At 42.8% G+C, this 288,358-nt stretch overlaps 3 protein-coding genes across 12 annotated transcripts; 2 read left to right on the top strand and 1 right to left on the bottom strand.

Moving 5' to 3' along the window:
• The first annotated feature begins 2,426 nt into the window (after positions 1–2,426).
• Positions 2,427–4,646, top strand: LOC140895319 (uncharacterized). Its single transcript, XM_073304761.1, has 2 exons — positions 2,427–3,289; positions 3,877–4,646. Exons 1-2 carry the CDS (start codon positions 2,707–2,709, stop codon positions 4,395–4,397), a joined length of 1,104 nt encoding a protein of 367 aa, XP_073160862.1. The 5' UTR covers positions 2,427–2,706; the 3' UTR covers positions 4,398–4,646.
• A 41,533-nt stretch (positions 4,647–46,179) lies between these two features.
• Positions 46,180–65,863, top strand: KCTD18 (potassium channel tetramerization domain containing 18). Of its 7 annotated transcripts, none has more exons than XM_073306335.1 (8): positions 46,463–46,601; positions 47,424–47,481; positions 48,189–48,391; positions 50,503–50,714; positions 52,445–52,638; positions 54,363–54,457; positions 54,762–54,870; positions 58,352–65,863. In XM_073306335.1, exons 3-8 carry the CDS (start codon positions 48,235–48,237, stop codon positions 58,905–58,907), a joined length of 1,323 nt encoding a protein of 440 aa, XP_073162436.1. In that variant the 5' UTR covers positions 46,463–46,601; positions 47,424–47,481; positions 48,189–48,234; the 3' UTR covers positions 58,908–65,863. The 7 variants fall into 7 exon arrangements, with proteins under 7 accessions (XP_073162438.1, XP_073162436.1, XP_073162435.1 ...); XM_073306336.1 differs by lacking the exon at positions 46,463–46,601 and adding an exon at positions 46,615–46,769; XM_073306337.1 differs by lacking the exons at positions 46,463–46,601; positions 47,424–47,481 and adding an exon at positions 46,180–46,271.
• SPATS2L (spermatogenesis associated serine rich 2 like) lies at positions 64,197–210,744 on the bottom strand. 4 transcript variants are annotated; one of them, XM_073306331.1, is made up of 15 exons: positions 210,559–210,744; positions 184,064–184,133; positions 132,603–132,664; positions 129,388–129,462; positions 119,078–119,186; positions 116,160–116,185; positions 115,495–115,544; positions 114,190–114,430; positions 107,300–107,500; positions 106,477–106,612; positions 76,573–76,631; positions 71,438–71,547; positions 70,167–70,269; positions 66,441–66,661; positions 64,197–65,152 (listed from the first exon to the last, which is right to left on the bottom strand). In XM_073306331.1, the coding sequence occupies exons 7-15, from the start codon at positions 115,510–115,512 to the stop codon at positions 64,754–64,756; spliced, it is 1,488 nt and encodes a 495-aa protein (XP_073162432.1). In that variant the 5' UTR covers positions 115,513–115,544; positions 116,160–116,185; positions 119,078–119,186; positions 129,388–129,462; positions 132,603–132,664; positions 184,064–184,133; positions 210,559–210,744; the 3' UTR covers positions 64,197–64,753. The 4 variants fall into 4 exon arrangements, with proteins under 4 accessions (XP_073162432.1, XP_073162431.1, XP_073162433.1 ...); XM_073306330.1 differs by lacking the exon at positions 116,160–116,185; XM_073306332.1 differs by lacking the exons at positions 115,495–115,544; positions 116,160–116,185.
• Between the last annotated feature and the right edge of the window lie 77,614 nt (positions 210,745–288,358).

Here is a 288,358-nt window from a genome sequence, read left to right as displayed (position 1 = left end):
CTCCTTGTTGTTTTAGTATGATACATAGAGCTTCTTACAAAGTCTTCAAACCTTGTCTAGCAACTCTCCCAAGCTTTGTACCCCACTCATCTGTTCACACATTTTAAAAAAATAATTAAATAATGAATAAATCAAAAAATTGGAGGAGCAAGGACTTTTGCAATTCTGAACTAAGAGAGGAAAACAAGTGGAAAATCTTTGAGTGAAAGATTATATTTTTTGTATATGCTTTTCACAACTCTTTCCATCACAGAAAAAGGGAAATTCAATCTAAAACAATACAACACAATTCATTAAAATTTCATCAAGATTCCAACAAATCCACAAAAGTCAAGGAACTCCATCACATTTTGTTTTGCTCTATGTTTTATGAAAGGATTATAATTTTGTAATTAAAAAAAAAGAATGCATGGGACTGTCTCCACCAGATTTAGTCTGTGATGTCTGTGTCAGAATGAGAAAAAAATCTGCTTAGTATAGTGAAAACTCCACAGTGGATTTCCCCCCAAAATCTAGTGATTTGTTATTCTTAGTAAAACTTCTAACTTTTTTTAAAATTTAAAGATGGTATGCAATCTTGAAATAGATTAAAGTTATTGAGCAAAAGTTCATAACACAAATGTGGGGTCTCTAATCCTACTTGCCTTACTCAGGGAGGTATTCTGCCTAAGGAGTGTAAGACCAGGACTTCAGTCACAAAAAACTCCACTTTGGAAGGTAAGCAGAACAAGCTTAGTTAAACAAAAGAACAGTAAGGAAAATTTACCCAATTTTGGAAAAACTGATATTATATATTTTAAAATTTGTATTATTCTTAAAGGCAGTTCTCTTCTTGCTTGTCTTCCTCAGATTAGTCTTGATTTACTTTTGAAACTTCTTTTATTTTTAACTTTGAAGACTGGGGAATTCAAAAATTCCATATCTGTAAACTGATCCCCACGCCTCAATTTACTGCAGAAAAGAAAGAATTAAAATATTAATGCCATTTAAAAAATGAGAGGTTATATCACAACCCTTAAAATGGTAAACAACAGTTAGGGCTTGGTGCACTGAAGTTGCCCAGAGGCTTTATGGAAAGCACACATTTCTGAAATTCCAGTGTACAAACAAAAATTACTTTAGAAATTGACAACCCTCAAAACTTTAGTACATATGTATCTATATGGCACACATCACCTTAGCATCTGAGCGATTTCCAAGTATTTAAATGTAGAAATAATATTTTTCTTTTTTGCTTCCCAGACTGTAGGAGAAATAACTTGATTAATTTAGGAGGTTCTTTTTATTTAATTATGTTCATGTCTGAGGGAGTGTGTGAACAACTTACTGGGGGAAGCCTAAGTCTAAAAAAGTGTTTTCAATTAAGTTATGAAAAGGGTGAGATGTGTGGTCTTTCTTTGGACTTATCTTATCTGTAGCTCTTCTATCCCACAGTTTAGCTGGATGTCACTTCCCTTTTTAGAAAAACTGGAACAAGGCTGTATTGCCACTGTGAGGGCTCTTTTGCTGCAACAGAATGATTGACACACAGTATGTCTACACTAGAAAGGTAAGTCAACCTATATTAGGTTGACTTACAGACACAGCAGTAATTACTGTGGTGGTGCATGTCCATACTACCCTCCCTGGGTCTGTGGTGCATGTCCTCACCAGGAGCACTTCCATCAACCTAAGAGGGACAGTGTGGGGAGCTGAGCGCCTAGCCTCTCAGCTTTGCTGGCAGCTCCCTGCCAGGAGCCTGGCTGCCCCACAGGCTCTGGTGAGCTGCCCCTTCCCTCCCACCCCTGCTCTGTGTTCTCCACTGGGAGCAGGGGAAGCCACTGGATGTTTCTCTTCCCCCTTCCCTGCCAGAAGCAAGAGGAAGCCGCAAAGCCTTGTCAATTTCATGGCTCACCTAGGCTGACAAGCTCCTGGCAGAGATTGAAATTGACAAGGCTGCCCAGCTCCTGGCAGAGACCAGGCAGGGGCCCCTCAGACTTCTAGCCCGGAGCTGGGTCCAAAGACACCCCAGCTTCTCACCCCAGGTTCCAGCCCAGAGCTGGGTTTGAAGCCACCTAGCTCTCCAGGGTAGCAGGGTCTTTCTTGTCAATTTCAAGGCTCCTGCTATGAAATTGACAAGACAGTGGATGTAAGGGACACAGTGCCTACATAAACACTGTATCATCCTAACTACACTGACATAAGCCTTATGCCTCTCATGGAGGTGGAGTTATTACGTTGGAGTAGTAGGGCACTCACATCAGTGGGAGGAAGGCTGTAGTGTAGACAATAGCGTAATTAGGTCAACATAAGCTGTCTTATATTGACCTAATTATGTAGTAAGAAAAAAAGGAGTACTTATGGCACCTTAGCCCTGGTCTACACTAGGACTTTAGGTCGAATTTAGCAACGTTAAATCGATTTAAACCTGCACCCGTCCACACAGTGAAGCCCTTTATTTCGACTTAAAGGGCTCTTAAAATCGATTTCCTTACTCCACCCCTGACAAGTGGATTAGCGCTTAAATCGACGTTCCCAGCTCGAATTTGGGGTACTGTGGACACAATTCGATGGTATTGGCCTCCGGGAGCTATCCCAGAGTGCTCCATTCTGACCGCTCTGGACAGCACTCTCAACTCAGATGCACTGGCCAGGTAGACAGGAAAAGAACCGCAAACTTTTGAATCTCATTTCCTGTTTGGCCAGCGTGGCAAGCTGCAGGTGACCATGCAGAGCTCATCAGCACAGGTGACCATGATGGAGTCCCAGAATCGCAAAAGAGCTCCAGCATGGACCGAACGGGAGGTACGGGATCTGATCGCTGTTTGGGGAGAGGAATCCGTGCTATCAGAACTCCGTTCCAGTTTTCGAAATGCCAAAACCTTTGTGAAAATCTCCCAGGGCATGAAGGACAGAGGCCATAACAGGGACCCGAAGCAGTGCCGCGTGAAACTGAAGGAGCTGAGGCAAGCCTACCAGAAAACCAGAGAGGCGAACAGCCGCTCTGGGTCAGAGCCCCAAACATGCCGCTTCTATAATGAGCTGCATGCCATTTTAGGGGGTTCAGCCACCACTACCCCAGCCGTGTTGTTTGACTCCTTCAATGGAGATGGAGGCAATACGGAAGCAGGTTTTGGGGACGAAGAAGATGATGATGATGAGGAGGTTGTAGATAGCTCACAGCAAGCAAGCGGAGAAACCGGTTTTCCCGACAGCCAGGAACTGTTTCTCACCCTAGACCTGGAGCCAGTACCCCCCGAACCCACCCAAGGCTGCCTCCTGGACCCAGCAGGCGGAGAAGGGACCTCTGGTGAGTGTACCTTTTAAAATGCTATACATGGTTTAAAAGCAAGCATGTGAAAGGATTACTTTGCCCTGGCATTTGCGGTTCTCCTAGATGTAGTCCTAAAGCCTTTGCAAAAGGTTTCTGGGGAGGGCAGCCTTATTTCGTCCTTCATGGTAGGACACTTTATCACTCCAGGCCAGTAACACATACTCGGGAATCACTGTAGAACAAAGCATTGCAGTGTATGTTTGCTGGCATTCAAACAACATCCGTTCTTTATCTCTCTGTGTTATCCTCAGGAGAGTGAGATATAATTCATGGTCACCTGGTTGAAATAGGGTGCTTTTCTTCAGGGACACTCAGTATAGCCCATTCCTGCTGGGCTGTTTGCCTGTGGCTGAACAGAAATGTTCGCCGCTGTTAGCCACAGGGAGGGGGGAAGGTTGAGGGGGTAGTCACGCGGTGGGAGGAGGCAAAATGCGACCTTGTAACAAAAGCACATGTGCTATGTATGTAATGTTAACAGCAAGGTTTACCCTGAAAGAGTGTAGCGACTGTTTTATAAAATGTGTCTTTTTAAATACCGCTGTCCCTTTTTTTTTCTCCACCAGCTGCATGTGTTTCAATGATCACAGGATCTTCTCCTTCCCAGAGGCTAGTGAAGCTTAGAAAGAAAAAAAAACGCACTCGCGATGAAATGTTCTCCGAGCTCATGCTGTCCTCCCACACTGACAGAGCACAGACGAATGCGTGGAGGCAAATAATGTCAGAGTGCAGGAAAGCACAAAATGACCGGGAGGAGAGGTGGAGGGCTGAAGAGAGTAAGTGGCGGGCTGAAGACAGGGCTGAAGCTCAAATGTGGCGGCAGCGTGATGAGAGGAGGCAGGATTCAATGCTGAGGCTGCTGCAGGACCAAACCAGAATGCTCCAGTGTATGGTTGAGCTGCAGCAAAGGCAGCTGGAGCACAGACTGCCACTGCTGCCCCTCTGTAACCAACCGCCCTCCTCCCCAAGTTCCATAGCCTCCACACCCAGACGCCCAAGAACGCGGTGGGGGGGCCTCCGGCCAACCAGCCACTCCACCACAGAGGATTGCCCCAAAAAAAGAAGGCTGTCATTCAATAAATTTTAAAGTTGTAAACTTTTAAAGTGCTGTGCTTAAAGTGCTGTGTGGCATTTTCCTTCCCTCCTCCACCACCCCTCCTGGGATACCTTGGTAGTCATCTCCCTATTTGTGTGATGAATGAATAACGAATGCATGACTGTGAAGCAGCAATGACTTTATTGCCTCTGCAAGCGGTGATTAAAGGGAGGAGGGAAGGGTGGTTAGCTTACAGGGAAGTAGAGTGAACCAAGGGGCGGGGGGTTTCATCAAGGAGAAACAAACAGAACGTTCACAGCGTAGCCTGGCCAGTCATGAAACTGGTTTTTAAAGCTTCTCTGATGCGTACCGCGCCCTCCTGTGCTCTTCTAACCACCCTGGTGTCTGGCTGCGCGTAACCAGCAGCTAGGCAATTTGCCTCAGCCTCCCACCCCGCCATAAACGTCGCCCCCTTACTCTCACAGATATTGTGGAGCACACAGCAAGCAGTAATAACAGTGGGAATATTCGCAAAAAGAAAAGGAGGACTTGTGGCACCTTAGAGACTAACCAATTTATTAGAGCATAAGCTTTCGTGAGCTACAGCTCACTTATTGGTTTCGCTGAGGTCTAAGCGAGTCAGTAAACTGCGCCAGCGCGCCTTTAAACGTCCAAATGCACATTCTACCACCATTCTGCACTTGCTCAGCCTGTAGTTGAACAGCTCCTGACCACTGTCCAGGCTGCCTGTGTACGGCTTCATGAGCCATGGCATTAAGGGGTAGGCTGGGTCCCCAAGGATACATATAGGCATTTCAACATCCCCAACAGTTATTTTCTGGTCTGGGAATAAAGTCCCTTCCTGCAGCTTTTGAAACAGACCAGAGTTCCTGAAGATGCGAGCGTCATGCACCTTTCCCAGCCATCCCACGTTGATGTTGGTGAAACGTCCCTTGTGATCCACCAGAGCTTGCAGCACTATCGAAAAGTACCCCTTGCGGTTTATGTACTCGGCGGCTTGGTGCTCCGGTGCCAAGATAGGGATATGGGTTCCGTCTATAGCCCCACCACAGTTAGGGAATCCCATTGCAGCAAAGCCATCCACTATGACCTGCACATTTCCCAGGGTCACTACCCTTGATATCAGCAGATCTTTGATTGCGTGAGCTACTTGCATAACAGCAGCCCCCACAGTAGATTTGCCCACTCCAAATTGATTCCCAACTGACCGGTAGCTGTCTGGCATTGCAAGCTTCCACAGGGCTATCGCCACTCGCTTCTCAACTGTGAGGGCTGCTCTCATCCTGGTATTCATGCGCTTCAGGGCAGGGGAAAGCAAGTCACAAAGTTCCATGAAAGTGCCCTTATGCATGCGAAAGTTTCGCAGCCACTGGGAATCGTCCCAGACCTGCAACACTATGCGGTCCCACCAGTCTGTGCTTGTTTCCCGAGCCCAGAATCGGCGTTCCACAGCATGAACCTGCCCCATTAGCACCATGATGCATGCATTGTTAGGGCCCATGCTTTCAGAGAAATCTGTGTCCATGTCCTGATCACTCACGGGACCGCGCTGACGTCGCCTCCTTGCCCGGTATCGCGTTGCCATGTTCTGGTGCTGCATATACTGCTGGATAATGCGTGTGGTGGTTGATGTGCTCCTAATTGCCAAAATGAGCTCAGCGGCCTCCATGCTTGCCTTGGTATGGCGTCCGCACAGAAAAAAGGCGCGGAACGATTGTCTGCCGTTGCTCTGACGGAGGGAGGGGCGACTGACGACACGGCTTACAGGGTTGGCTTCAGGGAGCTAAAATCAACAAAGGGTGTGCCTGTACATCAAGGAGTATTTCAGGCAGGACTGCACGGAGGGTTCCAATAAGAAATGGTGCACCAAAGTTATCGTTGTTATTGGAACAAGGAGGTTAGCCTGGCCTCTGATTGATACATGGCTAGATTAACCTCGCTGCGCCTTCTCTGTGAGTGACTGCAGTGTGATCTAGACAGGGGAGGAGGAAAATGAGTACAAAACAAATCTGGTCTATTTCTTGTTCTGACCCACTCCATCTATCCTTTACATCTTTGGCTGGCAGCAGACGGTGCAGAAGGACTGCATGCCATCCACATCTCATGGCTGCTTGGCAGAAGATGGTACAGTACGACTGCTAGCCATCTTCATCTCTTGCCTGCCTGGCATAAGATGGTACAATACGACTGCTAGCAATCCTCATCTCTTGCCTGCCTGGCAGAAGATGGTACAGTACGACTGCTAGCAGTCCGTATCGCCTGCCCGCTCACCATAAGACGGTTCAATAGGACTGCAGGACTAAAGAGAATGACCTGGTCAAGTCACTCCAAATTTAGTCCCTGCGCCCATGTCTGCCCAGGCGCTCCCAGCCGACGTGGCCAGGAGCACCTCGGACACGACGAGGACGACTACCAATCGTATTGCACCGTCTGCTGCCAGAAGGCAATGGGTTGCTGCTACTGTGCAGCAAAGCCGTACCGCGTCTGCCAGCACCCAGGAGACATAGGGTGACGGTTACCTGAGCTGGCTCCATGCTTGCCGTGGTATGGCGTCTGCACAGGTAACTCAGGAAGAAAGGCGCGAAATGATTGTCTGCCCTTGCTTTCACGGGGGGAGGGAGGGTGGGAACGGGGGCCTGACGATATGTATCCAGAACCACCCGCGACAATGTTTTAGCCCCATCAGGCATTGGGATATCAACCCAGAATTCCAATGGGCAGCGGAGACTGCGGGAACTGTGGGATAGCTACCCACAGTGCAACGCTCCGGAAGTCGACGCTTGCCTCGGTACTGTGGAAGCGCTCCGCCGAGTTAATGCACTTAATGCACTTAGAGCATTTTCTGTGGGGACACACACACTCGAATATATAAAACCGATTTCAAAAAAACCGACTTCTATAAATTCGACCTAATTTCGTAGTGTAGACATACCCTTAGAGACTAACCAATTTATTTGAGCATAAGCTTTCGTGAGCTACAGCTCACTTCATCGGATGCATTCAGATATGCTACAGCTCACTTCATCGGATGCATTCAGTGGATATCTGAATGCATCCAATGAAGTGAGCTGTAGCTCACGAAAGCTTATGCTCAAATAAATTTGTTAGTCTCTAAGGTGCCACAAGTACTCCTTTTCTTTTTACGGATACAGACCAACACGGCTGCTACTCTGAAACCTGTAACTATGTAGTGTAGACCAGCCCAGGCAGTCCTTTGAATGAGTATTAGAGAGAGTGCCCACACATCTATCCTGTTTAGTAAATACACAGAAACATTTTAATTGTTTTTATATATAAATTACATTTCAAAATAGCAGTGATGTTTTGGCCATCAATGCCCCAAGACTCACTGCACTTCTACTATAGTTAAAACCACTGGGACTTCAGTCTTATTAACATCATCTAAGTCATGTTACAATCAACCCAAAGTGACCTGCTCTTATGCAGCCTTAATCCTTACATAAAAGATGGATATTCTTTCAAAATGATCTTGGGTAGTACAATAGAAGAAATGGGAAGATGAAGCATCAAATAATTAGCTAATTAAACATGAGCTAGCTGAGAGATCAGATTTCCAAAAGCAGCAAATGTAACATTGGACATAAAAGGAGCACTGGAGATGGTTAAAGGGTAAAACTAAACTCAAGACACTACTATATATTCTGAAAATAAAATCTAAGTTCAATAGGAATAAAAGGAAAAACTCTTTGCAATTCTTGTTCACCAAGAAGTCATGTCAGCACACAAACTACTCTTGATATACTTTAAAATGCTAGCCTTCTTAATGAATACTGAAAGTCCAAATGTTAGGTATCTTCAACTATGTGTGTACACAGCCTATTACTAACTGTTGGAAACATAGGGCCTGATTCTCTACTGCATTACTCCAGTTTTATGTTGGCAAAACTACACTGACTTCAGTGAGTTATACCAGCATAAAAGTGAAGTAACACAGGAATGAATCAGGGTAGTCAACTCTTCAATTAAAATACTAACTTGGGAGTTTAAACATTACCAATCTAGCTATTCAGTACAGTGTCCCAGACCATTTTAGATATGACATGCATGTCAAGAAATAAACCAGAGAGATATCTGATAGAGATCTTTCAGTAACACTAATGCAATAATAATTTGCTGAAAGAAAAACAAATACTTTACTTATACCGACCTGCTTATTTTGGGTTCTTTGTAGCAAACAGCGGCTCGTCTCCGTCTACCTGGTGTTGTAGAGTTTTCTTCTAAAATATTCTGGAGTTTAGGCAAGGAAGTGTGGGAGTATAAAGTCGTATTTGTCTGATTTTGTAAGGCCTTTCTACCTGTAAATACAGTTATGCTTCCATCTTTCATTTAAAATAATTTCTGAATCACTGATTAAACCTTTTAAAAACACGTGAAAGCTAATATTTGTTAACTGAAGTTCTCTGGGTACAGTTCCTACTTTGGAGTCACATGGACCTAATTCTCACTGAATCCAAGTTCCACTCAGCACAGGACTGATGGATAGGGATGCAGAAATATTCTGGAGCCAGTTGAGGGCTAGCAGGCTAGAAAAAGCCTCAGGGCTGCTGTAAATTGGGTTGGGTTGGCTTCCTATGACCCCAAGAGGGTGTTGTAGCAGTTGGGAGTTGCCAGAGTACAGCTGTGCTACACTCATGGCCTCAAATGCCTGGGGATGCAGAGGGATGGCATAGAATCACCATGTGGAGACATCCCCTATTGCCAAGGGAATTCCCTGGATGCAGCATCTGCTAACTGTAATGCCCATACATGCCTACAGAGCTTCAGAAAGGGGTCATAGCAAAATGATGAATTGAGTCACATATTCTTAAATTGTGGAGAGACCTAGAGAGTTTGGGAAATTTCTCAGCTCCCTTCCTGCCATAAAGCATATAATAGGGAAACGTAAGTATTGTATCAAAAAATTAGATAGCTTTGGAAGGAAAATTTTTTTTTCATTTGAGCTTCCCCATAGCCTTCTGAGTTTACTAAGGACATTTCAGAATGCCATTCAATATTTTCAACAGCCACTTGAATTTGGAATCAGAAGATCAAACATTTTTAATAATTTGGGAAATACTGAAATGATTTACATTTCCTTATGCAAGTTTCAAAGATCTTCACCATACATCATATTTCCTCTCAAAATACCTAAAATGATTTAGCATATAAAGGAATACAAGTTGAAATAATGTAGAGATTCTCTAAACTCTTGGGAGAACTGAGAAACACGCTAAACGTTTCTGTGCCTCCTCTGTGGTTTCAGACTCAATGCATGTAGATGGGTACATCTTATATCTTGCTTTAGAACTCAGATTGGGGCAGGAATAAAAATTGTTACTTGATAATCACTTCCTGCAGTTTAAGGTCAGGGTTCACATAGCTCCTGTTTGTAAGCACTGGGGTGTGAGTGGTCAAGCACGGTGGTTGGAGTTGGGAATGAGGAACTAGAGCCAGGGGTCAAAGATGGAGTCAGAGTCAGGAGTGAAGCCAAGGGTTGAAGCTGGAGATGGAGTTAGGGGTCAAACCGAGGGTAACCTTCCCAATCCATGAGGTACCAGAGTTTGTCTGCCTTGTCTGATTCTGGCATCAAGTATCTTGTGGACAATATACTCACTGTGGTCTTGAACACATACTGAAAAGGGGAGTGGTTGGGAGTGGTGAGGGAATGGGTTTCAGGAGTTGCATATGAAAATGGTGTATTAAGAGGAAACAGGGTAAGTCAAATTCAAAGGTGACTGAGTTAATTTGCCAGTGAACTCAGTAGGGGCCAAGGAACTGGTAGTCCAATTTGTGGGATGGCCTGTCCATGTGTAAGTGCTTCATCTACAGCCATACCCTCTGGCCTACCCCTCCAATCATTGGTGCTCTGCATATTGTTTATAACTTTTCTTGGCATTCTCCAAGCTGCACTTTTTGGTCATCTTGCGTTTGGTGTATCTGTTGTATCCAGTCCAGGGCTGCTGGAAGTTGTGGTAGAACTGATGGTGGAACCCATAATTTGAAAAAAAAGGGTTTTGCTGCGTGTTCTGTGTTATTGTATGAAAGTTCTTCCTGAGGTAGCATAGAGGACCAGTTGTTCTGGTGGAAGTTTATATAGCATCAAAGATACTGCTCCAGGATCTAGCTTGTTCTGTCCGATGACCATGAGAAAGTCTTGCCTAGATAAACTGTTTTAGATAAATCTGAGCTGCCTTCTGAGTGGTCACCTTGCATTATTACGTTAAAAACTGTACTGGCTGCCTACTCACATCTAGATGTAATTTAAGGTAATTATACTGTCTACTCAGGAATTCAGTCATTATCAGTCCAACATAAATTGAGGTTGCTGACCTTCAGTGCATGGGGGAAGCTTATCTGTTTTCTAAGACTATTGAACAAAGAAGTAGAACTAGGGAGTACTGATGTTATGTTTATTCCTGATTTATGAAGTCTAACTAGTTCAACAATGATTAACATAATTTGTTTAAACTGTAAAATTTGCAGAGACACTGATAAGGGGTGCATTTTTATTTATAAAAGAAAACCCACATGTATGAGTCAGAGCTGCTAGGTATGCCAGGTGCCCTTTGAACATATCTATACAAGGTAGACCTCAACTATATAGGCGCACACATGCTCTGAGACCTTCAAGCTAAACATTGTAGCATGTTTAAATATTGGCACAGATGGTTCCATTATATGACTCTATCTCCTGTAATGCAGAAGTACAACAGTTTAATGAGACTATAAATTGTAAGCAATTTCAGTATTCCTTCCAGACTATTGAAAAGTTTGAACTTCTTTTCTGTAAAAAATATTAGAAAGTAGGCTGGTACTTCAAAGTATCCTTATAGACAGATATCAGAGAAGTTCTGAACAAGGTATTCTTTGCAAAGTTCTCAGAATTCATGTTGAAGTTAGGGTATTCTTAAAGAAATTTCATACTGGTGGGAACTGTAATAGCAGTAAATGGAAAATACTCTTGGCTCTATTGTCCATTTTCAAGATGAGTCTAATTAACCTTTAAACTGTTATTTGCCCCTTATACAGCAGTGAAACAGATGGCAGCTTGCCCTCCTGATCTGTTCCATTTTAAATATTCAAGAGCAAATCTTTCAGTGTAATTCTATCATGTTCATTGCAAAGATAGTAGAGGCACTGATTATGGTTGATCTCTTGAGACTGTAAACAAGTTAAAGTTCCTTGGGCTAAACATGATCGTGGGATATATTATAAACCAATAAGAATATTAGCTACTGTAACTGAAGAAAAACCCCTCAGTGGTTTTCAGTCCTTCCAATTCTACTCCTGTATTACTTAGCTTTGATGGTGCTTGGAAATTTATGACTAAGAGTGGGGATCTATACAGGCAACACTAAAAGAAGTTACCTTTCCTTTGTAGAAGGCCTTACACAATCACAGGGCTTCTCAGGACAATTTTTTTGGTGGCCTCAGAGTGCAGCCACCAACTCTTGCTGGTGGCAGCTCTCACATTTTTCCTAAAATACTTGATTAGCTTTAGGAAAACCAAATAAATATGCACATATATACGTCCAAATCATTGTAAATTATTTATTGCTAGCTAGTAAGTCTGTTGTGAAAAGTGATTCTTGTATGTTTGTTAATATCACTTTTCACAGCAGATTTACTCAGCCCTGGCAAGCCTGGGGACAAATTAAGCCCTGGACGGAGGGTTGGTGGTGGCAGTGGGGACCATGGGGGTGGGGGGCTGGAGCCTGAAGCCCTGTGGCCAGGGCCTGAAGCCCTGCAGCCAGAGGACAGGTACATGGATGGAGCCTGGAGCCATGTGGCCAGAGCCTGGGGCCTGACACTGCACAGCCATAGTCCAGGGCTGGAGCCCGAAGCTGCACGACCAAAGCCTGCTGCCCTGCCACCCTAGGGCTGAAGCCCAAAGCCTGAGCCCCACCACCCACTGGCTGCCTGCTCCTCCAGCATTGTGCCTCAGGTGTCTCCAGAGGGGGGCAGGGCACAATCCCTGCTGCTGGCCCTAGCATCTAGGAGCAACAGAGGTGGAGTGGGCTCTACTTTGCCTTCCCCCGCCCCCCACCCCGCCCCATCACAGCCCAGGAGGCTGTGGCCGCAAGAAAAGCCCCTGGTGGCCACAATGGCCGCATTTGAGAAACACTGAAAAAATTTCCTTATCTCTTTCTCTACTCGAATACTTACCACTGCCTGTTCTTGAGAGTTTTTGGCAAGACCCTTTAAAATCTGTTTCCATCTTCTTTGCTCTATTAGCACACAATATTTCCTCATAGTTAGTTTTTTCAAAGATTTCAGAGTTCTTCTGTACAGGAAAGTTTTCTGAAATTTTATGGAAGTCAAAAGCAGAGAGCTCCATGTGAGGGAGACCCTCCTCCAAAAAGTTGCATGAATTAAATGGCATATCCTTAGAACAGGTCACAGGTGAGAATTTTAAAAGGCATGGTTCTTCAATCATAATGTTCGTTAATACTGATTTATTGATCAACTTGTTCATGAAGGGATCTCTTCCTGTTCTGAACTTTTGGTCACCTAAAATATTCTGTTCCACTTGGTCAACTTGCCTGATGTCACATTCTTCTAGCCTGGTCTCAGAACTAAGTCTCTCATTGCTTTTAATCTGATCATCTGGATAAATGACAACACAAGTCTTTTTATTTGCCTTTGATATACGGTCTACCCCTTTCTTTAACATATGAACATTATATTCATCTACCTTCTTCATGGAAGATCTAGCCCACTGTTTGTTTACAGTTACACTGCTCTTAATATCTAAAATTCCCTGAATTTGCTGAGTATTTGCAGTTTTATTTCCATGAACAATCTCAGTGTGCAACATGGCTTCATTTTTTAACTCTTGTCTTACAGAGAGTGTGCACTGGGTAAAATCTTCTGGCTGTATGTTAGTTTTCAGGCTAGCTTTTGCCAATACATACTTTGAACTGCCCAGCGAAACCTTATTACTCTTTCGTTCTATTTTTTTTATATCTACACAGTGATGAGAAGTCTGTGTTTCTCTCCTGTCATTGTAATTATCTTCTTTGTGACATTCACTCTTCTGGTGTTTTGTCTTGCAATCAGGCTTGCATGCCTTTGCTCCAGGCTGTTTTGAACTACTTGCTGAATGCTCCCCAATTTCCTCTCTATGGTAATTTGTTTTGCTTATTGTAGAAGGAATTTGGAAAGTCTTGCCATTTCTTTTTTGTTTGATATGTTTCTCATTTACATCCACTAAGTCCTGCTGTAAAGACAATACACTGGAGATGTGGTTTTCTATACATGGCACACTTTTAGTACAATAATCTTTTGATGGGGCCTTGCTCTTAGATGAGCTAGAATCTGAGTTTTGGAACTTGTCCATATTTTCTAATCTTTCTGAGACAGTTTGTTTATTTATTTTATGTTGTAAATATTTTTTTTGTTGTTTACTTGGGCTTGCTAAATTAACTAGATTTGTCTTTCTGGTAGCTTTATCATTGTATTGGGAATTCTGTACATCATGTTTACTGGTCCTTTGTAGCTTCAGCTCTCCCAAAGCATTCCTTTTAGCCACTTGTTCTGCCTCCAACTGAAACTTTGGAGTGTCTGATTCATTAGTGTTTGAATCTATAATCTTTTCAGTATTTGTGTGTCCTTTTTCACTATGAAAATCTGAACTGCCTTTAGGATCGCTTTTAATTTTCTCTTTATCTTTTTTTCCTTTGTTTGAATACCTCACTTTTCTCAAATTTGCTGAAATTTTAAAAGTTTTGGCATTACTATTCCTTTTATTTTTGGCTTTTGATGTAATTGTGAGTATCTTACCCACATCACTGGCAGTCAGTTCCATTTCAGTATCATAAACAGTTTCCTCAGGCTTTAGCTGGTTACCAAAATGCACCTCATTTGAATTTGTCTTAAATTCACTGCTAGGTTGAAGTGGTGAACCAGGATGAGACAACACATTAGGTTTTGCTTGCAAACTCATTTCATTGGTGGTGTCGCCCCTGTCAATGCTCCAATCTGACATATTACTTCGGGTCACTTTTTTATTAAAATCCACTATACCTGCGTGAGCGTTTGATCTACAAGATGTTGCATGTTTTTTCCTTTCAGTCACATTTCCACAGAATGGTAATGGACTATCATGTGGTTTTGTAAACTCTTCAGACTGTCCCACAGATGGCACATTATCCAGATCAGACATGAGGGCACTACTGGAGCTTAGTAATGTACATGGCTGATTTTCTGCAACCAAAGCAAGTGAAAGTCAGTGACTTTAAAAAAGAAATAAAAGTATCCAAAATGTGCATTTCACACTTACTTATAGTTTTCAGACTAGCATGGATTACTGAAGTTTGCACCAGAAATATGCAGATGCCCATTTTAGGTGAAGTGTTGCACTATACTTTATACATAGTGTACTGTACCATATATAGTATACCACTCTCCCACAGAGTCTATCAACAGCCTTCCACAGTGTCAATCATGAGGTGCTGCTGACTAACTTTTGAATTCTAGTGGAACGATGCTGCTTTAGTGTGACTTTATTCTTTTTCTCTTGGAGATATCACAATGGATAGTTATTGGCAACTGCTCTGTCTCTCCAAGGGGTCTCAAGTTAGGGTTGCCCATATAATTACCCCTTCTATTCAACAGCATAAAGCAGTGGTTCTCAACCTTTTTACCACTGTAGGCTGCATATGCATCTCTCTATGTGTTATGTGAGCCACATCCATACTATATACTACCTGTATGGCCCCAAGGATGTCACATGGGCCGCAGCTGTGTGCTGATTGAGTCAAGAACCACTAGAATAGATCTTATAATATCAGTATGGACATTTGATCTTCACCCATTGCCAGAAGATCACAGACCAATACATAAAATGTGCCAAAACCAGGCGTGTTCCCAGAATTACCAGGGTCAAGGAGATTCAAGGCTCAAGGTGCAAGATTTTGGCATACAAACAACATCCAGCTTTATATCTCCCCCTTTCGCACTCATTCAGCCCAGATAATATCACTGAACAGCACAGATAACATCTGGTTGAGATTGAAGTATAGATGGTCTAAAAAACTTCAATGCAGACATGACTGAAGTGATAATAGTATGTTGAGGAAAAAGATCTGGAGGATATGACAGAAGTCCTTGGGGGTCCTATTCTACTATTGCTTGCCCAAGTTTGCAACTAAAAAGTGCAGTTTGAGCCCTACTTGCACAACAGCAATGACCTGGAATACATGCTTATATCTACATCTGGTGAAGAGGATGCAACCTTTACTGTCAGAAGTAAATGAGTTTACTTACCTGTAACTGGAGGCTCTTCAAAATGTGTGGTCCCTATCTGTATTCCACTGTTTGGTTACACATGCACAACATGCCTCTGGAGTCGGAGAATTTGAAAGTAGTGTCTGTTGGTCCATGCATGCATCCTAGCTTGCCTTGTGCCTCTGACCAAGGCAATAAAGGGCAGGGCAGACCGATCGCCTCTTCAGTTCCTTCTCCACCATGAAACAGACAAGATCCAAAGCAAAGGATGCGGGTAACAATAGCAGTTGCCATGGCCCAAGACGACAGGCCACATTGACACCAGATTGGAGGGCAGTTCAGGATATTAACTTTCCTTCCTCTATCACAGCTTGGAAATGAGTATGATCCTGCTGTGGGAGGTTGTCGGTGAATTCCTCTTAGCATAGTTCAGGAAATCATATTTAGCCAATAGCTCTTGATAACTGGCTATCCTGAACTGAAGACTGGAGGACAAGAAAACCTTCCTCCCTGGGAGATCTGAGTGTTTACCCTCCTTCTCTGTGGGAGCAGATCTGGGGTGTTGTTGCCTGGACCTTTCCAAAGCAGCCTGAACCAACGAGTTGGAAGCGTGGTGAGAGAATAAGAATTCTGAACCTGTAGCCAGCACATAACAACGTCTCTCTGCCCCTTGAGGGGGGTAGACGTGCCAGTGGCATGGGTGTGCCACACTGTCCTAGCCGGCTCTAGTATGGACTCATTAATCAGTAGGGCTACTCTTGTACGTCCATAAGTGTGGAGGATGTCCTAGAGCCTGTGTTGGGAGTCCTGGATCTCCTCTATGCAATCTGAAGTCCCCCAGTGAGTCTGCACAGCAGATCTTGGAACTGCCCAAAGTCATCTAGAGGGAAAAGCGATGTCGACGTCACTGCTTCATCCAGCAATGATGATGGTTGTCCAGCCTGTTCTGGTGGAACCGCCAGAACTGGAGTGTAGCACTCCTTCTCCTTGATCAGATCTGGGGTTAAATTGATGGTTCCCTCTCAGGGGAGGCAGGCAGCGACTCCCTGGAGGATTGGATAGATTCTGAAAGAGGGCACTGGTGCAAGGGTCCCCCATATGGCCAGTAAGAGGGGTCAACAGGTGGTTATGGAGATCCCCATGGCATGGGATACCAGTGACTCCTAGTCAGGTTAGGCGGTGGTTGGTCCCAGAGCATATGGGGCTCCTGGGAAATGGGTAAGGGTGGTACAGGAGGAGTGGTTCCTTCAATGGTTCCGAATCTCCCAAGTACTCCCAATCTTCTGGGAGTACTTCCTGACTAGGTCCCACCCTAGGGTCTGTGAGGGTAGATTCTCCAGCACCGGAATAGGACTTTGCAGCAGGAGGCGCACTCCTTGCTGATTCAGGCCGATGTACAGGGGCATTCCCCGGCCTGGGTCCAATTGGAGTCTCATGGCCACCTGCATGATACCTGCAGAGATGAAGTGCCTGCCCTTCCAGGGTAGGGCTGTGGAAGGCCTGGCAAATACTGCACCGAACTGCGATGTGAGTTTCTCCCAGTCACTAGAGGCAGCGTTGATGGTCATTGCTGACTGAGAAGGATCACGGGCGAGAGATGCAGGGTTTGAAGCTCGGAGTTCTGGGCATAGTCCGTGTCAAGGTTCCTTCGCAACTCTGAACTCTAGGGTACAGATGTGGGGACCTACATGAAAGACCCCCTAAGCTTATTCTTACCAGCTTAGGTTAAAAACTTCCTCAAGGTACAAATTTTGCCTTGTCCTTGAACCCTATGCTGCCACCACCAAGCGTGTTAAACAAAGAACAGGGAAATAGCCCACTTGGAGACGTCTTCCCCCAAAATATCCCCCGATGCCCTACACCCCTTTCCTGGGGAAGGCTTGATAAGAATCCTCACCAATTTGTACAGGTGAACACAGACCCAAACCCTTGGATCTTAAGAACAATGAAAAAACAATCAGGTTCTTAAAAGAAGGATTTTAATTAAAGAAAAGGTAAAAGAATCTCCTCTGTAAAATCAGGATGGTAAATTCCTTACAGGGTAATCAGATTCAAAACATAGAGAATCCCTCTCGGCAAAACCTTAAATTACAAAAAGACACAAAAACAGGAATATACATTCCATTCAGCACAGCCTATTTTACCAGCCATTAAACAAAAGGAAATCTAATGCATTTCTAGGTAGATTATTTATTAACTTTTTACAGGAGTTCTGAGCTGCATTCCTGATCTGTTCCTGGCAAAAGCATCTCATAGACAGACAGACCCTTTGTCTCCCCCCCCCCCAGCTTTGAAAGTATCTTGTCTCCTCATTGGTCATTTTGGTCAGTGCCAGCGAGGTTATCTTAGCTTCTTAACCCTTTACAGGTGAAAGGATTTTGCCTCTGGCCAGGAGGGATTTTATAGTACTGTATACAGAAAGGTGGTAACCCTTCCCTTGATATTTATGACAGTCTGGTACACAGAAGAGTGGTCCGGAGTCCCCCCCGTAGCCTAATCTAACTCTAAAAGATACTAAAAACTATTAAAACTACTACATCTATAAAAGTTATTAAGAACTATTAAAACTATGAACTATTTGTAACTGAATTAATATTCTTTTTCAGAAAGACATCAGAGAGCTGAGGACACTAAAGGTTAGGATCCAGACCATGTGGTGGAGAGAAGGAACTGAAGGGGCAGTTAGTCTGCCCCTCCCTTTATCACCTCAGTCGGAGGCATGAGGTGAGTCAGGGTGCATGCGCAGACCAACAGACACTACTTCCAAATTCTCTGACTCCAGGTGTATAGTGTGCATGCGTAACCCCATAGCAGAACAAGGACCATCACTTGAAGAAAAACTTGCTATTTCACAATAAGACTACTGCAATGTGCTCTACACCTTAGAAACATTTGGAAACTGAAGCTGGTGCAGAATGAAGCACTGCTCTATTTAAGTAGTGTTTCTTGTCGAGAAGACATGATAACAATGCTCTGAGATGTACACTGGGTTTTGCAGGGAGTTTAAGGTGCTGGTTCTGATCTATAAAGCCCTAGATAGCCTGGGATTTTGCTAATTAAAACCATCTACCTCTTTATGTTGTATTACCACAGTTGCAGTCAGTGAAAGTGCTCAATTGTTGATTCATGCATAGGTGTGGATGGTTCATCTTTGAAGGTTCATCCTTGTTTGCAATTAAATGACAGAAAATATTAAGGCTTATGAAATCCCCAGAAGTCTCCACTGAAATGAACGGTGGCTTTTATTTATCATGTATATGTACTGTATCTCACCATAATTAATTTATTTTATATACTAAACATAGTAATTTCTAAAAACAAATTGATTACAAAAAATTAATACAGCATACCTCTGAAAAATATATTTGAGTCAAAGATTGTTTCCATTTTGTCTGTTTCATTTGACTTTTGGTTATTTTTCTCAGACTCTAACAACAATTCAACACTGATCTGAGCTGGGCAAATTTCATTTGATACTACAGAGGTGAGGTTACAAAGATCTTCTGATTTTTCACACAATGAAGGGCTGCCTTGCTGTTTTGCATTATGTACTGCAATTAATGGTTCCTTCATTGGCATTCTTACAGATCTGAAAAGAGGAAGTTTTACTATGAAGGAGAAATATAATGTATAATGTATCGCATAAATATATAAAAGTGAGCAGAAAATGCTAGAGAGAAATGACCAAATTTATGTAGACAACAGTTTTGCCTATTTGTATATTTTGTTAATAATTTGATGTCTCAAACCATCTTTTTGCAAACTAGACACAAAAGCTTTCTGATTACCTTTTTAAAAAAAATCTCTCTTCTTTATTCTAGAACAGCATGCAGCAATTAGGTCTATAAAAGCCCCTGACAGATTTCAGCAGAATTTCACATTTGCATGCTCACCCAGTTTGTGAAACAGACCCATATTACCTAACTGAATGATACAAAGTCTTGGACTGATGATCAACACAGCTGCTTTGACCACTTGTCAGTGTAAGAGGATTCTGAATATGCTATTAAAAATAAGAAAAAAAGTGAAGTAGCCATGTTAGAAACTGCTCAAAGGTCTGGAGTATTATACATAGTCCCAAGATAAATCAATCACTGGACAGAGAACAGGTGAGGTGATGAAAAGTGGATGATATATTGCAGTTTATCATAGAGCTATTACCATTGCATATGTGATATGCACATTATATATATTTATACAGCCTAGAGAACATTCCTTCAAAAGAATACAACTATTTCAAAGAAAAAAATTTTTTTTTATATTTACAGATTATTTTAATCCCAAAGCACATACACATGCAGAAATTATTTCATACATCACTGAAATGCAGAAGCTATACAAGAGTGCACAGCAATTGAGTTCAATAGTTTAGAACAGAAAGTGAAAAAATATTGTGTTGAAACTATATAGATATAAAGGAAAGCAAAATGTATTACCTAAATTGGAATTCTGCCATGATACCAGGGCTCCTACCTCATTTTTCAGGCAGAGGTCTCATCTAAAAGAGGAGAATCCCCCACAGCACAGTTCCCTCGAACACCACAGGAGGTTAGAATAGTATTAGCTCTCTGAGGAAGACTGCCACCTGCTAATTTACCAACAGCACTTTTGCACAATGTGGCTTCATCAGGATAAGTAGCTAAGTAACTTTAGAACCAGGTTCTCGAAATACAAAGGGTGAAATCCCGGCTTCTTTGAAATCAATTACAAAACTCCCACTTACTTCACTGGGGCCAGGATTTCATCCCAAAAATCTAAACACTTGGGGTAAAATTTTCAAAAGCACCTAAATGACTTAGAAGCCTACATTCCATTGACGATCAATGGGTCTTAGGCACTTTTGGAAATTTTACCCCTGGTCAAAAGTTAAATAGTATGGACTATAAGACTAAGCAGCAGACACGATAGCCTTACCCCCTTTTATTTACAACATCGTAAATATACAAACGAAAGACACTTACCTCAGAAAAACTGCTCATTTCAATTGCTGTTAAAAGGTTGTTATTCATAAATGCTTCTATTTCTATGAGAGTTTTATTCTGTATATAAAAATATAAATGAGGCCTTAAAGATGGAATTCTCTTTTAAACAGTTAAGCCCTTATATAGGAAGAAATCATAAATAACAGTAAAAATATTTTGTAACCTTTTCATGGTCAAGGCAGAGGAAGAAGCAATTTCTACATCTGATTAATTTGCTTACAGAAAAATACAAAAGTAAAACTGGGATTAAAATGTCCACACAGAGGTGTGTTGTTGAGTTCCAGATCAGTCAGAAGCATGAGGTGATCTTATAAAGGAAAAATGAATTCTGAACAAGAATTTTACTGAGAGATAATATATAGCCCCACCTTTTTCCATCCTGTTGGCAACTGTGTATTTGAAATAATTACTGTAGGTAAAATATTTTTAAATGTTCTAGTTAAAAAAATTAAACTAATTTTCTCTGAAGTTTCCACTAAAATGTGATATTTGTTTTTTAGTTGCTCAGAAGGTTTAAGTATTATGGTAATTACAGCATACCAAACAATTTAATTTTTGACGAAGCACGACATTATAAAAATGCAACTCCTCTACTTCTTTCTGTAGAAAGATCTTCTCATTCTTCAGCCTCCGAGTATTTTCCTTCTCCAGAGTCAAAGCCAGAGCCAATGCTTTATTATTATGTTTTAAAGATATCTTAAAAATAGAAGAGTTGTCTGTAGAAAGAAACAAAATAATCATAGTTTTCTACTTTTTGCTCACTCCTCACTTTCTTCCAATCAGTCTGCCTCTGTCTCAGCTACAGTCTATGACATTACTCATAGTTCTGATGAAGCAGTAGCAATGGTTACAGTTGACCTAAGACACATTACAAACCTTTGTTTCCAGTTGCTTTATCACTTTTTGGCCTAACAAAAGCTGTTCTGGGCTGGGAGCAAGAAGACCTTAAGTTCTGGTTGCACTTCTTCCAGTACCTATGTTACTAATTCTGTGACCTTCAAAATGATTACTGAGCAAGGCCTCACACTTCTGCCTTCGGAGATATAAGTATTTATGATTTTCCCACATTTAAAGCTGAGATATTTGAAGATCTGAGAGGTTGCAGTGCTGGGAATAGAATCCAAGTTTCTAACACAACAAACCCGTCTCATTCACATATCTCATTGCATTGTCTCTCATAAAGAACATGCCAAAACTATGTGTTTAGCTATGGAGTCTGTAAAATGACGCTATTCTTGACTCATTCAGTGCACAGGTCAGATACTGTTCAGAGAATAATGCAGCTGTTCAAGAGTTTTGGTTATCCTCATCATTCAATTATGGCCCCATGACTTATTTACAACCCATCATATTTTGTAGATGAGGAAAAGTGAGCCACACAGAATTTAATGTCAACATTTTTAAATCCACTAATTTTGGTGGCCAATATGAGATAACTACATCTTGACTGTAGACATGTTGAACAACCACAACTACATAAGAACATAAGAATGGCCATACTGGATCAGACCAAAGGTCCATCCAGCCCAGCATGCTGTCTGCCAACAGTGGCCAATGCCAGGTGCCCCAGAGGAGCACCCACAGGGAGTGAACCTAACAGGTAATGATCAAGTGATCTCTACCACTGAGGCATCTGAAATTAGTGTGCACTTTTAAAAGGTTTGGCCTAGCTGACTTGCCAAAGGTCAAGGACAGAAAGTCTAGCAAAGAACCAGATAAAGAACACAATAATTGTCATTCCAAGTAACATGTTTTAGTCACAAGACCATCTTTCAATTCTCAACCTTATTATATTAATGATAATCCTCTTTATTTAGGCGATTTAGCAAACATTAAGCACATCCATCACCCCATTTACTTCAATGGTGCACACAGTATATGGATTAAATTGCTGTAACAGTTTACTTTAAAGTAATTACACTCACTTATTATTTTAGTTTTGATTTTAGATGCAAGACAGGCATTCAGTTTTGCAACTTTTAAAGCTCTATCCTTCTTCTCTTTCATGTGCCCTCTAATGGAACCCTGCGTGAAAATGGAGGATGTTTCAGCAGTTGCTTTGTTCGCCATTGTCCAAAAGGCCCTGTTTATCACAAAGAAAAAAATTCCAAAAGGATACAATATAAAGATTGCTTGCAGGGTTGTTATAGCCATGTTGGTCCCCAGATATCAGAAAGACAAGGTATGTGAGGTGGTATCTTTTATTGGATCAACTTCTGTTAGTGATAGAGACAAGCTTTTGAGCTCTGAATTCAAAATGGTACGCCCACACCTTGAATACTGCATGTAGTTCTGGTCGCCCCCTTGCAAAAAAGATATATCAGAATTGGAAAAAGTACAGAGAAAGCCAACAAAAATTATTAGGGGTATGGAACAGCTCCATATGAGAAGAGATTAAAAAGACTGGGACTGTTCATCTTAGAAAAGACATGACTAAGGAGGGATATGATACAGGTCTATCAAATCACAAATGGTGTGGAGAAAGTGAAGGGACATGTTATTTACCCCTTTATATAACACAAGAACCAGTGACCATCCCATGAAATTATAGGCAGCAGGTTTAAAACAAACATAAGGAAGTACTTTTTCACACAACACACAGTGGAAATCATTATCAGGGGATACTGTGAAGGCCAAAAGTATAACTAGGTTCAAAAAAGAATTAGATACATTCATGGCAGATAGGTTTGTCAATGGCTATTAGGCAAGACGGTCAGGGATGTAACCCCATGATCTGGATGTCTCTAAGCCTCTCACTGTCCAAAAAAAAGCTGGGACTGGACGACACATGATTTATCATTCAATAAGTACCCTGCTCTGTTCATTCTCTCTGAAGCATCTAGCACTAGTCACCGTTGGAAGACAGGATACTGAGCTAGATGGACCACTTGTCAGACCCAGTATGGTCATTCTTATGTTCTGTTCTTATCCACACTATAAAGACACATTTATGCTTGTGCTTTTAAAAATAAAAAGTAACAGGTCTCAATTTAGGGTTACTTATCCCTCTTAACCCTAGAGATAGCTCAGTTTTCAGAGATCTCAGGGCTCTCAGATAAAAATGTCAAGTTTGCTATTCTTAAACCATTAGGGACAACTGAGCTAAGTATTTAACAAACATGTAAAATGAATGTATCACAGTTTTTGGATCTTGCTAGCTCCACTTTATTTTCTGATTCACTCAAATTTACATTTAAAGAGGAAATATATTCTAGCCCACTTCACTGCTGAGGATTCAGAATGTAATTGATCAACTGCTGTTCTGTTAAACCAGCTTCACAAAACTCTGCCTTCATTTTAACAGCATTGGAGTTTACAGTATTTTCAACCTGAAGTATTCAAAAATCATGTCAGGGTTCCAAAAATCATGAGATTAGCTTAAAAATTATGAGATTTCAAAATATATTTCAGGTTTTGTATTTACCCTCTTGATTTCTGAGCCTCTAAAGGGCAGTTCAGTCACATTTTCAGGCTTAACTTTGTAACCACATGGGCTAAAAATCTATTTTTTAAAAAAATGAATGCTTACAGTCACACAACTTTAGAAGACTGGTTTTATGAAAAACATCAAACACAACAAAACTTTGCTAAAATTAAAAGAGTTGATAACTTGGGACACATTTAGTTTGGATGAGTGTCCTGTCATGTTCTGACTGGTCGTTTGGGTTTTATAGATACAGTCTCTATGTACCAATTGACAAAGATGCACACTGGAACCTCACCACACACAAAAAAGTGGGGAGACAGGTGAAATAATAAAAAGAATTTTCCAACTACTTTTAGCAGGATATTTTAAAAATGAATATTAGACAATTTAAATACAAAAATCAATCAATTCCTTCATAAACCCACTTGATGCTGTTAGCATGTAGGTAGGCTCATTTAACCTTTTAAGCTAAATTTAAAAAAACCCCTGAATTAGGAGACCTAAAATAGCTCCCAGTTCAGCTTTATAACTAAAACTTAATGCAACCCTGACAGTGCGGAAGAACTGGAATTGGACTTGGGGGGAAATGTCATGGTCTCCTTTGAGGTTCATCCATTTGGGGGACATTTATCAATGGAGTCATCTTAAAAGATCCAGAACAGGGGCATAGCCACAGGTGGGCCACAGCCCACTCACTTAGCATGCAGGGCCATCCCCCAGCCCCTGCTCTGCCCGCCCGACACTCCAGCTGGGGAGTGGGGGGGGGGGCTTGCCCCACCCCACCCAGCACTCCAGCCTGAGAGTGGAGCAGGGCAAGCCCCCACACCCTCACAGGAGCGCTGAGCAGAGGGGGTGCAGCAGGCAGGGGCACCCATTTGTCTAGGGCTCCCCAATTGGCTGGGGCCCCTGGGCACACCCCTTTGGCCCAGTGGGTGAGCTTCAGGTGACCCAGTGGCAGAGTGTCCTTCGCCCCCCGCAAGGCTGGCTGGAGGAAGTGGGGGGGGGGGGGAGACTACACCACTGATCCAGAGACATATGAATGATCACAATCTCATTACATATTCCTGAAACAGAGATTAAAGGTTTACACAACAGCTGTTGGTACCCGATTGTGCTCACACCTTCCTGAGACTCCGTGATGATTGTGCTTCACAGGCTGGGAAGTGCACCACGCCAAGCCCACTTGGGGGAGGCCGGGAGTTTCGATAGCGCCCCAGGCCATACCGGAGAAGTAAAATATGCCAACTACAGCGATGAGCAGAGCAAGTGGCCGTGCACCGGGACCGGCGGTCCCGCACTATGTCTACCACTCCCCTACTCAGCGGAGCGAGTGCCCTGCTTTCCGGCCGCCCCGGGCTTGGCTTGCACCCTCCGCTCTCCGCCAAGCGCGCTAGTGCCGGGGCCGGGGCATCAGGCAGGCCAAAGCCCCTCTCACGGGGGGCAGAGCCGGCGGGGAAATGCGCTGAAGAGCAGGGGGAGTCGGGGCAGCGGGCGGTCCCCGTCAGACAGCGCAGTGTCAGAGAAGAGCCGTGTGCGGCGGCGGGGAACCCTACGCAGCAAAGGGCCGCAGGCGGGCCAGAGCTGTGAGGAGCCCCACACCCCTCCCTCCGGAGGGGAGCTGTGGGGCAGGCGGAAATCGGCCCAGCTCACGCCAAATCCCGGCCCTTGGCCAGGCTGGCGGGCTTGCCTCGCACGGCAAAGCCTTCGGCCAGGGGGCGACCCAGGCGCCACTGCCCGCCCCTCTCTCCACGAAGTAACCTCCTTGCATCCCCGCACCCCAGACTGCGGGCGCAGCTTAGGCTGGCCGAAAGGCCGGACGTGAGTCCGTAGCCCCATCACCTGCTTCCCCCGGCCCGAGCGGAGCAGACTACAGCTGCGCGACCCCTCACGCAACGGCCGTTAAACTGCTGCTCCGCGAGGCGCGCGCAGCCGCCTCTGGGCACCGCGCGCCCCAGACCGAGCAACCGGGGCGCGGGGACAGGGGAAGCTCGCGCGCGCCGCTTGGGTCGAGGCGGAGGTCTGAACGTGGTGGGGGTGGGGCGGAACTCGCACGGGGGCGCGCGGGCAGGGCAGGGCGGGCGGCGTGGCTTGCTAAGTCGTAGAGCGGGAAGTAGCTTGCGCAGGGATCGTGGGGATGCTGGGCGCTGCAGGCTCCTCGGGGCACGCAGGTGACCCACCTGCCCCCCTAAGAGCTCAGCCCGGGGCACTGGGCTCTGACGGGGTTTGCTGCCGGAGCTCTGCTGGCCAAATCTGCTCCTCAGTCAGTGACCGTCACCCACCCCTCTGTCAGCGCCTCCCTCGCCCGTTAAAGCACCGGACAAAGTAGAGGTCTTTGCAAATAATACAATCACGCGCCCTGATAGCATGGCTGAAAACTGCCAAATAGGTGACTACAGTCGAGTTCACTGCGCTTTTAAATAGAAATGCCAGTGCTTCCCTTCCCCCCTTCAAAATCTAGCCATCCAGCTAGGGTGTAATTAAATACAAGATGTAAAGAGGACACACGGGATTTGGGGCTAACGTAGCAAGGTGTAGGTGACGTGGTGCTCACCGCTGTAGTTGGCATATTTTACTTCTCCAGTATGGCCTGGGGCGCTATCGAAACTCCCCGCCTCCCCCAAGTGGGCTTGGCGTGGTGCACGGGATTTGGGGGGCTAACGTAGGTGCCAAGGGGAGCGTAGAGTAAGAGGCACACGAGGTCTGGAACTAGACCAGGACACGGCCATACGGAAAGTACATATAGAATGATCGATACTGCAGAAAACACTGCCTTTATTAAAGGCATCTGAAATTTGGTTTACTGTATGTCTAAGAAGCAGTAACGAGAAAGATGAGTTTGAAGGCACAGGTAGGGGGAGCCTGGTGTTCCTAGAGCCGTGGTTTTCAACTTTTTAAGCATTTGCGGACCCGTAAAAAATTTCAAGTGGAGGTGGGGATCCCTTTGGAAATCTTAGGCATAGGCTCTAAGCCCCCTCCCCCCAGGGGTCTGTGGCCATAGGTTGAAAGCCACCAGCCTCGAGGAAGCAGCTACTGTCTCCCTCATGCCTAGCAATTGCCCAGATGAGAGATGCTATATAATTAGTATACACATCTTCAAGTATTTTTTCCATTTACTTTTGTCATAATTACAAATTCATGATCTTCTGAAGTTGTTGCTCTAAATTGTTTTAGGTGAATTTAATTAAGTACATTCTCCCTTTTTCAGCACCAGCTCAGTGAGAAAAGGTGCAGGATAACTATAGAGCAGAAGAACTTACAAAACAAATTACAGTAATTCAAAAACACTTCCTTTACTGTATTTGATTCCTTTAATACTGCAACACTGAAAGTTAAGAACAGCAGTTTTATTGCCCTAGGTTAGAAATATGCAACTGAAAACAGATTAAGTACTTTGGAATTAATTATAGAAGGATAACAAAATGTGTTTGGGAGGTTTTTTTTGGGTGGGGAGAAAGACAGGAAGGATTGAAGGTACTTTGGAAATAAAAAAAAACAAACTACTTAGATTATTATAATACAATAACATTTAACTATATAAAATATCAATAACCACAACCATAAATATCCACAACAAATGGTTACAAATAGTTTTAGGCACAATAAAATTATGTTGTGGCACTGGAAACAGCACTTACTTTTATCTTAAATCAAACTGATATTTTCATTCACCAGATAGGTTAGGAAAGAACAGTATGGCAAGTGCAGAACATTTTAATACATCATACATAGTACATGCCTTCTGGATCACATGGACAAATATTAAACAAGTACTGTTTAAATTTACTGAAAGTCCATGAGAATGGTCTAATCAAAAGATTAATTAAAACATGACTGCAGCAATATACTGACATAGGTAAAGAAAATATTCATTAATTTTTGTATGTTTTGTAGTACCAGTGCAATATTATACTGAAAAAGTAGTATTCTTGATTCATAAACTTCTGAATTTGTTGCTGTAATATAACTAAGTACATTCTCCCCTGTTCAGCACCAGCTCAAAAATCTTTGTGAATTTATTCTCCAGACCAAAGGTAGTCGATTATTTCTCGTCAAGGTCCAAATTTCTTCGTCAAGGCATAACCAAGGTCCAGACTCCAGAGAAAAAAAATAAAAAAAAACACAATTATATTAAGTAAATAAAAAGATTTTGGGGTCCATTCAAAAACATCTGGCAATCTTGATTTGGCCCATGGTCCACCTATGGACTACCCCTGCTCCATATCTAACTGTGGTTTTTATTATCTATAAAATCAGACAGAAGATATTTAAAATGGAATAGAAAGTCATGTTTGAACCAAAGGCAAGATGTTTTCTTAAAGAGTTTGGAGACGATGCTCCCAATCCTACAACTTGATCTGCACAGGCGGTACTCCTGGTGGGGGAATTCTGGGTCACTATGCATGTATAGAATTCATGGCCCCTGCAGATTTCTTTGCTTCTCCACAGAAAATGATGGGGAAGCAAAGTCCCTCCCAAGCAGTGCGGGCGCATCATTTTGGGTGCCTGGAGCAGCCAGCAGAGAGGTAAATTACCGACAAGGGGGGCATGTTTGGGGATGCCCCAGCCGGTGGCTTCTACCCTGCGCCGGGCTCAGCTGCTAGTCCCAGCTGGGGTGAGGGAGGACAGGACTTCCTCTTCCCTGGCAAGGAGTGGCTGAAACTGGTCAGACTCACTCCCAGAAACCTCCCCCAGCTTCAGGAGGCTCCACACCCCCTCCTGCTTCCTGCCCCCATTGTTTCTCAGCTATGGGAGGGAAGGATTGCTGTATGGGGAGCTGCTCCACCGTCCACCCAACCCCTGTGCATCCACAGACCCTCTGAACCTGGACCCCCCCCCCACTGAGCCCCACCCTACCTGCATCCAGACCCCCTTCCCCAAGTTCCACCCCCTGCATCTGGGCCCCAGTCCACCTCACAACAGAGGCTTAATTCATTAATAGTTCTGGTAAAAGATCCTTAGATGAAAGGTATTATAGAAATGCAAAGTAGTGTTACCATTACTTTGTCGTCTCCTGTAAGACGGTCAATTTCAACCTCAGAGCAAGCAGTTCCATAAACAAAATATTCAAATGGTCCACCTTCCCTATATCCCAGTCCATATTTGTAACAGAACCTTTGATGGAGGAAACAAAGTTTTTTGGTAAGCCTTCTGTGATAGTTCCAAAACTATGTCTATGTGAAACTTATGATTTTATGAAAGTTTTGTATCACTGAATGTTTCAGTGTATGACAAATCAGCCAGTTGCTGCCAGGGCTGGAGTCACATCTCCCAGCCGAGGTAGTTAATCTGAATAGCCTTCCATTCAAATGACAGCACATTTGAACAATGGAATAATGCTGCCTAGGGGAAAACCAGTTCTACCCAGGTTGTCTGCAAGTGGAATGGTTGGAGCAGTGGAAAATACCCAGCAGAAGTGTTGGAACAGGCTTTCAAAAACAAAAGAAAACAACCTGTCATATGACCCCAAAGGGTTAAACTAAAAACCAGGGTACCCACAAGGGTGTTGCTCTGGGGAAGTGTGCTTGAGCCACTGGAGTAGCTTGGGAGCTGAATCATAAGGATCCATTCCCTAGAAGTGGCACCAGATAGTGAGTCTGTACCCAGGAAGCATGCCTGAGAGGTCAGAGACTGGAACTGAAGCTTGTCCAAAACAGTGTTTCCTCTAATTTTTGACAGGCCATGTGCGCAAAATATTTGTGCAAATTGTTGTGCTTCTGTGCAAGTTTTTGTGCATATGGTGTTTTGGATCTGTGTGCACACAGACACACAGCTTAGTGGGAACAGTGGTCCAGACCCAAGGGAACCTAAAAACACACATCCAGTTGCCTGTGCCACAAGGGGGAACTCAGCCAGGACTCTGATGCCTTTATATTAACACAAATGTTAAATACCAGTAAACTGGATTTTAACAATTGTCAAAAATTTACAAGTAATTATTTCAAAGTTTGTTTGCATTAATACATCAAATGCAAGTGGATATTAATGTCCTAGGCATATACAGGTAATAGGCATGTCCTATGGTAACCTCCTCTATAGCCAAACACCGTCAAAGTCCTGGATTTCCTGTTCATTTGGATGAATGGTCCATTCAAAACTACTGACACACATGTCTAGTCTAACAGCCCTTGACAGGGCAAATACATGGTCTAATCCACAACAGTGGGAGTGAGTACTGCCCAGGGAGTACAATAATGGCCCTTCAATTTCCACCCTACGGGTTTATAAGAATGAAAAGATCCTTCATTTTGACTAGGGAAAAATACTAAATGCTTTGCGTACATACTAAAAATATTTTATAGGCAAGTGCTTCCTACTGTAGCTCAGTTTTATTCTGAATATGCAGTGGCTCCTCCATAGTTCCTATAATATCCCTTACTTTTGGGCATGCCCCCCAAAATCCTCAAATAGAGGACTGTCAGCATCAAACCACAAGGAAGGTAAATTTTTCTACAATAGTTGAGGTAAGTTGGTTAAGTGTTCCTTATTTATGATACCTTAAAAATTTGACCAAGAGTCCCAAAAGTCTAAGTATTTTGCCACTTCATAGCAAATCCTTTCCCTACCCTCCTTCCCCCTGAAAAAAAAAAAAGAAAAAAAAAAGAAAGGTTAGTGGATTCACCTAGTAAAAAAACCTAGATTACTTGGAAAGGAACAAAGGAAGGTTGAAATTGTCAAGGGGGCAGAATTAAAGTAGCTTAAGTATAACATGTCTTACACTTAAGCATTTTCATTTCTTGTACTTTTAATCATAACCTTAAATTTTCTGGCTTTTTAATGTTTGCTTCTTGCTAACAACCTTCTTGTAAGGGTTCCCACCCCTCAAATCTTAACTAGGTTTGTATATGGGAATCATAACTAAAGTCAACTGAAAACTCACGAGACTTGTGTTAAGTGACTTTGAGAACGATAACGAATTGGCCTAGTTAGCACTGACCCCCCCACCCACTTGGTAAGGCAACGCCCATCTTTTCATGGGCTGCATCTATATACTGCTTATTGTATTTTTCTACTCCATGCATCTGATTAAGTGGGTTTTAGCCTGCGAAAGCTTATGCCCAAATAAATTTGTTAGTCTAAGGTGCCACAAGGACTCCTTGTTGTTTCAGCCTGCACAGACGTCTGAGGGAAGAGTTTGCAAGGTATTGTGACAAAGTTCCTCCTCTGCCACAGTGGGTCCTGCACTTATTGGCAGATTTGCTTGCCTCAGAGATTCACGGCAGCCCTCAGTTTGGCCACTCTTGCTAGTGGCTCAAACCTGCCATCCACTCAGCTAACCTCATCACTGGCCAGCATGGGGAAAAATGGAGAACAATCCCCGCAGCCTCTGTGTCCCACCTAGTGGGTTGGGGACAGGGCAGATCCCTTTCCAATTTAGACCTTCCCTTCTGGTGTTTCTCACAGACCAGGTCAACTCCTCCTGTGTCTGATCAGGAATTGGGGCACTGGAAGAGAACCCGGGCCCACCCTCTACACCAGGTTCCAGCCCAGGGCCCTGTGGATGGCAGCTGTCCACAAGGTTCCCTGTATCAGCTGCGTGACAGCTACAACTCCCTGGGCTACTTCCCCATTGCCTTCCCCCCCAGCACCTTCTTTATCCTCACTGCAGGATCTCTCTTGAAGCCTGATCACGCTTGAACTCTTCACTCCTGCAGAAGCACGCCTTCTCACTCCCTGCTCCTGGCACGCCCCCTTACTAACTGATGGAGGGTCCTTTTTAAATCAGGTGTCTTGATTAGCCTGCCATAATTGAATCTAGAACATTCTTAATCAAGACACCTGGAGCCAATTAAGAATGTTCTAGATTCAATTATGGCAGGCTAATCAAGACACCTGAAGCCAGCTTGCCTGTCTTAATTGGTTCTAGTAGGTTCCTGATTGCTCTAGGGCAGCCCCTGCTCGGGTCACTCAGGGAACAGAAAACTGTTCATCCAGTGGCCAATATATTTTCTGCAAAATTTTGAGCACATCTATTCCCACCCAAACCCTGGGTCCTTAGCTGTTGCAGTGGTACAAGAGAAATCCAAGACAACAAAAAGGTATATCCCAAGGACAAAGAACCCCAAAAGTTGGGCCTGTTTGGATGCAAAGTCTATTTGTTGGCCTTGCTGAAACTACAAGAGTCAAATTATCAAGTATTTGCCAAATACAATTTTCAGACATGGGAGAGTAGGAGACTTTTTTAAATTCAAGTTGCCTCAAAACTAGGAAGGAGCTGAAGAAAATTATATAGGGAGGCCAGAAGGTTGTCAGAACAGATCAGCAGGCAGACATGGACATCTTGGACACGCCATAAGGTTGATGGCCATGTTGTAGTCATACTGTAAGGCCTTTGTCTGCAGCCATATTAGAAGAGCTGCCATCATAAAGCTTATACAGGGTAAACTCATAAATTGTTTGCCCTCCAAAACACAGAGGGGCATGCACAGCTGTTTGCCCCCTCCACCCCCAGGTATTAATACATACTCTGGGTTAATTAATAAGTAAAAAAAATGATATTAAATACAAAAAGTAGGATTTGAGTGATTCCAAGTAATAACAGATAGAACAAAGTGACTTACCAAGCAAAATAAAACTGAATACAGATAAAACTCACCCTCAGCAGTTTCAATAAGCTATCACAGACTGGATGTCTTCCTGGGCAGGGGGCGGTTCAGTCAGGGGAGCTTGGATTGGGGGGTGCAGTTAGTGGCAGGGCTGTCCCGAGAGGGGGTGGTCAGGGGACAAGGAGCGGGGGGGGGGTCAGGGGGTTGGATAGGTCAGGGCTTCTGAGGGGGCAGAGGCCAGGCTGTTTGGGGAGGCACAGCCTTCCCTACACAGGGGTAGTGTATTAAAATTGCTCAGCGTAGGAATGTGCTACTTACACATGCCAGCCCTGGTGCTCCGTTAAGTACCATGTTCCTACAGGGAGCAGTTTAATCACTACACCCAGTGGCTCTTGCAGCTGCACGGCCCAGCAGGAGATCAAACACCCAGAGCGCAAGCAGTGCAGCGAGCTGAGGCTGCGGAGGAGGGACCAGGGGCTGGCTCCCTGGCTAGGAACCTGTGGCAGAGCTGCAGCCCTGTGCACCTCTCCAGAGAAGAGCAACCATAGAATATCAAGGTTGGAAGGGACCTGAGGCAGTCACCCCCTGCTCAAAACAGGACCAGTCCCCAATTTTTGCCCCAGATCCCTAAATGGCCCCCTGAAGGATTGAACTCAACCCTGGCTTTAGTAGGCCAATGCTCAAACCACTGAGCTGTCCCTCCTGCAAGAGACAGAAACACAGAGGGAGAGTTTTTCCTCAATTTTAAAAAGTTCAAGCCTAGTGTGCACTCATTTCCTCTGACCTATGCAATACAGGGAGACTTTTGAAACCTTTACAGGTAAACAAAGTAAGTAGAGAACAGCTTCTAAGATGGCTGCCTGGGTGTCCATGAAAGGGAGCTACCTCCCCGCCCCCTTCATTTCTCACAACATCATTCTGAAACTGGCGGCCACTGGCCGGGGGGGGGGGGGGGGGGAGAGACGGGCTGCTGCTGGATCCCAAGGTACACACAGTATTAGTATAGGGCAGTAAGAGTCACATGCAATGTAACAGGAATAAAGCCCCACTTTCGTCACGTCTCTCCCCCCTCCAAGACCAAACTGCACCGAGCCATTTTAGCCAGTGGCCTGGGGAAGTTCCTGCCCCCCTCTCTGCAACAAATCATCGGCTCTAACCTTGGCTCTCCCATTCACGTGGATCACCTCCATGGTATAATCCTGAAGCTGGAGCCTCCACCTCAGGAGGTTGGCATTGGCCCCTTTCATCTGGTGTAGCCTCGTCAGGGGCGCGTGGTCGGTGTATACGGTGAAGCGTGGCCCAAGTAGATATTGCTGCAACTTTTTAAGGGCCCGTACCATGGCCAGGTGTTCCTTTTCTGTGGCTGCAGAGTTCTGCTTCCAGGGCAGCAGCTTTCTGCACAGTTACTTGATGGGATGTCTCTCCCCCTTTCCGTTTATCTGCATTAGCACTGCACCCAGCCCTTTTCCGAGGTGTCAGTGATCATCATAGAGGGCTTGTCAAAGTCTGGATTTACCAGCACCAGGCCCTCGACCACAGCCTCCTTCAGAGCACAGACAGCCCTCTAGCACTGCTTGGTCCAGACCTCCTTATCTTAACCCCTTTATGCCGAAAGGTAGGACCAGGAACTCATCTAACCCCAGATGGGTGGTAAAAGCAGGATTTCAGCCGGGCATCCGGATCCAAAAGGTACTTGCCAGTAGCCCTTGGTGAGATCCATTGTAGTGAGATAACAAGCCCCCTACCCCTCCAAGCTTGTTTAGAAGCTCATCAGGCCAAGGCATGGGGTAGGCGTTGAACTTGGTGATGGCATTAAGCCTCTGGTAATCCATACAAAACTGGATTGACCCATCCTTCTTGGGGATCAATGCCACAGGAGAGGCCCAAGGGCTGGATCATCCCTAAAGCCAGCATCTCCCCCCCTCTGTTCTGGGCTGTTTTCCCAGTGACCTGGAACGGAGAGCATCTTACCAGGGGGTGGGCTCCTGTCTCCACCTGGTGGAGAGCCAGGTTAGCAAGCCCAGGCTAGTTGGAGAACAGCTGCTGGTAGGAACACAGCACCTCTCGGATCTCAGCCTACAGGGCAGGGCTTAGCTGGTCTGAGAGGGGAACTGATTCTGGCGAATGGCAGTCCCTGTCCCAGGGAATCAATCCACAAGGGGGTTGTCTCCCTGCTCCTTCCACTGGCCACACATGGCCAGTATCAAATTCTCCCTGTCAGAGTATGGCTTCATCATGTTGACATGGTACACTTGGTGGCTCTGAGCCCAGTTAGACAGTTTCACTACATAGTTTACCCATTCAGCTGCTTGATGACCTTAAAGGGCCCATCCCAGACAGGCTGTAGTTTGTTCTGTGGATGTGACAAAGTGGGGTTTTATTTATCTTGTTATGTTGCATGCGAGTCTTACTGTCCTATACGACTACTGTGTATACCTTAGTTTCCCCAGTGTACTGCACCAATACTTAGCTGGTGGGAATTGGGCGTGCAATTTTGCCGAGGCCTTCAGGACAGGTGAGACTGTCCAGCTATTTGCACATATGTAGCCTGAGACCCAGGAGGGGTGTGTGTGTGTGACCAGGTCACATCCTTTGGCCTGGGAAGCGAGACAAAGAAGGGGCATCAAGGGGGGTGTCTGAGGTCAGGTGGCTGGCAGTCTGCATTGGGGGACTGGAAAAGGGGAATCCAGGGCATCTGGCCCAGGATTCCCAAGATGGACTCGGCTGAAAGTCGCAGAGGTCTGTAATAGCAAGCTCTGTTCTATGCTGTGTTCCTGTCAACGAATAAACCTTCTGTTTTATGCTAAGAGTCACCTCTGACTGCAGAGTTGGGGTGCAGGGCCCTCTGGCTTCCCCAGCAGCCCCGCCTGTGTATACTCACTATGGGAAGCGCACGGTGTGAAAAGGGGATGCTGAATGCTCCAAGTTTAGACCCAGGAAGGTCAAAGCTGTGTAAACATCTTTCCCTGGAGACAGTATACTGAAAGAGAGGAGGCATGCTCCCACAGAGTCCTGACTGGCTTTGTATGGAGTAGTTCCAGAGCATTGCCCAGTGACTCCGTGACAACTGGTGGCAGAGGTAGGATTAAATTGCACCCCGTGGACAGAGCATCCTGCAGTAAGCGACTGGGGAGCAATAAAATAAAGGAGGATTAGTGAAAGACGGGCGTGCTGGAGGCTCTGAGAGGTGTGATTCCAGGAGGCAGAGGAGCCTACGGCTTAACCCCTGAGAATGGCTGTCACACTGAAGGGGTGCCTCCCAGGGACTGTGGGGAGCTGAGAGGGCACAGGCTTGTGAGTCCGTGACCCCTTGGGAACAGCATGGAGATGGCCTATAACCATCTCCTTAAGAAAGACATTGTAGAACTGTGCTGAGAGAGAGGGCTGCGCATTGGAAAATTCACCAAGGCACAGCTGATTGCCCAGTTGGAAGAGAATAATTGCTCTAAGGAGATGGTTCCTGAGCCAGCTGGGGCCACGAGAGAGGCTGGGAGCAGCCAGGCAGCCCCAGGGGTCATCCCAGCCACCGACCCAACTGGGGATGCGGGAGGGGCTGAAATCAGCCAGACAGCCCCAGGATACACCTACCCGACCAGCAGGGAATCTTCCCAACTGAGTTCCCCATTCGTGGAGCTGAGACGGTTAGAGTTGGAAAAGGTACTGAAACGGAAAGAGCTGGAGGACTGTGAGAAGGAACGGCAGGACTGTGAGAGACAGAGGCAGTATGAACTGGCAATGGCAGACCTGAGAAGCAGAGAGACCCCTACCATGGTGAGTGCGGATGGGCCCAGGGTGGCTAAGCCCACAGGGAACTCAGATATAAGAGTGCTGCCTCAGTTTAAGGAAGGGGATGATAGAGATGTCTTCCTCACTGCCTTTGAGAAGGCCTGCAATGTGCACCAGGTTGACCCTGCAGACAGGCTTTGGCATCTGACCCTCTTACTGGGTCCCAAAGCCATAGAGATGTTCAGCCAGATGGATAAGGTGGAAGCAGGTGACTATGAACTGTTCAAACAAGCCCTACTGCGCAAGTTTGAGCTGACCCCCGAGGCGTACAGGAAAAGGTTCTGGAGCGTGCAGAAGGCCCAGGGGATGACCTATCTGGAACTGGTCACGCTGATGGGGGAAAAAAACACCCGCAAGTGGGTGAATGGGGCCAGGACCCAGACCAAGGAGGACGATATTGAACTAATGGGGCTGGAGCGACTATATGAACTCTGTCCTCCTGACCTGAGGATGTGGTTTGTAGACAAGAGGCCGAAGGACCTGCACCGCGCAGGGCTGCTGGCTGACGAGTTCGTAGCTAGCAGGTCAGGACATGGAATGGAATCCCAAGGGGATAGGCCCACATCAGTGTAGAAGGGGGGGTCACCCAGGGGCTTCCCTGAAGGGAGTCTCGGATAAATCACTCCCGAAAGGCACAGCCAATACCAGAGCTGACCGACTAGCCCCAGGGGACCAATGGGACCTGAGGTGTAATTACTGTGGGCAGAGGCCACAGATGGGACAGGTGCCATAAGCTCAGGGACAGGATGAGCAAACCGAGCCCCCCAAGGGTTAACTGGGTGGGAGCCCAGCCAGAGGAGAGGCTGGCTCCCCAGGCAGGTGGGTCTGGCAGTCTCCCAGGCCAGCTCCTTGAGGAGGCTTGATGCTCTGGATTCAAAGTTCTCAGTCTACAGGGTGGGTGTGGGGTGGCCCCTGAGGAGCAAGTGCCTCATTCTCCTGGAGGTGGATGGGAAGCAGGTCACTGGGACACAGGTGTTGAGGGGACTCTGGCATGGCCCAAAGTGGTGGCCCCCAAACCGGGTGGTGCCCAACACCTACCTAACCCTGATGGGTGTGTGTGGGCCCCTGTTTAAGGGGTGTACCATGGCAAGGGTACATCTGAAATGGGGGGGCTAAGGAGGGGCCCCAAAGATGTGGAGGTGCACCATCAGTTGCCAACTGAGATGCTGATGGAGAGTGACCTGGCAGATTGGCCGGATGGCCTGCAGAGCGCCTTAGTCATCATGCGTAGCCAAAGCCAGGGAAGGGCATTCTGCTCTGACACTGGGACAGTGCCCTGCTGGGGGTGCAGGTCCCTACCCCAGCGGCAAAGGAGTCACTGGGGACAGGACTTGGCGGGGCTGCAGCCTCGGACCCAGCCACTGAGTGGGAGTAGGTCCACATCCCTTCCCCAGCTGCTGAATTCCAGGCCAAGCTGGGGAAGGATCCCTCCTTAGAGAAGCTAAGGGAACTTGCTGGCCACAGCACGGCAAAGCCCCTGGGGAAAGGCTGCCGGGAAAGATTCCTGTGGGAGAAGGAATTCCTGTACTGGGAGTGGGCTCCCCAAGGGAAAGTGGAACCATGGGGGGCTGCTACAAAACTTTTACTGGCCCGGGATCTTTGATGCCATCCAGCAGTACTGCAGGTCCTGTGACCCCTGCCAGAAGGTGGCGAAGGCCCAGGACAAGGGGAAAGCAGCTTTGAGGCTCCTGCCCATCATAGAGGAGTCTTTCCAGAAGGTGGCTGTGGACATAGTGGGACCCCCTCAGCAAGGCAACTCGGACAGGGAAAAAAAATACATTCTGGTGGTGGTAGATTTCGCTACTCCCTATCTTGAGGGGATTGCCTCAATAGAGGACAAGGCTGACACTGTGACAAATGCACTGCTGACCATTTTCAGCAGAGCGAGGTTTCCCAAGGAGGTCCTTACAGACCAGGGCTCCAATTTCATGTCAACTCTGCTCCGGTGCTTGTGGGAGAAGTGTGGGGTCCGACACACCTGGGCCTCAGTGTGTCACCTTCAGTCCAACGGGCTGGTGAAGAGGTTCAATGGGACCCCAAAGATGATGCTGAAAACCTTTATGAACCAGCACCCACAGGAATGGGACGAGTATTTACCCCCGCTGCTGTTCGCATACCAGGAAGTGCCCCAGGAATCAACAGTGTTCTCTCCTTTGGGGTTGCTGTATGGGAGGAGAGCAAGGGGACCTCTGGACTTGTTCAGGGATGAATGGGAGGGGAAAACCTCCCCACCGATGGAAAAAAAAAAAAATCGGAGGTGGAGTATGTACTGACTTTCCGGGGAAAGCTCGCCGAGCTCATGGACTTGGCCGGGGAGAATTTAGCCAGGGCCCAAGGGAAGCAAAAGGTCTGGTACAACCACTCAGCGTGTGCCTGCTCCTATGCTCTCCGGGAGCTGGTGACGGTTCTCATTCCCATAAGAACAAACAAACTACAGGCTGCCTGGGACGGGCCCTTTAAGGTCATCAAGCAGCTGAATGAGGTAAACTATGTAGCAAAACCCTTGTGGCCAGAGTCAGGCACCGGCACAATGAGAGTCCATGAAAACATTACATTTCTTCTGGGATGATTAGATCCTCAATAGCTGAACACATCTTTATGACACTTATTCAACATAAGAATGGCCATACTGGGTCAGACCAAAGGTCCATCTAGCCCAGTACCCTGTCTTCCAACAGTGGCCAATGCCAGGTGCTTCAGAGGGAATGAAGAGAACAGGCAATCGTCATGTGATCCACCCCATCAGCCATTCTCAGCTTCGGGCAAACAGAGACTAGGGACACCATCCCTCTTTCCAGCAGATTTTGCTTTTTAAAGCAGATTCACCCAGTCCCTTAACTGTCATCATAAAGGCACACATACACATGCTGGACATGGACATTAGAGAAGCAATCTGCTACAAATAAGTGGAACAACTTTTACATTTCTACCTTTCTTGTATGACTCTCCAGGCCAAATGTTTAACAGACCTCCTTAAAGGCTTCCTCAACATTTGTAGGCAGATTTAGTTGCACAGCAAATTGGTCAGTTACATGTAGTTTCTGGATTTGCATAAGACTTTGTGCAAATGCCGAGGTTTGGCCCTAAAAGATCTGTTAGCTAGCACTCAAACAGGAAACTAAAAAGGTGAGTTGTCCTAACTGCCTACAACAAGTTATCATGGGTATGTTAAATTAAGAGGAAAACAATCAGTAAATAAACAGATTTTTGTTTTGTACTTCCAGGTATGCACAACAGACGCAGGAAACAACCCCCCTGCCCATCCCAGATGAACCCTGGCTGCAGCAATACATGCTTTTATCTTCTACTCTACTTCCTCAATCAGCCCAATCTAGATGGAGCTTCAACTGGTCCAGCATGCTGGACGAACTCCTGACAGCATCACCTTGGCAACAGCTTATTCGAACACATTCAATGCACTGCAGTGTCTCCTCAGTGCAGGATCTGCTTTGAGGTCCTAGCCCTAATCTATAAAGCCCCACTAATGTGAGCTAGATCAGGGGCTCTGTGCAACCCTTCAAGAATACACAATCTGCACAAGGAATATGACTGACCGAGCTTGGAGGGGGAAGACAACACTCACTGCTCAAGTTACACTTCCCCCTGGAGCTGAGAGCCCTCGCCTGTGGAGCATCCCTCTGCTGGGGATCAGGAAGAGCCCATATATTTGGGCAAAATAAAATGCTGGAACATCCTTGAAGGCCTGCCCCCAAGAGAGGGCAATGGGGCAAACTGCAAAAGTGTGCCATTCCATAAACGCACAATACATCCCATAGGGCTCATTCTCTCTTTTTAAATAATGGCGTTAGCCACCTATATAAAGTACACAGTGATGGTTGTTTTACTCATGGCTAGGGTAGATACATACTCTGCAGCAGTTGGACATGGCACCAGCTGCACAATTACCTAGTGCGTCTATTTTGTGACTTAGACTACGGGGGGATGTGATCCTTTATTTGGGTTTATTTTCTTGTTTGGGGAATCATGGCTTGCTGTGCCAGTGAGCAAATGAGTCAGGTGATCTCAGGTTCCTGTGCACATGGAATAGGCACATGCACGTATATGAACGAACGGATGTCTGCATGACTATGTTCTGCTTCACCCCACTCCCACTTTTTGCTGTCCAGCTTCTTGAGTGACAAACACACAAGCAATCCTGAACCATGCAGGTCATGACCTCAAACAGGTAGTGAGCTGGTGAAAAAGGAGCATTTAAGAAAGCCTATAATTACAGGAAAATTTAAGTTACACAGTTTTTGGACTGAGTAGCTATAGTGAGGCTAATGAAACGGAGTCATTTAGACATACATGCGTACCTGGTTGGATGGTCTCTACACTATGCTGTTTAAGACCCTCTAGCAAGACTTTCCAGGGCTTGGCATTTATACCTGGGGAGAGGAAGAGTTCTGATCTGAGGTTGAAATAATCCTGGGAAATGTCGTTCAGCAAGGGACTACAATCATTTTAATTAGCTGAATTGCAGCATCAAGTCTGTTCTATTATCCTGAGCTACAATGTCTCAGAACTACTCTATCATAAAAGATCCCACATTGCTTCTGCCTTTGAAGAACATAATTATGGCACTGACAAACATTTAGCATCAGATTTTCAAAAGGCTAGAATGGTGGGAGCTGGCAGGTATGGAGCACTTTGAAAGGTCTGGCCACTTCACTAAAGCACCCAAATGGGAACTGAGCTCTTGAAAACGTGACAACAAGGGATCAATTCTGCTGCAGCACATACTTTTAGTATCTTATTAGTAAAGTTTCCCACTGAAATCAGGGGGATGATTCATGAAATGAAAGTACTACTCAGTGAAAGTAAAGGAGAGAGGAAGCCAGCCCTTAATGCACAGAATGTGCCTTTTCTAGTTTGAAGTTTATTTATTGTTCCAAGGCAGCACAATCTCTGTAGAATAAAAAAACCAAAAAACCCCCACAACCAAATTTGGGCTAGGCCAGGAGCTAAATCAATTCAAATCTTAGCAGCACAGTTATTTATATGACTTACCTGCAATACTTATCCCATCCCAAGTAGGGGAAATTTCTTCCCAAGGACTTACAGAAGTAAAAATTTCCAAAGCAAGTGCAACCTGGAGTGATTCTCCCCCACCCCCTTAACCTTGTATCCAATATGGACAAAGTAAATCACTTCGTGTTAATTTGCTGCTGAAAGAATCCCTTCTGCAGATCAGGGTCTGGCAGCACATGTACTCACGCAATATAAAAGTGGCCAAGGACAGTCGGTCATTTACTGTTTGCCAAAGGTGCTATCATCAGCTGGATGTAGACTAGGGCTGAGATACGGTGCCTGCCACGAGGGGTAGGAAAAGAGCAAGTGGAAAAGGAAAACTACAAAAATGGAGTCATTTCAGACACGCTGCAGTTAAAGTAATGTAAGAAAAAGCATTGTAACAGGGTTTACTCACCACTATGCACTTCCTCATGGCCAGGCATAGCTTCACAGTGTCCTTGTGGGGTAGCAGCCCTTGTCAACAGTCACTCTGGGGCTGGGGTGGTTTCTTTCATAGAACTCATCCCGCCAGCCAGGGCCCAGTCTTTAGCCCCTTCCTTCCAGGGTCAGCTAGCCACACTAGCATTCAGAACTATTTTAAAAGAAAAAAAAAGCTTCCACCCTCTCTACAGGTCTTCTTCAGCAAGGTTACATTCAGCCTGCAGCCCCCTTGCTGGGCTCAGCTACCCTTGTACACCGCTTCCTTGGGGCTGGTAGGGGAATCCAGTCCCCACCTCAATTCTGGGTTACAGCCCAGGGCCCTGTACTGAACAGCTACATCAAATCCTCTACCCATATTGCAGTTTTCTCTATGCCATTTCCTTCCTCACCTCTTTACTTCCCTTCTAGGTCTCCCAATCTGTTCCCTGGATGCTCACTTAAGACCCTGCGGGCACCTTTTGACTCCCTGCATTCTCTTGCCTCCAGCCCTTCCTCAGCTGGGCCCACTCAGTAGTTAAACCTGGAATCACCTAATTTCTCTCAGGTGGGGTCCATTCTGTAATCAGGGCTGGCTTAGTCAAAGGCTCTCTATTATCATCTCAGAGCTCCTGATGATCTCAGAGTGTTGATCTCTCTCTCCATATATATATATATGAATTTTATTGTCAGGCTCTGTCTCTGACTCTCTTACCCCAATCACCGGAACTGACTTCTACTTTGAGTTATCTGTTTTCTCCTAATGATACTGGGCCAGCCAATGGTGCCAGGCTGCATTCCATGAGCTGAGAATCTGGCCCATTGTTCTCATGTTGGGCCAGATTCTGCCACCCTTATGTTGACTAGTCCAATACCCCACAAGCAAGCCCCATTGAAATCAGTGTTAGTAGAGTGAGGTATTACTCTGTGTGAGTAGGGGTGGCAGAATCTTGCCTATTATGTCTAACTATTCTATCTACACGTAGCAATGGAAATTAAAGGCTGTTTTCTGAATACTACACTTTTAAAAGTAGATTTTTCTCCCTGCCTAATGCAGCTGCCATCTTGTCCTTAAGACGCAGCATGTTACAGTCACTATGTTTTCTCTGTCATGGAAAATGTCTATTTGTTCAGTCTTTGGGCCCAATTCTGAGAAGTGCTGAGCACCCACTAGTTCAGTGGGAGTTCAGGGTGCTCACTACCTTGCAGGAAGCGGTTAGTGCCTCTTTGGGTTAAGCCCCTTTCTTTGGTGTTTTTCCTTGACCTGAAATGAAAACAAATCTAGCCTGAAGAGCATGTTTTACTCTGTGAGTATGAGCATGAATGATTTAGTTGGGATTGGTCCTGCTCTGGGCAGGGGGTTGGACTAGATGGCCTCCAGAGGTCCCTTCCAACTATGTTATTCTATGATTCTATGATTCTATGAAAAACACTGTTCCTGCAACTTGGAATCACCTTTGCCATAGCCTGTGGAGGTTCTTTACCTTGTGTAAGATTTTGTGTTTAGGTAACAACTGTAGCACCTCTGTCTTGTCTATTTATGTCCTTCTGCTTGTAGATCAGTCTGTGTTGTGATCCTGTGTGTCATATCAGTGCACTTACATTTTCTCATACATTTTACAAAGAAGTATCTGACAGAGCATTCCATCTCCTGTGGTTTCACAGAAGGAAGATTAAATTGCAAAATGACGGATATTGATGCAAAAAAGTTACAGGAAAATTAGGAAAGGGTTAGACCTTAAACATTGTTGACATTATGTGTTTCACAACCCTGTCAGCTAACGTTGGATCCACATACATACAGGCTTTTTATCATACCTTAATTTCTATAATTTAAGAAGATCATCCACAATTCCAAAGTGGTATGGAAAAGACCTCCAATTCGTCAGCCAGTGCACTTCCCATTCATATTCTCCTTCATCTGAGAGACAGAAATAGTTTAGGAATATTTAAAGTTTGCTAGGCATGGAGGAAGTAAATGTGGTAGGAAAGGGCTAGGCCTCCCCAAAATATTGGCAAATCTCAGCTTTAACCATTTCTTCCAATTTAGAAAGCACATTTAAAATGTAGACAGCACAAACCATCGGTATCTTCCTTCTGTGAAACCACAGGAGATGGAATGCTCTGAGAAAATGAAACCTTAACTTATTGTTTATTTCCAGGTCTTTATATACATACTGTACCTGAGGAATAGATGCTGTTGGAAGGTGTGAATATCATGTCCTGTTGATCGCTCCAAGTAGCTGACAACAGTGAAAAGTTGAGAATAATTCATAAAACAGGATGAGCAATTAGTATAGTAACACAGGCTAGAGAGGTACCTACATGGATGACTATGATTTACAATGTGGTCAGAAGGAGGTTATGCAGAGAAGTCATATTATGTATTTTTTTTACCAGTTGTGTCCCTGGGATGAAAGAATTCAAATAATTTTAAGGAGCAGATTTATACCACACAGATTTATACATGGGGAGAATTGATGCATTCTGACTTGTATGTATAGTATATGTTTTTGAAAGTCATAAAATGTCAACAGAGAAGATAGTTTAACATTTTATTATTTTGCAAAGGTCAGTTGCATACATGCTGCAATGATCTGTGCATTTGACCATCACCAGCATGAATACACAGTCAAGTAATTAAAAACAATCACCCCACTAGATATGAAATTGTTCTTTTGTGAAAGGAGTTGTGCTGAAGGGTTGCCATGTTGTCAGAAGTTCAGATGAATATAGGTCAAGATGAGTTTGCCCTGGAGACAGTATGCTGAAAGAGAGGAGGCATGCTCCCACAGAGTCCTGACTGGCTTTGTATGGAGTAGTTCCAGAGCATCGCCCAGTGACTCCGTGAAAGGGGGAGAGACATCCCATCGTGTACATGTGCAGAAAGCTGCTGCCCTGGAAGCAGAACTCTGCAGCCACAGAAAAGGAACGCCTGGCCATGGTACGGGCCCTTAAAAAGTTGCAGCAATATCTACTTGGGCCACGCTTCACCGTATACACCGACCACACGCCCCTGACGAGGCTACACCAGATGAAAGGGGCCAATGCCAACCTCCTGAGGTGGAGGCTCCAGCTTCAGGATTATACCATGGAGGTGATCCACGTGAATGGGAGAGCCAAGGTTAGAGCCGATGATTTGTTGCGGAGAGGGGGCAGGAACTTCCCCAGGCCACTGGCTAAAGTGTCTCAGTGCAGTTTGGTCTTGGAGGGGGGAGAGATGTGATGAAAGTGGGGCTTTATTCATGTTGTTATGTTGCATGTGACTCTTACTGCCCTATACTAATGCTGTGTGTACCAGCTCTAAGGTGCCACAAGTCCTCCTTTTCTTTTTGCGAATACAGACTAACACGGCTGTTACTCTGAAACCTGTGTGTACCTTGGGATCCAGCAGTGGGCTGGCCCCCCGATGGCCGCAAGTTTTGGAATGATGATGTGAGAAATGAAGGGGGCGGGCAGGTAGCTCCCTTTCATGGATACTCTTCCCCAAATGTCCTGTGGGTCTTCCCCTAGTGATTTCTTTTAGAATCTTTTGTTTTTGTCATCGGTCTCTTTGTCGACCTTCAGTAACTTTCCACTTGTAACCCACATTCTCCTTAACACCAAGTTGGCCAAACTGCTTCCCTACTTAGCATAAGTATGTTGTCATTAGAACATAGTTTTAAAGTTAAGTGTTTCCCATTGTCCTCAGCCTTGTGAGTACCTGCTGTAGGTCCTGTCCAACAGGATGGATACACATAGAAACAGGTTTCCTATGATTAGGAAATTTCATGACAACAACTTCATAATATTAACTAGAATTCATAAGTCTTACAGACAGACCCCCTCCTCCCCCACCCGACACGCACACAAACAAATCAAGCCATGTGAATCAGGTTTGTGTACACTCAAGTCACCAATTCCATCCCTCAGTTTTCTGACCAACTGGTGCTGCCCCTCCAGACCCTCCAAATCAGGCTTGTGTGCTCCTTGCCACCAACAATCAGTTTGGTGTACAGAACGTATTAAACTTTCAGAATTACCTAAATCCAACATTTAAAATTATAGTAATAAACCTGCTGGTGGCATCAGATCTAGTGAGGATCCATCTCTCCACCAAATTTTGTGTAGGTGGATCGTAGTTCTGAAAATACTACTTGGCACTGGAAGGACGGGGGCAGGGAATCTAATGGGACCAGAGCTGAGACAGATGCTGTAGATCTCTGTGTCTGGCGACACCTTTTTGATCAGTGCAGAAACCACAGAATCTGCTGGGTCTGCAGATGGAAGGACAGACTACAATTGCCCTGTTCTGCTCCTTCCCTTTGAAGCATCTGGCATTGGCCACTGCCTGAAGACAGGACAGGGGGCCAGGCAGACCATTGGTCTGATTCACTCTGGCCGTTCTTATGTTCTCAAGCATATAACCAGAGTGTCACTACAGGGGCCTCGCTCCGCTGGGGTCTGCAGCTAGCCTGAAACTCCAGCGCTGAGAAACGTGACCAGCCCCCCTCAGCTCACTGCCCAGGTAGGGATTAGAGGGGTAGCGGATGGGGGGGGGGTCACGCCACAGTGTCACGCCCAGCACAACTGGGGCAGAGATGCTGCTGGGGAGTCGCGGTGCGGGTCCCCGCCCCCCATGGGGGATACGGGGCCGTTTGCTGAGCAGGGTGGGGGGGGGGGGGGTCCCTTCTCACTCCCTGGCCCCACGGCCCGGCTCCGGGGCGCAGCCGCTGGGCTCCCCGGCCGGCGGGGCCGCAGGGCGGCGCTGTGTGGACTATGGACAGTCCCTGTTGTGGCGGCGGCGGCGGCGGGCCTGCGCTCGGTTACTGTCCCGGCCCCTGAGGCGGCGGAGCAGGTACTGACTCCTCTTCACGCCCGCCGGTTCGCGCCCCCCAGCCCCTGGCTGCGGCCGCTCAGCGCGGGCGCGGCCTGGCTTCTCCCGGGGGCTACGCTGAGAGGGCCCGAGCGGAGAGCCCGCCCGCTCCCTTGCTCCTGCGCTTCACCGGTCCGGCGCGCCCGCTAGGTGAAATACGGCCCTCGCCACGGCCGGGCCCGAGCGCAGGAGGCGCTTCGCCTCCTCCCGGGGAGCCGGGCCGGCGTCTCCCCTCGGGAGCCGGGCAGCGCCGCCGCCGCCGCGCCCCGCTGGACGTGCAGGGTCAGGCCGGCCGGTCTGGGCCGAGCGCGGCGAGGGGCGACCCCGAGCTTCGCCCGACTGCCCGGTGGGGGCGGACCGCGGGAGGGGGGCGCCCGAGGGCAGGCACCGCTCACCGGCGGCTCCCGCCGCTCCCTGGGGCTGCTTTTAACCCAGCCGCGTTCGGGGTGTGAAGGCAGCCGGGGACTCACGGCTCTGTGTGCGATGCTGGGTGGGTGGTCGGCCTGTCAGATGTGGCGTTGCACCGTGTAAGGGAAAACTACGCTCCCTGGGGGTAGCCCGGCAGCACAGACGCTGACCGGGTAAAAAGCACTTGGGACCCTCCGCAACTCACTCCCTGAATAAAATACCATCGCAAAGGCTGGGCGTGCCGTGGCCTTTTTAAAACATTCCCCTCTTGGAGGCAGCTGCCTCGCCAGCCAGGGAGACTGGCAGCCTGGGAATCCCGTGGAACAGATGCCAATCTTGCTTTGGGAATGGCTGCCGTAATTAAAAGGATTCTAATATGTCTTTTACCTCCTCAAGTGATCGTGCAAGGCCTAATCCGTTCCTACTTGTTACTGACTGGAAGATCCTCAGAAGGGTTGAGTGTGAAGTATTAATATACAAAATGTATACTTTTAAAAACAAATATTGAAGTTTCTCTTCCGATGTTTATGCCAAAATCTAAATCATACTGGGCCCTCATCTGCAGTCACCTCAATGCCAATAGACGCTTGCATCCACAGGGAACCCCACCGGAGTCTCAGGCTCTCAGTAAGAGAGGTGAAACCACGTTTTGACAACACCGACCTGTATTCCGCAACACAAATTAAAAACAGGTTTTTGAAGAAGCAAAAGGCGCCACATCCCATTACTAGTCCTTTGAACTATGCAGTTTTTCACCAATGTCCAATTTTTAAATGTTTCCAAAAATACCTAAGATTTTTATTCCATAGTCTTCCACCACTACTTTCACATGATAGAGTGGCCAGGCAAAATGCTATGTACGCATTTTCTTAGGGAGAGTAGTTGTGTGTGTGTTTGGTATTTTTTGTTTTTTTTTTCTGAGTTAGTGAGATACACAGGTTTTTTTTTTAACATTATCATAAGGGCAGATGATTTGCTTTTGGGCACTAGTAAATTTTCAGGATAATTTTCAAGATAGATGTATGGTATTTTTTGGCTTTGTTTTATTGTGTTACATCAAGATGCCCAAGTTGAACAGAAATATTTACTTAAATGTGTTGTATGAAATATGCTTTCTTTGTATTAGAATTAACTATTTTTATTTCTGCACATTTATTACAGGATTTAATAGAACATAACTATCTTAATATTGAAATTTGCAAATGCAATGGAAGACGGCAAGACTGAAGAGGTGCTAGATATTCTTCGACTTAATGTGGGAGGTTGTGTGTACACAGCCAGACGCAAATCTTTATGCCGCTTTAAGGATTCAATGCTAGCATCCATGTTCAGTGGACGTTTTCCTCTAAAAATAGATGAGTCTGGTAAATAAATCTAAGTTGTAAATATCTAACATCTGCTCAGGTGGGCTTTAGAATCAGTTTAAATTGTCAGTTTAAATACTTTATGTCATGCAGTATTCAAGTTATAGAGGTACTGTATTAGTTACTGTAGCTAATAGGCAGAAACTGCCATAATATATTCTTTCAATCTTGAGATACACCTATGAAAGCTCTGGTTACAAATAGGAAAAATAAATAAAAGTAATACATAGAAAGGGACAAGAATACTTCTCAGGTAATCTGAGTCAAGTCTCCAGAATCAGACACACTGTAAGAGGATGGAGTAGTGATAAATTATAAAGCTGATATTTGGATACAGTCCTGCGGCCTGAATTGCAAAGGTGGTGAACACCTCCAGATTCTATTAATTTAGTGGTTTCAGAGTAGCAGCCATGTTAGTCTGTATTCGCAAAAAGAAAAGGAGTACTTGTGGCACCTTAGAGACTAACCAATTTATTTGAGCATAAGCTTTCGTGAGCTACAGCTCACTTCATCCGTGAGCTGTAACTCACGAAAGCTTATGCTCAAATAAATTGGTTAGTCTCTAAGGTGCCACAAGTACTCCTTTTCTTTTTATTAATTTAGTGGGATTTGTGGGTGGTAGGTACTTCTGAAAAAATCAAGCCTCTAGCCTTCAGTTAGGGACACCACAAAATTAGAGAACACTTTTTTTCTTTAAAAATTATGTTTAGTTTTTAGGGACAAAATCTTTTATGATTGATTGAAGTTTTACTAGCCGCCTCCTTGTTTTTCAAAATAAAAATGCAGTGTAGTCATTCAAGCTTAGGTTGAAGTCCAGGCTCTGGGACTTTTTCACCTCATTGCAGGATCTCAGAGCTCAGGCTCCACCCTGAACCCCATATCTACACTGCAATTTTATAGCCCTGCAGCTCAAGCTCCACGATTCAGACAATTGACCTGGGCCCGCCTCAAGTGTTTTGTTGCAGTGCAGACATATCTCTGGACTTTATAGGAAAGTGAAGTTGAGAATTAAAGAGTTCACGAAAACATTATATTCAAAAGTTGGTGTAAATTAAGTGTTATCACTAATTTTAATAAGGCAATGGAAAACTTTAAAGTTAAATGCTAACGAATGATTTTCTGATATGGTGAATGAGCCTTCATACCATAAACATTATTCGAAGGGATTGATTAAGGGTGCAAAATAACTTCCAGAATGCGTCATTGCCGGTGAAGAAGACTGCATTTTTTAACTAGCAGTGAAGTTAGATATGAAAGATTGATTTAAACTATTTGCAGTGGATTAAATTCTGCATTAAGACATAGCTGTGCACTATCCTCACTGCAAAGAGTGGGATTGCATTGCTGTAATTGGAGGCAGAATTAGACTCATTACTGTGTGTTCACTTTTATGAAGGGACATAGTCAACTTAAAAAATCACTTCTGTTTGAAATGTTTTATCTGTTTTTACATGAAAGATTACTGTAGCTGAAAGACAGAGAAAAACAGCACTTTGTATATAATCAGTTTAATTGTTGGCCTTGTACAGTCAGTTTCTCCTTTTGCTTGTGTGGATCTTAGAAAAAACAAATAAGAAGAATATTGTAAAAGCCAAAAAGGGAAACTTAGGGACAAGTGCAGTACTGCAGACAAAATGACCAAACTCTTTTTGAGGCAGACTGGATTTCAACTTGACATTGACTCCCTAAGATCAAGATTGGATGCATCTAGAGTTAGTGTGATTTTCTCATTTAAATAGAGTACATTTTTCATGAGGTTATATTTGGTACAATCAGTTGAGGCTCTTTTCCTTTAAAGTGATCTGCACAGACTGACTCCAGATTTCTCACTAGGACTCCAGCTATCATAGGACTCCACCCCAGGATTGTAGGATTGGGAGTTTAGTTTGTTCATCTTCAAATTAAGAAATATAGTAGAGAAGCAAAGAAGCAGTTTTAAAAGAAGTGATGACATATTGCTGGGAAAAGGATACCACTCCCAAGCAAGATACCTGTTTTAAATAACTATTAAGGAAGTCTCATATATACACCACTTGATAATTTGGTAAATATGACAAAAATTCTGCCTTAAATTACAAACAGTATTTTAAAATATTTTATTTTATTTTCAGGGGCTTGCCTTATTGATCGAGATGGAAACCTCTTTGAGTATCTTTTAGATTATCTTCATGGAGAAGTTCGGATTCCTAAAGATGAACAAACACGAATTGCATTGCAGGAAGAGGCAGATTACTTTGGCATCCCTTATCCTTACAGTCTGTCTGACCACTTAGCCAATGAAATTGAGACATATTCTTTAAGGTCAAATATAGAACTTAAAAAGGTCTTGGCATTTTCTTATGTTTCTAAAAGTATTCCATAATTCATATTGTTCAGTTGGTACCAAATAATATTTGAATAACCTGTATATGTCATCAATCAACTCAGAGTTTTAGAGGAAGAAATCACTTGGTACTTATTAGAGTTGCTATTAGAGTCATGGTAATGAAGGATACACCAGCATTTCTCTTCATTCTGCACCCTCTATTTTCATGGGTTTGTATTTTTGTAAGTTAATTGTCAACACTTTCTGTAAAGCAGTACTCTAAATTTGACCTTCAGTTTCAAATGCAGGTCTTCTCTGAAAAGTGACTTTGTAAAATTGGCATTGTGAGGTTCCATGTTTGTGTTTCAGTGACTTCATATTTAATTTGATCACTTTACAAGATGTTTCTTGTGTCAGTCTTGAAAACTTTTCCTGAGATCTGAAAGACAAACTGTGTATTTTAATTTTCTTCTATCATCCCACATAACCATTGCAGTGCCACTCTGCTAAATTCTATTTAGATAATGCAGTTCAGCGATGCATAAACAGGGACATCTCAGGAGTAAAGAGGTTATTTTAACTCTGTATTTGGCACTGGTATGTGCTGCTGGAACACTGTCCAGTTCTGCTGCCCACAGTTCAAGAAGGATGTTGATAAATTGGAGAGGGTTCAGAGAAAAGCCACAAGAATAATCAAAGGATTAGAAATATGTTTAATAACGATAGACTCAAGGAGCTCAATCTATTTAGCTTAACAAGAGATGGTTAAGGGATGACTTGATTACAATCTATAAGTACCTATATGGGTAATAAATATTTAGTAATGGGCTCTTCAATCTAGCAGAGGAAGATATAACATGATCCACTGGCTAAAAGATGAACCTAGACAAATTCAGCCTGGAAAGAAGACATATATTTTTAATGGTGAGAGCAATAAGGTATTGGAACAGTTTACCAAGGGTCATGGTGGATTCTCCATCATGGACAATTTTTAAATCAGGATTGGATGTTTTTCGAAAAGATGTTCTAGGAAATATTTTGGGGGAAGTTCTATGGCCTGTGTTATACATAAAGTCAGACTAGATGATCACAGAGGTCCCTTCTGGCCTTAGAATCTATGGAAACTGAGGGCAGTTAGAATTTTGTTTATTCCACTGAGGCACAGAAGGAACACAGTGCAGCACTCACTGTTCACGAAAGCTTATGCTCAAATAAATTGGTTAGTCTCTAAGGTGCCACAAGTCCTCCTTTTCTTTTTGCGGATAGAGACTAACACGGCTGCTACTCTGAAACCTGTCACTGTTTTAGGGTTTGTCTAGAGGATATTTTTTACGATGCTTGATTGCTAATTAGCTCAAGTTACCTATCACATTTAAATGTGAGAATCTCTAGACACTATGAACAGAAGCTCCCGATCTGTTTTCTCTAGACCATTATTTTATATACTTTTATCATATCTCCTTTTATTCAGCTCCTATCTAAAATAAACAATTACAGTCTTTTCAATTTTGCTTCCATGCCTCTAATCTTCTTGTTGCTGTTCTCTGAATTTCCTCCAATTTCCAATATTCTCTGAGGTAGGAAGACTAGTACTGCATACACTCTTCTAGATGAAGCTGCACCATTGATTTACTTAGTAGAGTTCATTATTAAAGCCAAATAAACTTAAATGTGACAAAATGTAGTCATTTAAAAAAAATTCTTAGTATAACAACATGAAGTCCTACATTTTATATTTTTTTCCCCAGGCTTTGATAGACTTCTGTGATTCTTATGGTTTAGCCTGCACCAAGCCTACTGTTTGGGTTCTGCACTACCTCAACACATCTGGAGCAAGCTGTGAGAGTAGGATTATAGGTGTGTTTGCCACAAAAGCTGATGGGACTGACGTACTTGACAAGGAACTGGGAGGAAGAATAAATAATAAAAATATGTACAAAAGGTAAGATGATTGTTGGACATCAGAGAGCATACTGAAATGAGACTGTCAGTTCCTCAGGGCTGGATCCTAATTTCTTTTCTGTTTAGAAAGCATCTAGTTAATACATTGTTGTTGCTACTGGAAATTAGTAAAGTAAAGATCTAAAATTAAGCAGGGAGTACAATAATTAGAGAGAGCCCACAAAAGGTGGCCAGTTTACAGTTACTATAAATCCTCAATTTGTTTTAAGAACTGTTTTAAAAAACATCTTTCCCTTTTAAAATTACGTTTTCATTTAGGCAGATACTTGCATTAAATAGTGAAGAAAAATTGTATATATTAATACTTAGATCAGAAAACAAATGCAACATTTGTTAGTTATTAATGGAGTCACATTTTAAAATCTTATCTAACAAGACAGGAGGAAGAGATAGACAACAGGGGAATGAAGAAATGAAGGCAAAAGGAAACTGCCTAATTTATGCCCAGACTTATCAAAGGACATAGAATCCATTGTGGAATCTCTGTCACTGGAGGTTTTTAAGAGCAGGTTAGACAATCACATATCAAGATCGCACTCAAGGCAGAACTAAGTATTAGATCAAGGGACTGGAGTAGAAGACCTCTTGAAGTTCCTTCCAGTTCTACGATTCTATAATCATGTGCTTCAATACCACAACCGTAGTGCATTTTAAGAAGAAGAAGAATGCCAGTTACTAATACATCTACATTTTTTTTGGGTGGCTGGAAGCACTCTGCTTTTAACCTTGTACGTCAGGGTACACCCAAAGGGCGTTTGTTTTGTAACACTACACATCTTTTGATTTTTTTGCTTAAAATAAAAGTTTTAGGTTTGTCATATATAAGTAAAGCATAAATTTAAATATACTGTAGAAAAAGCTGAAGGTAAAATTTAATACAGATCATTTAATTCTTGTAAAATACAGGTTTTCCTAAACTTTTTGTTAGAATAAGTTTAACTTTTCCTAAGTACTTGGGCATGTATGGATTTAACTGTCTGTTCCCCAGCATGTTGTCACTCTAAATAGTAATTACTCATGTCATTGAGAGTTGCAGGATCAGGCCTAAGTCATGAATTCTGTAACTTTTCTTTTGTGAAACAGCCACAGGATGAGATGAAGGCAAAAAAACCAACAAAGTAGTAAATGTGGGAACAAAACCTGATCATATTGTAAAAAAATACTGGGAAAAAAAAGCTGGGGAAAGTAGTCCTAACAGTCAATCAATTACCTTCAGAAATCGTTGGAGTCAGAAGTCATTAGGCATGTCTATACAATAAATACCAGTTGCTGACAATTCATGTCAGCAGCAGGTGCAGTTAAGCTGGAGTTGGACACTTTTCAGCTACCAGTATAAGCACGGACAAATTTTGTTCAGCTCAAGTTTCTGAAACTGATAAACCATTTGTCCACGTCAGCCATTGCATGAAAACCATGTTCAGCATCAGTTCAGCAGCATGCATTACTGATGCCCATTTTCATCAGTGGGTATTTTTTGCAGAAGACAGGTGGATCAGAGGAGTACTGAGTTTTATAGAAATGAAAAGGATGTTAAAGTATAACATTTTCATATCTGCTTTGCAAAAAGCCTGCTAAGAAATCCTTGATTCTTTCTGGGTAAAGGAAGGGAGTGAAATATTGTTTTGAGGGTTTTGTACAACATATGTCATCTATAAAGTATTAACTAGATTAACTACCTAATTTTTACTTTTAAAATATTTCTAGAGAGGCTGGAAGTAATGTTCAATACATCTGGAGTTATTATTCAGTGAGTGAACTGAAAAAGATGATGGATGCTTTTGATGTCTGGGAAGGGAAAGGTACAGTATTAATTCTTTTCTTCCATTTTAGTAGTTATATCTCTGTGGGAATGTTGAATGGAGATGAATTTCGAGGAGTACTGAGCTTCACATCCCATGAGCTACTATCTCAAAGGTGCGATAGACTGGCCAACATAAGGCACTATGGTGGAATGCCTAAAAGACACATAGTATTGAAGCACAGATACCTGTCAGTCATAATTCTAAAGCAGAGGTTTTGAATATAATAATAATTCTTAGCATTTACATATATACACATGTGTTGAGTATGTTCCCTCAGATGTTGTTAAGTATCTTGTCTTAGGAACTTCAGGTTTCAGCTATTGGAGAATGCCCCAGTTGATAGAATGTTGGACTCTTGAAGAACGCCCTTTGAGAGGAAGTCTCCATCATATGTCTCCAGTTCGTAAAAGGTATATTCACTGATTCAAACTCTGATTACTTGAGATGCACCGTAGAATGCACTGTTGCTTTTATAAGAGAAAACAACTTCAGGCTTGTCTTCACTACGGGGAGATCAACGCTGCTGCAATCGATGCAGCAGGGGTCGATTTAGTGACTCTAGTGTAGACCCACTAAGTCAATGGCAGAGCGCTCTCTGGTTGACCCCAGTACTCCAGCTTTCCGAGAAGAGTAAGGTAAGTTGACCAGAGAGTTTCTCCCGTCGAGGCAGCGCAGTGAAGACCCCGGGGTAAGTCAGCCTAATCTACGTTGCTGGAGTAGCATATTCACGTAGCTGGAGTAGCGGAACTTTTGTCGACTTACCCTGGTAGTGAAGACAAGCCCTCAGTCTCTTTCTTAAAAATTTTAGATCCCGTTTAAGTAAGCTTTTGAAATAATTATGAACTTCAAGTTTCTGTCTTTCATTCTTCACTGTCTCTTCATTACACCTTCTTCATTTCTATAAAATCTGGTTTTTATCAGGGGGAAGAGAACTGCAAATCTGACCTCAATAGAAGAAATTTAACTTAATTTTGGCCTGTGGGAAGATCTTTCTCATTCTACAGTCCTTCTCCTACCCCACAAACACACACTTTAAAATGGACCAGTGTACCCCAGTTTTGCCAGTTTACTTTAGACCACCAAACCTATAAACGACACAGCACTTGTGAGTACTTTTAACAAAACAAAATTAGGTTTACTGAATAAAGACTTAACTAGAAATGAGAGAGAGTGGTAGAAACAAGTGGTTACAACACTAACAAAACATAAAACGCAAACTTGGGTGTACACTTATCAATGGTTACCTTTCCTATGTAATAAAGTAGATTTTCTCCCAAAAGTTTGGTCTTTTGCAGAGCTGGCTGATTTCAGACAAACCAGGATGCAAATATTCATGAAAACACTCCCTGCCCCCCCCCCCACACCCTACCCCCACCACAAGGGGTTTCCCTCAGTGAATGGAGGTCCTTCCCCTTCCCCTGTTATATTCAAAATAAACTTGTTTTCTATCCATAGATAGGGTAAACCCTGTCTTGTAAAGTTTCTTTTTTTCCCCTTCAAATGGTTTTGACTGTTTTTCATTGCCTTTGCTGGTTTCCCATTCAAAGTCTTAGTATTGCACAAGGTTAAACAATTGAATTTTGCATTGCATTACCAGCCAGACAGGGTGGGGTAACTCCCTCTTGCCCAAATTGCTGAGACATCCCGATGACTAATCTTTACCATTTTCCAAGTCTATAAACCATACTTTCAGAATCGATACATTGTTTCTTAAATATTACCCATAGATACATCTCACAATGATTATGAATCTTGAAAAGTTAGACGCTTTCTGTAGATACCTTACATGTTACTCTTTATGGGTAAACATCAGGCAAGATATTTGGCATAATGAGTTTGTCAGGTCTGAGGTGAGAGTTGTTCATAAAAAACAGAGTATCCTTTCCAAGGGGTCTCTTTGTCACAGTTGAGTTATCTGTTTTCCCATTAGATTGCCAAGAAGCCTCCATTCCCTCCTGTACACTTCCAAATTCTCTTACCTTGTATTTGTATCTTCACTGTCTCCTTCACTTCCCTCCATCCCTCTCTCATGATGCAGAAGTAGAGCAGTTTGAAGCTCAGTAGAATGGTATAATTGTAGTCTATTTCAGTGTGCTCTGATGCATCTTCACAGGTGCAGTCAATACGCAGAAGCACAAATGTGAGATTCCTGCTCAGTGGGATTTTGGTGCAAGGAAAGCACTTGATTCAGACACCCAGTTAAAACCCTTGATCTAGCCCATTATTCTGATGAAGCACTGTATAATTTATTTTAGTTTACATTAGATAATCCTAGTTATTCCTATGGGAATATTTCCTCTTAATTACTGCTGATAAGAAATGAGGGTTGAAGATTTTAGGTCGTTAGTTTTCATTTCCTCCCCCTTCCTCCTTTTGTTCTGGTATGTATTATATGGACATTGAGGATACATTCCCCTCTCGTGTGTCTGTCTTTAAAACTGTACTTTGTCTCTTTACCTTACACTGGGTTTGCAAATCAATCTGAATAGTATTGCCTTTATCCTTCATATTGACTTCTCAGTTTTACAAAATTAGTGAATAACTACCTCTGATACTGTTAATTCTTCCAGTGTGAATCCATGGGGCACTCCACAATTGCTTTTATTCCAAAGCATTAAGTACTCACAAGATCATCCATTGTTTCATCATATATCTAAATCTGTTCTTTCACTACTCAGGTAGTTCACAAACTTCACATTCTATTTATAGTACTGGCTTTCTAGTTGAGTGTCTCTGGGTGATCACTACAGAAATCTTTCCTGAACTTCAGGTCAATTATATCTACAGCTTTCCTTTGTCAACTGCCCAAAGTTCTCCCTATGGCAAATACTTATAGTTTGTTTCATACTCAGTTTTCTAGGCTTTCTCCTGTTATCAATGAGTAACAATTTCCGTATCTTTTTCACTGTGGCAGTCAGCATTACAGATTAATAGTTTCCTGGCTTTTGCCTTAATACCTTTTAAAAGTATTGACAAAATTATATAGGCTTCACTGCAATCTCTGTGCTCCTCTTTTTAACCCTCCGCCCCGAGAGGTTTATATGTACATTTGCTAATTCTCTCTTTGACCTACTTTTGGCTTGGATTCAATATAGCCCTTGTTTTGTCAACCCTTACATGTTCTAATTTCTTGATCTGCTGTTTCAGTGTGACCTGGATTTCCACCAGTTTTATTTTTATTATATCCCTGATGAATTTAAATCTTCCTGGCATCTGTTCATTTTCCATTGCCACACAGACTGAGAGAAAGTGTTTGTTAAACATTGTAGAAATGCTAGCTACTTCTGCCAAGAACATAAAAGTGCCCTTTTTTTGGTGAGATCCTATTGTCTTTCCTTCACTTACCCTTCATTTGTTCTCTTGAAAGTCTTTAGTGGAATCTTCTTTTCATTTGGGATCTTTGCTTTTCGTATAGCTGTTTTACATGCTTTAATTTGATAATCTTGTCAGTGCTCCTGTGTACCTGAGGTCTTGCATTTTTTAATATATTGGGGTCTTCTTACTGGGTATCACAGGAGACCTTTGGCCATACCCTAATTTATCTGAGTATTTTCAACTTCCCCCACTCTCCTTCGCTACTCTCTCATGCATTTTAATGTAACACTTTCTGTATGTCATCTCCTTTTAAAATATTCTTATAGTACTGTCTTAAAAACCTTTCATGCCAGGTTAAAATATGTGGGGCTATGACTGATAGGAAATGATGACTGCTAAGAACTTTGAGTAGCATAAATGAGTAACTACAACTGACCTTGGAATGAACAAAATATCAGATTTGTGGATGAATGTTTGAGACAAGCCATTTCATACTTACAGCTTAATTATGTGTGATGCATAGAATAACTAAAATACCTAGATTGCTCGTTTACGAGACAGTTCTTTGTTTTACAGACGATTAATAGACTTTACTGAAGAAGAGGAAGATGGTCCAAACTTTAAAGCTGGTCCTAAACCAATTAGATTTTCTGGTCCCTCAACAAGTACCCACATCAAAGTCAAGAACTCTGCTTCATTAAAGGTAGCTGCCTGTAACACGTCTTCACATTCTGTGGTAACTCTTAAACGACCCAGCAGTGATAGTTCGGTACAGCGCAAAGTAGTGCCAAAAACTGAACTTGCAGTATGCACATCATTGCCTACAAGTTCTCAGGCATCTTATGGAACTGAAGGTCCTGAAAATGGGGCAGCATATCAAACTACATTCAACATCTCAACGTCTAAGAAACCCATGACCACTCGTGTTGTAAAACTGAAGCGGACTCCATTGTGTATTGTGTCACCATCTCAGTCATCTTCCTCACTGAGTAAAACAGATGAACAGGAAGTTCCTGCTGTTGAAATTCCTACTACTTCTACATCGCTAAGAGAGAAAGAATCCGATATATCAACAGTGAATAGTAAGATCAAGAATAATTTGGAGAATGACAAACTGGATGATAATGTTTAACTCTTTAGCAGAGATTTCCTGGCATAATCTGCTAAACGAAAAGTTTCTGACCCTGGTGTCAAGGGACAAACGTACGTCGTGGATTATAATTTATTACTAGAGCTGGTAAGAAATTGTGGAGAAAAATAGTAAAATGTACATGGGCAAAAGGTTTTGAAATTTGTAGTAAGTTATGAGTTTTCTCACTTTTAATTTTTTTTGGGATGGAGGCAGGGTGTGTGGATTTTGAAAAACATTTTTGCAATACATGTTGACCATCTCTCAGATATTTACTTAAATCAAGCTGCCATGATGTTACTGTCTTTTAAAAATAGAATATACACATATACAAGCAAACCAAACCTAGCTGATTCCGTTATTGATAAAGGTCAAGTTTTTAAAAAATTTGAGACCAAGGTTAGGTTCCTAAATTTATATTTTCAAATTGGAAAAAATAGGTCACGTTAATTAATAATGTGGGAGATCCAGTCTTAGATCCCGACTCAGTCGTCTACTCTCCATGTATGTGAAATACTGGACATTGCAAAGATATCTGAATTACCAAGAGTAAGGAGCAGGGTTGCTGGCTTCAAAGTGCTTTTTGGGGAGAATATAGGAAGAGCAGTTTAACAGCAATGAAAGGAGCCATCCTCCCACCTGCCACAGAGGAGGGACTAGGAAATGTAAGGGGAAATAGAATTGAGACATACATGTATTACATTCCCAAGGGGGAGTGTTCTCCAGTGGAGAATTGAATGGGCGAGCTAGGCTTACATCGTATTCCTTAGAAATTGGAAACAGCCTGGCATTGCACCGTTACGGTCCGTCCTGTCCTACAATTGTAGTAAGGCTCTTATGCCAGACACACAGCTGTGATTGCTTTGTTCTCCCCTCACTCCCTTCATATATGCAGGACTCCAACATACGAGCAGGGTAAGTTCAGCCTCTTTCAAGCCCAGACAACAAAACAGTAGAGTTTGAAAAATGGGTAAACAACAAAATTATGGGCTGAATACTGCTTTCAGTTGCACTAGTGTACATTTGTAGTAACACCAGTGAAATCAGTGAGTACTGCAGATCTACACTTGTGTAGCAAAGCAGAATTTGTGCCAATGTCTTGAAGAAGTGCCTGGATTCTTCTTGGGTGTTTAGACCAATGTTGCTTTATATGAGATTTATATAGTGCATATCTTTGCTGGTCTTGCTTGACTAAAAAGAGTTTTAACATTGCCAACCCCAAGTGTGCAAAAATCACATGGTGGACTTAAATCATGAGACTTTTCAAGCTTTACTCTGCAACCATGAGGGCTAGAACTTAGCTTTTATTAATTTTTTTTTAAAAAGTGAGATTCTCATGTAATAACGTGCCTCCTGTAGCGGAGGTGCTAAGAAAAACACCAAATATCATGAAAGTCGGCAAAACTGCAGTTTTCTGGCCATCAACTTACATTTTGAAGGCCAGTTTGCATCTTTAATGGCCAAGATAGAAACTTGGATTTTTTTTTAAATGAAAGGTTGATTATGTAGAAAAGAACAAACATTATGGAAAAATGCTAACATTGTGTAGTCCTTTGTGTCCATTGGCCCTAGAGTCTGAAATGTTTTTAGAAGAGAGTTTGAATGAAAAATCAATTTTTTCATACATATTCAATTTTGTTTACTCATTACTTCATTGTTTTATAATGGCGCTGTTTGTAATGGACTTTTTATCTTTCTAAAATGAGTTTCCTAAGACTTAATATTTCCTTCCCACCTGCTCTTCAATGTTTGATGATTTAAAAAGATTTAAAAACATGCACTAAAGATCAGCAATAGTCTGGAATTATTTTACACACACACACACACACACACTTTTCAGAAAAAATCTTGTGCAATTTTCTGTGATGGCATCAGTTCCCTATTTACTCTAGGTAATCTTCCTTGGTAGTAAAGTAATTTTTTGCAATATTATTATTATTAAATAAGTATTAGTGCCAAATCCATAACATGTCACTCAGAAGCCAGAACAGTCCAGCACAAGACTGAAATAAATGGCAGAAACTCAACCTGAGGGTGATGGAGGAGAATTAAATAAATAAATAAAAATTACAATAGCCTTTAGAGGCACTGGTCAGGACCTCCATTGTGCTAGACATTGTATGTACTTGTATTAAAAGCAGGCCCCGCATCAGAGTTTACAATTTAATTTTTTGACATGATTCAACTGGTAGATGAAACAGTCGAGCAGACTGCGGGTGGTGAGGAAGTAAAACAGGATTTCTTTATAAAGGGATTGATCAAATTCCCTGTTGACATAACTGGAAGTTGGATCAAGCCCGTCATTAATGGAGTGGGCACAAACATGCTTTCCTTTAGTTGGAGACAAATATCTATTCTGATCCATTTTTTAAATCTGTAAAGCTAGATATTGCACTCTTTCACATAACCAATGTGTGTATAATTTTGTGCTTGGATAGAATTGTTAACTTTCAAATGTCTTATGTATTAAATAGCTCCAACCTATAACTATCAAAAGAGATTTTTAGTGAGGAGCAGCAATGGCACTTAGCTCCTGCCAGTGAGCACGCAGGTAACCTGAAACCAAAAGAAACTTCCCAGGTCAGTGAGTAGTTTCATGGCATGGGTCACACAGTAGGTGTTTTGCAGAGGAGGGAACATTGGGTTGAATCTTTGCAAGTTAAAGGTTTTTGTGCAGATTTTTTACATTCCCCTGGTTCCCCCTCCAAAAATGCAGCATGGGGCCTAATCTCTTGAAAATTTGTTACATTAAATCACAATTGTCTATTTCAGCAAAGGAAGTCCTGTATGGCATTCTACATCTGCATTCAAACTCTTACGCAGATACAGGTAACATGAAAGATTTGAGGAAGTTGTATTAAACATGAGACTTGGTTCTTCATTTGGGATTTTACGTGTTCTATCAAATTGTGCTTAATAACCAGGGTACTTTGAAAAATGTACCAAGTTAAATCTATAAAAGAAACTGAATTCAGAGATGCTTCTCCATGGATCTTAAGAAGTGGTTTTTTACCCACGAAAGCTTATCCCCAAATAAATCTGTTTAGTCTTTAAGGTGCTACCGGAATCCTTGTTATTTTTGTGGCTACAGACTAACATGGCTACCCCCGATACTTGAATTCAGAAAGTAACTTCAGCGTCGCAATCCATTGTGCTGACTACTAGCGTCCAATGGCCATGATCTCATGTATGAAATGTATTGCCTATTTAGTTTGATGGATTAAACACTGCTGTTCATTTTCTTGTTAACATTGTCACTCTTTCAGCCCTCTGTATAAGCAGAATTTTGTGTTTTCAAACAACTCAGTGTTTGGCAGTGCAAGTGTTAAGTATGCAGAAGAGTACCATTCCATGTTCATGCCTCGAAAATCATTCACATGTGACTGAGCATGGGGCTGTGAGACAGAAGCCCGTTACCACCAACAGTACGTGTGAGTCATACAGCTGTAATGCAATAAACTGCTTCAGAATATGGAGAATTCATTTGTACTTAATTGAAACAAATCAATGTTATTTCATATGATAGGCACATGTTCATTTTGAATGTCTAGGAAGAGAGTATTGATAGTGCTAAAAAGTTATTCAGCTAAGAGCCACAGAAATATTACAGAGTTAGTAACTGGTATTGGGCTCATCTAACTGTTAAAATAGCTTAGAAAGTTCTTCCACAACATGCAGTGCAAATAGTCATTTTTATAAACAAATATGATGTTACTTGAAGGGAAACTGCCTGTTTTCTGAACCCAGCATTATGATAGTTCAGTCTTGTTTTTTATGTCATCTCTTCTGCTCTGCTAATGACATCAGCTATGCCTGGCCATTTGTCTGCTTCTCCCACAAATATATACGTGCATTCTTCCACCCTCTCCCTTATTCATGAAAGGCCAATACTCTGTTCCATTTCAAATCCTTCCTTAATACCCACAATTGCTGTAACCCCCTGCAAGAAAACAGACAACTACTAATGGATAAATTGAGCAGCCAGATGGCATAGCTGATTGGGCTATACACAGCTAGGTTTTAGTTCCTTCTCTGCACTGAGAAGTCTTCCTCCTGGGAGAGACTGGGATGCAGAGATTGCATACAATAGGTATTTAATGTCTTGTCTCTTATCTTTGTAATCACTGCAGTGGTCTCACTTTCCAACATTTTGCCAGAGAAGAGAGGAAACTAGCTTTAAATGATTTCTGTTTAAGCACCTAACTGATTAGTGAGATGTGGCTGCACTTCAGCCATGGCTGGGAAGAGAGGGAATGATGTTTCCCAGTGAAAGGAAAATTTCACAGTTGTTTTTTTTTTTTTCCCTTCTCTCTTCAATTTATGATATATCTTAGATCGACTTAGAATCACTTACTTCGCGGCGCGGGATCGATGGCCGCTGCTCCCCCGTCGACTCCGCTTCCTCCTCTTGCCATGGTGGAGTTCCGGGGTTGACGGAAGAGAGATTGGGGATCGATTTATCTATTTATCTAAATAGTGTAGACGTGGTCTTTGAAGTCAGTAGAGCTACCTGTGGCTCAAGGTGCTATTCAGTGTGACTCAGGGTATTGGAATCTAGTCCACAACAGAAAGTAAGGGCCTGATCCAGAATCCACTGAAGTTAGTTGAAAGACTCCAGTTGACATCCGTGAGGTCAGGTCCCAAATGTCTAAGATAAATTTCAACAAGCAAGGAATAAAGCCCTAAAAATCAACTGATAAAAGAGAACTGATCTTGGTGGGACTTTTACTTGAATAAGAACTGCAAGATTGGGCCTAAAGTGCATGTTGAGGGTGGTTGTTGCCGCAAAGGTGAGTATAAACAAATGAGAAGCTCATGTGATTTGGTACTGCAAAGCAGCAAACATTAGAGATTTTAGGGAGTGGCTTTTAATTTTTTTGGAAGAAACAAGCTTTTTGAAATTCAGAATCAGAACATTAAAACTATCTAGGATTTTTTTTAAATAGAAAATTCAGATGGATGTGATAGCCACTCAAATATCCCTCTCCACTTTCTGCTGCACATTGCCATAACAGAGTTGTAAGAGTCATAGCTCTCCTGTGGGAACAGTTTGGATTCAACTGCAACTTTTCATACGCAAAAAAATAATTCTGATTATTCATAGAAAAGTGACTGATAAAGGTGGCGATTTGGACTGTGCACCTGGATAACCGTGACTATATACATTCCAAACTTAAGAAATGAGCATTTTTCCAGACTGAGTAGTTTACCAATGAAAAATACTATGTTATGTATTAAATACAATTTATACTTGATCTTACAGATCTTTCACTATGGAATAACAGACAGAAATCAAATGTATTATGTTTTTTAATTTGTATAGAGCAATATTGTGAGAGTATATAATATAGATATATATATGGAGAGAAAGAGCGCTGTATAGACTTGTACAGAAAAATTCTATAAGAGCATCTGTTTTCATTGCAGACCATGATGTATGAACTTCCTATTATTTTTTCTAACATTAGCAGCTCTACAAACAACAGAGTGGACTGGTACAACCGCATATCTATAGCGGGCATCTTGCTACTATGCATTTAATCTTCAATTTATTTTTTTCAACCTAGATTTGATTTTTCTAAGAAGCAAATACTGCCTGGCTAAAATGCTGCATTGTCATGACAAAAATAACCTTGGGCACATTGAGCAAAGCCTTGAAAGTATGAGGTGAACTATTATTGATTATTTGGAATTAATAAAAATACCAACAGGTTTTTAAGCAGCAACTGATTTAAACTGATTCTGTTTTCTGACAGACTAGCTTTTTGTCAGCATTTCAACTAGCATCTTGAGTGAGATACTGAAATGGAAAAAAATAAATCTGCTCTGTCTCTCTTCGTGGTGAGAATTTAAGCCACCAAAGTCACAGCTGGCACTGAAAGAACAGTGGCATCAGCAGAGACCTCTATTCTTGCAGGACATAAATTGCACTGAGATACCCCAGCAACGCTGCTGCGGAATGGTCTGGGCTCGGTGCTGTCTGGTGTACGATGCTTTCTTTGAGTTTTTTCTGTATGTGTGAGATTCTCTGTGGTCCTTGTAGCTGTGGACTGGTCTTGATTTTTCATAGCTCCTTTGTTTTTAGGTCTGAAACTATTATGCTGTTGTCTTCTGTGTTCATATCTGGAACTGCTCTTTATATTATTTTGATCTGTTTCGTTACTGGCACCTTGTGACTTGACCGATCCATTGAGCCGGATGCCGTGATACTGTGAGTTAAATCTTCGTCTCTGGCTAGACGGCACATTCTACCAAGAAAGAAAATGAATGATTGTTAGGTTGCATGCCCCTTTAAAAGATTTTGTTAAAAACAAATATAACACAGTGAATATTAATAAGTATATGCAGAATCAAATTCCTTATGCATCCAGTGCATTTGTTTAACCCTGCACGTAACAGAACATATAAGCTTGATCATTGCTAGAGCTCTGTTAAAAACTGCTACATCTACAAGACCATCACTACAGAGTTGGCACCTGAGCAGTCTGCAAATGCGTGTGCTGGTCAAAAGGCGATGATGTATTAGACAGCTCCACAGAAACACCAGCAGCAAAGCTAAGTAGCAGTAAAAACACGTGGGCCCTGACCCTCAAAGGTATTTAGGTGCCTTATTCCTCCTATTGGAATCAGTGGGAGTGAGGCACCTAGATACCTTTGAGGGTCTGAACCCAGGTTCACTCTGACTCGGCCCCCCAAGAACACAACTGCTATTTTTCTGGTTAGTAAAGCGTTGTGTAAATAGTACAGTAAGAGCTGCAGAAAGAAACAGCGGAAATCCATTTGGAAAGAAAAGAGTTAAGAATCCAGAGGGATGGGGGAGACGCCCATTTTGTTTACCACCTACAGAGAGCGAGTTTTTATCGGTTGTGGAAAGTGGTGGTTTTCCATGGAGTTGTATGACTGCTATGGCAGCAGATTCTATGTACACATGGAACTTATAAAATGCTCCTTATTTTCTCTTTATGGGTCTGTCTCATTCTGTAATCCCTGGTCAGGCAAAACTCAGACTGACTTCCTCAGGAGCTTTACCTAAGTAAGCACTACAGGACAAGGATATTGCAGGGTGCTCCTGTAAATGAAACAGATATAAATATGCCACAATATAGTTAGCAGAACTACTGAACTTGTGAAATAATATAATTCTCTTGAAATCAGGCAGATTTCAAATTTCAAGATCTACCAGGTCCTGAAGGCATAAGCTGATCACTATTTCCCCATAGCATAGTATAGGGCAATTAGGTATCATGCAGGGTTTTGAAAACCTTGCTCTGAAGCAACTGGTAGTGGTCACAGGGCATTGATCTGTTCCTGGTACGGCAATTCCGATGTTCTCCCATCACCTATGTTCCACACAGTCATGAAACTGGATTTGGAAACCATCTACTAGTTCATTTTGTCCATCCCTGTCAATGGCGAATTGCATGTGATGTATTGCAGAATGGTATTTGGTTTGATTTTGTTCACTTGGAATACCACAGATTTTCCCATGAGTTTGTGACTGTTGAACTTCAGTCTAGCTCGTTTCTAGTTTCTCACCTGTTTATTTGTTGGGGTTACTTGGGGAGAGGATTCTGTGGGATTGGAAATAAGATGATTTGGCATTTTAGTGCTGGCCGTTTTACTGTCAAAGTTCTTGATGTGACTAGAGGATTTTCGGGAGTGTGTACTTTGCTTGCCAGATGCCACATGCGAAGTCACTGACAGCAGCACAGAACTGCATGGTGTTCTTGAGGAGTAGTTGTTCTTTGGATGAGAAACTACAAAAGAAAAACACTCTATTATCAGGTACATCATCAGCACCAAAACACAAGGCCCAGATTCTTATCTCAGTTACACCAGAATTCAGTGGAGTCATTTCAGAATCAGGTCCATGAGCTGCCACAGTGGAGAAAGGGCCCTCTCCTCTCCAGCCCAAGTGCTGCTGCGGGGGGAGAGAGCTGAGGGTCCTCTCTCCCCACCATAGCCCCAGAGCACCCTCCTGCACCCCTCATCCCCAGCCGCACCCCAGAGCCCGCACCCCCAGCCAGAGCCCTCACCCCTGCACCCAACCCTCTGCCCCTCATCCCCGGCTCCACCCCAGAGCCTGCACCCCCAACCAGAGCGCTCACATCCCTGCACCCCAACCCTTTGCCCCAGCCCTGAGCCCCCTCCCACACTCTGAACCACACCACATGAATACTGTTATGTGCACCAATATGGAGGTGATGTGTCAGACATCACCTCCATATTGGTGCACATAATGAAATGCATTCCACACATGGGTGGGAAAAATTAGAGGGAACACTGCTCACCATGGTGGAGGGATGGCTGGGCCAAATTTGAGTGAGTGGCGTTGTTACCTGGCTCATGGGGTTGTAGTGCCATTCAGATTTGGCCAGCTACCCTTCCATCATGGTGAGCAACACCACAAGTAGCAGCAAGATGAGCAGTCAGTCCTGGTGAATCCAGAGCATGGCCAGCCTGGATGTGATGCATGAATTGCATGGCTGTTCGGTAGGCCCTGGGCCGCCTCCCTGAATTTGGGCCCTAGGCACGTGCCTACTTTGTCTATGTGATAATCCAATGCTGGTTGTTTCCCTTTACACCTTGGACTGAATTTGGCCTGGAAATTGAAGTGCATTTCATGCTGATAAAAGGCTGCTGAGTGGAGTTTTGACTCCTTCCACAGAAGAGGTATAGCATGGATAACAGCCATGCCATGCGAGCTTCCCTATTATGCCCCAACAATGTGCCTCTACTCTGATTTGCAAGTTGCAAAGGCCATCTCTAGGAGTGAGAGGATAGTCCAGTCTCCATGGCTCATTCAATAATTAGCCTCTATAGGGATCCTGCCAACCCAAAGGCCTGATTGTGATATGGACACTTGTCTACTACTACCTTGATGGAGACCACAAACTCGTCTCATATATGCCATTGGAAAACTACTTGAGGAATTACCACTGTACAATCTCACATGTTTCTGTCACTTCTGCTACCACCCAGTTCAAAGGGTTGCATCTCAAACACTTACAGATTTAGGCTTAAAGTTCACTAAAATCAACTCTTCAGTTCTGGATTCCTATAGCACTTCCATAGGGTCTTCAGCCATCTGAGTTTCTGGTCCATTAGCAGTCTCAGAAAGGGCTCTGGTGCTGTAAATAGATTATGGCTGCCCCACCTCACTCTGTTCTGACTTCTGATTACAGAACTTCCTTGTCCCACTTTGTCTTACAAGCACACATGATGCAAATATGCATCAAAAGCAAGAGATGGTGGACAGAGTCTTCAGCGTCCAGAGAGAAAGGAAGTTTCCAGCCAGATACATAGTTTTATCGAATGTTCAACATTATTCAGGGAGGATTCCCCATCTCTCCACCACTAGGATGAAAAAAGAGGTTGCAGCCTAATGCCAAGTGTATTTACAAACCAAGCACTAGCTAGTTTTGGTAGTGTTTTTTTAATCTCTTATTTATTTCCCTCCACTAGGTGACCTCTTACATTATTTTTGCTAACTCCATATTGCTGAACTGCATAGAGCAAAACAGTGAAATATAGGTCTTTGTTTTGTAAGCAGAGAGGATGACCTGAGCTGCGCTAGCATTGAATTCTACCATTCTGTCTTTTTTATGACAGACAGGCTGGTGTGGAAGCCAGTGCACGCATCAAGCTGCCTGTCATAAAGTGGGCTGCTTACTTTTTAACAGAAAATACATATTTTCCTTTAGAAAATTGTAAAAAAAAAAAAAGAAATAGTACAATGAAGATGTTATATTTTAAAGTGATCTTATAGAGATGATTACACTTTGGGGAGAGAGCAACTGGAACACTTTAAAATCCCAATGTCCATCACTCACAGATGTATATCATTCCTGTTGCTTTCATTTCACACTAATACCTGTCTTACACTGTCAGATTGTGCAGCTTACCCTCCCTGGCTGCTCAAACCCCACAAGTTCCTTACTTTGCACAAACTTGTGTTAGTTGTTCCTGCAAAAAGGCCCCAAGTCAGCAAAGCCCTTCAGCACATGCTTACCTATAAGCACATTACTAGTTGTTATTTGTACTACAGTGGCATCTCAAGGTCCCAGTCTTGGTTAGGGTCCCATGATGGTTATCATTGTACAGACACACAGTGACAGACAGTCCCTGCCTTGAAGATCTTACACTCTAAATAGACAAGCCAAACAAAGGACGGGAGAGAGACAAAAGGCCCAGAGAGAGGAACTGACTATTCCAGCCGAGCTAGGAATTGAGTCCAGATCTCTTGAGTCCCAGTCCAATGCCCTACTGTCTCACCACTATCCTTAAGAGTAATAGCCCTACAGATTGCAATGTTCTGAATTCAGTGGGTCAACTCATGTGCTTAGAGTTAGGTAACTGCACTGATGAGCCAAGGCCTAAATAAAAATAATTAACCTGTGAAATTCACTGCAGCTGCAGGTTATTTAGGGAAATATTTAGTAAAATTAAAAAAACAAGTATATATTACATCAATAGCAGCTGTGGTTACACTAGGTAGGATAACAATTAAAGAACTTCCAAATCCTTAAGCTTTAGGGCATGAGATAGTTACCATAAGATCACTGTGCCCAATTAGATGCATTATTTGGAAATTCATGCTTTCCTCCAGCACATCTGGGATTAGCCACTAACAGAGACAGGATACTAGGTTAGATGGATCCCTCAGACTGTTCTGCAATAGCAATTCCTGTGTTCTTGTGTTTTAAACTGTTTGTGACTCGAGGGAGACAATTCTTAGGCGATGGAATCACAAGATTCATTCTGGCAGATTCACGATTTGTTTTTCTTGCTATTTATAGTAACTCCTTGGAAACCTGAAGCTGGAAATTGTTTTCTTCCTGAAATCGTTTTTCCTCCACCATGCCATGTTTTTGTTTGCTCATGAGTGCTGGGGCTGGTGGAGTAGAGGCGGATGGCTGGCGGGAGGAGAAAAGCATTGAAGTATTTGTTTTTTAAAAAAACATACAAAGTCTTGCACGACATAATGAGAAATCAGAGAGGTCAAATTTTGCATCCGGGGAACATGACTTTTGAAGCAGACAATGGTTTGTGAGCATCTCAGTAAATTTCAGAAGGACAGGTGTAAAATACCTTGCACCAAATTTAGCTTCTGCAAAAAACAATACACATCATCTGAAATCAGTGCAGTTGCTCCCTCTTATGCCAGGGCTGAATCTGGTCCCTTGACATCATGGTAGTGCAGAGAAGTCAAGTAGTTGCTACATTCACACAGCACTTACTTTGAAAATCACCAGAACTTACTTTCTCCGCAGAGCTGAATTTGGGTCTTTAGCTGTTCTGTGTCACAGGAGAACCGGGCAGACCTACCCAGCTCTTCATCATATTTGCGTTCGCTCACAAAGTGCTACAAAAATACAAGGAAATTAACATTGGCTAACATTCTAATGTAGCCCACTTCATTATATAGATGGTGAAGAAATCACCCTAATGTTAATTATCCCAAGGTCACTGTATGGTCTCTGCTGTCTGTCATCCATAGTGCTCAGGCTCTCTGCACAGAATCTGAGCAGATAAAACAGGAGGAGTTTCCCATCCTGTATCAAGCTCTGGCAGCGTAAAGGGACCTTAAAGTAGGTGTACATTACTCTGTACAATACACCCACTTTAAGGCCCCTTTTCAATGCCAGAGCAGTACAAATGCACCTTTGTGTAAATGGAATCAGGCCCAAAGTGGCCTCATGATTGTTAGGCCTCTCAGCGGCCTTTGATTTCCGCCGAAAGATTTTGTTGACTCACTTGCAGAACCTGATAGAAGTGGCTGGGAATGCCCTTCTGTAGCTTTGCTTCCTCCTCTGTGACTGGTACCAAAGGGTAGAAATAAGGCTCTTGGCTTCCTCCCTGAGAGCTCTGACATGTGGGGTTATACAGAGCTCCAACTTGTAGCCCCTCCTGGTCGCTGCATACGCCTCCACAGGGGGAGGGGAGAGAGCAAGGTATTTTGGTGTGCTACAATAATATACCAGCAATACTCCGTTCTGGGGGTTACCTGTTCACTTACAAGTGCACTTCAAGGTACTGGTTACAGTCCAAAAAGCCTCAGTAGCAACCATTCAGCAACCATTATTGGAGGGATGGCCTCTTTCCTGATGTCACATCACCCCCAGTGTCAGTTTCTGTGCCAAGGCAATCTCAGCGAAGCTGTCACCTGCAGTCTGAGTTGGTGTGCTTCAGAGCACAATACAAGAAGAACCTTTAAGCTTACAGGCTCAATATGGGCCGCAACTAATTGGGACTAATAACTCTGGGATGCACACATAGCAGAAGCCCCTGCTACACTATTTAATAGGGTGCAGCTTGGACCGCCTCCATACTAGTTTCTATTCATTGGCCAGAAGTACAGAAGCTTGCCCTGAGCAGGTGCTCCTCCCTGCCACACCCACAAATGGTCAGCAACGTTCTGGTCCTAAGCATTTATAGCACAGAATAGGGATACAAAGTTATGTTGGCAGCACAGGCTTAGTCTCCATGTAAAGAGAGCACACATCCAAATGGAAGTGTCTTGGTGGACTAACCTTGATTTCAGCCCTGAGTTCAGCCAGTTGTGTCTCAGCCATCTGACTAGCTAAGTCTGTCAGTCTCTTTAGCTCCTCAGCTCTTTTCTGACGAGCAGTCAAGATTTCCACTGCCAAGCAAAAAGGATAATACATTAGTGCTAGGAACATAATCACTTTTTAACTCGTTACTGTCTGTTCATTAACACTATTTGCCGCATTGTTGTACCCGTGTTGGTCCCAGGATAGTAGAGAGACAAGGTGGGTGAGGTAATATCTTGTATTGGATCAACTTCTGTTGGAGAGAGAGACAAGCATTTGCGCTTACACAGAGCACTTCTTCAGGTCTGGGAAGACGAGCTCTGTGCAGCTGGAAAGCTTGGAAAAGGTATTATCTCACCCACCTTGTCTCTGTACATTAACATTGTACATCAACACATGGAAAACACACAACATGGCAAGCACATTTCCATCCATATGACCCTGTCTGCACCGATTAATCCAAATCAAAGGATTTAACTTAACCGTTTATTGTTAAGAAAGATATGAAATTGATATGCTGTTAGAAAATCAAAATCCCCACCCAAAGTTAAACCTGCTCTTCAACATTTAGACAACCAGATGGTACACATGGTGTTTTGAGCTTTTTCCAATTATTTTTTTTAAAGCACAAAATCATTGAGGACTCAGCTGAGATGCAGGAAGTGACTTGAGCCAACAGTTTTACACCCGGTGCATGATGTCTTTTATTTAGATGTGACCATTTTATCCCCTTCTGAAAGATTCTGTTATATATAGTTTGTCTAATTTCTAAGAGTTATGGTTTTGCTTTCAAGTACAGATTATGCTCTTATGCAGTTTAGCTAATGAAGCCATATTCCATTTATGTAACAAATTTTAAATGCATAAGATTTTTATGAAAAATATTAAATACACAAGACTCCACATGTTGTATACACATTATAAGGAAATTATTATTTTACACTCCCTAATCTGCTATTAGAAAAAATATTATGAACCACAATAGCAGTGGCCCACTCTTCCTTAATGCTTAGGATTATGTAATATGACAAATTGTGGAGGACAATGAAATTTGCAGTTACCTAAACATTGATGATCCATGTGTTTGCAAAATCTGATTCAGCAGTAGGGAAATGGTGGGGTTTGCATTTATGCAAAGGGAGGAAAGGTGAAATCTAAATGTTAAATAATGATAATAGTGTTCTTACGGCTGATGCACAGGACTGGGAGCCAAGAGACCTTGGTACACATCCTCAGCTGATGTAAACTGTTACAGTTGGTTGACTTCCATGGAGCTCTGACAATTTACACCAGCTGGATTTACCCCCTAGTTTCTATGCTTGCTTTGCCACAGATTTCCTGAGTGACCTTGGGACTTAGGGTTTATGTACCCAGGGAAGTTATTGTGTAATAAGCTAGGATATGACTTTAGAGTGTGGACACTCTTACTCTGTACTTAGAGTGACTTTTTGTGGTTTAGCAAAATTAATCTACACAAAGCACTTTTAGTGCAGAATAAGAGCGTCCATGCAGGGAATTAGTGTGGGACAGCTATTGTATTTTAAGGTTCACACCCTATTTTATTGCACACTAACATCCCATGCAGACAAGCCCTTATCCTCTTTGTGCCTCCTTTATACCATCATTAAAACGAGGTGTAATATGACCAAGTCTTACAGAGGGTTTGTGTCACTTAATTCCCTAATTTTTGTAAAGAGCTTTGAGGTCCTCAGATGGAAGGCTCTGTGACAGTGCAGCACACTGATAGTTATGATAAGTGGTGGCCTTTTACTTTGCTCCTTAGCTGATTTTTTCATTCCACCCATCATCCTTAGCCATATGTGGAATATGGCTTCCAGCGTTGTTACATGGGGAATCCCTGTTGGTTTGTTAAACAAGTCACTACATTTTATAGTGATCACCTTGCTTATATATTATTCCTTGCTGAAGGATTATTTTAAATTGTGCTAATTATGCTGTCCCTACAGGTTCAGGACCAAATTTTTCAAAGTGACTGTCCAAATCATGTGCTCAAATTCCACAGCTGCAGATGCACACTGGCATGTGATGCACATGCAAATACCTATTTTTGCACACTGTTAAGGTTACCAGTTTGGGAAATTTGACCTATAGAAATATTAAAAATGATCATCAGTTCAATAATCCTCCCATGTGGTGGAAAGATGTGAAGATAAATAATAACATAATTATTAATTAATACTACACACTTTTCAGTAATAACAGCAACCCAAAGATCTAACAGCACTTTACAGACCTCTCACAATAGCCCTGAGCGACAGCAGAAGCTGCAATTTAAAGAAAGGCACAGAAACCTGTCCAAGCACACGTATAGAGTCAATGGGAGAGCAGAGAATTGAATCCAAAGTGATATACTAATGCAGCGCGAACCCAATAGGTACATCCTAGGTTAGTATCTCTGTATAATATAACTAGTTTTACTTAACCCAAAAAGTGGATTCTAGCCTCAGACTAGATGAATGTGTAGCCCTCTGATAACATCAGAGCTATACGGTGGATTTCTAAAATGTGGCTTTATTTGTGCACTGGATCCTGCTCCACTGACATCAATGGGAATTTTGCCATTGATTTCATTGGAAGCAGGAGCATGCCCTCCAGGTGATTATAACAATCTTTGCAGGTAACCAAGGAACTGCTGGCTTGTTTCTATCATTATCTTAAAAAAAAAGTCCCCCCAGAACTCCAAATCCACATGTCTTTCACGTTTGTGTTAGAAGATCTCTCATAGGAAACATTTTAAGTGTACATTATGGTCAAACTTTGCTAGAATAATTTCTTCTCTTTTGCCTCCACACGTGTATAGTCACAAGGAACTTATCTGAAAACACAGATTTTTTGTTGTTTTAAACACCTGTCAGCTAACTCAAGAGATCTACATACAAATGCAGCTTTCAAGAACATGTGTATTTGTGACCCTCCCTCATAGCGCTTTAAGTTTATAAACCAGTGAAAGACCAATAGGATCTTCACCTGTGACAGACAATCTCCCTCCTGTGTTACTAATATTGGGACAAATCCTGAGCTCACTGCTCAGCCTTTTTAGTCCTTACTTAGACATACTCCCACTAGAGCTGGTTTAAAAGTGTGATTTCTAATGTGGGGTATACCACTGCTGCTGCAGTGTCCCATTAAATGATTGGTGCGCGTTACCTTTTCCCCCACCAGAATATACCTATCTAGATAGCACCTATACAAGAGACAGAAGTTAGATGAAAGTCTGGAATGCTTCTGATCAGATTTGCCTCAATTGATAATTAGGAAAACAGGTTTTGATCAACATCTGTTTTTTATGATACCTTTTAAATTCATGAGCATGATTACAACTTTGTCTCCTTAAAAATGATGTAAAGCCAAATATAGCTGTATTGCGTGATATTTCACTATATATCTTCATATATTAGAAGCCATGTATATAGTACTATAGTGACCCGAATGAGATAGATAGATATAACTGTTTCACCATTAGCAAAGGAGTGCAGGGATTGAGAAAGGAAAATGCAAGAAGCACTCTACAAGCTGTAATAGTAGGTTAAGTCTCAGCTTGGAAAACTCTGGATTACTTGGGATCCCAGGTTTAACTCTTAACTGGGTTGATTCTTCAACCCTCCAAGGCAGATAAAATGATTTCCATGTGTGTGACAGGGTGCTATCAGCATTAAAATATATATGTCACTAAAGTCAGACAATATGTTTCTGAATACACACAGGGGCTGATCTGTCATAAGAAGGTGCCATATTTTAGTCACTTTTCAGAACAGAAACATACTTTAAAAACTGAACTTCTGTCCATTCAGAGTCATTAAAAATCCCATGGACATTTTCATAAGAGAAGGGGTTTGGCTGTGTGTATACGGGACTCAGTTCTGCAAGCCTGGTGCAGACGAAACTCCCATTAACATCAATGGGGATTCCATACATGGAATGCTTGCAGGACTGGATGCTTAGTCTATAAAAAGTGTGTTGAGTCATTCAGAATGGAAGGTGCCATATAAATAGAGAACACTAGAGAATTAGTGATGTCACCACATCCAAATATTCTGAAGGGTTAATAAGTTCCAAAGCAAAAGAGTGACTTCATGATTATATGGAATTCTGCAGCCAGCTTTAGATTCTGACATCCTTGCATTATTGACTATTATTAAGGCTATGTTTTAGTTACAGGTATTTTTAGTAAAAGTCATGGACAGTTCACGGGCGGCTAACAAAAATTCATGGCCAGTGACCTGTCCATGACTTGTCCTATATACCTGTGATGAAAACTTGGGCCAGGGGTTCTTTGGGGGTGGTGGTGCAGGGGCGCCGCTGGTGTGTGGGGGGAAGAGCCAGCGGTGGCGCATGGCCTGGGACCCTTGCTGGTGCAGGGGGGAGAGGGTTGGCTGGGCTGGCAGGCTCCCTACCGGGCTCCGCGCAGCTTCCCAGAAGCAGCTGGCATGTCCCTGAAGCTCCTAGGGGAGGGAAGGCCAGGGGGCTCCACGCACTATCCCCACAGCTGCCATTGGCTGAGCCGCTCCCATTGGCAGGGAATTGTAGCCAATGGGAGCTGCGGGGGCGGTGCCTCCAGGCAGGGTCAGCTCGCAGAGCCCCCTGGCCCCTCCATCTAGGAGCTGCAGGGACGTGCCAGATGCTTTCAGGGAGCTCCCCTTCCCAACATAAGCACCGCACCGTACCCCAACCTCCAGGCCCCTCCCACACTCAAACTGCTCTAGCAACGGCTGATGCGACTGGCCCAGGAGCTGTCTGATCTGCTCAGGCAGCCCTGGAGCCAGCTGCACTGGCCGCTGCAGAAGTCATGGAGGTCACAGAAAGTCACGGAATCCATGACCTCCATGGCAGACATGGAGCCTTAACTAATACATGTTAACACTCCAGCTGAATTTATAGGGATGGAAATATGTTAAACTTTGGTGCACAATTCTTTTAGACAGAACTTGTTCAGGAAGTGGTAGAGAATACCAGAGGCCCTGTATACAACAAACAATGCTGTAATGCTGCTAGAGGAACTGATTTACTACTTAGTTTTTCTGCAGAATCAAAAACACATGTTCTCCCAACTCTTCCAAAACACACACAAGCACTCTAGTATGTTTTCTACTTACTGGCTTCTTCTTTAACTTTATCAACTTCTGCCATTAATGACACTTCTTTGTCTATGATGCTAAAAAGGAAAAAAAATATGATTTAACCCAAGATAAAACTACGATGTGAAGCAGAACTAAAATATATCTTATACTAATAAATGCTATTATATAAAAGACTTCAGAACGCTGTTACTGACAGTTTTGGAATTAATAAAGGGAAAATTAAATGGAAAGAGATAAAATAACTAGAGACTAACTGAATACAGCAGCCAGTGCTAACTAATCTCTAATGAAAGTTAATACATTATTAGCCAGATACTATCCTTTTGCATTTATATGCGGATATCTCTGATCTAACTGCACAAGTACTATCTGGGTGCAAGTCCATATTCTCACTTCTGGATTAGTAAAATGCATCCTAGCTAATATCCATGTTGACCTGGTTTACCTCACAGTGCAGTTTCTTACAACAATGTAATTATGGCCACGAGCTAACAGCTTTCTCTCCTTAGCGATCAGGCAACAAGTTTATCCAGAACACGGTATTTTAATCGAGTAATTAGTCTCTCCTTATGTAAGGTACATAACCCTTGGCACATCACCTAGCAAGGTTACTAACTGGAAGATTCACCCTCCTTGCCCAGTTTTTGTAGGATTTATGGGATGAGAGAGGTACATGGTTGGCTTCCTTCCTGCCTTCTTCTCCTGCAGAGCTCCTGAGCTCCCCCACTCAAGCAGAACTCCTGCAACCCTCTGCCACAGCACTCCCCAGTCCCCATCTGTGCTTTTTAACTGGCAAAATGCAGACAGGTGGATCTGTTGAGAGTTAACAGTGGGTCAAAGGCACTTTTAATATAACGATGCAAATTAGTGAAGTAACAGCACTAGAGAGCTCTCCAATAGATGGCGCTTTTGTACATAGCTCTGATATACTTTATAAAGGAGTTCTTGTTTATTAACTATTATCAACATTAATTTTTCAGTTTTGCAGAATCAAAAGGGTTTTGGTCTTGTTTTAAAAAAAGGCATGGCAAGTAGGTCAGATCCCACAAGTGAAATCAGGCAGGCCACCACTGGGGGAAGTGGAAAGTTCAGCTCTTACAACAGAAACATCATAAAATCATAAGCCTTGGCACAGAATGAGATATTAGGAGTTCAAGACCTAAAAATAGCAGCATGAAATGTAGCTTTCTTTCTGAATCAAACCTTACTGATGTGAGGAGACTCGCAGAAGTCAATGAAACTGAAACCTTACATGAATAAGGAAAGGTTGAACAGGCCCTTTACGTCTGGGTTGTTATTCTTTCAGTATTCTAACATAACTGCATTGGGTGATGTGATTTGTATGAAAAGCAAGGGACAGTGCAGCTTCACACCACCCCCAGTGTAGGTCTGTTCCTGTTTGACACAATCTGGGCCATAACAGGAACAACTATATTACCAATTCATGTGAAAATACCGATATTAACGTACATGTGGTCCTACAGCCCAATAAAGAGTATAAACCAAGAGTATGTATGCGATGTAACAGCAATGTGAAGTGTAGTTACACATAGTGTAAGTCCAGAGTATGTATGTAACAGTAACACAAAATGTGGTATAGATAGGCTCACTTATAATTATAAAATTGCTTCCTCTTGGCAAAGACCAACTGTATATGCTTTAACTGTGCATAAGTCCTTTGTCAGGAGTCTATATTCTGCATTGGCAGATGGATGAAACAAGAACTAGAGATGGGCTCAGAGTAAAACTCTGGATCTATACAGTCCCTCCTTTTAGTAAGGTTCATATCCTAATCCAAACTTTGCACCTCTCCTCTCTCTACAATGGGCCGAACCAAACCCCACATCCAAACACCCGCAAACTTTGAGGTTGTTCAGATTAGATCTGAACTTTGTACCTAGCACAAGTCTTTTCCATCTCTAGCTACATAGCCTGACTGGTATTAGGAAATGGAACAACCAACCCATTAAGTCTCAATCACAGCTTCTAAAACAGCATTGAAAATTATTTTTTCTAGTCTACACTAACACACATAGATTTCATTACTGGTTCAGAGGCACCCATTGTGGATAAACAGTTTCAACAATTCAGTTTCCTGCTACAGACCAATCTTCTTATGATCCTAAATAACTAACAGGATACAAGGATATTTGTGTAAAAGCAAATACAGGCCATGATTCTGTCTCTCTTATTCTTACACTGAAATAACTTTACTGACTTCCCCATCCAGCATGCCCTTTTAGGCAGCTGTTACTTGGCCCGTAACATATGTAGTAGTTTACAATACCCGAGAGCAAGAGTTTGGTCCTGCAGTTTCAGTATTGTGAACGAAAAGCTCTCATAAAGTCAATGGGAGTTTTGTGGATAATGATTGGAGAACAAGGTCCTAAAGGAGTCACCAGAGCACTGGAAACTACAAGTCAGTTGTGGTATAAACACCTGACTAAAGTACAAGAATTCCAGGTGGAAATGGTTGTATGCAGTGCCGTTGTAGCTGTGTTGGTCCCAGGATATTACAGAGACAAGGTGGGTGAGGTAATATCTTTTATTAGCCCAACTTCTGTTGGTGAGAGAGCCAAGCTTTCGAGCCACACAGAGTAGTTCTTCAGGTCTGGGTTTCCATTTCCGACAGCTAAATTCAGTATCTTCCATTGTTGCATGTAGTGTAGTTGTAGCTGTCGGTCCCAGAACCTGAAGAAGTAGGACCTGAAGAAGTGGTCCAATTGCTGCTCAATATTCTCTAGGCATATGGATAGACTTGGGATTCAAATGGGCAATTGATAATTCCAGCTTATTCCTCAGAAAAGCAATAGCTTCCCAGAATCTATTTCCTATTAATCATTCATGACCACACAGGTATCGAACTTCCTTGGCTGAATTCTCCAGGTGACAACAGTGTGTCTTGAAAATTGCACATAAAACAAACAAAAAAAAGCACTTACAAAAGTGCATCCACAGTACGCCACAGGTTATATAAACACAACCTTTAGATTGGAAAAAAAATGAAGAAATACCAAGCAATGAGTTCACATAAACAGAGTGAACAAAAACGCCTGGCCCAAACCACTTCAGACCTGCTCTCTCCCCATTCCAATAATAGATCTTTGAATATATGCTAAATTGCTTGGCCAGTTACATTATATTTTGATGCCAAATAAAAAAGCATTTATTACCAAAGGAAGAACGAGATCACAGCCAACCCAAATTTCTTGTATGTTGTACATTAATCATAGTAATAACTTGCCATTTTCTAGATAAGTTTCCACTCTTTATCTATTCTGGTACGTGAATAAAGAACCCCTCAGGAAGGTGCTCAGATACAACACAGAAGTTCCTAGATAAACAGGAATGATTTTGAAATTCCCTTCACAGCTATTACCTGTAATTGAAGATTGAGGCATAAACAAAAGTGACATTTCTGTGGTTCACTTGCCACCAGCAGAATAAATAATATGTTAAACTAAGCTAATTTAAGGACCAGATCCTCAGCTGGTGTAAACTGACATGGCTCCACTGAAGCCAAAGGAGGTACACTAATTTATACAAGGAGAGGATCTGGCCCCATATCTCTAGTATATAGAAGGAGGATGGCATACCTAATCCCAGCAGATGGCTATAAATCAACAGTTCTCAAACTGGAAATCACAAATCACCAATACATCATGAAGGATTTGTAAGGCGTCTATGAACTAATGAAGGAATATGCCTTTCCCCAGCGAATGTCTGATGCCAAACAGCACTGGAAGGTGGAGAGTCAGTGTAGTCCGTTTCTCATTCACTCATGGCAGGACCAGGGTGTGGTGTGAGTGAAACTGACTAGTCTGATTCAATTCCCCTTTCCGCAGAGCCCAGTGCAAAAGGAGGTTAGTGCAGAACTCTCTTAACTCTTCACCTACCAATGGAACTTCATAGAGAAGGGAACAAATGAAAAAGAGAGGGACAAACAGAGGGGAAAAAAAGATACAAGACAAATGTACACAGAAAGAAGAAAAATAAATAAGGGTATGTCTACCCTGAAACTGAAGGTGTGTTTGCAGCTTGGGGAGGCACACCCGCTGCAGCAGCACGGACACTATACAGACTTGCCCTAAACCCTAGGTACGTCACTGTGTTGCTAGCCCACACTGTGGTCTGTGCCACCACATATTCACTGCCAGTTTTAGCCACATTAGCTAAATTAAACCAAGCATAGGTATGTCTATCGGAGCTGCAATCACCCCTCCAACTGCAATGTAGACATTACCCCCAGAGGGAGAAATGGATGTAAAGAAGAAAAAAGACAAGTGCATGCTCCTGGTGCTGGTGCTGAGGCAAACCCATTTTCCTGCTATCTTAGGGTATGTCTACACTGCAAATAAAAACCGCCAGCTGTCCCGTGCCAGCTGGCTTGGGCTGTGGGACTGTTTAATTGCAGTGTAGATGACCAGGCTCAGATGAGAGCTTGGTCTCTAGGACTCTGCGAGGTGGGAGAGTCCCAGAGCTCGGGCTGCAGCCCAAACCAGAATGTCTACATTGCAATTAAACAACCCCACAGCCCGAGCCTCACGAGCCTAAGTGGGCTGGCCCAGCCCAGCCGCGGGTGTTCACATGCAGCATAGACATACCCTTAGTATTCCAAGCCATTCTCACACTGAAGATTTTGCTGCTTGTGTTTGTACTGAACAGTTTCTTAAATTGTAAGTAGTTTAATTGGTTTCAATGAGAATTCTCAAGGACTAAGGTACCACTCACCCTAAGCAACGCCATTCGATTCTGGCCCCATAAGCTATCAACACTTAAGGCAAATCAGAGCATTGCTTACCAATCTTGAAATGAGTCCACAGTATGACCGTTCCCTGTTGAAAATTGGCTCTCCGAATGCCTTTACATTATGCCTCAGTATTGTCACTTTCAGACCACATCACTGGATACCAAAGCTTACAGGTGACCTACTAACATGTGTTTTGCAGCTATTGGAGTGATGGGTGGGTGGGGGGCTGAAAGCTCATGTAGGGTCTTGGGGAGCTTGGGCCTATTGTAGGGTCATGGAGTGTGAAGGGAAGGAGAACTCCAAGTTTAGAGAGCTGAACATTTGGAGAGGAAGTCCCTTTTCCTTTCCGAGCGAATGTGAGGCCACAATCATTCAGTTCTATATAACTTACATCTAGTTGAAAGAATGTTTGGTCACCAAAAAGAACAGATAAATAACAACAGTTAGCATTTATATAGCATTTCTAAGTTGCAGATCTCAAAGCATTTTACAAAGATGTTATTTATCTCCAGTTTAAAGATGGGAAAAATTAAACACAGAGGTTAAGAAACTTGCCTGAGGACACACAACAATAGCAACAGGAGGGGAGTAGAACCCTGTTTTTTGATTCCCAACAAAGAGTATTATTTTGCACAATACACATCAGTCTCTTGGACTTAGTACTAAAGCCAAAAAGGTGTTGGCTCCTACAGCAGTTTTATAAAACTCTGTAAACTGATCAGCTAGGCCACATGTTAGGGACTCAGACTGGTTGAGCTTATAGATGGACAAATAATGAGCTCATAGATGGCATGAACTCTGTTTGCCACACTGAATTATATTTTTATAAAGATTAAAAGCACAACGCACTTCCCAAAAGACAATGTGGGTCAGAAGAAAACTACAGGTAAATATAATGTCACTCATGCCACATCACAGATGATTACTTACGTATGGAATAAGGTCTGCCTAGTTTTTGCACTTGCTTTCTCATATGCCTTTCCTGGGGCAGATAGAGTAAAAATTTTGGGGATGGTTTTGCACAAAGATTCAGTACAGTATTTAAATTACAGTATTATAGAGTCACCTTTTGTTATTGAACATGAAAAGGATTTGACTCTATGGATAAGCAATCAAATAAAACATCCAATGAAACAGAGCTTATTCACATCCTTTTTCTCAAACAGCACTGGAAAGTCACAAAAATCCATATACAGTAGTTGCAAATTGCCATTCAGCATAGACGTTTGAGTCAGACTGTACTTCAGGGAGAGAACTCAGGATCTGACCCTCTGAGGTGCAAAATGTCTCCTTCAATCAAAAGGGACAGATCTTAGCATCATGGATTACACACATCCTTCAATCTCAACCCCTCTACCAATGGACACCCAGCTCCTTCAAAGCTTGAGAAAAGCTGGGCTTGACAACATGCCCAAAGGTCACCAAAACTGGGACTCTGGGAGAGCAGGGAGGGACATGCATTTCAGAGTTAAAGATTCCTTAAGGAAAATGCCCTGCTAATAACTTCTTCAGTAGCCATAGGCCTAAAGAAAGAGCACTGGTCTGAACATGGGTCACCAATCAGAGACATTTCCTTAACCAGGGGTGCAGAAGTCACCTTTGCCAGTTTTTCAGGTTGGTTCAACAATAACATAATTTCAGTCATCAACTCTCCCTCATCCATTCTCCACCTTTAACACTTGGCTGTTCATTTCACTGCACCATCTTGGTCTGATATGATGGAAATGCAGAACTCAGAACATCAGCATACTGAATACAACGTATCCCATGTTTCCTCAATAACAAAGACAGGCTGGACAAGAAGAGGTGACAAAAACCAACCCTGAAGAATCCTTCATAAAAGGCACAAATGGGTGAACAGAGACAGGAGAGGAATTCAGCAAAGTAGCAGGGGAGAAAGCCATCCGGTGATGTTTATGCAATGAAATTCAGGCAGTAGGTTAAGTTCTGATAGTCTCAGTTTGGTGGCCAGTCAAAGCACCCTGGGTGCATAACCCTCATCTGTTAGGCAGTTTTATTTCAAATCAGCTTCCTTTTATGTTTTCTTAATGTATTTGTATTAAATGCAGAATAATAAAGTGGACTATTAGATATTTTGATAGCATCTTTCACAGAAGAATCCAAAGCAGTTATGTGTTTCACAAACAACATAGTGTACATATGCACCCATGTTGGAGTGGAGGGTGGCAACCAACTAGTGCACAGCACAACAATATAAGGAGGGGTATTTCGGCCAAGGACACCAGGCAAACCTCTCATTTTTACCAAAAAGTCATGTGGGCCCTTACCATCCCCCTGGAACAGACTGAAGTTCAGTTTTAAGAGTGTTTTCTGAAAGATTTACATGAAGTAAACTGCATAGCACTCAGTTTGTTGTGAATGTACGTGTGGTCACTATCCTTGGTCTTTGTGTGTTCCTAGAGACTTTAAATCTGAAGCAAGAAGCAGAGGTGACTTTTACTCTATTAAGCCTGAAACTGTAGCCTCCAGAGCCAAACCCATGATGGTGTAACACAACATTACAAAATTCACTTTCAATAAAATAAAAGGCAACATTGTCCAGTATTCACTTTATCACAGAATTGAGATCTAATTTATCCCTGCTGGGAGTTAAGCATTTATTATGTGTGGTGTAAGAAGCTATGTAAGTGTAAGAATTTTGTTTTCTGCATACATCACCTTTAAATTTCCAGGAGGTTTCTGAATGCACCTGCCAGTTTGTAAGGGGGAGCAGATGCAGCCTGTCCCAGAGAAGATACATACTGTACTTTCTTACAGAGGCTTCATTTTCATGTGTTCTTGTTTTGTTCTCTCTCTTAATAGCATGGATAATATAATAAAAAAACACTCTGACTGACAGTGTGTGGTTATTCTTTGTATGTGTGAAAACACAGCAATCTGAATGCAATCAAAAAGTCCATATAATTAGAGAGGTAGGATTGAATGGGAAAAGGGGCTGGGTTATTTCCTATTTGATCTGAACCAAGATACTCATGTGCAGTTATAACCTCTTCCCTTTTTAACCAGTAGTTTGTGGTCAGTGTCAAATTATTTACTGTAATGAAGTCTGAAACTTGGTTCAATGGGGCTAGTTGTCAGTCCCTTAAAATTATCATCGCACTCTGTTAATCAAAGCAGACTGAAGATGGTTTTGTACAGAGGATTAAAAGGCAGGTCTGTAGCATTGTTTGGTTACCAGAAGAAAAGCTGGATAAATGAAACTTTTCTGTGGCTGTGAACAGTGTGTGCAAGGAACAGGATTTTCTAAGTCATAACAGCATTACATTGCATTGGCTTAACACAGGGAACATCTACACTCAAGCTGGAGGCGTAATTTCCAACTCAGGTTGATGTACACGTGCTGGTTTTGATTGAGCTAGTGCACTAAAAACAGCAGTGTAGCTGCAGTAGCATGGGCAGCAGGATGAGCTAGCTGCCCCAAGCACAGTCTTGCCCTGGACCCTGCATACTTAGGTGGCTAGCCTGTCCCACTGCCCGTGCTGGCTACACTGCTATATTTAGCGCTCTATCTCAATCAAAGCTAACGCAGGTATGCCTACCCCAGCTGGACATTACACCTCGAGCTTGAGTGTAGACATCCCCATAGAGGAGATGCAAAGAGCATCCCAGAATAGGCAGGGATGTCACAGCCTTGTCCGTGCATTAAGCGACATCTGATGGCATGGGAAGGATTCACATGGAAGTTCCCTTAGGTTAATTTTGCATGATAAGCACTATAAGGAAGAGCACAAATCCTATTCTTGGTCGAAGGGATTGTGACTGGGCTCTTGACAAGATTTCAAAATTCGCACTAGAGTATCATGGCAAAACAGGCGCAAATGCCACACTATAATGAATAGCTGGCACAGCACTGATACTTGTAAGCCACAGTGACAGCTGTCTCATTTCACAATTTCATAACTTTGAATTTCTTCTGACTTCAGTGGGAACAAATTCATCTTTCCTGGTTTACAGCATGGAATTTAGTTCATGGAAAAGAAAAAGGACAGATGCTTGCCTGGGTTTTCCATAAGAATAAAAAGGACAGTGCTGTATTCTCTCTAAGATCCTTGAACGTTATTCAAAACTTTTCAGAACTCTAGCTTTACATTGCCACACTGGCTGATTTGTGGTTGTGCTCTACTGATGAAGTTCAGAAAACTCCCAAGGTTTGCGGTGATTGGAATCACCTCTCTCTCTCTCCCCTCCAGCTCTAGTCATTATTAATAACCTATTATTCCTGAAGAGTGGCAATAAAAGGAGGAAACCTGATGTACTCCTGAATGTGTGGTGTTGGCATAACATAAGAATCTAATCCACAAATGCTCTTCAGGAGGGCTATTAATACAAGGTGCTATTTATGTTGCCTTCCTGGCAACTATACTAAACCCAAAATAAGACTATTTCTGTACTGTGGGGTATGTATCAATCTTCCATTCCCTCATGACAATAAATTCATTTCTTACAGCAGCCCCTGGAGAGAGAGGCAGAAAAAGGAAAAATGAAAGAGAAGAAATTCTTGTTTCAAAGGAGAAGGCAATACCTGCTTAGAAAGGAAAGGCTTCACAAAAATCAGGCTATGGTATGACAGGAGCCTGGGTTTCAAGTGCAATGGGCCTGATTCTCCTATGATTTACCCTGGTAAAACTCCATTGACTTCATCAGAGTTATGCCAGCATGACGTTAAAATCAGGCCCCAGGAGCTACTCCAACCTGTGCTGGGGGACAAATCAGCATCTGGCAACCCCAGCATGGGGGAGGTGCAAAGGTGCCCCCTCCTCTCACCACTCACGCAGTCCCTGTGCTAAACTCAGCTCAGGTGATTTTGACCCAAAGGATTTACTGTAACAATGGAGATGCTGAATTTCCCCAAGGAAACCAGCACCTTTTATAATTTCACCATGGAGATGGAATGCATTTCAGCTTGGAGGCTAAAGAAGGTGTGGTAAGAGGGGACACATTAGAGCATGGGTTCTCAATCTTTTTCTTTTTGAGCCCCCTCTCCTCGCCACATCCTATAAAAATTCCATAGCCCACCTGTGTCACAATAACTGGTTTTCTGCATATAAAAGCCAGGGCCAGCATTAGAAGGTAGCAACTAGGGCAATTGCCTGCGGCCTCATGCCACAGGGGCCCCTGTGAAGCTACATTGCTCAGGCTTCAGCTTCAGCCTTGGGTAGAGGGGTTCAGGGCCCGGGCTTCAACCCCATGCAGAGGGGCTTTGGCTTTCTACCCTGGGCCCCAGCCAGTTTAATGCTGGCCCTGCTTGGTGGCCACCCTGAAACATGCTCATGGCCCCCCAGGGGCCTCGGAACCCTGGTTGAGAACTACTGCATTAGAGGACTGCAGTAGGGCTTATCCTTTGGAACTGGAGACTGGGTTGCTTTTCACGGTCAGGGATATTTTGTGGTTGGGATCAGCAGACAGAAAGTTGGATTATTGAGTTAGAGGTAGATGAGTCTTTCGTTAGTGAGGAAAGGATTGTGGACTGGGTCAGCAGAAAAATGGTCAGGGCTGGGGAGTTACTGGGACTTTGACAGCTGGGGATTCAGAGGACTACAACATACATGGTCTCCTTCTGACTGTGCCCTGTATTGTGTGTGAATTCCACCAATTTTGGCTTTTACAAGCATCTATTCCCTAAAAATCAATTATTTTAGTGGCAGCCACTTTAGTTCTGCTGAGTGCTTAAAAGACGTAAGTGAAAACTTTCTTCAAGAACTTTACAAAACAATGTTGGCTGCACACTTTATTAGCTAGCAAGTTGAAGAATCATTTTAAGAGAAGGACTGGATGGCTCCTGTAGGTGGATATGGAGGCTTTCTCCTTCAGGCCATTTGTAGGAACATAGCAATTTAAGATGAAAAAGATGTATTAGATCCTCACTTCTATCCTCCTACAAGAGCAGGTTATAGTCCTCTGCCACAGGATTGATCAGATGTGAGCTGATGTTAAAAAATTATATAATGCACAGGTTAAAAAAGAGTGTCTGTACATCTGGGTATAGTGCTTCGGTTATCCACAAATACAAAGTTTATTTTAGAAGTCATAAAATACATATATGAGAAGGGTAGTCAGGATCTGTAAAAGTGGCAGAGTCCTGTGGCACCTTATAGACTAACAGACGTATTGGAGCATAAGCTTTTGTGAGTGAATACCCACTCCTTCAGATGCATGCATCTTCTACGTGCATCTGAAGAAGTGGGTATTCGCCCACAAAAGCTTATGCTCCAATACGTCTGTTAGTCTATAAGGTGCCACAGGACTCTTTGATGCTTTTATAAAATACATCTAGTACATAATCAGCAATAACCCAAATTTAGGTGAATACATTTAAAAATACAGTTTAGATATTAGCATCCAAACATTCGGGTACATCACTCATGAAAAGTTATACAGAGCGTTGGTTGTGGAAAGCAAATATATCAATGAATGAAGATTGTCCCTCAGTAACTGAGAATCAGAAAATGCAATCCTATTTTAGCCAAAAGGCCAAGAAGCCAAATCAAATCAGTAGTGACCAAAAACTATTACCATTTGACAGTTGTTTGGCGGTCTGTGCCAAATGAAGAGGTAGTCTCAGTCAGATCCTCGTGGACAAGTGTCCACCTCACAAAGCCATCATGACTTGCTGGCAGTATCAGAAGAGATTTTAAAGGTTAAAGAGGCACAGAGACTGAACTATGCTCTTCCATGAGATGGGGTCACTCCAGGGCTTAGTTTAAAGTTGCCACATATATGTATTTTTCCTAAGGATTAAACAAATCATGCTGTGATGTTGCATCATCACATACTGATAAAAACATCACATCTGAAAGAAATCTTGGACTCTTTAATGGCCTAATCCAAAGACTATTGAAGTGATGGGAAAGAAGCTCAAAAAATCATGTGAAATTTTGTGACAGCTGACAACCCACTGAAATATTATAGGGAAGGCTGAGAGAAGCTTATGCTCACTACTGTACCTGATCTGAGGATACACAGCAATTCAAGGGACACTTAATCTAGTTTAGGCCCCCAGGATTAATTTTATAGTATGTCTCTGGCCATTACTTTTCATTTAGTGTACGTACTTACATCCTAAGGTTAATATATGCGATCCAATGGTGGAATAGAAAGGCTATTACATGTGGCAAAGCTCTATAATGATTTTATGTTTAGAAAAAAGCAGTCTCTCTAATTCAAAAACATAAATGTTATGTTTGTTAACCATACAGTACAAGAAGCTAGAATGATTTGGGTGCATATACATGCATGACCTGAGATCTGTAACAGGTGATTAAAAGCTTCGTAACAGCCCTGAAGCAATGCTGCATGCCTGGAGAAATGGCTTTCTTTATAGTAATAATCCCATAAGAATAGTCATTAGATGACATATTTTGCAATGCCTCAGTAAACAGCATTCTTACATTATTAGCTCAACTGTATTTGAATTTTCATGGAACCCAAAGTTTCCTATTTGATCACTGTATTAGTATATACATAGTATTTGCATAGTAATCGAGATTAGGCTCATTTTTATTCTGGCTACAAAGGCAGTCTGACGGAGCAGACAAACATGAGACATGGTAAATCAATTTCACTGAAATCCTTCCTCTCTACAGTGCACCAGCTGGTAATGGTGAAAGTGCCCATGGGCTTTTCATTATGTGAGTTTACTGTAAGTCATTATTGTATACCTTTACTAATACAGGTATATCTAGAAACCCTTGATTATAGTGGTGCCTATGAACACCAGAATAATTATAGGTCTGTTTGCATCTTTCTTTACAAATCACTTTACAATCAGCTAGTAATTTATAACTTGGCTATAAAAAGTGTTTCGGCTAAAAATTGGCATAGTGGGCCTCAGAGTGGGAGAGCATTTTGATTTTTATAACTTAAAAAAAGAGGAGGTTACTCACCTGTGCAGTAACTGACGTTCTTGGAGATGAGTGTCCCTGTGCGTGTTGTGCGCCCCTGTTCGGAGATTTTTACAGCAGTACCTGTATCGGCTGCGCACACGCAGAGCCTGCCTCGCATACCAGTCTTGTCTTAATAGTGTGCATGCGCGGCCCAACTCCTCAGTTCCTTCTCTACAACGAAGGCCGCCCCAGCTCCGAAGTAGGGGGGCGGGGGGTAGGGAGTAGAGCACCCACAGGGATACCCATCTCGAGGAACGGCAGTTACCGCACAGGTGAGTAACCTCCTCTTCTTCTTTGAGAGGTGTCCCTGAGGCTGCTCCACTGTAGGCGACTGAAAAGCAGTCTCTCTCAAGGAGGTAGGGACTTCGGATCTGGAAGGAATACAGTCGATAGAACAGCTCTGCCCACACGTGTATCGGTGATGGGTCCCTGTGTAAGAGCATAATGTTTTGCAAACGTATTTTCAGAAGGCCAAATGGCAGCTCTGGAAATGTCCTGAAGGGGAACATTACGTAGAAAGGCGACTGAGGCTGCCATGGATCCGGTGGAGTGAGTCCTGATAGTAGGGGGAGTCACATTCTGTAATTGACAGCAGAGACGAATGCAACTCAAGATCCAGTTGGAAAGTCTGTGGTTAGAGATAGATGAGCCCTTAGAGCGTTCTGCAATGGGGATGAATAGCCTGTCGGAGCGCCTAAAGGTTTTAGTCCGGTCCAAGTAGGACAAAGCTCTGCGCACAACAAAAGTGTGCATCGTAGATTCAAAGGAATTTGCATGTGGTTATGGAAAAAGATAGGGAGATGGATAAGCTCATTGACGTGGAAAGATAAGTGTACCTTCAGTAGAATTCTGGGGAGTAAGCGTAGGGTGGCTTTGTGCTTAAAAAATATGGTGTATGGCAGATCTGCCATGAGTGCTGCAATTTCTCCTGCATGTCTCACAGAGGTAATTGCTACTAGAAATGCAGTTTTCATAGAGAGATGTAGGAGGCAACATGTGGCTAATGGTTCAAATGGTTTTTGGGTTAGGCATGTTAAGACAAGGAGAAGGTTCCAAGGTGGATTAGGCGGTTTGATATCTGGGTATAGGGTTTGGGGTCCCTTAAGGAATCGTTTAGTAATGGGGTGAGCAAAGATAGGCCTATCAACGGTGGCATCATGGAACGTTGTAATTGCGGCCAAGTGGACTTTGATGGAACTCAGGGAGAGCCAAGAGAGTTTAATCTCTAACAGATAGTTGAGGATTAGCAGGAGAGGCGCAGAAAAAAGGAGCAGTTTTTGTGGCAGCCCACCAGTGTGTAAATCTTGTCCAGTTATGAAGGTAGGTGGTGCATGTAGAATTTGTTGTGCTATGAAGGAGTACATTTCAAACCTGCTCCGAGCAAGTTCGCTCGGCATGAGAGAACCATGAAGGAGCCAAACCTTGAGGTGTAACATGTTAAATTGGGGTGGAGTAGCAGACTGCGTTGTTGGGACAAGAGATTTGGGCGGAGGGGTAGTGGGATGGTTGTGGAAAGCGCCATCTTGGCAAGGAAAGGGTACCTGTCTAGGCCATGCGGGGGCAATCATTATGACCCTGGCTTGGTCTGTTCGTATTTTTATTAATACTTTGTGTATGAGTGGTATTGGGGAAATGCATATGTGAGGTCGGGATTCCATGGGAATATGAACGCATCCCCCGAGGAGTGTTTGCCTAGTTCCGCTCTGGAACAAAATCTTGGGCATTTCTTGTTTGCTGCAGTTGTGAAAAGGTCTGTGGTTGGATATCCCCATGTGTGAAATATGTTTAGTACTATATCCTTGTTTAGTTCCCATTCGTGGTCTATGGGAAATCTTCTGCTGAGGTCGTCTGTAGTGGTATTGAGAGAGCCAGATAAGTATGCAGCTGATATTCAGACATTGTGTCTGAGACACCAGTTCCATCATTTCATCGCTTCTGTAGAAAGGGAGTGGGATCACCCCCCCCCCCTTGCCTGTTTACATAGAACATGCAGGCAATGTTCTCAGTCATTATCCTGACATGTTGGTTTTGTATGAAGGGGAGAAATTGGAGGCAGGCATTGCGTATCGTTCAGAGTTCTAGACATTGATGTGAAGGGACATCTTGGCAGGAGACGAAAGCCCCTGGGCAGTGTATTGGGGCACGCATGCTCCCTATCCCATAAGGGATGCGTCCGTAGTTATGATAACTGGTGGGACGTCCTGTAGAAAGGGGACCCTGGAGCAAAGGTTGTGAGGCAATATCCACCAGTGGAGGGAGTCCTTGACTCTGGGAGGTATGTATAAAAGGTTGTTCACACCATGGGCATTTGGTCTGTAGGCAGTGGTCATCCAACTTTGGAAACACCTCATGAAGAGGCGAGCGTTTCTGACTACAAAAGTGCAAGAGACCATGTGGCCTAGGAGTTGTACAATCTCATGCAGTCACCTGTGGACTGTTGTACAGCTTGGCAACCAAAAGGTTGATGGTGTTGAGAAAGTGGAGTGGGAGAGGTGCTATTCTTTTGCATGAGTCAAAATGTGCTCCTATGAACTCCAGTTGTGGGGTGGGAGTGAGTGTAGATTTTCTTTGTTCATTCGCAGGCCAAGAGCATGGAAACACTGGACTGTCTGTTGTGTGGATTGAATGGCTTCTTGGAGGGTCCTGGCTTTGAAAAGGCAGTTGTTGAGGTAAGTAAAAATTATGATTCCCTGCCTTCTAAGATGAGCTGTTACAACTGCGAGGAGTTTGGAAAAGACACGAAGCGCAGTCGAGAGGCTGAAAGGTAGGACCCTGTACTGGTAGTGTTGTGAGCCCAAAACAAAGCGAATAAAACATCTATGATCAGGATATATGGTCACATGAACATAAGCGCCCTGCAGGTGGAGGGCTGAAAACCAATCTCCCTGCTTCAGTGCTGGGATTATGGTTGCAAGAGTCACCATTTTGAATTTTTTTTTTAAATAATGAATTTGTTGAGGCATCTGAGGTCGAGAATGGGTCACCATCCCCCAGTTTTCTTTTCTGTTAAAAGTAATGGGAGTAGAACCCTTTTCCTCTGTGTTGGTCGGGCACTGGTTCTACTGCTCCTAATTGGAGAAGGTGATGCACCTCTTGGTGGAGCAGTTGTTCGTGAGAGGGGTCCCTGAAAAGGGACAGGGTGGGGGGCAAAGATAGGAAGGGAATGGGCACTGAAGTAGGAATGATGTTTTCTATACCCTTGACCACATCTTCAAATTTGCTTATTTGTGGGAGAGGGTTGACATAGAGCCGATGAATTGGTATAGCGACGTTGGTATCTTGGTCAGTGATGTTGTTGTTCATATGATCTATGACTTTGTTGAGTACATGTCGGGTAGCGTGGACGTTGATAAGGTTGGTATCTATATTGTCTCCTCCTATTTGCAGGGGTTTGGATACAGAGAGACCTTAATGTCGCTCTCGAGTCCTTCATGGAGTGAAGCACATCGTTGGTGTTACTGGCAAATAGTTTTCCATCAAAAGGGAGATCTTCATTGGTATTCTGACCTGTGCAAAGAAAAGAAGACGATGAAAGCCATGAAGCTTGACGCATCAGGATTGCTGTAGCAGTGGACCTTGCAGCTGTATTAGCAACATCAAGAACAGCTTGTAGTGTGGTATGGAAAACGGTTTGTCCCTCAGAGACTATGGCTTTAAACTGATGGTTTTTTGCTCTCTGGAATGTCATCAATAAAGTCCATGAGTTTCTCATAGTTTTTGTGGTCATATTTTGCCAGAACGGCTGAAAAATTAGATATCCGGAAGTGTAATGTGGACGAAGCATACACTTTACGATCAAGCAGCTCCAGCCTTTTACTGTCTTTAACAGGGGTGGGTAGACCTGGGAAACTGGAAACTTTTGGTTAGCTGTCTCTACTACCAATGAGTTTGGCGCTGGGTGAGTAAAAAGGAACTCAGACCCCTGGGAAGGAATAAAATATTTCCGGTCGGCTTGCTTACAGGTAAATGTGCTAGTAGCCGGTGTCTGCCATATGGTTTTGGAAGGATCCATAATGGCTGAATTTATAGGTAAGGCAATCTTGGATGTGGAGGTAGGTTGCAGGATGTCAGTCAATTCATGTTGGTTTTCAGAAACTTCCTCCAGATTAATCCCCAACTTGTTGGTGACTCTTTTGAAGAGGACTTGAAATTTTAAGAACTCATCCGACAGTGTTGGTGGGGCAGGCAGTATAGCCTCATCCTGTGTGGATACGGGCTCCAGAAGGATTGGGGAGCGTGTGTAGCGTGTTCATTGAAGTGTGGAGTAACAGCTTGTTGTTGTGTCTCATTCATAGCTGTATGCACTGGAGGTGGCGAGGTGGCATTGCTCCTATTTCTGGCATCTTGGCTATCACAGTGGAATCACTTATATGGTGCCCATGGACCTTAGTACTGCCACTGAACGGGGAAGGGCATAAGTGGTATCCTCCACGGGTTTGTATACCAGGGAGGGAGGTCTCTGATGAACGAAGACCTAGATTTTGTTTGACCAGTGCTGATTTGGGTCTATAACTGGGAGAACTGGTATGATGAAAAGTCTCCCTGCACTATGGCTTCCTCATCACTAGAAAAGTGAGAGACAGCAGGAGACAGCTGTCCGGACCGCATGTGAATGTCTGGGGGGAAAAAATAGGTGTCAAGTAGAGGTGACTCTAGGTTAGGTGACACCTGTAGGTCTGGTGAATGAATGAACTGTGGTGCCAGAGAGCCCGTGTGAGAGAAACCCTCTGTGAGGAGTGCTTGCGGCGCTGGAGGGCTGTTCAGCACTGACGTTCCCTGCACCGTAGTGGTCAATGCATTCGCTGAGGTCGGTGGTGCTGGGGAGGTAAGCGCAGCTCGCCTCTGTTCCGGCAAGGTCCTCTGTGCTGGCACCGTGTCCATTGTGGTGCTGAACGGTGCCATGAGAGAGACAGGCAACTGGAAGCCTGAAGCCTCAGCACTGGGAGCTTGCGCTGTTGCCACAGGCAGAGGCGGGATTAGCACGATGCTGGAGGAACCTGGCGCATCAAAGGTACTGAGCTGAGAGAAGGTCCACATAGAAGAAATAGACCTGGTCAGTGACCTTTTTGTGTGCAATGTTTCCTTTCTGGGTGAGGGAGGCGGGCGTTTTCTCTTTTGTCCTTTTTGGAGGCAGGAGGGCTGTGGTTCACTGAGGAGCCCGTACCTCCTGTACCAGAAGCAGGTCTGAGTAACTCCTACCCAAGAATCATTTTCAGGCGGAGTTCTCTGTCTTTACATGCCCTGGATTTTAATTTGGAACAATGGCCACATTTCTGACAAATGAGGGACTTCCCCAGACATTTTATACACTGGGAGTGACCATCTGAGATAGAGATAGCGTCTCTGCATGTAGTGCACTGCTTAAATCCTGGGGAGCCAGGCATATTAGCGGGGCCTGGAGGCTGAGAGGAACAAGCGGGAACGGATTTTTTTTTTAAAGGGATGAACTTATCTAGTAACTAGACTGCTAAACTAAGGGAAAAAAGGATGTAGAATGGGTAAGAGAAAAAGTTTTAATGAGTCTGCTGAATGTCCGACTCTGGACGGGGATGGTAGAGAAGGAACTGAGGAGTTCGGCCGCGCATGCGCACTATTAAGACAAGACTGGTATGTGAGGCAGGCTCCACGCATGCGCGGCCGATATAGGTACAGATGCTCCCTGGGTTACGCAAGACCCGACTTGCGCAAATTCGTACTTACGGAAAAAGTTCCATAAGCTAGAAATAGGAGGGTTTTTGGGTTTTTTTTGGCATAATGGTCAGGTATACCAGGGGTTCTCAAACTGGGGGTCGGGACCCCTCAGGGGGTTGCAAGGTTATTACATGAGGTTTGGCCTCCACCCCAAACCCCACTTTGCCTCCAGCATTTATAGTGGTGTTAAATATATTAAGAAGTGTTTTTCATTTATAAGGCGGGGGTCACACTCAGAGGCTTGGTATGTGAAAGGGGTCACCAGTACAAAAGTTTGAGAACCACTAAGGTTAATGTTTCCGACTTACGCAAAATTCGAGTTACGCAAGGCATTCTGGAACAGAACGACTGCGTAACCCCGGGAGCATCTGTATTGTTGTAAAAATCTCCGAACAACGGCGGAGGGGCACACCGACACCTACAGTGGAGCACCCACAGGGACACCTCTCGAAGAAGAACAGAAGGGTCTGTTTTACAGTTTTAAAATTAGGGAGCACAGAAAACTATGGCTTTGGGAGGGTTACTGGGCTAACCAAGAAATAGCTTTGTTTTTAAAGCTGAAATCTCACAGGTTATTAGCTCATAGTACAAGCCAGGCTCATTGCTTATATTTTCAAAGAAAGAAAAAATAGATGAGATATTAACACTGAAAAATAGTCTATTGCCCATGTACAACAACTACTTTTTACCATACTTCTGGTATTTTGGAGTCTTAAAAAGCAAATCTGTGCTGTTGGTCATAGTTAAGGTAAGTTTTTGTCAGGGATATTTTTAGAAAAAGTCACGGACCGGTCATGGGCAACAATAAAAAATTCACAGAAGCCGTGACCGGTCCGTGACTTGTACTAAAAATACCCATGACAAAATGGGCATCCTGGGCAGCTGCAGCGGGGGGAGGAGGGGCGCGGCTGGGAGCTCCAGGGTCCCCCTCCACTGGCGATTCCAAGCTGTGGGGGTCCCCCTGGTCTCCCACCATGGCTAGGAGCTCTGGGGATCCTCCCTGCAGCCTGCTGCGGTGGGAGCTCCCAGGGTCCCCGCAGCCGCTCCTCCAGCCGCTGGCAGCGACCATGAGCAGTGGGGATTTCCCCAGCCGCTGGGTCCCCCCTGTTGCCCACAGTGGATGGGAGTAGTGGGGAATCCCCCTGCCGCCCACAGTGGCGGGGAGCAGCGGGGGTCTCTTTTGCTGGCCAGGAGTGGCAGATCCTCCGTCGCCCATGGTGGCGGGGAGTGGTGGCGGGGAGCTGCAGAGTTCACTCCTGCCACCCGCAGTGGCTGGGAGCTATGGGGGTAGCTGGTGCTGGCTAAAGTCATGGAGGTCTTTGGAAGTCATTGATTCCGTGACTAAATGACAGCCTTAGTCACTGTCTCTGGGCACACCATGACGTACTTTGTCAGGTATGCAACTGTACACTTGCATGCAAAATGGCATCCTCCACACAGCATGGCCTCACATGCATCATGTGTGCGAAGTGACGCTGTGCAGAGGACACCATTTTGTTTGAGGGCCTGAAAGAATTGTCCTGTGGGCACAGCCTGTCTTGGGGAATGTCATGCATGCTTTGCACACAATAATGGTGCCACTCATGGATTCCCAGAAATTGGAGCCACTACATCCATGGGTGAGAGCATGAATGAAATAACAACAACCCACAAGACCTTGCTACATCTTAACAATTCCATTGGCATTGGTTGAGTTATATGTCATCAGCACACTGAATAGGTTTCCTATATACTACCCAGTGTGTTTCCTTCCTATGTATCTAAGGTATGGCCCCCATTACCATATCTGAGCAACTCATAGTCTTACCTATATTTATCCTCACAACATCCGTGTGAGGTAGGGCAGTGCTGTTATTGCCATTTTACAGATGGGGACCTGAGGCAGAGACAGACCAAGGGACTTCCCCAAGTCACACTGGAAACCTGCTGCAGAACAGGGAACTGTACCTGGCTCTCCTGAATCCTAAGCTCATGCCCTCACCATGGGTCCAACCTTCCTCACCATATACTGGATAAGTCAGACCCTTCTCAGCTTGTGACAGATGGTGAGATCATGACTGAAGGTGGGGTGCTTGCTGACTATGGCTCTGATTTTACACTGTGATCTGCGTGGGTACAACAATCTGCCTTTGTTGATCACAATGCAGGATCGAGGCACCTGTGACTATTACTAGAGATAAAGTCACCCTCTCCATTTGGATAGCTATAGGCAAGAGGGAACGTACAGGCTATTGAGGTGTGAATGATCTAGACTACAGAGATGACATGACAAACACTAGAAAACAATACTAACGGCTTAGAGAAAGTGAGAAAATACAGGCTACAAGTCAACATCTCTAAGGCTAAAAGAATGAAACTGAGAAGGAAGAAGGTGCAAGGAGACAAACAAAGTTCTACATCTGCCAAGGGAAGAAACAGAGCAAATAAAACTCTTCTCTCTTTGGGGTGTCAGATACCTCAGAATACCAAATGTAAAGCAAAGGTAAGGAAAGAGACTGCACATCAAACTTGGCATCAAATGAAAGCTATCTAATGAAAGTTTTCTGCTCCCCTTTTAACACATGTGGAAGGTAACCCAAACTGCCGGAATCTGCCAGAGGTAAGAGAAAAGAAACTAGGCACAAGCCCCTCTGCTGCAGTTCTGTGGAGTTTGGCATCTTCCGGCATTTCAGGGCATCAGCTTTCTGAGGCATGCTCCCCTCCAGACTTCACAGATATTTGAGCAAATAACCAACTAGGAGTTAATGCTGCTCCATTAACTCTTTCTGGGTCTCCTTTCACAGTTTCTACTGCACAGCTAGTAGAGGCATGACTTCTTCCTGGTGTGATCCAGGGGACTGTGTGGAGGCATCAAGCACCAATGGGTTTTCCAAGGTTCACGTGGATCTTAGGGTATCCATGCATCTGCGGTAAGACTGGTAACAGCACAAACATGAGAAGAAGCTCTGGGAAGATTTGAAAGAAAATAATTCAGAGGAACAAGGAAGACAAAAATCTGGCAAAAAGGAACCTGGAAATACAGCCAAAAAGGACTTCCTGGAAATGCTGGAAGTGGACATGAAGATAGTTCAGAGGCATTATCAGACTTGCTAAAGGAGCCCTGGTAATGCCTGCTCTTGCCTACCACACAGCCAATTATTACCAGGGCATTGGGGTCGCCAACACCAGAAAGATCACCTCCTCTGTGAGGTAGCATCCTCATTAAATCCTACCATGTCAGCAGAGCATGGATGGGGCTATCTGAGTAACAGAGAACAAGCATCTTTAAATGCCATCATGTTAGAGTGTCAGGATGGGCATGCATTAGGTTCATTCTGCTGCTCTAAAGTTGGGACAGCTGGCAGCGCTACTTATCAGCCGACGCTCAAAGAGCACAGATACATCCTTTTAAATTATTCCAGCCGTTTTTTAAATAATGCCGAGAAGCTGCCTTTTCCTCCACATACATAGAATATATACTACCCATCTTTCCCCAGGATGTTTGAACATCTTTGTTTTCCCAACATTATTATGGAGCCAGTTACTATCCACCATATGGAAAAGCTTTCAAGTACTATTTGCTCACATCAAAAATCTTGACTGTAGTGTTTTTAGTGCTCACTTTAAGGCACTGGAGCTATGAATATGTTTGAGATGAAAAGGAGAGAGGATGTCTGTTTGGGCCAGTTCTGCATGAGATGTAATTAAATCTGCCCCTTATTATTCTCTACAGATTATTTTCCATTTGTGGTGGGAAGTGGATCATATGGGCAAATAGCAGATGGTTCCTTTTAGTTCTCCATATGACTTTGTGCATAGATTCTGATATGTGAAAATGATTTTCTCGTGAAAGGTGTTATGAGGACTGTGGCTCCTTTTGTGCTTTCTACATTTCACTCTAATTTCCTGGGGGCTATTTTTAATCCCAAAATCTTTATTCAGCCTTTTCACGGGAAATTGAGAACATGCTATTATAGTATACGAGTGTTAGCCCCAGCCACCGTGTCTTGATCAAATTCTAATTTGGGGGAGGGTGGGAAGTACATTCTGCCTTCCTAAATTCCCCCTGCAGTCTAATTGACATATAGAATTCTTCTTCAGGTATGTCCCAACCTGGTCTATAATGTGGCTGTGTGCTGGTACACAGCTGCACCCCAGAGTTGGCTGCATCTGAGTAGTGGATGAATTGATTTTTATTTATATTTTAGGGTCAAGTATGCCTGATAGTCACATGCCAGTGTTGGGTGTGGTGAAGAACCAAATGGCCAAGGAGGCACTCCATGAGGGATGCTCTGTAATGAAAAATGCAATGTAAACCTGTCTTGATGGCTTCCAGGTGCATGTTTGGGGCACAGTGGGCATGTGCCTAGGGTGCTTTCTTTGCATCCAGCCAGTTCTGCCTGCTAGGGTGGAGAAGGGAGGAGGTCCTGGCTTTGCCTCCCCACACGCTCTTTGAGGTTTGCTAGTATTCTTGAGGAAATGAGCAGGGCATAATCCCTGTGCTCCTCCCAGGACAGGGACTGGACGAGTGCCTAGTTGCTGCACAAGAGAAGACATGGGGACAAGGCACAATCAGGACAAAGGAGGTATGGTACACTGTGCACCAGGGAGCAAAAGAGTAATACATAGTCTAGCCCATGGTCTACAAAGTGCTTTGGATTCTTTGGGATGAAATGCACCATATGAAAGTACGTTATTATTACATTATCTGGGGCTTAAGGGAAGAATTACACCTACTCAAGTGCCTCTTAAACTTCCTGTCCTGTGGTGTTTGTTTATTTTTAAACTGACATCTTAGGATTGTTTTTGGCCCGGTTTCATTACAAGTTAAATGAGGAAATAAGCACTGCATTCCTCCAAGATGTTATAGCGTGACATACCACATCTGCTCCACATCATTCCTTTCAGTTAAGATGGGTGGAAAGCACCGTTTTGTCACGTAGGTGACTTTTTAACAGCAGCCTTGACTGAGCTCATTCAGGAGTAAACTTCTGCCATCAGTTAAAAACACGAGGTGATTTACAAGCTGGCTGGAGACATAAGACTTCCTCCAGCTGTTGCCACTCCTGGCCCTGTGGTCTCTGCTGCTAAGGACAGAAAACTCTCTGGAACAATCCACTGAAAATCTCAAGATGTCTCTGACCACGTGCAATGTTAATTTCCCTTTGTAATAATGGGACAAGTTGCTGCTTAGGGGCAAGAAGCAGCCATATGAAGTTGTCTCTGCACTCCTTTGCTCCTGCTGCAATTGGTAAGCCAGTGAAGTGAAAAACTAGTTACTCCTTCTCAGAAAGAAATATTGGAATACCCTAAAGACCTGATTTGATACTGATTTCAAGGGGAACAGGCAGTAAAAATAAAGGAGGGAGGAGATGACACCTACTACGGAATCAAAGGAAAAAACAAAACTAAAAGAAAACAATAGAAACAACAGAAACTAAAATGTCATTTATCCTTCAGAGGAGACATAAGAACAAAGGTCCTGACCAAGTGTGTTAATTAAAAATCCAATGGCTCTTTTCCCAAGAATAGTGGTGCTAGCTTCATGTACCAGGAATGGGCCAATTTCTAGTCTGGCTTAATGCATTCAGCCCACCTAAATACCCCCTGCAGTTTTGACTGGGGATGGTACTTCTGAGTTCTCATTCTACACTGCTGGGTAGTGTTGCCGAGACCCTTCCCACCCCGTAGGTGGCTTTGCTTCTGCGGCTGGGAAATGAAGTGATTCCTCTACAGTTTGTAAGTGCTCTGGAATCACCAGCATGAAGGAAACAAGATAATATGACAGGTTTCAGAGTAACAGCCGTGTTAGTCTGTATTCGCAAAAAGAAAAGGAGTACTGATGCATCCGATGAAGTGAGCTGTAGCTCTCAAAAGCTGATGCTCAAATAAATTGGTTAGTCTCTAAGGTGCCACAAGTACTCCTTTTCATTTTAAGATAATATTATGTCACTAACATTCCTCACTAGCTCAGGCTGCTCTCCTCTTGGCCATGGAAACAAAAGTCTGGGTAAATTACTTACTTTTTACCGGACTGATAAATATACTGAGCTACAATGAACGGAACAGTGATAACTATTCAGTAGTCTGAGGGCTCCTCTTAATTACCTTCTTCTCTTTCCACCAGCTGCTGATGCTTTCTTTAACTTTAAATTCAGGAACATGGGACATCAGTAACATAAGCAACATCCCAAAGCCTGGTGCTACATGCTGAACATATGGGGCCCAATCCTGCAAACACTTACTACCAGTCACAGCAGTCACTATTGTGACTAGTCCCATTTAAGTTGCCACATCGTGGAGCAAGTGTTCACACGATCAGGTCACTTCTTATTGCACACATAGGATATACAGTGCATACAAAGTTATCCCAGGAAGGATATTTATTTCCCAGGAAGGCTGACGGAATGACAACGGATTAGTAGTTAAAACAAAGAGATTCATGGATTTTCTACACATTCAATCAGGCAAAAATTAGGCCCATCAACTGCCTAAATCAATTGCAAGATGATGCACCACATCACTGATATTTTCACCCCAGACTTCATCCCATTAGGGTATCTGTGCTGTAACATTGTGATGTATGAAGGAAACTGTTCTGTGGGGCCTGCAACTTGAGAGGCATGGACCTGCCCTATTGCATTCTACAGTTTTTCATAGACTAGGGGGCACTTCTGTAACCTAATGAGCATGATCCTGCTCCCACTGAAGTAGATGGGAGTTTTACTATTGATTTAAATGGGAGCAGTAGCAGGTTCCATGTACCTTTTGAACTGATTTCTTATCACTGTAAATATATTTTGATGCATGTACTGTCTAGTGTAGCAGCTCTTTATAAGCTAAAAGATAAATAAATAGAGAAATGAATACTCATGTTTCTCAATCTGCTAACACACTAATATGGGAACACAGACCATTTGCAGGTGGACTCCTGAAGACAGACCTCTACAGCTCATGCTTCATTTTCATGATCCTAATGAATATCATTTACAGATCTAACTAAGTGATTGCACCCCCCTAAACATAAAAATGTCATTAATTGCATTTGCAAAACTGCCAGCACAAAAAGGAAAAGGAAGAGTGGGTTGAAGCTGAGCTGCAAATCAGACCCCTACTGTCACTTTACTTAGTTAAAAGGCATTAAGGCTTCCTAGCAAAATCTGTGAATGTGTTTTATAATGCAAAGTTCCATGCAAAATATCAATGAGAACTAACGGCGATGCAACGGGTTAATGAACTCACCTTTCATCTGTATGCACCTGGGTTTGCAGCTACTGCAGCTTAGGCCATAAACAAATATTAATATGATGGCTTCAAAGTATTTTTATCTGAAAACATTAAACAATTTTGCATGACTGGCAATGGCAGTCTCTGTTCAACAGAGCTCCTAGGTTGCCACAAAAGGGGTTGTTGATGGTAAGCACTAAGGTGCCTTGCCTGCACAGAGAGGGAGAAGCTGGCATGGCACCCTGCTTTGTGATGCCTGGATTCTAGTACCATGAGGACCTCACTTTGTGTGTCCTGAAATTCATTCTAAACATGTGGCTAAGCATAATGAGTGCCCCACTTACTGTTTGCCACCATCTATTTGTAAGTGGCTACTCTGAATTATAATCCTGAATGAGGTTATATGGTACTCTCTGATAGAGAGCTAAAAAGAAAAAAAAAAGAGAATGATCGGACATGTAGATAACACAATATGTTGGGGGAGAGACAACACAGCTTTTGTAAAGGGAAATCATGCTTCACTAATCTATTAGAATTCTTTGAGGGTGTCATTAAATGTGGACAAAGGTGATCCAGTGGATATAGTGTACCTGGACTTTCAGAAAGCCTTTGTCTAGGCCTCTCTCCAAAGGCCCTTCAGCAAAGTAAGCAGTCAGGGGATAAGAGGGACTGTCCTCTCATAGATCATTAACTGGTTAAAAGATAGGAAACAAAGGGTAGGAATAAATGATCAGTTTTCACAGTGGAGAGAGGTAAACAGCAGCCCAAGGAGCTGTACTGGGGCCAGTGCTGTTAACGTATTCATAAATTATCTGGAAAAAGGGGGTAAACAGTGGGGTGGCAAAGTTTGCAGATGATACAGAAGTACTCAAGATAGTTAAGTCCAAAGCAGACTGTGAAGAGTTACAAAGGGATCTCACAAAACTGAGTGTCTGGGCAAGAAAATGGCAGATGAAATTCAATGTTGATAAATGCAAAGTAATGCACATTGGAAAACATAATCCCAACTATTCATACAAAATGATGGGGTCTAAACTAATTGTTACCATTCAAGAAAGAGATCTTGGAGTCATTGTGGCTAGTTCTCTGAAAACATCTGCTTAATGTGCAGAAGCAGTCGAAAAAGCGAACAGAATGCTGGGAATAATTAAGAAAGGGATAGATAATAGAACAGAAAATATCATAATGCCACTATATAAATATACAGTGCACCCACAAGTTGAATAGTGTGTGCAGTTCTAGTTGCCCCATCTCAAAAATGATATATTAGGATTGGGAAAAGTACAGAGAAGGGCAACAAAAACGATCAGGGGCATGGACCAGCTTCCACACGAGGGGAGATTAAAAAGACTGGGACTGTTCAGCTTTGAAAAGAGAGATATGCTAGAGGTCTATAAAAGCATGAATGGTGTACAGGAAGTGTTATTTACCCATTCACAGTACACAAGAATCCATATGTCACCCAATGAAATTAATAGGCAGAAGGTTTAAAACAAACATGAGGAAGTACTACTTCACACAAAAACATAGTCAGCCTTTGGAACTCGTTGCCAGAGGATGTTGTGAAGGCCAAAGTTTAACTAGGTTAAAAAAATAATTAGATAAATTTATAGCCATTAGCCAGGATGGTCAGGGATACACCACCATGTTCTCTGGATGTCCCTAAATCTCTGACTGCCAGAAGCTGGAACTGGATGACAGGATGATGATTGCCCTGTTCTGTCCATTCCCCCTGAAGCATCAGGCACCGGTCAGTGCCAGAAGACAGGATACTGTGTTGGATGGACCCATTCTTACATTTTTATGTAATCCATTACCACAGGAAATCGCTGTGGCCAAGAACATAACAAGATTTAAAAAGGGATTGGCTATCAAGAACATCCACTATTACCGCAATGACAAATATTTTGCAACGGGTATGAAACCTCACATTTTAAGGCTAAAATCAATCTCTGCCATTAGAGAACAGGATGATACCTAGGCAGGGCACAGATTATCCCCCATCTACCTAATATGGCGTCTTTATACCTTTCTCTGAAGCATCTGGTGCTAGCCACTGTCACAGACAGTACACTAGCCTATATGGGCCATGAGTGTGATCTAGTCCGATACTTCCTGTGTTCTTTCACTGAGCCAAAGTGTGTTCAATTTCAGAAGAAAGGTGACCTGCTCTGTCTTTGCTATTTAGATGGATTGGACGATTATTGCCATATAAACATTTAACTTTATGCGTGGGATCATCTTCCCTAGGCCTGTATACAAATACAATTTTAGACAAACAGAATAATTAGAAGAGAAAAAAGACCAGAACTGCAAAATTCAGCTTTTTTACTTTCAAAACGTTGTGAATTTATCAACAAGTAGTTTCTAACTTTAAGCTTATTTTCCATACAGCAAAGCCATTGAGCAACCATCAGATGGTATCTACTTTCAGTCACTACTGACCTGGGCTGCAACATAGATATGAAAAGTTCAATAGCCTATTTGCAATTTCATGAGACATCAAGTCCCTAGGCTTTCCTTGTGTTTACTCCCCTGCTTTTTCCTAGCAGGCCTGCAGCAGTTGCAGGTATGCCCCTCTAAAGAATACATAGTACAGGACTGGGTCCTGGATTTAGAGGATGTCTATCCTATTAAATATTTTCATTTCCATTCCCATCTGGGAGGTAAGGTGGACCTTGTTTTCAAATGATCTAAAATACGTGGGGATTTACAATGGAAGGTGATCTGCCACTGTACATTGCTTGGTGCAGATTCATTTGTTTTGTCAAATCACAGAGTCTCGTCTTGCTATAGTCTGAAAACAACAGAAAGGCAATAGTTGGCACAGTAACTTATGTACAGTACCCACCTATTGTACACAGTACCACTGAAGACTCTGGGACTAATTCTGTTCACACTTATGCCACTGTAAAAGAGATGTAACTCTACTGAAGTCAAAGTACAGTGCTGGAAGTGTGAGCAGTAGTAAGACCACTGATTACTATCGTAAACAGCAGAGACTGCTGAATAAATTAATGCTATGAGGTTGTACTTTCAAGATTGAGTTTCCTATGCATTCTAGGATTTGATGTTATAATAAGACTGTTTGTCTTTGTTCTTACCCTAATGTATTAAATTACAAGATATAGAACTCCAGTAGCAAGCACCAGGAACTAGAGTCTCTGCTCAAAATAAAGGCCAGTGTTCACTTCTTGAGTTCCCACCACTTTTGCTGTCAGAATTTATGCAGTAGCCCCTTGATCACGGAGAGTCTGCTTGCACAGGGAATAAAATGCCACAAGCTACACACAATCCTTCTCCTCCCAGGGGAGGGACATGGTGCAGGCTGAGACAGCTCAAGAAGTGGGTGAAGCTAACTACAGACCAGGCATGACCAGGGGACATGAGAGAGGCACTGTTTTGGCATTGCTTTTAAACTGTCTCACTCCATTAGTGTGGCTCCCCAGAGAATAGAGATCAACTCACTTTTACGCCCTTGACACAGCAGTGCCTCCAAGAGCATAGGGTATTGGTAGGGCACTAGATATTAACAGAAATCCATATCTGATATACTTGGAAAAGCCTTAGGGCCAAATGATCATTTCAGTTATTTGGATGCAACCCCATTAGCTGCACCCACATAGGTGAAAGCAGAATTTCACCTTTACTCTTGGTTATTTTTATTACATTTATTTTATCCTTGCTCATGAGTGATCCCTTAGTTAGACCTTTCGCTCCCTGACTCAAGACACTATTTGAGCACATTGGACTGTGTGCCTGCTCCTGATGAAGGGATAGGAAATACTACCAATGACTTCAGTGGGAGCTGAAGCAATCCCCATGAGATACCATAACAGATCCCTCGCAGAATATCATCACATTTATATTGTTATATATCTGTAGGGCCAACTCCTTCAGATGTGCGCACAAGACCTCCATTTGAGTCACCGAGCATCACACTTATCCCTCTGAGGACAGAATATGGCCAGTAAGTTTTGTTATACACTATATGGATTATTTTGGGAGAACTTTAATGAATTCTATCGGTGGGATTTTCAAAAGTGTTCAATATTGGCCTGACTCTGCTCCCACTGAGGTCAATAGGGCAGATTTAGGCCAAAGCAAAGGACCTTTCAACTCCCACCCTGTATGTCGGTTTATTTTATTATTAGGAAATATGACTGGGCCTGTGTGTCTCAATATATGCTTTTTTTTTAGCATTTTAAGGTCTGAGAGGTGTGACTTACTGACACTATCTTTTCTGATTAAAGACAAATGATATACACAAACAGGATTTAAACAAAGTTTCCCTGAGATGTGTGTGGCCTGCATGAGCCCCTTTTTGCCCAGGATTTGCAGAGGTCTTTCCCACACTGATTTACCTACCAGTTGTGTAATTCAGCAAAGGCAGCTTTGATTTTCTTCACTGAATTATCCACTTCCTCTTTGATCATCATGCGGTATCTAGTTAAAGAAACAGTGCAACGTTGCAAATCTTTTACGGACTTTTCAATGTTTGGACCTAAAAAACAAACAAACAAACAAAACAAAACAAAAATTGTACAAAAGTGAACAACCACATCGCTATCTAATCTGGTGGGGAAAAAAATCTCAAAGTGCTTCTTGTAATGAATGGTTAGAGTGAAATTCTAGCCCTACCTAAGATATTGAAAGTTTTGTCATTGACTTAATAAGGTCCCAGTTTCACCCTTAACATTTCTATGGTGCTTCCACTTCTAAGAACATTAGACAAAATTCACCCCATTCCAGCCCCTGGATCAAAGCTAGGACAAACACTAGTTTTAGACACTGACAACACATTCTAAAATTCCTAAATGACTCTTTCTTTGTGAACAAGCACTTCAAATAGACTATGGATACTCCTGCCCACGTTAGTTACACTGAGCCTGATTCTGGCCTCACTCATACTGGAGTAGCTTCATTAACTTCAGCAAAATTACCTTTGATTTATAGGAGATCAGAATCAGACCCACTAAACCTATGAACCCCTCAGAATGATGAGGAGAGTGAAAAAACCCACACACTGGTCTTCTGTAAAGAGCAATATTACCTGGTATCCCATTCCCAATACATTGTCTCTCCTCCTCATGTCAGCTCTTGATGCAGTCCTCCTATGATGCACTGCAAATCTGATCACCTTCCTGAACAACAACTGATGAATTGTAATAGGAAAAGAAATCAGTTTTACCTTTTTTCTTGATTGAATCATCTGGCTTTGTTTCAAGATGGGCTGCAGGGACAGATGCTTTAACTGTGGACATTTTTGACTTCGGCCTGCCTACATTACTCTGTGGTTGAACTGATGACTGAAAAGTATCTTGCTGTTCTGTTCCACTTACAGACTTTAGGTTTAAATCTACAGATATTTTCTTGTGTTCCAGGTTTTTGTCTGAAAGAGAACATCAAATAGTGAGTAGGGAGTTACTCCGATTCATTGTTATTGGATCAGAATGTTTCTACATTGGTAAAATGAAGTTCTGTTTCAGCAGTGTGCATTCTACAGAAAACCGGAAAGACTGACAGAACAGAATTACAATGGCTTTGTGATTAAAAACCAATTTGAGCAGATTTTTGTGTTTCACCAGTCTAAAAAAATGATAAAGAGATTTGACTTTTCTATGCTGAAATGGTACAAATATCTTACTCCATAAGCTGAGTACTTCATTCATTTTAATCTTTTGTCAAATATCATAGACAGGGGTAAGACTACATAAGACCAGAGTAGCACAGGTGAGAAACAGACCCCAAAATATTTGAAGTATGAATGTGTGGTGTGCAGAATGCTGTGATCATTTTATTTGTTTATAGAGGATTAGAAGGTATATTGAAGAAGATAAAGAATTAAACATACACAAAAATAGCTAAGTTAGAAAAATCTGTAGGTGTCTGTGGAAACAAGAAATATCAGGCCGTCAGAGTCCTAATTATGCAGAATGTAAATGCAAATTTTCACCTTCTCAGTTCAGATGTAGCAGTCTGTATACTGGAGTAGGAGCCAAGAACTCAGCGCTTATATGACTACCTTTAACCTTCTGCAAGCCTTAATAGGTAGTTAAAGCAACCAGTCTAGCAGCTAAAGCTGCAGACAGGAAGTCAGCACTCCGGGATTCTATTCCCATATCTGTACCCACTTGTTTTGTGACATTGGGCACACTGTTTGTAAAGGGCTTTGATATTCTTTGTTTAAATGCAAAATTACTATTATTGAACTTAATTAACTGTTTTGGACATTCATGAAGAAAAATGACAAATCAAAAAAGCCTTTCCTCTTAAACAAACCCACCTTGACCAGTAGTTATATTTTAAAAATAGTTTCTACCATTTACATATATCATCTGTTATTTACCTTGGCATCTTGTTTGAAATGTCAAATATTCTACAGTGGAACACCAGAGTTATGAACACCAGAGTTACGAACTGACCGGTCAATCACACACATCAGTTGGACCCGGAAGTACGCAATCAGACAGCAGAAGAGACAAAAAAAAAAAAAAAAAGCAAATACAGTACAGTACTGTGTTACACGTAAACTACTAAAAAAATAAAGGGAAAGCAGCATTTTTCTTCTGCATAGCAAAGTTTCAAAACTATATTAAGTCAATGTTCAGTTGTAAACTTTTGAAAGAACAACCATAATATTTTGTTCAGAGTTATGAACATTTCTGAGTTACAAACAATCTCCATCCTTGAGGTGTTCATATCTCTGAGGTTCTACTGTACTTTGAAGCACAGTAGTAAGAGATCGACATAGCTTAGCAAACAACATCTAAACATGTTGCAAGAAGACTTTCAAGTTCGATTGAGAAAATTCGGGAAAATTAAAGTAGTTTGGGGAAGTCTGCATCAAATCCCCACAGAACTGTGCCAGCTCAGCAGCACTTACAACAAAGATTAGGGATCTGTGACTCTAACAAACATCTAAATGAAAAATCAATGAATTGTGTAATAAGAGATAACAGAGTAATTTTTGTGGCATTCTGTATTTCATGAGGGCTTGGAACACTAACACTCTAGTCTAAGATGTGAGCTCTGGTGTATTGATGGTTAAGCGTTTATCAGACCTGCTAGTAACGGAACCTGCTCACAGAAACTCTCCAGCTGTGCCATAGACCATGGAATCTGTTTTATCTTTTTATAACACCTTGACATTCAAAACCTTTAAAAAAAATTGCCTTGACAGAATCGTTTGCTGAGGAAAAGCTCTCTTGAGATGTGAACAGGTAGTATGGGGGAGTTAGCACAATCGCCCTACGTGAAAAACAGCTGAGAAAAGTGGGACTCAAAATGGAATGTGCGTATCCAGCCTCACAAAATCATAGAAATGTAGGGCTGTCCTCTAGTCCAGCCCCCTGTGCCAAGCCAGGCCCAGGCAGGTTTCAGCTAAGTCCCAAAACCACAATAATGGGGCAATATGGCACTTTAAATGTTTCAGCCTGATTTAAGTTTAGTATTAAATTATAGTGCCTAAGAGGTTACATGAGCTGATAGTTAGCTATTTTTAGGATATTATTTTAAACAGTGGCGGTTTCAGAGTAACTGTTAACACCTTTGCCCTTGGAAACAATGCCACAGGATCTTTAATTGTGTGTGATCTAGAACTGGGTTTAGCTCTCACAGGAAAGATGGCACCTGCAGCAGCACAGTGCCCCTAGTACCATGCTGGGTTTTATCTGACAGTTTATTTCTAAGTACTGTCTTGACATGACCATATTTAAACTGTGAGTTTTTACAAGATCATAGGAAAAGGTGGTATGGCTGCAGAAAGATATCACTGAAAGCACCATGTTAGAGAAAGATCATTCATTAAATCGACACATTCGGCAAGGTGCAATTAGTGTTTATTGGGCAAAGCCTTTTCTAAAAAGAGAAATAACAGCTGCTTAATGTACAGTACCAGTTATAACTGTTCCCAGGTGTGTCTCAACTGCAATGGGATTCCCTATCCCCGCTCTGGTAAATGGTTGAATCAGAAGTATTTTAAATACACAAGGCCAAATTGTGGCTGGATGTAAATGGAGAAAGGGCACAGATGGGCCACCTAGCATCCTGGTGCCTGAACACAGCGGGTGAAAACTACTGGGAAGTGTTAGCCACCAAATACGTTTGAGGGAGACACTGCTCTGTGATGGGGCAGCCCCCAAGGTCTCAGAGCAGCAGGAACAGAGCAGTGATCAATAATGATTTGACAGGAGACACAGATCCTGGGACTCACAAAAGTCACTATGTGCTGCCAGAGTGACAAAAAGTGACCTTAGAGCTGCCCTGGTATGAGGGAATTCTGTGTAAAGCTGACAACAGACCTTCCTGGGCCACCTGCTAGCAGGTGTGTATCAGGGCTGGCAGGGGGCAGGAAGATGGCAGATTCAGGGTAGGGAGCACATTTGATGGAAGCCGTAAGGCAGGGGTTCTCAAACTGGGGGTCAGGACCCCTTGGGGGTCACGAGCTGTCAGCCTCCTCCCCAAACCTTGCTTTGCCTCCAGGTTTTATAATGGTGTAAAATATATTTAAAAGTGTTTTAAACTTATAAGCGGGGGGGAGGGGGGAGGGGGTGTCACACTCAGGGGCTTACTATGTGAAAGGGGTCACCAATACAGAAGTTTGAGAACCACTGCCATAAGGCATTCCTGGCTGACAGAAAGGTCCCCAGGGGACCATGTGGCACAACCAGCAGCAGGCCAGTGGCTACTCTAACTTGCTTGGGAATTGGTTGGGCCCCTGACTGTGCTCATGACTGAAGGAAGCATAACGGTAACTGACAACTATCTTTGCTTCCCCCACCGCAGCTGCCTCAAGCAGGTACTTGGGACAGCTGAGAACTTCTGAGCCTCAGATGTACGCTCCAGGAGTAATGCTGTGAAGCAGCCAATGGCGAGGACATATCCAGACCCTCAATGACCAGCTACAGAAGCTGATCCAGTCTCAATCCCTCAATTCCTCTAGCAGGTCAATGAAGGCCAGGACCCAATTAATCATTGCTGATTATATAGCATGTGAAATGGAAACATTAAGACAATACAGAGTAACAGGAGAGTGCTGCGCGTTTATGTTCATAATGTTTAGTGGCCAGCCAGGTAAGAAACAAGTAAGCTGGACTTCACTCTAAACCATCTCTTAGCTTTATAATCTGCAGACTGTTATCTCACAACTCTCAATTAAACAAAAGTTTCGTAAAGAAACAACCAAAAAAAGGTACTTCAACTAAAGAGAAATGGACTGTGTCCAACGGTAACAGCATTACCACTAGGTGAGCAAATGTCAGGTAAAGACAGTGGTCAACGGGTTACCCTCCACCACAACAGGTAGGATAGTAGAATGTGGTGTGAGGGGAGACAACCAGCTTTGCTGCATTCTCCCTTCTGGTCCCAGAAACCCCTCTGTGTGTTGAGGATTTCATGGCTCAGGGAGCTAAGTCCAGGAAGGGGAGGCAGGGGAGCTAATGCTGCAGCCTCACCCACCTCATGCTGAAGGGAGCCTAAAGAGCTGTAAGGAGACATATGAATCTGGAGCAGAAGCCAATGTCCTTATTAGATCATGAGCATCTGATGGTTGCGGAAGGGAACTTCCACAAGCCCTGCCTAGACCCAAGCCTCTGACAGGATGATCAGAGGAAACTCCATGAATAGGAACAGGGAGTGTATCCTAGTCCCCACGTCAGAAAACCTACATAGGCGCACTGGCCTCTGGCCTAAAAGTGTGGTCCACAAAGTCACACCAGGCTTGTCATTGCCTAAGTTCATTCATTCAAATGATAATTTTTGGGCTTGAATAGCTGGAAATACATTTAAAATGCCCGCTCTCCTGAAACTGACCCTGGACCCATTGTCCAGGAAACCAAATAAATGGACCTCTCAGAGCAGAGCTCAGAACTGATAGAATTAATAAATGTCTGATGGAAAAGGAGTGCAAGAACACTGGAAAACACAGAAGCAAGTGGAAAAAAAAATGCAAGGACAAACAAAACAAAGGAGATTATAATACAAAGGGAACATTTGAAACCAAGATGCTTAGAAATGCTGGACTGAATTCCAAACTGTTTTCCAGCTCTTCAATGCAAGCCATGTATCTCGATCAGAAGCCACAAGGGTATGGCAGCTGACCTCGAAAGGATCCTACTCAACATTTTGATGTGTACCATTCCTTTAACTTCTACATGTTTAGCAATATGTATATATATTGCTTCTTTAACTGTAACAAGGCTGCTACTGCACTTTTCTGTAGAATCAACATAGGGCTTTTATTTCCTCATGCTCAAGTTGAAAGTGAACTAAAGGAGAAACTCTTTCCACCACCATTTCAGAATGTTGCCAGGAAGATATTTTCCTAAATTTGAATGTTGCAGTGACATAGCAGAATTAAGCAAGTATCTGCTTCTGCTGCAGAAAATTTGCAATTATACTTTTGTTTATTAAATAATTAATACTATTTGGTATGGTTAATACTTTCATATATATTAACAAGTAAAATTACAGTAGAATTGTGAAACCAATGTCATTAATTGCTATTGCCAGACAGAAGGATCTTACATCTTTTTACATGTTTTTATTTTATACGTATAAAATTTTTGTTTGCATCAACTGAAAGAGATGGAAAAAACACTTAACCCTCTGGCCACACACACAATATCCCAAATAATATAGGCACTCTCCTCAAAGCACACAGCTACCTTGCACTCACAACCACCATTTTTTTGAAAATTTCATGGAAACTTAAGTCCCATTTAGGCATGTGTATCTGTATTCACGCATCTCGCCAACTTTGAAAATTCCAGCCTTGATGACACCTCCAAAACAGTTACTGATGCAGCTTGAAGTATTTGTAGCCATTACCAGATATTGCAGAGAAAATAATATGACATGAATATTTATAGACTGCAGAATAAATGATAATTATACTCAGATATGGAAATTTGGAACTTCTTAGTCATAACACATTTCTAGCTATATGAATTGAGAACATTTTTTGCTGAAACGTAAGAACATTACTGCACCTTACTCATGCATCTCTTTTTCAAGACAGAGTTCCTTGCTCAGCTATTCTGTTTTGCTGGAATTTGTATCTAGCTGGCCAGAGGTTGGCACCACCACCAAAGTATTCTGTAAGTAGCACAGAATCAGTTTCAGGACAGCTATACATTTGGCATAAATCTTTAAAGTTTGGTTTGAGTAGCATGTTTGTAATCATGAACAAAGTGACTTCAAGGAAAGCTCCTTTAATGCAATGCAACTTTTATATATTACTTAAGATTTAGCAACAACAACAACAATAGTGGCATTGATCTAGGCCCTTCAGAAGTTTTGAAATGCTAGGAGTTGAAAAATGTAACAGCAAGAAGTACAATTAAAAATAAACATGAACTTTATGGAAGGATATGGAAGGAAGGCAAAGGCATGTAGGCTTTCACTGAATATCCTCCCTAAAAGGGTAAGGTTCGTTTTCACTGATGTTACAAAAAACCAAACAAACCTCATTTCAAAAGAGCCCCGGGGAGGCAGACTGCAGCTTTCATCACTGCCTCCAGGAGTTCCAGAGACACCATGCAAATCCCGGTTGAACAGCATGTATTCAGAGAAGCTGCCAGATTGAATCTCCAAGCAGCAGGGCCAGAGGATGGTCCTAGGGAAGTCACTGGGAGTTTTGCAGCTATTCACCTAGATAGGGACTACAGTATGTAAATAAAAGCTGTGACTAAGCAATAAGGGAATCATCCAACATTCCATGAATCCTTAAAGCCAGAGTCACTTTGGGCTGTTTTGTGGGGCCTTGTCACTGCTGTCTGTCTCTCATACATTCAACTGCCTGGTGATGGGGCACGTTCAACTAGTCTAATTAGACTTTAGTCCTTTTTTCTCTTGAGATAAGGACATTTAGATCTTGATCTTGCAAAGAGAATTGTTCCCATGTGGGGTCCTCTTGCTTGGTTCTCCTTGTAAATTAGGGCCTATTTTGCCCAAACACAGCTGTCTGCTTGATTTTTAAAATTAAATTTTACATTACTTCAGTAAAGGTGCCAAGTTCTTTGTGCATGTTGGCTTGGCCCAGGCATGGCTATAAAGGTACCTTCTGCAAAGCACACTAACCTGTGATTTCTGGATGTGCTTGTACCACCTCCTCGAATCCACAGCTTTTGTTCTCATGAGAAATGACTTCTGATTTCTCATTGGCAGAGTCACAGGAAGAGTTATCCTTGTCACATCCATTCAGATGGCAGCCATATATCTCTTGGGGCTCTAGGGAAACCTTTTCAGGCCTATCATTCTTCTCTTTCGTATCTTTATTGCCTTGATACTGTTTAGATTTGCTTCTTTTTCTTTTATTATTCTAAATTGAGAAATATTTCAAGGACAGAAACATTACTCAGCATAGGTCAGACTAACTCAAAATATGAGCAATAAATTGTTCATTCTCTTCAGTTCTGAAAAAAGCCTCACAAGCTACAATCACTGTAATGATATTTACAGACCATGGTGTACTGTGATATGCTTTATCTGTTCAACTGAATATATCCATTGTTTGAAACAAAAATAAAATGAAATATCAGCAGAAGTTAGAGTCCTATACCACGTTTATTTTTTCACTGCCTGGAACGTTTGCATTTTTAAACCATGATAGCATCCTAGTACAAGAAGCTTCTTTTCAAGCACCTGCTTTGAACTGTGCTGCTTCCACAAAAGTTTGCAATCACACTGGCTGAGCAATTCATAACTGTCAAAAGCAAAAATACTGACCTCATAATGTGACTAATTCCTTGTGGAGCATGTTCAGTGAGTATGTATACAATGGCATTTTGTTGTTTGCTTTAAATAAACAAAACCCGTAGGACTCATTCTGGCAGGTGCCCACTGGAGAATCCATGGCCACAGGTAATCCGTGATGGAACCCTTAGAGAACCAATCTGGTGGTGAGGGTCAGTCCTAGACATCTGGGGCATGATCTACATGATCCTGACGTGGTAATTATCCTTATACATTGCCCCAACACAGATTATTCGTACTCCTGGCAGCCATAGCCTATCTTGTGTGGTTATTGGAGATTCTGCAGGGGGCTGCTACTGGCCAGAATATACGTATATATTAAAGCTTCTTGTGCAGTATATGGGTACTATTTTGGTGAACCATTCTGTGTATTTCTAGAGTTTGGTTCCCATGTGTGTACCCTGCTGACCTGGAAACGCTACCTGAACAGCAATCTGGAGAGATAACAGAGGTGAATTAGAAAATAAGGTGAACATTTACTTTGAAGCCTTTTGAATACAGATGTGGATCAAATCATTTATTATGTTAGCAAATTAGCACAAGATTTGGCAACAATGATTGCTGCTATACTCTACTACAGAACGCTGATAAATGGTGTTAATGTTTTAACTCTCAAGAGTGAGTCCTTACCTTCTTTTTCCCTGTCATATTCCATTCTTTTAGTACCTGAACTGCACTACCTACAGTAGGAAAAGATAAAAATACTTCAAGAAATGTTCAGCTGTGATAAAGAATAACTGTGCTCAGTCTCCTAGGTAGGTGATGTTTCTTATGTTTCCATTTGTTTTTGAAAGTGTTTCACATGTTGGTGAAACAATTTATCTGCTGTATTTCATTTTTTGTTCCTTGATGTCATATTTATTTGATTTACAGTTCATGCATAGTTTTATTATTTGCATCAACCTGTCTCCCTATCATATAACTTGTATTTTTTCATCATTCTGTTTTGGAGATGGGAAAAAATTTCTTAGAAATTCTCTAAATTAGACAAATTTATGGTAGGAAAACAGTGACACAAACTTGTATATGGTGAGTATCTCTATATAATGTATCTATAATCTTCTGGTTTGAAATCTCTTATGCTTCACATTAGACTATAACATGCACGCTGCTTAGCATGTGTGCTCTTTGTGGCCCTGAATCAGCAAAGCACTTAAACAGGTGTTTAATTTTAAGCACCTGCTTAAGTCCCATTGAAACCATATGCTTAAGTGCTTTGCTCATGTGTTTTAAATTAAGGATGAATTGCGGCCAAAGGTACCAAGGTAGCCTAGTACATTACTAACAGTACTTACCTCTCTAAGACAGCCTAGCTGGTTAGCTGGTGGAGGATTATTTAAAAAGAAAAATATTTAAAAACTTAACATTTTACTCCAATATCTCCTGTAAAATATCTGTCATATTCAGAAGACATGATGGTGAAATAAAAAGGCCTTATTGGCACTCTTAGGATGATCTGCCTAATTCACTCATCAAAATCATGGTTATCCAAACATATGTCAATGAACTTTTTATAACACACCACACAATTATGTGCTTTCTATGTATACTCTGGACAAACCTTAAAAAAAAACAACACAATCTATAGGTGGAAAAGGCCTTTCAGTTCATCTAACACATATCCTTGTAGATGTAGGATTGGTTCTTAATGTATACAGACTAGTACTGGGCACAATCTAATTTTACATGACTCAAGCAATGTCACACACATTAAATTAATCCATCATGTCCGTGGTAGATTGTATGACTGGGTAAAAATAAGTGTTATTAGAAATTAAAAACATTTATTTGCTTTATTTCTTTGGATTTCCAAAACGACACCTCCTCAGCACTCTAGATGCCTCTGACAATTATTTAAAACAATGTTTCCCAAACTTGAGAACCTTGGGAGGCTGCTTGTTCAGGAAAAGCCACTGGCGGGCTGGGCCGGTTTGTTTACCTGCCGCATCCACAGGTTCGGCCGATTACAGCCCCCACTGGCTGCAGTTCCCCGCTCCAAGCCAATGGGGGCTGTGGGAAGCGGCACGGGCTGAGGGACGTACCAGCCGCCGCTTCGCACAGCCCCCATTGGCCTGCAGAGGCGAACAGCAGTCAGTGGGAGCTGCAATCGGCTGAACCTGCGGACGCGGCAGGTAAACAAACCGGCCCAGCCCGCCAGGGGCTTTCCCTGAACAAGTGGCGTCCCAAGTTTGGGAAACACTGATTTAAAACATAATAGGTCCACATAAATAAAATAAACAGCAACCTCTCAATGTAGAATACTGAATAACCATGAAGCACAGAAATAAAATAAATTCCCTCCTTTCCCCAGGCCACACGTCAACTAGGAAAAATTGTAGCTAGTAAAAATTAAAAAATTTTATAATTAGATTTAATTCATTCACCCAGATCCATGTTGGGGCAGATATAGACTTTGATTTCCTGTACCCGCTAAATATATCAAAATCCAACTGTTGTCAATGGCAGTGATAAATGGAGAGTAGGATGCCTGTACCGAGATGCACCATATGGATCTGATGGAAGAATTTTGATGCATGTGTTTATAGTTTTTGTGTTTACATTTGCTTTCTGTATCTTGGTATATAATTTCTGGCCCAGGCTGACTGATGCTTCTTGGACCAAATATTTTAGACAGTTATTCTAAAACAGAAATAAATATTTATATCCCTACATCTATAAATATGTCCTTTTAAAACAACATGTATATAAAGTGTGTAACACAGTGGGATACTCATAATGTCTCTATGGGTTATATTGAAATCAGGCTACATAGACCACCCAGCTGCTGCTGTTTGTTTTTGAATATGCCTAGGCCTTTTGAAACCAGTAAACATACAGTAACTCTTAAAGCAGTCCTAACACCCTGAGGTTTGACAGGATTTCCTACTGGTCCACTAAGCATAGTAAAAATTGTTTTTTACAAATCAAAGGACTTAAATGAGAACTCAAATATATTAGTGTTACATTTTTACAAGGAGTGTTATTTAAATACAAATGACTTCATTTATCATTAGAGATGGTCAAGCTGTAAAATTTGGAATGCTCCAAAGTTTCACGGGAGACTTGGTTCAGCCCATTATAAAGGTAAAGACTATTAGCAAAATTCAAATCTATGTTTAAATTTCAGTACACACACACAAAGTTCAGGGGATCTTGGCATTTGCTTCAGAAACATCCTTGCTTTTTATCATTGGTAACCTTCTTCTGATATATTGACTTTTATGCTTTCATTCACTTTATATTTAGAGACATTGTAGCTTTTCAAACCACACATTTTATCTTCTTTATTGGTCAATGTTTAGAAGCAATCTCTGAAAGGCTGAAATAGGATATGAAAAACAGAATTATTTCCATGTATTGCAGTAACACCAAAGGATCCTGTCAGCGTCAGGGCCCAAACACACAATAAAAGACTGTTCCTTCCCCAAAGATATTATTGCAATCAATCTATCCATCCTATTTATTTATATGTCCCCCATTACCATAGTACCTGAGCACCTCACAATCTTTAACGTATTTATGCTCACAACACCACTGTGAGGTAGGGAAATGTTACTATCCCCATTTCACAGATGGGGAACTGAAACCCAGAGATACTAATTGACTTGAACAGCATCATACAGGAAGTGGTGGAGTATGGAATTGATTGTGGGCTCCTGAGTCACACGTTAGTGTCCTAACCACTGGACCATCCTTTCTCTCTAATTTAAGACAAGATGAGACAAATGAATGTAGCAAACAAGAGAGGCAAGGAGGGGAAGGAGAATGCGTGTAATATATATGGACTGTATGTGCCTAAATTAATCATTCAAAAAAAATTTAAAATATAAATAAGTAAATAATTACCAGCGATCCCTACTGGCCTTCACCCTAGCTACTACTGGGCGGCAATTTCCTGTAAGTGTCGGAGTGGAAGTGGATTTTGAGGAGGGATTTAAAGGAAGGGAGGGAAATGACTTTAAAGAATAGATTGAGGAGGAAATCCCACACATAAAGAAAGATGTGGCAGAAAATGGAAAGACAGGGAGAAATAAATAATTAGGCAGTTCAGGCTGGCAACACTGGTGGAGTGAAGATGAAAATGACTAGCAATTAACAGAAAATGTACAGACAAGCAGTCATTTCAACAGAATTACAGCCCACATTTCAGGCAACTAAAAAGTATTTAATGTTAATTCCTCATGCTTTAGTGAGATATGTACAGTATACTCACCATCCATAAAAGCTTGAACTGCCTTGTCTACATTGTTATCAAATTGCTGTAACACCAGAACTATTTCATTATTGCTTTTGTTAGGAACAATTGATCGAACTGCACTGATCTGGGGGAAAAAAGAGGAAAATATGCAGTTTTAGCATATTCCTGTAGATGAAATAAAGTCATTCAGAAAAAAAATGCACATGTATCTGAATTGCTTGCAGTTTTGTAATAGGTTATTTGTACAAAGTAACACTATACATCTTCTGAACCATTGGTGCAACCAACATATGCAATTGCTTCTAGTGATTAGAACTGGTAGTCAGGACTCCTGGGACCAAATCCTGCTGTAAGTTACATCTGGTGTAAATCTGGAGTAACTCCATTGATAGAATTTGGTTTCTATTCCTGGACATACCATTTGGATGCCTTGTCTACACTACAAATGCTTTGCTGGTATAGCTATAGCAGTACAGCTGCACTAGTGGAGATCCCTAGTGTAGACATAGCACATGCCAACAGGTGTCCTTCTGCCAGTGTAGAAACATCACATTTCTGAATGACATTAGCTATGCTGACAGAAGCCCTCTTCTGTTGGCATACTTGCATCTACACAAAGGGATTTGCCCGTATAGCTTTGTCGGCTGGGGGCATTGTTTTTTTACACTCCTAACAAAGCTATGTCAACAAAACTTTGTAGTAAAGAACTGGACTGACACTGTGTGACTTTGAACAAGTCACACAGTTTCTCTGTCCTCTGGTTTACCCATTTATAAAATGAGTTTAAAATACAGACCTACCTTGCATAGGGGCGTGGCAAAGGTCTGTTAAGTCACATTTGTAATGTGCATTGGGATCCTTGGATGGTTGCAAAGTATTCTAATTAATATAAAAAGTCATATGCTAAAACGAAGAGAATGTATAAAGCTTGTCCTCTGATTTGTCACTCATAATAAATGCAGTCTTGAGAGCAAAGATTTGAAAACTTTTAGTATTAAATATCTTACTATTGGTATTTGAAACAATGACATGGTGGGCCAAATACATCCCTGCTGCACTCTACTGAAGTCAATGGAACCCTCAACCTATGTAAAGTGGTATTACTCCATTGACTTCAGGTCCAATTTACACTAAGAATCTCTTCTATTGGATTTTGAATACAATATTTCCACTGGAAACTATCTTGATGTTTTAATTTCTTATTTCCACACAACATAGCTGAAAGCAAATAAAAATTATGTCGAACACATTGCATATGTCTCTTCTTTATGCTACTCAAGCTTTATTGGGCATTTAAATATAAAAACTCAGAAAAACAAACTAACGTAGGCCACTGGCAGCATTTTCAGAAAGAGAGGGATCAGATCCAAAAAAATCTGATTGTTCCTGTCAAGGTTCCTCCCCCACTCTGAACTCTAGGGTACAGATGTGGGGACCTGCATGAAAAACTTCCTAAGCTTATCTTTACCAGCTTAGGTCAAAACTTCCCCAAGATACAAAATATTCCACCTGTTGTCCTTGGACTGGCCGCTACCACCACCAAACTAATACTGGTTACTGGGGAAGAGCTGTTTGGACGCGTCTTTCCCCCCAAAATACTTCCCAAAACCCTGCACCCCACTTCCTGGACAAGGTTTGGTAAAAAGCCTCACCACTTTGCCTAGGTGACTACAGACCCAGACCCTTGGATCTTAAGAACAATGAACAATCCTCCCAACACTTGCACCCCCCCTTTCCTGGGAAATGTTGGATAAAAAGCCTCACCAATTTGCATAGGTGACCACAGACCCAAACCCTTGGATCTGAGAACAATGAAAAAGCATTCAGTTTTCTTACAAGAAGACTTTTAATAAAAATAGAAGTAAATAGAAATAAAGAAATCCCCCCTGTAAAATCAGGATGGTAGATATCTTACAGGGTAATTAGATTCAAAAACATAGAGAACCCCTCTAGGCAAAACCTTAAGTTACAAAAAAAATACACAGACAGAAATAGTTATTCTATTCAGCACAATTCTCTTCTCAGCCATTTAAAGAAATCATAATCTAACACATACCTAGCTAGATTACTTACTAAAAGTTCTAAGACTCCATTCCTGGCCTATCCCCGACAAAGACAGACTATAGACTGACACACAGACCCTTTGTTTCTCTCCCTCCTCCCAGCTTTTGAAAGTATCTTGTCTCCTCATTGGTCATTTTGGTCAGGTGCCAGCGAGGTTACCTTTAGCTTCTTAACCCTTTACAGGTGAGAGGAGCTTTCCCCTGGCCAGGAGGGATTTCAAAGGGGTTTACCCTTCCCTTTATATTTATGACAGTTCCCAATCAGTTTTCTGAGCTATTTTATTGAGAAATCCTGCATTCATTGATTATTGCCTTATTGCAGCATAAGCATTATCTGACACTCATTACTAGCCTGCCCTCTAGGGGAATGAATCTTAGATCTGTTTACACCTTCTTTTTGGATTAGTAACTAAAAGCACATGCTGTTGCATGGGTGTAATTGGTAAAATCATGTCTGTAAAAAAAAGCCAAAAATGGAGGGCTCTCTCTTGTTTCCATGCGCTGTGTTGTCGTAAGCAATGACGCTGTTTATACATGTTCCCCAAGGTTTGTGTACAGAGCTGCAACCTTGCCGGAGGCATGACCACCTCTATTATGTAGCTTCCCACCTTCTCTGATCAACTGTCACATTCCAACTGCCACAGAACCTTTGGACTTCAACATTCCATCGGAATCATCAGTGATGATTCAAGCTGGTGATATTCTGCCCCCAAAATGCTCTCAGCCATGCTTGTAGTTGTTTCCATCACTGCACACGGACCCAACAGATATTCTAGGCTTATGAGTGATACACAGAGTGACAATCGCATCTGTTAGGTCTCAGCACTCTGTCACACTCCTCCCCCTACCCAAGAGCATTTTTTTCCCTCATACCCTCCCCTTGTTGTAGGAAGCACTTGACTCTCTACATTCCTGTTTGTCCCAGGGAAGTCTTGTAGGATCCCCTTTCTGGGTCCTTCCATCCTTGACCCACAGAAATCACAAGGAATGTCCCCATAATTTGGTCTCAGTCCACGGATCTTCACACCATTGTACAACTTGTAGGCCCACGTGCCTCATTTCCTTCCCCTCTGTCTTGGGGTCAGCCCTGTTGTTGATCCCACTCCTTCCCTAAAGCTTCTGGTTCTCCAAGTCCCATGAACTGACCCTGAGCTCCTCCCCATGCCCTTTCTGAGGTGCAGGATCTCAGGACTGTCCAACTTTTGGAAGCTTGGGCTGCTCTTCTCCCCTGAGCCTCGTTCTACCTTTTCCTTTTTCTCACCCTTTCCCCATGAGGTGGTTCTATTCTCCTCCTCTCTTGTATTGTTCCATCTAGGGTGGTCCAATTCTATCAACTCGGTTAAAAAAAAAGGATCCACTTGTTTATTAGTCTCTTCTTCTGTACTAATGAGTACTACATAAGAAGTCATGTTGTATGTGCCACTTTCCCTCATCTTACAGAGTTATGAAGAGGGTCAATGCACTGGGTGGGGGGGAAGGGAGGTGATCCCTATAGTGTGGTATTAAAACCTGCTATTTCCCTTCTCTCACTTGTGTTCCTCAGCTTGCCAAAATAATAGCTGATCATGTCCATTCTAAAGAACACAGCCCGTCACTGCCAAAGCAGCAGCAGCACCACCTGCTACACTGGGAACACTGGGTTGCTACCAGAGCAGGAAGACAGCTCGCCCGGGCTGAGCCAGGCCAGACTCTCCCTCCTGGGACCATACCCCTAGACTTGGCACATGGCCCCAGCATCCCATCCCCCTCTCAGGGGGACCATATGGGGCAGCAGTTCCCAGCCAACTTCCCAGGAGAGAAGAGAGCCAAGCTGGGCTCCCCTACCCACCCTGGACCCTGCATATGGTGTCAGTAGTCTATCTACCACCCTGGGATAATAGCCTTTTCCTGATGCCAGCTAATGTAGTTAGTCCTGTAGCTCAAGTGGTAAAGTCTATGCTGAAGCTTCAGGGTATAATGATCCATGATGGGCTTTTACAGCTATACATACTGAAATTTGAGTGTCATCTTTTTCTTTAAAAAACCCCTAGGAAATTAAAGACAAAAACACTATGCTGCAAGAACAATATTCAGGTTGCAAAGTAATGCACTCAAAAGTTAGGAAATGCCAAATTTACAGTTGCCCCATCATCTTAATTTGGCCTCCATGTGCGTATGCATTACGCTAGTCTTTAATTACATGATCACTTGCTTTTTTTTCATAGAACCCAGTGTCTCATACACTGCACAGCATGGAAGCACCAGGGTTGCATGGGCAGCCAGAAATCTGGCATTTCTTAACTTTTGAATGCTTGGCTTCACAACCTACATTGTTTTTTAACAGATTTTGTACATAATAATGATGTTTGGGTTACAATTTTCACAATGATCTGCTTAAAGCGATTTAAGAATCCCACTCTCATCTGGGTATGATTTGATTCAGCTGCTGTACCACTCATACCTTTATGTTAATGAAGACAGCACTGTGTGAATTTTTGGGGGGAAAGAAATGCTCTTCGCAGTCTAATACTCTTGCATCACTGACATTCCATAATTTAGTTGTCATTTTTACGATCTGTTTTCTGTCAGCAAGCAGATGTGTCTCAAGTGTGACCACATTCTCATTGGATTATAATAGACTGGGTCAACTCAAGAGTTTTAAATTGAAACAAAACACTTTCATGCCTGGCGCTGGGATCTTGTCCTATGACATACATGTGTAGCAAGGGACAGAATAGTTTGAAACTATTTTTTATATGATTTCACATCAATAAGCATAGTAAATTAATTTTATTATACTTGTCACTGAAACACAGGATAAAAATTGGTACAAGAAATTGGAAATAGCTTGTTTCATAAGCACTGAAATAGCATTAATACCTGAGAGTCTACAAAAACAAACATTTACAGTTAGTCTATATTAATGCTGGTATGTCCTTGTTTTATTTGAGAGAACTCAGAATATTTTCCTATTCAACAGAACCCAACCATAAGATGAAAAAATATTAAAAGTAAGACTAACAGAAAGTCAAATATTTGTAATGACTCCATGAATCACCACAGAATCATAGATATGTAGAGCTGGAATGGACCTTGCTCATACAGTCCATGCTCATGCAGGACCATGTAAACCTAGACAATCTCTGACAAGTGTTTGTCAAAACCTGTTTGTAAAAACTCCAATGACAGGGGTTCCACAACCTTCCTTGGAGGCCTGTTCCAGTCCTTAACTATCTTTATAATTAGAAAGTTTTTCCTAACACCTAACCTAAATCTCTCTGGCTGTAGATTAAGCCCATTACTTATTGTCCTATCTGCAGTGGACATGGAAAACAATTGATCACTATCCTCTTTATAATGGTCCTTAACATACCGAACAAAACCACTGCACTACAAGAACATTATTCAGGTTGCAAAGTAAAGCACTCATAAGTTAGGAAATGCCAAATTTACAGTCAACCCTGCTATCTTAATTTGGCACCTTTGTGCTTATGCACTATTCAGCAGTCTTTAATTTCATAATCATCTGTCTTTATCTGGTCTAGATGTAAGGACTTCAAATATTTTTAATGATTCCATGTCATCATGTGGTTGCAGAACAGGCAGTCTAGGGCATTAAAGGGTTAGTTAACAAACTTGCTGAACCATTGACAATTAACGTGTTCCATCTTGGCAGATGAGATCAGCTGGGATGCTCTCGCTGACAGTAGCTACATTTGTACATTTGCGGCCTAGACACAGAGCAGATTTCCACATTGGTTTGAAGGAGCCTGAGTTTGCGAACCTTGAGATTATGCTGCAAGAGCTAACTACTCTGTGTTTCAGTTTAAACCACTCCCCTAAAAACAATCAAAACATAAAATACAAACCCCGAGTCCTACAAGTGAATGCACACAGACAGACCCCTGGATCCATACACAGTCCCATTTAAGACCCTGATTCAGCAAAGCACTTAACCGCATGCTTAACTGTAAGCAAGTGTTTAAGTCCTGTTGGTTTAAGTGCTTTGTTGTATAGACTTAAATACATGCTCAGAGTTAAGCATGTTTATGTGCGTTGTTGACTTTGGGCTTTAAGCATGTGCTTAACTTTAGACATGTGCTTAAGTCACACTGAAGTCAATGAGACTGAAGCACATGTTTAAAGGTTTTACAGAACCAGGGACCAAGTAAATGATGGTCCATGAAGGCACAGGGGTTTGTGCACACTAAGTAATATGCAGAACTGAACCCTAATTCAGGGATTACTGGGGATGTGCCAACAACCAGCAAAGAGCAGATGTGGCGACAAAATTCAGAAAAGGGGGAAAATGTTAGCAAGACCCTTCAAGGTAGCTAATTTCTACCCCAGTTTTATAAAGAACAAATCTTGTCAGACAAATTTAATTGTTTTTCATAGGATTTTTTTTAAATATGGGAAATCCTTCTGAAGACAATCCTGAATCAACTGAAAGAATAGTAAACTGATTTATTTTAAAGTAGGTACAGAACAACTGTTAACTTTGATGAGTGAGACATGCCCACAAAGGGCTGGAGGACACTGAAAATTTGGCCATACATGGCTTCTGTCCACCTAAGAACCTCATGGAAACAAGATGCATTTCTCATAAGGCTATCCCAATAATCCAATCTTGCAAATACATAAATATAGCATAAACTAGCAGTGAAAGCAGTCTAGTAGCAGTAAATGTCCATGTCTCCACCAGAAACCAATGCGGACATTTTCATTTATTCATTTGGATCCTTTGGGTTCCTGTCAAGTCTCGACTGGTCTCCAGGTAACTTTAACAATACTGCTGTTAACAAGCATTAGGCAGTAATTACTGCCTGTTTTCTTCTCTCTTTTCTACCCCCTCCCTCATGGCATCTTCCCCAAAGAGGAAGTTTTTGATGAATAAGTAACATCTCTGGGGTTCGCTGAGTTAGTTTATACACTCCTGACAAAATGACAAATTAAACTACTTAGCTGAAAGCTCATACTTCACTGCTGTTGTGAAACCTCTGTACATAGCTGCTACAATTCCCATGAGGAAAGTTACTACTATGGTCAATTAATTTAAAGTGTTCACTTACCATCCTGATATATGCCTGATCTTGATAACTAACAAGCCAGTTAACAACCAACTTTGTTTCAACCCCATTGAACAGTGCTAAAATTAATACTGGATTTTTTTTTCACTTTAGATATAAAATTAAACTCAATAGATTCTCCTAGATATGAGCTGAACTAATTTTTAAAATATGGGTATCTGAGAGTACAGAGGCATCTGTCTTCCATATTTATTTAATGCCATGCCAGTGACAAGGCTGTGCGGTTCAGACGAACGCCCCAGTTTTTGCAGTGGGATATTCTAGTGTGGACCCCTGCAGAGTTCTATTGGATTCCAGAGTCCAGGCATTTTAGCCATGGTGCAGGATATGATAACACTTTTATAGCAACCATTTTTTAAGGTCACGGATTACTCCTACAAAAGTCAAATTAAACAGAAATGTGCAGGTGCTGCGGCAGCTAGCATCTGACCCTAAATCAACGTGCACATTTCTCAGAGTAGAGGACTTTTCCAGCAGCTTAAGTATATGAATGAGTTTATCAACAAAAGAAAAGCTTTGATAGCATCCATACTCATTTGACATTTTTCTTCACTCAAAAAAACTGTTCATCACACTCGTGACACTGGATTGTTCGTTTCTGGTAAATACTGAGCAAATTCTGCTTCACACAGCAATAGGTCTTCAACAAATATTTTGGGTTTATGATAAAACCAAACATTTGGATGAATGGAATGAAACATTGGGACATTTCAGGTGAAAAAGAAAAGGACTTTCTCAGTAAAACTGGGTCACTCTAAGGATGGAAATCTATATATACACACTTTTTAAAGGCCTGATTCTTCAGCATCATTGAACACAAAGCCTGATCCAAAGCCCAGTAACATAACTGAAAGTCTTTTCATTGACTTCAATGACTTTGGATGAAGCCCACTGAAATCAACAGAAGCACATGAAACAGATGCTAAGTTAGGTCTTAAAAAGCCACAGTGAAATATAAAAATGAAAACTGTCTAACTTTTCAAAGGCTGGTTTCACTCTAAACACTTCTCTTACCACTTTCACTTGTGATGAGCTCTCTTCCACCCCTGCCATCTCACAGCCCTTTGTTCACATTCTTGTTACGTTTTAAATACCAGCAAATGTATCTAAATACATTTATTTGTTGTGCTTTATCACACAGACACACCTGTTTGGTACTGTGGATGCCTCTGATATTTTAAATGACAAAACAATCAAAACTAAACTGTGACCAAACCCTCAGAAAAATGTCAGCAAAACTCTACCCTCAACACAACCCCACAAGAGATATTTTGCCTCACCAAAACCTCCATTCCCCAGGAACAATTGCATCCATCTTGCGCTAACCTCTTCAGCTACCGGGAGCAACAGGAAGAAAAGGTGGGCCCTGGAGCATGCCCTGAAGGTTAAATAATCCTGACTATTTCAGATCAAGAACAAAGTGAGTCCCTGTCATGTATAATGGTCCTCTGCAAACTTCCCCTCGATTAAACCCAGCTTGAGCACCTCCACTGACCCATGCTGTGGTAGTACCATATGAACACACTACACATTCAGTTGTACCTTCTGTTCTCATTCCTTCCTGCTCAGGGGGCTCCATCACCCCAGAAACCGAGCGTCTGTTTCTTCAAGAGGGGTTCATTGGCAGTGCACTTTGCTTTAGTGTGAGTGTGAGTATAATAATTCTCCACTAAGGAATTAATATGGAGTTAAAGCAATGAGACAGAGCTGATTTTGGCCCAGTTTGCCCCAAATGTGATTAATTAAATCAGAACAGCTTTGGAATAGCACAACTGCAGCAGTCTTCACTAGCTATGCAAATTTTCATTAGGCTGCCTGGCTTTGCAGGCCAATGCTTACGCAAATCTCTCAGGAAAAAATGTTATACAATAAGATGTGTAACAGACTAAATGTACAAACTATTTTGGCTGAAACAGTAGGAATTATTTACAGAAATATCACAGTGTATCTCAGCAATGGTAACATTCACTCAGAACTCTGAAAATCAGGCCCTGATTATCATCTTTAGGAGCCCATATGTATTTAATAGCCTTACTTTAGGTACCTTGCTTTGAAAATTTTGGTCTTAGTCTCCAAACAACTTGTAAAATGGCAATAAAGATGGTATTTCCTAGAAGAAATTAGTGACTGGTCATGGAGACAGCACTCTTCAGGCGGATAGACACCATTTGGATTAACCATTTTTAAACCCACTACTGCTAAACCTCATGGGTTTTGGACTATATTTTGGTTGTGGGGAATGAAATGTAAAGCATGGAGAGCTTAGCCACAAGCCTGCAAAAAGTTACACACAAGAGTAAGTCTGTGTGTGCACACAGTCTCTTTGACTTCATGTGAATTTTCACAGGATCAGGGCTTGGATACATAATATGATCTACCAGAGATGGGGTGGGAAGGAAGAATGCGGCGGGAAATGCACTGCTGTTTAGGTTTTGTAACTATTTTCATAATTTTTAACATAATTAATGGCAAAGGGTGCCCAAAGCTCAGGATAGGAGATTAAATAAATCATTATTGTTTTAGTTTTCTTCAGTTACGCATAAAATACCCAACAAAAAATAAATATCAGACTCATCACATTTATCCTGCTGCAGTGGGTGTTTATGACTGCTTCTTGCTTGATGAATTTTAGTTTTCTAAGTGGGAAAGGGGTATGACCTTGGGTTTTTTTATTAGATTGCACTAAAGATGTATAATAGTTTCTTATATCCACATCCTCTGGTGCATACAACTGGTGATCCAATTTATTTCTTAAAACTATATTTGTGAATAAAATTAAAATCAAGTCAGCCAGGCAAATTTGTTTTTTCTTTGCTCAGATTTCCAATATCTTATTGAATGACAACCTAGATATGCCTTTAGAATTGTCTGATAGAAACAGCTGAATTTGCTTGGTGTATTTTCAGCAAAATGAGATGTATCATGGCCATCATTTAGTGGGTCATTAAATTTTATCTTCCATAGTAGAAACAAGCAATAAGATGCAACTGCTGTTAACCTAGTTTTCCCTTGGCATGAGGATTTAGTAACAGTGAATGATAACGGAAAAACAGATATAAAAAAGTAACTATTTAATGTAATGTATTGATCCAGTAATTTTCTTGCTTTAAAAATCTGTACAAATATACAAGCAATGATTTTGAAAAAACAAACAACCAAACAAAAACCACTTGATACACCCAACATATAGTGCCTTATCTGGAGTAGCAGATATCTAGAGTCAGTGAGAGTTCTTCTTTTGTTTCTTCCAATGCTATACTTCTTCATTCTTAATTTAAGGCAAAACAGGAACCAATGAGTTGAAATTTAAGTCACATGGTAAATGATCATAACTTCTCGATTGATTCACTGAACTGGGTACTTGGAATTACTGTAAGTTGCCCGGCACGAAGAGATGGGATTTACTGACACAATTTTCCATTGACAAAGGCATTAAACACTGAGTACTTCAGACTATCAAGGTCTAAGGAAGGCACTCATTCATTGAAATACACATTCATATTGACATGCAAATTCTCGAGTATGATGAGTGTTCCACCAACCAATAAATATGAATTAAGGAAAACATGAATTCTGAAAAAACAGACCCACAAACTGTGCACATCAGAAAACTAATGATTCCCCATTGGGGGCTATAACGCAAAGAGGTTCAATATAAAGGAAAGGAAACATATTTGAAGAGAAGAAAACAGAAAGGGGAAGACAAAGTGCTAGAAAAGGGGAGAACACTCATCAGGAACTCATTCTCTCTTCTATACCAAATCTAAGCCAACACTGCATATGCTGTTTACTCACAAGCTCCATTGACATATAGTGGGCATGAGTTACTGTGTGACTATTCATCAGGCTCTCTCATTGATAATCTGTAATAGCTCACTCAGAAAGACTTTAGGATCAGCAGTTGTCCTGGTTCATCAAGCCTTTAGAAACTAAAGGCAATGTCTAAGTTACCTGCAAGTGAGGTGTATTACTTGAATGAAACGCTGATTACTCTATTTGTGAATGCTGAGATAAAATGGCAATATACCTAAACAGATGATTACTTGCTCCAGATTCCTATTTCTTCTCTCTGTTGCACAGTTTATATTATTCCTGAACTCTCTACCACTTTGTGGGACAGCTGCATTTACAGTACCATGGTTCCATGCATTTCTGGTGTCATATCACTTTTTCCTATTGCTGGTTCAACCAAATTGTTGAATTGCAGAACTGAACCTAGGACAAACTTTTCCTGTGATAAACAAATCATTTTACATCAGCTGGAAAAAAATGCTCATCCAGGAATCCAAACTCTCAAATTTATATTCTCTCTCTTTCCTTTGGCAACCTCAAGGATAAGAGAGTGACTTCACATTCTCACCAGCCTGAAGGGTATGCAATGGGCCACAGCTGTGTCTTATGATATGATGGGGCTTGTGCGTATTCTTCATTGTTGCATTGTCCCCTTTATTCTGGCTTCTTTCAAACTACTTTTTGAGCCAAGCTCTGCCCTTCTTTAGACCTTGTGCAACTCATGTGGAGGCAACAGGCTTAATGCTGCTATCACTGACACCTGTATTTAGTTGTATACCTGAAGTCACCTGTATATGCCTGGAGTATTTACCTGACAGCAATGTACACTACTGACTTTAACATGCACTTATTCCTGACTTGAACCTGTGTCACAGAAAGCCAGATTTGTCTTAATGAAACTACACACAGGGTATAAATCAGGCCACAATTTGGCCCTTTCTGCACTTCCCCAATTTAAAGCTCCACCTCACTTTTCCAAATAGTATCCCCCAAAATATTCTGATATTAAAGGGGCACTGCCAATCTGAACTTTTTCAAAATGATTAATTTCAAAAAAATCTAGTTTCTCTTGCAGCATTTTAAAAAAATTCTGTATTTTTTTCCTGCTTTCCTATTGGTATTGGCTAAGTCCTTCTAAGTAAAAAAAGAAACTGACTGACTATGGGCTAGATCCTCACTTTATGACCTGACCTGTGGCAGTGTGTAATTATGCTATCCCAGATGAAGACTGTGACTCCGAGAGTCAGACTGTCTCCTGGTCTTCTCTGTGCTACATGTAGGAAGTGTCCTGTCCTGAGTTTATACCAGGCACAGCATACATCATTTCCACCCATCACACATTGTGGGGAACAGAGACAGGACTCTATCCAGTCCTGCCTCTTCCTGCCCATCTGTGGTGGAGGAGAGATGTGAGTAGCAGCTCTGAGCCTTCTTCCCCTGCAGTGCTGAAACATGTGTACAGATAACCCATGCAAGAGAGTAATGATGTACCTTATAAAAAGAAAAGGAGTACCTGTGGCACCTTAGAGACTAACCAATTTATTTGAGCATAAGCTTCCGTGAGCTACAGCTCACTTCATTGGATGCATACTGTGGAAAGTACAGAAGACGTTTTTATACACACAAACAATGAAAAAATGGGTGATTATCACTACAAAAGGTTTTCTCTCCCCCCACCCCACTCTCCTGCTGGTAATAGCTTATGTAAAGTGATCACTCTCCTTACAATGTGTATGATAATCAAGGTGGGCCATTTCCAGCACAAATCCAGGTCTTCTCCCCCCTCCCCAATACCCCCCCCCAATTATCATACACATTGTAAGGAGAGTGATCACTTTACATAAGCTATTACCAGCAGGAGAGTGGCGTGGGGGGAGAGAAAACCTTTTGTAGTGATAATCACCCATTTTTTCATGGTTTGTGTGTATAAAAACGTCTTCTGTACTTTCCACAGTATGCAGCCGATGAAGTGAGCTGTAGCTCACGAAAGCTTATGCTTAAATAAATTGGTTAGTCTCTAAGGGCCACAAGTACTCCTTTTCTTTTTGCAAATACAGACTAACACGGCTGTTACTCTGAAACCTGATGTACCTTATGGTCCTTGGTCCCTTACAAAGGGGTGCAGGACTAGTGAGAATCTACCACTAAGCAGAAGAAACAGTGAAATTGACTTATACATACACAGCACTGTCAAATGTACAAACTGATAAACAGGAAAAAAATTTTTTTGCTAACTTCTTAATCATCGTAACTTTAGACATTGGCTGTAACTATAGTAGGAACATCACTTTAAAACAGAAACATGATTTTCAAGGGAATGGTATCCCTTCATATGGCAGTAAGGGAGTTTTCGAGGGTGTGATGTCATGTATGGGAATAACAGAAATCTAAATCACAAATATTGCTTTCTCACAGAAAAATAAAGATATTTTTCTTCAGCCAACATTAAGACCTGACCCTACAAACACTTGTGTCTGTGCTTAACTTTATGTATGAAGTCAATTTATGGTAAAGTTAAGCATGTTGAATAGATATGTGCAGGATCAGGGGAGCAATAAATATGTAAATATAGTTTAGGATTATACAGATTGCACTGTACTAATTATTCGAGCCTACCTTTTCCTTGATATTTGCAGGAGAACTGATTTCTGCCATCTCTATTCAGATGAGAATAGTCTCTGTGAAGAGGAGAAACATTAAGAAAAAGATTAATTTACAGGTTTAGTGATGACTTCTCACTAGAGGGCAGAACCTGCAAAGACTTACACATGAGCATAACTTTAAGCAGGTGAACAGTCTCGATGACATCCCGCGGGCAGGATGGGAAACTGGGTTGGACTTAAGGCTTCCTGAATGATCTCACACACACTCTCACCAACAACTTCTGCTGTGCATCACCCAAATTAGCTTTAAAAATGTGCTACATTATATTCTATAGCTCATTTGATGACCTACATCTGCTGTTTAATACCCTAAGAATGGCCAGTATGGATATAGACAGATGGAGGAATGATCCCCAATCTCCATCTTTTGCATCAAATTAATTGTTGCCATGCATCTTCAAAGCTTTAAACACAGGGTATATCTAGGGCATATTCAATTGCTCATATTTTGTTGGTCAGCAGTGGTCTTTGTTTTTGCCAAAATAGGGTTCCATAATCTACAAAATCCAGTCTTAATAAGCTGATGCATCTTGGAAATGCTCGGAGGCACAGCTGAAAAGTACTCCATGGCTGAGCTCTCCAAAGCCAGTGAGGGGATTTAGCCATATAACTCCCATTAAAATTAATGGTGGCTGTGTGGCTAAATCTTTATCTCCATATTTAATCTCCATATTTGGGGTCGGGAAGGAATTTTCCTCCAGGGCAGATTGGAAGGCCCTGGAGGTTTTTCGCCTTCCTCTGTAGCATGGGGCACGGGTCACTTGCTGGAGGATTCTCTGCTCCTTGAGGTCTTCAAACTACAATTTGAGGACTTCAATAGCACAGATATAGGTGTGAGGTCTTTTTTAGGAGTGGTGGGTGAAATTCTGTGGCCTGCATTGTGCAGGAGGTCAGACTAGATGATCATAATGGTCCCTTCTGACCTAAATATCTATGAATCTATGAATCTATGAAATCTCCAAATCTGCTTTGAAAATCTCAGCCTAGGAATGGAATATGCCTGTGGTTACAGATGCCAGTGGTGCTCTTTCATTTACACATCCACTTAATTAAAACAGACCATAATTGCACACACACACAACACAGGACTGAAAGAGGGATGGGAGTTTGAAGGCTATGTCTACATTTCAAACGCTACAGGCAGGGCCGCTGTAAAGCTTCAGTGTAGACACTCACTACAGCGACAGGAGGGGTTCTCCCATCATTGTAGGTAATTCACCTCCCTGAGGGTATGTCTACACTACGAAATTAGGTCAAATTTATAGAAGTCGGTTTTTTAGAAATCGGTTTTATATATTCGAGTGTGTGTGTCCCCACAGAAAATGCTCTAAGTGCATTAAGTGCATTAACTCGGCGGAGTGCTTCCACAGTACCGAGGCAAGCGTCGACTTCCGGAGCGTTGCACTGTGGGTAGCTATCCCACAGTTCCCGCAGTCTCCGCTGCCCATTGGAATTCTGGGTTGAGATCCCAATGCCTGATGGGGCTAAAACATTGTCGCGGGTGGTTCTGGGTACATATTGTCAGGCCCCCGTTCCCTCCCTCCCCCCGTGAAAGCAAGGGCAGACAATCATTTCGCGCCTTTTTTCCTGAGTTACCTGTGCAGACGCCATACCACGGCAAGCATGGAGCCCGCTCAGGTAACCGTCACCCTATGTCTCCTGGGTGCTGGCAGACGCGGTACGGCATTGCTACACAGTAGCAGCAACCCCTTGCCTTGTGGCAGCAGACGGTACAGTACGACTGGTAGCCGTCATCGTCATGTCTGAGGTGCTCCTGGTCGCCTCTGTGAGGTCGATCAGGAGCACCTGGGCAGACATGGGCGCAGGGACTAAATTTGGAGTGACTTGACCAGGTCATTCTCTTTAGTCCTGCAGTCAGTCCTATTGAACCGTCTTATGGTGAGTGGGCAGGCGATACAGACTGCTAGCAGTCGTACTGTACCATCTTCTGCCGAGCAGCCATGAGATGTGGATGGCATGCAGTCCTTCTGCACCGTCTGCTGCCAGCCAAAGATGTAAAAGATAGATGGAGTGGATCAAAACAAGAAATAGACCAGATTTGTTTTGTACTCATTTGCTTCCACCCCCTCCCCTGTCTAGGGGACTCATTCTTCTAGATCACACTGCAGTCACTTACAGAGAAGGTACAGCGAGGTAAATCTAGCCATGTATCAATCAGAGGCCAGGCTAACCTTCTTGTTCCAATAAGGACAATAACTTAGGTGCACCATTTCTTATTGGAACCCTCCGTGAAGTCCTGCCTGAAATACTCCTTGATGTAAAGCCACCCCCTTTGTTGATTTTAGTTCCCTGAAGCCAACCCTGTAAGCGCCCCTCCCAGCGTCAGAGCAATGGCAAACAATCGGGCATCTGAGAATGCTGTCCAGAGCACTCACAATGGAGCACTCTGATGGGGCTAAAACATTGTCGCGGGTGGTTCTGGGTACGTGTCGTCAGGCCCCCATTCTCTCCCTCCCTCCGTGAAAGCAAGGGCAGACAATCATTTCGCGCCTTTTTTCATGAGTTACCTGTGCAGACGCCATACCACGGCAAGCATGGAGCCAGCTCAGGTAACCGTCACCCTATGTCTCCTGGGTGCTGGCAGACGCGGTACGGCTTTGCTGCACAGTAGCAGCAATCCATTGCCTTCTGGCAGCAGACGGTGCAATACGATTGGTAGTCGTCCTCGTCGTGTCCGAGGTGTTCCTGGCCACGTTGGCTGGGAGCGCCTGGGCAGACATGGGTGCAGGGACTAAATTTGGAGTGACTTGACCAGGTCATTCTCTTTAGTCCTGCAGTCAGTCCTATTGAACCGTCTTATGGTGAGCGGGCAGGCGATACGGACTGCTAGCAGTCGTACTGTACCATCTTCTGCCAGGCAGGCAAGAGATGAGGATTGCTAGCAGTCGTATTGTACCATCTTATGCCAGGCAGGCAAGAGATGAAGATGGCTAGCAGTCGTACTGTACCATCTTCTGCCGAGCAGCCATGAGATGTGGATGGCATGCAGTCCTTCTGCACCGTCTGCTGCCAGCCAAAGATGTAAAAGATAGATGGAGTGGGTCAGAACAAGAAATAGACCAGATTTGTTTTGTACTCATTTGCCTCCTCCCCGTCTAGATCACACTGCAGTCACTCACAGAGAAGGTGCAGCGAGGTAAATCTAGCCATGTATCAATCAGAGGCCAGGCTAACCTTCTTGTTCCAATAAGGACAATAACTTAGGTGCACCATTTCTTATTGGAATCCTCCGTGCAGTCCTGCCTGAAATACTCCTTGATGTACAGGCACACCCTTTGTTGATTTTAGCTCCCTGAAGCCAACCCTGTAAGCCGTGTCGTCAGTCGCCCCTCCCTCCGTCAGAGCAACGGCAGACAATCGTTCCGCGCCTTTTTTCTGTGCGGACGCCATACCAAGGCAAGCATGGAGGCCGCTCAGCTCACTTTGGCAATTAGGAGCACATTAACCACCACACGCATTATCCAGCAGTATATGCAGCACCAGAACATGGCAACGCAATACCGGGTGAGGAGGCGACGTCAGCGCGGTCCCGTGAGTGATCAGGACATGGACACAGATTTCTCTGAAAGCATGGGCCCTAACAATGCATGCATCATGGTGCTAATGGGGCAGGTTCATGCTGTGGAACGCCGATTCTGGGCTCGGGAAACAAGCACAGACTGGTGGGACCGCATAGTGTTGCAGGTCTGGGACGATTCCCAGTGGCTGCGAAACTTTCGCATGCGTAGGGGCACTTTCATGGAACTTTGTGACTTGCTTTCCCCTGCCCTGAAGCGCATGAATACCAAGATGAGAGCAGCCCTCACAGTTGAGAAGCGAGTGGCGATAGCCCTGTGGAAGCTTGCAACGCCAGACAGCTACCGGTCAGTTGGGAATCAATTTGGAGTGGGCAAATCTACTGTGGGGGCTGCTGTGATGCAAGTAGCTCACGCAATCAAAGATCTGCTGATATCAAGGGTAGTGACCCTGGGAAATGTGCAGGTCATAGTGGATGGCTTTGCTGCAATGGGATTCCTTAACTGTGGTGGGGCTATAGACGGAACCCATATCCCTATCTTGGCACCGGAGCACCAAGCCGCCGAGTACATAAACCGCAAGGGGTACTTTTCGATAGTGCTGCAAGCTCTGGTGGATCACAAGGGACGTTTCACCAACATCAACGTGGGATGGCTGGGAAAGGTGCATGATGCTCGCATCTTCAGGAACTCTGGTCTGTTTCAAAAGCTGCAGGAAGGGACTTTATTCCCAGACCAGAAAATAACTGTTGGGGATGTTGAAATGCCTATATGTATCCTTGGGGACCCAGCCTGCCCCTTAATGCCATGGCTCATGAAGCCGTACACAGGCAGCCTGGACAGTAGTCAGGAGCTGTTCAACTACAGGCTGAGCAAGTGCAGAATGGTGGTAGAATGTGCATTTGGACGTTTAAAGGCGCGCTGGCGCAGTTTACTGACTCGCTTAGACCTCAGCGAAACCAATATTCCCACTGTTATTACTGATTGCTGTGTGCTCCACAATATCTGTGAGAGTAAGGGGGAGACGTTTATGGCGGGGTGGGAGGTTGAGGCATATCGCCTAGCTGCTGGTTAGGCGCAGCCAGACACCAGGGCGGTTAGAAGAGCACAGGAGGGCGCGGTACACATCAGAGAAGCTTTGAAAACCAGTTTCATGACTGGCCAGGCTACGGTGTGAAAGTTCTGTTTGTTTCTCCTTGATGAAACCTCCCGCCCCTTGGTTCACTCTACTTCCCTGTAAGCTAACCACCCTCCCATCCTCCCTTTAATCATTGCTTGCAGAGGCAATAAAGTCATTGCTGCTTCACAGTCATGCATTCGTTATTCATTCATCACACAAATAGGGAGATGACTACCAAGGTATCCCAGGAGGGGTGGTGGAGGAGGGAAGGAAAATGCCACACAGCACTTTAAGCACAGCACTTTAAAAGTTTACAACTTTAAAATTTATTGAATGACAGCCTTCTTTTTTTTGGGCAATCCTCTGTGGTGGAGTGGCTGGTTGGCCGGAGGCCCCCCCACCGCGTTCTTGGGCGTCTGGGTGGGGAGGCTATGGAACTTGGGGAGGAGGGCGGTTGGTTACAGAGGGGCAGCAGTGGCAGTCTGTGCTCCAGCTGCCTTTGCTGCAGCTCAACCATACACTGGAGCATACTGGTTTGGTCCTGCAGCAGCCTCAGCATTGAATCCTGCCTCCTCTCATCATGCTGCCGCCACATTTGAGCTTCAGTCCTGTCTTCAGCCCGCCACTTACTCTCTTCAGCCCTCCACCTCTCCTCCCGGTCATTTTGTGCTTTCCTGCACTCTGACATTATTTGCCTCCACGCATTCGTCTGTGCTCTGTCAGTGTGGGAGGACAGCATGAGCTCGGAGAACATTTCATCGCGAGTGCGTTTTTATTTCTTTCTAAGCTTCACTAGCCTCTGGGAAGGAGAAGATCCTGTGATCATTGAAACACATGCAGCTGGTGGAGAAAAGAAAAGGGACAGCGGTATTTAAAAAGAGACATTTTATAAAACAGTCGCTACACTCTTTCAGGGTAAACCTTGCTGTTAACATTACATACATAGCACATGTGCTTTCGTTACAAGGTCGCATTTTGCCTCCTCCCACCGCGTGACTACCCCCTCAACCTTCCCCCCTCCCTGTGGCTAACAGCGGGGAACATTTCTGTTTAGCCACAGGCAAACAGCCCAGCAGGAATGGACTCCTCTGAGTGTCCCCTGAAGAAAAGCACTCTATTTCAACCAGGTGACCATGAATTGTATCTCACTCTCCTGAGGATAACACAGAGAGAGAAAGAACGGATTTTGGTTGAATGCCAGCAAACATACACTGCAATGCTTTGTTCTACAGTGATTCCCGAGTACGTGTTACTGGCCTGGAGTGGTAAAGTGTCCTACCATGAAGGACGAAATAAGGCTGCCCTCCCCAGAAACCTTTTGCAAAGGCTTTAGGACTACATCTAGGAGAACCGCAAATGCCAGGGCAAAGTAATCCTTTCACATGCTTGCTTTTAAACCATGTATAGCATTTTAAAAGGTACACTCACCAGAGGTCCCTTCTCCGCCTGCTGGGTCCAGGAGGCAGCCTTGGGTGGGTTCAGGGGGGTACTGGCTCCAGGTCTAGGGTGAGAAACAGTTCCTGGCTGTCGGGAAAACCGGTTTCTCTGCTTGCTTGCTGTGAGCTATCTACAACCTCCTCCTCCTCCTCATCTTCTTCGTCCCCAAAACCTACTTCCGTATTGCCTCCATCTCCATTGAAGGAGTCAAACAACACGGCTGGGGTAGTGGTGGCTGAACCCCCTAAAATGGCATGCAGCTCATCATAGAAGCGGCATGTTTGGGGCTCTGACCCAGAGCGGCTGTTCGCCTCTCTGGTTTTCTGGTAGGCTTGCCTCAGCTCCTTCAGTTTCACGCGGCACTGCTTCGGGTCCCTGTTATGGCCTCTGTCCTTCATGCCCTGGGAGATTTTGACAAAGGTTTTGGCATTTCGAAAACTGGAACGGAGTTCTGATAGCACGGATTCCTCTCCCCAAACAGCGATCAGATCCCGTACCTCCCGTTCGGTCCATGCTGGAGCTCTTTTGCGATTCTGGGACTCCATCATGGTCACCTGTGCTGATGAGCTCTGCATGGTCACCTGCAGCTTGCCAAGCTGGCCAAACAGGAAATGAGATTCAAAAGTTCGCGGTTCTTTTCCTGTCTACCTGGCCAGTGCATCTGAGTTGAGAGTGCTGTCCAGAGCGGTCAGAATGGAGCACTCTGGGATAGCTCCCGGAGGCCAATACCATCGAATTGTGTCCACAGTACCCCAAATTCGAGCGGGCAACGTCGATTTAAGCGCTAATCCACTTGTCAGGGGTGGAGTAAGGATATCGATTTTAAGAGCCCTTTAAGTCGAAATAAAGGGCTTCATTGTGTGGACGGGTGCAGGTTTAAATCGATTTAACGCTGCTAAATTCGACCTACAGTCCTAGTGTAGACCAGGGCTGAGAGGCAGTAGCTAGGTCGACAGAAGAATTCTTTCATCCACTTAGCACAGTCTATACCAGGAGTTAGGTCAGTTTAACTAACTTGAGACGCAGCTATGCTGATGTAAGTTTTCAGTGTAGACCAGTCCTAATGGTCTAATCCTGCTTCCACTGCAGTCATTTGCCTCTGATTTCAGTAGGGGACAGAACTGGACTTTACATTTCAAAACAAGTCCTACAAAATACATATATACATACAAATAAGTGTTTTGGTAGAGGAGAATTTAATTATAACAAGGGCTTGGCCATAGGGAATAAGAGCTTGATCACTCACAAAATCCCTATTCCAGACTGTATTATACATTTATAAGAAAACAAATGGGAAGGAAGCATTTTCCATTTTCCAGTCTTTCAAGCAGTAACATTCCCTTCCCCCTACCTCCCTTTCTTCCTGTTCCAGCCCTTTGTTTGTTTTCCAGATTTCCCATAATTTTACTAAGGGCATGGCTACACTTGCAGATGTAGAGCGCTGTGAGTTAAACCCGCCTTCGGAGAGCGCAGTAGGGAAAGCGCTGCAGTCTGTCCACACTGACAGCTGCAAGTGCACTGGTGGGGGCACATTTGCGGCACTTGCAGCAGCATTGGGAACGGTGCATTATGGACAGCTATCCCACACAGCACCTCTTCCCTTCCTGGCGCTGTGGCGTGTGGGAAGGGGGCGGGGAGTGTGGGGCATTCTGGGTCCTGTCCCAATGCCCCGTGATGCATCGGTTCACATCCCAGTATTCCCTGTGCTTCCGTCCACATTTGGCGCCATCTTTCAACGGTTTTTGTACTGTGTGCTCTTGTCTTCCTTTTCGGTCTGCGGGAATGGAGCCCGAACTGCTGAGGAGTATGCTGACGAGTCTTGCCAGCATGTCACGTTTGGCAGTTGAGTTATTCCTTAAGATCCAAAGTGACAGTGAAGACTCCGATGATGATATTGACTCGAGTAACGCAAAATGACATGAGTTTGCTTGTGGCATTCACGAACATGTTCACCACTGTGGAACGCCGCTTTTGGGCTCGGGAAACAAGCACTGAGTGGTGGGATCACATCATCATGCAAGTCTGGGATGACGAGCAGTGGCTGCAGAATTTTCAGATGAGAAAAGCCACTTTCATGGGACTGTGTGAGGAGCTCGCCCCCACCCTGCAGCGCAAGGACACGAGATTGAGAGCTGCCCTGACAGCGGAGAAGCAGGTGGCTATTGCAATCTGGAAGCTGGCAACTCCAGACAGCTACTGATCAGTCGCTAACCAGTTTGGAGTGGGGAAGTCGACCGTTGGAATCGTGTTGATGCAAGTTTGCAGGGCCATTAATCACATCCTGCTCAGAAGAACTGTGACTCCGGGTAACGTGCATGACATTGTGGCTGGTTTTGCACAAATGGGTTTCCCTAACTGCGGAGGGGCAATAGATGGGACACATATTCCAATTCTGGCACCAGCCCACCTAGCCTCCGAGCGCGTTAATCGGAAGGGGTATTTCTCTATGGCTCTCCAGGCGCTTGTGGATCACTGTGGGCGTTTCACTGACATTAACGCAGGCTGGCCCAGAAAGGTGCATGATGCACGCATCTTTCGTAACAGAGTCCTGTTCAGGAAGCTGCACCTGCCATAACATTTGTGAAGGGAAGGGTGAAAGATTCACTCAGGCATGGAACTTGGAGGTTCAACACTTGGAGGCTGAATTTGAACAGCCAGAGAGCTGGGCTATTAGAGGGGCCCAGCACAGGGCTGCAAGGATTAGGGATGCCTTGAGGGAGCAATTTGAGACTGAAAGCCAACAGTAACGTCTGGTGTGGTGCCCTGCACGGGAGTGAAGTGCAATAGGAATCTGTGTTTGCTACGTATGATACACTGACGAGCGGTGCCTATTGCTTTCCTGGGCTAAGGTTTCTTTTACGTTATGCAATAATAAAGAATGTTTTCAAAGCCAAAAAATCAATTTATTGAAAAGAAACACAAAGGGCAAGGAGGTGGGGTGGGGTGGGGAATGGTACAATCACAGATTTGTATATGTCCTGTCTGGAGTGCTGTGCAATGCCTGCTGCCCTTCAGGATGGCTATACTGCATGGTGATGGGGGTTGAGCGCAGTGGGTAAGGCTCGTAGTTTTCAGGACTGGGTGGTGAAGCTACAGGTGTTGGAGGCAATGGGTGGCGGTAAGAACCCGGATGTTGGGGAAAGTGGCTTGGCGGTGACATGATGGCACAAGGGAAAGAGTTTTGGGACAAGGGCTGCACGGGGTGGGGCGGGCGTGGTAGTGCTCTGCCTGCATGGCTACGAGCGCCTGGATCGAGTCCGCTTGGCGCTCCATGATGCTTGTCAGCCGCTCCGTGCTGTGGTGCCGGCGATCCGCATTCTGCTCGCGGACCCTCCTTTCACTCCCCCGCCACTCCTGCACCTTTTTATTTTCATTACTTGAATGCTGCATGACTTCATGCAACATGTCCTCTTTGCTTCTACGTGGCCTCTTCCTGATTCTTTGCAGCCTCTCAACCATTGATAACATGGACGGCTGAGATCTCAAGATTGCACCTGTGAAGGCAAAATGCAACACTTAACAGAGGCAGCATTGTTCACACCAGACAGATCAATGATTCCCCCATACTCAAGGGCAAGCACAGTGTACACAAGAGCATAATTTGCCCATCCCACAGCAAGCGCACATAACCCATTGGAGCCCCAAAATGGTGAGTGAGCACAGGGTCAAGCGTGACTGATTGTTTCACAGCTGTACTGTCCTCTGGGTTTCTGTGCCTTGGGGAGAGAAAACAGCGGCAGGGGGCCCCCATACTGAACACTGTCCCCACATTTTCCAAAGGAGTTCGTCCTGAAAGATATCTCGCTGCTGAAGGTGACCTGGGAAGCAAGGGAGGGTCTTCTACTGCAATGCGGCTTCCGCCCTGGCCCATATGCAGCTTCCCCCACCCCTCACGGCACAGTGGCGCGGACAAATTATCCTGACTGGAACAAGGACCACAGTGGCTCTCCTGAAAAACCTGCGCAAGCGCATTGCCCAGCTTCTGCATGAGACCTTTGAAGAGATCACTGAGGCCAAATACCGTGATGTGAGAGAGCACATCAATGCCCTGTTCCGCATCTAGGCATGCATGCAGCCCTAACCCTCCTCACCCCAAGAGCCCGCACCGAATAACTTCCTTCCCAAAATAGAAGCCGCTTACCGGGAACCTCCTCTGGTGTTTGTCCTTCCCCAAGCACTGGCCGCTGCGACTGGCTACCTTCCTCCTGGCTTGAGAACAGCTCCTGGCTGCATGCATCTAGGGATTCCGGGGTGTCTTCCTCTGCCAGAGCACCCTTGCTCCCGCTTTGCGGCTCCTCCTCCTCCTCCTCCTGCCTTGTTGTACTGGCCTCTGAGGTGTCCACGGTGGTCCTCAGCATGGAGGTGGGGGTCGCCCCCACATATCACATCCAGCTCTTTGTAGAAACAGCAGGTTGCGGGGGCAGCACCGGAGTGGCTGTTTGCCTCTCGGGCTTTGCAGTAGGCATTCCGCAGCTCCTTCACTTTAACCCTGCACTACAGTGCGTCCTGGTCATGGCCCCTTTCCATCATGCCCTTGATATCTGCCCAAAGAGATCGTAATTCCTGTGGCTGGAGCGCAGCTGGGACTGGACAGCTTCCTCCCCCCAAACACTGATGAGGTCCAGCACCTCGCCATTGCTCCATACTAGGCGTCGCCTGGCGCATGGTGGCATGGTCACCTGGAAAGATTCGCTGAGAGCACTTCATGCCTGGCTGAGCAAACAGGAAGGGGATTTTCAAAATTCCCAGAGAATTTAAAGGGCGGGTCTGATGGTTGGTCATAGATATTTAGGTCAGAAGGGACCATTATGATCATCTAGTCTGACCTCCTGCACAACGCAGGCCACAGAATTTCACCCACCACTCCTGCAAAAAACCTCTTACCTACATCTGTGCTATTGAAGTCCTCAAATCGTAGTTTAAAGACTTCAAGGAGCAGAGAATCCTCCAGCAAGTGACCCGTGCCCCATGCTACAGAGGAAGGCGAAAAACCTCCAGGGCCTCTTCCAATCTGCCCTGGAGGAAAATTCCTTCCCGACCCCAAATATGGCGATCAGCTAAACCCTGAGCATATGGGCAAGATTCATCAGCCAGATACTACAGAAAATTCTTTCCTGGGTAACTCAGATCCCACACCATCTAATATCCAATCACAGGCCATTGGGCCTATTTACCATGAATATTTAATTACCAAAACCATATTATCCCATCATACCATCTCCTCCATAAACTTATCAAGTTTAATCTTAAAGCCAGATAGATCTTTTGCCCCCACTGCTTCCCTTGGAAGGCTATTCCAAAACTTCACTCCTCTGATGGTTAGAAACCTTCGTCTAATTTCTAGTCTAAATTTCCTGGTGGCTAGTTCATATCCATTTGTTCTTGTGTCCACATTGGTACTGAGCTTAAATAATTCCTCTCCCTCTCCGGTATTTATCCCTCTGATATATTTATAGAGAGCAATCATATCTCCCCTCAACCTTCTTTTAGTTAGGCTAAACAAGCCAAGCTCCTTGAGTCTCCTTTCATAAGACAAGTTTTCCATTCCTCGGATCATCCTAGTAGCCCTTCTCTGTACCTGTTCCAGTTTGAATTCATCCTTCATAAACATGGGAGACCAAAACTGCACACAGTATTCCAGGTGAGGTCTCACCAGTGCCTTGTATAACGGTACTAACACCTCCTTATCTCTACTGAAAATACCTCACTTGATGCATCCCAAGACCACATTAGCTTTTTTCACGGCCATGTCACATTGGCGGCTCATAGTCATCCTATGATGAACCAATACTCCAAGGTCCTTTTCCTCCTCTGTTACTTCTAATTGATGAGTCCCTAGCTTATAACTAAAATTCTTGTTATTAATCCCTAAATGCATGACCTTACACTTCTCACTATTCAATTTCATCCTATTACTACTACTCCAGTTTACGAGGTCATCCAGATCCTCCTGTAGGATATCCCTGTCCTTCTCTAAATTGGCAATACCTCCCAGCTTTGTATCATCCGCAAACTTTATTAGCACACTCCCACTTTTTGTGCCGAGGTCAGTAATAAAAAGATTAAATAAGATTGGTCCCAAAACCGATCCTTGAGGAACTCCACTGGTAACCTCCCTCCAGCCTGACAGTTCACCTTTCAGTAGGACCCATTGTAGTCTCCCCTTTAACCAATTCCTTATCCACCTTTCAATTTTCCTATTGATCCCCATCTTATCCAATTTAACTAATAATTCCCCATGTGGCACGGTATCAAATGCCTTACTGAAATCTAGGTAAATTAGATCCACTGCGTTTCCTTTGTCTAAAAAGTCTGTTACTTTCTCAAAGAAGGAGATCAGGTTGGTTTGGCACGATCTACCTTTTGTAAAACCATGTTGTATTTTGTCCCATTTACTATTGACTTCAATGTCCTTAACTATCTTCTCCTTCAAAATTTTTTCCAAGACCTTGCATACTACAGATGTCAAAGTAACAGGCCTGTAATTACCCGGATCACTTTTTTTCCCTTTCTTAAAAATAGGAACTATGTTAGCAATTCTCCAATCATACGGTACAACCCCTGAGTTTACAGATTCATTAAAAATTCTTGCTAATGGGCTTGCAATTTCATGTGCTAATTCCGTTAATATTCTTGGATGAAGATTATCTGGGCCCCCCGATTTAGTCCCATTAAGCTGTTTGAGTTTCGCTTCTACCTCAAATATGGTAATGTCTACTTCCATATCCTCATTCCCATTTGTCATGCTACCATTATCCCTAAGATCCTCTTTAGTCTTATTAAAGACTGAGGAAAAGTATTTGTTTAGATATTGGGCCATGCCTAGATTATCCTTGACCTCCACTCCATCCTCAGTGTTTAGCGGTCCCACTTCTTCTTTCTTTGTTTTCTTCTTATTTATATGGTTATAGAACCTTTTACTATTGTTTTTAATTCCCTTTGCAAGGTCCAACTCTACTTGACTTTTAGCCTGTCTCACTTTATCCCTACATGTTCTGACCTCAATAAGGTAGCTTTCCTTGCTGATCCCTCCCTTTTTCCACTCCCTGTATGCTTTCTGCCTTTTCTTAATCACCTCTCTGAGATGCTTGCTCATCCAGCTTGGTCTACAACTCCTGCCTATGAATTTTTTCCCCTTTCTTGGGATGCAGGCTTCCGATAGCTTCTGCAGCTTTGATTTAAAATAATCTCAGGCCTCCTCTACTTTTAGATCCATAAATTCTTCAGTCCAATCCACTTCCCTAACTAATTTCCTTAATTTTTGAAAGTCAGCCCTTTTGAAATCAAAAACCCTAGTTGCAGATTTATTTTTGTTAATCCTTCCTTTCAGTTTGAACTGAATTAGCTCATGATCACTTGAGCCAAGATTATTCCCTACAACCATTTCTTCTATGAGGTCCTCACTACTCAACAAAACCAAATCTAAAATGGCATCCCCTCTAGTCAGTTCAGCAACTACTTGATGAAGGAATCCATCAGCTATCGCATCTAGGAAAATCTGAGCCCTATTATTATTACCAGCACTCGTCCTCCAGTCTATATCTGGGAAGTTAAAGTCTCCCATGATCACACAGTTTCCATTAGTATTTACTTTATTAAAAACATTAAAAAGGGCTCTATCCATATCCAAATTAGATCCCGGCGGTCTATAACACATCCCAAGCACTACCCCAAGGGAGACTCTAACAGTTTTCTTCCCCAATGTAATTTTTGCCCAGACGGACTCAGTCTTATCCATTTCATCGCTTCTTATTTCTTTACATTCTACCTCATCATTGATATACAATGCTGCTCCAACTACCTGAAAGGGGGTTCCAGAGAGGATGGCTCTAGACTGTTCTCAATGGTAGCAGATGACAGAACGAGGAGTAATGGTCTCAAGTTGCAGTGGGGGAGGTTTAGATTGGATATTAGGAAAAACTTTTTCACTAAGAGGGTGGTGAAACACTGGAATGCGTTCCCTAGGGAGGTGGTAGAATCTCCTTCCTTAGAGGTTTTTAAGGTCAGGCTTGACAAAGCCCTGGCTGGGATGATTTAACTGGGAATTGGTCCTGCTTTGAGCAGGGGGTTGGACTAGATGACCTTCTGGGGTCCCTTCCAACCCTGATATTCTATGATTCTATGATTCCACCACCTTTACCTTTATTTCGGTCTTTCCTAACAAGCACATACCCTTCAATACCTGTACTCCAGTCATGACGACTATTCCACCCTGTTTCTCTTATCCCTATAATATCTGGTTTCACTTCCTGCACCAGTAGCTCTAGTTCCTCCATTTTGTTACCGAGGCTCCTCACATTGGTGTACAAACATCTTAATTTTTGCTGTTTGGCCTCGCTCACATTCTGTACCCTATTAGGCACGGTCATTCTACAGCCAGTATAACCTATTAGACTGGTATCTACACTGCCCTTCCTCCTACCCACGGCTGTATCCTCTCTTACTTCGTTTTCACCTGGTCACCTGAGGGCAGGGCAGTAGAGTTCAAAGTGATGACCAGAGTAGCAATAACAGGCATTGTGGGATATTTCTGGAGGCCGATCAGAGCGCACTAACAGACCAGGGCGTCCACACTGGTGCCTCGGCACTCCAGCGCGGGCGCACCGAACATTATTCCACTCGCCAAGGTGGAGGACCAGCAGTGCTGTAGCTGCTGAGACAGAGAGCTCTATGTGCCTTGCCAGTGTGGATGGGGAGTGAGCTAAGGTGCCCAGGACTCCTTTATTGAGCTGTACCTCGCAAGTGTAGCCAAGCCCTAAATCACTCTCACCACTGTGAAATGCAAACAATCATCTATAAACTCCTGCTCTGAAGCACACTTCACTGGAGCGTGAACTCCAGAAACTAAGTGCCTCCACTATAATATTGGCTGATTGTTGCGGCGTTTTGTGTGCATCTGTGTCCTAATTAAAAGGATGAGATTTATGGAAACATGTTTTCAAAGATAGCATGGATTTGGGTATATATGCTGAGAGAAGGAAGGTAATAGGAAGAAAAGTGAATTAACTCTTGAGTTGCTCATCTAACAAAGAGGGAATGCTGGGTTAGAGATTAGGGATTAGTGTTAGAAATTGTCTGGAAACAGTCCCAGAGTCCCAGGGCAAAAACAGTTAACGCTTTCCAATCCTAATTATAACAACATGGCTCAAAATGAGGACACAAGCGAATTGGCTCCTACTTGCCCCCGCCCCCTAGCATCACAAGCAACGCCATCATACAATTCCACTCATAAGTTTGTCCAGCTCTTTCGTAAGACTAATTACGTTTTTGTCCCTACAACTCCTTTTGGGAAGACTTGTAGCGAGGAGGCATGGCCTCCCTCAGAGAGTGACAGGGAGGGACCACAACATGCCCTCTGGTGAGCTGAAACAAGAGAGCCAAGTCTGCCCCGTCGGAAGCAGAAGGGTGGGACAGGACGGGTAAGTATAAAAGGTGAGCCCTGCAGCTCAGTTTGGCTGGAACCACCACAGGAGACAGACACATCCTGCCGGCTGCTGGAGCCTGCAGAGGAGCTGGTGGGGTTGCCTCCTGAGTACCGGCCAGAGCTCCCAAGACCACTGGCTGACCAAGACGCTGAGGTGTTGCCAGGGCTGCTGCCTGAGGACTGGATGGATCTCCCTGGGCTGCCGGTTGAGCAAGACGCCGAGGAGCTGCTGGGGCTGCTGCCTGCGGACTGGCCAGACCTCCCTAAGATGACAGACACAGGTACACCCCAGGGGGAGAGTAGGAAGCAGCCCAGGGAACCAGGCAACAGTCTGGTTGGGGCTGGGCTGACAGAAGGTTGCGGGCAGATCCTCCACTATTAGGGCCCTGGGCTGGGACACAGTGGAGTTTGGCGGGCCCGTGTTCCCCCTGCCATCCCATTTTGTACTCCCCCTCCTTAGGCCAGAAGGCCTGTGTTCCTCAGGCACCCTTACCTGAGCCCCATCGACTGTGCTTGGTGCTCACCCTTACCTGAACCTCTAGACTCCCTTGGTGCTCACCCTTACCTGGGGCTCATAGATTGCTTAGCCACTCTTCCCTGATTGCAGGCCAGAGTCTACTCATTGCTTTGCTGCCCTGCTCTGACTGGGACCTGGGGTTCATAGACCTGCTCTGCCCTGATTGCTGGCCAGAGCCTACTGACTACTTTGCTACTCCACTCTGGCTGAGGGCCTGGGGCTCAAGGATTACTTAATCGCTCTGTCCTGATTGCTGGTCTGAGCCTACTAACTGTTTGCTACCCTGCCCGAGGGCACGGGACTCATAGATTACCATACTGTTCTGCCCAGCTAGGGCACTAGGTGTAGCTAGTGTTTCCCCACTTTGAGCTCACCTTTACTGGTACATGACAGCGAGGAGGCGTGGCCTCCCTCAGAGACTGACAGGGAGGAACGGCCACGTATGCTACCGTTTCAACATACCATAATGCACAACATAACAAAATCCACTCTCTCCCTCCACCGCAACTTATTTTGCATTAGAAATTCCCCTTCCACAATCCTCCACCAAACCCAGAGCCATAGCCCAGCTGCTGTTCTTGAGATTCTTCTCCAGCTACCAGGCCATTTTGAACACTCCATTGCCTATTGAAGACAGCTCAGATCAAGAGTCAGTTGTTTTAAAGTGATGATGGAGGGTTCAGAATGGCCTGTCTGCCAGAGTATCCTAAAGTCTACCGGTGGATGGAGAGGTCTGAAAGGCTTGGGAACAACTGGAGAAGGAAGAAGACAAATCTAGACAGGCTTTGGGCAACTCCATTTTGAATATTGAACAAATTAAAACAATTACAGCAAAATGCTGGGAAATAATTTTATTGCACTTCCACCATGTTTTCTTTCACTTTTTGCCATGAGCTATTTTCTGTATCCCATGCCCATGTTGGATGAAATACACAAAAACCTTTCCCCTTCAGTTGTGGGGAATTTAAAGACATATGATATCACTAAGACTTCCCAAGCAGCCAATCAAAGCATGCTTTGGACAACCCGTGTCCAAAATTATTTTATAGCCAATAAAAATACCCAGTCCTGTTGCTTTTCAAAATTTCTTTTTTTAAACTCTAAATCATTTGCTTACCAATAACAAAGCACACAGTAGTTTTGATTTCACTTACATTTTTATGGAATATCATACAAATAATCAATACCTAAAGAGCCACTCTGGCTGGTGCAACAGCCCTGAGTAGAGTGTGTGCGTTTGATGATAATGAGCAATTCACTGTTCTCTACTTTGCCTACGAAGTTTGATAATTATTTATAAGTTTACTGGACAGAAAACTTCTCTTGTATCTTGTTTTAAACGTATATATGCTAAAGCTGATATATTCCTTTAAAAAAAACCCCACTGTTTGAGGGAATTGTACCGACATATACTGCAGAGATCACACACCATGTGGAGTAAAACCAGGTGTTTTTATTGTGCTATTCAGGAGGTCAGATAGTCCCTTCTGGGCTAAAAAACTACAAATCCATGAAAAATCAAATGAAGGGAAACAAATTCTTTTGTCGTCTTAAATTTTGAGAATTAAGCATAAACAAAATCTTTTCAAAATGCAGCTTACTAAACTGTTGCTAGTACCATACCATTATGACTATGACCAAGGGTTGCCAATTTTGGTTGGATGTATTCCTGGGTTTTATCACATGACAATCTTTAGTTCCCGGAGACTCCAGAACAATCCTAGAAGGTTGGCAATCCTACTATGGCCATTAAAACTGCAACCTGTTGCCAAGCAAATGAATCAGAGTTCTTTTAAGGGCTGTCGATTAATCGCAGTTAACTCATGTGATTAACTCAAAAAAAATTAAATGCAATTTAAAAAATTGTGATTAATCGCAGTTTTAATTGCACTGTTAAACAATAGAATACCAACTGAAATTTATTAAATATCTTTGGATGTTTTTCCACATTTTCAAATACATTGATTTCAATTACAACACAGAATACAAAGTGTACAGTGCTCACTTTATATTATTTTTATTACAAATATTTGCACTGTAAAAATGATAAACAAAAGAAATAGTATTTCCAATTCACCTCATACAAGTACCGTAGTGCAATCTCTTGATTGTGAAAGTGCAACTTACAAATGTAGATTTTTTTTGGTTACATAACTGCACTCAAAACCAAAACAATGTACAACTTTAGAGCCTACAAGTCCACTCAGTCCTACTTGTTCAGCCAATCGCTAAGACAAACAAGTTCGTTTACATTTACAGTAGATAATGTTGCCCGTTTCTTCTTTACAATGTCACCATAAAGTGAGAACAGGTGTTCACATGGGACTTTTGTAGCCGGCATTGCAAAGTATTTACATGCTAGATATGCTAAACATTCATATGTCCCTTCGTGCTTTGGCCACCTTTCCAGAGGACATGCTTCCACGCTGATGACTTTCATTAAAAAAATGTGTTATTTAAATTTGTGACTGAACTCCTCGGGGGAGAATTGTAGGTTTCCAGCTCTGTTTTACCCCCATTCTGCCATATATTTTGTGTTATAGTAGTCTCGGATGATGATTCAACTCAGCACATGTTGTTCGTTCTAAGAACACTTTCACTGCAGATTTGACAAAACGCAAAGAAGGTACCAATGTGAGATTTCTAGAGATAGCTGCAGCACTCGACCCAAGGTTTAAGAATCTGAAGTGCCGTCCAAAATCTGAGAGGGATGAGATGTGGAGCATGCTTTCAGAAGTCTTAAAAGAGCAACACTCCAATGCGGAAACTACAGAACCCAAACCACCAAAAAAGAAAATCAACCTTCTGCTGGTGGCATCTGACTCAGATGATGAAAATGAACATGCGTCGGTCCGCTCTGCTTTGGATTGTTATTGGGTAGAACCCGTCTCAGCATGGATGCATGTCCTCTGGAATGGTAGGCTGACGCATGAAGGGACATATGAATCTTTAGCGCATCTGGCATATAAATACCTTGCGACGCCAGCTACAACAGTGCCATGCGAATGCCTATTCTCACTTTCAGATGACATTGTGAACAAGAAGTGGGCAGCATTATCTCCTGCAAAATGTAACAAACTTGTTTATCTGAGCGATTGGCTGAACAAGAAATAGGACTGAGTACTTGTAGGGTCTATGTACAAAAAAATTACTGCATTCAAAATAAAACAATGTAAAACTTTAATTCTACATTTGTAAGTTCAACTTTCATGATAAAGAGATTGCACTACAGTACTTGTATTAAGTGAATTGAAAAATACTATTTCTTTTGTTTTTTACAGTGGAAATATTTGTAATAAAAAATATAAAGTGAGCACTGTACACTTTGTATCCTGTTATAATTGAAATCAACATATTTGAAAATGTAGAAAACACCCAAAACTATTTAAATAAATGGTATTCTATTATTGTTTAACAGTGTGATTAATCACATAATTAATCACGATTAATTTTTTTAATCGCTTGACAGTTTTAGTTCTTTTATTTATTTTCTCTTTAAACACCTCTTTTTGTTTATACTGCTTCAAAGATGTAAGCTAAACAATGTTTTTAAATTTAAAGGAATTAAATCAGCCGATTCAATTTGCTAAAATACATACCCAGTATTTGTTCTTTGTAGCAATGTCCTGATTCAATTTTAAACTAGTTAAGAAAACTTAATACAGCACCCAGCTAGTTCCCCCTTTGTCCCCTTTGCTGTGTGTTTCATGTATTACTATGACGATCAATGTCCACTGACAGATGTGATGTTGATTCAGCTATTTTGCAATTGCAAGTTACTTCAGAAAGGCATGGCAAGCCATATAAAACTAACATGCCCTGAAAAGAGGATTTAAAAAAACAAACAAATCATTAACTATTATGATACTGACTTTTACAAGTGGAATCATTCTTTTGCACTTTAGACTCTTCATTAATATGCATGGTACAGCTGACAAAATGAAGATACTAAAATTGAGTTTGAAGTATTTTTCATTCACTCTCTCCAGAGACAAATAGCTGAAATAACATGTATAAGAGATTTGTCCATCTAGTATTACTTGTTAAATAAGTGAAATATGAATGATATTTTAAAGGGAAAATATACTATAAAATTCATGGAGTTTTAAAAAATATTCTTTATTCATGTTATTAATAGCAACTTACGATAGTAAAACTTCTTTCTGTAGCATGGGTTGATTTATTTAACTGAAAGATATTTTTGTATGTGCTGAATTTGTGATTGCAGACATTGAAAAATTGCTACAGTCCCAATTCTGTAAGAAAAGACAAGTAACTTTATGCTTGTGAATGGGCCTACTGAAATTAATGAGACTTCTTCCATATGTAAATTTACACACACACTTAGACACTGCAGGATCCTTGGGGTCCTTGTTTGTAATTTTTTCAAAGGACTAATAAAACTGAATTGGAAAAACAGATTAGTAGGGGCCTGATCCTTCAAACACTTGTACACATACTTAACTGTAAACATGGGAGTAATCCCCATTACTTGTACACTTAAAGTTAAGCACAAGTGTATTCTTTGCAGGATTGGGGCCTAAGGCTGTAAGAAGTTGAAAAAAATCTAATTTATGTTTCCATATTTGTGCCTTTCATTTATTTTTGCATTTCACTCAACTCAGACAATTGAGACAGACAGGTCGGTTTCACTTTACTTTAGTCAGTTTCATTTTCTGGATCTCAAGCCCTACTCCAGGGATGTTGTGAGTTTACAACTTTGCAAGACAATGTTTACATTAAAATAACCCCTTAATTTTTTTTTTCAAGCAGTGTTTCCAACTCCAAGCATTCAAATATCATGAGTTGGGCCCCCCAAAATTATAACATGGGTTTAAAAATCATGAGGTTTTTTTAAAAATGGGAATCTTTTTATTTGCCTCTTGGGGTTGGGGCCTTTAGGATTCACATTTTCAAGCTTTTCTCCACAACCCAGAGAGCTAGTAACTTTCACTAAAAAAAAAAAAAAAGAGTAAGGCCAGATATAATCACATGACTTCAGTAGCTGGGGCAGTAATAAAAGAGCATGAGAATTGCACCACTGCATAAGCAAATTTTATTTATATTGGGCCAAAAATTGAGCTGTGCCAGGTGGCTGTGGAAAGGCCAAAAGTAATGAAAAAGAGGCAAGGTACAGGGTACAGAAGGAGCAAAAGACACACCCTTCAAACTTATTTTGGAAGATTTCACCTCCATGGATCTCTTTGCTGCAAATTCCACAGCTCACCACAGAAGGAGGAAATACAGTGTGCCAGACATCTGGACAAGACAATGCAGCACTGATCCACTTGGCCACAAACTTGCATATGCTAGAAGAACTGTACCATGTTTGCTGCTGCTCATTGCTTTCAGCTATAGCTGTGTGGCCTGCTAGCTATGCATGTGGCCAAGGTATCTGCAGGCTAGGGAGAAGATTCCATTTACCCCAACTCTCTCATAGTTCCTATAGGCAAAACTTTTGTACTTTGGCTTTTCTTGCAGGCTCAGAATTAGGTCCATAAGATTCTCTAAACCCTTTGCATGGAGGGGGGGGGGGGGAAAGGGGGGGGGGGAGTCAGTCCTCTTGAAATAAAAGTTTCCACTGAATGCAAAGAGGATTTTGCCTGCATAGGGGCTGCAGGATCAGGTTTAAATTCCAAAGGCTAGATTCTGATACCCTATTATCAAAAAGCACCATACTATACAAGGATCTCAGTGATCCCAGGGCTGCTTCTTGTATAGTAAGGGCAGCAGAACTGGCCCTAAATTTGGGGGCTAAAACTAGGACTGACTCCTCCCCCCCCTTCCCCCCCCCATGCAAAGGGTTTAGAGAATCTTATGGACCTAATTCTGAGCCTGCAAGAAAAGCTAAAGTACAAAAGTTTTGCCTATAGGAACTATGAGAGTGTTGCTTTAATTACCAGTGACAGCACAAAAGAAACACAGTTGCAGCAAGACCTTTAGTAAAGATTTTTCTGCAGTAAAAAAGTATATTGTTTGAGTTAACACAAGCACTGAATATTAAATGCACTAAAAATACAGTATGAAAAGTGTGATGGAAAAGCTTTTCAGCCTGAACGTCAGTGTAAATACTTTGCCTTTTCACAGCATCTCTCACTTATATTTCTGATTCTGAAATGTCATTGCATATCTAGCCATACCTCTTCTAAGAAAGAAAGAAAAAAATCTCTTATTTAAACAGGTCATTACCTTCCAATATTGGTTTCAAAACATATTTCCTGAAATAGAAAAATGCTCTCAGTCACTCATTGTATCGTGCCCTTAAACATATGGAGTAAGATGGCAGGTGGCTATAGTATTTCTATACCTGTTGCACACTTTCAAATGAGACAGCAAATTCTAGCCTTGTAAAATGGAGCATTTTAATACAACAGTCACAGAATGAAAAGGGCAACTTCAGGAGACACTTCAGGAAATGCTCCAAAGCCTTCATATTTGATAAAGCTTTTCCAGCACTAACCAGAATGGCATGCCCTTCATTTCTTCCGTCCCCTATGAAACAAAAACAAACGACTTCACACCAACTAGAGTCTTCTGTAATCCCTAAATGGAGAAAAGTAAGAGCCTTTGTAACATCCGCTAGGGACTTTAATTACTGCCCATCTATTTCACATGGAAAGAGTTCAGATTCTGCGGCTATGGGCAGCAGGATAAAACTCTAAGAGAAATAGATAGGAGAGGAACTTATCTTTATTAAATACAGATAGACACACAAAGTAAATCCCAGTACAAAGCAAATCTCATGGAAGGCATAGTTCTGCATTTGAGTAGTAGTAAAGATTTATGGATTACGGATCATTGTTTTGACAAAAAAGTTCTGAACCCCCTTCAGCCTATCAGTATAGTGGAATTAAACACCAACGAAAGAAAATGCATACTATAGCTAAAACCAATATAAACAGACCCTGGCCAATACAAGAAATGCAAAAAAGGAAAACCTCAATAGAATGAATTTTTGTTCAATTCTGTTATTTAATTTGGAATGATTTTTCTATATGGGCCTATTTCCACACACCAATGTTCTCATTCTTCTTTTGTGTTTTGTAGCTTTGGGGTTTCTGTTACTTTAAACATTTTTCTCTTAAACTGAAAGGTTTTCATTTTGAAAAATTAAAAAAAAAAGTATTGTTCAGATAGGAACAAAAGTGGTTACTTATGTGTTTGGTTTTCTCTCTAAAACTTAACGCACAGCTACTGCATATGCTGGCCAGACATCCCAGTAAACAGAATCAGCCCACTTCTGCCCCACTGCAGCAGTCCCATTGGCATGGCCAATTATATTGAAACAGTTTTTCCACCCAGCTTCATTATCATTGGCTGACGGCTCGTCCTGTCCTTGTAGCCATTTCCTCTCTCTGTCTTTAAGGAACTCAGGCCAGACTGTCCTGTGCTCAGCCTCAGTGGTGCACCATGTGCCTGCTGGCCTTCTAATTAAACTGTGCAGGTGTAATGCCTTTTGGGGCTTTCCAAATCATAGAGCACTCCAACTGGGCAGGTCTAGGGTAAAGCTACCAAACATCATGCATTGTGTGTGACATCTCCGCATTGGGCAGTTCTGTGATGGCTGCCTGCATCTCTGGGAGAATGAGAAGCCCCTACAGTATGTCACCTCCGCTGTAAAAACTTGGCAATTACTGTCTAGTAAACAAACTTCAGTCCCAGCGCTAATCATAAAAGAAAAGAAAAATGCAAACATCCCTTGAGGGCAAAGGAACTATGATCAATAAGCTGCAGGAGTTTATAAAGAATGAATCTTGTCAGACACACATGATTGTTTTAGCTGAGAGAATTACAAAAACATCCTGACAACGAGTGCGATTAGAGTGTGGATATCTTCCAAAGGGATGTGGCGGATGCCCCTCTGGTTGGGTCATTTAAAACTAGACTATGCAGCTGAAAATACAATGGACACAACGATCTAATATTGCAGGTTTTCCCATTTCTAGTTTTGTGATTCTAAAACAAGCTCCCACAAACACACTTCCTCTTCTGCCCATTGACACATGTCCCCGAACAGGCCTCTTTTCCAGCGTGCAGAACCCCCTTTACCTCCTGAATGACAAGAGTTCCTTGTCTAAATCCCTTCTCCAATTGTCAAACCCTTCCATATCCACACCACTAATCCACTCCCTCTCTGAGGGCATTTCTACCCTGGGGCACTCAGGAGAGTTAAGATGACTCAATTAAAGGTGTGAAGTAAATGCACAGAAATTAAAATGTATTAAACCCTGTGACCCTAAAAGCATCCCTATGCCAGAAGGAAAGGGACTCGCTGGTATCTAACAGTAAGTTTCAGCTGGCCTGATCAGCTCAGTGTATCCAAACTCACTATTGTTGTAATCTGTAGCTAAAAGGCAACATGTAATATGTCACTGAAAAACAAATAACTCACTGATCAATAATATTCTCGTGTGATGTACGTATGGTGTTGCAGGGTAAGTACACCCTGCCACGGGGTATCAGATCAAATGTGGTCCAAAAGAAGGGAACAGGCTGTACCGCAGCCAGCTATTTCTTATACTAATGACCTTTACTATGGCCACGGTAGCTTTGCCTAGTGGCTGGCATCAATAAGGTGACCCTTCCACTCAGTGTAGTGTGGCCCAAGGGCCAGAGCCAGCAAACGGCCCTTCTACATGGGGCAATGCGGCCCAGTGGCCAGAGTCAGTAAACGGCCCTTCTACCCAGGGCAGTGTGGCTCAATGGCCAGAGTCAGCATAGTAGCCCACCTCTGTGGGATTGCATGGCCTGTTGGCCCACTGGGGGAGTGGGGCACCACTCACGGGGACTCAGGCCCTCCCTGCTCCTCTGAGTCCCAGCCCAGGGCCCTATCGCTGGTGGGGGTGCTCACCACAGAGTCAGCAGGGATCTTCCCAAAACATACTGACTGGTTCCCTGGTTCACTCACCGTCAAAAAGTTTCAGTCCCCTGGGCTGCGTCTTACCCTTTCCCCCTTGTTGGAGTTCCCCGATTCCTCTGAGGCACTCAGACGGCTAGGCTCTCACCAGTGCGGCCCCTTCTCAGGGCTCGTTGGGCAGCCTGAAGTCTGTCTGGTACTCTGCGAGCTGTGGTCCTGCACTCGGGGCCTGTAGCAACACTCAGGAGACAGCTTGCATCCTTCCCCTCCAGCAGCTTGCCTAGCCTGAGCTAGGCTGCTACCTTTTATGTGCTGCCTCCAGGCTGAGCATGCCTAGCAGGGGCGGAGGGGCGGGGCTTCTTCAGCCTGCAAGCAGAGTTACTCCTCTCAGGGCTGGTGCAGGGTAGGTACGCCCTGTCACATGGTCAACCCGCAAAGAATTATACGGATATGCTGAAATTATAGTTAAAATGTGTTTAAACCAGGCATGCTGGGGGAATTGATGAATAAGTTTTCTCCAGACAAAGGAAAGAGGCCAATACCTCAAACCAGGTGTGGCTATATTCAATGCACTATTCATTTGTATCGGAAATTGCAGGAAGAAATCATTTGCATCGTAAAAATCACCAGCATGGGAGAAGACAGCATGGAATCTACACCAGACAGAATGATGTCAATACCCACAAGGAAAAAGGAACTTGATATGGGATGCATTTCAGAAGAATACATTTCAAAGATTTACTGCAATATAAAGAGAAGGGGATCAAGCTCCTAAGTAATCCTTTGCCTGAGGAGACAAGGCAAAGGATTACTTAGGAGCTTGATCCCCTTCTCTTTATATTGCAGTAAATCTTTGAAATGTATTCTTCTGAAATGCATCCCATATCAAGTTCCTTTTTCAAGTTCCTGAGGAGACAAGGATAATCAGCGTCTTGGTCTCTGTGAGGATCCTGGCTACGAGCTAGTCAGCCATTGCTGGAAAAGAAAGATTGGCGAGGAACCTACCTGGAACAAAGACTGTAGCTTTTTAAGTCTTAGCTATTATAAAGCATATTTTACTTGTGTTTTATTTTATTTGTTTATTTGGAATCCTTTATCCCTATCTATCTTCATGCCTTACACTTGAACTCGCATAAAATCTCTCTCATTGGTTAAATAAACTTGTTTTACTTCTTATCTAAACCAACCCAGTGCTTTGATTGAACTGATTAACTCCAGAAACTGCTGTTTCTGTCTCTTTAAAGGAGAGTAAACATACTAGCTTTTGTGAATGTATGGTGAGAGGGGCTGTGCATTGCAGAGAGACATCTCTGAGGAACTCATGGCTGGAGTTCACTGACTGTTACCTGGTAGGCAAGAACAACAAGGAGTCCGGTGGCACCTTAAAGACTAACAGATTTATTTGAGCATAAGCTTTCATGGGTAAAAACCTCACTTCTTCAGGTGAAGCGTGACCCCTGACACTGAACAATGGGGAGACCCAGGAAAAACCCTGACAGCACAGCCTCACCTCGTCAGGCTGCAACTGTGCCCAAAGCCACCCCAGCAGCACCCCGTTCCTCTGCCTCCTCTACCCAGGCCAAGACAACACCCACAGCCAGCCAACCAAAGAGTGCTCAGGCTGCTGGGAGTTCAGGCACCAGCAGGGCACAGCCAGACAAACCAACCAGCAGCACCACCTCCAGAAGAGCTGGGCAAAGCTCTTCCCAATCAAGGGCCACTGCAAGCACATGGCAGTGATCAAGGAGACACCAAGATAAGCTACAGAGTGACAGCTAAGAACCCCTCAGTGACTAGTGGAGGGAAACCTTGCTCCACAGCAACTAAAACACCTGCCGGTGCCAACCCCTGCCGGAGAGGGAGTCAATCCAGCCACACTCTCGGGCCAATACCACTGGCCAGGGCAAAGCAAGCAAATTTCCCTCCCTGCTGACAATAGAAGATGTGGTGAAAGTGGAGAGGGAAACCCGGGGCCAGAGGGACAATCCCAAGTGGTATGAGTGGCAGGAAAACCGCATCACGGCCTCAGTCACACCCAGGATCGCTAACAGCAAGTTTGTCAATGGCAAGAGCTCAGAGGTGCCCCAGTCTTACCTCAAGGCTGTGGTGAGCTCTGGTTCCAAAGTGCAGACACCAGCCATATCCTGGGGCACCCGAAATGAGAAAAAGGCAGTGCAGGCATATAAGGAGCTCCAGTCCAGGAGGAATGGTAGGCCTGTGAAGGTGGAGGTGTGTGGCCTCTTCATTCACCAAGGGAAGCAGTGGCTCGCAGCCAGCCCAGACGGAATTGTCAGAGAAGCAGATACAGGGAAGCTGCAGGAGGTCAAGTATCCCTATAAGGTTTGGGCTGGAAGAGCGCTGAGGAGTTTGCTGGCAAGGCAGACAAGCTGGTGTATCAGGGAGTTTTCACACATCTTAGCAGCAGCAAAGCTCCCACTTGCTGAGGCAGAGAGGGGTAACACACAGTGGCTCATAGCTCTGGGTATCTGCAGCAGTTTGTCACAAACCACCTTCTGGATGCTCGCTCTCATTTAGGAGTAAAGCAGCATTTGTTTGCTGTAACTTAATTCTAAATTACAGTGAACTAAGGCCACTTTACTCCTGAATGAAAGCATCAAGGTGGGTGTTTAGCATGCTTGAATTTGGCAGTGAAAAATCAGCTAATGCGATCCTGAGATGCATAAATAGGGGAATCTTGAGTAGTAGCAGAGAGGTTATTTTACCTCTGAATTTGACACAGGTGCAACCACTGCTGGAATACTGTGTCCAGTTCTGGTGTCCAGAATTCAAGAAGCATGCTGATAATTTGGAGAGAGTTCAGATAAGAGCCATGAGAATGATTAAAAGATTAGAAAACTTGCCTTACAGAGATAGACTCAAAGAGATCAAGCTATTCAGCTTAACAAAGAGGTTAAGGGATGACCTGATTACAGTCTATAAGTATCTACGTGGGAAACAAATATTTACTAATGGGCTCTTCAGTCCAACAGAGAAAGGTATAACATGATTCAATGGCTGGAAGCTGAAGCTAGACAAAGTCAGACTGGAAATTAGGCATATATTTTTAATGATGAAAGTAATTAACCAATGGAACAATTTACAAAAAGGTTGTGGTGGAATCTCCATCACTGACAATTTGTAAATCAAGATTAGATGTTTTAAAATGTGCTCTAAGAATTATTTTGGGGAAGTTCTATGGCCCGTGTTATACAGGCGATCAGACTAGTCACAGTGGTCCCTTCTTGCCCTGGAATCTATGAATTTATGTGCACTGATTTCAAACGTTATTTGATTTGCTTTGCCTCTCCTGAGTGCCTGCATCTAGACAAGCTCTCAGACATCTGCTGCACTGTGTGTTAGCCTAACCCCTCTTTCTTCCAGCTAATTTCTTTTGCACGTCCTGTGACAAAGCATCTCCTATTCCTGGATGCCACCCAGGATAACTTCCTCGCTGCCATCCCTGGTCCTTCAATAACAATATCAGACTGCTGTCCTAGTTTTCCCTTTCAAAAGTCTGATCATCTATTACTGCAGTATCTGTTATAAAGACAACTGGCAGGAGGTAACAAGTTTATCAGCAGCAGCGCAATAAATCCATTCTTCAGTCCTACCAAATGGGACAGTACAACCTCTGAAAGTCAGAGCAGTTGCTTGTGCAGATTTTCACCATTCACTGCAGAATGCAGTCTTTGCAGTTTTATTATTCAGAATGTGCTCATGTAGTATATCAAGGAAGGACTGTAGTGTATTTTCACTAAGGGTCATTTAATCATTTCCAAGTTACTCAGTCAAAATCCCCCTGCTGGCACACAATGTACAGGAAAACAAAGTAATCACAGTTTCAGAGCCCGCTTCAAAATACAAGACACAATGTACCAAGCATCTAATGAGATTGCAGTGGCCTGAACTGTGCTCCTTCTTCTGCATGCTACTTCCTCTACAAAATTAGATCCCCTTTTTAAATGAGTTTGCTATCTATCCCAGGTGTATTGTATTACACTGTCTTCTCTGTAGTCTACCATATGTTTTAGGTAATAACAAAAGGCAGCAGAGTTGGAGACGTAAGTCCTTCAATTCACATGCATAATTTCCGTAGACATTACCTTTGAGAGGTATCTGCCAAACTGGTACAGAATTCCAGATAAATATGAACGTGGGCCTTTGGTGCATTTTCTTGTATACAATCTTTGTTTAGAAATCTATCAAAAATCTTATAAAATGCAGCCAAATGCACCTGCTATTTCAAAATGATACAGGGGATCACTGCTCAGTTCCCCACTTCTATTTTGTTTAAATAACTTAAACAAAATTATCCCTCCATGTCCAGATCTAAATGCTGACCTGTGTGTGACTGTTCTTGAATTCTCATGTTTGAGCAAAAAATATAGTTGTTACTCAATGGTACTGTCATTTTAAATGCCGGGGTGATAAAAAATAAACAGCTGAAATAGGCAGATCTTCCTTTTACAATTTCACCTTTAAAGTAATACTTTAGTCAGTGAATGCAGTGAATACTACGAAATGAGCAGTATGGTAATAATAATTAAATAACGGCATTGACTTATTTTGTTTAGGAGAATCCATCCTCAACAAACAGGATTCTGAAGACTATCCACCTTCAAGATCACCATCGTTTTCTACAGTTTCAGAGTTATCTGCCAATGATAGTGTTTCAGTCACATCCTGTATGTCACAAAGCCACAGTAGCAAAAAGAAAAAAAAATCTCCATCATCCAGAAACAATCACAGACAAGTTTCAGAGTAGCAACCATGTTAGTCTGTATCTGCAAAAAGAAAAGGAGTACTTGTGGCATCTTAGAGACTAACAAATTTATTTGAGCATAAGCTTTCATGAGCTACAGCTCACTTCATCGGATGCATTCCGTGGAAAATACAGTGGGGAGATTTATATACACAGAGAACACGAAACAATGGGTGTTACCATACACACTGTAACGAGAGTGATCAGGTAAGGTGAGCTATTACCAGCAGGAGAGCGGGGGGGAAAAACCTTTTATAGTGATAATCAAGGTGGGTTATTTCCAGCAGTTGACAAGAACGTCTGAGGAACAGCGGGGGGGGGGGGGGGGGGAATAAACTGGGGAAATAGTTTTACTTTGTGTAATGACCCATCCACTCGCAGTCTTTATTCAAGCCTAAGTTAATTGTATCCAGTTTGCAAATTAATTCCAATTCAGCAGTCTCTCGTTGGAGTCTGTTTTTGAAGTTTTTTTGTTGAAGAATTGCCACTTTTAGATCTGTAATCGAGTGACCAAAGAGATTGAAGTTTTCTCCAACTGGTTTTTGAATGTTATAATTCTTGACGTGTGATTTGTGTCCATTTATTCTTTTATGTAGAGACTGTCCAGTTTGGCCAATGTACATGGCAGAGGGGCATTGCTGGCACATGATGGCATATATCACATTGGTAGATGTGCACGTGAACGAGCCTCTGATAGTGTGACTGATGTGATTAGGCCCTATGATGGTGTCCCCTGAATAGATACGTGGACACAGTCGGCAATGGGTTTTGCTGCAAGGATAGGTTCCTGGGATAGTGGTTCTGTTATGTGGTGTGTGGTAGACAAGTTTGTGATAAGAACCAGCAGATTACAAAAAGAGGTAATTGATGAAAAAATTGCCCAGTTTGTTTATGCAACAAACTCTCCTTTCTGTATGATTGAGAACCCACACTTCATTAACATGGTTCAGTCATTAAGACTAGGATACTGTCCACCCAACAGAGCAGATGTCGCAGGCAAACTGCTGGATGAAGTGTATGAAAGAGAAATTGAGCAGTGTGCAAAAGGTCTAGAGGGTAAAATTGTTAACTTGAGTCTTGATGGGTGGAGCAATGTCCACAATGATCCTGTTGTATGTGCCTGTGTGACAAAAGAAGAAGGGAATGTCTTCCTTACAGAAACAATTGACACATCAGGAAATGCACACACAGCAGAATACTTACAAGAAATAGCAGTAAAAGCTATAACAAACTGAAAAAAAATTCAAATGTCTAGTATGAAGCTTGGTCACAGATAATGCTGCAAATGTATCCAAGATGAGAAGAAATTATTTAGAAGAGAGTCCCAACCTAATAACATATGGTTGCAGTGCTCATTTGATGCACCTCCTAGCCAAAGACTTCAGTGTTCCAGAAATAAAGGCTAATGCTGAAATTGCAAAATACTTCCGTTACAACCACTTTGCAGCAGCTGCTCTGAAAAAAGTGGGAAGAACCAAGCTAACTCTGCCACAAGATGTGCGATGGAACTCAGTAGTGGACTGTTTTGAGCACTATATCAAGAACTGGCCTAATCTGATGACAGTTTGTGAACAAAATCGTGAAAAAATAGATAGCACTGTCACAGCTAAAGTTCTCAACATTGGGCTTAAGAGAAATGTTGAACACATGCTGAATACTCTGAAGCCTATTTCTGTAGCCTTGAACAAAATGCAGGGAAACAGCTGTATTATTACTGATGCTGTTGCAATTTGAAAGGAACTGAATGAGATCTTAAAAAGAGAAATATGCAATGACAGAGATAAATTACAAGTATTAAAAAAACGAATGGGACAAGCACTATCTCCAGCTCATTTTCTTGCAAATATTTTCAATACTCGGTACAAGAGTCAAACCTTAACTGCTGAAGAAGAGGAGTTGGCTATGACATGGACATCCAGCAATTATCCCTCCATAATGCCAACTATAATAAACTTCAGAGCTAAGGGTGAACCATTCAAGAAATATATGTTTGCTGATGATGTTTTAAAGAGAGTCACACCAGTGAACTGGTGGAAGTCACTTATGCACTTGGATTCAGAGACTGTTGAAGTGATAATCTCACTATTAACAGCAATAGCTTCTTCTGCTTGTGCAGAAAGAATATTATCTTCCTTTGGACTAATTCATTCCAAATTGAGAAATTGTTTGGGACCTGAAAAAGCAGGAAAGCTTGTTTTTCTTTTCCAGATTATGAACAAACAGGAAAATGAAGGCGAAGACGACTGAGCTAGCTACAGAAGCCAATATTTTAAAATTCTCATGTTGACCTGGCTGACATAGTCGATTTAATTTTTGTTTTGTTTTTTAAAAATATTTCATCTATTTTAGTTAAAAACAATTTAAACAAAAACAAACCTGATTTTAAAAAACTTTAATGTTTAACTAAATTCAAAAATTCATATGCTTGTTTTGTTAAAATATTATATGTTTGCTGTTGAAGAAAATAATCCAGAATACATAACCTTGTTGTTTTAGTTAAATAAAACAATTTAAATGTCTGTCTGGTGATGTTCTCCTCCTAATACAGCATGGCAAGAAAATCCTCCAAATATTAATGATTAACCTGTTGAATTGGAGATAGTTCACCTCCCAATGACTTCATAAATATCTGCTTCAATTATCTTTGGTAAATGAAATAACCAAACATTTATTCATTTTCTGACATAGCTGTAAAACTATCTGAAAAGTTTTCAGATTAAATCACTTTAAAAATGTATAGTGTGTACCTTCTAAAAATGAAACCTACATCTATCTCTGAGTTGTGAAGAATATGTATTAAGGTTATAACAACCAACAGGAATGCACTTTTATGGAGAAATCCATGATTAAAACAAGTCTTCCTGACTAGTGATTTAAATCATGATTTAAATCAAATCCACCCTCCTCACATATCTGTGCAGAGCATGTGTAATTTATCACCTTTCAGAAAATAGTTCAGGCCCCTAATAAATTGGCTGTACCAATTAGCAGGGCACATTTCCTACAAGTAAAAAAATACCTATATACGCCCTTACTAGAGGATAGTACCAATAGACCTGGAGCTCACATGCAGATTTCTGCCAAGGGTAGGGTTCAAATTTACAATATATGGAGGTAGCTCAGGTTCCATGACCACACCCTGTCCCCTTGAGCTATCCAGTTACTACGTATGTCTCCAGTGCAATGGAGGGTGTGATAGCAGCAGGGGTAGGCATACCTGCAATAGCTTTAATCTGTCTAGCACAGCTAATAGTGAGAGCTCCAGGGCAGGTTAGCAACACGAGTACATAATCAGAGGCTAGTACTGCCCACATTGAAGCCTAGGCCAAGCGTATTCCCTGCTATTTTTAGCTGTGCTAACTAGATTAAAGCTAGCGAGGGTACCGGGTCTACCTGAACTGCAATTACACCTTTGACTGCAGTGTATACTTATTGCTACAATAGGCTGTTTGCAAACCCTCTTATCTAGTCTTGCTACACATGCACATTTCAAACTCTTTGGAGAGCTAAACTCTTTCTTTAATAATTTTTTCAGCATTACTTCCACAATGGGCCAGTGGGTACCCTACACTAGCTGAGATAAATGTCTTCCATTGGGGAAGAATTAGAGCCATGCTTTGTGGCCCTGGTCTGCACAAAAAACAACAGTAGAAAAAGCTGCTGTATCTCAGGAATCCATTTTTCAAATGACCCCAAATTTGGACCACTAACGCTACCTACTACTCCTGTGAGGCACATACATTTTCAAGACAATCCAAGTAAGCATGTGAATTTCAGAGCATTCAGAAGATTCAACCTTTAAACAGAAAGCACTGCTCGACCTTAAAAATATCAGAGCTCATGCTCTGCTATAATAAATCAATAAAAATCATTCTCATGAGCTTTTATCTCACTAGGGCAGAAATCTCATGAGAACAGCCAACCTCAGGAGGATGCAAAATATACGTTTGCATTTGCAATAATAAAAAACAAAGGTAACAAATGGCAACACATAGTCATTATTCATCTTGCACTTGTGCAATTGGCACAAAAACAAAGGTGGCTTATGTATTTATTATTTTTACGAATACCTAGAATTAGAAATTACTTCTCTTTTCACATTTAATTGTAAATACTTCAGTTCAAATTCTCACCCTTATGTCTCTGCAACCTTTCAGGCTCTTTTAGAGCAGAATTTTGGCCATTATTCTTGCCATATTTGTATTTATTTTTTTTTAAACTATGGTACAAGAAACCTGAAACACAGCACAGGCACAAGGCCAGATCCTGCAGTCATTTGCAACCATTTACTTGAATGCAGAAGTTGGCACACTATATAATAAAAGTACACATTTCCCTATACAATTTAGAATACTGCAAGTACATATTTATAAACACACACACATAGATGCATTATACATACACACACTCAGATATTTTGTTTGTATAAAATTATACACAACACTTATGTTATGTGAATCTCATTACTGTTACCCTCATCTTTCCTATTGCTTGTTGCTCTCACTTGTTACATCTTGCTGGAAGTTAAACTGTAAAGGGTTTAGGTAGGGAACTTGTCTACTTGTGTGTTTGTACAGGCTCTAGCATTATGGGGCCCTGATCCTGATGTCGGGGTTTGAGTGCTGCTTTGATATAAATAACAAAACACCCCCGCCACAATGCAGAGTCATTAGTGGAATCTGAAGTATGTGCAACAGGTTAAAGCAGGGGTCGGCAACCTTTCAGAAGTGGGGGGCCAAGTCTTCATTTATTCACTCTCATTTAAGGATTCGCATGCCAGTAATACATTTTAACGTTTTTAGAAGGTCTCTTTCTATAAGTCTATAATATATAACTAAACTATTGTTGTATGTAAATAAGGTTTTTAAAATGTTTAAGAAGCTTCATTTAAAATTAAATTAAATTGCAGATCTTATCAGTTTAGTGTGATCCTTGCCCTTGCTTTTCCTTGCTGAGTTTTCCAACGTCTGGCACGTATAAGGATACTTTAAGCTGCACACTGGCTTCTGAGTAATCAGTTGTTAACCGGCTCCGAGAGGGAGAGAGGACAGATTTCATGTGTGAAAATACCTGTTCACATAGGTATGTGGATCCAAATGCTGAAAACATTGCAAACGCAGTTTTCTTCAAACAGTTAAATTTCACTGGCAAAGACGTCCAGCAGGTCAGAGTGGAGGCCCCATGATCTCTCTAGGTAGCTTCAAGTGCACTCCGCAGATCTCCAAACTTTGATGCCCACAATTCTGAGCTTTTTAACTGAATGATCTGCATTTCGAAATCTTCAACACCCATCTATTGAAATACAGACAAATCCAAGTCGCTGTCGTTGAACTTTTTAGGTTTAATTAGAAAAGAAAGCCTTGGGCCAAATCGCTGGAAATCTTGAAATCTGTCAGAAAATTGTGATTCCAGTTCTTGCATGTACATTCTAATCTCAACATCAAACGCAGTGCGCTGTTCCACGTGGCGTGATTAGTGATGTAAGCAACAAATTAGGACTTAAAAATATCCCAGCACAGTGGTGCTGGAACAAATTTTAAGGTGGGGGTGCTGAGCTGTGCCCCTCTTGCCCCTGTCTGCACCCCTCACTGCCCCAGGCTGGGGCCAGTGGGCCACAGCTGGGGGTGGCTGCAGAGCTCTGGGCCAGCAGCCGGGACCCCAGGCCATCAGCAGAGCCCCCCGGACCAGTGGCTGGGACCTGGGGCTGGCAGCGGGCTAAGCGGGGTCGGCAGATGGAACCCCAGCTGGCAGGGGGCCAGCAGCCAGTACCCCAGGCAGCAGCGGAGTCCTCAGGACTGCTGGCCAGGACCCGGGCAGTGTGAGTGCCACTGAAAATCAGCTTGCATGCCGCCTTTGGCACACGTGCCATAGGTTGCCTACCCGTGGGTTAAAGCATAAAAAAGTATGTTAGTACCAGGCAGAATGCTTAGAATTGATCAGCAGGTCAAGTTAATCTGCCCCTGTCATTCTCAGTGTTCTGCTCCAGTGACCAAAGTCACAGTTAAGATAACTTTTGTGAAAAAAATATACAGCAGACAGGGCAAAATCACAGATAAAAGGTAAAAACTGTATTGAAGGTAAACATAAAATTCATCAAGCTGCATTTTATCTTGTACCCCATATAATGATATCTAGATGAATGGAAGGCAAGAGACTAGAAATAAAATTTAAATTCAACTGAGGGGGTTCTAATGATATTGTAAACATTAAAAACTGACCATTTATGGTATCATTAAAAATGTGGTAATCAATCTCTCTCACTCCCTGTCCTTTTTCAAAAATACATCTATAAAATATGGAGAAGTTCAATCTTTATACACTTATAAAATATTTTATTATAGAAAAATTAATCAAGCATTTGTTAAAGAAGGGACACACCTAACATTTAGTTCACACACTAACTGTTTTAAGAAACCATATTAGAGTCAGTTTAGGCAGAGCATGATTGGTAGAAACTCTGTCACGCTCTATATGGGTTGAAAAAGGAGTACAAATGATTCCTTTAAAAACCCCAATATTTTATCCATCTGTCGTTAAGAAAGCATACAATGCTATTATGCTTTCTGAGCAAGTAATGGGAACAGGGAACATAAGAACACTACAAGATTTTTGGAACTGTTCTTTCATTAGGTAACACTAGGTAAGAGTCTGAAAACCACCTAAAGCCAGATCCTCAAAGGTCTTTTAGATGCCTAAGTCTCACTGAAATTTATGGGAGTTAGGTGCCTAAATAGCTTTGAAGAATTGAGCCTAAGTGACTCATGAGCGTCAACAGGACTTGTGCTCCCAAGTCACATAGGCTCTTCTGAAAATCCCTCCTGTTCTGTTTCTCATCCTGACTTTTAAGAGAGTTTCACATCTCCATTCATCCCAGACAGGAAAGGTTACACAGAAATGTCCTGTTCAGAGCAGTATGCAAAATCTCAGTTGTAGGAAACTGATGCACAGAGTGAGATCTTCTCTTATTTCTGTATTATTTAAATCACACTGTACCATATTTAAGCCTCATTTTTACTTTGGTTTTGTATGCACTTCCAAGGTATATGATCATGGATTTCTGCTTGCCTCCAACAGCCATCCAAATGTGCCTGGGAAGACTCCCGGGCAGTGACTAGAGCAGAGGTGGACAAACTACGGCCTGCGGGACCGTCCTGCCTGGCCCCTGAGCTCCTGGCCTGGGAGGCTCGCCCCCGGCCCTACCCCCGCTATTCCCCCTCCCACACTGCCATGTGGGCAGCAGGGTTGCGAGCTCCTGCCACTCTGAACGCATGGTAAGGGGGCGGCGGTGGCGTGCATGCGGTGGTGAACAGGTTGGGTAGTGGGTCCTGGGGGGCAGTCAGGGGACAGGGAGCAGGAGGCGGTTGGATGGGGCGGAGGTTCTGGGGCAGCTGGGGAACAGGGTGGGTTGGGTAGGGCATGGGAGTCCCGGGGGGCCTGTCAGAGGGTGGGGCAGTCAGGATAGGTGTGGGTTGATATATGTGGATAGGTCGGGGCAGTCAGGCAGCGGGGAGGGTTGAATAGGGGGTGGGATCCCGGCAGGGTGGTTTGGGGCTAGGGATCCCAGGAGGGGGCAGTCAGGGGATGGGAAGTGGGAGGGGGCGAATAGGGGGCGGGGGCCAGGCTGTTTGGGGAGGCACAGCCTTCCCTACCCGGCCCTCCATACAGTTTTGCACCCCGATGTGGCCCTTGGGCCAAAAAGTTTGCCCACCCCTGGACTAGAGTGTAGATTTAGTTGGTTTAAACTGAGGTGTCAGTGCTTTCAACCACCCCTTCACTGTAGACTATTCTTTTTCCTCATAGACCACCTGATCCGTTCATTCTCTTCCACAGCTCTTGTGCAATGCCTTTCATCTAAGGAAACGAGCAGTCTCCAATGAAAATGCAACACTACTTCATAGTCAGTCACTAGCAGGTGCCAAAATGTGATGAGTTATATCCTGTTCTCCCAAGATCTCTTCAAGATAATATCCTAGAACCAGTAAAGAAGGGGCTGGTGATGATATAACCATTGCCCCTACCTCTTCCCTGGGGTTCTTGCAGGGAAGAGCAGCTTTAAATTCCTGCACTACTCCAATGACATCCCTACTGACAGAGGCTACCTGAGATGAATCAATCATCCCTTGGTTTACCAAGCCCTTTCCCTCTACCAGGGAAGGCCCATCCACTGTAGGGACTGTGCCAGCCAGCTCTGGGCCCTGTAGCAGAGCAAGAGTTGTGAGCAGCTTGCATTGATGATGAACCTTTTGTCACTAGGGTTTGAAGTATGGGTTCTCCTGGCTTCCGCTCTATGAGTGAATCTGACTCACTGTATATTATTCAGCATGAACTGGATGTGTCTCGAGTCCTAGGATTAATATGCAACTCTCACTAATATAACTGTGTACAACTAGTGGCTGGATTCAGCTACTCAGAGTAGATAAAACAGTCCTCTCTCATATGCAGTGTGAAGAGGATTTCTCCCAGCATTTTAGAAAGAACCAGCTTTGAAAGAAAATTCACTTTCCATAACAGAGTTTGCCAAAATAAACATTTGAATCTCACTCTTCACTAAGTGTCTGGAAGAGTCTTGCGAAACATGGTGATAAAGAGCAGTGAAATATAAAAATCCTCTCTGCAAAAACTACACACTCCCTCTAACAATTTTTTCCACTGTAAAATCAGAGTTAACTTCCAATTTCCACAAACTGTATATTATCTACTAGTCATTCTAGCCAGGTATTTGAGTCATTCAAAATAATTTACACTGTCTCTGATTTTAGCTTAGCACAAACTGTAGATCAATTTATTTCTGCTGCTGCCCAAATTTGTACTGCTACATGGACTGCGGCATGTCTGAATACTAATGCCTGAACTAGCAGGATAGCTTTTTCTTTTAATCACAGTCGTATTTTTTAGGGCTGTCAAGTGCTTAAAAACATTAATGGCGATTAATCGTGTGATTAATCAGACTGTTAAACAATAATAGAATACCACTTATTTAAATATTTTGGATGTTTTCTACATTTTCAAATATATTGGTTTCAATTACAACACAACACAAAGTGTACAGTGCTCACTTTATATTTATTTTTGATTACAAATATTTGTGCTTAAAAAACAAGAAAAATAGTATTTTTCAATCACCTCATACAAGTACTGCAATACAATCTCTTTACCATGAAAGTTGAACTTATAAATGTAGAATTATGTACAAAAATAACTGCATTCAAAAATAAAACAATGTAAAACTTTAGAGCCTACAAGTCCACTCAGTCCTATTTCTTGTTCAGTCAGTCACTCAGACAAACAAGTCTGTTTGCATTTGCAGGAGATAACGCTGGCGACTTCTTGTTTACAATGTCACCTGCAAGTGAGAACAGGTGTTCACATGGCATTGTTGTAGCTGGCGTCACAAGATATTTACGTGCCAGATGCATTTAAAATCCATACATACCTTCGTGCTTCAACCACCATTCTAGAGGACATGCATCCATGCTAATGATGGGTTCTGGTAGATAACGATCCAAAGCAGTGCAGACCGACGCAGGTTCACTTTCATCATCTGAGTCAGATGCCAGCAGCAGAAGGTTGATTTTCTTTTTTGGTGGTTCGGGTTCTGTAGTTTTTGCATCAGAATGTCACTCTTTTAAGACTTCTGAAAGCATGCTCCATACCTCGTTCCTCTCAGATTTTGGAAGGCACTTCAGATTCTTAAACCTTGGGTCGAGTGCTGTAGCTCAGGGGTTCTCAACCTCTTTCTTTCTGAGGCCCCCCCAACATGCTATAGAAACTCCACGGTCCAGCTGTGCCACAACAACTGTTTTTCCTGCATATAAAAGCCAGGGCCGGCATTAGGGGGTAGCAAGCAGGGCAACTGCCCAGGGCCCCACACCACAGGGGGCATCGTAAAGCTAAGTTGCTCAGGCTTTGGCTTTAGCCCCAGGTGGTGGGGCTTCGGGCCCTGGGCTGCACTTCTGCCCAACGGGGCTTTGGCTTTCTGCCCTGGGTCCTAGCAAGTCTAACACCAGCCATGCTTCACGGACTCCATGAAACCTGCTCGCGACCCTCCAGGGGGCCCCGGACCTCTGGTTGAGAACCACTGCTGTAGCTATCTTTAGAAATCTCACATTGGTACCTTCATTGCGTTTTGTCAGATCTGCAGTGAAAATGTTCTTAAAATGAACAACGTGCTGGGTCATCATCCGAGACTGCTATAACATGAAATATATGGAAGAATGGGGGTAAAACAGAGTAGGAGACATACTATTCTCCCCCAAGGAATTCAGTCACAAATTTAATTATCGCATTATTTTTTTAATGAGAGTCATCAGCATGGAAGCATGTGTTCTGGAATGGTGGCCAAAGCACAAAGGGGCATAGGAATGGTTAGCATATCTGGCATGTAAATACCTTGCAATGCCAGCTACAAAAGTGCCATGCGAATGCTTGTTCTCACTTTCAGGTGACATTGTAAATAAGAAGCCGGTAGCATTATCTCCCGTAAATGTAAACAAACTTGTTTGTCTTAGCAATTGGCTGAACAAGAAGTAGGACTGAGTGGACTTGTAGGCTCTAAAGTTTTACATTGTTTTGTTTTTGAGTGCAGTTACATAACCAAAAAAAATAAATCTACATTTGTAAATTACACATTCATGATAAAGAGATTGCACTACAGTACTTGTATGAGGTGAACTGAAAAATATTATTTCTTTGTTTATCATTTTTACAGTGCAAATATTTGTAATAAAAATAATAATATAAAGTGAGCATTGTACACTTTGTATTTGGTATTGTAATTGAAATAGAGATATTTGAAAATTTAGATATTTAATAAATTTCAATTGGTATTCTATTGTTTAACAGTGCGATTAAAACTCCGATTAATCGCGATTAATTTTTTTAATCAGGATTAATTTTTTTGTGTTAACTGCGATTAATTAACAGCCCTAGTATTTTTTTAAAATAAATTACAGGGTCAATATAAGTATCATGGCGATTTAGGAGCCAGATTTTCAGAAGTGCTCAGCGTCCCAGAGCTCCCATTTACCAATGCTATAGTGTCTACAAGTCCAGGCTGCGATCGGGGCCTTGTTTACTGTGTGTACGTGGAGCATGTGGAAATAACAGTCCCTACCCCAAAGAGCTGACAATCCAAATAGGCCAGATTTGCAACAGTGCTCAGGCCATATGGGAGCTGTTGGTTGCGGAGTACTTTGGGGAAATCTGGCCTCTTCATTGTAGATGCTTTGGTAGGAGCTGAACTCTTTTGAAAATCTGGCCCCAATTATGGGTGCTGATCACTTCGTTCTGTCCCTAGAACTATACTCAAAATTGCAAGAAAGCAACTGGCAACAACAAAACAAGGGCTACACCATTTCAAACACAATCTGTGCCCTAGGCCATACCAAGAGCTCCCTGGACAGGGCACTGGATGGAGACTCATGAGACCAAGGCTCAATGCTTGGCTCTGCCACTGCTTTGCTGGGTGGTCCTGTGAAAGTCACTTCCTTCTTGAAAAGAAAAGGAGTACTTGTGGCACCTTAGAGACTAACCAATTTATTTGAGCATGAGCTTTCGTGAGCTACAGCTCACTTCATCGGATGCATACCGTGGAAACTGCAGCAGACTTTATATACACATCTCTGTATATCTGTGTGTGTATATAAAGTCTGCTGCAGTTTCCACGGTATGCATCCGATGAAGTGAGCTGTAGCTCACGAAAGCTCATGCTCAAATAAATTGGTTAGTCTCTAAGGTGCCACAAGTACTCCTTTTCTTTTTGCGAATACAGACTAACATGGCCGTTACTCTGAAACTTCCTTCTTGGTGCCTCAGTTTCCCCCATCTGTAAAATGGAGGATAAATGATACTGATTTCTTTGTAAAAGGTTTTGAGATCTAAGGATGCAAAGCACTGTATAAAGGCTAATTATTATTATTGTTGTGTACAAAGCTTCATGCAAAGCAACCTCAATTTACTGTGGTTTTGCTTCCCCAGTTGCAAATGAGATTTCTCTGTATTTCAGCTGTACATTTTTCCGCAGGGGAAGGGGACAGACAGGCAGGCTATACTAGGGAATTTTTGCACCCCCTGCAAACCTTGGAGGGAGCAGTTTGGAGCAGGACAGAGTAAGGGCTAAGGATCCATCAGAGGCCCACAAAAAGAGGTGCAGAAGGGCAGCAGCTGCTACTTCAAGCTAGGGATCCAATGCCCACTGAATTCAATGGAAAGACTCTCATGGACTTCAGTGAGCTCTGATCCATGGCCTTACACTGTAATAAAAGCTAAAGAAGGGCTGCACTGCAGCCCTAAGGAGGTATGTGAGGGTGGGAGGAGGTGGAACTTTAGACCCTCACCTCCCACTTAATCCCCAAATAACTCAGAGAGTATGTGGGGATGGGTGAATTTCACCAACCAGAAGAATGCAGTTCCAGTGCTCTGTAGAGTCTTGGCAGCAGCCCAGGCTCCCCACCTTCAAGTACGGACCTGTACCAATACTTCACGCTTTCTCACTTGGCTCAAACTGCTGCTGTGACCCTCAATACACATAGATTCCTCCTACACACGACACCCAGCAAGTACTATTGCTCAAACTGCTGCTGTGACCCTCAATACACATAGATTCCTCCTACACACGACACCCAGCAAGTACTATTTTTGAACTGTGACAATATTCTAAGCAGTTTGTAGTATTAAAGTCTTCATTCACAACTAACTGTCCTGGCAGACAGGATAACAGGCTTCAGCATGTAGGAAAACCACTTTGTCAGCCCTGCCATGAGTTTGTATCTGTGGTTTAGCCACTTCTGAGTTGTGCAGCCCTGGCATCAGGTAGGCATCAGACGAGATCTGTGGTTAGATTCAGAACAGAACAGAGCTGTGTTGCTCGCCTCAATGGACCCAACAATTTTGGCTGAACAGAAACATCTCTCTGTGGTTACTCCATATGTGGACTTTCTCCCACTAACACACTTGAAAAAACAAGACATACACACACAAAGAAATTTACTTGGGATAAGATTCTGCTCCTATAGCCACACAGCAGCTCTTGACTGGTTGCTGCTCTCCTTAGATGGGCAGAGGTCTCAATCATGAAAAAGTGGGAGAGGAATGTGGGACAGCGGATCTGAGAGCAGAACTGCGTCCATGGTAGTTTGTCAGGGGTTTTCCTTGCTATTGGGGACCAAACATTAGCCTCCTCCCTCACATCCAGAGCTGAGTGAACAATGACTTGTCTGTTCATTCCATCTCCCTGTTGTCAAACTGTGTGCAAGCACAATGAGCTTGCTGGAGGGAAGGTGCAAGGAATGTTTCCTCCCACTAACCCCTTGTGCACCTTGCATTGGGACAAGGGACAAATCACAGTCCAGGCACCCTCGGAATCGCTCCTTCCTACTGCCCCTATGGCTATAGCCCCTTTGCATTGTCCTGCACAGTGGCTTGGTGCACTGGGATGAACAAGTGGCACAATCCAAAGGAATGGTACAGCATGCCAGCTCCCTCTACATGGCAAGGAAGGACTGGGCCTCCTAAATCACAACCCCTCTGAGAGCTCCCCTAGAGGAGAGGTGCAGCTCCCAGTCTGGCAGTTTGACTTGCTGTATTTCTACAAATAGGTCCACTCATCACAATTTTTCAATGAATCTTTTCTGCAAAGCCGTGTTTCAACCTATAGATGGCTTGCAAATTTTTCAATGCGAGTATATGTGAACACATTTGATATTCACGATTTGATGTTTACACTGTGTGAATTGGTTATCTGTGTCACATGGCATTGTTTTTATTCCTCAACTGGATTATTTTACAACAATAGACGCACTAAGAGCTTTAAAATGCCCAAATTGAGCACTTATGGTGCAAATTCTTGGGCAACAATACATTCACAAAGCCATTGGTGACACTTTCTGATGCCAAGAACAAAAACTCATCCATGCTGCTGTTCATAGAAAGAAAATAAGAGAGGCCATGAATAACGATGGAGCAAATTCTCAGTGTACATTCTAAATATAAAGCTCATCTTAAAGAACTAAGAACTTCATTAACCTTTGTGACTTCCTAATAAAGTGTTTGTGAAACCCCAGTTCAAGTTCCTATTTTGATGTAAGTGTGATCAGTTAAATCCGACAGGAGAAGTGCTTATTGTGTTTCTTGTGTCACACAACCCCAAGTGTAATTTTTCATTTAATGAAGCATTTAGAGTCAAAAATAAAACGTTGCCAGGAAGAACAAAGATACTGATAAGGAAGTGACTCATCGAAGTTCTCCACAAAGCTGAACTCAGTTTTTCACCCTGCTTCAGATTTTTTTGATATTTCATTTCCTGAGGTAATCGCACAACTTTAATTTTTAACGTATGTTAGTTTTGGAAGGACTTTATCTGGCATTCTGATAAACACAGACTTTTGTGTTTCAAAACTAGAGTAGTTCCACACTATTAATGTGGAAAACTGCACAAGAGATCAGCCAACAATAGCTGCGTGTTTATAAGTGGTCACAGAATTACACATACTTTTCTTATTCAGGCCAAATGGCCACCTTTAGTTCAGACTTCTGCTCCCAAATCCACATAGTGGAACTCTGACATGATCTTCTCTCAATGTCTCCAAGACAGCAAATTGCTTAAACCCATGCTGAAGTTCAACTGAATTCTGTGGGATGTAAATAAATGCTTAAGTAATTTTCCACATAGGGATTAATTCACGCATGTGCATTAGTGCTTTTCTGAACTGTGTGCAAAACTCACAGTGGTACTAATGAGAATCTCACACGGAGGGAGAACACCATAGCCAAGAAATTGCCACGACGAAGATCCGAGAGCAGAATTTTTACCTACTTGAGATTCTTTTTTAGAGTGACATTCAACTAAAAAATCACCCCAAAACCATTTTGAAATAAAGCAATACGCTCATCTTAAATATGTGTGGTAGAGCTTGCCTCCAATATTCACTGTTCCCTACTTCCTATTATTTATCTACCTACTTATATAGCCCCCAGCACCGTAGCATCCTATAATTATAGAACATATCCTCACAGGAACCCTGTGAGGTAGAGAAGTATTCTTATTCTCATTGTACCAATGGGGAACTGAGGTACAGAGAGATTATATCCAAGATTTTCAGACTAATGTTTTTGGAAAAGATCTGATTTTCAGAAAGTGCTGAGCATCCACCCTGTGAAAATAAATGCTTATAAGGTGTGGGCATCCAAAACCACTACTCACTTTTTAAAATCTTGGTTTAAGTGATTTGTCCAAAGTCATATATTGACAGAATCCATTGATTTCAGTGGAGCTACACTTATTTCTACCAGATGAGGACCTGCTCCACAAAGTCTACAGGAGGCAAAGCCAGGAACTGAACCCAGAGCTTCAGAGTCTCAGTTCAGTGGGTTTTTGTCTGTGTTGCAAACTTGTGGCTAAGGCTAAGGCCTTAGCCGCAAGACTGCTCTTCTGCCCATTTCTCAGCCTCAGCCATGTAACACAAACACAAAGCCAGTCCCTGCCAAGAAGTCTTGCATTCTACAAAGCAGACACATTAATCCTGCCTCTGTGTGGGGGATGCACTAAATGACCTCTTGAGATCCCTTCCAGCCCTACACTTCTATGATTCTAAGACAGGAAGCACTGGGGAGCCCAGACTCGGAAATAAAAGTAGTTTTGATTTTACTGAAGACATTATAAGATCTTCTTGTGAGGATTGTGGAAGGAGTGGATGTTCAGGATGGATCTGGATGAGATGAAGGATGGTGGTTTGATTAACACAATGAGGGATGTCATCCCTTCCATGGGGTAGAAAATGCCCAGAGACTGGAGTAGAAAATGTGTGTCTAAATCTCCCATTTGAGAGCTGAGAGCACAACATTGCTCATGAAGTGAGAGTCATTAAAAGACCTGCCCAGCTTTCATAATGCAGAAGTTCATGTAAACTCATGTGGGCCTTTCAGGGTATGTCTGCTAGGTGGTATGATTTCCAGAGCAGACAGACAGACTCCCACTAGTACTGCTCCAGCTAGCATGCTAAAAATAGCATTGTGGTTGATGCTGCATGAATAGAGGCTCAGGCTAGCTGCCAGAGACAAAGGCTGCTTAACCCTCTGGGTCTAAGCTCAGGTGGTCAGATCAAGCTGCTGCTGGTGCTACAACGTTCATATTACTATTTTTAGCATGCTAGCTCGAACAGAGCTAGAGCAAGTCTATCTACTTATGCTGGGAATCACATTCCAGTTGCAATGTAGACATATCCTTGGTCTATTTTCAGCACCCACAAGGTGCAGAAGCTAGGGGAAACTTCTAAGGCCCATAGGTGTCCAGGGTGGAGGCTGAGTGCTGAAGAAATCATAGAATCATAGGACTGGAAGGGACCTCATCTAATCAAGTACCCTGCACTCAAAGCAGTATTATCTAGACCATCCCTGACAGGTGTTTGTCTATCCTGCTCTTAATGTGCAACAGCAGGAGACAGTGCTAGAATCAGCTTTACATCTGTTTAGCTTAGGCATTTTGTGATATGCCCGTTGCCACAACTGCTATGTGCCTTGTACACAAATTAGAAAGCAGCAGTTCCATCCAAAATGACCTTAATCTCCATCTGTCTGTTATGTATGCTATTTTCTTCAGAGGAGTGGCACAAGTCTGTGATATGATCCAGAATTCTTATTAAGTAGTAGAGTTCTGGTTAAGTTAAGTACACTTGATGGGGCATATTATTTTGCTACAGATATGATTCACAGTTGTCACCATGATGCACGTCACAATCACTTAGCATTTCACTGCTGCAGCAGGGATAGACACAGATCTTCCTTCTCCAAAAGCACAGGTCCATGCTGCTTGAGCTAAGGGATGATCTCCATTAATTGTAAGCCATACAGGGCTTGTGATGCTCAGGGAACATCTACAAAGGAGCTGAGAGGTGTAATGCCCAGCTTGGGGAGTCATACATGGGCTAGCGCTGCTGGAGCTAGTGTCTAAAAATAGCAGTGTTGCCATAGTAACATGAGCAGCGGCTCAGGCTAACCTCCTGAGTACAATCCTGTCCGACACCCCGCCCCCGCCCCCCGGAATGTACTTTGGTGGCTAGCCCAAACCGCCACCTGTGCCATCCAAGACACACTGCTGTTTTAGGAGCTAGCTTGAGCAGAGCCAGCGCCTATAGATGAAGCAAGATGGGAATCGCACCTCCCAGCCGCTGTGTAGATGTATTTCAGAGGAACAGCCGTGTTAGTCTGTATTCGCAAAAAGAAAAGGAGTACTTGTGGCACCTTAGAGACTAACCAATTTATTTGAGCATGAGCTTTCGTGAGCTACAGCTCACTTCATCAGATGTTTACCGTGGAAACTGCAGCAGACTTTGCACATGATTTCTGTGTGTATATAAAGTCTGCTGCAGTTTCCACGGTAAACATCTGATGAAGTGAGCTGTAGCTCACGAAAGCTCATGCTCAAATAAATTGGTTAGTCTCTAAGGTGCCACAAGTACTCCTTTTCTTTTTGTGTAGATGTATCGTCAGTTGCGCAGTTCCGATTCCATCCAGTGGAGGCAGTGGTACGTATCTTGTCATTTCATGACAGTGTTCTGTTTAATGTGAAACAACCTTCGGCTTATGGTGGGTTTGTTAAGCTGTCATGGTGAAGCTGCATGGAAAATCTTGTCCTTTTCTATATTTTATGTGCATATAGGATAGAAATTGGAGTGACAAGGCATTTCACTTATCTGCAGATTACAGCACTGTGAAACCTAGGCCTGGGCAGGCCACAGCACAGCAGCTAGTAGGAACAATTTTGAAACTAAATTGATTTGTGTTTTGTTGATTGTATGGATTCTTTTCCACTTGGTTTCATTTCTGTTTATCTGAGTTGTTAGCTCCTTACACATTGCCTTACGATGATACCAGAAATAATTAGCTCATATTACATTGCCTCACTCCTCACCCCATCCCTTTTTTCCTATGTGTTTGAGTTTCTGTGAAGGTCTATCACGGTTTGCAGCTGAACGACATGCTGAATTTATATTCTGAGCTCATCCAGTACTTTGTGCAAGATGATCCTTTGAGGAAGATAGAAAAGGGCAGCTACTTAGAGGGAGAGAAAATGAATTTGATCAAGCTATAAAGTAAAATGCAGTAAAGGTTCATTTTTGTAACCGCAAAAATTCAAAGGTGACCAGAAGCCAGTATTTTTCTCTCTTTCAAGAATATATTTGTTTAAACATATCAAGGATTTCGTTCTGCTAATCAGTATCTGAAACCAGCAGGTCCATTTCTGTCCTGTATGTATGAGAATGTGAGCTGAAATCTGTAGCAAACTGGACTAACTGTGAGTACATGATTCCAATGGGGTTTATAGGTTTTTAATATTTTCAAGGTCACAGAGGTGAAAATTAAATAATTTAACAATAGTCTTCAAGGCTGATACATTGACTTGGAAATCAGTGCATCTGGGTGCACGTCCCCTCTCTGTCACAGACTTTGTGTGTAACCTTGGGTAATTCACTTATAATCTCCCTGTGCCTCAGTTTTTGCTCTGTAAAATGGGGAAAATAGTACTGCCATCCCTCACAGGAGAAATATTTGTGAGGCGCTCAGATACTATGGTGCTGAGGTCCATAGGAGACCTTCTTTCTCAAACATTTGTGCAAACACACCCCCGTGTGCTCTTCCAGTACATATTCAGCTCTTGTCAAGATCTGTAGAACAAATACCTAGATTCCTCGTGTTGAATGAGTTATAAATCCAGTTTTTGCTTTTTTCCTGCTGTATTTACCAACATATCAACTCTTTTTTATACTATAGTCAACTAGGCTACCAAATTTTACTAATTTTATAAAGGAGCCTCCAATAGAATTAACCTACTGTGCTTTGCAAAGTAATTTTTCTTTGAAAATGTGCAACAGGCTTAAACAGAGAGTTGTTACATGGCAAAACTACAAAGCCATGTACAGCTGAATGTTTAGAGAAGGTGGTATCGTAGACATGTACACCCATTATTTAACAATTTAAAACCCAGTGGCCATAAACTGTAGCTGTCACAGAGGAAAGCAAAAACAAACAAAACATGGTGGTGTGAAGCAAAGGCTTCTATAGACAAATTCTGTTCTCATACATTTGCAACCCAGGAGTATGGCCAAGTATATGGTAAATAATTACTTGTCTAGCTATTAGCTCTACCCACTAGAGTTGAGTGAATGATCAAGTCAGTTTCTGACCAAGCTTTGAGCTGTCAGAAACGATGGCCTGTCTGTAGTGCAGAATATTGTGCGGCACATCTCCATCCCTCTTAGGAAATGGTATAACACAAGAATTTCTCAGTTGAGTACTGCTAACTTTTCATAATTCCGTTAAGAGGTTATTGACGTCCTGCTATAGTTGGTCTTCCAAATAAGAACCATAACTTGCATCTTTGTAAAAACAACGTTTGTCCATGGATAATCTGTGAAGGATCTAAATTTGTGAAATGGATTGTCTGCCCAGCTCTGGATGGCAGTGTACCAGAGCACACAACCCACTACAGGAATCTCCTTGTTAGAATCCAGCTGGCTGGAATTCCAGACCAAAGGTCTTACCCATGGAACAATGTGTGAAAGTACATGGTTTAGTTCGCAGGATTTATGCAACTGTTCTAGTTTTGACTTGTAGTTTTTATAGTGGATGTCTCCTAGACCTCCAGAGGTAGTGCACTCTCATGAAATTAGCAGACTCCCCTCAGAGAGGCTGTCCAGCTAGTGTGTATAAAGGTGGAATAGCCATCGTCTCACCTCCTCCCCACCCTCTTTGGATCACCATGCATTAGCAAGCAGCTGATCCTATACTCTCCTGAGGACAGAGACAGCACCTGTGGTTGGCTGAGGTTGACTGTGCCTGGGAAGGAGGAAGATTTGGAGCAAATAATCAAGCAATCAGTTTGCAAACACCTAGAAGATAATAAAGTAATAAGTAACAGCATGGATTTATCAAGAACAAACCTTGTCAAACTAATCTAATAGCTTTCTTTGACAGGGTAACAAACCCCGTGGATAGGGGGGAAGTGGTAGATGTGGTATATCTTAACTTTAGTAAGGGTTTTGATACTGTCTTGCATGACCTTTTCATAAACAAATTAGGGAAATACAACCTAGATGGAGCTACTTTAAGGTGGATGCAAAACTGGTTGGAAAACTGTTCCCAGAGAGTAGTTATCAGTGGTTCACTGTCAAGCTGGAAGAGCATATCAAAGGGGTGCCGCAATAATTGGTCCTGGGTCTGGTTCTGTTCAATATCTTCATTAGTGATTTAGATAATGGCATAGAGAGTGCATATCTGTAGCAAAATAATGTGTCCCATCAAGTGTACTTAACTTGTTGTGGCAATGGACATATCACAAAATGCCTAAGCTAAAAAGATGTAAAACTGATTCTAGCACTGTCTCCTGCTGTTGCACATTTACAATGGGGAGAGGGCCAAGACTGATCATTTTGCGGAGTCCGACAGAAATCAGCAGTATTAAAAGTTAATTTTTCCTGGTGGAGTTGTGGTTTGTAAAGTGACTGGAACTGTTTAAGCTGGTAGTCTCCTCCACACCCCACTAAAAAAAGGAAAAAGGGACTTCTCATTTCTTATAGAACATGTCTCTTAGGATTTAAAAGCTTAGGGCCAGATTGTGGCCAGTCCTTACATGAGCACACAAGGCGGAAAGGGATCAAAGAGCCTCTCCACGTTAGCCTATGAAGCGTCTGCCAGCTATTACAAAAGTGCAGAGATAGCTCAGGGCTGTTCCATACCCCTTGTCATTTTTGTTGCCCTTTTCTGAACCTTTTCTAATTCCAATATATCTTTTTTGAGATGGGGCGACCCCATCTGTACACAGTATTCAAGATGTGGGAATTTGATGTTGGAAAACATCAGGAGAACACTGATGGTCTAACAGGGCAGTAAAATGAAAAATAAATGGCATGGCAATGGGATAGAGATAATAATAAAGGAATTATTATTATTAGCAGATTTCTCTATCATTGGGCTACTTGTTTATCACATTGATATATCAAGGGCCATACAACATTCCTACATCTCTCATTTGTAGGACTTAATGGGATAATTAGACCAGCAATCATCCTATTCACTTGTGCATGCAAATTCAGGCTGTGTGTGCACACTAAGGATATGTCTACACTGGGAAAATACATCATGTTAGAACACTTGTTAATTGACTTGATTTTAAACGTGACTTAAGGTACAAATTTCAAAAGTGATTTAGGAGCCTAAGTGCCATTCTCAACAGTGACTTGAGGCAATTAGGTGCCGTGGGTCACTTTTGAATACAGAATTTAGACGCTTTTGAAAATTTTAAAATTTCGCCCTTAGTGTGGACAAGGATAATTGTATTTTAAAACATGTCAACTGGCCTTGGTAAACGTTAGGGTCCCCCCACAACCAACCACACTTATGGTTAACCAAGACCAGCTAACATTCTTAAACATGATTGTCCTTGTCCACACTATGGGCTATGTCATGTTCAACATTGTGTTAACTAACGTGTTTTCTAACAGGATGGACTTTCCCAGCATAGACATACCCCGAGTTCTTATTATCGGATGTGCTGAGCACCATCTACAACAGAAGTCAGCAGACATAGTAGGTGTTCAGCATGACTGAAAATCAATCTCTAAATGGATAGCTTTGTAAAAAACAAATGACAATAAGTAATTAGCAGGAGAGGATGACATGAATGTGGAGTCAAGAGTCTCAGAGACCAGTGATCTATAACACTATGTAAACTGTAAGGTGATTAGTGAGAAAAAAATTAGATGTCTCACCAAACCGAATGGCTCCAGTTTCTCTCCCTCGTTTTCTAGATAATCCAGTTGCCTGTATCTTCTGTAATAGCTGGAAATTACAAGAAGAATTATTAGTTACACCATTTCTGCTTATTGTTCTGGCTCTCTTGTCATGAGTGAGCTTTTCTTGAGCAAATCTCAAAACCTGATTGCAGTTGCCATCCAACCCCTTATGCAGACAAACACAGTGCCTAAATTTTGATATGTTGGGAGCCACATTGGCAGTTTGCCAAGAGCCCACAGCTCTTGCCAATTTGCATATAAATATACACAAGAAGTTTCTCAAAATCAAATGTACACAACCACAATTTGCCTGTACTTGTATGCCTATTCACAGATAAATTGAAACTGATTTCCTGCACTGGCAATGAAAACCTGTACTTTGTCAGTTTCGTCCTTCCCCTGCAGTTAGAGCAGGAGGGCAGTCCTGGGCTACAGTTTGGGACTTCATTGCCCACACTCCGGACACCTTTGGTTGTACTGTGATTATACTGGTCCGATCGCCACTTTAGTCAGACACTCAGACCCTTGTCATGACTTGCTCTGGAACAGCCATTTCAGCAGAGATAGCAAGTTCTGCTCACTGGCATCTTAACTAGCCCTTAATTCTCAAACTTCCTGAAGAGCAGACAGCCTTTGACAAATCTAGCTGGTTTGCTTTGTCTTCCTGGACTCATTTTTCCTTTGATAATACGAAATACTCACTCTTTATTACAGAATGGGAATATACGACTGTTCTCATATTTCACCCTTTTTATACACAGGGAAACAATACATTTTTCACAAAGGCCCCAGAGAGCCCTGTATGACATGAGTCCCACCTGAGCCGCAGCTTTTCTTTCAAAGCAGGATGCAAAGTTAATTTCTCCAGCATACAAAATAGCATGGTTCTCACTGAGTAACTGCCCCTGCAAAGGGTTTTTGCAGGTTAGATTGGAAGGGTCCTTTACAATCTAAACACATACTTTGCATGGCTTGCTGAATCTTAGATCACAATTACATTCGAAATCTAGTGGAGGAGTGGAATGCTTCAGAGTCTGATGCTTCACTGAGGAAATACGAAAGTCGTTAAGCTTGTTACAGTGTAATAAAGCTCTTCAGGGGTCAGACTGTGCATGGTAGGCATTGGCTTGAGTCTTAGGGGAGCCACACAGAGACCCCCGGCCCACAAGGGGAGTATGCCCATTTCTGTAGCCCTGAGAAGAGTGCAGAATGCTCCACTTTGTGCCTCCAGAAAGCTCTGGGAGGTGCATGAGAGGGGGCAAATGCTACGGCCCCACTTCCCCTCTGCCACTTTGGTGCCGGGAGGGAATATTCCGGGCCTCTGCCCAGGGAACATGGGTGGGACGGGGAGAATGGAGAAGGCTCATCGTGTCCTCTGCCTCATTTGTACGCCTGAATGGAGGCCTGGCACAATCTGAGCCCAAACAGACTCACCTAAAGATTTACTAGAGATTCAAAGTCAGCATATGTAACTTCTCTTTGCCATTCTATAGATTGGCATGTACGGTGCTGGTTATTTTAGCACTCTTGTCTTACACAGAGGGGAACAGTGCACAATTACAGTCATTGCACGTTGGAGGATTAGGGTATGTCTACACTGCACACTCCTTTCAGCGAGCATACAGTACATACACTGTGCGCCCCCTAGCATAGGTATAAATAGCAGTGCAGAAAGTGAGGCATTGCTTAGGTGTGTACAGACGCACCTGAACCCCAGGGTATATACCCTACATGGCACTCAATGTGCCCAAGCAGTGCCTCCCCCGTTTATACTGCTATTTTTAGCAGTGCAGCGTCCCACTGCTGGAGTCTTTCCTACCGCACGACAGACTTTGGCAGCGGGGAAAGGCTCAAGCAGGGGGAGGCAGCGGGGAAAGGCTCTGGCAGCTCCCTGCTGCCCAGCCTTTCCCTATTGCTTTCTCCCTGTCAGAGCCTTTCACAGCCACTTGTAGCTACACACCATAGTATTGTTGGTCACTGCAGCGAGTAGCTACATGTACCTTACATGCCACCACCAGTGGTGTCCAATATAGACATAGCCCCAGAGTCATATCAATGGTTCTGTAGTCATGGTTGTAAGACACTTTATATTCTAAGCCCCAATCTTGATTCCCTCTCCCTCCTAATCCTAAATCTGTAAGGGTGTGGGGAAGGGAAGGCTCCTCTCAGTCTAGGTATTGCTTATTCTAAGGTCAGGAGAACGTTTGTGGAAAATTCAAAATAAATCCAACAAGCCATCAAACAAGTTCCTTGACTTAGAAGAATGAATGGGTCTGTCTTTCACCCAATTGTTCTTGCTGTTTTTGTCCTATTGTATTTCAGGATTGGTTTGGGTTAGAAAATTACAAATAGTCTCATGTGCTTGTTCTCAAGGAGCACTCATGAGTGCACAGGATCACATTCATGAAGTGATTCAAATCAGAATTTCAACTCTTGTGCCTTGAGGTTTCTCATGGAAGTGGGCTATTTTTAAATTAGAGGAATAGTACAAAAATAATTTGAAGTCTTGAATCTCCTTATCTTCTGGACTCTCATAGCTTTAAAATGGTGAACGTGATTTTAAACAAAACAGCTAGATATCATTTTTAAAGTTTGCACAAAAGGAAAGTTTTATGGATATTGCAAAAGTTTTCTCCCTGCGGTAGCAGTGGCCAGAGCTCCGGGCCTTTTAAATTGCTGCCAGAGCCCTGCTTCTGGAGCCCCAGGATAGCAGCGCCATCCGGGAGCCCCCGGGGCTCTGGCAGCGATTTAAAGGGCCCAGGGCTCCTGGCCGCTGCTACTGCAGTGGAGCCCCTGGCTCTTTAAATCGTCGCCAGAGCCCTGCTGCCGGAGCCCTGGGGTGGAGACGGCGGCCGGGAGTCCCAGGCCTTTTAAATCTCAATGTAAAGGGCCTGGGGATTTAAATCTCAATGTTGAGGCCCTGTCCCCTGCTCAGGACTCTGGCATACTGGTAAGTCCTTTAAGTTACTTTCACCCCTGTTAGTATCTAACAGTAAATCATTCTTATAACTCCACTGTAAAATACTGGAACCACTGGAAGCTCAAAGATAGTTTAAAGGATGAATTGTAGGTTCTGCTGTAGCACAAGGCCTCAGAAAATTGGTGTTAGATAAAACAAATTCTACCTACTTCACAAGCTCCTACAGTATCATACTTCCAACACCCAGGAGTAAATTTGTTCATGACTGTGATGTTTACTTGCTATCTAAAGGCAGCTTAGCCTGTTTTCTATTTGTTTGTTCATTTGTTTGTTGAAGAAAATACAGTCCGGGTTTTTTTTGGCATCCATTACCGGTGTATTATTAATAATCCTGATGGGACAGACTAATTCCCCATCTCTCCCAGATGCATGAAATCACTCTTTTTCTCCTCACCAAGAAATCTGGTCATGCATTGAGCTTCCAGAGCAGCAGCATTCTTTGGGGAATTTTTAAAAATAAAACCATGTATAAATTGTATCAATGGATGCACATATCTTGGAGCAGTTATCTCTTGCAGCCTACTTGCAGAGTACTGTTTGCAACAGGGCTACATTAACTTGTACTAGGGAACTTTTAGTGCATGCCAGCAGGGTCCACGTGGGCCAGTTAGTGTACAACACACTTGCCTGCACTAGAATTTACACCCCTTTAATGTAGACTATGGCACTGTATAGATGCCCTAGGTAGATGTCTACACTGTGTTCATCTTGGTGATGCCTACGTACCATATGGCTGAATCAAGATCTGCTAACTTGATCCAAGGTGAGAATTTCTGCAAAGAATACAGGAGACCACACTTCTGGATGGTTCCCTCTATTACTGTGAAGTTACATTTCTTAATATTTGTAAAGTGCTTTGAGATGCTCAGGTGGAGGCTACATAAAATTGCATAGTATCGTTAATAATTACTGTTACCGTCCCAGATATGCCAGAGCACATCCACAGCAGTTTAAGCATATACATTTCCCTTCCCGCTCCAAAAAGAGTATATACATATACCCACTTCCAGGGGTGTGGCTTTATCGGTAACTAAAATAACAAAGCAAAGCTCATTTTAAGCTTCTGTCTCCAAGCTGTGGCTGCCTCAGAAAGACACTCCACTCTTTTTACATGCTGTTTGGGAGGTAACTAGAGCCACCTCCCAGCATGAACCAGCAGAGTTTGTATCTTTATGTAGGATTCCAATACCTGAATTCAGGGTATGTCAGCAGAGGAGCCTAGCAAGCTGCAAAGAGGACTAGAAACTGCTTCTGCACACAGATAATACAATATACTGGAAAACATCTCTTAAAAGAAAGCTTATCTTACTACCCCAGTGCAGTGCTTGAGGCAAAAAGAGAAGGCCATTACGGAAGCTGCAGAGAATGAATCGTTTTGTTTTATTTGAATCTGTACAGTAGCTCAGCCTATAAATAGAAACCAGTATTTACATTTGCTTTACTTTATTTGAAAGTTGTGGGATTGACTGTAATCAAGCAACACCACAGAGCCTGGGAGAGCTAGTTAAGACAACCCTTGGGTACTCATATTAGCCACCTAGTGCTCAATGCTGAGAGGTGCAGTGTGCCCCCAATTCTTACTTACTTCATTGGGAGCTGAGGGTGCACAGCACCTTTCAGGATCAGGCCCTAATTCTTTTAATCTATAGGTCTGGTTTAAATCCCGATATGTCAAGTGTGGCCAGATAAATGTCCAAAGAAGTGTCAAGGTTCACAGTTAAAATGGATTTCTATGACCTATGTTAAAAAACGTTCCACAGTGTAATCAGAAAATCCCTAGAACGTAATCTAATAATTATTTAAAATTATTTTTAAGAAAGGTTCATCAAAAAAAATTAAAGTGTGTTCCAACAAATCCCCACAGTGGCATTATTCTGGGCACAAATGATCACCCTATCCATCTCTAGCAAGCCAGCATAATTAAGCATTCTACATCTACTATGATTAACAACTGGAGTTATCTGATTCACGGTTAACAACTATTTTCAACGGGAAAGTCCTCCACTTAATCTGTCCCTGGCCTCCCAACGGAATAACATGAGTTTCTGAATATTTCATATCTTTCCCAAGTGAAACTAGTTGTGCCCCCACTTTGTTGGTCGGGAAGGGCTACCAGAAGTTACACACTGACTTTTTCAGCTGCCCAAACAACAAACTAGAGATTTCCTTAATAATTATTCCAATAGGCTTTTTTGTTTGTTCGTTTTTAAATCACTCCACTGTACCTTGAAACAGTATGGCAGGCACATTCAGAAGATCCTCTGATGTCAGGATATGACTTTATAGACTTATAGACAGTGCTTTTCCGTTTTGTTTTAAAGATAAAATGAATTACTAATCAAAACAAACGCTAAACAGAAAACGTAGGTCTGAATATATAAAGTGCTTTAACTAAGCATGAGCTGGAATTTTAGGAGACAAAGCAAAGTGTATATCACACATACAACAAATAATGTGTGATGTAAACGACACTAACACCTTATATACTGAGACTGTGGTGCACTTTAGCAGAGGGAATTACAGTGGCTAAATGTAATGGGCATATATATGTTGTTAAAAAACCCTGGAAGATATAGAAAATATTACAGATATAGTGAGTACTGGATAGCTGCAGGGACTGGCAATCCAATTCACAGCTTTGGCTTTCCTGGTCACCATTTTAAATCCAGGCCAAGTCTCTAGGGACAAAAAATCATACTGTTCAATACAGTCCCCAACGGACAAGTAGCCACATACTGAAAATTATCGGCACAGTCAATACTGTTTTTGCAGGGTTATGATAAAAGCCGAAGACTGTATTAACACAAAAGTCACCGCTAGCAGCAGCGGTCCTTCCGTGTTACACTGAAACGCACGGACAGGGCGGTCTGGGGGATTTGTACTGTGGCTGCCTTTGCTGTGCTTGTTCTGTTGGTCAAGGGGAGACTTCAGGCCCCATGGACGTCAAGTCAGCACCTTCCGACTGGACTAAGTTCTCCTATATATATACAATTGCATAATCAGGCACAAAGCTTAATGGAGCTTAATGGACAATCACTTAATGGGATGATCTCTCCCAAGGCTACTTGGTGTGCAGGGGGAGGGAAATGATCGCTCTACACCATCCACAGGAGTGGTGCATATTACTCCCAACAGTGCATCAGCTTGGGTCCATGGGCCAGTGTAGTGGGAAATGGGGCATGGCCCCACCTCCTCCCACCCCTATCTGGGTGATGCGTTCTCTGGAAGGAGGCAGGACTGAGCATTCTCAGAGACTGCTGTTGTGATCTTCCCTTGCACACCTTCCGGTCCCATGCATTCATGCAAAGGCAGATTACGGTCTGACTCACTGTATTTTTTTCTGTACAGTTTGTTTCTGTGCTTGGGTTTTTACATCATGAAGTTCTCTGGGTTACAAATTTTCCCTCTGATATAAAGCCCTGAGCACACTGGTCTTTATTAAACACTCCATTTAGAAGACAGAAAAACTCTCATTCTTGCATACAAATTCTAAGAACGGGGTTGTAATGGAACTACGTGATGTTTGTACAGATTTGTACAGAGAAATGAATACTGAATTCAATTTACACATGTAATGATAGTATTAGACTGATGTTTGTCATATAGAGTAGGAGCAAAATTACCAGTGAGACCTTCAGTGGACTTAATCATGAGTGTAATGAGAAAACTCATTCCCACGTGGTCAGTATTTCACATCACAAAAGGAGTCACACATAGCTCTCAAAGCCAAAGAAAGAAGGCTCTGTGAAATAATAATTTGTGCATCAAAGCAGCAATTTCATGGGAATTATAAACAAATAAAAAAGTTGGGAGTAAACTTTAACTTTGGAATTTATCATTTCTTTTGATGTTCTTCAAGCATTTTTTTCCTGGGAATAAATAGAATCACTGGTTTCACTCTTCCACAGATGGCATTGGTTGGACAACATATGTATTTGGAAGGGAAACAGCATGGAAAAATAAATTCTTTTTTAAAATAGTGAGTTTGGATGACATTGAGCTAAATTCTGCTCTCATCTACTTTGCTGTAAATCTGGAGTTATTCCAATGAAATCACATTCACCCCAGTCTAAAGGAGATCTACATTTGGCCCAGGGTCTGCAGACCAGTACCTTTTACACTGGTAATTTATTCAGGATTTAAGCATTTATTTACTTTTTTAGGAACACATGTATATTTACCGCTGTGCCCCAGCAACCGACATATGACTTGGCACTTCTGCTCTGAGTGTCTTTGATCCAGCAATGTGCACTTACTCATATGACATATTCTGCATATTTTATGGTATGCTAAAAAAAAGTTATGTTACAGTTAACAAGGGAAAGCTGAATGGAAAATGCTACATGTATGCGACGTGCCTGAGTTGCCATTGCCAATGCAACCTTGCTTTTCGGAATTTCCTGACTTCTGCAAATTTAATCCTGCAAGCTCAACACTATATTTATGTTATTTATTTTTAATTTAATTTCCTAGTGGTTCTGTTTGTTTGTTTTTAAGAAAAAAGGGGAAGAGGATAAAAAATAAATCTGGCTGTAATCAGCCTGCACTGCTTACAACTCTACAGGCTTCAATAGAGGACTCTACATGTTATTTTAACTAATGTGTGACTTATAGCTTGGATTCTGCTCTGCATATGAGCTGTGCTCATTTCAGTCAGTATTAAGCAATCTGCGTGACCGTCCTGAGGTGGGCTTTGCCTTCACTAGGAAAAGGTATGTTTTTAACATGGTAATAAACCCATATAAAATCCTGGCTGAAATCCTAGGTGTACTTCACCTTGACCAGTTGACACTTGTTAAAACTACAACTTGCTTGTCTACACTAGGATTTTAACACATGTTCACTAAAATTAAAACACACATTTTTTCCTGGTTTTCGCATGGCCAATGGGGCCAGTCAGCTAGAGGGGCAGTCCCTGACATAAAGTAAAGCAGCTCTTAGTGTCTATTCAGCACTAAATAGGTTCATATACTAGGCTGAGTTGTTTCCTACGTGGTTTGCCCTACTGAAGTGTTTCCCAAAATGGGAGACATGCCCCGCTGGGAGGGCACAACCAGACTTATCAATTATTCTCCAGAGTCTGATCTTTCATTTTTTAAAAAGAGTAAGCCTCTACCTATTACTGTTGTGAAGGAAACCTTCAAAATGTGACCTGAATGTAACTGAAGCAAAGACATCTACCTGAATTTGCAGAGCCTGAAACACATTCTGAGGTATGGACTGTCCTATTCCTTTTTATGCTAACTCAGATGCCAATGGTGATACCTTAAATATCACCATTGTTAACTATTTAATTGCTCATTAAACATGGAAAAAAGGTGAGGAAGCATCACATGATATAAATCTACACAAGTGTTCCCCAAAGTGGGAGCATGGGTGTGAAGGACTAGCTGGGGGCAGGGCACAGATGATGTAGTCTGCGTAAACAGACTAACGCTAGCTTGAGCCAGTGCACTAAAAATAGGGATATTGCAGCAGAGTTGGCGGCTAAGACTCGCTGCCTAAGTCCAACCCCATCTGACCCCCTAAGTCTGAGCTCCAGTGGTTAGCCCGAGCTGCCGCCTTTGCTGCTATGTGCACACTGCTATCCAGTGCTAGCTCAAGCAGAACTAACACAAGTCTGTCTACCTGGGCTCGGAGGCAGGTTCCCATCTGCACTGTAGACGTAACCTAAGATCCTCAAATAAAAAGGCAGTACATTAACTGCATATTACCAGGTGCTCAGAGTCAACAAGTATGGTGTATTTGAGTTTGGTCATGGAGCCGGATGTAGTAATTATTTGGGTACAATAATCCCAATGGGAGTTGCCCAAATCAGTCTTTATAACAACAGGATTCCACTGTGCATTATGAAAAGACCATCCCTGAAATGTCCAAACAAGGATCAACCATTAGGTCAATATGCTTTTCAGTCCCATTGACTTTACTTATATTTATAAGTAAAGGGCCCGATCCTACACACCTTAAACAAACAGTCTTTATTCATGTGAGCAATACCACTGACTTCTATGGGACTCTTTACAGTAGTAAGTATTACTCCCATAAGTAAGGGTTGCAGGATTGGGCTCAAGAAGCATAACTGGGCAATGGCCAAAGTATTTTTTTAAATTATTTTTTTCTTTATTTTTGGTAGACATTCAACAGAAGAAATGTCTGTAGCAAATGGGTGACAGTTATTAGCTTTCTCTTTCATTGCAGTGCTGATTCAGAATACTCTTCCTCTTTCAGAAAATCTGAAATTTTCTATTAAAAAAACAAACTAAATTTTTGGAGCTAAAATACAATGATATAAAACAAACTTTACACATGAAATATATTGTTGCTGTGACTGGGATGTATTCAGCAATAAATCTGCATCACAAGACAAAGATCTGTTCTTTGCCAAGGTAAACATATAAAGGCAGTACGGTAATATCCATTTCTGGCAAAGGGCTGACACACCAGAATCCAGTGATAAATATCTTGCTAAATCTCTTTACAGTGGAACTTCTTATGAGAAGTGCAGGGGAAAAAAAATCCATGACATAGAGGCGCTGGGTAATATGATGCTATACCAACTGAGGGATTGATCTTAAATTTATCAGGCAGTCAAGAGTGCTCAGCGCCTGACAAAATCAAGCCTTCAGCCGAGATGATGAAGCAACAACAGGCTGTTTTGAAAGAGAGAAACGTCATTTCAGAAAATTCTCCACAATACAGATACTGCAGATAAATCTTACAGACAACCGGGGGGGGGGGGGGAGAGGAAACAAAGGGTTCTCTCTGTCTGTGTGTTGCTTTTGCCAGGACCAGAGCAGGAATGCAGGTCAGAACTCCTGTAAAGGGCTAATAAGCAATCTAGTTAGATATGCGTTAGATTCTGTTTTGTTTAAATGGCTGATAAAATAAGTTGTGCTGAATGGAATGTATATTCCTGTTTTTGTGTCCTTTTGTAACTTAAAGTTTTGCCTAGAGGGATTCTCTATGTTTTGAATCTGATTACCCTGTAAGGTATTTACCATCCTGATTTTACAGAAGTGATTCTTTTACTTTTTCTTCAATTAAAATTCTTCTTTTAAGAACCTGATTGTTTTTTCATTGTTCTTAAGATCCAAGGGTTTGGGTCTGTGTTCACCTATGCAAATTGGTGAGGATTTTTATCAAGCCTTCCCCAGGAAAGGGGTTGTAGGGTTTGGGAGGATTTTGGGGTGAAAGACGTTTCCAAGCGGGCTCTTTCCCTGTTATATATTTGTTAGATGCTTGGTGGTCGCAGCAATAAAGTCCAAGGGCAAAAGGTAAAATAGTTTGTACCTTGGGGAAGTTTTAACCTAAGCTGGTAAAAATAAGCTTAGGGCGTTTTTCATGCAGGTCCCTACATCTGTACCCTAGAGTTCAGAGTGGGGAAGGAACCTTGACACAAGCATAGCCTGGCATGTAGGTTGCAGAGGGCAGGTTTTATCCTCCAGCGTAATAATACAGAGAACTTAAATACAGACCTACTGTCAAGGTTGTACTAAAAGAGCTGACCTAAACCAGAGCCTCATTCATGATCATCTATAGATATGATTGGCAATGAGCATCAGGTTGAATTCTGGCAGGGAGCTAGCTGAACAGCAAGGCTGAGAACCAAGTGACATACCAAAACCTTGACAGAATAAAAATGTACACTTCACAGTGTAAAGATGTCCAGCTGGCCAGATCTCTTTAGGTACCTCTGGTGCAGTAATCTAACTAATAACTATGGCTCAGTATACAGAGAGAGGTACAGCAGATCCATCTTTATCAAGATCTTTTCCCCTATAAAGTTTCTAGGTTATACAGTTATTATCTGGGACTTGTCCACACAAATTCCACTTGTCCACTTAATTCACAACAAGCTGGGAAGTAAATCTACCCTGCACTAGCTGCTGTGCAGTAAGTGGACAGGGGATGGATCACTTGATGATTACCATATTGTGTTCATTCCCTCTGAAGCACCTGCATTGGCCACTGTCAGAAGACAGGATACTGGGGTAGATGGACCATTGGTCTGATCAAATATTGACATTCTTATGTTCTAAGTGTTTTTGTGGACCATGCTGCCATGCACTAACAGTTCCTTAGTGCGATCCTGATCTACAAACATACAGGCCTGGTCTACACTACGAGTTTATGTCGGATTTAGCACCGTTAAATCAAATTAAGCCATCCACACAACGAAACCATTTTTTTCTACATAAAGGGCTCTTAAAACTGATTTTTGTACTCCTCCCCAATGAGGGGATTAGCGCTGAAATCAACATCGCCGTTTCGAATTAGGGTTAGTGTGGATGCAATTCGAAGGTATTGGCCTCCGGGAGCTATCCCACAGTGCACCATTGTGACTACTCTGGGCAGCACTCTGAACTCGGATGCACTGGCCAGGTGTACAGGAAAAGCCCCGGGAACTTTTGAATCTCATTTCCTGTTTGGCCAGGCAAGCTCATCAGCACAGGTGACCATGCAGAGCTCATCAGTACAGGTGACCATGCAGTCTTGGAATCGCAAAAGAGCTTCAGCATGGACCGAATGGGAGGTACTGGATCTGATCGTTGTATGAGGAGAGGAATCCGTGCTATCAGAACTACGTTCCAAAAGACGAAATGCCAAAACATTTAAAAAAATCTCCAAGGCCATGAGGGACAGAGGCTACAGCAGGGACGCAACACAGTGCCACGTGAAACTTGAGCTCAGACAAGAGTACCAGAAAACCAAAGAATCAAACAGATGCTCTGGGACAGAGCCCCAGACATGCTGCTTCTACGACGAGCTGCATGCAATTCTAGGGGGGGCCACCACCACTACCCCACCCCTGTCCGTGGACTCCAATGATGGGTACTCTCCACCATGCCTGAGGATTTTGCGGACAGGGAAGATGAGGAGGAGGAGGATGAGCTTGAGGAGAGCACACAGCACACCTTTCTCCCTGACAGCCAGGATCTTTTTATCACCCTGACTGAAATATCCTCCCAACCCAACCAAGCCGAAGAAGGGACCTCTGGTGAGAGTACCTTTTTAAATATACTACATGTTATAAAAGCAAGCGTTTTTTAATGATTAAGTAGCCCTGAGGACTTGGGATGCATTCGTGGCCAGTACGGCTACTGGAAAAGTCTGTTAACGTGTCTGGCGATGGAGCGGAAATCCTCCAGGGACAGTTCTCCTGGAGGTACTCTAAAAGCCTTTGCAGAAGGTTTCTGGAGAGAGCATCCTCCATGGTAGGACACTTTACCACATCATGCTAGTAGCAAGTAATCTGGTATCACTGCATGACAAAGCCTGGCAGCGTATGGTCCTGGTGTTTGCTGGCATTCAAGCAACATCCGTTCTTTATCTCTCTGCGTTATCCTCAGGAGAGTGATATCGTTCATGGTAACCTGGTTGAAATAGGGGAATTTAATTAAGGGGACATTCAGAGGTGGCCGTTCCTACTGGGCTGTTTGCCTGTGGCTGAAAAGAAATCCTCCCCACAGTTAGCCACGCAGTGGGAGTGGGGAAGCCATTGGCGCTGAGCTGTTCGCGTTTGGCTAGAAGGGATCTTCCCTGATACCAGCCACATGGTGGGGTGAGGGGTAAAGTGATCATCCCAGAGAATTGGATGGGGGGGCTTACTTTGGTTTCTGCTGCGGCACGTTAACAGGAAAACCGCAGCCCTAAATGGCCAAATCAACGTGTTTTGCTTGGTATGGGAGAGGAGGGCACTGCTGTTATGAAGGTTGCAGAAGCCGAAAGACTATGGCTTACCATGACCACCTGCAAGCTGAATTCTGTTGCCTGGCACTGTGTGTGTGATCTCTAACACCAAAGCCGCAGGCACTCAATATAAGATGCAAAATGCGACCTTGTACCAAAATCACATGTGCAATGTAATGTGAACAATGTTGTTCACCGTGAAAGAGTATAGCCATTGTTCTCTAAAATGTATCTTTTTAAATACTTCACTCCCTTTTTTAACTCCAGCAGCGGCAAATGTTTTAAGCCTCCCTCCTCCGTCCCAAAGGCAATCTCAGATAAATCATCCCCAACCTGCAACGCTATGTGGTCCCACCACTCTGTGCTTGTTTCTTGGACCCAGAATCAGCGTTCCACGGCATGAGCCTGCCCCAGTAACACCATGATCTCCAAATTGCTGGGGACCGCAGTTTTAGAGAAATCTGTGTTCATGTCCTCATCACCGTGCTGCCATTGCCTCCTCGCCTGGTTTTTCAGGTGCGGGTTCTGCATAAAATGCAGGATAATGCGCGAGGTGTTTACAATGGTCATAACTGCTGCGGTGAGCTAAATGGGCTCCATGCTTGCCGTACTATGACATCTGCTCAGGCAATCCATGGAAAAGGGCATGAAATGATTGTCCGCTGTTGCTTTCACGGAGGGAGGGAGGGTTGACTGACGACATTTACCCATAACCACCCGCAACAAATTTTTGGCCCCATCAGGCATTGGGAGCTCAGCCCAGAATTCCAATGGGCAGCGGGGACTGTGGGAACTGTGGGATAGCTACCCACAGTGCACCGCTCAGAATGTCAACGCTTGCCACGGTACTGTGGATGCACACCGCCGAATTAATGTGCTTAGCGTGGGCGCATGCACTCAACTTTATACTATCTGTTCCCAAAAATAGACTTCTCTAAAATCGGAGTACTTTTGTAGTGTAGACATGGCCACACAAGAAGGTGAAGTGACTTGTCCTACATCATGCAGCAGCTCATTGGCAAAGCTGGGAAAAGAACTTGGGTCTCCTGACTCCCAGTGCAGCCCTCTCCACTAGACCACACTAGGCCTGAGTTTGACAGACCTTTTGTGAAAACTTTCAATATATGAAGGTATAGGAGGCATTGAAATGTTACAGTCTATTAAAGGTTACATTTGATACAACCTCAATTGTAAAAATATTGTGTTTTATATTCATCCTTCCAAAACTGCCATAAAACTTCACTACTCCATTCACAAAAACTATTCTCCCATCCATCATCATCATTCATCCTCCACAAAAACAACACAACAGCAACAACAAAAATCCTGAGTGGAATTTTGCAAGATTGTATTTTTAGAGTGTTTATAGTTTAAGGTTTCTATCTGATTTGCATAAAACAAAAATACTGTTACATATTCATATAAATTTAGTTTATAATTGTATTGTATTTCATCCTTACAGAGTATATTTTATCTGTTGTTTAAGACAATAAAAATTAATCTAGAAAGAAACTTGTGAGGAGTGGTTCTCAACCTTTTCCATGCCATGGCCCCGTGTTACAACAGAAAAAAGTTTTGCGATCCCCATTCCCATCTAGCTATAAAGAAAGGGAGGGTTGTCATGACCCCCTGAAAGCTGTTTGTGAATCCCCAGGGGGGTGCAACTCCTGGCTTAGAGAACTGGTCACAAATGGAAAAATTTAAACAGGAAAAATTTTGAAAATGTCAAAGTCGTTTTTCTTTCACAGGTTTGGAAAAAACGATTTTTCGGGTATTTGAAATTTTTCAGTAAATGCTTCATTTTTTCTGTCTTCCAAATCCCCCTTTTCTGCCACTGACAGGGCAGGGGGAGGAAGAGAAAGTAAGGGGAGGGGGAATGATCAACCAAAAAGGAACCCCTCTACAAATAAGACTAAATTACTACATTTTTCAGTTTTGTCAAAAGGGAAAAATAAAAAAACTATTTTGGGGGATGAAAAGTACAGATTTTTTTTAAAGGTATGTTTTTTCAATGTGTGTGAAGAAGCACTACAGGAAAGCAAGCAAGCAAACAAACATGACCTTTTGTTAGAATTTCCAGTAACAGAGAAGGAATGGGAAGGTCCTAAGGAACAGGGGTATCTCATGTCACAACAGAACTGTCTAAACCACTTGAAAGAAACTTAGGAGAGCACTAATATGGAGCAAAGAGAATTGTGGTCTACAGTCACTATCAGTGGAGGAAAATAGCAGCAAAAGATTCACAAAAGGGAAGCTGCAGCTAAGCCTTTCACCAGCTAAGATAGCCTGTGGGTTAACAAACAGTTAAGCATAGGGTTCAGATAAATTTAAGGAAAGCCTTAAAATTTTAATTATGTCTGGACATTTGAAGCGGAGCCAAGACAGAAAATGGCATTCTGCCAAAGCAGAAAGTCCAATGGATTTCTAAAAATGCCATTAGCTGATATCCACAGACCCCAAAGTCTCTCATAAATCTGGTATTTGTGAGAAACCAAGACTCTGGAAAAGGTGCATCTTCTCCTTATGCTGCCACTTTGATCTAAATGTTGCTACTATGGTATCATACTCATGGAAGGTTGAAAGATAACGCACATTTTTCTTAATAAGAATTCAAAAGCCTGAATACCAAGATAAAGCCTAAGACCTAAAGGGGGAAAAAGTAGACTTGGTTGTCTAAACAGTGCTGGTCAGATCCATTACAATGGAGAGCTGCTCAGCCAAGTAATCTTTCGTGATTTACACAAGAGAATGAAACCTATGAACTGGGAAATCAGTTCCTATACAACAGAGTGGAATTTCCACAAATTTAATGATGTGAAAAAGTTACTGTAAAGTACACTAGACTTACCAGAAATACATGTAAGTTTTCAGTCATGAAGCACCTATCTTGGCCTTAATATTTTATTCTATGTATTTTGCATACAAAATGGAATGGCACATTGAAGAGGCTATTTACAAGAATTGCTGAAAGGAGTGTTCTGGGTATGAGTGATTCTATTCTGAAAGCCCGTTATTTGGGTGAATAAATCTTTGAGAGTTCAATATACTGAAATTCTTTATGTTGCCCACTGAGGAATGCTCACATCTGTCAGTAATCACACTAATATTATAGTCTTGCTTCTAACATGCAACAGTTAGGATTTGTCAGCATTTCTCTTGATGAGTTCTATTTTCAAGGAGTTGCTATAGATCATTCACATCAGGCTGAAGCTTGGCATACAAGTTATTAGCCTGGATGCTTTTTTTAAAATTGTATAGATTGATTTAGCCATTTTGAGGTTAAAGGGGATATGATTTTTTTCCATTTGATTTGCTAAATTCTAGGTGAAGGCAGATAATCCTTAATATAGACAAAGCCTTGTTTGGATTCTGGGGGAATATAGTTGGAAAGAGCCAAAATTATGGTCCAGATTCTGCTCTCATTTATGTCAATGCAGAATCAAGTCCTAAGAACACATATTTGATATGTACTGTCACTATACTGTAGACAACAGAAGAAACCTACACACAAAAGCTCTGTTAAAATAGCACTGAAATTCTGACAGACACAGAAAGCACAGCAAGTCAGCACTGAGAAACGCACAACTTTCTCAGCCACGCAGTATCCCTGCCTTACAGCATATATGGCATACACAGCTCTTTGACCTCCTGTGTACCGCATGTGCTGTAACTGGGAAGTATAAAAAAGCTTGTTTAGGGTTCCTGTAGCTGATATGATTCCAAACATCCTCACTTCTTTGGGTTCATGGCCATCTCTTACACACGGTAATGCCCAGTATTTTTTTTTATTATTACAGCAGCAAATATCCATTTCTCCATCTCCACTAAAATCCCCAACGTTGTATTTTAATATTTTGGGAGCATGTCACATACACACACCCCGGTTGACTCCTCCATGTCCCACTCTTCCTATCACTTACCTTTTAATGCAATTTATGAGAGCTCCCCCTTCCAATGCTCACAGAACATTCGGGCAAATCATTGCTGGTGCCAATCCTAGTGTCTGAAGAGGGCTGGACACGACTCTCTTTATAGTCCATCCAGAAGGGATGCAGCTCAGCAAGGCTCTCTCACCTGTGCTTGCCCAGTGTATTCTCTCCACAGCGTTCCTGATTTACAGTGCAAGAGACCAGGACTGCACCCTAACCCTGGTCTCTTTGCATGATAGTGAATAATAATAATGATAATAGCTAACATTAGGTCAGAAAGTGCTTTATGGAGGAAGGTCAGTATCATTTCCACCATTTTACAGATAGAGAAACTGAGGCAGAGGACGGTGACATGACTAGCTCAAAGTAATCCACAGGCCAGTGGCAGAGCTGGGACTAGAAGATAGATCTCCTGTGTCCCAGTCCAGTGCGCTATCTACTAGGCCACACTTACCATCAAGCCACAAAATGATTTTTTATCTGTTAAGCCATTTCTGAAGACTTCAGCAGCCAAAATGGGCCCTGATGCTGCAGTGAGCTCTACACAGGCACTGAGGTCTGTCTGGATGCAGTTCATTCCAGGACTGAGGCCTATACCATGGCATTAGATGTTCCTTTTTTGCCATACTCTACAGTAACCTTCGCTTTATTTTGATAGAATTTACAGTGAATGAGTATTTAACATGAACCAAGCTGCCCCCTTCTCGTATTATTTTGAAAATGAAAGTTCTAGAATGTTCAGGCTAAAAACGTGCTATTGAGTCTGATTAACTGTTGAGTTTTCATTGATTTCTTTCTTTTTTAATAAGAAGCAATAGCAGAAAAACTAACCTTGGAAAACATACAGTACCATGGGTTGCCAAAGTAGGCAATAGCAGTGTGAATTCAGAATGCTGAAACTGCCTTAATTCAGCATTTCCTTGCTTTTGCAGCTTTATTTTCCATATATATATATATATATAGCATTGATATAGCATTATAGCATCTTCCATCTCAAAGCACTTTACAGATTATTGGCCCAATGGCAAAACTGCCACCTCTGTCAAAAAGAGCAGCATTGAACACTACATAAACATAGGCAGCATACAATATACAGTATGCTTTATGCTGCATAGCTGTGTCTGTGGGATGGTATTCTTAGCTAAGGGCAATGAGACAAATCCCTTTTTATGAACCGTGCCATGAGATCTCTAATATATACAGGACACTGAGAGGACCTCAGTTTGACAGGTCTCTTCCAAAGTACCTCATGCAGTGAAAAGAAAAGGAGTACTTGTGGCACCTTAGAGACTAACAAATTTATTTGAGCATAAGCTTTCGTGAGCTACAGCTCACTTCGTCGGATGCATGTGGTTTCACCTACTTTGGACATAACAGGGGCTGAGTCTATCCTGACATGAATCAAACCTGCAGGAAGTGTACAGTACTGCAAACCCGATACAAAGTACTACAAGCCATTTGGAAGTTTCAAGAAGTCAATCAAATCTCGCATGAGAATTTACAGTAGTTAAAACCAAAAGCCATGCTTTATCACAAACATTAAAAAAGTCACAGAGTCAGCTAATGATCTTGCACCAATTTCAGACCAAGGTAACTCCACTGATGTCAATGGACTCACTTCTGTTTTATATCAGTGTGAGAGGAGAATCAGGTCCAAAGAAATTACAGTTCATCACCATAATTATTATAATAACTTATTAGTTGCATTATTGTAGCACCTATCCTCTCCAATCATGAACCAGGACCCCATTTTCTACTCCCTTTTAGGCAAATAGAGCAATGTTATATGCCAGCACCCTTGTGCTGCAACAGACACTGTCAGGTCAACACATGACCACTATACCATATTGTATTTGGACAATTACCCTTTTTATGATTTAGCAGTCACTACCATATGCAGAGAAGTCAGTGCTCCTATTGAGATTTACTCTTCTTCCAAACAAAACCATTTTTTGTCTTGCTTTTATAAAACCTTCTGATACACCTACAGTTTTGTTAAGAATGACACTATTAAATGAGCGTGTCCATCAAGGATCAATTATGTGTATAAAGATGGATGTTACGAAGACCTTTCATAGGTTTAGTAACACACAATCAGGAGATGACAATTTGTGCAGTGATGGGGAAAAAGAAGATACTGGGCTAAATTCTGTGCTTGCTTCCATAACTCTGGACCCCGCTGGCCCCAGCAGGTGTAAGCCAATGAAGAGTTGGGCTCTAAATCAGCAACAAGTGACCTGCTAAAGATTCATTGGTTCAAATCGGATTCTTAACCAACAGTCCAGACCTGTGGAACATCCCTAGCACTCATTTCCACCATCCGCATGCAATTTTACATCCCGTTTCAGCATTGCCTCAAACAGGCAACAGGCCCTCCCCCAATTCCCAACACCTTCTCTGTAGTCCCAGAGATAACTACACCTTAAATATAACACAGGGCAGCATTACAACATAGCAGAGTTATTCCCCATAAATATTGTAAAGAAGAGTCCAAATAGTGATACAATGTTGGTACTTGTAGGTTTTCCCAATAGTGAGTATAAACCACAGACTTTCAGTCAAGAGAGCATCACATTCATGGTGTGTAACAGCATTTAGCATTTTGAACTCTGCTGACATTTTCACACGCTATTGGAATCTACATATTAAACTAGGCTGACTTAAATGCAGCATGAAAATTTAAGACACATATTAAATATAGCTATGGCCTAATGTGTTTAGGAAAGTTATGCAGATTTTTTTATGTATAAACTTTTTAAGAGAAGAAGATATTCAGTTAACAAAAATTACATATCAATAATGTAAATGCTTTGGGTTTAGATTCATTATGTGAGGAGTGATATAAGAGTGCTTAACAACTTTGTGGCATGGCTGGAGAAGCAGAAAGAATTTACAATATGTATAACACTTCTCTTGCTGATGCGGTGGTCTAAAGTATGAGCACAATTATAATTTGCCTATATAGTTAAATAATTATACAATCATAGATATTAGAGCTACAAATGACCTGTGAGGTCATCCACTTAATCCCACAGAGGCCACTGCAGAATTGTGTCCTATTTACTGCTGAGCAGCAAACCTAGCAGGCCTAATAGCTGGCAGCGGATTAATGGTGAGGATGATTCCTACTTATAATTAGGTTTTTCAGGTCTGAGCCTAAAGTTTATATATTTCCTTTTGAGTGGCAGGTGAGGAGGTCAAAATATTCTACTGAGAGAATATTCCACCATGGTATTTCTAACAACTATTAGGAACTTAGAGTAGACACAGATATAATGATTCATAAATGCAATTCAGAGGTACCCTCCTTGCAGAACGTTGCTTCACAGTTCTTTTACTGGGGCCAAATAAATAATTAGCATTTTCATCCTCCAGAGTCTATAGAAATTAATTAATCCTCATGACACCACTGTGAGGTATTCCCATTTTAAAGAGATTGACACTGGATGAGACACATAATCACTTAGCCTCAAGTACTCAAAGTAAGTCAACACTGAGCCAGCATTAGAATTTAGGACTTTCTGACTGCCAATCTTACATTCGTATAACTAGACTATACCACTCCCTTGAGGTACCATCCATATTAGATACCACAAGAGGTACCATAGATTGTATAAATAACTTGGAAACAACTACCTACATGGTATACTCTGAGGAGCTAAGAAGTCATTCCAGTGTATCACTGTGTATATATAACACACTCCATAAGAATACTCTGTTTTAGTTTAATGCAAACCTGTCATTTAAGGACAAAACATCTACCATATTTTTCCTAGCTTTTGTTGGTTATTATGACACTTATGATATTCAGGTTTCATTGAATTCTCAGTAAATTTGACCAAGGTGTGTGAATGCGTGGGCGCGCAAACACACACAAACATACACTGAGTTAAGCTACCATAAGGTATAAACCTATATTTAATCATGTTAAGTGTACAACCTGATGTTTTCAGCAGCAACTGTAGTGGGAGTATTTTATACTGGCTAGACCATGGGACTGAATCAGGACACCTTGATTCATTCTCTTGGTTCTTGATAAATAATAACTTGCTCTGTGACATTTGCACATCACTTAACTTCTTTGCTCATCAGTTTATCCATATATAAAACTCTGTCTCAGTGGTGAGATGAGTCTCAGTGTTTGTAAAATGCTTCAAGGCCCTTGGAGTAATACAAGTATTACCATGCAACTAAAACTAAAATCTCTTCAAAAGCTGACTTGAAAAGAAGCATTCTGAGACCAATATGACTGAATTCCAGCCACTGCACCGGATTCTGAGCAAGACAAGTCTCATCTTTAAAAGGTTGAACAGGTGGCTTCTGTGGGCATGGATCACCACAATTCAGCATTCTAAGGAAGCTTGCCTCAGTTCAGTGTAACCCATTGGTGAGTGAGCTGAGTATATGCTAAGTATAAAACAGATAATATTGTCTGATCCTGTTCCACGTGTTCTAGAATAGTGAGATTCATCAGCCATTTTCTCTGAGCATTATCCTGCAATATGCCAGTAACATCAGGTCTAACCCAAATGTAAAAAGCTTTCTTAGAGCCAGATCTTCAGCCAGTGTTAATTGACTTCAATGAAGCTATGCTAGTTTACACTGGCTGAGAATCCAGCCCTTTCTGTTCCACTGCAGAGAGATGGCATTTCAGAGCATATAGAACTGCTTTACCATTTGAACTGTTATCCTTTCAATACTTGAAAGATGAGAATCATCAGTAATTTAAACACTGGACACAGTAGGCAGACATCGGCCTTTTTTTCAGTCAGAAATTAGACAGAGTGAGTACTGGAAGACCTACCAAAAAGACCAATCAATACTCATTCCTTGAATGACCACTTGAAAATCAGTGACCATACAACACTAGACTGAAAAGGACTATTTCCTGAAGCTGTCATAAAAGAATAAGGGGACATGGAGTCTACAATATTCGACATACATTTGTAAATCATAGTTTTTGAAGAAAATCTTTAGTTTTATTTAAGAGAAGACTTGTAAAAGAAAGGACATTGTCAACATTATACCACAACCCAGCTCCTTACATGCAGACCATGTATTTTTAGATTAGTCTTTTTGTACTTGAAAAAGGATTGATTGACATTTTCTATTATTGTTGTTCTTCTACAGAAGAGATTAAAACAAATGATGAGAGTCTTGATTTTATTCCAAAATGCTAATTAGGGACTGCAGCACTATTTGCCTTGTCTAAGAAAAAAATCATTAGAGGATTTTTCCCAGTTCAAAACCCAAGAAAAGCACAGTTACATATGAATGATAACTTAAACATTGTAACTGGTGCCTAGTAATCACTTTAGTAATTCTGTGCAATTGCTTTCATCCACATAATATAAGGTGTCTCCTTCATCAGAAAGTCAAATTTCATATTGAATAATCAGTGTGTGATCCTGAACAAATCTTAAAGTCTCTGTTTTCAAAGTCTCTCTCAAAAAGGGCCAATTTATGCTGGCTGATTTTTTCTGTTGATAAACAGGAAAATGTCTTATTTTTTTAATTTATTTTCCCAATTATACTTTTGGTTCTCAGACTACAAAATAAACTGGGAGTTGTACAGAATAGTTCATCAGAGATTCTGAACAAGCTTTGCATTGCAGAACTTCCAGAAAAAAAAGCCAGTGCAGACTCTTAAGCACTTACAGATTTATCCTAATCCATATCTAGGAATTACTGGGAATCACTGCACTTTCCTTCTCAAAGTAAAGTTACTGCTGTCTGACTTGCCCTCCTCACCCCTCTGTTTCTTTCACATGCTGTTAACCAAAACAGTCCAAAAACATCAATTTATACTCTATTGCTTCTACAGCATACTAGATCCTGCATTCCTTGTTCTCCCAAAAGTCCTCCTGGAGGTTTTGGTGTATAATCAAGAGGCCAGAACCTCAGCCAGCGCAAATCAACATAGCTCCATTGACTGCTATGTCAATTCATTCCAGTCAAGGCTCTGGCTCTTAGAGTATTACACAAGATACATATCAGGGCCAAATTCTTTGACAAAAAATTGCTACAAAATGTTGCTTTCAAACATGTACTAGAGATGGAAGTCCTTCACCAGCCGAGCCAAACATCTGGTCTGTGTGCTAGGTCTGGCCTCCCTGTGTCCCATCTGACATATTCAAATTGTGCAGAATCTCAACTTTCATTTAAAAAAGTGAGTTTCTAGACTTCATGGCTGTGAAGAAAAGCTTCCAAATGCAAAGTAAAGATAAACCAATGCCACGTTGTCCTCTGAGACTCAGCCAGCCCCAAACAATGTCTCAGAAAGGTGAAAACTCCTCTGTCCCCTTTTAATGTCATTTAAGTGTTACCTAAAATGATCACATTTTAATGTCAACATTAACTACTGGACATCTGATCATTTTAGCTGATGGAATGGGAAACTGCACGTGGAAGCCCATCTGGGTGGTAACTGAGAATTTCTGTGCAGGGAAGGAAATGCAAAAGGAAGAACAGAGAGACACAAGGACAAATAAGAGATTCAGAGAAAACAGGATGGGGAAGGAAGAAAATCAAAGGGAAGAAATACCCATGGCTCAAAGGGAGGGAGCATATTTTCCCACTGATACTGACAATAAAGCCCTTAATAAATAATAGTAACCACATGTTACTACATAAACGCCAGATTTTTTCCTTCATCTTTGTGCAAACCTCCCATTGACAGTGGGCATTCTCCTCTGGATGGAAGGGGTTGTACAGGGTCCTAAATTTATCCTCTGGCCAACAGGCCATAACTAGAAGTGGAATTCAGCCCTTTTCTCCAAATGAGTTTGATACCTCTGTCCCAGATAACACATGATTATTTAGGGGATTAGGCTGGGTTGTTCTGCAAAAGATGTTGGCTATTTTTTAATTCTCCATGCATATTATTTGTGTATGTATTTTGTATTACAGTGGTACCCAAGAGGCCACAACCAAGATCAGGATCCCTTTGTGTTAGGAACTGTACAACTAAATAGTGAGAGACAGTCCCCAGAATGAAAACAGTGGCAATGAATGTGTATAAACCTGAACACAACATAATCTTGCAAATTAATACTAACTAGGGACATAAATTAACTGGCCTTTGTATTTCCAGCACTGAAAAGAAAAGAACTTGTTGAAACAATGTAACACACATTTCCTGCCACAAGGAATCTTGTTGTACTTTCTTTTAAAGACAGGCCCAAACCACAAATACCAGTTCTGGATGTGATGTTTCCTAAAGTTCAGAGTGAGTGTTTGGATCTAGTATTTTGCTTCAACCCCTTTTAGAGATAGGGACCAGGTTAGAAGTTTGGATCCAGACTGAAACTTCTCTCAAAATTCAGTGTTTGAATATGTGGAGGTTTGGTTGGGGTCATCTCTCGGCTCATTGAGTAAAACAATAACCCTTAGGCATGTGCTTCTTCTAAGGGCCCCATGGATTTCAGAGGGCATTTCATAGGGATAAGGACTCAAGACCTGCCTCCACAAATAAGGTTAACCATAATAGACTGTGAATTGTAATCCTTTCCCTCACCCTTTATATGTCTCATAGAACTTAAGGACAGAAGGGGCCATCATGACCATCTAGTTTGACCTCCTGCACACTGCAGGCCACAGAACCTCACCCACCCACTACTATAATTGACCCATAACCTCTGGCTGAGTTACTGAAGTCCTCTAATTATGATTTAAAGACTTCAAGTTACAGAGAATCCACCATTTACACTAGTTTAAACCTGCAAGTGACCCATATCCCATTCTGCAGAGGAAGGTGAAAAACCCCAGGGTCCCTGCTAATCCGACCTGGGGGAAAACTCCCTCCTGACCGTCAAACATGGCAACCAGTTAAACCCCGAGCATGTGGGCAAGACCCATCAGCCAGACACCTGGGAAAGAATTTCCTGTAGTAACAAAGAGCCTTCCCCATTTAGTGTTCCACCACTGGTTGTTGGAGATATTTGTTGCTAGCAGTCGCAGATCAGCTACATGCCATTGTCACTTGACCTCTTAGAGAGTAAACTCCTCAGGGCAGAGACCCTGTCTTCATATGTATCTGTACAGTGTTTAGCACAATAGGGCCCTCATTCTGATTAGTATCTTTGGGTCTCTTATTAAAACAGATACTGGCATTTCTCAGGGACTTGAGCCTACAATACGCCAGGAGGCACTGAGCACCTTACAGGATGCAGCCTTTTCCAGGTATTGTAAAAATCATTCACACATGAATGATTGTTGTCCCTATTAATGTGACTAGTCCCACATTCCCTTTAATCGGACAACTCATCTGAGAAGTCAGAGGGGCATAGGCACAGATATCTGCCCACACAGAGCTCACTGCAAAAGTGAGACCTTTGTTAGGGGTATTAACTACCATTCCATGTGTTCATGTTCCATGCCTGGTGCACACTTTAATCTGATAAGATTGATAGTTGGTATGGTGCGTTCTTGTCTATTTTTGTTTAGGAGACTTCCCTTGATAATCACCTTTGCTGAATATTTCATGGATACTTCAGTTATTCTGAGATAAGAGCCCCTCAGAAAAAAGGAAAATAGCACTTTATAACATAACTGGTAATTTGGGGGAGGAACTTCCCAAGAAAGATTGTTAGGTTTTTTGAAGTTGAATAACACTTCTACACATTTTCAAAATCAAAATATTTATCACCCAAACAAACCCAGGGAAGTGTGACCTAAAATGAGGGTGCTGTGTTTTCTGTGAGATCTTAGACCACTAAAAGAAAAGAAATCCAGTAGCACAAGCAATCAACAGCTGGGGGGCAGAGGGGGGGAGAAAAAAAGTCTTTCACTGTTAATGCGCAGCTCCTCCACAAAGGAAGTATGATAAAGAATACAAGACTATTGCCAGCTGTAATTGTATATCAGAGGATCTCAAAATAAACCCAATTATTTCAATTTTTCATGCACTATAAGAAAAACACTGAATGTAAACCACCTTGTTGCTTCGTTCTCGTACAGGTGAAATCATTCCTCAAATCTCTGAATTTATGTGGAAACCGCAACTTCAGAACATTAGCGCTCACCCCTGCCTGGTAATCACAGTGTAATCTTTCACAGTTCACCCACACTGTAATGCAACATTTCATGAAAAATTTAGGGCTCGCTCAGCATATTTTGCTGCCCTGGTAGATGTCGACACACAGCTGCAGGTTGGAAATGATCTGGCTTTATCTTTTTTTTTTTTTTTTTTTTTTTTTGGTCTGCTGCTGCTCATTTGTGACCAGGGCTGTTACTGGACAGAGCTGTACAGGGCCAGGCAACTTCAGGGCTCTAACCAGCGGGGGTGCAGGCAGGGGGGACGAGCGATGCGGGCCGTGACAATCGCATTCCCCCTGCTCGTGTTTGCAGCGCTCCGGACCAGGCGGACGCTGGCTTTGGCGGGGGAATATCGGCCACCGCCAGCACAACGGGCTCAGCCGCGGCTGCCTAGCTAGCAGGAGGGGCCCGATCCTGCCTTCCTGGGGCACTCGCTGAGGGCAGCTCGGGGCGGGCCAGGAGGATCAGATCGGGCCCCACCGCTGTCGATGTTGCACACCTGGCGGCTATCAGAGACACCTCTCGAAAGGGGTGAAAGAAGCGGCAATTCGGCTCCTGGGCTCGTGGCATTAGGACAACGCGGGGCGGAGGGGGGGTTGTCCGCTTTGAACCAGGACCGATCCTCCCGCAGGAAACTCCAGGGACTGCAAGAGGACAAGTCCATCACCCTCCCCCCCCCCCCCCCGCCCCGGCAGCCTGCAATCTGGAAATGGCACATGCAATGGCCCGAAAGCCCCCAGCCCCCAAGAGAGGCGCCTCCACCCCGCGCTGCTAGGCGCGGCAGAGCGCGGGGAGAGGGGGGCGGCGGCGGCGTGGCGCCCCACCGGGTCCCTTACCGCTCAGCCAACGGTCTGCTCCCCGCGGGGCCCGGGCAGCGCAAGGCGGCTTCCCGCTGGTGCCCAGCTCCGCTCTCCCCCAGCGAGCGGCACATCCGCGCCTGGCCCTGCCCCCGCCTGGATTCCTACACTCGCCGCGCGCGCCCTTCCCCTCCTCCCTCCGGGCCGGGAGCGGCGGCGGCGGCGGCGGCGGCAAACCCCTCCCCGCCGGCCCGCTGCTGCCCCCTGCTTCCCGCGCCCACTGAGGGGACCGGGGGTGTCTCCCCGCAGGCGGGCTGGTGGCGCTCCCTGACCAGGGGCTGGCCGAGGTGGGAGCTGAGCCGGGTCGCCCGAGAGCCAGTGTGAAAAATCCGGTTGGGATTAATAGTTGGGTACAAGACAAAGCCCCTAACGGGGGATGGTCCCCAGGAGAGCTGGAGGTCCGGTCCGGTCCGGTCCGCTCCCCCCCGGGCTGAGGGGGGTGCCTGTGACAGAGCCGTCAGCGGGGCCCCGCCCGCAGAGTCGGTGCGTGACTGAGGCAGCCCGGATTTGGAGAGGCGTACAAAGGAAGCCTCCCCGGAGCAGGACCCCGCCACCGTCTCTTCTCTGAGGCACCTTCCCTTGGCCACTGAAGCCTGCTTCGCGGGAAGGCTGGCTCGGGGACCCATGCCTGCCTCCCAGCTGATTTTAAAATGTCCATGATTTTTAAGCCCTGGGGATTTTTTGGCTGGGCGGTTGTGGGAGAGCTGCCTGGGTGGCTAAAGGGAAGCAAGAGAGGGCAGGGGGGTCAGTAGTTAAGCCTGCTAATTGCGCAAAGGATCAGACCAGGCGACTCTCACGGGACAGCCCTTTCAGTTCCCAACAGGGAATGAGGCTCTCTCCCAAGGCCCCTCGTAAATTAAAGACATTTAAAAATAATAGGGAAACAAGTTAGGTTTGCCAGGGATGGCTCCCATATGGCAACTCCAGGTTCAGCACACTTGTATTAGCATAGCACAGGCCATGATTTTGTGAGTTGCCATAATCATGGGGGGGAAATAAGGATTATTTTGGATATGAAACAAGCCCATGCGGTTAGATTGCTTAATTTTCCAGTATTTTCATGATTTATGTATGCCCTTGTAACCATGGACACATAAATTCCTGAAAGTGTAAGGATAACACTGTAACCCTACTCATAAAGGGGGTCAGCAAACTACGGCCCGCAGGCCGGAACTGTTTTAAGGCGGCCCGCGAGCTCCTGCTGGGGCACTGGGTCACCAGGTTGGGGGCTGCACCACGCGGCTCAACCTGGCTCTGGCGCTCCAGCCGGGGCACCAGGTCGGGGGTCACACCATGTAGCTCCCAGCAGCTGCGGCATGGCCCCACTCCAAGGGTCGGGGGCCGCTCCATTCATAGGAGCCGGAGAAGGGACATGCCACTGCTTCCGGGAGCTGCTTGAGGTAAGCGCTGCTCAGACCCTGCGCCCCTGAACCTCTCCCCATGCCCCAACCCCCTGTCCCATCCCTAATCCCCCTCCCCCACTCTAAACCCCTCGATCACAGCACAGAGCACTCTCCTGCACCCCAAATCTCTCATCCCCATCCCCATCCCAGAGTCCACACACCTCTTACCCCCTCCTGCATCCCAACCCCAATTTTGTGAGCATTCATGGCCCGCCACACAATTTCTATTCTCCAATGTGGCCCTCAGGCCAAAAAGTTTGTCCACCCCTGGGCTAGATTGTGGTATTTTGAGGTTGAAGAGTGCCTTACTCTCAATTTTTTTAGTGAATCCCCCTGAAGAATAAGGTACTATACTTATAGTGAATAACGGTGTCACAATCTGACCCAAAGTTCTTTAAGGTTAAGGCTCTTTTTATACTATGAACTGCAAAAACTGTTTTCATGTCTCAAGTGTGATGTAGCTACTTAATTGCCAAAAACATTTTGTTTTGAGACATATTTGGCCAAATGAAACCCTTCCATTGCGTGGCACAGGGGGGAGAAAAGCACAGTAAAGAGGTGAAGTGAGTCTGGGAATTCTACATGCTGTAGTACTTTCCCTCCAAGCCAAAGAATCTCCTGTACTTGGTTTGTCGTTACTTATTTTCATTTGCATTGCAGCAGTGCCTACGAGCTCCAGCAGTATTGGGTCCCATCCTGTTAAGGGCTGTACAAACAGACAGATAGACACAGTCTGCCAGCATCCATGGATTCTGCTCCCAGATAGGTAGGTAGGAATGTGCAGAGGAGCTACAGCATCTCAGACACTATAGCTCAGGATGAATGAGGATGTTATCATCTGAACTGTCTAGGAATATGGGGCTCCAGCACTGTGCACAGGGCAAATGTTCCACTGAGATCATGTTGTATCTGTTGTTCTCCTCAGGGTCCACGCCACAACCTGTGTCCCTTTTGAGCTGCTACTAAAGGTAATCAACAATTTTTAAAATGTTTTTCTGATGAAGAATAATATTTTTTTCTAAAACAAACATTTTTGTGAAAAAAATCCTTTTTAAAACATAAACCTCCTGATTTTTTTGACAACAAATGAAAACCAAAATGTTTTCAGAGTTTTGTTTTGTCTTCTGCCCACACCATTTTGCAGTAAAGGGATGAAGGGGAAAAGGAAGGGAGAGGCAAGAGGAAAGCTAATTCGGGAAACTGAAACATTTTCATTTTGGGTTTCAACAAATGAAAAAAAAATCACCAGGTTTTCTTGGGAAAAAAATCAGAACATTTTAAAAATATTGTGAACATTTTTGAGCAAATAAAAATTAAAAAATATTTCCCCAAACACATTTACCACTTTTCAACCAGCTCTCGCTGCTACCAGTTGCAACCCTTCTCCTCCCTCTTAAGCATATACATAATTTTCTTCTATTAGTATTTCTTTATATTAGTATTTCTCCTTCCAATCACAGTAAGAAATTATTTGGCCTATCATTATTTGATACAGTTTACATCATGGACATTTAAAAAAAAAATTTCAAAATATGGAATAAAGATTGAAAAATACTCTGGCCTATTCAACAGTGTTGCAATGAGAAAAATGGGATAAATTACACAAGTCACAGTTACTACATGAATCTTCTTGCGAATATTCTTGGCAAACTCTCAGAAAGAAATGTAAACATTTACAGCAAGTTTTCCAGGGATAAATATTTTAAAATACTTTCTAAAAAATTGAGTTAGGAATTCTTAGTCCAAATTTTTGTAAAGACAGGGTTAAAGATATAATGAGTAAATATCTATTAAATTAAAACATCAGAATGTTATAGATATAAGTTAACCAACAGTTGATTTACCCACTCAGAGCCAGAAAACCTCCCACACCTTCATAAACAGTTTGGTTTATAGTACCTATTGTAGTGTCCATTCCTCAATGAATCAAAACCCCTAATCAGTCTCATCTGCCTTGTACAATATCTACTGATTGGAAGAGTCCACATATTTGAAAAATTATGGCATGAAATTAGGTACTTGGTTATTTTATGTTGCATAATGGGCAGGAATAATGGGTTAGAATTACTTTGCTTTTAGAACCTTAACTATGAATTTTCTGATCTTCATTCACATTGGTTTCTTTCATTAGTGTTCTACTAATGCCGTTTTAGTTTAACTGACATTTATTTACATCCTGAAGTATACCTTTATGGCGATTTTTGTCTGGGAATTCTGGAAATAATTTTGAAATACAAAAGAATAGTTCATTATGCTTATAAAACAAGGATTATGCTCACCTGCTGGCAGAGGAGAATACATGTAAATCTTGAGTTTGGTACTGGCTTTGTGGGACCCAGTGGGTAACATGTGAGATGAAAGGCTCCAAAGGCTTTACAAATTATATTTGGATTTCGGAGAGTGAAGAGAAAGAGAATGTGGGAAAGTGAAACGGGAACCTGCTGTTTAGTTCATGCATAAACTATCCGTTCAGTCAAAGGTCACTCTTTTTTCCCATTAATTTAAAGGATCGCATATGAAGTGCAATTTAAAAAATAAAAATACAGTCAGTTCTGTTTTAGGTTTGTTGTAGCCATGCAGGAGTGAAGTAAAGGCTGAGATGGAACTTAATTCTAAACCTCTATTTAGATTTGCCTCCAACTTTCTAACAGAAAAAGATATTTGAAGATTTTATTAATGCATAATCTTAATTGTAAAGTCATTTTTTGTGAAAGTTGCAGACAAATCCATTTGGCCACTTTTGATGCACTTTCCAAGAAAAAAAGTTTTACGCCTTCTTTGGCAATTTGAGAGTTCAAAGAATGAGGTGTTTGCACTTCTGGAAAATTTTGCTAACTTTTTTATGGCTTTTTATAGCTCAGAACTGTTTAGTCTAGATACTCCACATTTTATTTTCATCTATTGGTCTTGGTGAGGACTGGAGTCTTTGGACAGTTTTAGTGGTGAGCTGTTTAGTTATTAAATACAACTGATACAAACATTAAAGACTCTGAAGAGTTAAAAAGGTACAAATGGAATGGATGCTTTGGGAAGCCTGTAGGTGTACATAAAAGTTGATGTGAAAAAATTGCCATGTACAGCAACTGACAGAATAGGAAAGTAGAAAGAACAATAAATATTCTGTATGGAACACCAGCAATGGCTGTTTCAAACCAAACCATTCTTCAGGAAACCAGGAACCATTCATTCAAGGACTGTTCCAAATGTCTGCCAATTGAGATCTTTGGTTTTTACTTTTATTTTTAAAAAAATTACCAACTCATCACTAAACTATGTATCACAGACTACACAAATTTGTTAACTGTCTTTTGTGTTTTTTAGAAGCACCCTATTAACCTTTTTATTTTGTAGTAAATTTTAGAAATCAATATTGACTGGTTCTTTGCCCAGGCTGCATATAGAGACTTCCGTAAAAGGAAGACAGTTACTTTGGGTCCAGTTCTCATCTTCTGTACATGCGGAAGTATAAACTTTATGGAGACCCATGTAGGGATAGTTCTGTTTCCTCCACAGAAATCTGTCATTTATAAAGCTATGTGATAAGCAGCAATACTTACAAACTCTCTGTTGAAAGATAGAATCAGGAGTCTATGAGTGGAAAAGATAGTCCAGTGGTTAGGGTACTAGCCTAGGACTCTGGAGGCCTGCGTTAAGTCCTTGCTTCACTGCAGACTTCCTGAGTGACTTTGGACAAGTTAGTCTCTGCGTGCCTTGGTGCCCTTCTGTAAAATGGGGATAATAGCATTGCCTTATCTCACAGGGTGTTATACGTATTGTGAGATGCTCAGATACTACAGTAATGGAGAACTACAGTTGCTTTAGAGTCTGTCTACTTAAGGTACCAATATTTCCCTCAAGTCATGTAGATTCTGAGCTACAGTGGAGCACATAGGCAGCCCAGGTAAAGCAGGAAAAGCACCTCCCTCTGGGCTGCCTCTTCTGTGTTGTGTCTTTTGAGAGACAGCCTCTGAATCCATTAGTAGCTAGAAGTGCAGGAAAAATGCAAATGTAATGATCTGTAAAATGTTCCATACAGATAAAAGATCATTCAGGACCATATTCTCCTGGCTCTTGCACAGCTATACAAAGTGAGGATGGAAAGGATACAGGGAGTGTCTCTTGTGTAGGGAGCAGCCAAAAGCCAGCTGCTTGCTCTCTTTCAGAAAGAAGGTGTGGGAAGTGTTAACACTGCCAGCAATGCTACCTGGCCGAAAACAGGTCTGGGAGTGGCTGAGATTATGATTGTGTCTAGCAGTACCAGGCACCTGGTGCTACGGTAATTTAAAGCTACTCTTCCACAATGGAGATAAAACCTCCACCATCCTTCATTAGCAGGGATTTAATCTGTGAGCTTTAGCACCAAAAGAGCAGAGCTCTACCATGTGAGCTGAAGGAGTATTTCCATTAGCTGGTTGCAGTAGTAGGTTCTTATCTACAATTTGGACTAGACACTACATAGGGACACAATCTACTTAGCCACTACTTGCAGGCATGCTTTCCCCAGCACCTCAGAAGCATTTTTCCTCTTTCTGCACCACAAGCAAAACACATCCGATCACTGCGAAGGTACATCTCCATGCTCTAAGGGGGGCTCAGCCCTTAATGACTTTTGTGGTACAAGATTGGGGCAATAACCACAACAGAACCCTCCATCTTCATAATAAACCACTCTTTTCTGGTGTTAGTAAGTAAGGCTCTGTGAGACTCAGTTGTTTGGCCACAGAGGGACTTGCACACACTTCTCCCCATTTTGTTTTGCTTGGATTTGTGCACCACTTGCATCTTACTCTGAGTGCTGTGGTCAAATGAAGATCTGAACAAAATTCATCCAAAGACTTCTTGGTCTCTAACATCATTTCACCTTTAAACTATGCAACTCCAACAAAACTATTTCTGACCAACATCATCCCACAACCCAAGTAGGCTTTGGTACTTGGAAGCTTTTGAGTGAACCTGACCTGAGTTTCAGGGTTGGTTATGAAAGTTTTCTGCACCTCTTTTAAAATCTCTAATTTATTCATCACTACATTCTTGAGTATTTTTTCAAGTCTTGTTCTTCTTTCTGCTCTAAAGTGAATTTAGTGTTGGTGCCCAAATAGCTCCATTGGAAGATGGACTGAAACCAAAAAATCAGATCAAGGGAAGTTCAAATACAGATTTAGATCCAAACTTTGTGGTTTGGGCTGATCTCTTATGGAAACTATATAAAAAGTTCCTTATGTATCCATTGAGCAGATACCAGAAAGGAAGCAAAAATACTTCCACACACTGTTTTGTCCATGTGCCTTATACCTGTTCTGGGAAGAATGCTTTAGCAACAAAGTGGTGCTTCAGTCTTTCCCATGTCATTTTTTCTGAAACTGCTAACAAAGCTGGCATTTACAAAAGTGGTTTCTGTGTTTACATTGGCTGGCAATCAGTTGAGAGATGGCAATTTACTTTACAGTGACCTGCAATGGAGTCAAACTAGGGATCTTGAAGTGAAAGACACCATATCAATTCCTAGTCACCTGAGCCATCCAGTCTCTCTTGAATATTGATTCTGATCACTGAGTGGTCTATTTTCATCTTGAATTTGTGCATATGTGAGTTTAACTTTCATTAACTTTAGTGGGAGTTAAACTTATGTAGCAAGGGGACATCTGAATCAGAGACTGCACTCGAGAGCTATGTTCGCATCCAGACCCTAACCTGATCTTTACAGGGAAAAGATCATGAGTGTAAAATAACCCTGGCCAAATGAGTATGAGGAGCAAATGAGAATAGCAAAGCTATGTATGGTTTTGGAGTTTGCTTTGAAAATCTAGAAATTAACATGAAACTTGTCTGAAAAGCAATATAAATATTTCAAGACAGAGGTGACACATTTGCTGGCAATCTGGGTCCTGGAATTAGGAATCTGGCAGCTGAGGTTATGCTGTTGATATAGTGGATGTGTTATGCTTTTGATAGAGTGCTTGAAAAGAGGTTGGTTGACAGGCAGAAAAAGCTGTTATCAAGTGGAAAACAGTGGATACAATGACCAGCGTTTCATTGTCATTACAAGATGGTCAAGGAGTAAAGAAATGACAAAGATTAGATAATACGAATAACTAGAAAAAACAGGAAAGGACCAAAAGCAAGGACAAAAGAAATGCTGCTAAACTAAAGTTTGGTCAATAAATGACTATTACAGCAAATAAGGAAGTGATGTGGTTCAGATTAGTCAGGGCCCAGTCCTGCTAGGTACTGAACAAAACTTCATTTTGTTTGTATCTATTTAGAGATACCCATGGTCCCCTACACTATAGTAGCTGAGCGCCTCATAAACATACATACATTTATTCTCAGAACACCCTTGTGAGGTAGAGAAACATTACTATACTGTATTAGCAACTTGCTCCAGGTCACATGGGAAGTCTGGCACAGCCAGGGGATGGATTGTGGATCTCATGAGACCCATCCTCACAGCAACTAGTAAGGGAGTGATGTTGAGAGTTAAGCCTTACCTACACCCACATTTGCACTGGTTTAAATAAATTGGTTTAAACCTCCACCTCTTCCTCCTGGGGAGGAATAAATGTGGAACACACGAATGCCATTTTCTGAGGATAATTGCACTTTAAGGGTCTAATTTTGCCCTTTATAGCACAACATGCAAATAGAGGATCAAGTAAAACTTAGGGCAAGCAGTTGCTGGAGAAAAGTTATACAAAATCCAGCAAGCGTCCTATGTTGCCACTGCCAACAGACAAGTGCAGGGATATGTAGGCTGCTGCTGCCCACAAAGATGGTGTCTAATGAGCAGCGGGCATGGCAAAGTGAAAAGAAGTTGTGGTCATTATGGTAAAGTGTAGCGCAGCATGTGATGTACAGCTGTGTATATATCTAGTATATTAGTAAGTATGAACCCCACAGCATGAACAGGAGAAGGCTGCTAAGGCATCAGAATTACATTGTCTGGCTCATCCTGTCACTTGAGATTCAGTACGATGTGTTTGGAGAGTAAAGAGCCAAGAGAGGTAAATTTAAAGAAGAATTATGTGATTTGAGTGAGAGTTGGTGGCATCAGGATCAGTTACAGCGGGCACCCTTTGCAGACCAACATGTTTGGGGGCTCACATCCTATGAAATTATCCCCCTAATACCCACACTTACAGAAGCTGTACGTGTGAAACAGTGGCCATAACATGCTTATGCAGACACAACTATGTAGAGGTAGAGGAGCATTCGGACCATGTAGGTTTGGAGGGAATGAGTAGCTGAGGGTAGGGGGTGCTCAGGTAGACAGGCTGATTGGGGGACACTGTGAGGAATCAGGAAGGCTGGGGTCTAGGGACTGAGAGGAGAGGGGACACAGGAGGAGAAGAAAGCAGCATGTAGCAGGGAAGTTATGGGACTAGAAGAAGCCCCCAACAGGGATAGCAGGAAGCCACTGAGTGAGAAAGCTAGCTGATGGATCAGGAGCAGACGCAAGGCAAGGGCAGGTCATGGAGGAAGGTGTGTAAGGCAGGAGAATTTGCTGGAAGATAGGAAGTGGGAAATCCTTGTCTTCTCTCGTCTCACTAGCTTGGAGGGTAGGTTCTCAGCTCTAGGTAGTTTCAGACCCTTGACCAGGCTGTGAGGACTTTGGCTCCATGAGGCAGCAACAGAGAACTCAGCGTGATATGCTCACATTTGCTCCTGGTATGGTAGGAGGAACTGACCGAGCATTGGCCGAAATTTGCCTCCCTGTGGAGTCTTCCTGGCATATTTTCTGGGACTTCCTCTGTAGGACACCAGCTCACTTCATCATAGATGTGTTGCTCAGTCTCCATAAGCTTGAAAACCTCTGTGGCATATGTGACTGGCTTGCTACAGCTAGCTTGGAATAGCATGTCCTTTTGTCATTCAGGAACCGCCAGGATTGTTATGTCCTCCAAAATGTGGAATGTCTGAAAGGACTGAGAAACCTTCAGTAGTAAACCATGGCACCCTTCGGGCTACAAAGGTCTACAATTTTTAAACATATAGCGTATGTAAATTTCACCTACCATTGTGTGTGCACTCTTTTCACTCTGCTTAACTCAGCTATGTCGACGGAGCTCCTGGGAACTGAAGTGTTCCTCTGAGAATATAATGAAGCTGAATTATGCAAAATATCATACCATCAGATTCCACGGGCACTTTTCTCTGAGGATGCACTGAACCTCTTTTAAAGTACTGAGGCAACAATGTACTATTTGATGTCTGCTTTCAGGTCCTTCCCCCTCTGCAGCCCAGACACACACCAGCAGGACCTGGGATTCCGAACTGTCATGGAGCAATCAAAGAGGAAGTGCTTCCATGATGAACTTATGGTGGACATCTAGGACAAGGCCAACAAACAATACCAAAGGGAAAAGGGTTCATGGCAAATGGAAAGGCACAGACAGGCTACAGAGCACCGGGAGTGAATTGCAGGAAAACCCTGGCATCATGAACTTGTCCAGTGCAGCCCACTTTGGCGTCCATAAATCAGGCTGTGTGGTTCACAAGGGCCTGTATAATAATGGAGTAGTACCTTTTGTGGTTCATGTACTCATGTGCTCCTTGAGCGGGGCAAACTGTGTACACGTGATTGCCATCAGTGGTCCCAGTGAAGTTTGGAAACCCCATTCTCTCAAAACCAGCTATTTTGAACACCAAAAAATACAGCATAGATTTCAAGATGACACTTCTCGGTAACAATAAACAATACACTCTGAAAAGCAGCCAACTGTAGTGAAAAAAGCCTTGTCCAGTTCAACATTAATGATTAAATCTAGAAATAAAAAAAACAAAAAGAACTTCTTTAGCATGCAACCTAATAAAATAAATTATCAAATTTTATTATCAATTTGCAGTAGACAAAACATGATTCACTTAATGTTTGTAACATGCTGGGGAGGAGAACTGCTAAGTTTTTTATTATTAAACATGGTAAACTCACTAACATACATTGTGGCACCATTGAACTTACAGATAGTTTTAGGTTAGGGATCATTTACTGGTCATGACAGTAAACAAATATTGCTCAAGTCATTTAGGAAATGTTGTTCCCTGTGACTAACATCCACCAGCAAATTACACAGGCCTGCTATTTATTACCACTTGGGTGATATTATGTTCTGCACAGTTTAGCCTGTCTCCACACTAATCCTTAAGGTGTGTTTGTTTTTTAAACATCTATTTTGAGTTTAATTCAAGTTGGCTGTAGTGCTACACAGCTGACAGCATGGCAGCGGGAGGCGACTGATCGTTACCAAACTTGTGCCTGTAACGTAGTGTACTGTACGACTGCGACTCACATATGTCAGCTTGAACTGACTAAAAAAATGTATTGTCACGTCAGTTTCTTTATTGTCAAAATGTGGAATGGAGGGGCCATAATGAACCTTCTTTCTGACTTTTGTGTGTCAACAAAATCTTCAAACAAAGGAAGGAAAATCTGTTGTGGACAAGTAAATGCTATGTATAGTTGCTAAATATTGGTGGAAAGTGGTCTTCCCTCTTCTGCCCCTGCACCCATCTACAGTTTATTTTCACTATCATGCAATAGTGCAAATAAACTTTTATTTTTTTAAACAGAATAATCTCTAAAGGTGAGGCCTGGGGAAGCTTGGCTCTGGATCCAAACTTGGCAGCTCAAACCACATCTACTCTTTTTGTTTGTTTTTAAGAATTTGCTTCTAATGGAGCTCTTGAAATGAGGGTCAAAGTTCAGAGAGCTAGGCTGGAGGACTTTATTAGTATTCTCAAGACCCTGTCTTGAAGTTTAAATGTTAAATGGGAAGTGTGACATTTCCAGAACTCTTTGTGGGTGCAGTTGTACTTGAATCTGAATCAGAATTCCTCTGTGTTCATCTTGCCTATAAGAATTACAAGGCCACAGTATGCATGCTGTACGCTTTGTATACACCCTTCATTTGTAAACTGAGTGAAGTACACATTTTGCAGCCATGCTGGTGTGTACTTGCGTTTCTGCAAGCAACAGTCTGAATTATCAGATTTTCAGTCCTGGAATACTGAATTGTAATGAAATGGCCGGCAACCAGTTGTGAATTTTAAGCAAACTGTGTAAAATAATCAGCTGCATCTTAAGGAAAGAAGCCCAAAATCAGATATTTTTAAGTTCTGTTAAGATTTCTTATCTAGCCCTGTTAGGGAGTACACTCTAGATTCAAAATAAAAATCAAATTCTAGGTTGGTAATTCAAGGTCAAGTAAAACTTAATGCTAGGGTTTATTCCAAGAATACCACCAATTAGCTACAATCACCTTATCAAAATGTTGTGATTAATGGAATAGAAGCTGCACTCTGCTGACAATTTCCGAGGGTGTGGGTTTAGTAAGATATCATTTGTCACACTCAGCAATGCTATTCCAGAATTATGCCGAGATCAAAACCCTGATTGGAATCTATCAAACCAATAACTGCAGTTAGCCAAGTGACTGAGCAGTTGTGACAACAAAGCTTGCTGTGGGTACTGTGCTATGAAATGAATATGTGAAGCTGCTGCCAGTGTGTGACAAGCCCTGGGACAAGAGAGTAGCAGCATGGTAAGTGCAAACAACAATAGCACAGGAATAATATAAAAAGTTTAGGAGGTGAAATTAACAGGCCATTGATAGATATTTATTTCTGAATAAGAGACATTCAAGTAACATTTAGGTCTACTGCTTGTGATTTAAACTCTCAAAACATATGCAGGGTAGTTTAGATATCTGCTCATCTAATCTCATTATAGAAGCTCAGTCCAGCTCCCATTGAATTCAAAGGAGCCTTGTCCTCACTGAGATACTCACAATTCTCCCATTGTTGGTCTAGCATAGACCTAACAGAAGCACTGCGTTCTTTAGTATTACTATTTGCTTGCTGGTAATGCTGAAGGGCTGCAGCCAGGAATCAGTGTGTTAGACACTGTACAAACACATGTTAAATAGAAACTCCCTGCCCACAAAAGTTGACATGGTGGTAGGTGAAAACACTTATCCCGAGTCTACACTAGTGTTTCTATCATTGCTTGCCCCCATGGAGTTACACTGGTGTTAAACAGTTAATGCTGGTGGACAACAGCATCGATTCTCAGTGGGGAAGCAGCCTGGTGTTTTTGTGTCAGTGGAAGTAGGTTCTAACCTACTGTCACCTAAAAAGAACTGTATCCTTCCTAGCTTCAAGCCTTGTTCTCCTTATTCAGGCAAGTTGTCCCACTGAAGTCTTCAGTGTTATTGAAATCTTGTAATGTTGTTCATCTCGTTGTCTCCTTCGTCTTTCCTACATGCTTTTAACCTTTTATCTTCATTCTGTGGGATTTTTTGGCTCTTCTGTATCTTTATTATCATCTAAATATAGTAACACTTCAGACTGTTTCTCTCACTACTGTAACTTTGGCTGTCATTAATTGATTCTGCATGCAGTTATACCTAGCTTGCATTCTAATCAACTTTGGCAGATTATGCTTTTAATTAGTTCTTTAATATTTCTCCACTCTCATTTGCAGTGATGGTGATGCATTGTAAGAACCCTTCACATGTGTCATTGTGGTTGCATCTTGAAAGAAAAAAAGTCTTCCAAATGGTTTGGGTGTGAAAAATCTACCCAGTTTATCATAAATCATGTTTTTATCCTCTTCAGCTGGACTAGTGGATATGTTTGTGTGTGTTTTTTTTTCCCACGATTGGAATAATACATCACAAGTTACTTTTCCATCAGGGGCAGGGATTTGATAAGCCCCCTACTAGATCCACTCTCAATGGTATTCTGCACGAATTGTAAATCCCTGGATCTGTCAGATCTCTATCCAACAGTGCTGTGGGCATGGTTCTCCACTGATTTGTTCTGGTATAGTTATTTAAACCTTAAAGTGAGTGTTATCAGGGTGAGGAAATTGATGGATCAAACTACTTGTCTTCCATCATCCCATTGTTTTCAGGATTTCACCCACTGAACATAAAGAGCTCTGAATAGTACTAAGGTATTATTGGGTCAAATCTTGAGGTGCTTACTCGCTTGTTACTCATTGTTTATTCAGACAAACTCCCACTGATGCAGAGGACTGAATAAAAACAGAGTAAGGACCTCAGAATTCAGCCCATCCTTAATAATGATTTGAAGTATCTATTACCTTTAATACTCTCTGATAGCCTATGCTCTTACCTAATTAAATATCATTCTAATTAACATAATGTTTTGTGTTAAAGATGGGCAATTTCTTGTCTGCCAACCTGTGTATCTGACAGATTATTTGTAAAAACCTCCTTATAGAAACATGTGGTTCGTTAAACTTTCCCTGGTAGCTATATTCCCTGTCAGTTCTTTACTGTTTGGATTTAACAATAATTAGAATGATCACTGCTGCAGACATTGCCACTGTGAAAAGCACATATCTTGAGGATATCAATTATGCCTAAAATTATGGCTCATTTTTGTTTAAGACATTATTGAGATGTGTTTTCACATCACATCAGACATATGGTACTGCATTAAATACACTGGCAAATAGTTCTGAGCAGTGGGGGAATGTATTCATGGTAATAAGGCCAATATTAATTCACATATAGAATTCTGAATCTTTTTAATTTTTACCCATACTAGTGTATTTGAGCACAGTATATATGTTTGAGTTCAGGGCTTGTGAGGTCATCAGGGTTTCTTTTTTGAAGTTGCCTAAAATAGTTTTTCATGAGGAAGACAAAGAAGGTGAAATCCCAGCCCCATTGATATCAATGGCCAAAATAACTTTGTCCCTGGCTTGGTGGAGATGTCTTGGATCAAGTGCTTAATGTTACAGGGATCAGCCCTGCAAAGTGCTGGACATTCTGACCCTGATCCAGCAAAGCATTTCAGTATGTTTTTAACTTTAAGCGTGTGATAATTGCCTTGATGGTTCTGGACCAGAGTGCTCAGCACCTTGAAGGATCAAGTTCTTAAGCCAGAACCTTTTGGAATAGTGAGGAAAAAATTACAGCTGGGACTGGAACTAGGCAGGAATAATTTTTGCAGTGTTGTATTTGTTGTGAGGTGGCTACAGTTTGAGTATGCACAAGCCTAAACTGTGCTATGTTTTTGCTTTTTACGAACCATCTCTGTTCAAAGCCATATTCTGTATGGATATTGGGCCAAATCCTGGAGATCTTACTCATTCTATTTAGGCAGAGTTCTCATGAACTTTAGGGAATGTTTATACTGCAGTTGGGAGGTGTGATTGCAGCACATGTAGACATACCCAAGTTAGTTTTGGCCTAGCTAAATTCTAGTCCCCCAGCTTGTCCAGGACCATGGATACATACTTGAGCAGCTGCAGCCTGTGGTACCTTGACTTCACTGCTACTGTTACTTGAGATAGCTTTTCTCTAGCTAGATCTCAGATTAATAAGGCATGTCTACATGTGCTGCAATCATACCTCCTGAGTAAGAACTGCAGGGTTTGGCCCACTGTACATTAAACAGATGAGGATAATTTATTGTATCTGTGTCCACGCTTGTAAAAAAGGAAATAACCTTACTCCTAGGGTGAAATCTTGGCCCCACTGAAACCAATGGTGAAACTCCCATTGACTTCAAGAGGGCAGGATTTCACTTCTAGAGTCCAAAGCGTCCTGACTGCTCAGAAGTTGTGACCATTTTGAGTCACTGCCTTTTGCATAGTTTCTTGGGACACAGGTTGAGGGACATACAGAAGTGTGAGGACCAGAGCTTCCTACTGAATCATTCTGGCTGTTGAAAAAGAATAAATAATGGGGAGAGGAAGTCAACTCTTCAAGCTAATGCTAATCTCTGTGTGCATCTAGTATTCAAATAAAAAGAGTTATAACTGCAGGGTAGTCCAGGTTCTAAGAAGGGAAACTAACATATCATGTTTGGCTGTTCCTTAGGAGCCCAGGAACCAAATAACTTAATATGTGTTTAAAGTACTTTCCTAATATGTTTTCCCCATTTTTCTAACCATAAAGTGCAACTTCAATATGGTAGGAATGTTTTTGGGCCCATTTAGAAATGTATTCATTGAAAAAAAGAGTTCCTTTAAAGAGAGAATTTACTGGAAACAAACAACATATCTTTAAAAATCAAAGTTATTTAAATCAAATGAAGAGTTGCTTTCAGCAGCTTGTCCTTATCCCCAGGTTTTAATGAAAGCAACCCACATCAGTTTAATGTTCTTTCCAGTTACAAAATCTCAGCCCTGGCAGTCTTTTCCTCTACTTTACCACGAACTGCCAGAAACGAAAGATATTTCCCATTTGCTGCAAACTGCTGAAAACTGCAAACGAGAAATCGTGTGTCACTCAGCTTTCATGTCTGAAGCATAGGCACAGTAGAGCAAAGTATTTTAATGCTGCCTTCATTTCAGACCTATGTATTCAGTACTGCCAATGCCAAAGGCCCACCAAAACCACAAAATTAAAAAACCCCAAAACTCATAATTTTTAAGCCAATCTTGTTTCTTTTTAATTTGCCTTCTCATTTGTGAGTCTTTAAGGTACATTTGGGTAACATTTTCAAGCTTTTCTCTGCAACCATCAGAAATAGAAAGTTGATTTTTTTTTAATCGCTCAAAACTGAGTTTCTCATCTAGTTTAGGTGCTGGAACTTTAAGGAAAATGCCAAATATTGCAAGGATCCCAATAAAATTGTAAGAATGGACAATAGTATGAACTTCCATTCAAAAAACCCAATTGTGTTAAAATCACTTTGCGACCACATTGCAAAGTCAAGCTCTCAAAAGTTAGGAAAAACGAAATTATAATGCAACCTTAATAAAAGTGTTGCTACTACTCCACCTGTAACAATTGCAATAATCAGATTTAATTGACTACAGAGATAGGGCAGTCTACACAGAATACTAATCAGAATAGTCCTGCTAATACTTTGTCATTAAGAATAACCTTAGTACTTAATAAGAAAAGAGAGCTGTGTTAGTTGTGTTCATCAACATCGCTCCAGTTCAGTTTCTATCAGTATTTCTATTACAACCCCCTAATTCCAATGACTTCATAATTCAAGTTTTATACAAAACTTTCACAAAATCCTATACTCTATTTTACATGTAAATAAAAAGAAAGAACACAAATTAATCAGTGGTATAAAACTAAGGCAATGGAAAAGGGAGATATTGCACTGTAATATCAAGATGCAAAGGTTAGCCTTCGAAGTGACAACACTGCCAGCATAACGCTCCTCCCAGATGCTGTCATCCTGTTTCCTGTTCTACTTGTATCACTTAGACTTTAAGCATTTTGGGGTAGGAAATCTGTCTATATCTTTTCTGTAATGTGATTTGCACGTCTATGGCATGAGATGAATAGTTTTGGTTTGAGTAATTTTGGAATCAACTGACTTGCTTCATTTTCTGGTAGCAGCTTCTCAAGGAAAACAATCCCCTGGCTAAATTCTCAAACATCATCAAGTCAATGGAAGCTGATTGCTTCTGATCATTCATTTTTGATCATTCACACAATTATGTAATGGGGTGGGAGCACATTTTGTAAATCCAAATATGTATTTTTATTATTAGAGCTGGTCAAACTTCTCCAAATTTTTGATTTTTCAGTGAAATTTTTCATCAAAATTTTGAGAGATGATTGGAAAAACAGGATGATTTTTGTACAAATATGTTTTTTAACCAGCTATGGGACCGATTAAAATTTTCTGAATTTTGAACTTTCAATGAAAAATTTTCTCAAAATGTTGACAATAAAAAGGAAAATTTTTGCAAATATTTATGTGAAATGTGGTCTCATTTTTTTATCAGCTCTAATTATAATTTTTTTCTTCTAGCAGCAAATGTTATCTCTGTAAAATATAATGTATATATAATGGGCCAAATTCACCTTCTGTAGCTCTGTAGAAATAAACAACAGTTTTAACTGTGCATGTCTCTTCATGATGACTATGACAGCTGGAAAACCAGATTTAGGCACCCAAGTCCTGAATTTAGGTACGTAAGTCCCAGTTTTGGCTCCACTGTGATTCACAAACTCCCGCTGAACCCTGTAGGCGCCTAAATTCACTCAGCACCTAAGTTTTCAGGGTAAAAGTTCCTTCAGCTCCTACATTTCTGCCCTTGAGGATATGCATTGCTACCTCCCTCTAGGCATCTGGATGCCTTCCTCTCGGGCAGAGAGGGTGTTTTTGAAACTGGGTCTCTCACATCTTTGGTAAAAGCTGTAACCACTGGGCTAAAAGTAATAAGGTGGGCACCTCTTCCTCCTCCTCTAACCATTTTTGTGTGGCTGGAGACAGGCACCTAACTTATTCCTGCAGGAAACAGTGTAGGCACCTAAGCTGCCTGACTCCAAGAGAGGAATTCCCATTTGGGGATCGAAAGCAGGGATATGTGCATCCCTGCAGCCCAGACGTAGTTTCCTATCTTTGGTAAGAGTGAAGTACGTAAGCACATGCCTAACTTTAAGCAGGTGAGTAGTTCAAATAAAATAAATGCTTAGAGTTAGGCATGGGATTATGTTATTCACTGAATTGGGGCCAGGGTGAGGACTGAGGAAAATCTGAGTGAGGACTTGAGGAGTTGGCTAGCTCATCTTCTCATTCCATTATGGGGCCAGCTGCAAAGTTCAGATCCACAACCAGATGCAAAGTCTGAGGGTACTGAGACACAAGAGAAAAGCTTGAGACAAATCCCCAACTACATGCAAAGGATGAATCGTCTGCATATCTTCTACCACTGGAACTGGTTGCAATTCCAGTGAAGAGAAAGGGCTGTGAATGTTAGAAAATGTCTTTAGTGGCCTAGCCTAGATTGTAAACCTCATATTTTGAAGTCTTCAGTGAGCTTCCTTTCCCCATAAGTGATATAGGAAACTGTGATGCTTCCCAGGGATACCCAGGGTGGTGAATGACCTGACTGCCACTTGCCTTTAAAGTGAGGAAGTCTCATCTGTGCCAGCTGTGGATCAACTCCCTGAAACCATCAGCCTTTGGCAAAACAAGCGCTGCCTTTCAGGCCTTTGCAGGCCTCACTCTGTCTGTATGGGTTAGTATAGGCATGCACCAACTCCCAAGTCCTCTGTGCATCCCCCCCAGAACTGCCAGATTTATTACTCCCAAAGGAAGAAGACACACCAGCTTGCTAGTTTTAATGCAGGATCACCACTCTGCATAACACACAGCCCTTAGATAGATTTATAGTGAAAAGAAGAATAAGTTCATTATCAAAGAACAGAGGTTCAAATGATAGTAAGAATATCAGAAACAAATGGTTACGTATCAAACAAAATCATAACAGGCTCTCTAGGACAGTGGTTCTCAACCTATTTATCACTGTTGGCCGCTATGCAGCCCACAATGTCTTACCTAGGTCACAGGTTGAGAACCCCAGTGCCCCCATAGATCCCTATGCCCAATGCCCCGGCCCCTGCCGACAGACCCTTCCCCAGAGTGGGACCAGGAATGGACCCCTGGCACAGGGCCGATCAGCAGCCCTGACCCTGGACACCGCCACAGGGCAGGACAGCCCGGACCAGGCAGGGTTTTCATTTAACTCATTCTGAGTATCCCTTATCGTAGTGTGGTAGCTACCTCAGAGTTTTAGGGGGACACCCCAGCCTTAAAATAAAACCATTTGATACTACTAAACAAAACAGATGTGTCCCACAATGATCGATTCAGTTCTATATATGCTGCAGAAATGAATCATCCATATAAAAAAAATTAAGAGACTCCATAAACATGGAAAGACTAATAAAAATTGATTCATTGACTGCAAGTATACATCACTGCAGTACAAGAAGTAAAGTAATTTAACATGAACCAATTGGGATATGTTTACACCAAGACACAGACATGACTGAGAGTGTTTTATTTAATGCTAGCATTGTAGAAATATATATTTATACTGTTAACAGGTTAATATTTTGGCACAAAAAAGAGCTGTGCTGTTTTTTGGGGGGAAGGGAGGGAAGTGAGAAACAGATTAACAAGCTTTTAAATGCCAGGAAGCTGAAAAGTAGTGCATCTGTTTCACCATTATCCTGTACATAATACTCTCAAAGAAATCCAGGCTAAAAGATTCAATATCTTAGATTTCATTCCAGCAAATGCCTTTGAGCTACTAATGTAGGTCACATACATTTGGCATCCTGTGCAGGTTTCCAGCTGTCAGCTGAATACAGAAAATGGTGGAATGTGTTCAATTGCACAGTACTTTGGAGAGTGTATTTCACAGTAGAACTATGCGTTGCCAACTTTTAAAGAATGATTCAGACTCTCCCATTCCTAGGCTGTTTATCTGAGCAGTTGCTTTCCCTGGCTGGCTGATAAAAAGTAAAGTTTCTTCTTAACCCTTTTAGTTTGTGGATGGCACATATCCTGAAGAATGTGGGATACATGTCCTGATTTTTAAAATACTATGTACATTGATGTCCTCATTAGTCATCTAAATATTAAGTCATTTTAAAATCCTACTCTGCTCTTGGCCTTAATACCTTGTGACAATGAATTCCACAAGTTATATTTGTGAAAGCATATTTCCTTTTATCAATTTAAATTTGTTGCATTTCTATTGCATTGGATGTTTCCTTGTTCTTGAATTTAGAGTAAGGTAAAGAGCAGTGCCTGACTTGCCTTCGTTAAGTTTTCATTATTTCCACTAAGGATGGATAAGAGTAAATAGATGAAGCCCTAGTTCTTGCACTCCTTGGACACTAATTTTGGAGCAGTGTGGGTTCTACATGAACACTAATTGGCAGGCTTTCATTTAAGTAGCCTAATAGACACAATGTAGGAGTGATTCATGTCTGTGCTAGGTTGCTCTGGATAGATGGTCACACTGGGTTGGTGTGATAATATTTCCAGGAAAACAAAGTTTATTTGCAATGTAACTTCCAACATACAATATGCATTACAGTGCCTGTTTGTGGTGACACTGTGGTTGAGGATTTTCAAAGTTTCGTTTACTTTCAAGTGTGTCTCTCTCAGCTGCACAGAACAGTAAATTGGTGGACAAGAAGAGCACTTCTCATTTGAGTAAAGTTTGTGCAATCGTTCTTCAGAGCTACACATACTTAATCAAAAGATTTTTCCGTGATAAAACCCCGCTGAAGAATAGCTTGCTTGGCAAAACTACTTTGCACTTCTATAGCTCTCACTATGAATCTCACTAGGCCTTGCAAGATGCCCATTAGATAGGCATTATCTCTGTTTTACTGATGGAGAAAACTGAGGCATAGTAAGGTGAATTGCTCAAGTTCACATAGCGAGCCAGTGGTACAGCCAGGAATAGAACCCAGGAATCCTGGTCCCATGTTCTAACCACTAAACTACTCTTTTTCACAGAAAATGTGGCTGTGTATTATTTCTTTAGAATTTTAATACTGTATATAAGGTAGAACATGCAGATTAATGGTAAAGAAGCATTTTAGAAGAAATGAGTGTTGAAGAGGGATTTGAAGGAAAGAACCCAGGGACTTGGGCCCAGATAGATTTCAATGGAAAGGAAAGGGATTTACCAAAGGGGATTATTCATTAGAAGTGTGTTGGTGGTCTTGGTCCAGTTCCAGGGGGTGTGCTTCCACAACACAATTGGTCCCTTTGTTGGCATTCTCCACAGAGACTGAGAATTGAATGATTTGCTCCTCTCACCTTTTGAGATGGGGTCCTTCCCAAGTAGGATGAAGACAGATTAGTCAGGCAGAGTGGCAAAGTTTGCACAGCCTCTGTCCAAAGTATGTCAATCTTGGGGCTAATTAGAGGGCTTCATTTTCCAGCACTCTCAACCTTGTACCTTTAATGAGTGCTGAATCCACTTTCAAAGGTTTTCAAAACTTGATTGAAAAACACAACTGGGAGATTTGTTCTGCTGTCACTGTTTACTTTCAAAGTCAACATTGAGTAATATACCAGGCCTTGGGCCAGCTGTTGGATTCTTTCTTCCTACTAGTTTGGGATGGAAAACCCCAGGGTAATTTGCTAAGTGATCCCTCCAAGGACAGGGACTTCCAGTTCCTCAGCACTATCTGTACTGTACATGCAACACTATACTTAGTGCTTTAAATCCAGGTGGGAATAGAGGTGGTTGAGCCACACCCCACTTGTCACTGTTATAAAAATGGGAAGTTGTAGGGTGCAGTCCTAGAACACTCCCCCTTGTGGCATGGCACTGCAATCCCCCTGCCTCACTTTCCCTCCTGGCTGAGATTCCCCAATAAAATAACTCACAGCCACGAGTGTTTAAAATTAACATTCCCCCTTTTGGGGGCCTAATTTATTCAGGCCTCTTAACAGACAGCTGCTTTGACCAACCCAGGCTCAATCTTTTCCTGCAAAGAGACGTTTGTGTCCCAGTTCTCCTTTGCTGAAGAGCTTTGGGTCCCAATGCCCTCTTAGCCAGGCAGCTCTGCCATCCGACCCTGTCCCCTGGCCCTCTCAGGAAAGTTCTTCCCACCCTGCCTGCCCCCAGATCCTTTCCTAGTCCTCATAAATGATCCTAACTGCAGCACTGTTCTTTACCTGATGAGCGTCTTTAGTCATCTGACTGAGACCGGCTGGGAATGGGGGCCAAGTGTCTGCTGGTCCTTCCCTGGATTGCCTGTCCTTAGCGAGGCTGTGCCTTGGAACTGGGATGGCTGGCCCTGGGCCCCACTGCTCCTAAAGGAGGCTGACAGGTCACCCTATTAGCAGAAAAAATGAGAAAAAGTTGGAGCAAATATTGCCATAGTGGGTGGCATCCTGTACCACCATTGTAGGACTCTCAAAAGGGCTCCCTCCTTCACAATCCTCGTGTAGATATTTCACCTTGCTTTAGATTTCTCCATTGTTTTCTGTTAGTAAATCAAAGGCCCAACCTGACAAACCCTACATGCACAGAACTTGTTATTCACACTGAAGTAGCAGCCGGAGGCCTAATCAGGGATCAGAGACCCATGGCACTAAGTGCTGTAAAAAATAAAGAGTAAAAAAAGAGTCCCTAGTCCTCCGCTCTGACAGTCTAGCATTATGATAAACAGCCTGATAGACTCTCCAGCACACAGGCTTTTCAGTATTCCTGACATGCCAGTCCTCAGTTGTGCCTGGGAAAGAGTTGAGTCAGAAATAAAGTCTACACCAGTGAAAGCAAAAGCCTTTCCTCCAGGAAACTGTTCTGCTCTCAAATATGCAAGATTTGATCAACCAGTGTAGCAAAGGGCTCCCTACCCACCTTATATGTTGGTAACCCAAACAGAATGGCAATCCATTGTTTCTCATGTGTATTGCAGGTCTCTCTCTTAGGCTTGAACATTTTGTACTTGAATAGTTTGTTTGTACTTGAATAGTTAATATTTAATTCCTGTTCCTCTGATTTCTCTCTGTTATTTTTAGCTCTTTATGCCACTTATTTTCTGGAAGCCTTTTCACTGTCCTGTAGAGCTTTCAGGACTTCCAGACTTTAGTGTACACAACTTCATTCAAGATTTAAAATTCAGGGGAGAGACAGTCTAGACACTCCTTATTTGTGAAGTGTAAGTGTGCTCGTTTTTTCCACGACATTTGATGAAAGGGACATGAGCAAGTGAATTAGCCATGTTTTTACACAGTGATTCCCCATTAATCAAGATTAGCAATTCATGAGTTCAGGATAAGCCTGTTTTTGTTCAAGCTGATCTTTCACCTTCCTGTTTAGAAGTTGAATTAAAGGAAAATTAGTTGCATTATGCCACTTGTGACAGTGTGTGAGCTGATTAGCTTGTAGACTACTGATTAGTTTGAGGCAGTCCTAGTGGAAAACTATGAATTATAATAGGATATGCAGATAAGCCTGTAGTGATATCTTATGGCATGGAACCAAATGAACATTTTTTTTAAAAATTCAAATGACAGACTTTCTTAATTGTAACCTGTAATAGACTGGGTACATGGCAGTATCTCTCCTCACATCCAAACAATTCACATAATAGAAATCATAGAAACGTAGGACTAGAAGGGACCTCGAGAAGTCATCTAGGCTTGGTCTACACTATAAAGTTAGGTCAGCATAAGCTGTGTTAAGTCGATCTAATAATGTATGTGTCTACACTACCAAGTCAACTTCTGTACTCCACCTCTGCAAGAGGCATAGCACTTGATTCAACATCCACGGGTCGACATGGGGATAGTGTAGACACTGCGTTGTGTAATTCAAATGTATTGGCCTCCAGGAAGTGTCCCACAGTGCTCTGCTGTGACCACTCTGGAGAGCACTTTCAACTCCACTGCGCATCAGCCAGATACACAGGAAACAACCACTCCCCTGTTAAAGCCCCAGGAACTTTTGAATTTTCATTTCCTGTTTCATCAGCATGGAGAGCTGGCCAGCTGATCATGGAGATTCAAGAGTGCAAACACGCTCCAGCATGCAGTACACAGGAAGTGGTGGATCTTATTTCTGTATGGGGAGAAGAGTCTGTGCAGGCAGAGTTCCGATCCTGCAGAAGAAACTCTGACATCTATGCCAAGATCACATGGGGTAGAAGGGCTACACCAGGGACACACAGCAGTGCCGCATGAAAATAAAGGAGCTTTGGCAAGTGCACCAGAAGACAAGGGAGGCAAACAGTTATTCTGGTTCTGCCCCACAGACATACTGCTTTTATGAGGAGCTGCATGCAATTCTCGGCGGGAGACCCCACCCTACCCCAAGTTGCTCCATGGATACCTCTCAATGAGGAGGACATTGTTGACGAGGAAGAGAAGGAGGAGGAGGAGAATGTGAGGCAGGCAAGCGGAGGATCCATTCTCCCTGACAGCCAAGAACTGTTTTTAACCCTGGAGCCCATCCCTTCACAGGACCAGTTGGTGGCAGAGCGTGATGCCGGGGAAGGCACCTCTGGTGAGTACACATTTCCAATCAAACTGTAGGAGTTACATGCTATTATTTTTTATGTTTAATCTGAATAAAAAAGTGGGTGTAGTGGGTATTGATGGCCACTCCAGCTACGCAGAAGGTGCTCTCAGAAAAAGACTGTTTATGTACCTGGGGATGGCCCAGGAATCCTCGATGGAGATCTCTAGGAAGCTTTCTTGGAAATCTTTGCAGAAGGATTTCTGGGAAGAGCTGCCTTATTTTGTCCACCATGGTAGGACACTTTCCCATGCCACTCCAATATTAACTCTGCTGGCATCATTGCAGCATAAGGACCAGGTCTGTACCCAGACGCTTGCAGCATCTGTTCCTTTGCCGCCTCTGTTACCCTCAGGAGAGTGATATTGCATAGGGTCACGTAGGAGAAATGGGGGAAGTTTTCAATGCTAGCCCTTAAACTGCAAACAATTCAACCACGCTGGGTCACACAACCATGCTTTCCCAAACGTTCCGTGGATGTGATTGGAAGGGATCAGCGTGTATTGCAACTAGCATTGAAAAAATGGGGGTGTGTGGTGGCTTCTTGTTTGTCTCTCTTCCCCCACAACCTGGTGCCGCTTTTGTAAAAAACAAACTATTGGGGGTCTTTACACTGGTGCCTGTTCTCAAGCACCAGCCAGGTTGCTAGGGCTAAGGGGGCTTTTCTCAAGTTGCAACATGTGATCCCAAGGATGTCTTCATAAAAGCAGCAGCACAAGACCTCTCGCTCATGCCTCGTGGCCTTACTCACCATGGCTGGAGCAGCAAACAGACTCTTGCAATAGCCAGTGATTTTAATTATGTTGTGGCTTGCAGGGAAGGGTATTGAGGGGTGGGGTTTTTTTATAAAAAAAAAATAATCTTGCACCAGAAACAATGTGTGCACTGTCAATGCTACCCTTGTGCTTTGCATTCCTTGCAGCTGAAACCTTGTCTGTTGATGCATCCCCAACACTTGGACAGAGACTTTCACAGATTAGAAGGCGGAAAAGAAGATTCGGAAGGACATGTTCAATGAGTTAATGCGCACCTCCAAGAATGACAAGATGGAGCTCAGAGCATAGAAGATTACGTTGTCCGAGCACATGGACATGAGCAGGGAGGACGGGAAAGCATGCAGGAAGGAATGCTGTGGATTACGAAGGAGCAGTCAGACATGTTGAGGCGTCTGGTTGAGGTTCAAGAAAGGCAGCTGGATGCTAGAGTACCTCTTCAGCCTATAATGAACGTGCTGCCATCATCACCCTCCAAACGTCCTATGTGGGGGGAAGGGTGGGAAGTTCGGTATCCCTTGTACTCAACACCAGGGGAGGGTACAAGGACCAGAAGTTGCCCATTCCCACACCTTTGATTGTTATTGCAGTTCATCTGTAAGCAAGCTTTCCTTGTTTCTCCTCCCCCCCCCCAGTGTTATCAGGCCTTTTGCCCCAGGTTATCTTACTTTTCTTTGCTGTCTCTGTGTGTTTGTGTGCATAATAAAACTTAACCGATTGATGAGAAAAGGCTCTTTATTCATTCAGCACATGGTGGTTGGTGGGAGTGGAGTTTATAGGGGAGAAAATGAAATGGAGGGGACAGTTTGGTAAGGAACAACACAGATAAGTGTCACATTACCCTGGCTTATTGCTGAAACTGGTTTTCAAAGCCTCACTGAGATGCAGAGCCCCTCGTTGTGCTCTTCTTATTGCCCTGGTGTCTGGCTGCTCAAAATTGACTGCCAGGCAATCTGCCTCAATCCCCCACACTGGTGAAACTTTTCTCCCTTTGTTTCACAGATATTATGGAGCACACAGCAGACAGCCATAACAATGGGGATATTGCTTTCACTGAGATCTAAGCTCATAAGCAAACAACACCAGTGACCTTTTAAATGTCCAAAGGCACATTCCTCCATCATTCTGCACTTGCTCAGCCTATGATCGAACCAGTTCTTACTGCTGTTCAGGCTGCTGGTATATGGCTTCATGAGCCACGGGAGCAAGGGGTAGGCTGGGTCTCCCAGGATCACAATTGGCATTTCAACATCATCAGTGGTTATTTTGCAGTCTGGAAAGAAAGTCCCTTCTTGCAACTTTCTGAACATACCTGTGTTCCTAAAGATGTGTGCGTCATGCACCTTTCCTAACCATCCCACGTTGATGTCGGTGAAACAGCCCCTGTGATCCACCAGCGCTTGCAACACCATTGAGAAGTACCCCTTTTGGTTTATGTACTCTTTGCCAAGGTGGTCTGGTGACAAGATAGGGATATGCGTCCCGTCTATCGCCTCACCGCAGCTAGGGAACCCCATTGCGGCAAACCCATCCACTATGTCCTGCACGTTGCCCAGAGTCTCTACACTTCTTAGCAGAAGTCTGTTAATGGCCCTGCAAACTTGGATCACAACAGATCCCATGGCAAATTTACCCTCTCCAAATTGATGCCCCACTGATCGGTAGCAGTCTGGCTTTGCAAGCTTCCACACAGCTATGGCCGCTCACTTCTCCACTGTCAGAGCAGCTCTCCTTTTAGTATTGCTAAGCTTCAGAGCCAGGGAAAGCTCTTCACACAGTTCCTGGAAAGTGGCCTTACACTTCTGAATGTTCTGCAGCCACTGCTCATCATCCCATGGCTGCATAGTGATGCAGTCCCACCAGTCAGTGCTCATTTCCCTGGCCCAGAATTGGCGCTCAACTGTGTCAAGGTGATGTGTGACTGACGCCAGCAACTGTGAATTGCTCCGCTCTATGTCTTCCAGCAGGGGTGCTTGTATCACATTGTTCCACGCAGCGGCTCCTGTATCAGCTGTGTAAGTACTGCAGGATAAGGCGCGAGGTGTTTATAGTGCTCACAACCACAGTGTACAGTTGAGTGGGGTCTATGCTTATCGTGCTATGGCATCCGTGCAGGTAACCCAGGATTACGAAAAGAGGCACAAAAAAGGCTTGGTTTGTTTGCTGTTGATTTCAGGGATGGAAGGAGGTAAGTGCATCATGGGAGGCTAAAGCCATGTTCCAATAGCCACCCATGCCAGTGTTTTGGTCCCATAAGGCATTGCAAGCCCAACCCAAAATTCCACTCGGCTACGTGCATTGTGGGATAGCTAACCACAGTGCAGTGCTCCGTGCGTCAATGCAAGTCCTGCTAGTGAGGGTGCACTCTGCCAACACAATGAGCATAGTGTGGACACACAAGATTGACTTGCTTAAATCGGAGGCTCGATGCCAACTTACATAAAGTCAGCTGAACTTTGTAGTGTAGACATGGCACCAGTCCAGGCCCCTGCACTGAGGCAGGACTAAGAATTATCTAGACCATCCCTGACAGGCATTTGTCTAACCTGCTCTTAAAAACCTCCAATGATGGAGATTCCACAACCTTCCTAGGTAGTTTTTCTGGTGCTTAGCTACCCTGACAGTAAGGAAATTGTTTATAATGTCTAACTAAACCACTTTTGCTGCAGTTTAAGGCCACAATTTCTTGTCCTGGCCTCAGTGGTTAAGATGATCATGTTACATCCATCATGACTTTCTATTTTCCATTGTGGAAATTGTGATTAGAATAAAAATGACATTTCACCTGGGATTGTAGGCATAGAACCTACATTAACAGGCCTGATCCTGCACTCCTTGCTGAGGCAGAACGTGTATGGGCTTTAATGGGAGGTTTACCTAAATAAAGATTGCAGGAGCCTGGCAAAATTATGGAGGCAGTACAGAAAACTTACTTGTGGGATGCTCAGTGCCAGAGGGTCAGTACTGGGGTTCATTAATGAAGGGTCAAATTAACTCTTGATGGCACCTGATTACATCTCCCTGTATCAGTGTGTACCCCTTCCTCTAAAGGATTCATCCGAGGGAAGGCAGGCAGTGGTATTTGACAACCTCCACTTAAGGATTTCCACAAAAAGGTGGGGAAGCAGCTGCATGTTATGGACAGGGCTTCATAGGAACCATTTTGGCAAAGGATGACAAACCTGCAGATCTAAGCCTGTTGCATCTCCCATCTGGTGGTGACATACTAGGGCCCAAATCTTCAAAAGGGCACAAACATTGTGAATTTTCAAACATAGGTCTCCCTCAATCTCTCCTATTGAAGTTCTGTTTTAATTAAATATTAATTGGGCGAGAGCTAAAGTTAGAATGACTATAGACTAGTGGTTAGAGCACTCAACTGAGAAATGGCAGAGCCCTGTTCAAATCCCTTCTCCTCATCAGGCAGAGCAGGGCCTTGAACTAGGTGTCTCACCCATTATAGAAGTGTAGGACTCGAAATGACCTCAGTAGGTCCCCTAGTCCAGTCCCCTGCACTCAAGGCAGGACTAAGTAAAAACTAGGCTGTTCCTGAGAGGTGTTTGTCTAACCTGTTCTTAAAAACCTCCAATGACGGAGATTCCACAACTTCCCTACACAACTGGCTCCAGTGCTTAACTACCTGGACAGTTAGGAAGTTTTTTCAAATGTCCAATCTAAACCTCCCTTGATGCAGTTTAAGCCCCTTGCTTCTTGTCTTATCCTCAGAGGTTAGCGAGAACAATTTTTCTCTCTCCTCCTTGTGACAACCTTTTACGTACTTGAAAACTGTTATCATGTCCCCACTCAGTCTTCTCTTCTCCAGACTAAACAAACCCATTTTTTTCAATCTCTCCTCAGAGGCCATATTTTCTAGACCTGTATCATTTTTGTTGCTCTCCTCTAGACTTTCTCCAACTTTGTCCACATCTTTTCTGAAGTGTGGTGCCCAGAACTGAACACTGTACTCCAACTGAGGCCTTATCAGTGCTGAGTAAAGTAGAATAATTACTTCTCGTGTCTTGCTTTCAACATTCCTGCTGACATATCCCAGAATGAGGTTTGCTTTTCTTACAACAGTGTTACACTGTTGCCTCGTATTTCGTTTGTGATCCACTTTAACCCCCAGTACTCCTTCCTAGGCAGTCATTTCCCATTTTGTATGTGTGCAACTGATTGTTCCCTCCTAAGTGGAATACTTTGCATTTGTCCTTATTGAATTTCATTCTATGTACTTCAGACCATTTCTCCAGTTTGTCCAGATAATTTTGAATTTTAATCCTATCTTCCAAAGCACTTGCAACCCCTTCCACTTGGTATAATCCACAAACTTTATAAGTGTACTCTCTATGCCATTATTCTGGGTGAGTATCCTAACAACTTGGCTAAAGGTTATAAAGGAGGACTCCTCCTCCAGCTGTTTGGGGTGAACTCTCTTGAACAGCCCAATCTGATAGGTGGTCTCTGAGCATACCTAGTGGATCAGGTCATGCATGTGACTGAGGCGGTCGAATACCTCTCTTCCCCAGTTTGTGAATTGCTCTGGGGCTTGAACGGGAGATAGGTGCTTGGACATTTAAAGTGAGGCAGCACGGTGCAGGCTCAGAGGCAGAAACAGGCCCCTGCAAAAACTTAGGCATTGAGCAATTTAAGGAGCCTCCAGGGTTACGCAGCAGCTGAGCTGGAGTCTTGTGGATCACAGTGGAGGCCAAAAATGGGACTTAGGTGCCTACGTACTGTGACAGGGTCAGGCCAGATGGCTACAGGAGAGTGATAGAAGGCAGATATATTAGCTCCAGATTAAGCAGGTCCTTTTTCCCTGGGTAAGGTAACAGGGGTGGTTCCAGAACAATCAGGAACTTGCTGGAACCAATTAAGGCAGGTAGGCTAATTAGAACACCTGGATCCAATTAAGAAGCTGCTAGAATCAGTTAAGACAGGCAGGCTAATCAGAGCACCTGGTTTAAAAAGGACCTCACTTCAGTCAGTAAGGGGCGCGCAAGGAGCTGAGAGTGAGAGGGTGTGCTGCTGGAGGACTAAGGAGTACAAACTCTATCTGGCATCAGGATGAAGGTCCTGTGGTGAGGAAACAGAAGAGGAGGAGGCCATGGGGAAGTACCCCAGGGAGTTGTAGCTGTCACACAGGTGTTACACGAAACACTGTGGACAGCTGTGATCCACAGGGCCCTGGGCTGGAACTCGGAGTAGAGGGTGGGCCTGGGTTTCCCCCATTCCCCCAACTCCCTATTGGATACTGGAGGAGTTGTCCTAGACCGTGGGTCACACCAGAGGGGAAGGTCCCTGGCGTGTCCCCCAACCCACTAGGTGGACCAGCAGAGACTGTGGGGATTGTTCTTCTTCCGTTTCCCTATGCTGGCCAGTGATGAGGTTAGCTGAGTGAATGGCAGGTTTGAACCACTAGCAAAAGTGGCCAAACTGAGGGCTACCGTGAACCTCTGAGGTGAGCAAATCCGCCAATAAGCGTAGGACCCACCAAGTCAGAGGAGGAACTTCGTCACAGTACCTTTGTGGATCCCACCCTAATGCATTTGTGGCCATCTGGCAGAAGCCCTCATCCAGTAGCTGAATTTACTGTGTGCATGTCCTGCATGCTAATGCAGCACAAACTCAAAGTGGGACCTGTCTATTCCAGAGGGGACCACTCAACTGCTGAGACAAAAGGTTTCCTCTTGCTGGCTGAGGCAGAGCCAGGTGGGCTAAATGTACCTCTGCTGGAAGTGACTTTTTGCAGATCTTACAGGGCAGTAAACGGTGTAAATTCCTAATGCAATCTTTACAAGAAGGCGTGGCAGGTAAACCTGCCTCCCCTTCTTCAAACAAGCCTTTTATTGAATTGCAATTTCGGAATGTCTCATTCATGTTGCTGCTTCAATATAGCATGAAAAACAGTATGTGCCATTTATCATTCCATCAACATGACTAGCTCAGGAGATTTTTAAAAAGTTAGTTGAATAAAAATTAATGGTTAAAGGGTAGTTGTGGATTGGAGTAATGGGTCTTTAGAAACGGTTTTCAATTTTTCCATTGAAAAATTGCAAGGTGGTCATCAGCCTTGGAAGAAGTCATAGGACATATGACAGGTTTCAGAGTAGCAGCCGTGTTAGTCTGTATTCACAAAAAGAAAAGGAGTACTTGTGGCACCTTAGCGACTAACCAATTTATTTGAGCATAAGCATCTGATGAAGTGAGCTGTAGCTCACGAAAGCTTATGCTCAAATAAATTGGTTAGTCTCTAAGGTGCCACAAGTACTCCTTTTCTTATAGGACATATGGTCTCTCATGGCCCAGTTCTGTCACCCTTACTCCCACTGAGTAGTGCCATACTCACTGAGTAGCCTCAGTGAAATCAGTGGGGTTGCTTCCAGAGTAAAAGACTATCCATCATGAGTAAGGGTGGCAGAATCTGGCTCTAAGGGATTCAGCACTGCTTATGCTGCGAAAATTCACTTTGACTGAGGAATAAGGAGAATCCTTATTCTTTGGGTACAGAGCTAATGACTCATTGCTCCATGTTTCTTGAATTATTTTCTTTCTCTGATTTCAGATACCCAAATGAGTTTCTCAAACTGCTATGTACTATAGTTTAGAACACTTGGTATTTCCTGTGGAATTGCATATTATTTCCATATGAATACGAAGAGACTTTATGGTGATTCATGTTTTTACAATAATACTCAATGACTGAATGATTCATGGCTTTGACAAAAGTGATGAGTTTATTATTGCCTCACCACTAATAGTAGCTCTTCACTTCCAGGGTAATGGCGGCACACTACTGGTCAAGGGAAAACTTGGAGCCTCTTTACTTGGCAAAGCCTATTTACTTTTTACTGATTTTCCTTGAAGTCAACAACATTTCATGTCACTTACATGCCCAAATAGACACTTAAAACAAATCTACTATCCAACTATAATTTATAATGGTAGATCTATAATATACCATGAGCCAAATCCTGTTCTGTGTTGGTTGGTTACACTAGAACAGGTTCCCAATCTGTGAGGTGTGCCAAGGAATGTTTCGGATGGCATGGCTGGGGCCTGGTCCAGCCCTTGCTGGTGGCATGGCGACACCCAGCCCCGGCTGCTGGCCCTGTGCCCAGGGCTCTGCTCTTGGCCCCAGCTCCCAGCCCCAAGCCCAGGGTCCTGGCTGCCGGCCCTGTGCCCAGGGTTCTGCTCCCAGCCCCAGCTCCTGTCCCCGCACCTGGGGTCCCAACTGCCAGCCCGGTGCCTGCGGCTCTGCTCCTGGCCCTGTGCCCAGGGTCCTGAACTGCTGGCTCCACACCCATGGTTGCGTGCCCACCCCTAGCTGTGGCCTCAGCCTTGGCCCCCTTTCCCCTGTGCGCATTCCCGCCTCCCGGAGCCATGGCCCCACTCCCAGCCCTGGCTCGGGGTGGGAGTGCAGACAGGAGTAAGGGGGGGCACAAGGTAAAAAGTTTGGGGACCACTGAACTAGAGAGTGGTGGGAAAACGGATGCAAAAGGAGACACCTCTTGCCCCATCTGTACCACAGACATGCATCATTAGCACAAGATTCCTATAACACATACTGTGCTGGGAAAGGGACCCCTTCCTGCATCCACCTACACACAAATGCTGCAAGGGAGCATGGTCTGATGGCAAGGGGACATGATCCTTAATGACCATATATGTTTTAAACAATCCATCCTGTTTGCAAGGATTGAGCCCTGCATATTTTCTTTATTTGTGTCAACTCCTTCCTTTCAGCCTCAAGTCCTAGCAAAAATATCTTGAGACAGATCCTCGGCTGGTATAATCATTGTAGCTGCTCTGAAATCAATGGAGCTACACTGAATTACAGAACCTGAGGCTCTGGTCTCTCGTTTCCTTGATGGTTAACCATTGCTGCTTCTTGCCTGCTGCAGACTAAATACTCTGGGCTAAATTTGCAAATGTGTGTTCCTGAAGCTAGGCTCCTAAATCCATATTTAGGCACTTCAATAAAATGGCCTTATTTCCAGAGATGCTGAGTACCCAGAATCCTACTCAAGTCAGTGGGAGCTTCAGGTACTCAGAATCTTTGGAAATAAGTTCACTTTTATGTAGGTGCCTAAATACACATTTCAGGGCCTAACTCTAGGGACCCCCTGTGGAGAATTTTGACCTGCAGTTATGCAGTCATCCCCTCCGTCTCACAAATGTTTCAGGGTTAGTTTTGCAGAAGGGGCTGGATGAAGTTTTGGCAAGAGTTGCCTTTCTCTCTTATAAATGTACTGCAATTTTTGCTACTAATATTAGAGCAAAAAAACTGGAACATTTGGGGCCAGATCCTCAGCTGGTACAAGTCAGTATAGATCCATTGACTTCAATGAAACATAGCTGATTTTCACCAGCTGAACAATTGACTCTCTATCCTCCGGAAGCAACTTGCCTGAAGATCAAACACATAAATACTCAATACCGTATCAAGCATCACTTGCACTTCTGTTTTAAGCTATATCCACAACTCTCACTGAGTTCACAGTAATCTCTTATAGCTGGTAAATGCTACGTTATTTTCGATATATACATATCTGCAGTATAAACTAGGTCAGACTACTGCTAAATAAAACTTTTATCCAGGACTAAGGTTAGGTTTTGAAATGCAGATGAAAAATTTGTCAGGAGGTGGCTGGCTTACATTTACAGAAATCCATATGGATTTGTCTCAGCAGCCCTTTCCAACTATAGCTCATGATTTGGGAAGGAAAAGTTACACTCTTCATGTGCTCCCCCCCACCCCACCATTTAGCTAACAGCATTTGAGGATTTCATCTTTAAATCTGACACCAGTTAAATAAACATCTTACCCTTGAAACAAATGGCTGGCACTTTTCCTTTGGAAACCCAAATGAATACATAGCTTCACTAGTAAAGAAGTCACTGTACAACCTGAGGTTCCTTTTTTTAAAAAAACATCAAACAACAGTAAAGCTTTCTGTTTTATTTGAAAAGCTGAGTAACCATCTGGTTATTTAACATGACACCCAGTCCCAAATTTAACAGTTACTTCTTTAAGGTCCTGAGTCAAAGCTTGCTGATTGAGGTCAAGGGACCCTGGATCAAATCCATAGCTCTGTTTGGTTTTCTAGTGACTTACTGTTTGTCACTCAACATAACTGTGCACTTTTTGGTTGCACAAGGCAACAGAATTCAGAGATTGCTGGTCAATAAGCTAGTTAAGACATTGTAAGCAGAAATTAAATGATTGCTTTTCCAATATTATATTGCATACTTAGTATTTGAGTGATAGGAATCTGTAGGGTAATGCAATCTCATGATAGCCATTTGGTATAGTAAGTCAGTTCCACCTCCATTAGTATAATTACATTAATTTCAAATGTTTCAGAGTAGCAGCCGTGTTAGTCTGTATCCGCCAAAAGAAAAGGAGTACTTGTGGCACCTTAGAGACTAATTTATTTGAGCATAAGTTTTTGTGAGCTACAGCTCGCTTCATTGGATCCATGCAGTGGAAAATACAGTGGGGAGATTTTATATACACAGAGAACATGAAAAATGGGTGTTACCATTAATTTCAAAGTAGAAGTTCTATTTTCTTACAGGCAAACGATTTGCTGCTAAATGCCTGCATTTTCCATTTCCCTAAATGGGCAAAATATTTTTCTCACTACTCCGAGTGGCTGATATTATCCACAGTAGGATGACTGCGGTTTTTTCCTCTTCTTGAAATCTCTGTTCCCTTGCAGGATTTTATTTCTCCTTACTTACACCATCCAGAAAAGAAAAGTCTTTGGGATGGAAAGAGAGAGGTTAGAGTTTGATGGGCCTAATTTTTCATCAATTTCTCCAATGAACAAAGACATGACCAACAGTTTGGAACCTGCATTCAATCTATTGCTACTCACATTGTATTCTCTGTGATGGACAACTTAAAATGATCATACAAGAAGAAGGTGTAATAAATACAATGAAAATACCAGGGCAGAATATATATTACTCGAATGCTCTACAGTCCTACTGCTTAGACCTGTGGCTATAGCTCTGAAGACAGTTCTCTTAGGACCCAATCTTGCAAGCCTTACTCCAGCAAAACTCCTATTGTATTTTGATGTGTTTTGTGCCCAAGGATTGCCTACAGGATCAGGCCCTTAAGCGGTATTGTAAACATCCTATGCCAGTTACGTTTCTTGCACATAAAACTTCTTTAGACTAAAACATGATCTTACCTTAGTTCACCCACTGAAATACTACAAAGGAAACACTGTTAACATCATCCATCCATTTTCTTTACCTGGCATTCAGTTCAGCAGTATAATCTTCTTTAATTATTAAATCATCTTATCAATCAAAGCATGGTACTGTTACTAGTCCCTTATCAGTTACTCCACGCTAATGTTTACTAGTTTTCCTTTCTCTCTCTGACATCTCAAAATCTATGCTCACACGCACACGGTCCAAAGGAAAACAGGTGTTCAGACACATTTTAAATGTATTAATTTATCTTTCTGTATGTCATTAGTGAGCTAGTTTGCAGTAAAACAGTCCCTGTCAATACAACGTTTTTCAAGGAAAGTATCCCTCATGCAGCACACTATAGCTTTGGAGCGCACAGTAAGCAAGCTGTGCAAATGCTGAGATGCTAAGTCAAATACTTAAGAGGAAATTTAAATTAAAATTACTGGCAGGGGAAGTAGCTTTTAAAGGGTATATACTCAGTTTGATGTATGGGTAATTGGGAGCATAATGCCATGCCCACTGAGATAGGAAAATATATATAGTTTGTAAGCCTTTAAAAAAACCTAAAAATAGAAATATATATAGTACACTTAGTACTGTGCATTATCCATCTCCTCAATCCTTATTTCATGTTCTCCAAATACTAAACCATATCCTTCTGATATCACAACTCAAAAAGAGTCCAGCAGAAAAATAAGAAAAATATAAAGTAATAAGCATGCTCTGCATGGTCAGCTATGATAGACTACTAGCGTAGTAGTTTACTGGTTTTCTTTTCTGAAAGTACAAATCTGCTGTTTTCTTCTGGTACTTCACATTCCTTGCAATTTTTCTTTGATTTTTTTTTCTTTTTAACTGCATCATCTTTAACAACTGATCTTGTCTGCAGTCCCCCTCAACCTCTACAAGGTACATTAAAAGCCACAACCGAAACTATATAACAAATGTTTAAATTAAAAGACCCCTTTTCCAATGCCCAGGCACAGCACCTGCAAAGTTATAGTGCTGCCTAGTTTGGCAAGAGAGCTAGACCCAAGCAGCAAAAGTTACGCTATGTTTCAGGCCTCTGGAACAGAGAATTGCATTTAACTGTTTGAACTCTTGCTAATAAACTCTCTTACATAACTGTACTTCAGAAATCATTTGCTGGTAAGTCAGTTTAATTTGGGAGCTATAGCATTTCCAGCAGGAAAATACAAAAGCTGTTCAACTATCTAAATATTTTTTTAGTTATCTGGCCAGTATCATGAGCCAGTAAAGACTGTTTAACAAGAAAAGCCAGTGAGTACACTAACAAAGTTTACTAAACACATTTTCTTTAAAACTTACCTACTAGACAAGTTTTGCAACGCTCTTCCTTCGCTGTCCAGAAATTGTAGCTCTAGCTCCATCTCCACTCCAGTTGCACTGCCTCGGGGTATGTGGTATCAACATGACTGTTTCTTGACCTGTTGACAACATGGTTGCAACTTCAGTGTAGATGTAACCATAATCATGGCCTATAACAGGGTAGAAGCCTTGAACAAGTTATCCTTTTTTTATACCCAGGGTGTTTAACAAGAATAGCAAAAAAGTCTGCAGTCTTTTTCTGGATCCAACTTTCTAAGCTAAACCTAGCATTAAGCTAAATGGATACTTGTACTAGCCTGATTTCAGTAATTAAAAAAATACTCTTGCACATGGTACAGTACTAAACTGATGAGAGTTAGAAATATGTTTGTCGACATATGTGAATACATTCTTTGGTTTTAATTAAATAAACAGCAGCAATTAAATTTCTTACCTTTTGAAAAATTAAAGATTGGAACAAATACAAGTTACTTATGGGATAGCTTTATATAGTTGTGACTGCAGTTCATTATGTCAAGATTCAAACAAAAAGTAACTGAATTTTCATTTCCAGTAGTATGTGGTTCGATGTGCAGACATACATGAGATACATGAATTATCACACATTACATGCACATACACCTAAAATAAAGTTAGAGCATGGTTTAACAGACCAAAGGCAGGTAATTCAAAATTGAGGCTGAAACAAAGGGCAAAATACATCTCTAATGTAATTCATCTGAAGTTACTGAAGCCAATAGAGCTGACCTGCCAGTAGATGAATTCGGAGAAGTGCATGGAATTTACAGCTTTGAGCCTAAATATTCAAGGTGACATGAAATGGGACTCATAACAAGGCAGGATAGGGAACATTGACATGACACCTGATAAATCTCTATATTCTACATTGACATGAAGATGGGCTTTTTCAGATCTACATTCCATGAAATCAAAAATTACCCTCTAGTGTCAGGTGTTCTAATTAGACAGATTAGCTCCAATGTCTAAGCACAATGAACGATGGTTAAAGACAAGCTTCATAACTCTAAATACATGTGTGATGGAATGTAGTCCCCACACCAGCCATTCAAGAACTGAATTAGGCCAGGTGCACCCAATCAGCCAATTGAGATGCAAATGGGAGATTTAGGCTATGTACAGGTTACTAATTAGGAGGAACCTCACCTGTGAAGGAACAGGTGGGGCTTGTATAAAGACAGGAGGCTGGCAACAGTGTCAGGGAGGAAGCTTACAGCCCATCTCCCTGGGTACTAGAGAAGGAAAGGATGAAGCAGCACAGTAGGAAGTAGTCCAGGGTGAAAATAGTAAGGTTGGTGTCAGTGCTTCTATATCGTGATGCCAACTTTTCCCAACCTAGTGCTAAAAATTTCCCAAATCTGGTTAAAAAAAAAAATTCCCAGCAGTGCTTCTATATCCTGGGAAATTTCCCACAATCTGGGAATTTTTGAGTAAAATGTTTCAACTTGGGAAATTGGGAATTTTCATTCAAAACATTTTACTCAAAAATTCCCAGATTGTGGGAAATTTCCCAGGATATAGAAGCACTGGTTGGTGTAGATGCAGACCTTAACTCCTCGCTACAGGGCCCTGGACTGGAACCAAGAGTAGAGGGTGGGCCTGGGTTCCCCTACCAACCACTGTAGAGTGGTATTGCTAGGGGAAGTGAACGGGAAGACTGTATGAGTCACTGCAGGAGTGACATAGTCAGGGCAGAGGGTGTGAGGACTACCTGATGCTGCTTGTGTGCAGAGACACTGAAAGGCTCCTTCAGAAGGGGAAACCACAGTGTGACCTGGCTGGAGGGCTGAGTCACGAAGCAGCTGTACTGCGACTCTGTGTGTGGGAGAAGAACAGTAAAGGTGGAAGAGCAGAAAGGGGATGCTGAACTGGACAGAGCTAGTCCACAGAATTGCCAGAAGAAGGTGCCACCCAGCAGTGAGTAGAGTGCACCATGACACCATGTTCCTTGTACCTAGATTTAAAATATTGGGTCAAATCCTAACCCCACGGAAGTAATTGGGAGTTTTGCCATTGACTTCAGTGTGGGCAGGATTTCACCTTCCATGTGCAAGTAGATAAGAGAGATGGATGGAAGCTGGAGATTTACAAGGAGCTAATATCTGCATTTCTGGGTCAATCTGTATTAGCTCATCTACACACTTAAGAATCATTTAGCCCTTTTAATGAAGAGGTTCCAATGAGATTACCCAGCATCTCTTTGGCCTGTCTGGTTTTCATGTACTAGATACAGGTACCAAATATGTTACAGAAGATGTTACCTAGTAACACATTCTTTACATGCTAATTAACCTTACTGATTTCTAACTGAGATGTTGAAAACTTGTTAATGGTATTCAAACCCAAAGACAATCAACTAGTCTGCAAAAATTCACTAGAATTCTCCAGCTCAATGAAATTCTACATTTTTACTTGTTCCGACAATTCCTGGGAAAAAAACAAAGCTTCCCATGCTAAGGAGGAGTGTGCAAGACAGGAAAGACAGATCTTACATATTCATTATTAGTAAGAGTAACATTTCTACAGGCCCAAATGAGAGCAAGGACCTAATGTGCTAGGCACTGTACATACACATAATGAGACAGTCCCCGCCCACAATCTTACAATCTAAATGGACAAGATAGACCAAGGGTGGGAAAGAAAACAGAGGCTTAGAGAAGCGAAATGATTTTCCCCGGATCACTGGCAGAGTTGGGAATAGGACCAAAATCTCCTGACTCCCACACCAGTGTCTTCTCCACTAGACCATCTCTGCTCAAGTAAGGAGAATTTTTTTGGGGTGGATGGATGTGGTTTTCTTTCAAGATATTTTCTAAAATTGTGGGGAGGAATAGAATTAGAGAGTAAACAGGAAAATTCTAGTAGATCTATAAATGTACTCCAAACCTCTCCAATCAGCTTCCTTCTAAGTTACTGTTCTCTGCTAAGGAATCAAAAGAGGTGACGGATAACATTTTCAAAACTTGTTAAGTGACTGAGGAACCTAAGTCTCCATTTTCTAAAGTGACTTCGGCACTTAAGAGCCTAAGTTTAACTAAAGGTCACTTAGGAGCTCTTGAAAATGTTACCCAACATCTATTTACCGTATGCATATTCATCCAAGTAGAATGATTTGCAGGAAAACATAACACTGATCTCTGCATCTTTCAAAGGCAGCAGCGAAACCTCTCATTCACAAGGTACAGTACAAACAATGGTTCACGAAAGGATGTTCTTGTAAGCAAGGAAACACAGCTCTTCATCTTCTTTCCCTCTTCCCCAGGGTGTGCAGCACTGAGGATAAAACTAGTACTAGCTAGCTGAGCTCTTACCTGTGAACCTGAAAGATTCAGAGCTATATCATGAATCAAAGGATTCACCAAGTCCCATCCAGCACCAATATCCCTGCTGGAGACTAGTGGCTAGATCCAGAGTACTAGACCCATCAGTATGGCTAGATGACATACTCCGATGAGCTTCTCCTCCCCTGCTAGAATAGCAATTCTAGCTGCTTGCTAATCCAGAATGGGAAGACTAATGGCTTTTCCATGGACTTGTTCAGTGGGGCCAGGATTTTGCTCCCCAGTCCTTACTCTGCATTTGATGACAAGAAGTCTTGAATCCTACCAGAAAGTTCCCCAATATCCTGTGTGTGTGGCTGGCCGCATGGACATCAGGGGGAGGGTTTAAAAAGCCTGCCCCCCAAATTATTTAATTGTGTTTTACTACAGAACTAGGAGAAATGTGCTGCAGCTACAAATGTATATAGGAATTTTTTCTGCTTAAAAGTAAGTGTTTCCAGATGTCTTTTAAAAACAGTATACAAATCACACGAGAAAGTTAAAAGACAGATGTACAAGTGAAATAAAAATATAACTAACCTATTAAAAACTCAGGATAAAAAAAACTTGAAGTCTGGCATCTCCGAGCAGTTGTCACACATTGCTGCCAGATTCAAAATTAGCAGCCATCCTGTTTCCAGCTATAGTTTTATTTATTTATTCGTACATACATACTTATCTCCTGAGGCCAAATATCCTTATTTAATTTCTGGCTAGGAAAGCTGCTCCTTTTCGTATCTATCAGTTTTGTATCTTTCTTAATCCCTTTCCAAGTTCCATGGTGGACATGTCTCTGCCCTCCAGCCTTCTGGCTCCCAATCCAGGACTGGCCCTGAATGCCTCACACTGTGACCCAAACATCACATCCTTTTTTCACAGAAGGCTTATATACTCACGGGCTCCCTTCTTTCCAGCACAACTTTGTAACATTTCCCTATAAACTAGTAGTTCCTTCTGTACAAATAACCCTTGTGACTGTGGTCCTAATGATGATGAATAACAGCTCCCTGTTTGTATTTTCATAGTTCTAGTAAACTGCTCTAGGTCCTCAGCTGTCTGACAGAACTCGACCGAGAATGTGGTACCAAGCTTGGTGTTGTCAGCCCCTTAAGCCAATCTTACTAACACATGGTACTCCTAGAATCCACTGAACTCCAGTATAAAAGCTTACACTCACTTGACATATTCTTGTAATAAATGCAAACAATTTGTTTTCAGTCTCTTGTTACAGTACTTACCATCATAGGGGTTGTTGGTTTATGATAAGTCATTATCCTTGTCATGGAAAATATTATTTGTAGAATGCTGTTTTTCATGCCCTTTCTTCTGTAGTACTCTGTCTTTCTCCAACCATTGCTGGACGTCCTTCCTGTTTCTTAGGCAGGGCCGCATTAATGCAGGGGCTTTAGGGGCTGCAGCCTGGGGCCCTGGTGCAGCAGGACTCAGGCAGGCTGCCTGCATGCCATGGCCCCACGCCACTCCCAGAAGCGGCCAGCTGCTGGCATGTCTCTGCAGCCCCTGGCGGGGCAGGAGGCCGCTCCATGTGCTGCCACCACCCCCAGAACTGTCCCCGCAGCTCCCATTGGCTGGTTCCTGGCTGAGCCCTGAGCCCTGCTGCACCACTGGCTGGGAGCTGCCTTTGGTAAGTGCATCCTGGCGGGAGCCTGCACCTTGCACCCCCTCCTGTACCACAACTCCTTGCCCCAGGTCAGAATCCCCTCCTGCACCAAAACTCCCTCCCAGAGCCTGCACCCCTCACCCTCTCCTGCACCCCAACGCACTGCTCCAGCCTGGAGCCCCCTTCTGCTCCCAAAGTGCTTCCCAGAAAGAAACTAATATAACAGCTGTTCTAAGGTAAGAAGTAGGCTATTTTGAATTAACTTAACTATATTAAGTTATATATAACTTAACTATATTCTACATATTTTAAGACTGAAATGTAACCACAGAACGACTTTATGTTAATTAAAAGGCAAGTTTAGTATAGTATTAATAGCCTCAATGCCATAATTGTGATCATTTTGTTTTAAATTAGGCAAAAGGCTTGTATAGAGGGGCCCCACAAAATCTAATAGTCCAGGGCCCACAGGAGAGCTAATCCGGCCCTGTCTCTTGGCATCAAATTGTTTGAGGACAAGTTCAAGGTCACATTTTCCTCTGTTAACCTCCAGATGTTCACTAAGATGCTCAGACACCGACTCAGACTTTAAGGCCAGAAGGAACCATCATGATCGTCTAATCTGACCTGCACATTGCAGGCCACAGAACCTCACCCATCCACTCTTGCAGTTCTAGCTGAGCTACCAACGTCCTCTAATAATGATTTAAAGACTTCAAGTTCTAGAGAATCCCCCATTTACTCTAGGTCAAACCAGCAACTGACCCATACCCCATGCTGCAGAGGAAGGTGAAAAAATCCCAGAGTCTCTGTCAATCTGACCTTCTATATTCCTAGCTTCTTCTCAAAGTGATGCAACTGCCTATACAAAGTTGGGAGTGAGGAGTGGGAATGGGACTGCACAGTTGAGCGAGGCTTTCTTCAGGTTATTAAGAAGTTGGGGGACATTCCTCCCTATTGGTTGTACCTAAAGCATCTCACTTCCCATCTAAGCCTTCATATCCCAAAGTGTCACCAGACTTAGACCTGCAGGTACTGGACTTTAAATACATTGTTAAAACTCATCTGAGCTCTTTAGCAGCCTGACTGGCTGAAGCAGTGCAGTGTATGACCATTTTGTCTTGAGTGGTGTCTACACTGAAGGGCATCACTGTTGATCAGTTCAGTAGATGGGCAACTCTAAAACAGCCAGCCATTCTCATCACTTCTTCCAGGTACTGAATGCACACTTATTCTGTCTGTAACTTTCACAAACTATTCAAATTCAACATATTTTGCTGTCTAGCAGAATAACTTTCTTGACCCACAGGTTTCTTCAGTGCCAACACTTCATACAATAAAAATCCATACTGCTTTTCAAGTTTTTTACTTGACCTTTGAAAAGGAAAGGTCAGAACACCAGTTTCTACATCTGCAAGTTTGCTGATATTAATCATAAAATTCATGAATAGAGTTCCTGTATCTCTCAGCAAAGGGGTATTTCCTATAACTCCATTCAGCTGAATTGTTTCTATAAGAAGTGAATTCTTAGAGGGTGAGGCACTTAACCATCTAGATCTACTTCTTGTCAACTGTGTTTTGGGTTGCCTTTGACCGATTTCCCTAGCAACAGGAACATGATACAGTAAAGGCCAAAATAAAATCAATGAGGTCTCCAAATAAATTACAAGCACACTAAATGCAGTGCTCTCAACTTTAAAGGTCAGATTTCTGTATTGTGAAAATTTAACCAATGCAATGGGAACCTCATGTGTAAACAGTGTTTTCCATTGTATTCCTCTAATTGCCATGGCACAGAATACATCCATCCCCTTAGGTTGTCATACTTTGAAACTGATAGCAGTAGATACTGTAAAAGCAAAATAGCATTTGGAAAAAAAAAATCCGCATTTGCCAGGAGTTAAGTCAGATGGCAACCATTTTGAAGTTGGGCAGAAAGCTCATCCCAAACAACAGGAATGGGTTATAAATCATTGACACCCAGTATTAAAATACAGATTGACTCTCTAGTCTATGAGCCTAAGGGAAACATTTTCAAAAGCACCTAAAGGCCAGATTTTTTAAGGTGTTTAGCTGCCTGAAAATGCAGTCAATGGGAATAAGACACCTAGGTCCTTTTGAAAATCCCACTAGGTGCCTATCTGCATCTCTCGGTGCCTAAATACATTTTAAAATCTTGCCCAAGTGACTTAGGGGCCTAATCCCATTTCAAAAACGACATCTGTCCTGGAAAGTCATTGGGACTTAGGCTCCTAAGTGTCTAAATCAATTTTGGAAAATGGGACTTATTTCCTGTGCAGGACAATAAGAGGGCCCTTTCACTCCTATGTGTCCTGTATTCAAGGTGGCTAAGGATAGAGCCCTATATCATCTGTGGTAGGCACACCTTGTGATTAACACACACTTTTTTTCTACAGTTCAACCAAAACTTCCATTCACCATCAAAAGCACAGTGAGAGATCTCGGCCGCCTTCCTTGGTGCCCATTCCATTAACATTAACAAGACTTAGGGGATTGTGTCAAGAGAAGAATAGATCCATAAATTCAAAAGGGAACTACCATCAATACCAAACTACAAGTATCTTCAGCTGGGAAGCCATTTCATATACAGTACCAAGAAACAGACTGGCAAATGTCACTAAGTTTTAGGAAAGTAAAACAATTTTGTCGTTAGAGATTCTCTTCTACACACCTGCCATACTTTCACATCAGTTTCACAGCTCCCAGCAGTTCCTTTTGATTACATGTATTCTCAGAACTATCTTTTCTTCGACTGCAGATTTTACAAAGTTTTACCAAGTTATACTGCAGAAATTCAAATATATTGCACAATCCATGTCAGAAAATGTATTCTTTTGCCACTATATTTGTCCCAAGTCCTCTTAAAAAATTGCTACTCATCACTGGCCTAATTCCATGCACATCAAAGATTCCCCATTGGCATCACTGGAAGTTTGGATGCAGAACTGATTTCCAATTCTATTAGGAAAATATTTTGCAATTATTATAACTGAATGGTCTTCCTTATAATGAAATCCATCTAATTCTAGCTGCCTTCAATGCCAATATTTGTTTACTTCGTTAAATCCAAGCAGTTTACCATTATATCAATAATTGTAAAGAACAATTTGCAAGTCACAAATTTTGTCTCCCCCACATTTTAATCTTCAATATTTAGCAGCACCTAGCACCCCTTATATCAGGTATTACCAGATGATAATTTTAAAAAACTAGTTAATCTTGTAAACTACCAGAGACAATAGGATTTAGCCTGCTTCTGTTGAAGTGACTGGCAAAACTTGTAATTATTTTAAGTGGACCAAGAATGGGCCCAAATATTTTAACCCTCATAAACAACAACTTCTGTATTTTAAGAGTTGCATGCTATAGAGCTACCCAACTCCATTAACATCTCTGGACCAAAATCCACCCTGGCCATAGAAGTCAGTACCCATATGCGAGTGCAAGATCTCACCCCAAGATAGGATTGATGAGGCTGTGTACCAGTGAACACTTCGGTGCAGGAATAATCAGTAAAAACAATTTAGTTTTTGCACTAGCAACAAGGATTTCATGGTACTAAGCTGCAATGTATTTAACATTGTTCCAACTACAGCAAGTGCTGTATCTGATGAGACTGAATTTCAAGAAATCCCCAACTCTTGTTGTCAAGGGACGAAATGCAATATAGGTATTGATTTTAGAATAAATGACTTTATGGATCAAACAAGCTCTTGCTCCCTTTCCCCACATTTCTTTTAAATGTTACAGGCCAAATTCATCTCAGATGTAAATCCATTGAAGCCGGTGGAGTTATATCAGGGATGAATTTGGTTGCATGCCCTTTGTATTTGTCATAAAATGCAATGACTGTTCTAGCTTTAGTCCTGTGCCTAAATTGTTCACTGTAGTACTCCATACATTTACATTGAATTGGTGGCTGTTAGTCAAATATTTTTCCTTGAGGCAGTTTCTCCATTACCAAACACAATCAACTTGCTCAGTACATGGCTTTGTGCCCAATCTCACAAGGTGCTGAGTTCTCTCATCACCCGCGGTACTGTTTGATAAGCATTCATAGTGTTTGACCTTAGAGACTTGTTGTTTGCATTACTGAGGAAAGAGGTACTACCCAGAAAGGTTGTTTAAGAGTTAAATCTTGAGTTCACAGATCCCTGGGGCAGCAATCCCATCAGAATTCAACCAGTGAAATATGGCGAGATGCAAGGTAAGAGTTTCCTTGGAGTCATGCAAATAACTGGATTGAAGGCAGGATGGTTAAATTGCATATGAATAAGGATCATACATCATGCAAAACAACAACAGGCATCACTGTGAACTTGAGAGGGTGGATCAAATTGGGATTATCCCTCACACAGTGCCCATCCTAAAATGTATTTGAAACTCCAAATAGGATTCACACAAACACGCCATTTACTACATTCTTATTTACACCTAAAAGGAACATGCTTTTGTCTCAGAAATCTCTAGGGTGTTGTTCTGTCAATCTTGCAAAGAGTGACTTGGAGCACTTTGCAAAATTACTAGCAAACTGAAAAGAGTGAGCCAAGACAGAAAAATTAAATAATATAGAACTATGGGTAACTATTTGCCCTTTGAGTGAAACATGTAAACAAAGATTCATTGCAGAGAAGTTGTCAGGAAATACAGGCTCTCTTTAATGATTTGTTATCTGAATAGTACTTTTTTACTGCTAACTTGTATCTCGATGCTAATATTTTTACATTCAGCTCCAGATGGGCCCTAAGCAGCAGTGACTTTGTAAGAAAAGAAAATTAAGGGTAGGCCAGAAAGAATTATTGAACTATAGCACCAAACATCCTGTGGCCAAAGACTACATCTGAAGAAGTTGCGGTACCAAGTCTGCATTGGTTGGTAAAATAATGAATGGATTTCCATAAAGCTGCTTGTCATATTTCCATGACAGATGTTGATTTCCTTTCTTCCCAAGAAGAGGAAATCATCCTAGCTGAGTGAGCTTTCACAGCAACTGCACAATGAACCCCTTCCACCTGGTCAGCCTTTGGCAAATCAGATCTGTTTACCAGGGTGGATCATGGTACCTTAAAAAGTCATTTTAACACTTTGAAGATATGAACTTAGATCATCTTCTTTTGTTCCATCAATGCAAGACTTTAAGGTCCAAACCACATGGAAGGAATAGTATAAACATTCCATCTGGGGAGATGGGTTAGGGAATAAGAACACAGAATTCTCTTGGTTAATGTGAAAGCTGGCTTCAGTTTTGCGAAGGAAATGAGGAAGAGCCCTAAAAACTACTTTATTGCTATGGCAAGTAACATCAGGAAGGACAGTTACCCTGACCTACAAGTGGAAGTGGTGGCTATCAGAAGATGACATTAAATGAAGAACTATATTGATATTATAGTTACAGGAGGCCAATGCAACCTTCTCAAAGCATAGTCAACATTTCAGAAACAGAGCCACATACATGAACTTGGTTTTCAGAGATACTGAGCTATCACAGTTTCTATCAAAATCAATGGGAGTTGAGGCTACTTAATGCCACTGAAAATCATGCCACTGGATTTTAAATGGCTCATTGCACTACAGAGAGAAATATTTTGATTAAGTGAGATCTAGATGTAAAATCACTAATAACGTACACACTCTTTACATATGTATTTAAATAAACTTCATCCACCCTTGGAATGCAAAGAGCTGTTGAGGGAACATAGCAGCTGTTTAACAGTGCACAGCAAACCACACAACAGTGTAGGACAGGAAGTTCACAGCATGTAATATAACTGGAAAGGAAGGTGCCAGGTATGTGCACTGACATTTCTTGTGCATTGGATGGCATTTCAGTATAATGTTAGACAAATCACTGATGTAGGGTACCTCACTCAATACCTGTGTAAAGCAGTCTAGCAGATTTTCAACTTGTACATAGTCCCAATGGTCTGATACCTTTTTATCACTAGGCCCTGCCTGCTGTGTAGTTGAAGCAATGAAACCATGTCAATAGTTACTGCTGTCAGTTGGCAAGTATGGTCTGTCTGTTTAGTGGTAGCTGCCAGCATATAGTTCTGATTTTTCCGCAGCTTTGCCTCAAAACACACACACGTTTACCTCTTCAAATGTGCTATTTGTAAGGATAAGTGTCAGATTGAAAGGCCATGATTGCTTTCATTTTCTAGCTTTTTGCAAAATATATCAAGCAATAAAAGATCTTCTTGAAAAGAGAGAGAATTGAATCAGAGTGGCAATTGTGCCCATCATGAAATACATACCTGCAAATCTGGCTGCTTAGAACTCCTGAAGAATGCCCCTAACCCAGGCGACATCTGCCCTTGACTCAAGTTCTGCTATATATTCCAAATGGATGGCTGCTAAATAATAACTTTTGCTCATTGCCGATAGTTAACGGTAAGTTTTTGTCATGGATATTTTTAGTAAAAGTCATGCACAGGTCACGGGCAATAAACAAAAATTCGTGGAAGCCTGTGATCTGTCCCTGACTTTCACTAAAAATATCCCTGACAAAATGTGGAGCTGGGTTCAGCACCCATTGCTGCTCAGGTTCCTGGGTCCCCTACCACTGCAGTCAGTGGGAGCTCTGGGGTCCTCCTTCCTGCAGGGCTGGGCAGCTGCGAGAGGGTCCCCCCTGCCACCCACTGGAGCTGGGCAGCTGCGGGGAGTCCCCGCCACTCCCGGCTGGACAGCTGCAGGGTGTCCCCACCAGTGCAGGGGCTGGGAGCTGCAGAGTGTGGGGGATGGCTGCGAGCTCCAGCCTGGGGGCAGAAAGTGTCATGGAGGTCAATGGAAATCACGGATTCTGTGACCTCCGTGCCATAATCGTATCCTTACCTATAGTGTTTTGGCCTGACTAGCAACCCAGCATAGACACCTCCAAAATATCTCGCTGTTGCCTCAAACACAGCAGCAAAACCAAAAAGCATCATCTTTTGGGGCTTAACTAGCAAAACTAGAAAGTGTCCTTTAAATAAAAATTTCTAGAGATAGGCATAGTCACTTGAGATCTAGTATGTATAACTCAAGATTGTGATTACAGTTGATGCAATGAGGAGCAAGAGGAGTTGTCTAAACGTATCCTGCACGCCTGTATTCATTGCTGCACTAAATTCAAGCCAACCAGTTTTGATTTGTCTTCTCCATCCTGATCCTCCCAACTCCTAAAGCTGTTTCATTCCCTGTGGTACCATCATTGGCCTCTTATTAGTTTACTATGGCAGCAAAGAGCATACAACATTCTCCTGTCCTGTACAAACTAGCTGAGCAGGAGTCAGTGTACAGCAGCCAGCAAAGATTTCTGAAGGAATTTCTGAGCCATGTCCTTGGAAGACTATGTAAATTCCTCTATAAAGTCTTTCACTCTGTGGGTGTTAATACTATTTGATCCCAGAGTAAGGCCATTTTTGGTTGCAAAACTTTGATGGAATATTTCAAAACCTCTAAAAGTCAATCCGTGTTTAACAGCTGTTAAACAAGGTAACAAACTTTTGGATCTCCTTATGTATCAATTTATGGGGAAAGCTAGTATCAGTACCCTCTTGTAGACAAAGTGACACGATTTTACTTTCATGCATTTCACGGGAGCAGCAGAATGGACATATACATATAGGTAATCAGTTCTAAGGGCAAAATTAATCCATGCATAATTAGAGGACCAACCTTGTCAGGCAGGATCTTAGGCTTTCTACAAATTATGCAAAACATTTTGGCCCAGATCCTTAGCTGGTATAAACTGGCTCCGTTGATCAACTTGAATTATTCTGACTTACATTAGGTGAGGATCTGGCCCTTCATCTTTTGGACATGAAATCCATGTGTCATACTTTATTCTACAAGTGTACACTGGTAATGCTAAGTGATTTTTCTCTCTGGAGAATCCCCTCTTATGTAAGAATAGTAAATATGGCAGGCGACCAGCTTGGCTTAATGGTGAAATCCTAGCGGATCTTAAACATAAAAAAGAAGCTTACAAGAAGTGGAAGGTTGGACATATGACCAGGGAAGAGTATAAAAATATTGCTCGGGCATGTAGGAATGTTATCAGGAGGGCCAAATCGCACCTGGAGCTGCAGCTAGCCAGAAATGTCAAGAGTAACAAGAAGGGTTTCTTCAGGTATGTTGGCAACAAGAAGAAAGCCAAGGAATGTGTGGGCCCCTTACTGAATGAGGGAGGCAACCTAGTGACAGAGGATGTGGAAAAAGCTAATGTACTCAATGCTTTTTTTGCCTCTGTTTTCACTAACAAGGTCAGCTCCCAGACTGCTGCGCTGGGCATCACAAAATGCGGAAGAGATGGCCAGCCCTCTGTGGAGATAGAGGCGGTTAGGGACTATTTAGAAAAGCTGGACGTGCACAAGTCCATGGGGCCGGACGAGTTGCATCCGAGAGTGCTGAAGGAATTGGCGGCTGTGATTGCAGAGCCACTGGCCATTATCTTTGAAAACTCGTGGCAAACCGGGGAAGTCCCGGATGACTGGAAAAAGGCTAATGTAGTGCCAATCTTTAAAAAAGGGAAGAAGGAAGATCCTGGGAACTACAGGCCAGTCAGCCTCACCTCAGTCCCTGGAAAAATCATGGAGCAGGTCCTCAAAGAATCAATCCTGAAGCACTTGCATGAGAGGAAAGTGATCAGGAACAGCCAGCATGGATTCACCAAGGGAAGGTCATGCCTGACTAATCTAATCGCCTTTTATGATGAGATTACTGGTTCTGTGGATGAAGGGAAAGCAGTGGATGTATTGTTTCTTGACTTTAGCAAAGCTTTTGACACGGTCTCCCATAGTATTCTTGTCAGCAAGTTAAGGAAGTATAGGCTGGATGAATGCACTATAAGGTGGGTAGAAAGCTGGCTAGATTGTCGGGCTCAACGGGTAGTGATCAATGGCTCCATGTCTAGTTGGCAGCTGGTATCAAGTGGAGTGCCCCAAGGGTCGGTCCTGGGGCCGGTTTTATTCAATATCTTCATAAATGATCTGGAGGATGGTGTGGATTGCACTCTCAGCAAATTTGCGGATGATACTAAACTGGGAGGAGTGGTAGATACGCTGGAGGGGAGGGATAGGATACAGAAGGACCTAGACCAATTGGAAGATTGGGCCAAAAGGAATCTGATGAGATTCAATAAGGATAAGTGCAGGGTCCTGCACTTAGGACAGAAGAACCCAATGCACAGCTACAGACTAGGGACCGAATGGCTAGGCAGCAGTTCTGCGGAAAAGGACCTGGGGTGACAGTGGACGAGAAGCTGGATATGAGTCAGCAGTGTGCCCTTGTTGCCAAGAAGGCCAATGGCATTTTGGGATGTATAAGTAGGGGCATAGCGAGCAGATCGAGGGACGTGATCGTTCCCCTCTATTCGACATTGGTGAGGCCTCATCTGGAGTACTGTGTCCAGTTTTGGGCCCCACACTTCAAGAAGGATGTGGATAAATTGGAGAGAGTCCAGCGAAGGGCAACAAAAATGATTAGGGGACTGGAACACATGAGTTATGAGGAGAGGCTGAGGGAGCTGGGATTGTTTAGCCTGCAGAAGAGAAGAATGAGGGGGGATTTGATAGCTGCTTTCAACTACCTGAAAGGGGGTTCCAAAGAGGATGGCTCTAGACTGTTCTCAATGGTAGCAGATGACAGAACGAGGAGTAATGGTCTCAAGTTGCAGTGGGGGAGGTTTAGATTGGATATTAGGAAAAACTTTTTCACTAAGAGGGTGGTGAAACACTGGAATGCGTTACCTAGGGAGGTGGTAGAATCTCCTTCCTTAGAGGTTTTTAAGGTCAGGCTTGACAAAGCCCTGGCTGGGATGATTTAACTGGGAATTGGTCCTGCTTTGAGCAGGGGGTTGGACTAGATGACCTTCTGGGGTCCCTTCCAACCCTGATATTCTATGATTCTATGATTCTATGTCAGGAGCTCTTTACTTTCACTTCTCTACTGCTTGCTTAGATTTTCCTATTTCCTCCTCCATTTTCTAAATCTGCTCTTGGAATTGTCACTAGTAGGGAAGATTGAGGGGAGGAAAACCATAACTAAGTGCTGAACTCATTTTACCATATGGGAGTATAGGAAGATTCCCACTGATTTCAAAAGGGATTGGATCATGGCCTAAGGCTTGTGTAATTCCATCTGGAAAAAAAATTGCATGGGTCTTATTGCAAGCAGAAAACTGGCCTACACTGTACTTTAATCAACCACATTTCAGTGCTAACAGTAACCGTTTCATCTTATTGTCTATGTAAGTAGCATCTCAAGAGGCACTGTTCTTCCAGGTTCTTGGGGAAAAGGCTGTTAAAAGTTTAAAAGCATGTAAGTACATAGCTTAAAAATATTATTTGTCGATCATACCGCACAATAGACTTGACGAACAACCACCTGCAATTCTGAAACTATGAACAGGGGACCCCAATAAGTGTTATTTCAACTCTCAGGTATCAGGGAAGTAAGTTACCCTAGTAATACACCTTGTGACACAGACATCTCCAACTCTTTGCCAAAGAAGTGTTGCAGAACATCTTTTGTGCTTCCTGGAATTCATCGAAATTAACCACATCCTTACTGCGCACGGAGTAGAATACCCGGGACACTCAAGTTTTGGACAAAGCTTGGAGGAATGATTCTACACCAACTAAAAATCATCCAATGGATGATGGAAAAAGCCTTTCAAACGTCGCCTGAATGGTTGAAGCAAGAGACCTCCCTGCTTCCCTCTGACCAAATTCTGTCTTTCTGACAGTGTTTATTGTTATTCAGGCAAAGGTCAGACTGACTGCAATGGGAGTTGAAGGTGCTTGGTGTCTCTTAGATGGCAACTACTGAGCTATGAGACTACTCGGGTGAGTCCAGGTATTCAGGATCAGGGCCTTAATGTGCATCAATAGTAATTAAACAGCTTATATAGCCACAATTCAAAGTAAATTTGCACACAAAGACCCAGATCGTCAGCTGGCATGCATTGCTGCATCTCTACTGAGTCCCTTCAACTGTGCAGTGTACGCTAAGTAAAGCTATTGTCATGTACAGCAATTGTATATACATGTAGGGTGTACAGCAATTGAATAAACATGACATGTAGGCATGACTTTTTAGTTGCCAATTTTGCTGTCATGGCAAGGCCACAAACTGATTTGCAAGATGGACAACATTATTCAGTTAATTGTGAAACTAGAGCAAAGGAACAGTATTGTGGAGAATGTGGATTTGAGCTGTAATAACTCTGTGAATGTGACATAGTCATTAACATAACCAGTGTATGGTTATATTGGATTATTGCAATGTGCGACTGCATTGGTTCAGTTTAATGGTTGGCTGCTGGGAAACAAGCAGAAAGGCCACACAATAGTCCAGCAGACACTTGAAATACAATAGCCAAGCTATTAGCTGTGAGGAGACAACTTCCAGGGTTTAACCCAAGTTACACAGCTGTTTTGCCAGGCCAAGAGCCCAGAGATCAAACGGACCCTGGAGAAGAGGAGAAGGATGAGTTGTCAGTGGTGGGAAATGGTGACAGAAGGAGAAACTGCACCAAGGCTGGCTGTTTCCTCCAGCCCAGAGGTGGGATACCTGGGTTAAGTGGAACCTATCTAAATTAGCAAGGAAAGACTAAGATTTAGGTAAGATCAGGTTGTGCAGGCTTTTGTTGTTGTTTAACCCTTTTCTCTGGTTTTTTATGTACCTTTGGGTGAATAAGCAACACATTTGTTCTGAAGAAGCTGTTTGAGTCACTCTAAGCTGTTGCTGTCATAGGCTCCTGGAGGGAAATTTGGGTTTGGCACCTGCAACAATCAGGTCTGTTGGGTTAGTATGGGTGGTAAATGGGGGCTGTGGCCAAAGAGCCAGTCTAAGTGGTAGAACCGCAGGAGAGGGAGAGGGGTGAAGGTAACGAAATCTCTCGCCAGAAAAATGTACTCCAGAGGGACTGCAACTGGGGGTCTGTGGCACCACTTGGCCTGTAACTATTGCAGATGTTTTCAGAACTTCTCTCCTCTATGAGGGGGAAGGGGAAATTTTTAGTTACTGTTTACTTATATTACAGTAGCCCCTACAGACCCCAGCCAAGAACAGGGCCCTGCTGTACTAGGAGCTGTACAGACAGCTCAAGAAACAGGCACTTCCCCAAGGAGCCTATAGTCTACATAGCGAAGACAGGCAAAATATTATTCTTATATTTACAAAAAGGAAACTGAAGTACAGAGATTAAGTGACTTACTTGCAATCACACGGGAAGTCTTTTCAGAGACAGAAAATGAACCCAGATCTCCTGAGCCTCTCTCTTCTGCAAGCAATTCTAAGACCTGGTTAATCTAGAATGGCTAGGACTGAATATCCTAGAAATGGCAATTTTTCAATTCCTGCCTTCCCTGCCTCTTCCGGGAATGCTAACACTGAAGAACCATCACCATCCACTTTTCTTAATATTCTGCAAAGCAAAAGCCTTCTGAAGGGAATTTGATTTTCTTGTGCTTTTCCTTTGACTGGATGGCAGTAATATTGCTAAGTGGCACTTTCAACACTTCAGCACAATTTCTAGCAAAAACTATCTCAGCCTCCTTTCTTACTAGTAGCTTTGGTTTGCTTTTCCCAGCATTCCCCTTTTAATAAACGGAATAAATATGCATTCCCTTTGTTTCCATGTAAACAATCAATGGTGCTTTAGTCAAATGCACTGCCTATGTTTGGCTCAGCCAATATTCTGTATCTGTATTAAACTATTTAAATGTATTGGACCAAGTTCTGTTCTTGGTTACCTGTGTAAGCCATTTGGGCATTGAACTGAATGGATTTATGACAGTAGTAACAGAAATCAGAATCTAGACCCAGTATAGAGACAGAAATTACATCTTTTTTTAAAAGTGCTTTGTATAGATCTATTAGTTTTCAACAGCATGTATGTTCCTTCCAGAATTCTAGGCTGAGACATTTATTTCGATTCCGGTAAACCATGATTTTACAGGAAGCTACATTAGCCAATTTACATTTAATTGCAATATAATGCGCAGAGCATGTGAATTGCTCAATTAAAATATTCCTCGGATAAGATTCTACCCTCCATCCAGGATGGAATTAATACTGACATCATTGGCTATTTTGTGTAATGATTAAGGATTAAATGTAATTATTAGAAATTCATTAGCACCAATGAAATTATTAAACTCAAATCTGTGGTATTACTGCAGATTTTCATGGATGTTTCATGAAGGCAAAATTTGGCCCAGATACTCATATTTCCACAGGAAGATCATATGGACTGCTGGAGTAATGGGCTAGATTTTCAAATTCATTCCTTTTTAAAGAAGTATGTAAAAGCAGCATCTAATCCAAAGCAGAATAAAAGTAAGTAGAAAGGTAAACAACAACATCTGGAAGGTATAAGGTTCTGTTTTGTTTTTTTTATGGAAGGAAGAAAGAGGGAGCAGTTGCAGTACATGTTACCATGTAAAATTGTTACCAAATGGGTAAATTGAAACTGGCAAACTGGAAATTTTAAAGGGGAAGAGTTAGAAAGCAAATGTTGCCTGAAAATTAATATTTCTGTTGCTGCTGACATACCCGCAGTGTGGGGCAGATACAAAGGCAGCTTTAAAACAACTTTGTGCTTTTATTCTTGAACAGTCTGGAGGCCCACCTAACCTGCACCATAAGTAAAAGCAGTCTCAGGACTGCTTGAATTTACATCTGGCCACTTTGGTTATAATGTGCATTCTCATAGCCAAGAACAGCCAGCAGCAGAGCATCAACCTAGCTTTTGTTTCCCCAGGCCAGACTCCCTACTTACCATCTCCACCAGGAGCTACAAGTGTGTGTTTGGGATGGGGTGGCTTAGAGCCATCCCACCAGCTATACACTACCCAGGGATTCCCCCTATGCTTGGCGACTTCTCCATGGGCCAGAAACATCAGCTTTATGGCCCGTTTGCCCTGGTATGGATACAACACTATGGAGAATTGGGCCTAAGTGTTAGAACACACAGTGAAACACCAACAGACAGGAGAACTCTTTGATAAATCCTCTTCCAAAGTTACAGAAAGATAGTCATTCTATGGGGTCATTTTAGATGTAAACTTCTTTTAGGGCTATGTCTACACTACAGCTTATGTCTGCATAACTTACATTGCTCAGGTGCTTGACTAAACCACCCCCCTGAGCGACATAAGTTACACCAACATAAGTGCCGGTGTGGACCGCGCTATGTCAGTGGCAGAGCTTCTCTCACTGACAAAACTGCTGCTGCTTGCGGGGGCGGTTTTATTGTGCCAACGGGTCGGCACTAGATGTGCTGCAGTAGCGCAGCTGCATCGGTAGTGCTGTATGTATAGACAAGCCCTAGGACAGCAGACTCTGACCTGCATTCAATGACTATAGATTCAGGGTTAATCATCTCCAGCTTTCTGTGGGGTGTCCCCGAGTGTTTAGGGAAGTCAGGAAACAAAAGGATAAGTTGACACATGTAGCAGATGCTTTCCAGCCTGCATCTTGAGACGAATATCTGCACGTGAGATAGGAAGGACAATGGTTAGCCTCCTAACTCCTAGGACTTATATACCTCAGCAGCAGTTCCTCTGGCTCTTCTTTATTTACTTGGTTTTAGATGTTTTCTGCACCTATAATAGATCTGATTTTATTCCAGTTGTAGTTCCAGAAAATCTCACATTGCTTTCATTATTTCAGTTTCATTTTCCCTTCCAGCAATACTATTAGTCTGTGACTTCTGCTCTTATATGAACTAGCAATAGTCTCTAGCTCATGATGTGAAGTAGTATTGTCCTTAATCATTAAAGCAGAAAGGTTTTTAGGGCTAATTCACTTCTCAACGTTTTTTCCACTTTGACATCCAATATCACCAGCTGTGATGTATACATATCCACTTTAGCATAAAATCACTGCTTGCAAATTTAAGAGCACTTAATAATATGCTCAATGAGGTGTCAGGGGTTGAAACTAGCTTCTGACTGGTACCTGAATTAGACACTGCATGGTGCTAGGGCGAAAGTGGACAGTAGCGAGATAGTTTTCAGGCAAGGTTCCTTTCCCTGTCACACCTAAACCTGACTTATAAAGGTCCCAGTTGCCTGGCACGACAGCAGTTTTTTCTCAGATGCCTTTCTTCTTTCTGGAGCTACATCAGCCCCAGATCCTTAACGTTCTGAGAACAGCCATTTTTTTTTTTCTAGAAGGAAAGCAAAACTGCAAGACTTGGGCTTCCCTCAGCTGGTGTTTCACATCTGACCACGTGCCAACTTATACCTGCACATGAGCATTTAATGCTGCTGGTTGACCAAGTTACACTCATACAGGTAACAAGTTGTTGAATGCTACTGGCTGGCTCTCGTTATGTTTTCTTATGGTGAATTAATAGGTCACTTGGAAGGTTTTTGTATGGGTCTTTCATTGTTCAAATCTAAATAAATAAATAACTTCCAGCTGCCATGTTTACTTCTTGACTCTCCCTCTTTGTCCACTGAGAGCCCAGAACTAACGCACTGAAGCACTGTCAGCAGGACTGGGCTGATGAGCCTCCCCAGCAATCAGTCTCCATAGCTCAGGACAAAGAGCACGGCTGCCAGAGGATGCCTCTGAGCTGTTTTCTGGTCATTAATGGAGGTGGTGGTGCCAGAACCGGTGGGGGGCCAAGGGGCCATAGCCCTCCCACTTTTTGAAAGTGGACGGGCCTGTCCTGTCCACTTTTCACCAGAGAGGGCCCCGCCCCCCCAGCCAGGCCAGTGTGGAGTCCAGCTGGGGAGCTGGGTAGTTGTGGGAGCTGTGCATACCCACCACCTGCCCGCAGTGTGGGGTGGCTGAGAGCGGCCCCCATCCCATGTCCCTATCCCCGGGCTCCCTGCCCGGCCCAGGGCAGGTGCAGGTGGAGGGTCCGTGACTCCGCTTCAGCTCACCACAGCTTCCTGACCCAGCTGCAGCTGGGGTCGGAGAGAGGGACTTGGAGCCACAGTCCAACCATGGTAAGAGCCATGTGGGCAGATAATGTTCTGTGGACAGCAGCTTCTAGGATCTGGACTTAACTAGACAGGGAAAGCAATGAAAATGGCTATAGATTTATAGGCTTTAAGACCATTGTGAAAGGACCATCATGGTCATCTAGTATGGTGTCCTACATTTAATGCAGGCCCATAGACCCTCAATCAGTCATTCCTGCACCAAGCCCATAACTTCTCTTTTAGCTATAGCATAATTTTAGTAAGATATTCAGTCTTGATTTAAAGACTTCAAGTGATTTAGAACCCGCTACATCTTAAGGTAAATTGTTCCAGTGACTAATTACGTTCACAAATTTTTGCATTGTCTTTCCAGTCTGAATTTGTCTAGCTTTAGCTTCCGGCCACTGGATCACATAATGCCCTTTACTGATAGTAGATGGATCTTAATTTAGCAGAAATCTGTAAATATTTGTAGAAGGTGATCAAGTTGCCTATTAACTTCCTCTAGGATAAACTAATCAATCAATTTCAATCGCACTATTAAAAACATCTTCTAGTTCTCTAATCATTCATATAGCTCTTTTCTGAACACCTTCCAATTTTTCACATCCTTTTTGAAGCGTGGTCACCAGAACTAGACATAGTATTCCAGTAATGGTCTCACTATGATGTATACAGAGGTGATATCACCTTCCTATTCCTACTTCATATTCCCCTGCTTATCCATCAGAGAATCACATTACCCCTCATAGCTAACGCATCAAACTCAGAAAGCATGGTCAGCTGGTTATCGACCATGACTCTTAAGCTCTTTTCAGTGTCATTGCATTCCAGGATACAGTCATCTTTCTTGTAAGAATGCAGGTCATATTTTCATCCTAGATGTAGGACCTTGCATTTGGATGTATTAAAATGCATGTTGTTCAAATGAGCCCACCTTACCAAGTGATCCAGGCTGTATTGTATTACTGACCTGTTCCCATCATAATATTAATATAACTATACACAAAGTGCTATCAAAAGGTACAGAGAAATCAAAGCAAAATATATTTTTCCACTAACTTCTTTAAGTTCACAGTTACTTTTGACTACAGTAGGTACAATATTTTTAGATGGAAATATGCTTTTCAAGTTCCTTAAAATTCTTCACTGTAATACTTATATACTACAATCTGTGTGTTTTAGTCCAACATTTAGAAGTCCACAAAAAACAATCAGCCTTGTTTTATTGAGGCATTAGGAGTAGAACACACAGCCACTCTATTGGAGAAAATACCCAGGTTGTTTTGCCTGGATGTGATTGAACTGGATTTAAAATCCTGCTAATGCTGCTAACACAGAGGGAACAAAGAGAAGTAGTAGCAATAGTCATTCTGCTGAGATTATCCAGTATTGTAGGTAGCAGTTTTATCTACAGGGTTCAGTCACTGAAAACATTGGCATTGCACAGGTCATACACACTCATCATTCTGCAAACATCTGTTGCTGGTCAGCTGTTGAATGGTAATCATCCAATTACTTGTTCAATTGATGGTCTAGATTTTAATCTCTGCTCTGTGATAAAAATCACACGTTTTCAGGAAGCTGGTCAATTATTTGTACAGCAGACATGTGATATCTCCTCAAGCACTTTAGTCACATGCAATCTACTCCTATCAACTAGTGAGTAGCAGAAGGGAAAATGGCAGGTTTCAGAGTAGCAGCCGTGTTAGTCTGTATTCACAAAAAGAAAAGGAGTACTAATGGCACCTTAGAGACTGACAAATGACAAATTTATTTGAAAGTCACTGAAAGGAGGGTGGGATGGAATTTGTGAATGTTACAAATGATGTGACCTATCAATGTGCATTCCATCCCCATGTGCTGTATAGCCCAAACTCTGCTCTCACTTTCAAGGGTATAAACCCACAGCAATGTTTGCACAGGTACAGTAGAAGAGGATTTTCCCTCTGTATCTCCAAATTCTCACTCTCTCCCACATGAACCTGCTGATTTTTCTAACATTGTTAGGCACATGTTGTACTGGCATGAGCATTCTCTTCATAGTTCTGCAGCATAGGTCCTCCCTTAAGGGAATATACGTTGGCAATGAATGAATGTGCCCAGGGTGTTCGCCAACAAACTAAATCTTCACTGCACTCCAGCCTATAATGCTGTGGGGTGATGCACACTCATATTGAATTCTACTTACACTTTGGGAATCCTTATGTTTATTTCAGTTCCTGGCTCATTTCTTTATATCTATATCCAAAAGGATCAGATCTTGCAGTCCTTACTCAGGCAAAACTTGATGTCAGGCTTTCTTCAGAGTCCCTTTCTGAGCATGTGTCTTGAGAGCTGGGATCAAGAGCACAGCCAGACAGCTTCTCTGGATTCACATGTAGAAATTTCTGTGGGTTGTGTTTTAAATCCAAGTTGAGATGGAGTCTATTACCTTGAGCTGTCTTTTTTCCTACTGTATCTCCATTTCTTTACTCCTAAAATGAGTTTCACTGACCAGTGAATGTCACAGCAGAAGGTGTGGGGCAAGGGCACAGAGACATTCCTAACTTACAAAATAACCTGATTCAGATCTGTAATATCTATTCAGATACCACGGTGACGGGCAGGGATACATAAGGTTGAATTTTCCCCATGGTAGTGCTTTGCCTTGCCCTTGTGGCATTAAATCATTTCCTTGCCCACTGATGTCAGCATTCTCTTTGTAATGCCTGTCTCTTCTCAATATGCTTCACCTATAGATTTCTGAGCTAGCCTGCCTACTATGAAGCCCACCATTTCGGAAGCAAGTTTCAGCTAAGTTACAGAGTATTCTAGAGCAAGTCACTTGGGCCTCTCTCTGAGGGTAAACAGCTCACCTTCAAACCATTTCACTGGCTTCCCCCTCACCTCCCTTTCCTGGTCTAGTCTCTGGGGCTTCTTCTACACTGCCCCATGTGCTTAGAACCTCAACCTTGACCTGGCCCAACATGCCTTCACTCTTCTTACTTCAGCTCCTCTGGAAACCTGTTTCTTCAGATGGCCCATCAATTCTGGCCCACCTTCTTCACTCCGCTGACCTGAGTGTACAGAAAAAGCTGTGTGGCTTAAAACAATAAATGGAAGAGTTATGGAACTAAGAAGACATGTATTTAAATTTCAGTGATCAGATACTTTCACGCTGTTTCCCTCCTTTGTTTCTGTTCTGGTTTATTTAGATTGTAAGATCCTTGGAGAAGGCAACTTCTCTTCATATCTATCTGGAAGGGACTTAACATGTTATTAGGACAAATAAATACAGAGACACTTTCCACAAATAGAAATAAGAGACGTGATTTATGTAAAGAGATGAAAAACCTAAAACCTACAGACAGAAAATCCAAATGGCTGGCTGGCTGCTACTGTTGCTAACACCTTTCAGCACTGTTGTATTAACATTTGTTTCACATATGTACTGGCTTGGCAGGCACCAGATTTACATTTTCACACTTTGTACAGGCTTGTAGTCTAATCTATTCATGCATTAGATGCCACTGTCATACTTCAGTGCACTGTAGTGTGTGATATAACCAGGTTATCACAAAGGGTACAGATCTTGCTGTGAGAAAAAACACCTGCATTAAAAAAAAAAACATGGTATTCGAGGTAATATATATTAAATTGTGCTTTTTTTAAAAAAAATCCATTAATTTAGTAATAATTAGCTTATTGTATTTAGAGATTTCTTGCTATTGAGTATATAGTGGATAAAATCCATTAAATATTTAATATCCATGGGACCTATTCAGAGCTGGTTACAAACTAATACAACTACCTTGACTTGAATGGAATTGAAGCCACTTCCACCAGCCTGTATTGGCCTGTGAGTTCCAAGGCTCACTCTCCCTTACTGTAATACTGAGGTGGAGTTGATTTGCAATAGAAACTCCTCTCCATGTTCATAAAGTGACCTTACAGTGAGCTGGCATCCAATAACAACTATTCTGAACAGTATGTTTACTAGCCATGATGGAGACAGTGGTGGTAGAAAGGTTTTGCAAGACGTACGGCTGTGTGTGTAAGAATGACAGACTGGTAAAAAGGCAACTAGATTTCTAGCTATTCTCTTAAATAATTATATAAACTTACCTTTCCTACTAATCATGTAGATCTATCACTAAAAGAAGTGTCGTAGTTTTTAAGGGCAAAAAGTTGCCTAGGCACTCAGCATTTAGAGACACCAGGCAGAATCGTGGGGGGATTGTGCTAGGCACTGTACATAGTAAGGGACAGACCCTGCCACAAAGAGCTTACAATCTAAATAGAGGAGACAGAAAAAATATGTGAGGGGAAACTGAGGCAGAGAGGTGCAGTAACTTGCCCATGTTCATGCAGCAGGTCAGTGGCAGAGCCTGAAACAGTCCAGTGCCCTAGCCACCAAACTGTGCCTCCTCTCAAGGTCTATCTCTTTTAAGGTTTGGCTCTTTTTTCACCATAAGGGAGTTTGTCTGATATTCAGTAGAGCTTTCCCAGCTGCACCTCAGTCATACATCTGATGGCAATGACCAGGTTACTAAGTTTAATAATGCACAGCAAGGCAGGAAATATTAGCAGTGATTTGTTACCCAAGACTCCCTTTCTCAGCCAGTTTATAAATCGTCTGTTCTTCAGAGGTATGAGACACCTTAATAAAACGTGATACAATATCCAAACCCTAGAGCAGGCGGTATGATGGATGGCAAGCTTGGGAACAGAGAGAGGCAATAGGGCCACAGTAGTATGGTATTGATCATGAGGACTGGGAAGACCTCAATATGTGAAAAGATATGGAAACAGATTGCCAAATAACTGGGTGAAGTGCACGAATGGATGTTCAGGATAAACTGGCCTAGCAATAATGGCTACAATATGGAACGAGAGCCCCCCTAATTCCACCACATTCTTGCAGATAGCCACAAAAGGGACACTTATGTGGGAAGCACAAAAAGCCAATTACAAGGCATACTCAGATTAAGCATTTATCAAAGTGCTTCTGGATTCAGTGGTCTCTATGATCCAGACCAATCATCTTGTTTTGGAGAGAACAAATTTAGAAATTACTAACCAGTGAGCAGTTATCACCGACTACCAGAGGTAACTACACTCCCCAGCATGACTGAAATAGCTGACAAGTTTAGGGGAGAAACATTTTTAACCAGTTTCCATTTGGTATTAGATTATCACCATATCATAAGGAAAGCCTACAAATCCAACCAGAGAAAACTGGAGCCAATAAGAACCACTTAGAGCAGGGGTGGGCAAACTTTTTGGCCCGAGGGCCACATTGGGGTTGCAAAACTATATGGAGGGCCTGGTACAGTAGGCTCTGTCTCCCCAAACAGCCTGACCCCCACCCCCAACCCACCCCTCTCACTTCCCACCCCCTGACTGCCCCCCTCAGAACCCGCGACCCATCCAACCCCCCCGACCGCCCCCTCCCAGGACCCCTACCCCTAACCGCCCCACGGGACCCCACCCCCTATCCATCCCCCCCACTCCCTGTCCCCTGGCTGCCCCGACCCCTATCCACACCCCCTAACAAGTCCCCCGGGATTCCCATGCCTATCCAGCTTCCCCATTCCCTGACCCCTCCCCCCCAAGTACCTCCACCCATCCAACCGCCCCTTGCTCCCTGTCCCCTGACTGCCCTCCGGGACTGCCCACTCCCTGCCCCCTTACCATGCTGGAGCCAGCCATGCCGTCGCACTTCCCGGCAGGAGCAGCGGGCCAGAGCACTAGCAGCATAGCACACTGAGGCTGCCGGGGAGGGGCCAGGGGCAAGCCCCCCCAGCCGGGAGCTCAGGGGCTGGGCAGGATGGTCCCGCGGGCCGTAGTTTGCCCACCTCTGACCTAGAGTAATTGGTAGATTCTTAGGCTGGTATGGGTTTTTACTGGATATTTATAATAGATTCTGCAGATATGAGAGTTTCACTGTTTGAGCTCATACCTGGGAAGTACCCATGGAATGAGCAGAGTAATCTAGCCTAAGGGAAAATCAAATCAGAATGTAACCATGCAATTTTAGAAACAACTGCATCCAAATTATCCACTTTTCAGTGATGCTTCTAAAGTGGCTCTGGATTCCTCTTAATCATTAGTTTGATTCATTGTACAGCAAAGGAGATAGATGGCCATCATCCTTCAGCAGCAGCAGTTAAAGCCAGAGAGATTAATCACTCTGTCGTAAAGCAAGAATGTTTGGCAGTGGTAGATTCTCTGACATATCAACCCTATTTGTTACTTAAAACCTTTGTTATAGGTGGGGCTGCTAACAGGTTGCTTGATGCTTCCCATGATAAGACCCTGGTTTCAGTTGCTTATAACTTTAACTGTTTGGGCTGAAATTTTCCATGCTAGTTGCCTGTTTTTGAAAAATTTCAGCACAAACAGTTCAGCCATTTTCAAGAAAAAGGTTAGAGAAAAATATGTTTTTTCCTTCTTAATTAAATTCTTGCGATCTTTTGTTTGAGAAACTCTAGAGCCCTCATGCTTTGGAGCAGGGGCATGAAATTTAGTGGGATGAATGTGGGGGGGGACTTTGAATCAGAGATTTGCCATTTGTTGTCCATAGGAAAATCCACCCACATTTAGCTAAAAAATAACATTTGAAAAATCATAGTTTGCATATGCTCAATAAAGACGTGCCAGAGTTTTGCAGGTAAGATATCCAAAGATTCCGACCACATTTTGCATGCTCCAGCCTGGGGATGCAAGGACTTAACAGGATTTTACCTGAAATTACAGTTCCCTTCCACCTGCCTCATGCCATGCTGGACCCAGGTCCAGATCCAGGTTCCAGAACTGAGACCAGGGTGTTGTTTCTCCTGTGCTCTCAATGCTGGCACCCAGGCAGTGAGGAGGAAGATGCCAGATTTGAATGCAGAAGGGACGCAAACTGAACCTGGGGGGTAGGGGGACAGACATGCCAGTTGTGTACTCCTCATTTTCTGGGTGCCTGAGACCAGACCCTGGGGTCTGATTTGCAGAACTGCTGAGCACTCACAGCTGCAACTGAAGTCAATGGAGCTGTGCTTTGAACATTCAAAGTGCTATATAATGCTAAGTACTCTGAAAAAACAGGGACAAAGTGTCTCAAATTGGGCACCAAAATCAGTCGATACTTCTGACCTTCATCTCTTTGTACCTCAGCTCCCCAAGAGCAGCTAATACCCCCTCATCTCACAGGGGTGTTGTGAAAATAAATTCATTAAATGTTTGTGGAGCATTCACATACTATAGTGATGAGCGCCATAGAAAAGCCCATGAGGAAATTAATAATTTTGTCTGCAGAGCCAGGATTTGATTAGGATGCAGTAAATAAGCTTGGGGCCACACATTGCAGAAAGGAGAAAACAAAATATTGAATAGCTGCTCATTAAGTCTGTGCAGTGAATGAGGCAGAGGTGTTATGGAAAAAGTAGTATCTAACCATGTAATTAAAGATTGTATCATAATGCATACACACAAAAAGCCCAAATAAAATTTGCCCAGGCAACCTTAATTCTGGCGTTTTCTAACATTTGAGTGTTTGATTTTGCAAACTTAATAATGTTCTTTTAACATAATGAAGGTATAATTATAATGTATTCTCCTGTAATAGGGCTGGTAGGCCCCACACTGGCAGTGATGGGGTTAATGAGGCAGGGAGGCTTCATGCTGGGGATGAGAGGATTAAGGACTATGGACCTAGTTGACCCACCCCACTACACCTGCAGCCAATATCAGGCATGGAGAGGATCAATAAAAGGAGGAGACCTAGCCCAGTTCACGGCTGATCAGAGTAGAGTCCTACATCTCTCTCAGGGAGGGAAGCCTGGTTCCAGCCTCAAGCTTGAGGCAGCATGCTACCTGGAGGAGCCTCCTGGTGGAAGGGACAACTGAGCCCAGGGAGGCCAGTCACACAAACTCCTTGCTGAAGTTTGCCTTTGTTTTCTTGGACTTCAATGGCCTGGAAGAGGTTGGATTCAATTGTGCCCAGCCAAAGCATTGAGGTACTACTACACCATACCAGAGAGTTGTGTCAGGCGACCCTTGAAGACCCACAGCTGGGTGAGTCATGCACCAATTAGCCATGAGGGGGCAATGCTTAGACAGCCCTGTTATGTTGCCCATCGAGCTGTGCAGGAGGATATTAAAGGATAATTCTCCTGGATACCTATGGAAATGGTTGCATAAATCCTCAGAATAAGAATTCACACCTGCTATCCTTGGAGGAGTTGACTCACTGCTGGTGTGGCCCCCTCATGGCTGGGGCTGGGCAGAACCATTCTCCTCATTACTGCCCTCTGCCAACACCTGCTCTGGTCTTGTGGTGGCCTGCCCCATTCTTGTGACTCAGCCCGCTGGCCAGATCACTTATCACTCCCCCGTGCTCCCCACAACTTCTGGGGTAACACACAATCCAACAAACGAAAGTCCAACAAATAATTCCACCTTGTGTCAGGTCTCCAGGCCCAGTGGTCCTTGCTCCCTTGCCTCAGGGCTTAACAACCCCGCTATCTTCCCAGATGCCATAGCCTCTCAAGATTCATCCTTCTTTCAGAGCAAGGGCTCTCCTTGGAATCCCCCAGCAAATCCCAAATGAAAATACAAACTTCATCCACTTCTGCCTTCCTCAGGCAAAACTGTCATTCTTCTTAATGTTCTCCTCTCTGCTCCGTTCCTCGCTTGAATGCCTACCTGAAGGTCTGAATCCCGTTCTTTTATCAGGGCTCATCACCTGAGCTCTGTTTCTTTCTGGTGGCTGCTCTGTCTCTCTCCTGGCCTCTTGCCAGAGCTCTCTATTTCAGGAAAGGATCCCAGGGCCAATTCTCCCCCTAGGGTTTCCTCTTCAACCCTGCTGGTCTCTCCACTCTCTAGCACCAAGACAGACACTGCAGAGCTCTTGCCCTCTCTGTCTTATGGCCTCCTTCTACGTTGGGCCTCCTCTTTTTATAATAACCACCCAACTCCTCCCCCAGCGGGAACTCAGCTTTTATTAGGCCTGGACAAGCCTTTTGGTGCAATTAGGTGCCCTAATTGAGCTCTACAGCTCAGTGTTGGATTTACATCCCATCATAAACCAAGAAAGACCAGAATAATCGTAGATGAGTTGAGTCTTACTTGAGCTCTTATGTTGGGATCTGGGCTGTTGATCCAGGATGTTCTAACCAAGGGAAGTTTCTAGAACTGATGACACCTTTTGGACCTATTTTATAAGCATCAACTTCTCCTAAACAGGCATTCCAGCTAAAAGAGCCAAATTATGGTTGGGTCCTGCAACCTACTTCTTGGCATGTATTAGTGCTGTTGGTAACATCCTTGCAGTTCATTGCTCTATAGCATTGACATGACAGTTCTGTGCCAAGGCATATGGGAGGTGAGAAAATGTTAGTAAATACATATTTTTTTCTAGTTAGGCCTGAAGGACGTTGCTGAAAATATGCCTCATCTGCCAGGATCACAAGGCAGCACACACAAGATGCTCTTTTGGTGAAGATGCCATGGTTTGGGTTGGCCTAAAGAAGCTCTTGCCCAAAACACCTGTCGACAATCATGCATTGATATGGAATTATGACTGCTTTTCTCAAGCACATTATTGCTGCATCTATCCTCAGCAAAAAAAATCTTCATTGTAACATAAATACTCCCATTCTTCTTCCAGTGCTGTCCCTGTGGGTGCTCCACTCCAGGTCACAGTGTGTCCTGGTGCCATTGATCAGAGATCTTTGGTAGCAGTGCCTGGTCAGGACGCACATGCTCAGCTGTTGTCTCAGGGCGTCCTTAGGGTCTGTCTATGCGCACGCCTCCCGCACCCCCTCAGTTCCTTCTCAACTGTCCTCAGCCAAAGCTGGGACTCGGGGCAATGCTGAGCCTCTTCCCCTGGTCACTGAAGAAAACAAGTAGAAATAGTTAGCTGGAAATATCCCAGTTCTTTCCCTTCCTTTAGAATAGTTATTCATTGTTCGTTAGTTTAAAAAAGAACAACACAACAAACAACTTCTTCTCTTTCAAGTTTGTCTCCTGCTGAGACTTCCCCCCACCCCCACCCCCAGGAGTCATAGCTTCATGATGCCGGGGTCCCCTGGATTAAAAAAATGCAGTTCCTGCAATGAGTCTATGCCGCGGTCTGATGGACACTCACGTATGTGACGTATCTAGGCGAGACACATGTCCTCGCAAAGTGTGTTCATTGTAATAGCCTGAAAGCCAGGGCTCACCGCGACAGAGACCTGCGGCTGAAAATGCTCCTTATGGAGAAATCCCTGCAGCCAACAGCAGAGATGGGCACAAGCAAACCCTCTCCCTCACGCTTCCTTGCCAGGTCAGAACCGACTAGGAGTGTGGCTTCACCCTCTCATGCAAGAGGCAGGAAGCCCCAACCTCTCCACACAGGGACCTAAATAAACAAAAAGGGTCTCCGGCAAAGTCACTTCCCACTGTGCTGATAGCACCAAAGACCAGCACAGACGACTGTCCCAGCACCTGAAGGTACAGCACAGCACACACGGGTGCAGAAACAAGGACTTGTCTCCCCACAGTGGGCAGCTTTCCTCGGCACCACGGCTACCGGCCAAAGCTACCGGCGCTATGGATGGACTTGGTACCAGCTGCACGGTCCACCCCGGTGCCAACAAGACCGTCGGCAGAGAGACCGACAATAACCCCCGCTGCAGATGCACCACTACCAGAGGGCGCCTATATGTAGCCGCCGGCGCCCTCCACAGCTAAGCAGAAATTACTGCGGACATCAGCCCACACTCCGAGATCCGTGGCACCGCAGCCCACGGAGCAGCAACAATTCTTAAAGCATACTGACATCTCTGGGGCCCCAGAGCCTGACTCTCCTCTCCTCAGCATCGAGCATGCACTCTTTGATCAGCCATTCTCGCCACCTGACTTGGCCACACTCACTGACAGTGAGAATGACATACCATGGCAGGCAGAGTTTTCCCCACCTGACTCTCCTCCCCCTCCAGAGCCATACCTATTTCGAGGCACTGTACCCCGCAAGAACCAGCCTCAATTTCCCTGTTTTGTTCCCCCATGGGCAGGGCCCCACATTTCATATCCTATGCAGTGGCTACAGTGGTACCCATGGTCTGCCTATGATGCCAATCATTCTCGTGGAACCTCCACCAGACTGCAGACCCAGTCTGCACCTCTATCTCCAGCTCCATCTACACCCAGAGCTCCTGAGCCCCCCCTTGAAGAAGTGGGCTACGAACCTTTCCCTGAATCATCCGATCATAACTCTCTGTCAGCTGCAGCTGAAGCTCTCATGCCACCACCACCACCACAGAACATGAACGATTTTAAGCAATTCCAGGAACTTTTTAAGAGGGTGGCAATCAGCCAGGACATTCCATTAGAGGACGTGCGGGAGACACAACACAGACTCCTGAAAATCCTCCAACCCTCTGTGCCATCAAAGATTGCACTACCTATAAACGAGGCCCTATTGGAACCCGCTGACACTCTACGGCAGACCCCTGCCTCCATCCCAACATGTAAAAGGGCTGAACGTAAATATTATATACTGGCTGAGGACATAGACTTCTTATTTTCCCACCCACAGCCCAACTCTCTTGTGGTTGAGGCAGCGACCCACAGAACAAAGTAACCACAATACCGGCCCACACCGTAAGATGAGGACCTCAAACAACTTGACCTCCCGGGCCACAAGGTTTACACCTCTTCCACTCTGCAATTCAGAATGGCAGATTACTCTGCCCTCCTCGCAAGCTACTACTATGACAATTACAACAAGTTATTTGACTTTACCTCCCATATCCCAGAGGACAGAAGATCAGATTTTAAATCAGTCCTCGTCGAAGGTCAGCTGGTGTCTGGGATGGCACTACAAGCATCCCTGGACATGGCAGACACAGCAGCCCATACTACGGCCACCGCGGTAGTGATGTGCAGGTCTTCCTGGCTGTCTTCTGGCATCCCTAAAGACCTGCAAACCAAAGTGGAGGACCTTCCCTTTGATAAGGATAAACTTTTTTCCAAAAAAACGAAGTCCTTCACACCATGAAAGACTCCAGGGCCACTCTGTGCACTCTAGGGATATACCCTTCCCTTCCCAGAAGGCAACAGTATCAACCTTGTCAGAGTCCCCATGCACAACAATATCACCAGCCCCAGTCGAGACCGTATGATAATGGGAGGAACCACAACAGACATCCCAGGCACAGACAAAACCAAGCGCAACTAACTACAATCCCACACATTGGGAAACAAACAACAATTTTGAAGCCTTGGTTGGGGGTCTGTGTGACCATCCCTTGGCACCACCGCTTACTTACCCATCTGGCCACCGCCTCCAGTTTTTTCACCATGTTTGGCAACTGGTCACACAGGACCGCTGGGTCCTGGAAATAGTACAATCGGGCTACTCCATCCCTTTCATTTCATGCTCACCCACCTTTCCCTGTCCCTCTTCAGGGACCCCTCTCACGAGCAGCTACTTCAAGCAGAGGTGACTCATCTTCCACAGCTAGGTGAAGTGGGATGTGTACCAGCGCAACATCGGGGAATAGGGTTTTACTCTCACTATTTCCTGACCCAGAAGAAAGGCGGAGGATGGTGACCTATACTAAAAATACAAAGACTGAACAAATTTGTACGCATACAAAAATTCAAGATGGTCACATTCCACACACCAGATTCCTCACTATCGCACACCTCATACACATGTTATCCATTTGCCCCAGAGTAGAGGCAAGAACATGCCTGCAGCTTTTTGGTCACATGGCAGCCACCACCTTTGTGGTCAAATACTCCAGACTACATATGAGGTGCCTTCAGGGTTGGCTCAGTTCTATATACAAACCCAGCAGGCACAGCCTCCACATGATGCTAACTCCTCCAGCAAAGGTATTAGTCTCCCTACAATGGTGGACAAAAATGGGAAACGTATGCACGGGTGTCCCCTTCCATCAAAATTTCCCTGTGCTCATGCTCATGACAGATGCTTCCCTGATAGGCTGGGGAGCACACGTGGGAGATCACACAACACAAGGCAGATGGTCCCTATCAGAGACGCGTCTGCACTTAAATCTTCTAGAGCTCAGAGCAGTCAGATATGCCTGCCTTCACTTTCTCCCAATCATAAGGAACAAATCTATTCGGGTCTTGACAGACAATATTGCATGCATGTTCTACATCAACAGACGGGGGCACGATTGCACTCCCTATGCACAGAAGCCATCCAACTATGGAATTGGTGCATACAATATTGCATAGAGGTCACTGCTTCCTACCTGCCTGGCCGTCAGAGCACTACCACCAACACACTCAGCAGACACTTCTCACAGGAACACGAATGGGAATTACACCCCACGATACTGCGAAAGCTCTTCTCCCACTGGGACATCCCGTCTTTAGATCTGTTTGCCACAACACAAAACCACAAATGCCATCTATTCTGCTCCAGAGTGGGCCTCGGGACCACGTCCCTCAGAGACGCGTTCCTCATTCCGTGGAACAAGACACTCATGTACACTTTTCCACCGGTCCACTGATACACAGAATCTTGCGCAAGATCAAAGAGGACAAGGCCAGGGTCATACTTATTGTCCCGGCCTGGCCCAGATCGACATGGTATCCTTACCTGCTGCGCATGTCCATCCGCCCTCCAAGAACTCTTCCCAACAGACTGGATCTGCTCTCCCAGGGCAACAGTTGGATTCTCCATCCACAACTGCAGAAGCTCCATCTGATGGCATGGCTCCTTCATAGTTCCAAACACACAAACTAGCTTGTCCTTCTGCCCAGTAGACAAGACTCCACTCATAAGACTTACCTGCAAAAGTGGAAACGGTTCTCCATATGGTGCTCCAACAGAAACTTGCCACCCCACCTCACACCTCTCCCTGATATCTTGGACTATCTCTTACAACTAAAAAAAGACTGACTATCTCTCAGCTCTATCAGAGTACACCTCGCACCTCACGTCAGTTAATATCTTCTATGACACACTGGATGGGTTTTCAGTTTTCACCCACCCCACCATAAAACGCTTCCTCATGGGCTTTCAAAACCTTTACCCTGAGATTCACCTACTCACAGCTACCTGGAATCTGAATCTAGTTCTCTGGGGTCTCATGAAACTTCCCTTTGAACCTGGCTACCTCCTCCATACTACACATGTCCATGAAAGTGGCTTTCTTAGGCGCCATAACGTCGGCAAGAAGGGTCAGGGAAATAAGCGCACTAATGGCCTACCCTCCCTACATGATTTTCTTTAAAGACAAGATTACGATGTGACCCCAACCCAAATTTCTTCCCAAGGTGGCATCCACCTTCCATCTCAATCAGTCAATACACCTACCTGCATTCTACCCCAAACCGCATAAGAATCCACAGGAAGCGGCATTACAAACTCTTAATGTCAGACGTGCAATTGCCTTTTATTTGGACAGAACTAAGGCATTCTGCAAATCCCCTAGACTATTTGTCCACTACCGAACGATCAAAGGGTGCTGCTATTTCCAAGCAACAACTCTCCAAGTGGATATCTGAATGCATTAGGTCCTGCTACCAGACCCAGAATGCTCAACCCCCCAAAGGGCATCAGAACACACTCTACTAGAGTGATGTCAACATCCGTTGCATTCCTGAAAAATGTACCTATTACCGACATACACAAGGCGGCCACATGGGCATCAGACCACATGTTTGCCAAACATTACGCTATCACACAGGACACTACAGCAGACACCATAGTAGGCCACACAGTACTGTCTACAGTTATCAGTGACGCAACTCCAAAGTCCCACCAACCATAGTGGGTACTGCTTCACATTCACCTGGAGTGGAGCACCTACAGGGACAACACTCAAAGAAGAAGAGAAGGTTACTCACCTTGCAGTAACTGAGATTCTTCAAGATGGGTGTGTCACTGTGGGTGCTCCACTACCCACCCTCCTCCCCTCTACTTTGGAGTACGAATCAGATGACTCTATGGTAGAGAAGAAACTGAGGGGGTGCGGGACATGCACACACAGACAGACCCTAACGATGCCGCAAGATAACAGCTGAGCACATGCATCCCGACCAGGCACTGCTACCAAAGATCTCTAACCAACAGCACCAGGATGCACCGTCACCTGCAGTGGACCACCCTCAGGGACATACATCTCGAAGAACCTCAGTTACTGCAAGGTGAGTAATCTTCTCTTATGTGTGGTGCTGATGCTAATTCAGAGTCTCCTTGTTTGTACTTGTGCAATGGCTAAGAGCCAGAACTACAGTACCACTGTCGCCAGGAAGTCAGTCACTAAGGACATGCAATGCAGAAAATGAAGACAAGGCTGATTGGCATAAAGCACCATGCCCACACATGTTGTTTTTTGCTTAAGATATGATCTCTGATCAGAAGATCTTCTAATCTAGATTCATTGGGGCAGGTAGAGGGGGCTGAGTGGTGAAACAGAAGGAAGTGTAGTTATGTGATTAATTAAAATACAGCAGTGAGTCAGAAAATCTGGGTTCTATTCCTGGTTCTGCAAGCAGCTTCCAATGTGACTTTGGACAACACCGCCTCTCAGCTTCAGTTTCTTAATCAGCAAAACAGGGATAATGGCTTTTACCCATCTCACAGGAGTGTTGTGAGGCTAAGAGAATGCACTTTGAGTCACAGTAGCATGGGGGTACACAAGTGTAAAACGTTAACAGCACATTAGGTTTCATTTTGGGAATATTTTTAGGAAAGACCAGTTTGACTGGGATGAAAAATCTGCGTACTTAAAATGGATTAACAGAAGCAAACATTTATTACTACAGTGTTTTTGCTGAGGAACTTATTTTTTGCCTTCAGCAACTCTGAGAGTAGCTTCACCTTTCCAGTACCGCAAACTCAGGTTCAAAGTTCAGGTGGAGGCTTTACATTCTTATACTGTAGATTGGAGGTTTCTTTTGATGAATTTGCTCAAGAAATGGAGTGAGCTTTATGTTTCACAGGCCATATTTGTATAGGAAAAGAACTCTGTATGTGCCTTTTTAGGAACTCTGTTGACTGAAGACAGAGTCAATACACTAACTCTCACTACTCCATTCACTTCAAGGTTATTATTTATAAAACTGCTGACTCTTGTAAGAACACATACCTCTCTGTGTCTCCTGATCCTGCCTACATCTCAATATAACAAACTGCAGACAGGGTAAGTGACCAGGGCCTAACGCCCCAAAATCTCTCCTTTTGCAGAGGATCACACGTAATACCAAATAAGTGCTGCAATGTCAAAGCAAGAAACCATTTGTAGTACAACCTAACCCTGCTGAAGAGTTTTGTGGACCCCAAAGAAGAATGTCAGACTGATAGCTACCAGCAGTGAGATTATACTACCTCCCACCAGGTAGGAACTCTGTCTTCCAGAGTCACAATGAAGTGGCTCTCTGGGTGAGGATGGAAGTGCCATGATGCTGGGTTACAGATCCCAGTCCTACTTCTGATGTGAGCAGCCAACTTCCTCCTGCAGAGCATCATGAACCTGATGTAACCCAATCCAACCAGTAGGGATGAACAAGGAGACTGACCTAAACCATACACTGAATTGATACATCATAACATTTGCTTGCAGCTCCCATTTGGGATGTCACTAAATGCAGCATTCTGGGGAACAGAGTATTTCCTTACATTTCAAGGAATGCTGGGGTGGGGTGGGGAACAGGAGCAAGTTATTTTGAAGGGATACCATTCCCACACTGTTTTGTTTGTGGTACAAAATCATACCTTTGTATCACAGCATGTGATCCTTTGCATGATTGTTGTGAAATGTGGCATGAAGTATGTCCTAAATTGACTTGAGAGCAGGACAATAGGCAACCAATAAGGGACAAGTGGTCACCTTCCTGGGATGGATACCATTGGTAAACCAGAAAGTGCCAAGTGACAGTTAATTAAAACCTTTTCCTGTGCAGAAGACCCCATAGCCTCTTTCCTTTGTGTTCATTTCAGTTTTGAGACTTCACCATTAAGAAAGATTATTTACTCACTAAACCCAGGGACAAAGAGTTTTCTGTACTTTATACAATAATGAAATATCTTAGCTTTTGGTTGCCCTGAGATGTGGGTCACTAATAGAACAGACTGCTGCCAGCATGACAGTTGATATCATTGCTGGCACACAAAAAACTATGTTCCATAAATGTATGACCGTAGAATCATAAAGAGACATCCAATTCTAGGATAAACCAAGTGCTGTGTGTTTCAGAAAAATATTAACATTCTGCAAGTGAGAGGCAAAAGAAAGGGTTGCCTGAGGGACTGAACGGCTGGTTTTCTAATTTCACCCCATAGTGTTGCTATCTGAAATGGGAAAATTGACATCCAAGAAAAATGTTCTAATACATAACTCTAAAGTCTGTTTCAATTATGGAATGGCCTTCCCCCTGAAGCTGGAGCTCCCTTACTGGAATTATTCAAAATCAGGGTGGACAAAACATGTAGAACAGAGACCATTCATTCATGCCCGCACATCTCAGAAAGACTGATTCTATGACTTAATATGTTTTTCCAACCTTAATATTTACCATATGATTCTGTGATCACACAAGAATCTGAATTATGATGCTGTATCCAAAACTACACTGAACAAAGAATTAGAAAATATACTGAAAGGAACAATCCTGCCCTGGATTGTTCCTAAGAGTTCTTTTCCATTTCTGATTTCTGTGATTTAGTTCCAGTTACCAATTGGTTCCAAGCTGTAACTGTGTACACTTGGAGGCAGTCTATTGTTTGTGGCTTTTACAGAAAATAGGTTTCTGTATCATCCAGTCACATGAATCAGATGTTAATGTATAGAATATAACCAGAGCCCATGCCTCTCAAATGTTCCTCACTTCAAGGGATGTTGCTTGTTTTAGTCCTAACTTCCATATGTTCCACACACAATTGGTGTCCCCTCGCTACCTCTGATTAATATTGTTTGCAGCAGAAATCACTCATGAAACTTTGACTAAATTATGGAATGCATTATTCATGGGACCAGAATTAATCCCACAACATTTTGACTCTCCTGAATGAATTATTGCTTTTGTGTCCTTCATTTTATCTCACATTGCATCCCCCATGTGGGCCTTGGCACAGGGAGAGGCATGCCAGAGCCCTGTGGATCCATTCTGTAGCTGAGGTTTTCATTTTGTTATTGTATCAAGAACTTGGACGTGAAAGGGTGCCTCTCGTCACAAAGGTACATATTTTTCAACTCAAAAATCCTTTGAGACTTCAATGCAGAGGAAAGGCTGGTGAGGGGCTTTCGAACCCCAAATTCTAGCTTCCAAGCTTGAAGAATACCTTAGCTCACTGATACTGAAACTGAGGCTTGTGAGCCACAAGTGGCTGTTTAATTTGTCTCCTGTGGCTCTCTGCGGCACATGGTATTAAAACACTGATTTAATTATTAACCAATCAGGATGCTTTGACTATGTTATTAACCAATTATAGATGATAAAATAATAATTCTTGGTCAGTGTCAGGGCTGATTCCCCACTCTGGCACTTGGAGTGCAGAAGGTGGGGGCCTGCAAGGATTCTAAACATTAATACTGGCCACTCCAGGCTTATATTAAACTCCCAAGGTTACAGCTTCTCTCTGACCTTGGATAAGTAGATGCTGTCCTCACCCAAGTGCAGAACCACTTTGAGAGCCCAGGAACGCACACTTAGGAATTCCTTCCTGTGGAGTACCCTGAAGCCCTTTCACCCCCACCCCCACCCCTCGGGGAAGAGATGAGAAAGAGAAAAAAAAAAGGAAATCAGCTGTTCTCACCAGCTAATTAAACAACATGTGTACAAACCTCTTAAGACACAAAAATCCAATTGTGTTCTTAAAAAAGGTAAAATTTATTAATAAAAAAAAGAAAGAAAATACATCTGGGAACTCAGGTTATTGCTAGATTTTAAAAGAGCAACTACAAGGATTAAGCCCCAAGAATAGCTTTCTTGAGGTCCAGTTTAAAGGTCACAAGCAAAACAAAAGCACCTGGGGTTAGCACAGAGGAATCCACAAGCCCTAATGAGATAAAAGGGATAAACTTAATTGCATCTGCCTAGACATTTCCTGATCTACTTACATATCTGGGGTTTTAAATGAATAGTTTCTAGGTATGATACTGATTATTTTTTTATACCTGGCCAAAGCGTCTTACAGCATAGCTGCTGCCTTGTCTGCCTCTCCCTGGGAGAACAGACAGACAAAAGGGCAGTCTTTTTAATTTAAAAAAGTTCTAGCCTTCCCATTGGCTCTTTTGGCCAGGTGCCCACTCACTTCCTTTTACCTGTGCATAGCAGTGAGACTTTTTAACCCTTTACAGGTAGAGCAATTAGAGAACAGCTACTAAGAGGGATTCTATAGCTACTGGCTGGCTAGGTATCCATAAAAGGGAGCTACCCTGCCCCCTTCATTTATCACAATCAGTCATTTTGCTTTGAGAATAACAAATATATCTAAATATTTCCCCATCATGCTGTTTAAATACAAATATGTAGTAACTAAAATAATGAATTCATGCTACTGTGGCTCTTTGGGTAATGTTGATCGCTAATTTGGCTCCTGAACACTGAGGTCTGAATATCACTGCCTTAACTGAACAACATCTTTGTAGTAACAGGAGTGAAATCTTTGAAAGACAATGAAGTACAAAAGTATTATGATTACCTCTTGTATCTATACATCTCCTCTTTCCCTTGTAAGGCCAAAGATGCCCATTGTGGCCTCAGTCCTGCAAAGAGAACTGTGGGTCGTTCCCTGTACACAGATGGTGCTCCAATAGGGTTTTGGGGTCGGAGTGTGTTGTTCTCTTTGCAGAATCTAGGATCTATATTTACCTACTACTATTTAAAGTGAATATACAGTAATGCAGGTTGCTTTAAAAATGACATTTATTCACTGAGATTTATCCCAGAGCTTCCCAGAATGAAAAACGATGCATGCTGTGATCTGTTTCCACTGGACAAGTTTGAATCAAACATCTGTTAGTTTTCCTTTTTCAAACGCCCTGATGAAATCTGAAATGCCTGTACAGTGCACATTCCTTTGCTAATTAAATTCCTGGAAGGTTGTCTCATGAATCAGATGCTTTGTGGGGAAAGAACACAGACCATGCTTTGATGCAGCTGGAAAAAGGACGGAAGACAGGTATGGAGCTGTTCATGCACTTGATAACTTCTGGCTCCACTGAGACTTTCAAAAATATTTAATTACCCTTGCTCTTTACCAAGATGCTAATTTCCTTCCACCTACCTGTGCTGTTATGTGGAAAGTAAACTGAAAAAGAGATTTTTGCTATTTATTCAACTCATCTGAAAGCAGAACTTAGGTGTCAGCTACCAAGTAGAGAGTATTTTTGCAGCCTGCAGAGGGAA

Source organism: Lepidochelys kempii, chromosome 11 (genome assembly GCF_965140265.1).
Source record: "Lepidochelys kempii isolate rLepKem1 chromosome 11, rLepKem1.hap2, whole genome shotgun sequence".
NCBI lineage: Eukaryota > Metazoa > Chordata > Testudines > Cheloniidae > Lepidochelys > Lepidochelys kempii.
The sequence above is the reverse complement of the archived record's forward strand: the minus strand, read 5'-3'. Positions and strand labels throughout refer to the sequence as shown.

Coding starts and splice junctions, on each gene's coding strand:
- LOC140895319 (XM_073304761.1), top strand. CDS start 2,707: ATGCAGAGCTCATCAGCACAGGTGACCATGATGGAGTCCCAGAATCGC. Junction 3,290..3,876: donor AGGCGGAGAAGGGACCTCTG/GTGAGTGTACCT, acceptor TTTCTCCACCAG/CTGCATGTGTTTCAATGATC.
- KCTD18 (XM_073306337.1), top strand. CDS start 48,235: ATGGAAGACGGCAAGACTGAAGAGGTGCTAGATATTCTTCGACTTAAT. Junction 48,392..50,502: donor TCTAAAAATAGATGAGTCTG/GTAAATAAATCT, acceptor TTTTATTTTCAG/GGGCTTGCCTTATTGATCGA. Junction 54,458..54,761: donor TGATGTCTGGGAAGGGAAAG/GTACAGTATTAA, acceptor ATCTTGTCTTAG/GAACTTCAGGTTTCAGCTAT.
- SPATS2L (XM_073306328.1), bottom strand. CDS start 132,641: ATGGCAGAAATCAGTTCTCCTGCAAATATCAAGGAAAAG. Junction 115,545..119,077: donor AGTTCAAGCTTTTATGGATG/GTGAGTATACTG, acceptor TTCCTACTGTAG/GTAGTGCAGTTCAGGTACTA. Junction 71,548..76,572: donor TAAAGTTAAAGAAGAAGCCA/GTAAGTAGAAAA, acceptor TTTGCTTGGCAG/TGGAAATCTTGACTGCTCGT.